Genomic DNA, 288358 nt, shown 5'->3' on the forward strand with positions numbered 1-288358 from the left:
GATGAGTTTTGTTGTCGTTAACGCGGGGGTTGCGGTGACGTCATCGCGGCGATGAGGTTTTGTTGTCGTTAAGACGAGGGTTTTTGTGACGTCATCGATGCGATGAATTTTTACATTAACGCGGGGGTTGCGGTGACGTCATCGCGCGTGATGAACACTCGCGCGGACGTCATCGCCAGAGGTTTGCACCGCGGCGACGTGGTGACGTCACCCACGAGTTTTGTTTCACGCCGTGTCGGCGACGTCATCGCGCGTCGTTTGCAACCGCGCCGGCGCGATGACGTCACATCGCGAGAGTTGTCGGCGATGCCGATGCAGCTGTCACGTGCAGAAGCAGAACAACAACATCAACCACCACCATGTGCATCAATAATAACACCGCGCCCTATGAGGAAAAAATCTATATAATGCGACGTTTCGGGAGATATGCCCTTCGTCAAAGCACACGATGATGTGCTATTGAAGAAGGACCATCGCCTAAACCGTCGAGTATTTGATGTGTTTTTTTGACCCAGTGGGATTTACACTTTGCTACAGTATATCCATCTAACAACTACAACCACACTTGACTTCCTCACACAGTGGTGCCGATTTTATCCGCCCCCGTGGGATGATGGGCTGAGTCAACCACCCCAACCAACATTCGAATCCGCAAACCCTACCGATTACAGCTGCTCGCTCGACATATCGAATCGATATCTATACCGCAGGAGGAATCCGATGAGCTATAACGATATTTTTCCAGTTGGGGTTGGTCAGAATGTTAACAACAGCAAACAATACAAAAACACGATAGGAGTGCAAAGTATAGGAAAAGTAAACAAAGCACTTTTAAAAAATATATGGAAATTAAACTAAATTTGTATCTTACCATATACACATTCGAATACAATAAAAAGTGTTCCTCGTGTTAGAACGTATTTAAGCACCGTTCAATACGGGCAACATTTTTATTTTATTTTATGTGTATTTGTTTGTGTTTCTCCCTTGCGATTGGACTTTGTAGGATGAACGTTGAGATTGATAAGGGGTCACCAATAAGGTCTGAATTGGTCTGTAATTGAATAAGCAGCACTGATAAGGGGTTGACGGGTATAGCATTGTGTTTGTTGTTGTAACGTCCTTACACCCCGTGCCCCTACTGAACAACCTGTGACAAACAGCTTCATAGCGCATCGGATTCCTCCTTCAATACAAGATTCAGAATTTTTTAAAACATAAACAATTCTCATCCCTTAGCAATATGGCGCTCGCCACGTGCGTCGCGCGACCGGGCTGACGTCACGGCCGCGTCACGGCGCGTCACGCCACGTGGGGTCACAGGGGTCGCGGTGCCGGGAGACGCGTGGTAGTGGAAGCAGCAGCTGTAATGGCCTCCGCTTTGGAGACGTACGTCAATCGTATCCTCATGCTCGCTGCTGCTGCTGTTGTTGTTGCTTCTCCTCCTCGCCCTCCTCTTGCGGGGAGACAGGGGGTGCACGTGGGGGGGGACAGGGAACGCGGGGACGATTGAGAGGGTAAAGGGGGTCGCATCGGAGTTCATCACAAAGAGCGCGGGTTGGAATAATTCGCCGTCGTTTGAGGGGTTTCGTTGCCTCTGCTTCGTTAACCCGCTCGCTGACCGGGCAGGGGTCAGCGAGGGGGTGGGGGGCGAGGGGATACTACTGCGACTATAGTCGGCTCTGTCCCGTGGTTGCCCGTCACCCGCCTGCTCACAGCCGGGGCTCGAACCCGGCTGTGGGCCTGGCAGAGCCTGGCAGGGGGCGGGGATGCGAAGAACGTAGAGCAGCTGTGGTGTGGGGTGTGGTGTGTTGTGTGTTGTGGTGTGCAGTGGTGTGTTGTGGTGTGCTGAGGTGTGCTGTGGTGTAGTGTGGTGTGCAGTTGGGTGGTGTTGTTTGCTGTGGTGTGCTGTGTGTAGTGCTGTGGTGCAGTGTGTTGTGTTTTTTGTGGTACTGTGTTGTGGTGTTGTGTGTTGTTGTGGTGCTGTGGTGTGTTGTGGTGTGCTGTGGTGTACTGTGGTGTGTGTTGTGTTGTGGTGCTGTGGTGTGGTGTACTATGAGGTGACCGAGACTCCTCGTAACCGCACGCAATACATCATTATAGACGCCTCGTGTGATCAGCCGGCGTACGGACAACTATTGAGAGGCGATGCTTGCGGATCGATGAGAAGATGAAATTGTCTGCGGGTTTTTGGAGAAACGACGATGTCCCTGTCAGCTTGGTGCAGAACTTGACTTGCCTCCGAGATGATATGTAGCAGTAACTTGGGGTACCGCATTCACGTCCCCAATATGCAGGCGCTGCAAGTGGCAGATTATCCCAGTAGCACAAGCGGCCACACGGTGTGGCGGCCACACGGTGTGGCGGCCACACGGTGTGGCCGCCACACGGTGTGGCCGCCACACGGTGTGGCCGCCACACGGTGTGGCCGCCACACGGTGTGGCCGCCACACGGTGTGGCCGCCACACGGTGTGGCCGCCACACGGTGTGGCCGCCACACGGTGTGGCCGCCACACGGTGTGGCCGCCACACGGTGTGGCCGCCACACGGTGTGGCCGCCACACGGTGTGGCGGCCACACGGTGTGGCGGCCACACGGTGTGGCGGCCACACGGTGTGGCGGCCACACGGTGTGGCGGCCACACGGTGTGGCGGCCACACGGTGTGGCGGCCACACGGTGTGGCGGCCACACGGTGTGGCGGCCACACGGTGTGGCGGCCACACGGTGTGGCGGCCACACGGTGTGGCGGCCACACGGTGTGGCGGCACTTTCAAGGGCCCCTGCACTTGCTCTATTACTATAGTACTATACCGTCTTAAAGTTTTACGAACGACGGGGTGTTTAAGGTTAGCGATTTGTCGTATTATCTGGGTGTATAGCAAATGGAAAAAAAACAATGACTTCACTGTGTAAGTTAAAAATGTATACTCTTTGATTTTTTCGGTAAAGTCACGTAGGTAAAAGTCAATAAAATAAATGAAAACAACACCTGATGAAGAAAGCTTGTGCTGTCTCCGAAACGTCGTGGTTTAATTTAGTTGTTTAAATTTAGTTTTCATTTATTTTATTGTTTTACCTACGTGACTTTACCGAAAAAAACAAAGAATACGAATCCTTGCAGTCACGAAAGCTTCAAATCTAGAATAAAAATGTATGTTTTGATATGTGTTTTTTTTTATTTAGGGCCCCTTTATAACATATGCTACAGGCCCCGCACTAGCTTCATCCGGCACAGAGGCACTGCGGCGTCCTCGTTGTGACGCGCCGGTAGAGCGAACGGTTGATGGCGAAACCACGTTGGCACGTTGGCTGCCACGAGGAAGTCTGGCATCATCCGATCTCGCGCAAAGGCCCGGTGCAGAGGGACAGGTTGGGCGATCTTGTGGTCTCCCCGTGTGTGTGCGTGTGTGGTAGAGGTCGCAACCGGGTACCCGATACCCGTACCCTACCCGATACCCGGCTACCCGTACCCAGTCGGGTACGGGTAGCCGTTTGCGACCCTGGTGCGGCCGGGTACGGGTAAGGAATCAAAACCCGTTTGCGACCTCTGCTGTGTGGTTGGTTTTGTTTACAGGTGTCCGCGTTGAGCGAAGGCATCATTCCGCGTTATAACGGAGCACGTTCCGCGTTGTACGAATATTGTTCCCTCATTTAATAACCGCGTTATAGCGAAATCGCGTTGTGTCCAACACCGGGCGTTGAGCGAGCGCTTGCCGTACCTATTCACCCGCCCTTCACGATTGTGTTGTACTATTGAAAACTGCATTGGCACGAAACCGGACACGATAAATGGGCGGTATGATTACGTTATTTCATATAACGTACTTATGTTGAACTTCTTTCGTACCGTACGTAGCCAACCGTGCTAATCGGAGGTGCGGGGGAAGGACAACATAAACACAAAAAGCAGTTCTAATGAAATTAGTTTTCAACTTCGATTTATAAGTGCACACAGCTCCCAGTGGCTTCTTCACATCTGGAAGGAAGAGCGTTCCAGACGGCCACAGAAGCGCATCCGAAAGTGCGCGATGCATTGACCGCTGCCTTTGTTCGATGGTCAGCCAAAAGCCGCCGCTGCGGAGGATTGTCGGAGTTGGCTTGACGCTTTATGTCCTGCCTTGATGCAGTCTTGTTAACACGTGGATTCACTTCGTTGCCAAGTCGAAAATGTGCAACTTACCCCTGGCTCCGCCAAGTTTGTCCTTAACTCTAGGATCCCACAGACACGGTCTCCGTCATCACTGCAGACGGGAGGATGATTGTGGTAAGCGGAGTTTGTGCTCGTTTTTTTTTAAATCTCGCTCGTCAAACGGTCCGCTAAGGAGTCTGCGCTTCCTGAGGAGAAAGCGCAGAAATCTGATGAAAATGTGTTCAAGTTTTGTCGTTGATTAAATATAATCCTGGAGTGCAGCGGCGGTGGCTACGCACGTGGCGTGTAATCCGCCACGGAGGGGAGGGTTGGCGGATCATGAACATGTTGCTTAAATAATCGCCATCTGTATGGGCATAGAGTGTTGCCCCCTCGCACGCGCGCATGGGTTTTCTCGGGGTGCTCCAGTTTCCTTCCATTCGTATAACAATCGCGCGTATATTACGAGTCCATGAAGCCTGTCTTCGCCGGGAAAAAGTTTTCAATGAATAAGATTTTTGTTAACAATTGTTATCTACGATCAGACCACGAACAACTACTCCAAAAATGTGTTTTTCCGCAAAAAAAACAAAAATTGTTGATAGCTTGATTCAACTTCTTATATTTAAATACGTACCCATGGGAAACCACTCAATTTATAGATTCCGTTTTTTTAATGATAGAAAAAACTCATATTCACTAACTTAATAGTCTATGGGGGGAAGCTCTCCTATATTTTACCGTTTTCGAATTATTCAGATTTGAACATCATAAAATGCGGATTTTTTTTTATTGAAACGGAAAAATCTCAAAAACAATAAAAGATAGAACAATGTTTCTCGATTTAATTCTACTTGCTGTTTAACGCTCTTATCAACCGAAACAAAACGCAATCGTATATTTTCAACGGTTTCTGAATGACACCACGTGCACAAACATGTTTATGGGGCACTAAAAATCAAGATTTGGGGACGTTAAAATGTAAAAACCTCGTATTTTCATATCTTTCCTGTTGTTTGTGTCCTAAAAGCTACACGTGTACCACATTTTCAGCGTTCCACCTTGTCGGGAAGTACTCTAAGAGGTTTTTGAAACGGACATACAGATTAAGGTCTTTACTTATATAGAAGATTTCATGTGGTGCTGGGGGTGTGCGTGATATCGCGAGGAGATACACGAGACGATTCACCTGTGCGCACCAGCATTTCTAAAGCCCTACACTTACCCGTTGTATGGGATTCAGCAAACCAGCGACTAATGGATAATGCATTATAAGAAGTGATCAGCAGCAAAGGAAGATGCAGCAGCACTTAAGCCAAAGAGAGAGAGAGTGTGTTCATTGGTTTTTGGTTCTTTCGGTAAAGAAGGGAAATAATAAATAAAATCAAGAGGATGGTGGTGGCGACGATGGTGAGCGAGCGACGGGTGTGAGTGTGGGGCGGTGATTGCTGGCGGACCGACCGGCGCTTGTGTGCGGCTGCGGCAGGGGACCCTCAAGGGCTTCGACCAGACCATCAACCTCATCCTGGACGAGAGCCACGAGCGCGTGTTCAGCTCGAGCCAGGGCGTGGAGCAGGTGGTGCTGGGCCTCTACATCGTGCGTGGAGACAACGTGTGAGTAGCCGCAACGCCGCGCACACACGACGCCACTTTTATACACACATAGACAAAGATCCACCGTGTAGCCTTAACGGACTGTAGGGGCAAGTGCTGTTAGCGAGCACCTTTAAAGGCCGGCACGGCACATGAGGGGGTGGGTGGCCAACACCATGCCCGGCCGCCTTTGTCTCCCTAGTGCGGCCGGGACGCTTCTTGAAAAAGATCCGCACAGCTCAGCGGAAACTTACCTGGCAAAATAAAAAATAGTTTAGGGGTATTTAGTTGAATGCATTCTTTCACACTGGCTGGGAAACACTTCCCCCCGTAGGTCACGGCGTATCATCCTTGCCGTTGCAGTGACCACTCGAGCTTGTCGCCTGACCCGTTCTGTGCAAACGCAGGTTCGATTTTGAGAGTGGGCGTTTGAGGGAGTGAACGAGGTTGCGTCCACTATTGGAACCTTTTGGCATCATCTGGTCCAACACCATGTGAGACTAGGCTCTAAGGAAAGCTGTCTCGGGTGTGGACCAATCAACTTCAAGGACAGTGCATACATTATCAGAGTTATGTTTTTTGTTTGCATTATGACTGCAGGTATTGTGGTCTATGCAAACATGACTCCTTGTAAAAAAAGGTGTCAGTTTTGTTGCCAGATAGAAGGGTAAAAAAAACAATTATCGAGGTTGCGTCCGTGTGCTGTGTGCGCAGGGCGGTGATTGGAGAGATTGATGACGACACGGACGGAGCGCTGGACTTGGGCAACATCCGCGCGGAGCCTCTCAACCCAATCATCCACTAGCCCTGTACCCCACCCCCCCCATTCCCTTCCATAACCCCTGACCCTATACACACGAAGATCCCCGTATAGCCTTTAACAGACTGATGGGGCTATAACTCTTTGGTCTGTTCGGTAAAGTCACGTAGGTAAAAATAAATGAATGAAAAAACAACGAAATTTTTCATTTATGCATTTTTACCTACGTGACTTTACCGAAAAAACCAAAGAGTATGAATCCTTGCAGTCACGAAAACTTCAAATCTAGAATAAATTATGGGGCTATACCCTATACACACACAGACAAAGATCCCCCCTATAGCCTTAACAGACCGATGGGGCTATACCCTATACACACACAGACAAAGATCCCCCAGTGTGTAGCCTTAACAGACCGTTGGGGCAAGTGCTGTTGGCGAGCACCTGCGAAGGCCGGCACGGCACACGACGGGGTGGGTGGCCAGCACCACGCCCGGCCGCCTTTGTCTCCCTAGTGGCGATGTCCCCACGTCGCGCGAGGCGCTCAATTGAAGCCGAGTCGACCGAGGATCGGTTCGGATAATCGTCACTGGTGCTGGCCATGAGCGGGAATCGAACTCTGGTAGCCAGGTTCGGTAGTGCAGCGCGCTAACCGCTACACCACCGCTCCCCACCGGATACACGGAGCACGCACACACACGCGCATTCTTAGCAAGACTCTCCTCGCATCCTCCTCGCCGGTCATCACTGCAGCCACACTCGCGCTGCCGCCCCCCCCCCTCCCCACAGCATCGCACGCTCGTCCCATTTGTTCACTCACGTGGCTGTGAGCATCGGGCGCTGGGCGGGGAGGGGAGGCTCATGCGGAGATCTCTCCCCGCCCAGAGATCCGCCCCCGCCGCCACTCGTCGTGTTGTCGTTTTCATCATTTTTCCGGCCACGCTTTGGGATCGTGGGCAGAGGCGGCGTGCGGCCGTCCCGGGAAGTTGACCGTGCACGGCAGGCAGGGAGGAGACTCGCCTTGCGACCGAATGACCGTTTTCGTCGGTGCGCGGAAAGGCGTGGCGATCGACCAATCCCCGGTCCCGCGTTAAACGCGCGACAGGGAACAAACAAAAATACCGCGGTCTCAATTTTTGTATACGAATTTTTCTAAGGGGCATACAGCGCACACGGATGGCGTCAACGTGGAGAGTTAATGTCCGTCCTCAACCGTGAATATAAAACTCAATTTTGTCGTGGCAGGGAAGAAGGCAACGTCGCCGTTGATGGTCGAGTTTTGCCGGCCGCAGGAACGAACACCACGGCTGGTGGGCGGGCACGTGAACATCGCCTTTGGGAAGCGGTTTAGGTTGCGCAGAACAACTTGGGGTCTGCAACGCTTCTTGTTATTCCAGTTGTTGTCCATAATATACGGGGTTTTTTTTTGGGTTAGATCGCGTAAATATATAAATGTGTCGTTAAATCCGCCACCACCACCCGACACGGCCAACTAGTGAGGTTTGTCACGTAAACAGAACGTGGCCAATTCGTCACTAGCACAGCACGCCAGGTTTGTTGGCGTGCAAAGCCACAACATTTACAACCTGAGCACGACGTTTCGCCAGTAATTATAACGAGCTTCATCAGGCGACAAGCCAGTTTTTTTTTTAATTAGGAGCCTTTCATTCTCTCAAAGCCCTCGTCGTCGCCACTGCGCAGGCCGCGCGACTTGTTCGCGAGCGGATGCGGCGACGGACGCTCGACGTTCGAGGTCGCGAGGGCCAGAGCGGTCGACGTAGCCGGAGAGCGTTCGTCAAGCGTGGCGTGGGGAGTAGTCCGTACGACGATTCGTTCGACTCGGGACGTTTGGCGCAGAGTATGAAATGACCGCGGTGCGGTAAAGCGATTCCCACCGTGAGGCGGAATCTGTTGTGGGGAGGAAGGGCGACTGACGAGAAACCACGCCGCGCCCGCCCCCCCCCTCCCATCGCAACGGAAACTTTTTGGCAACGCGCGAAACTGTTGCGGCACTGCTTGTACGAACAGAACAAAAATCTCTCGGCCTTGTCCAAACCACCAGCTCGCAAAGAACTAAAACCTGCGGCCATGCTCGTCGGTGAGAACCACCGACTCGGAGCTCGGAAAATGTGGCTCCTCCCAACAGGCAGCAGCGGAACGACGACGTCAACCGTGGACCGGTTTCGCCTTCGACGAGACTCGTCAGCACAGCCCGCAAACGACAAAAAGGCCGCGTGTTGGCAGTTCTTTTGAGCTGGTGGTCTGGACGAGGCTAAGAGCTGTGATGATGCGTGCAGCGCTGGTCACCTTTGTGTTGGTCAATGTAGGTGTCGGCAGACTGCTTTGCTCTTGAGATATTCTGACTGCCCAAAGGTTTGCGTGTTATTTGCTAAGGCAGGCCTGCTACCAGGTGTGTTTTGAAATTAATTATATTTTTTTTAGACCTGTTATCCACGTTAACAAAAAGTACATTTGTGTTGTCTGGACATTTTAATTAATTTAGGGCTTTGTATTAAAGGTAGAAAAAAAAAATCCCATTTAAATACTTTGCCGAGACTTTTGAAACTCCAGTGTGTGCGCGTGGCAATTGAAACACCAGTGTGTGTGTGTCAGTTGAAACACCAGTGTGTGTGTGTGTGTGTCAGTTGAAACACCAGTGTGTGTGTGTGTGTCAGTTGAAACACCAGTGTGTGTGTGTGTGTGTCAGTTGAAACACCAGTGTGTGTGTGTGTGTGTCAGTTGAAACACCAGTGTGTGTGTGTGTGTCAGTTGAAACACCAGTGTGTGTGTGTGTGTGTCAGTTGAAACACCAGTGTGTGTGTGTGTGTCAGTTGAAACACCAGTGTGTGTGTGTGTGTGTCAGTTGAAACACCAGTGTGTGTGTGTGTGTCAGTTGAAACACCAGTGTGTGTGTGTGTGTGTCAGTTGAAACACCAGTGTGTGTGTGTGTGTCAGTTGAAACACCAGTGTGTGTGTGTGTGTGTCAGTTGAAACACCAGTGTGTGTGTGTGTGTCAGTTGAAACACCAGTGTGTGTGTGTGTGTCAGTTGAAACACCAGTGTGTGTGTGTGTGTGTCAGTTGAAACACCAGTGTGTGTGTGTGTGTGTCAGTTGAAACACCAGTGTGTGTGTGTGTGTCAGTTGAAACACCAGTGTGTGTGTGTGTGTCAGTTGAAACACCAGTGTGTGTGTGTGTCAGTTGAAACACCAGTGTGTGTGTGTGTGTGTCAGTTGAAACACCAGTGTGTGTGTGTGTGTGTCAGTTGAAACACCAGTGTGTGTGTGTGTCAGTTGAAACACCAGTGTGTGTGTGTGTGTCAGTTGAAACACCAGTGTGTGTGTGTGTGTCAGTTGAAACACCAGTGTGTGTGTGTGTCAGTTGAAACACCAGTGTGTGTGTGTGTGTGTCAGTTGAAACACCAGTGTGTGTGTGTCAGTTGAAACACCAGTGTGTGTGTGTGTGTCAGTTGAAACACCAGTGTGTGTGTGTGTGTGTCAGTTGAAACACCAGTGTGTGTGTGTGTGTGTCAGTTGAAACACCAGTGTGTGTGTGTGTGTGTCAGTTGAAACACCAGTGTGTGTGTGTCAGTTGAAACACCAGTGTGTGTGTGTGTGTGTCAGTTGAAACACCAGTGTGTGTGTGTCAGTTGAAACACCAGTGTGTGTGTGTCAGTTGAAACACCAGTGTGTGTGTGTGTGTCAGTTGAAACACCAGTGTGTGTGTGTGTGTGTCAGTTGAAACACCAGTGTGTGTGTGTGTGTGTCAGTTGAAACACCAGTGTGTGTGTGTGTGTCAGTTGAAACACCAGTGTGTGCGCGTGTCAGTTGAAACACCAGTGTGTGTGTGTGTGTCAGTTGAAACACCAGTGTGTGTGTGTGTCAGTTGAAACACCAGTGTGTGTGTGTGTCAGTTGAAACACCAGTGTGTGCGCGTGTCAGTTGAAACACCAGTGTGTGTGTGTGTGTCAGTTGAAACACCAGTGTGTGTGTGTGTGTGTCAGTTGAAACACCAGTGTGTGTGTGTGTGTGTCAGTTGAAACACCAGTGTGTGTGTGTGTGTGTCAGTTGAAACACCAGTGTGTGCGCGTGTCAGTTGAAACACCAGTGTGTGTGTGTGTGTCAGTTGAAACACCAGTGTGTGTGCGCGTGGAGTAAAACGCGTACGCTGCCTTACATACACATCGCAATCATCCCAAGCCCTCCTCCCCAACTTGCTTGATTCACCACAAGTTGATCGGCACAGCATTCACTCAACTCGGAGGAGGGGATGGCTCGCGATGCACGGGGGAACGACAGCCGGAAAGTGAATGCCCCAGGCCAGGCGAATTAGCCGGTGCCGAATTCCTCCCAAACTCTTGGAGTATTTACATTATGAGACCTCCTTTGCCAGTAGCAAGATATAGTAATAGGTTTTTATCCTTTTATCTGGCAACAAAACTGACACCTTTTTACATGGGATCACGTTTGCATTAACCACAACACTTGCGGTCAAAATGCAAACAAAAAGACAACTCTGATAATATATGCACTGTCCTTGAAATTGATTGGTCCACAACCGAGACAGCTTTTCTTAGAGCCCAGTCTGACATGGTGTTGTACCAGATGACGCCAAAAGGCGCACAACTCAAAGACAACGCACCATCAGAGTATTGAGAGCTCGGGGTAAGCATTTACATTATGAGACCTCCTTTGCCAGTAGCAAGATATAGTAATAGGTTTTTACCCTTTTATCTGCAACTCTGATAATGTACATTTTCAGATGTACATTTTCAGAGTTGTATTGCGACCCTGGTGCGGCCGGGTACGGGTAAGGAATCAAAACCCGTTTGCAACCTCTGATAGAGCGTCGCTGCCGCCGCTGTCTTCTGTGAATTGTTCGAACGAATCGATTAATGATGGTGTCGATGTAGTGGGTTGGTCGGTAGAGGGCAGTACAGCCCAATACATTGGACGATGCGAGGCTTTGATGTCGAGTGGCATTCGCGAAATTCGCACGTGGCCATCCTGGTGGAGGGTCGGTCAAAGTCAGAGTTCTAGATTTGAAGCTTTCGTGACTGCAAGGATTCATACTCTTAGGGTTTTTTCGGTAAAGTCACGTAGGTAAAAATAAATAATAAAAATAAAAGAAATAATAGTTTTTTTTTTTTATAAATCACGACGTTTCGGAGGCAACACAAGTCTCCGTCATCAGCTAAATTTACTGTATCACCTTGATACAGTAAATTTAGCTGTGACGGTCCCACCTGATGACGGAGGCTTGTGTTGCCTCCGAAACGTCGTGATTTATTATTTGATTTCTATTATTTTTATTATTTATTTTTACCTACGTGACTTTACCGAAAAAACCGTACACCAACGCTGTGTGCAAAAATCCCAGTGGGATGCAAGTCAAACAACAACAACAACCACAAGACAACTTAGATTAAGGCCATCAGTCTAACTCTGTACTACAACAAACAAACATGGCTAAACCAAACAAACTGATCGAAAATCACCAAAATAAAGCCATGAAAGCAATGAAACAGTGATCATGGGAACTGATCATAGGAACTGGTCTGTCACTCTCACAAACCGCACCAAACCCAGAACTCCTTGAAGCTCTGCCCAGGAGTTTAATCTCCACGCCAGAGAGAGAGAGAGAGTCAAGGACCACCATCGCCACAGCGTCGTTTTCTACTTTGTCGGCCCCCTCTGCTACCTGAAACCACGCCATCCCACCATCAACAACAACAACAACCGCCATTCGCCACTAAGTGGCGGTGACGTCACCACGACGCTTGTGCCAGGCCAAGTGCACCTTGAGGCCACGTGAAGTGTCGAATGCCCGCTGGCAGGAGGTCACGGGGCAGACCCAGCAGGTGCCACGGGTCGACTGACTGAGATGACCGAGATGACTGGCTGATGCACCACCTGTGCCCCCTACTGTGCCAACTACCATCACCACCACCTCCACACTCGCATCTTTTTTTTATCCATAACGGAGGTTGTTGGGTTAAATCGCGTAAATATATAAATGTGTCGTTAAAACCCGCCACCACCCGACACAGCCAACTAGTACGGGTTGTCACGTAAACAGAACGTGGCCAATTCGTCACTAGTACAGCACAAGTGTATAGTAGTGTAGTGTATAGTGTAGTATACTAGTACAGCAGTAGTGTATAGTGTACTGTATAGTGTAGTATACTAGTACAGCAGTAGTGTATAGTGTAGTGTATAGTGTAGTATACTAGTACAGCAGTAGTGTATAGTTTAGTGTATAGTGTAGTATACTAGTACAGCAGTAGTGTATAGTGTAGTGTATAGTGTAGTATACTAGTACAGCAGTAGTGTATAGTTTAGTGTATAGTGTAGTATACTAGTACAGCACTAGTGTATAGTGTAGTGTATAGTGTAGTATACTAGTACAGCACTAGTGTATAGTGTAGTGTATAGTGTACTTGTATAGTGTAGTGTATAGTGTAGTATACTAGTACAGCACTAGTGTATAGTGTAGTGTATAGTGTAGTGTACTAGTACAGCACTAGTGTATAGTGTAGTGTATAGTGTAGTGTATAGTGTAGTATACTAGTACAGCACTAGTGTATAGTGTAGTGTATAGTGTACTTGTATAGTGTAGTGTATAGTGTAGTATACTAGTACAGCACTAGTGTATAGTGTAGTGTATAGTGTAGTATACTAGTACAGCACTAGTGTATAGTGTAGTGTATAGTGTAGTGTATAGTGTAGTATACTAGTACAGCACTAGTGTATAGTGTAGTGTATAGTGTAGTATACTAGTACAGCAGTAGTGTATAGTTTAGTGTATAGTGTAGTATACTAGTACAGCACTAGTGTATAGTGTAGTGTATAGTGTAGTATACTAGTACAGCACTAGTGTATAGTGTAGTGTATAGTGTAGTGTATAGTGTAGTATACTAGTACAGCAGTAGTGTATAGTGTAGTGTATAGTGTAGTACACTAGTACAGCACTAACCGGTGTGTTGGAGAGCCAAGCCACAACATTTACAATCTTGAGTACGACGTTTCGCCAGTAATTACAACCAGCTTCATCAGGCGACAGCCAGATTTGTGGAGAAGTCTTACTGTTTCGTTCCCAAAAATCTCTGTTATGGATGATATTGGTCGCGAAAGCCTACGTGTTCAACTATTTTTTTTTATTTTACTTGAGCGCATCTCTCTGGGTTGGGCCCCACATCTCGGGGGGCAAGTGAGCATTGTGCGCGTTATAATTTAGCATTATTATTATTATAAAAATGTATTACAAAAAAATAAATGGTTTGACGTTCTTCACCAAGTACCCGTCTTGTGTTCACATTCATTGTGGCTCTAGGAATATATATGCATTTTTATAAACCGAATTATCGAATTAAATGCCTCTTATTATTGTGTTTGCCAACTCCCCTGGGCCTTAGAAAAACACATTCCTGCGGAGGGAGCTGGTAGGAACGTTGGGTTGCTCGGTCAATGGCCAGGGTCAACGGCGGCGTGGTGTATTCCGCAAATATGGCCGACTGTGAGGGTGGGCACAAGCCGGCGTGAGTAGGTTAAACGTTGAGTTTTATAAGGGCACCACGAGGTGACCAGCCCCTCCCCACCCAGCCCCACCCCTCCCACCCCCCACCCAGCCCCACCCTCCCCACCCAGCCCCTCCCCACCCTACCCACCCAGCCCCTCCCCACCCTCCCCTCTCTACCCAGCCCCACCCCTTCCATTTTTGGATGCACGACGGACGGACGGACACAATAATCTCCTATTGGCTGGTGTAACCAGGAGGTTCCTACCTGTAAAAGTAACATCGCTCCTGGAGCCAGCCTCGCTGACGGCATTCAAACCCAAAAATATATATTTTTCCTGACCATAGGTGGCAGCAGCAGCATCATCATCATCATCCCTCCGAGAGGGTAAATCACAGCGGCGGTAAATTCTGCCCACCCCCCCCGTTCGCATGCAGAGAGATACCAAGGTGGAGGCGAGGCCAATGCCGCAGGCACTTGGGAGGTAATTAACTGTGGTGTCGAGTTGCATTCGTATTGTAAATTAAAAAAAGGTAACATTTGGTTATGCTAATCATTCTTGAGATATTTAAAGTTGCAAAGGTCGTGTTTGGTTTTCTAAGTCTCCATCATCATCATCATCATCCTCACCAGCCATGATCAATCCACTGCTGCATCGGGGCTCTTGAAATCGCGGGTTTGTTTCTTTTATAGAATTCTAAAAAAAATGTCTCTTGTTGCCAAGCCCTGGACCGAGCCTGTTATTTTAAAGGTTAGTTTTACTCTCGTTTTCCGTTTCGTTATTCACGTGCTAAGTTTACCCATCCGTGTTGATTTTTCAGTTTTGTACCCCCATAATAATTGGCATTTGCTCTGGACAAATCGGTTGCCACCCAGATACAACAACACAACTACAATTACAGGGACTCCTCTACTTACGAACAATTTATGTTCCATAGGTCTGTTCGTAAGTCGGTTTGTTCGTAAGTCCCAACTTTGCTCCCGTCGATTCCAAACGCGTTGTATGGCGTGCACACTAAACACGGGGAATGGCTTTAAAAGTTGTATAATCTCCTGTAGATGTAGATGCAACCGGTTCTTCATGCTCTGCAGATGTAGATGCCACCACCGCCATCTATTGCGCGGGGCGATTGAACTCACGACTCTAGGTCCGAAAAAAGCAACTGGACATACGGACCAGGTTTGTTCGTATCTCTGAAAGTTCGTAAGTCGAATGCTCGCAAGTAGAGGGGTCCCTGCACACTGCTTTTCCTCCTGCCGTGCGTGCTACTCACTCCCCCTTGCCCCAATAACTCCTTCCATTTCTTGAGCCAACCTCACAGGCAACATTTCAAAATCATTCTATAGAGCCACGCGCGGTGGGACTTTCCACGTAACCACCCTACAGTTTTACAAAATATACGAATTGTTTAATGGAGCTAAGTCGGTGGTGTGACGTGTAACACACAACTGAAGGCACGGCCACCAATCCCATCCCGGATGAATGAGTCGGTTGTTCTCAGCGTGCCCTACGCTGTTTTATGACCGTTTATTGCCAAGAAAGGTGGACATTATGTTGAATATGAATCGCGGTTGACATTTCATGCTCGATTGAAGAGCCACTTAACGATTATGATAAAGATGTTGCCCACGAAAGCCGTGCAGGCGAGATGCTAACTGGCTTGCCATGGGACTCAGTATGGACCTGGTGATGTCCCGTTGTATATTTATATTCCGCGTGCCCCCCCCCCCGCCTCCACATTTAGAAACAACAAGCGCTTAAGCTTCAGAATCGTAATATTTAAACTGGAGGAATCTGATTAGCTAAAAAGCTTTTTTTTTCACAGATGTCCAGAAGGGGTGGGTACGAACGTTACAACAACAAACGGTGCAACAACACGATTGTGGTGAAAAGTACAAGAAAGGTAAACAAATCACCCAAACATCAAATAAATAAAACGAAACCATCACCATCCTTACCAGGCAAAGCCCACTGAGGTATTCACTTATTGTTCAGAAGCGGGCCTGTCCACAAATGATAGCTCAACAAAGTGGCCCATCATTTGAACATTTATCGCACCTAGATAGTCTAAATAATCTGAATGCATGTTTATAAATGTGGAAGGAAAAACCGGAGGACCCGGAGAAAAAAAAATCCACGAGGCCACGGAGAGAGAGACACGCAAACTCCAAATATACAACAGGCGTCAGTGTCCTCTACTCTCCCCCTAGGTCGACTCAGCCTCAAATGAGTACCTGGTGCATCGTGTAAATATCGCCACTAGGAAGACAAAGGCGGCTGGGCTTGGTGCTGGCCACCCACCCCCTCGTGTGCCGTGCCGGCCTTGATAGGTTCTTGCTAACAGCACTTGCCCCCAACAGAATGTTAAGGCTACACGGGCAATCTTTGTCTTTGTTTTTGTTTCCTGGCGAGATAAGAGAAATGCAGAGGATGTGGTGAGCGACAGATCGAACTGTCGAGGAGAGATGACAGAAGGGAGATACAGGTGACAGAGATGTCACGACGGGAGAGATGTGTCGATCGAGAGACGTGGGGATGGGGACTGAATGGAAGGAGAGAGACAAAAAAACAAGATAAGCCAGTGAGAGATTAATTCGCTTTTTTGTTGTTTCGATTTGAATTCGAGGTGATGTTTGGTGCAGTCCTATTTTTTTTTTATGAATCCCTGGGTCCCTGAGTCAAGCCAATTGAGTTGACCTTGGTTTGAGTGTGCTAGATTTGAAGCTTTCGTGACTGCAGCTAATCTGGCTGTGACGGTCCCACCTGATGACGGAGACTTGTGTTGCCTCCGAAACGTCGTGATTTTTGTTTTTATTTTATTTTCATTAATTTTGATGTTTTACCTACGTGACTTTACCGAAAAAACCTAAGAATAGAATTTGAGTGTGCTGTTTGTTTCTGCGTGGGGCAATATAAATATATTAGCTGTTGTACAGTGTCGCGAGATGAAGTTTCGCATGAACGTCGATATCGCCAGTGCGCTGTGCTAGTGACGAATTGGCCACGTTCTGTTTACGCGACAACCCTCACTCGTTGGCTGTGTCGGGTGGTGGCGGGTTTCAACGACACAACATTTATATATTCTTAGGTTTTTTCGATACAGCTATCGTGCTGTGACTGTTCCACCTGAAGACGGAGGCTTGTGTTGCTTCCGAAACGTCGTGATTTTTTATTTTACTTTTATTAATTTTCATTTTTTTACCTACGTGACTTTACCGACAAAAACCTAAGAATATGAATCCTTGCAGTCACGAAAGCTTCAAATCTAAAACAACATTTATATATTTACGCGATCTAACCACCCCCCAAACCCCTCTGTTATGAACGTCGGGGGTTCTGTTATCAACGCCGTGCAGTGCATCGCTGCCACACAGCACCGGCACGTCACCTCGGTGCAAATCAATTCGTGCCACCGCCCGAACGAATACAACAACTGCCCGTTTTTCAGACCGTCCCGGGCCAAACCCGTGTCAGTTGTGAGTGGTTGTTCGCCCATACTTCACCACGGTGGTGAGTGGGATTTCGTCAAATGGGTGAGGGTGGGGTTGTTCCAATTCAGATATCACTTGCCACTGGGATGGCAGCCAAAGGAAAGGACCACAACAACACAACAACCGCCATTCGACACTAAGTGGCGGTGACGTCACCAGGACGCTTGTGCCAGGCCATGTGCACGTTGAGGCCACGTGAAGTGTCGAACACCAGCTGGCAGGAGGTCACGGGGCAGACCCAGGTGCCACGGGTCGACTGACTGTGATGACTGGCTGATGCACCACCTGTGCCCCCTACTGTGCCAACTTGCTGTGCTTTAGCCACCCGGCGCTCCGCTCGTTGTTGTGAGCGTCGCTCCTCCCCCCTCCGTTGTTGTTGGAGGGCGACTGCCTCCAACTGCCCAGTAGCGTCCTTCACGAGCCTCCTCCACTGAGGCCGATTTTGACACCGCTGGTACCAGTCATCGGCAAGTCCACTCAGCTCCACGTCCTCCTGTACCACATCACTCCATCTCTTCTCTAGCCCGTGCCGCGCCCGTTTAGCCCCCTCGATCCGGCCGAACAAAGACAAAGATCCCCGTATAGCCTTTACAGACTGTTGGGACAAGTGCTGTTAGCGAGCACACACACACGGGTGCGCGGGAAAATTTTCAACTGCACATTTATTGATACGTTCGAGAACTCATGCGGGCCCGTTGAGAGATACGTAGGGGGGCTGTGGGTTTTGGCAAGGGGTGAGCAGTGATCAGTGAGGGTCTTGATTGAGGGCCCACCAAACCAAGACAGTTGAGAACCACTGAGCGAATGACATGGCATTGTGCTTCAGGTCACGTGCCACAATGGTGAGACGTTAACTAGCTCGCCTGGTATACAGGAGGTTGTGGGTTCAATCGCGACCCATGACGCCTGTTGCTGGATATTTGGGGTGTCTCTCTCTCTCCCCGTGTCATTTTTTTTCTCCGGGTCCTCCGGCTTATTCCCTCCACATTTAGAATCAGTATTTGTCTGCTGCTATAGATTTCCACATGATAAGCCTCCTCTTCGTTGAGAAATCATTTGTGGCGAGGTCGCTTCTGAAATAGAACTACCTGGTAAAATTGAATAAAAAATGTTTTTCAGGTCGTAAATGGCCAAAAAGGAAACGTAACATTGTGTATTATTCTTGGACCAGGTGGAGTGAGTCTGTTTTCCATCCGGGCTGTGTGGCATTTGTAACAAGAATCCCAAAAAATATAATCCCGTGAATTCTAATCATGACATTTGTTCTAACAGAGTGTTCCATCACACTGCGGACGCGGCCGAATATAGCGACGTGCTCGGTAACATTAAACCCTAAGCGGGATTATTAATGCAAGAAGCTTTATTGAGGCCTACGCGAGTCAAATTAGTCCCTGTGACAATCCCACAGAGTATTCAATCACACTTTGTTCCACACAGCAGCGGATTACTTACATTCTCGTTAGGAAAATGGAAATATAATTTTAAAAATTCAACCAGAATGACATTAAAGCAAGTACGGCACTCCATCTAATTCTGATGTCTGGGTTTTCTTAAATATATAGAATTTATGAACAGCAGTGCGTGTAATGCGGTATACACTACACGCTTCCTGACATTTAAAAAACATCCAAACAAAACTTATTAATGCTACACTCCCACGTAGATCGCTGGACAACCACTTCACAGTCACGCCCAGTCCTGTGATGTAACATTTAAAGTTACACATCGATGGACTTGAATAACGACGCGCCTTAATTGTTGGTAAAATAAGATATAAAAATTTTTTTTGGTAAAAATTTGCATAATTGTTGAGAATATAAAGTACAAGATAAATGGCCAGATCGCGCGTCTGAAATCTTTTCAGGAGGCTTCTTGTTAGCTCGCTTATTTCATAACTGTGCTTAACAACAATAACACCCTTTTGTACGTACATATGTACATTGAACTTCTTTCGCACCGTACGTAGCCAACCGCGCTTATCGGAGTTGCGGGGGTAAGGACAACATAGCTAAACACGTAAAGCTGTAAAAAAATATGTACATCGCCAGGTCTTGATTTTTTGGGGAAGCTGGCCATCTTTACGATGTAACGCGGTTCACACGGAGAAACAGTCGAATATATCGTTTGTTAGCCGTGCAATATTCCTTAAGGATCCTGCTGTACTCATTCTTTGCAATGCCTCTCTGCTCTGCTCACGCACCACGGATCTCCCGTGTACCAAATCGAAGTAAGCTCATGAAGCCTTGTTGCTAAGTGAGGTTGCTTAATTATCCATGATATAAAAATAATATAAATATTTTTTTTATTATTTCCCTTCTACGTGACTTTACCGAAAGAACCAAGAATATGAATCCCTGCAGTCACGAAAGCTTTAAATCAAAAGATCATAACCATGATTATATTTTATTCGCAGTATTTCTATTTCACCCACTGAGCTACGAGCGCTTTGACCGGAGGCGACCTGGCCACACGTGATGAAAGCTCATCGCCGTGGCTGACATCATCACGCGTGGGAATGTATAGCAGCAGCGGCCAAATCATCTAAGCGCGCATTCCTTAACGTGGAGGGGATCAATAGAGGAGGTCGGAGAGAACAAAAAATCCACGCGACCACCACGGAAAAGGAAGAGAACTCCAAACTTACAACGCGATGGAAACCACGACCTCCTGCGCACGAGGCGAGGGAGATAACATTTTCATGCCACCAGGGCGCCCCGAGTATAAATACTGCGATGTATTTCAGTATGTTATCATCACCATGTGTCATATACAATCTCAATACGTTCGTTAATAAGAGTGTGTGGCTTTAATACATTTTTTTTTATGATAAGTCACATTACATGCAATGACCCTTCCTCGTAGCATATCATCTGGGCATGACCACCTGGATGTGAAATTATAGTTATTGCTCTGCGTCTACATCAGCCATACCAAAGAAGATTGCATGTACATGATATTACGATGTTATAATGCTTCATAATCTTACCTTATAAACGTCATTTTTTTGTCTGTCTGTATCGTCTGTCTGTCTGCGCACGCATATCCTTGCAACGCTTTTAGCGGACAAACCGGTGGGTTTACGTTTCAACAAAATGCACAGATACAACACACTAAGCCCCTGGACGAAAACGCGCTATTGGTTTTCCCCCTCGATCAAATGTAAACTAATACAATCGCACTTTATAACAATGAACGCTGATCGCGGCGCCAAAGCACGCATGCGCTAATAATAATATTCGGGCAAATCGCCCGATGATGCTGGATGCAATTACCGGCGAAACGTCGTTCTCAAATTGTAAATGTTGTGGATTCGCTCTCCAACACACAGGTGGGCTGAAGTAGTAAACTCATTGGCGCGTCTTATTCACGTGACAAATCCCTGACTTGCTGTGTCGGGGGGTTACGACACATTTGTACGTACGCGATATAACCCAAAAAGCTTGATACTGAACTATCATGATATAGTTATAATATTATAAGTTATATATTATAATTCGGATGGATATTTTTTTACACCATTGTCACATCGTATGCCAAGTATTTGCTTGCAGCATTTTGGCACGGAGAAAAAGCCCCCAAAATTCACGGGATTGAAATGTTTGTTCACAAACAGGGTTGACAGCCTCTTGCGATGGAAAATTCCGTTCCTGTGCTATAGTTACCGCAGATTGAATCAGAAATAAATGAACAAACATCTCTTTTTGGCCACCACAATGATCGTAAATTAGTTTTACCATCACGAGTCAATGTCGGGAAATCCCGCATTCCACTTGATGTAGAGAATACTCTATCTATACCTGTGCCATTCTCGACTACAACTTCAAATATAGATTACATCACAATCAGAATATTGATACTGGAGGATGAATCCGATGAGCTAGAAAGCTCTTTGTTCACAGATGCCCAGTGGGAGCACGGGGTAAGAACGTTACAACAACAAACATCACACAAACACGGCAGGAGTACAAAGTACAAGAAATGTAAACAAATCGCACAAACAATTAAAACTAAACCATCCCCATACAACCAGACAAAGGCCAACTGAGGTATGAACTTCTTTTTCAAAAGCGACCTGGCTATCGCAAACGATAGCTCAACAAAGTGGCCCATCGTTTTGACATTCATAGCACCAAAACAATCAAATTAAACCTCAACGCATGTTTCTAAATGCGGAGTTGCAACGTGACAACACTTTCACGGCTCACGCTTATATGTCCAGACGGTATCGATTTTCCCCTTCGCGTCAGGAGCATGCATCGCTTCAGTTTTGACATTAAAAGGGAAGGGCACACTTTAATAAAAAAATAAATAACAATAATTATTCTTTGGTTCTTTCGGTAAAGTCACGTATAAAGATAAAATAATAAATTAAATACTAGCATACGCCGTTTCGATTGCAACACTGTGATATCTGTCTACTTATATGTCTGTCTATATGTCTCTGCTTCTGTGTTTTATCTCTCTCTCTCAAATTTTGCATTCTCAGGAAGAACGTAATCAACCAGGTAGGGTGTTGACTGTTATGTTATCCGACTCTCTGTTGTATTACATTACATTTCTAAGTATACTAGATTTGTGTTTCTATTTCATTTGTACCTGATGATGATTGCTTGTGTTGCAATCGAAACGTCGTATGCTAGTATTTAATTTATTATTTTATCTTTATACGTGACTTTACCGAAAGAACCAAAGAGTAATTCCTGCAGTCACGAAAGCTACAAAATAACAATAATTATAACAATTAAACCGCTGCCAGGTTCCTCGTGACTTCATGGGACAAGTTGAAGGGGGTCACCCTTCGTCGCACGCATCGGACGTCGAGATCTCGAAGTCGAAACGACTTTGGTTGAACACCGAGCATGCAGGAGGGGCTTTCGCAGACCAATATTTTCCATAATAGAGGAGGTTTTTTTTGGGTTAGATCGCGTAGATATACAATGTGTCGTTAAACCCGCCATCGATTAGTAAGGTTTGTCACGTGAACAAAACGTGGCCAATTCGTTTACTAGTGCAGCACACCGGTGTGTTGGAGAGTAAAACCGCAACATTTAAGGCCACGAGATTTGTGAAAACCTGACTGACGCTTAATAATAATGATAGTTCAATTTATAACGCGCGCAGATTTGCGGATGTAATGGCCGCAACTCAGAGGCGCGGAGCCAAGCTCAGAGTCGCTCGAAAGCACGTGGTTGTAGAGGTGAGTTTTTAAGTGTCTCTTGAAGGAGGCGATTGAGGTGATGCTGCGAATGTGCAGAGGGATACCGTTCCAGACTGTTAGGGCTGCCACCGAGAAGCGGCGCTTGTAGATGGCAGTTGTAATTGCAGGCGAAACGTCGTACTCGAATTGTAAATGTTGCGTAACGATGACGTTTCTTCACCTGTAACGACTATATAACTATTTTTTTGTTATATTTTATCCAAATTAGGCCCCACGGAGCTTTACAGCTTTTTTTTCACAACTGATACGCTAAACAAGTGGCTTATCATCATCATCGTCATCATCACGTGGGAATTTATAGCATGCAGCAGCCAAATAATCTAAACGCGCGACATCGATTCTATATGCGAATGGGTCCGTGTCGTGTGACATCAGCAGACGTCGAGCTGACAAAGTCTAAACAACTCACGGTGGGACTTGTCCACACGGTCTCATTGACGCATGGCTGGCATTCCAGCAGCCTCACGCATCATCCACGTTGCGTAACGACGACGTCTACTCACCTGCAACTATTGCATAACCAACGTCAGCTTCCGTCTTCGAAACGTCGTGATTTAATGTATTTGTTTTATTTTTATTTTTGAACCTACGTGACTTTACCGAAAAAAAACAAAGAGTATGGATCCTTGCAGTCACGAAAACTTCAAATCTAAAAATAACCAACGTTGTTATATGTTACCCCAGTAAGGCCTCACTGAGCTAAAATCTTCTTGGTTCTTTCGGTAAAGTCACGTAGAAGGGAAGTAATACAATAATAAAAATAAAACATAATAAATGAAAATAATATAATATTTTTATTATTTTATTACGTCCCTTCTACGTGACTTTACCGAAAGAACCAAGAAGATGAATTCCTGCAGTCACGAAAGCTTTAAATCAAAATTTGAGCTAAAATCGTTATTTTTTCAGAAGCGACCTGGCTATCACAACTGATAGCTCAACGAAGTTGATTATCATCATCATCATCACGTGGGATTGTATAACAGCAGCCAAGTACGCTAAACGCGGGGTGATGTTGATTCTAAATGTGGAGGGAATAAACCGGAGGGCCCGGAGAAAAATCCGACACTGCAAACTCGAAATATACAGCAGCAGGCGTCAAGGTCGTGGATCGAACCCATGACGTCCTGTATACCAGGCGAGGTAGTTAACATCTCCTAGCCACCGTGATGATGATGAGAGAGACACCGCAAACTCCAAATATACAGCAACAGGCGTCAGGGTCGGGATCGAACCCACGACCTCCTGTATACCAGGCGAGGGAGTTAACATCTCCTAGCCACCGTGATGATGATGAGAGACACCGCAAACTCCAAATATACAGCAGCAGGCGTCAGGGTCGGGATCGAACCCACGACGTCCTGTATACCAGGCGAGGTAGTTAACATCTCCTAGCCACCGTGGCGCCAAAGGGAGGCCCACATTTTTCCCTGGGGCTGCTCTTGCCACGCCGCACTGACGGTGACGTTTTTCCACATTGACGAATCCTAATTGGGGCTAAACCGGTCCTACAGTTGTCGATCGGTGCATCACTGCTGCCTCAATGCATTGCCTTGATGCTGAACTGAGATACGAGGGTCACAATGCACCTCTTGTGAATATTTGCATCATTCTCGAAGGCTGAGTGGTCCTTTTACACGTGTTATTGTGCACGTGTTTCGCAACTCACGGGGTTTTTTCGGGCCGGCACTTTTTTTCTGTGATGATGATGTTTCTTTCGTCATTTGCAAGAATGTTTTACCACATTTTCCACTGTGGCCCTAAACCCTCAGACATATTCTTCGCTCAGCCTGTGATCTGTCAAAACTGTACAGTTTACTCCACGCTGAACCGTCATGAGGTTCCACACAAAATCGCGATTGGATCTCGCTACTGATCAATTACTGCCACTCGAACACTGCAAACGCCAATTCGTGAACTGTCCGGGTCAAACCCTTGCAGGTGGCAAACCCTGGATAATAATACATCTACAGGAGTTTCTTTCATACCGAGGGCCCCTTTTGTGAATTGTTGCAACTTTTGATCCATTTCACGAATTCATGTGCGCAAGTACAGCCCACTGTTGGATGGATGCTGGTCGGGCGCGGGTTGGTGACGGCGGGTAGCATAGAAAGCACAGTACAACAAATGGATTTTTTGCAGCTGAGCTCTCTGACGGCAACGGCCGTCACGATGCGTCTTCTTACACATCACGGCTGTAAATTGATAAAATGAGATTTAAAAAAATATCTCAACACAAACATCGCTGGCGCGCGTGTTCTCCAGGTTCCATATTATTTTGATGGAGGACTAGGCATTTATTAATCTCCTAAAACGCCACCGCGTCTCTTAAATGCCAACAGGAAAGTAGGAAACGCAGCGAGGCAACAGGAGGCGACGCGTATGTGATGCGCATTTTAAGAGGACACGGGAGACACTTTAAAGACAATGTGTTCGCGTTCGTGTGTATTGTCACGTACTTCACCGTGTATGGACAATTATAAAGGCTCTTCAGAATGAACTAGAAGCATCATAAATGGGGCTTTTAAGGGAGGAGCACTTTAATATTTCACAAGATGAGAATTACAAACGTGTTACGGTTAGCAGCAAGGGTACACAACACAACAACATTTATACCAATGTATAAGAATACATTACTGGAACCATAATCTTTGGATATTCCGGTAAAGTCACGTAGGTGAAAATCGAAATAATAATAAAATAAAAATGAAAATAACTAAATTAAATCACGACGTTTCGGGTGCAACACAAGCGTCCGTCATCAGGTGATTTAACTTAGTTATTTTCATTTGTATTTTATTATTATTTCTATCCTTTCATCGGTTGCATACCGCTGTGTGGAAGCTACCTGGTCTGTCGCTCCGCACGAAGCTTCGGGTCTTCTCGGCCACAGTCATTCCCTCCCTTCTCTACGCTTGCGAAACGTGGACCCCCCTAATGGAGCATCTTCACCGGTTAGAAACATTTAGGCTGGCCTGCCTACGATCCATCCTGGGTTTAACCAGGCTGGATTGTGTGAGGAGCTCCTCCGGCAGGCAAGGCTGCGTTGGCTGGGTCATGTAGCCCGCATGCCCAGCCACCGCATGCCCAAGCAGCTTTTGTTCGGCCGGATCGAGTGGGCTAAACGGGCGCGGCACGGGCTAGAGAAGAGATGGAGTGATGTGGTACAGGAGGACGTGGAGCTGAGTGGACTTGCCGATGACTGGTACCAGCGGTGTCAAGATCGGCTTCAGTGGAGGAGGCTCGTGAAGGACGCTACTGGGCAGTTGGAGGCAGTCGCCCTCCAACAACAACGGAGGGCGGAGGAGCGACGCTCACAACAACGAGCCGAGCGCCGGGTGGCTAAAGCACAGCAAGTTGGCACAGTAGGGGGCACAGGTGGTGCATCAGCCAGTCATCTCGGTCATCTCGGTCAGTCGACCCGTGGCACCTGGGTTTGCCCCGTGACCTCCTGCCAGCGGGCGTTCGACACTTCACGTGGCCTCAAGGTGCACATGGCCTGGCACAAGCGTCGTGGTGACGTCACCGCCACTTAGTGGAGAATGGCGGTTGTTGTTGTGTGTGTGTCTGTGTGTGTGGGGAGCGGTAGTGTAGCGCTTAGCGCACTGCGCTATGAACCTGACGACGCGGGTTCGATTCCAGCTCACGGCCAACACCGGTGACGATTATCTGAACCGGTCCTGGGCCCTCCCCTAGGTCGACTCAGCCTCAAGTGAGTACCTGGTGCGTTGTGTAAATAACACCACCAGGGAGACAAAGGCGGCCGGACGTGTTGCTGGCCATATCCTTTGTTTCTTTCGGCAAAGAACCAACGAGTATGGATCCCTGCAGTCACGAAAGCTTCAAATCTAAATTTGACCATACTTCACCACTAGGGTCAATGCGTCGTCGGTGCAGGCAGGGGGCGCGTGCGCGCGCGCGCGCACGTTGTGACGTGTGGGCGGGGCCTCCGTGTTGTTGTATCCCTCCGCGGGAGCGACCCGCCGGCACAGCCCCCACCCACCCCCTCCTCCCCCCTCCCTCCGCCGTTGGTGGCGCGTGGCGGTGAAGAGGCGTCGCGTGTCCCTGCAGGAAAGTTACTTTGAGAGCTCCGCAAGGGAGGCAGCAGCAGCAGCAGGCGTCAAGGCACCGGGGGAGACGCGGATACTCGACCCAGCTGGACCCCTGGCACGGTGTGGTGAGCCGAGAACCACACACACCGACACACACACACCGACACACACACACCGACACACACTCACACACACCTACACTTACACACACCTACACTTACACACACCTACACCTAAACACACACCTACACCTACACTTACACACTCCAACACTTACACACACACCAACATTTACACACACCAACACACCTACACTTACACACACACACCGACACACACTCCAACACTTACACACCAACAACACCTACACACCAACACACACACCAACACCCACCAACACCTACACTCACTCACCTACACACACACCAACACATCAACCCACACACACCGCCACTTACACACCCCTAAACACACCAACACTTACACACACCTAAACACACCAACACTTACTCACCTACAAAGATCCCCCATATAGCCATAACAGACTGTAGGGGCAAGTGCTGTTAAGCGAGCACCTATGAAGGCCGGAACGGCACACGAGAGGGTGGGTGGCTAGCACCACGCCCGACCGCCTTTGTCTCCCTAGTGGCGATGTTTACACACCGCACCAGGTACTCGTTTCAGGCTGAGTCGACCTAGGGGAGGCCCAGGACCGGTTCAGATAATCGGCACTGATGTTGGCCATGAGCGGGAATCGAAGCCGGGTCGCCAGGTTCATAGCGCAGCGCGCTAACCGCTACACCACCGCTCCCCACACACACACACCTACACACACACACGTATAGACACACACCTACACACACCTCCACCTGGCATAGCTGTGTGTACACACTGTAGCGAGGTGCTGCAGGCAGCAGCCTCCTACAGACACAGAGACACGTGTCACCAGCAGCTCTGGGTGAGCCTGGCTGTACACAACATACACAAGGCTGTTTGTGTTCTGTGTGTATGCTGTAGTGTGGGTGCTGTGTGTGTGAACACGTAGTATTCACAGACACACTGATACACGGATACAACAGCTGTTCTTGTACTCTGGTGAGCTTGGCAGTATATACACCTATAGAATCTATGAAGTGTGGTTCTCTTACAAGGCTGTTTGTATTCTGTGTGTACTGTAGTGTGGGATGCTGTGTACACGTGTTCACACACAGCCTTTTAGTATTCACAGACACGGATACAACAGTTGTTCCTGTACTCTGGTGAGCTTTGTACATACACCTGTGGAGTCTGAAGTGTGGTTCTCTTACAAGGCTGTTTGTATTCTGTGTGTATGCTGTAGTGTGGGGTGCTGTGTGTGTACACGTGTTCACACACAGCCTTTCAGTATTCACAGACACAGAGACACGGATACAACAGCTGTTCTTGTACTCTGGTGAGCTTAGTACATACACCTGTGGAGTCTATGAAGTGTGGTTCTCTTACAAGGCTGTTTGTATTCTGTGTGTATGCTGTAGTGTGGGGTGCTGTGTGTGTGTGTACACGTGTTCACACACAGCCTTTCAGTATTCACAGACACAGACACTGATACAACAGCTGTCCCTGGCAGTATACACACCTTGATTATTGTCTGGTATAGAGTTGGTTCTACCCTGTACATTGTTTACAAGTGCTAACAATCTATAGCAATGATATGGTGTGTGCACGTGTATACACAAGAACAAGTATGTGTTGTTATAGCAACAATTATGGGTACGTTCGTATGCTGTGATCTCCAGCATAGTCCAGGGTGTACCTGTGTGTGTGTGTGTTTATTACATCCTGTGCCTCTGTAAAAATACAGATTAGCACAATAATGTAATATATCTGTACGTAATAATGGTACTGTGTGTACTCTGTGGTTCTTTCGGTAAAGTCACGTAGGTAGAAAACATTATAGATCATGACGTTTCGATCGCAACCCAAGCAACCGTCTTCAGGTGTAAAAGAGATAGATACACTGTCAGCCTTGGTGTATACGGTATGATGATAATAATATCAAAGTATGTAGACTTGCCTAGTGTACATATATACTACAGTAAAAGTATGTTAACCTGTAATGTATATGCTCGTATAATACCCCCACACCCCCCCCGAGCATAGGTTTGTATTAACGTACACCACAATATGTGTTTACACATGTAAAGTGAATCTGTAAATGATTGTGCTATACGTGTAAGAATATTTCGATTTAAAGCTTTCGTGACTGCAGGGATTCATCTTCTTGGTTCTTTCGGTAAAGTCACGTAGAATGGAAATAATAAAATAATAAAAATAAAACATAATAAAATACAATTCTCACGACGTTTTGGCCACAACGCAAGCAGCCGTCGTGAGAATGTATTTAATTATTTTTTATTATTTACCGAAAGAACCAAGAAGACGTGTAAGCATACTTTCAGTCCTATGTCTCGATGCAGTACTATATTTCTACACGTGTAAAGTGCCATTTGTATACATAGAGGCTACATTGGTATCCATCAGTGAATAAATCACGGCTGGTGATGGTGAAACAGGCTGCGTATCTCACGTGCATACACAATTATTACATAAATAATGTACTTTACACCCTTAGTGTTAAACACGTAGGCTTTCGCGAACAATAGCCATGATATTAATTGTTTTTTTGGGGGGTTTAGATCGCGTAAATATATGACTGTGTCGTTGAACCCGCCACCACCCGGCACAGCCAATTAGTGAGGTTTGTTGGAGAGCAAATCCCACAACATTGCAGATCCACAACATTTAAAATGTAAACGTGGATTTAAAACACCCACAACATTTAAAATGTAAACGTGGATTTCAAACACCCACAACAATGTGGATTTCAAACACCCGCAACATTTAAAATGTTAACGTGGATTTCAAACACCCACAACATTTAAAATGTTAATGTGGATTTCAATCACCCGCAACATTTAAAATGTAAACGTGGATTTCAAACACCCACAACATTTAAAATGTTAACGTGGATTTCAAACACCCGGAACATTTAAAATGTAAACGTGGATTTCAAACACCCACAACATTTAAAATGTTAACGTGGATTCCAAACACCCGCAACATTTAACATGTTAACGTGGATTTCAAACACCCACAACATTTAAAATGTTAACGTGGATTTCAAACACCCACAACATTTAAAATGTTAACGTGGATTTCAAACACCCACAACATTTAAAATGTTAACGTGGATTTCAAACACCCACAACATTTAATATGTAAACGTGGATTTCAAACACCCGCAACATTTAATATGTAAACGTGGATTTCAAAAACGCACAACATTTAAAATGTAAACGTGGATTTCAAACACCCGCAACATTTAAAATGTTAACGTGGATTTCAAACACCCGCACCATTTAAAATGTAAACGTGGATTTCAAACACCCGCAACATTTAAAATGTTAACGTGGATTTCAAACACCCGCAACATTTAAAATGTTAACGTGGATTTCAAACACCCACAACATTTAATATGTAAACGTGGATTTCAAACACCCACAACATTTAAAATGTTATGGGATTTTCTCTCCAACAAACCTCACTAATTGGCTGCGCCGGGTGGTGGCGGGTTCAACGACACATTTATATATTTACACGCGATTAACCCCCCCCCCCCAAAAAAACACCCAAAATATGATGCGGACCCCTGCTTGTTGTTTACGTAACAGCACACGTGCAAGCCAATGCGGTTTTGTTCACATTTTTCACGTTTCAGTACAGGGCGATCCATTCATAGCCTACCCAGCACCCCAATTGAATTCGTATTTCTCTCAAAGGGGCTACGCTCCCACAGGTGATTGGACGCACACAACCTTGCAGAGGCACAATGCTGCGAGATTTTATATTTATATGGGGAGACAAAGGCGGTCGGGCGTGGTGCTGGCCACCCACCCCCTCGTGTGCCTTGCCGGCCTTCATAGGTGCTCGCTAACAGCACTTGCCACCTACAGTCTCACAGGCTACACGGGAGATCTTTGTCTTTATCCTGTGTGTGTGTGGGGAGCGGTGGTGCAGCGGTTAGCGCGCTGCGCTACGAACCCGGCGACCCGAGTTCGATTCCTGCTCACGACCACCGCCGCTGACGCTTTTTTGAACCGGTCCTGGTCCTCCCCTAGGTCGACTCAGCCTCAAACGAGAGTAACTGGTGTGGTGTGTGAACATCGCCACTGGGGAGACAAAGGCGGCCGGGCGTGGTGACATTCCGTGTTGCAGCAATGTGGATGTATAACCACTACGCGGTTATAGGGGTTAGAGTGTCGATCCTATAATATGCACCTTTGGTAATGTGTGACAAAGTCGAGTGCACGCCTATAGTAGTGGTATTTTAGAAGTGGTGGTATTTTTTTTAGTAGTGGTGGTATTTATTTTTGGTATTATAGTAGTGGTGGTATTTTACCTACGGCATGCTCTGCGAAGCTGTAACGCCTACACACTATAAACTCACTCCATTGTATACCTATGGTCAACAGATACGCTTAAGACATTGTACAGTCGGTCACCTGGCTCATAGTCAAATGCTACGGTACCAATACCTAGGGTGTCTGCTGCAGTCCACTTCGCATATCCGTATGCTTTACAATGGCAGCAGGGTAGTTGAGTAAACATTGTGTGATGTTTACACAGCAGAGGTCTGTCTGTGATGTTTGCCGTTCAGTCTTTACAACTCTTTGCGGGGGCTGTGGGTCGTATGTGCATTGTACAATGTAGGTAGGGCTACATGATACTATATACTACCAGTCCAAGTGTGTTGTTGTTGTTGTTTTCGTTGTCACTCAACAGCAACCGCCGTTCGCCCACCTTAAGTGGCGGTGACATCACCGGGGCGATTGTGCCAGGCTAGGTGCACTTTCGAGGCCCCACGTGAAGTGTCGAAGGCTATGCTATGTAAATCAAAACAACAATTTGCTGAACCTTGGCCTTCATATAAATCAATGCATAGATTTATGTTTAGATGATTGTGGTTATGGTTGTACTTTATTAATCCCTAATCTCTGCCATGACATACAATGAAACAAGAAAAGGTAAAAAAATAAAAAAACAGCAATGTAATATAATACACTATTAGACATTATTGTCAAAAATAAAAAAAAAAGTCCATCCCAGGAAATCGCAGGAAAAGAGTTTTCAAATTTAGATTTTTTTTCTGGGGGGGAGGGACCCCCAGACCCCCTGGAAGATTTGGTCCCCCCCAATGTTGACTCCATGGCTACATCCGTGTCTCACAGCACCATCGGATGCACGCGTGGTGAACTTACGCATTCACTTCCTTATCCACTCGTAAAGTTCTATCCCTGTCACCGCGTTTACTATCAACTGCTTCGCGGGGCACTGTACGTTACACACACGCACACACACCGATATTTGCATAGTGCAACGAGGAAGGGCCGTTGCCCGAAACGTCACCTATTGTTTATTTAGTGTCTCCTTTTTTTTACGGCCGCAGTGTTGTTGACGACGAATGTGTTGGGTGGGGGAGGTTGTTGTGGTTGTTGTGGTTGTTGTTATTGACGCCGGTGTACGACTGACTGTGAACCCAGCAGCAGCAGCAGCACCACCAAAGCATTTGATGTCACCTTGTGCGCCCTTACAGAGGGTCTCGTGCCTTGTTACGGTACAACAACACTTGTGTATCACGTTACAGTAGTAACCTCAGCTATGTTGGACTGCACTTCTATGCCACCCACGTGCGATACACCCTCTCCTCCTCCCGGCCCTTCACCAACATCCCATTGCTAGCACTGTGTGGGGAGGCGTTCATCCAGCAGTGGACTGACAGAGGGCCTGTCTGTACACGTACCTGTGCGTATGTACAGGTAGGTAGGTGTGTGTGTGTTGTATCTTTGTCTTTGCAGTACTGTACGTGTGCAAGAGCTGAAGGGCGTGGTGCTGGCCACCCACCCCCTCGTGTGCTGTGCCGGCCTTCATAGGTGCTGCTCTCTAACAGCACTTGCCCCAACAGTCTGTCTAAGCTATACGGGGGATTTTTGTCTTTGGTGATGATGATGATGATGGTTGCGGTCTGGGTATAGTGCTGGCTACCCACCCCACCCCGTCGTGTGCCGTGCCGGCCTTCATAGGTGCTACTCTAACAGCACTTGCCCCAACAGTCTGTTAAATCAATGCGGGGGATCTTTGTCTTTGGTGATGATGATGGTGGTGATGGTTTCGGTCTGGGTATAGTGCTGGCCACCCACCCCAGCCTCTCGTGTGCCGTGCCGGCCTTCATAGGTGCTACTCATGTCATGAGAAAAAAACTTGTTTGGAAAAGCAGATTATGCAAGGCACAATAGGCGGTTCACGTGCACAAGGAAGACCAGGGATGACACGGACAGATAACATCAAATCATGGACGAGGCTCACGCTGGAACGGATAAGAGGATCGCAGAAGACAGAAGTGCGCGGCGAAGGATTTCCCATGGGAAACCCTCAGCACTTGCCCCAACAGACCATAATAATCATCATGCTTTTCTGCGTTTGTCAATCCGCTGCTGCTGGATGAAGGCCCTCCCCTATGTATTCATATTCTTAGGTTTTTTCGGTAAAGTCACGTAGGTAAAACATCAAAATTAATTAAAATAAAATAAAGATCACGACGTTTCGGAGGCAACACAAGTCTCCGTCATCAGGTGGGACCGTCACAGCCGGATTAGCTGCATCAAGTGATCTTAATTTTATTTTATTTTTATTAATTTTGATGTTTTACCTACGTGACTTTACCGAAAAAACCTAAGAATATGAATCCCTCCCCTATGCTGTGTTGGTCATGGGGATAGTTTGACCGGAACGTACTTCACCACGTTGGTCGGTGTGAATCGGTGCGGGAGGTGTAAGGGTGGGGGGGGGTGAGCGAGGCATTGGTGGATGCAGGAACTGGTTCGGACATCGACCCAGCCACCGATGTTATCCGCCGTTGGCAATTGAATTCAGGTCTCCGGGTTCATAGTGCAATGTGCTAACTACGGTTATCAAACCACGCCACCCACCCCTTCAGCGCCGCCGCTAAGGAACATATTTCGTCTTAGGTATGTTCCGTCTCCCCCCCCATGGCAAGCCAGATCTGCTATGATGACAAAGGTCATCACTCCGAATGAGTCATGTAATAGTAAGCGCTGCGTGATACAAATAAGTATTTTTTATCGTATTGTATGAGCAACAGAAAAACACTTTCGTCGATGAGGAAACCTGACGACCCCCGAATACGAGTAATTATTAAAAGAAACAAAACCACCACAGCGGACGGGTTGTAAAAAATGTGCCGGAAATATATTTTTTATTATTTACCTACGCGGACCCTTTTTTGTTCACTTTCTTGCTGGTTGATCGCCTTAACCGCACCGCGTGGGTTGTGCGTGTGTCTGGGGGTCTGTTTGACGACACTTTACCACGTTCGTCAGTGTGGTTTGGTAAAGGTGGGGAGCATAGAAATGGGATCATAGTATAGTACAACAACGGATGTTGTTTCCCTGTCCTCTGCTGTCCACAGGGTAGTTCCCGCAGAAGCCTATACCGCCTGTTGTATGCATTAATGGACAACCCACCACCACGTGTGATAATATTGACCTTCAAACAAAAATACTCGAGTTAGAATCTTTTTTTATCCACACAAACATGACACATCCAAAAATATGTTTACATTCAGCTGCAGTATAGGATAAAAAATAACCTTTAAGGCACACTCTGTTGGCAATCCTTTGGCCAAATCGCCCGGATTCCTCGGTGAACTTATCAGATCTCGGAAGCTCAGCCTGGATCATACGTGGATGAGTGACCTGCATGTGCATAACAGGTGTTATAGGCTGCTGCTGGACAGTGCCGGATTATCCGAGTAGCAAAAGTAGCAGATGCTATGGGCCCCGCACTTTCAAGGACCCCGCGCTAAATGCTTCCAAGCTATCAATTGCGGTTCAGTGATTCTGCACTTTCTCTATTACTATAGTACTATACTGCCTTCAACTTTTATGAACGGCTGGTTGTTTAAGGTTAGCGATTTGTCGTATTATCTGGCTGTATATCACGTGAAAAAATTCAGTTACTTTACTATGCAAGTTAAAAATTGGTGTCTAAATATTTGTGTTTTTTTAAAAATTTAGATCCCCTTTATAACATATGCTACAGGCACCGTACTAGCTTATTCTGGCACTGCTACTGGGCTACGTTGCGGTGGAGTATGGTTAAATAATCCCGACGACCCCGTTGTGTGGTTTTGACGAAAGGGCTGTACGCGTGCTGTAGTACGATACGGTGTTATGATCATGGAACTTCAGATGGAATCCTCTCGTTAATTCATTCGTGCAACTGTGACCTCGAAAAGCACATTTTGTTATCCTCTATAATATAAGTATTAGTTGGGTTGGAGCGTGTAAATATATAAATGTGTCGTTAAACCCGCCACCACCCGAAATAGCCAATTAATAAGGTTTGTCACGTAAACAAAACGTGCCAATTCGTTATTAGTACAGCACACCGGTGTGTGTCGGAGAGCTCTTTGCTTATTAAAAAACTAATGACCTTCATGTTTCACTATATGTGGTGAATCCTTACACCCCAAGGACAGCAGGAGGTGGCTTTAGGGTTTGCGATAATACATCTGCAAATCGCCCCAGCTCCTGTGCCTGTTATTACGGCTTTGGCAGAAATGGATGGAATAATGATGCGGCTCGTGTCTTCTCACGAATGCGTTTGGTCCCAGTTCCTCATTCGCAGTGCTCGTAACTGTACATACAGTGCGCGTTTGAACTGTTCCAATGTTTGATTGATGATTGAGAGAGTTTTGTGGCATTTGTCCCAGTTTCCAACCTTTTTGTTGGGAGGTGATGCGTAGGTGGCGGTGGTTAGCGCGCTGCACTGTGAACCCCGTGACCCGAGTTCAATTCATGCCCACGGCTAACATTTGTGGTGAGTGATACGTGAACCGGTCCTCGGCCTCCCCCCCCTCCCTGCCCTCCACCGCCTTCACCAACTCATGCTGACCATACCAGCACGGTGAAGTATGGTCAAGCAACCCCCCCATGATTCGCGCAGCAGGGCGAGGGCCGTGACTTATTGTGATTTTATAGCTGATTGTACATTTCCCTCGTCGGGCATAGTCCTACCCGCATGCAAAATGTGTCGCTTATCCTCCAAGTTCAACTTTTGTGTTGCAACTTGCAGTCATTTCCACGGTTGCCAGTAGAATGACGACGGCCTACGGCACAAGAACAATCCATTATTGGGACGTCAAAACGGATTTTAATTGCGCCTGCGGCAAGAACATGATGATCGCTCGTTAACTAATTGTGGATACATTCTGTGAGAGGTTAAGCTGGCCTGCGTTCGCGCACATATTTCCAACAACAATTTCAATTGGCGCTGCGCGCCTTTGACCATGTGATAACGTACGATATTTATATTGGAAAGTCTTGCCGAGTCTTATTTCAATTATTATTTTAATGAAGGTATTGTATTTGGGGATGCCTTGCCAAATCCAATTTTAAGGAGCGTTACGCACGTTCAAGAATACTGGATGACCTGGAAGTCAACAAATCCACACAAATGTATGAGTGGATAACATGCAAACATTGGCACAGACAGAGTCAAGGGACCCACTTGCTGTACTGCCATTGCACAGGCTACGTACAGCAGCCCAGTGACCCGCCCCGACTGGACACGTGTGAAAAAGAGCTTCATTGCTCGTCGGATTCCTCCAGGATAAATATTCAGTTCTTTTTCTGGGAGCAAGTCACCACAAATGCGAATCACCAACCCGTGGCTCCGACGTGCCGGGTCTCGCTCGTGTGCCACCGTCACGGCCTTTAAATGCCTAAAGGTGCCTTTAAACCATTGTCGTGGTTTGCGCTTCGCGATTCAAAGTCCAAGTGATTTTCCCGCTCGAATGAGCATTGTCGATGGCGCTCGATCACTGCCACAGCCGATGCACCCGTGGTGGAAATTCCACGTTTAACTGGAGCAGGAAAACCGCCGTTGGCTTTCCCGCAAAGCGGTGCTTGTTTTTGCTGTCAACCCCCCGGAGAGATGAAGAGGGGGCCGGGTCATCCCCCAGCCCCCCGGGAGTTCAAGTCGGCGGTCTTCAGTTTTGCGAGCCGCTCGCTCCACCTCTGGTTAGCGATTTGCAAGGCTTGCAATTTGAAATCCCGGTTAGGAGTCCAACTCGGTCCCTTAATTCCCCCTGCCCTGGCTCCTCCCCCCTGCCTCCCTTCAAGCGCAGATTGAAAACTCAGAGAGATGACTGCCTTTCTCCCTATAAAGTAAACATTCCCATTCTAAATGCGAAGCATCTTGAGCTGTGGTTGGTTGCACATCGACTATATAAATGTAAATGTTATCATGCAAGTCCCGAGTGGTTCTCTTGTGCATGCACCCGTTCTGTCCACAGGAATGTGGAATTTCCACCGCTGCCTCGGGGCTCCAAACAGCAGATAAAGTTCCATCCCAGGCTTGTTTGAGCAGGAAAGGGTTCTATTGACTATCTGTGGTGTAACGTAGTTTGTCATGCCTCAGTGATTAGCACGGTGCGAAAGAAGTTGAACATACGTGCGTATTCCTACTTGCCATTGTACGCACGGGTGGCTGACCGCTGGGAGCATAGACGTGGGCACATCGTACAGTCCAACAATACAATTTTGCTGAACTGCCCTCTGCGGCATAACATAACATAACAACCGCCATTCGCCGCTAAGTGGTGGTGACGTCACCTCGACAGACCTGGTTTTCACCTGAGGACGGCTGCTTGCGTTGTGGCCGAAACGTCGTGAGAATTATTTTATTATGTTTTATTTTTATTATTTTATTACTTCCCTTCTACGTGACTTTACCGAAAGAACCAAGAAGAAGGTCACCACGACGCTTGTGCCAGGCAATGTTCACCTTGAGGCCACGTGAAGTGTCGAACACCCGCTGGCAGGAGGTCACGGGGCAGACCCAGGTGCCACGGGTCGACTGACCAGCATGGTGAAGTATGGTCAAACGACCCTCACGGTCCGCTCGACACGGAGAGGCCCTCCTCATCCGGTAGTGGATTTCACAAAAGGGCCGTAATGCATGTGCACTCATTGTACAGGGTGTTCCAGATTAAAACTATTAAACTAACATATCTATTTGTTATTTCACGAGGTCAGGCCCACTGAGCTATGGAGCTCTTTTTCAGAAGCGACCTGCCCACAGATGACGGCTCAACAAAGTGGCTTATTACGTGGACATTTATAGCAGCCAAATACTCTTAAACACGTAATGTTGATTCTAAATGTGGAGGGGAAAAAACCGGAGGACCCGGAGGAAAAAAAAAATCCACGCGTCGGGGTCGAGATCGCACCCACGACCTCCTGTATACCAGGCGAGGTAGTTAACATCTCCTAGCCACCGTGTCTTGTGACCCCTGTTTTAATTCGCTAAAACTTTATATATTTTTGTAACATCTGGGACTCCCTGTATATACGTATGGACTGCAGTATAATTAGGTCCCAAATTCGCCCACCTTAATTTCCGTTTTTATAGCTATATGTGTTTTTTTTTAATCTCGCGCTATTCTAGCCAAAACCATCGCTAGTCTCAAACATGTCTCGTGCCAGAGTGAGGAAACTGTGACGGTGCAGGGAGTGGTGGCGGTGGAGCGTGCCACGTGGTTCTGTAGATAGGGGATTTGTGTGTGTGTGTGGTACCTTCCGTATTCGCTCCCCACACACACACACACCGCGTTGGAGTTGCGCAACGGCCACACGAAGTGGGCTGCCTCTGCTGCGGTTATACCGCTCCCACGGTGCAGCTGCTGCTCACCCCGAGCTATCGATGCTCCGATGCGTGGCATTGCCCTTGTACTGTGTGCGCCTTTTGGCGTTGTTCTCTGGTCTGACACCGGTGGTGAGACTGGGCCCTATAGAAGGCGTAGACCAATCAGTTTCAAAGACAATGCAGGGGTATTACCAGAGCGTGTTTGCATGCTCAACACAAGTTTGCGTGCGGTTAATGTGGACACGATTCCTTGCAAAAGGTTTCTGTTTGGTGTGTGTACGTCTTAACACAACCTCCTGTTTTACTGCCAGAAAGGGTAAACATATTCTTCTACACGATGTCTGTTATAGCGACACGCAAGGGGGCTTGCTTGCAAACGGCTGAAATGCCCCTTAACAACAAAAGAAGCCAGCTTTTCAAAGTTTTACAAGATTCGGCAGAAGCGGTCTTGAGCAAAGATCCCCCGTTTTGCTTTAACATACTGTAGGGGCAATTGCTGTTAGCGAGTAGCACCTATGAAGGCCGGCACGCCACACGATGGGGTGGGTGGCCAACACCTCGCTCGACCACCTTTGTCTCCCCAGTGGCGATGTTTTTTTACACATCGCACCAAGTACTCATTTGAGGCTGAGTCGACCTAGGGGAGGCCCAGGACCGGCTCAGACAATCGTCACCGGTGTTGGCCGTGAGCGGGAATCGAACTCGGGTCACCATCGTTCGTAGTGCAGCGTAGCGCTCAACTGCTACACTGCCGCTCCCCACTACCGCCAACACCACACACACACGCGCGCGTGTGTAACTATGGGAATTCATCACAATGTTGCACGTCTGAACGTCGCGTATCCGCTCTCGCATCAAAATTTATCAGCCGCCCTCGCCCCCCATTGCGGTGTTTGTGCGCTGTGAAATTGCCATTGTCTGTCTGTTCGCGTATCGGACGGGCCTTTTTTTTTCCACCGGTCTGCCCACACTTCAATTGCCTGTCGAGTCGGATATTTTTGACTGTTCAGGCTGTAATTTAAATTTGTAAGTCTTGACTTCAGTTCGCCCCCCACCCCGTTTGTTGTATATTTTCGTGCCTTTTTTTTACTTGCTACGGAATAGTTTTTTTATCCGTGAAAAAAAAATGCCCGTAGCCTTTATGGCATTTGTGCATTGCTCATATATTCGTAGCGTCAGCATCGTTCTACTGTTGTAGCAAACTATTTGTTAAATTCCTCTGTTGATATGTAAACTCCTTTGTCAAGGCTCTCTATTCCTCCCACCCAGCTTAAAATACGCTGCCAAGCTTAGCAGTGTTCATTAGGACGCTGTCTTTCCGACAGCCATGATCTTCACCTGAGGACGGCTGCTTGCATTGTGGCCGAAACGTCGTGAGAATTTAATGTGTATTATTTTATTATTTTATTATTTCCCTTCTACGTGACTTTACCGAAAAAACCAAGAATATGAATCCCTGCAGTCACGAAAGCTTTACATCGAAAACAACTATTTGTTTTGTTACCCCCCCCCTGCCCCAACAGGCTATAACCGTGCTGAAGAGGGTCAATCTCGTCGAAGGCAGACAAAAAGGTTGCATGTAAGTACGTATGTATGTGTTTAAAAAAAAAAACCTCTTGTGGATGATATTGGTCGCGAAAGCCTACGTATTAAATGTACATGTGTTTGCGTCCTTTGAAGTTTGCGCTGATTGTTAAGTGCTGGATAATTCAAATGCTGCCAATACACTCCAGGGTGATGGCTTTTCCCCCTCGCCGTGTTCGTACTTGGGGGGGTTGTTTTGACCATACTTCACCATGCCGGTTGGTGAGTGAGGGGGCTGGGGGGGGGGGAGTCAAACACGCGTTTGACGAAGTGTGCTCATCGTTTGCCTGTAGGCGAATTCTTTTGTTGTCCTGTGCTGCGTCTGCATTACTTTTCTTTAACGATTGCTGTGCTTTGCTTGGTGCAATGTAGTCGTTGATTGATTGGCGCTTTTTGTTACTTAATAAAAAAAAATAATTGCTGATTTAAATTTTAAATTCAGTGTATCTTGGTAAACAGTGTGTTTGACCATGGGCACTTTTTACATCGAACCGTGCACTCTTTAGATTTTTGATTCCTTAATTTAATACCTTTGTATTCTTAATTTATTTTTCTCCGTTGTGTTACGTCTGTCACGGAAGCGTCGTGCGGTTGTTATTGGTGAAACCTGCACTGAAGAGTTTCTAAGCTCACAGGGTTATTTGAAACTAAACTGAACAGAGTTCAGATGTCACTCTAGTTCAAGTTCATTTATTAGGTATAGCCCTGTGAGCCATTCGGCTCTTGAATCGGGTGCAACCGCAACAAACAAAAAACAAAAACATGAACAAAAAACAGTGCAAACACAAAATCCAAGAAAAGACAGCAAAATATTGCAGAAAAAACACCGTACACCAACGCTGTGTGCGAAAATCCCAGTGGGATGCAAGTCAAACAACAACAACAACATGGCGCTGAATTGAACTCGGGTGGCCTTGTCCGCAGTGCAGTGTGCGCTAGCCACCGATCCAGCGTCACCGCCACCGCCAAACACTTTAGTCAGCAAATTTCGATTCAAAGCTTTCGTGACTGCAGGGATTCATCTTCTTGGTTCTTCTCGACAGACCTGTTCTCCACCTGAGGACGGCTGCTTGCGTTGTGGCCGAAACGTCGTGAGAATTATTTTATTATGTTGTATTTTTTATTATTTTATTATTTCCATTCTATGTGACTTTACCGAAAGAACCAAGAAGACTTTAGTCAGCATTTTAGATATTAATCCTGGTAAGGCTTTTTATGTTTTGTCGCTTAATGTATTATTTCCGTCGTGTTCGATGACGACGTTGTTGTTGTTGTTGTTGTCATTGTCAGACGTGGCATTTGATTTTGATTATTTTTGTTCGGTTTGAGAACGCTCCACTTGCCGTGCTCTCTCCGTTGGTTCAATACATAAATTGGTTGCTAATGATTCCTAAGCTCACAATAACATGCATCGCATTGAATTGCATGTGTAAGAGTGGACGGTTTTTTTCTTCCAAATTCGTAAATCAATCCAGCGGGTTCGTCTGACACCCGACATTGACCGTACATTTTTTAAATTAAATAAAAATCAATCCTTAAATCGAACTGCAGCTCTAAATCATCACGGATCTCTGGAACGCACCAGTGGGGTCGGTGGGTGGGCGATTCGGAGTCAATGGAATTTTAAACAAAGAATAAAAATCACGCGTGTGCATTCTTTTAATTGACGACGATTCCGTGAGCTTTCGATTAGCAAAAAACGAGATCGCACACGCACATACACACGCACACACGCACGGTGACGTAGTATTTGAGCCCAGCAATGCATTGCCAAGTGGATTTTGTGCCTTGGTTACAAGGTACACGTATTTTTTTTTGCTCAACCCTTTAATCAATTTGTCCGTGTTTTTTTTTCTTCTTACAGTGTAAGTACCTAATAGTAAAAGCGACTCAAAATTTCGGTTAGATTGGATTATGCTTCCAGGAGTGTTATTATGCCCCCCCCCCCCGCTCCCCCCCCGTTACACACGGACAGACAATTGGAGCTCGTGCATTAATCCTTTTCAGCCTTAGCTGGGAGAATGTAAAAACAAGAATAATACAAGAATAATAATCAACCATTAACACATTCACTGGATAATGCATTGTGTAAGAGTCGGGGGGGGGGGGCAGGTGGGCAATCTAAGATGCATATCCTGGCTGAGAGCATGTCACCGTGTCCCTAATAAATGACCTCGGCTCATTCGTAATTCCTGCCTTCCAAAGTGCTGCTTGTCAATCGGTGACATTAGCGCGCACTTTGCCGGCATCGGCCAATGGGAAGGTGACCGTAACGGTGCCGGGAATGCACTGGGGGGGGGGGAGGGGGGGGGGCGGCCTGCGTTTTGGCGCGCGCTCTCACGGTGCCACGGGGTGGTAAACGGTAAGAGATGGCAGCCGGAATGTTGTGCCGTGGGGGGGGAGCGGTGTTGTTCTGGTTTAGCGCGCTCCGCTCTGTCGAACGCAATTTTGCCGAGTTGACCTTTTCTCTTGCGACCCAACGTCGGTGGCCGAATATCCGAACCGGTCCTGGGTCCCTGCCCCTAGGTCGACTCAGCCTTTAAACGAGTACCTGGTGCGGTGCGTAAATATTAGAACTGGGAGATGAACGGTGGCCGGGAGAGTTTTTGCCGACCACACGCCCCCATCCATCCACCGTGCATAGTGTCGGCCTCAATAGATTCTCGGTAACAGCACTTCCTGGAACAGTATGAAAAAAGCTACGCGGGAGGGATCTTTGTCTCCGTGAAACAATGGTTACAGAGGTGCTTGTGGGTATACTCTTTGGTTCTTTCGGTAAAGTCACGTAGGTATAAAACTAAATAAATTTAATCACGACGTTTCGGGCGCAACGCAAGCGTCCGTCATCAGGTGGGACAACCACAGCAAGAAACAATAGTGGGGGTAGCCAGTATTCTGATTTGATTATTAAGGAACGAAACGGAAGGATTTCTCCACAAATCTGGCTGTCGCCTGATGATGCCGGTTGTAATTACTGGTGAAACGTTACGGTACTCGGATTGTAAATGTTGTGGATTTGCTCTCCAGCTGTACTAGTCAGAGGTGGGACAAAGTCATTGTTATGCAAGTCCAAGTCGAGTCGCAAGTCATCAAATTCATGACTCGAGTCTGACTCGAGTCCAAGTCACATGACTCGAGTCCACATCTCATAGGTGGGACAAAGTCATTGTTATGCAAGTCCAAGTCGAGTCGCAAGTCATCAAATTCATGACTCGAGTCTGACTCGAGTCCAAGTCACATGACTCGAGTCCACATCTCATAGGTGGGACAAAGTCATTGTTATGCAAGTCCAAGTCGAGTCGCAAGTCATCAAATTCATGACTCGAGTCTGACTCGAGTCCAAGTCACATGACTCGAGTCCACACCTCTGGTACTAGTAACGAATTTGCATGTCTTGTTTACGCGACAAACCTTACTAATTGGCTTTGTCGGGTGGTGGCGGGTCTCACGACACATTTATATTTACGTGATCTAACCTAAAAAATAAAAATCTCTATTAAGGTTGAGTTCATCATTTGCCATGAGGTTCACGGATCTTAAATCACATCAAGACGTATTATAAAACTGCTGTGCATTTATGGTTCCGGCGCAGCCACCTGCACTTCTGCTTATGATCATAACAACAACTTGGTAATGTGTGTGTGTGTATATTTCGATATGTAAAATCAACACAACCGTCTTTTCATTATATTGCTGGATGAGAGCATCGCCACACTATCGTCGGTCTGGGAGGGGGGGAGGGGGGGTTTGACCATGCTATGCCATGAAGGTGGGGAGCATAGACCTTGGAATGTTGTACAGTACAACGATTGATGTTGCTGCACTTTCATCGATCGACAAGGCAGCTCCATGCCTCCCAGTTAGCGCATTGTGGTCACCCATGCAACCCTGCCCTTAGCTTCCGACATCTGACAAATATTGGGTGCATTTCAGGTGATTTGGTTGTTGCCGAATCATAATAATAATAGCAAACATTTATTTCATAGATTACAGTGCCCCATGGGCCACTTGAGAAGTTGCACCTCTTTGTAATGTATGCGTGTTGTTGAACTTATTTCGCACCCTACGTAGCCAACCGTGCTAATCGAAAGGCAGTTCTAAAGAAATGTAATTTTCAATCTAGATGATTCAAAATTGCACAGCTCCGGTGGCTTCCCAATATCGGAAGGAGGAGCGTTCCAGACGGCCGCAGAAGCGTGCGATGCAGTGACCGCCTTTGTTCAATGGGCTGGCCAAGAGCCACCGCCATCGCTGCTGCTGCTGCTGCCGCCGCTGCTGCTGCTGCTGCCGCTGCTGCCGCTGCTGCTGCTGCCGCCGCTGCCGCTGCTGCTGCCGCTGCTGCTGCCGCTGCCGCTGCCGCTGCTGCTGCTGCGAGGATGACCGAGGGAGACCGGGGAAGAGTCCACGAGGTGCAAGGTTACGACGTGACAGCGCGGTGCCGTTATTGCTCGCAACGCGACGGTGCCGTTAGACGTCGCTCGGTCGAGGACTTTGCACGGTGGGAAAGGGATATTGTTTTCATTAGCCGTGAATAATTCACCGGATCTCTCCCTCGCTCTTCGGCCGTGTTCCAGTTAGATTGCAATAAGTGCTCTAGGACACGGTGATGAAGGCCTTCGCGAGGGGGGGGCAGGCATTATCTCCGCAGGCTTGTATTTATATACACCTCCGGGTACGCAGGAGGTCGTGGGTTCAATCCCGACCCTGGTGCCTGCTGCATAATTTGAGTTGGCGTCTCCCTCTCTCTCTCCCCGCGGTGGTCGCGTAGATTTTTCTCCGGTGTCCTCCGGTTGTACCCTCCACGTTTCGAATCGACGTCACGCGTTGATTCTAAATCGCCTCTGCTTGATCACAGACACAATTATTCAAAATCACAGCTCGATCGCTGCTTGATCAATGCTCGATCATATAGACACAGGTAATGGGCGCGACACATTGGTGGGATGTTAACTACCTCGCCTGGTATACAGGAGGTTGGGGATTCGATCACCAACCCGGAGTTTGCGTGTTTTCCTTATGGTCGTGTGCATTTTTGTCTGGGTCCTCCGGTTGTTCACTCACGTTTAGAGTCAACATGCGTTTAGAATAATTGTCTGCAATACATTTTCCACGTGATAAGCCACTTCGTAGAGCTGTAATTCACGGCCTTGTTGTATAGCTTGGTGGGCCTTACCTGGTAAAATAAACAAAATAGTTTCAAAGAGAGACTCGATGAGCTCACGAAGCCCAAGCTTCGAGTACTGAAATTTTCCCCCACGTGTAAACGGTCATTAATTGACCAACGCCTTCATATATAGAGGATCGCAGAGCTTAGGGGTGAGGGGGTTGGTGTGGAATTTGGTGCTGGTTCACTGCCTGGCTCCTGCCTTTCCTGTGTAGTCTTCATCGTCCGTCTGGAGTCGTCCTCCACATTTGTGAAGTGAACGACTACCCGTGTGGCGCTTTGCAAGTTGAAATTCGAATCGTAATATATTATTATTATCGTGTCAATCTCGCAAGTACAGCCCCGCCGCATTGTGCGCGCGCACACCCGAGAGACGGGCCTTCGCGCTCTTCGCGCACAATTGTAGAGCATCGTCGATGCGTATCGGGGGAAATTATTTGTCGGAGGGGGCGGCCGCTGTCATTATCGTACACCTGCTGGCCCGGGGTTGTGACGCTGTCGGATGCGAGGGCTGTGCAACGCGTGACAAAACTGAATAACAATGCGAAGACAACCGGGTCCGCTTAGGCGGTGTCTGCTTCGCTGCCATTCGCCGTCGCGCTTAATCGTAGTCCCACGTCTTTTTTAATCCGATCGAAGGCCAATTTTTATTTAGCGAACGCCATTCATTTTTTTTTTTGTTCGGCTTTTCCGCCTGTTCGGTTTTTCCGCCGAGCGCCGTTCGCCGACTTGTCAGCACGCGGCTTGAAAAGCGAAAGGTGACGCGGTGGTTAGCGAGCGCACCGCAGTGCGAACCCAGCGGCGCGAGTTCAAATTCCGCGCTCCGTGGCCAATGGCGGGTGGCGAATATTTGCACCGCTCCTGGGCCTCTTCCGCCACCCCCCCCCCCACACAGGCTTTAGATGAGTGTATCTGGTGTGCTGTGCTAAGATATAAACACGGGGGGAGACAAAGGCGGCCTTGAACATTGAATTCTCAGCGGCTAATGCCGCAGCGTATGTGACAACTTTCGCGCTGTGACTCAGGCCGTACGCCGGTGCGGATTTCCATTGCAATCGGTGACGGCACCGGCGGTGCTGCTAGCAGCGGCGTAATGATGGGCAGACGCGGGATATCTGGTGGAGAGATTACAGGTTCGGCAGATTTTTTTGTTTGTTTTCAAATCTAAACTTTTTTTTTTAAACCCCAGCAGTCCTGTGTCTCATCGCGTTTCGGTTATCGCTCGAACACTGTATTCCCCAGTTTTGCTCCGCGACTCTTGAAACAGGTTTTCGGGGCCTGAATTGTAACAACAACAAAAAAAATATTCCCCCGTGGCAGCAGCAGCAGCGCGCTCGCTTGATGGCAAGCTCAGATTGGAGTGATGTCCATTTCCTGACAGGCTGGGGCTTGTTTGGTGAATGCACGTGCTCCAGTTTCTCTCCTTTATCCTCTGTTCCGGTTGTATTTTCATTTGAATACCTGCAATGCTTTCTCTCCGCGGAAAGTGCATCTGCCTTATTCTCTGTGTTGTATTGACACACGAGCGAGCGCGCGAGCGAGCGCGCGCGCACGCACGCACATGCACTGTGTTTTCTCCTCTTTGTATTTTAAAATCAAAAGTTGGGCAGCGCGCGCGCACGTGCTTTGTGTCTTTGTGTTTTGCGAGCGGCAGTGTAGTCGCGGGTCAGCGCTCTTTGTTACGAACCCGGCGACCCGAGTTCGATTCCTGCTCACCGACCAACAGCAGTGACTATTATCCGAACCGCTCCTGGGCCTCCCCTAGGTCAACTCGGCCTCAAAAATTAGTCCCTGGTGCGATGTCTAAACATCGCCACTGGGGGAGACAAAGGCGGCCGGGAGTGGTGTTGACCACCCACCCCCTCGTGTACCGTGCCGCCCTTCGTGGGTGCTCGCTAACAGCACTTGCCCCAAAAGTATGTTAAGGCTATACGGGGGGATCTTTGTCTTTGTTTTGTGAGCCAGTCACCCCACAACGCTTGGGTCTGTCCCCCGTAACCTCCTGCCACACGTCACGTGATGGCCTACAGGTGCACCTAGCCTGGCACAGCCGACGTGGTGACATCACTGCCACTTAGTGGCGAATGGCGGCCGTTGTGTGCAAGATGAGATCTGTTTGCATTTACTGACACCAGACACATTTTTTGGAGTCTGTCTCACTTTTTTTCTTTATGATCCACACAATATGGCAGTCACCTGTGAGGTGAGTTTCGTTAGGAGTGGCGGCGCAGCAGTTAGCGCGCTGCGCTCACCCGAGTTCGATTTACAGCCCCACTGGCTTGGGTCACGTCTGCAGTCAGTCCTGGGGGGGCAACCGTCTTCACCAACCGCCATTGACCTGATTGGTGAAGTATGGTCAGACAGCTTCCATGACGATGGCAGCCCGTGGCGGGAGGCCTTAATCCTACAGTGGATTGACAAAGCGCTGTACATTGTTAATTTATCTTTGGCTGGCCATCGAACAAAGACGGCCACTGCATCGCACGGCGCTGTCAGATGCCCTTCTGCGGCCGTCTGGAACGCTCTTCGGATATTAGAAAGCTGCTGGAGCGATGCACTTTTAAATCGTCTCGGTTGGAAACTCGTTTCTTTGAAACAGCTTTTTGTGTTTCGTTTGTTGTCCTTCCCCCCCCGTACCTTCGATTAGCACGGTTGGCTACGTAGGGTGCGAAAGAAGTTTAACATACATTGTATAGATATTATGATGTATATAAATGTATGTACGTATGTGTAGACCCCTTTCCAATGCATTGGTTGTGGGGTAATGCAACCCATGTGTCGCCATGCTACATACAGATTCACGGTTAATTTAAAAACACCTTTTCAAGGTGAAATAGACACTGTAAAAATATCCAATTCATCGGCCGGGGGGGGGGGGGGGGTAGGAGTAGGGGAGGGGGGCTGTGTGTGTGGGAAATTATAAAATTATTGAAAGTATTTGGTCGATAATTTGACCTTTATTCATTTACACCGCACGGGGTGGCTGCTGGAGCGGTCTCGCTGTGAGAGGCAAGCGCGCAGGCTTAGTGGTCGGCTGTAGGTGAGACATTGTGTGTGTGTGTGGGGATGGGGGGGGGGCACTGAGAGCTAAGCGGGGGGCCGGAGAGAGTAGAGGTCAACCGTTGGGAACGTTCGTACGAACTTCTTTCACGCGCCGTACGTAGCCGTCCGTGCTAATCGGAGGTGCGGGGGAAGCATGTGTACGTACGTTCAATTTATTTTTTCGCACCGTACGTAGCCGACCGTGCGTTTTCCAACCCTTGATAAAGCCGCTTCCTTGAGCTACCATTTGCGATAGGTCGATTCTGAAAAAGAGCTGCGTAAGTTCAGGTGGGGGGGGGGGGGCTTACCCGGTGAAATAAAATAAAAACAGCTCCGTTTAGCCGCTGTCACTCGAGGTATCGTGATGCAACATTTCGTCTGGCTCATGCACTCAAGGCCTCTTTCATCGCTCCATCTCCGCAGCGCTCGTAACCTCTCCTCAAACACGTAGTAGGAGGCTTTTCGCGACCACTATCATCCATAATAGTTTTTTTTAGGTTAGATCGCGTAAATATATAAATGTGTCGTTAAACTTGCCACCACCACACGACAAGGTCAACTAGTAAGGGTTGTCACGTAAACAGAACGTGGCCAATGCATCACTAGTACAGCTGTACTAGTGACGAATTGGCATGTTCTGTTTACGTGACAACCCTTACTAGTTGGCTGTGGCGGGTTTTAACGACACATTTATATAATTACGCGATCTAACCCAAAAACCTCCTAGTATTGGTCGCGAAAGCCTACGTGTTAAACAGGTTTTTTGGGTTAGCCTTCTATATGGCTTAGTCTCACCATCGGTGTCGGACCAGAGAACGACACCAAAAGGCGGACAGCACAAGCACAATGCCACACGTATCAGAGCATTTAGAGCTCGGGCTGAGCAGCAGCTATACCATGGGATGCGTTTTTTGCTGGTATCAAAGTATGAAAAATAAGAAAGGATTTTACCCTTTCTGGGAATAAAAAAATCGCGCGTGTGACGACGATCGATTGGTTCTTTGAAAAAAAAAAAACCTCAAACTTACGTTCGCGGTACGTTTGGGCAAATAAAATAAAAACCGAACAGCCACAACCACGAAATGGAAGAGTAAAACGGGTTCCGAAAATAATCGCGAGCCCTGGATCGTCGTGAAAGCTCGTCAAATCGACGCGGGAATGGTGTTTGTTGGGGGAGCGGCGGTTAATCTTTACACGCAGAGTTAATGTGTCGTATACAGCTCGTCGGCCTTGTGCATGAAAGTGAACGGGTTTTCACTCGTTGCGCGCCGCGTGGGTTTTCGCACCGATTACCACGCCCGGCGTTTATTGTCGCCGTGCGTCAGATTTGGCGACGGCTGGCGTGGAGCGGTGGGAATGGTCGCGGTCTCGCGGCACGACGGGTTTGGGTTCAATCCACCCGAGGTTTGGGCGCCTTTCTGCGTGCGGCGTTTGTCGTCGTGTGCGGTGTTTGTCGTTGTTGTTCTGCGTTCTCTCCCCCCCCCCGCCTGCGATGGGTGTCCTGGTGGCTTCTCCAGTTGCCCCCCCCCCCAATATGTTGAGAAAGTAAAAAGGCTGTGACTGGTATTGCCCAAAAACATCCCAATGCTGAAGAAACCCTCCCGTAAAATAGTCTGGAGACTCGGTGAGGCTTTCCTGGGAAAAGAGGCGGTGATTAAACAAGGTTTTATTAATAATTCTGTCTTCAATGTTTACCCCATTGACTCATCATGCTGAGTGTTGCCCGCAAGGGATGGTGGTGACACAGTGACAATGAGCGATAATTTGCGATGCCGATGATGACGATGACGATAATGACATCGATCCCCGCCCACCCCAACATCAAAGCGGACCTTATTTAATGAAATGTTTAAAATCTCACCCTTAGTAGTATTAGACGCGTTAACGACGTTAGAGTGATTTAGATGGCAAGGGGCAGTGCAACGGGCCGACGGACGAGTGACCGTTAGAGAGGGCACACGTGGGGGTCACGGAAGAGATACCGGGGAGGGATGGGACTGAGTGGGGGGGGCGAGGGGAGGGAAGAGGAAGGGAATGGGCGATGGAGAAGAGGAGGGAGGGGCTTTGGGAGAGGAACGGAAGGAGGTTGAGGAGAGAGAGAGAGGGGGGGGGCTGCTCAATGTGCGGATATTGAAATGTTCAGATATTTTTGTGTTTATTAAATAGACCAGCACACGGGTTGACAAACTTGCGGCTCTGCAGCTGCGTGCGGTGGCTCTTTCGGATTTCCATGGAAGTCCAGTTCACCATGGAAATCCAGTTCACCATGAGAGTCCTGTTTACCATGGAAGTGTCCTTTGCACATTTCGTAAATTTTTTCCCACTTTCTTCTTGTGCCAACATGAATTTCACTCTTCTTGTTATTATGGTTGCCGACCCCTGACCTTGGATGTCCAAGTTCACCACGAGATTCCAATTCACCATGAGAGTCCAGTTTACCATGGAAGTCCAGTTCACCATGGAAGTCCAGTTCACCATGGAAGTCCAGTTTACCAAGGAAGTCTAGTTCACCTTGGAACTCCAGTTCACCATGGAAGTCCAGTTCACCATGGAAGTCCAGTTCACCATGGAAGTCCAGTTCACTATGGAAGTCCAGTTCACAATGAGAGTCCAATTTCACCATGGAAGTCCAGTTCACCATGGAAGTTCAGTTCACCATGGAAGTCCAGTTCACCATGGAAGTCCAGTTCACCATGAGAGTCCTGTTTACCATGGAAGTGTCCTTTGCACATTTCGTAAATTTTTTCCCACTTTCTTCTTGTGCCAACATGTTCAACTAAGTGGCCACGTGTTTTTGCCACCAATGTTTCTATGCCGTCGTCAAGTCATCCTCTGTTAGGTCTTCCTCTCTCTCCGCTTACTTCCATTTCCCCCCGAACAACGCGCTTGTCATTTTCCTGCTGTTGTCCATCCTAATACCGGCTGCTAAAGCAATCAACGCGCCGTGGTGGCTAGATGTCGCCTACCTCGCCTGGTATACAGGTGGTCGTTGGTTAGATACCAGCCTTGACGCCAGCTGTATATTTTGAGTTTGCGGTGTCTCTCTCTCTCATCATCATCGCGGTGGCTAGGAGATGTTAACTCCCTCGCCTGGTATACAGGTGGTCGTGGGTGCAATACCAACCCTGACACCTGCGTGGTGGTTGTGTGGATTTTTTTCCGGATCCTCCGGTCCCCCCCCCCCCCTCCGCATTTAGAATCGACATCACGCATTTTTGAGTTATTTGTCATGCTATAAACGTTCACGTGATGATGATGACAAGCCACTTTTGTCGAGTTAATATTTGCGATAGCCGGGTTGCTCCTTAATAAGAGCTATGCAGTATAGCTCAGTGGGCCCTACCTGGCTAAAAAAACTGAATAGTTTAGTTTTAGCAGTGCTGAGGAACGCGTTTGTTCAGTGTGCGCTGCCGGGTGTTGTTGTTATTGCTGCTCGGTGGGGGGGGCGGTGGACACTGGTGGTGGGAGGTGCCTGTCGGGGCCGGGTAAGCCGTGCGCTCGAATGGGAACACTAAAACTATATATATAAAAAAAGCTATTTTAATTTTACCAGGTAAGGCCAACTGAGCTATGTAGTGCTTTATCAGAAGCGACCTGGCCATCGAAAATGATAACTCAACCAAGTGGCCTATCGTCGCGTGGAAATTCGAAGCAGCCAAACAGTCTCGATGCGTGACGTTCATTCTGAATGTGGGGGGGGGGGGGGGTGGGAGGAAAACCGGTGGGCACCGGGGAAAAATCCACGCGACCACGGGGAGAATGCGCAAACTCCAAATATACAGCGGGCGTCGGGGTCGAGATCGGGATCGAACCCACGAGTTCTCGCAGGATTCGAGCCCTCGATAATCGACACGTTTTGTCGCTCGCTTCTTCTCTGCGGTAGATGTTTCCCCCTCTGCTGCCACTCACGACCTCCTGCATATCAGGCGAGGTGGTTAACATCTCGCCATCAATGCGCTCCATTTCTCAGCTGCCATTCCCGTCGTCGTCGTCTCTTCTAGGGACGTGTGCTGCCCAAGGCCAACTTGCCAACTTGCCTTTCTTTGCAGTCTGAATAAATGTCTTTGACCTGCGGTACGTTCTCTAATTTGTGCGTCGTGCCCCCACCGTGTCCCTCAATGTAATTCCAAGCACGCATCGCTCCAGGCTTGTCCTGTGCACTTTTTCATTTTTTCTTTAATTCTTTAAATGTGCCCCGTTTCTGAACTATTAAATAGCAGGTAGCATGCACTTTACCAAGCATGCGTTCTCCCCCGTGCCCTCCGGTGTGCGCACTTTTTCCCAAGTTTTGTAAAAAAAAGTATTATGATGGGTAATGACGAACAGAGAGACCAAGCACCGTGCTGAGAAATCGATTTGCTGTGTCCTTTGGACGGTGGTCTCCCTCCGCTCGCTGTCCTCCCCCCACCTGTTTTATATTATTATATTATTTTATTATGTTTTATTTTTATTATTTTATTATTTTCCTTCTACGTGACTTTACCGAAAGGAACCAAGAAGACGACGACGATGCCCAAAGCACGACCGCTTTATAAATCGAAAAGCTTTATAAATATATAAAGCGGTCGTTACAGGACCCACGGCTTGCTCTAAGGTCGTGGGTTTGTCTGGGTAGGATGGAGATGGTCTCATTGTATCTGTTTGTGAGTTTGGGTGATTTGTTTACCTTTCTTGAACTTTGCACTCCTATTGTGCTGTTTTGTGATCACGTTCTGGCCCCGTGCCCCGACTGAGCTTTGTGGCTCTTCGGATTCCACCTGCAGTATAAACACATTCTGAGTCTGTATCAAGTCTCTCTCTCACTCCACGCGTGCATCCAGGCCCCCATGTGAATCGCGTGCAGACGGAGTCTTGATCGGCAAAAAAATTTAATTGTGACGACGTGCAGCTTGGACATCCGTGAAAAAAAAAAATCTTCGTAGCTCATCGCATTCCTCCAGTCTCAATACGTGTTCTGATAATCTGATGGTGTTTTCGTCAAAACTGACCGCTGTGCTGCCACGTCGGCATCTTGGGAAATATGAAATGTATAACGGCGAGGCTTACCGTGAGAAGTCCTTATCAACACCTCGTAGTAGTAGCAGTAAGGCTTTCGCGACCAATTTATCCATGATAGAGGTTTTTTTTGGGTTAGATCGCGTGAATATAAATGTGTCGTTAAACCCGCCACCGCCCGCCACGGCAAATCGGCAAGGTTTGTCACGTATACCAAACGAAGCCAAATCATTACTAGTCCAGCACGCCGGTGGTGTGGTGGAGAGTAAACACCAATTGTAACCCAAAAGCGCTATCGTGGTGAAGTTCTTATTCCACTACCGTACTGTAAATAACATACCGCCGCCACGAGCAAGCCGGAAGGTAACAGCCAGGTGGTGGGCCGGCCGTCGTTACAAACGTTTCCCCAGCTCTGGAGTCCTCAACATATATTAACAAATTAACGAGTGTTTTCTACATGTGGGAGGCAACTGGATCACCCGGAGAAAACCCAGCGGTGCAAGGGGGCAACGCTCGATATCCCATAGAGAAGGGGCCGATGATATTAGTCCGCACTCTGCTGTTGCCGGCCTTCTCCTGGCGAGCCAGGATATGGCACCCATCATAAGTAAGACATGGGAAGGGAGTTTTTGGCAAAATCGGTGCGGTGATCCACCAACCCTCGACCCCTCCACGGTGCTGGATTACAGGCCACGTGCATAGCCACCACACCAGTTCGTCACCCTCCCCTCCCCCCTGGAATTGAAAGCGAAGGTTGGGGAGTGAGTCCTTATCATCATCATTGGGTGGGTGCACGTGACAAGGCCCGATATTTGGGGTGCATCTCACATTCCCAGAGCTTCTTTTCGCGCGGAGAACTCTGATTATAATAATTACGGCTGGAAGCACATTCGGCGTTCGCGCCGTTCGTACAGCCCCGCAGGCTTTGCAGAACATTTCCCGACCCGAGCTTGCTGCGGCTTTTACGGAACGGGCTTTTACGGCGATTTCAATCGTGGACAGGTGACCGGCCACGAATTCCACGTGGGATGGGGTGAGGGTGAGCGCGTGGCGGGGGGCGGAGGTGGTGGGTCGTGGACCGTGGACCGTGCTAGTGGAGCAGGTGGCTGGTTGTGTGGCTGAGCAGGTAGGCGAGTGGGGTGGGTGGTTATGGGTAGGTGAGTGGGGTGGGTGGTCATGGGTAGGTGAGTGGGGTGGGTGGTTATGGGTAGGTGAGTGGGGTGGGTGGTCATGGGTAGGTGAGTGGGGTGGGTGGTTATGGGTAGGTGAGTGGGGTGGGTGGTCATGGGTAGGTGAGTGGGGTGGGTGGTCATGGGTAGGTGAGTGGGGTGGGTGGATATGGGTAGATGAGTGGGGTGGGTGGTTATGGGTAGGTGAGTGGGGTGGGTGGTTATGGGTAGGTGAGTGGGGTAGGTGGTTATGGGTAGGTGAGTGGGGTAGGTGGTTATGGGTAGGTGAGTGGGGTAGGTGGTTATGGGTAGGCGAGCGGGCGTGTTCAGTAGTTAACTCGTACTTCGTCCGTATCGGCCAGATACGGACGGTGCAGATTGTTGCGGTTTGAAGCGGTGAACTTTTACTGAAAAGTGGTTGTAGGGGGGTGGGTGCGGGGTGTGAGTGGGTGAGGGTGTCTTGGAGTGTGGTGGATGTGGGGGTGTGCGGGGTGAGCGGGGTGCGAGTGTGTGTGTGGGTGAGTGTGGGTGAGTGTGAGTGTGGGTGGGTGTGAGTGTGGGTGGGTGTGTGTGAGTGTGTGGGTGAGTGCGTAAGGGATGAATGTTCTTATTGTTCACGGCGGCGGCGCAGTCGAGATGGCTCGGCACGTCTCGCCGCCGCTGCTGCTGCCCGCGTGCGTGCGTGCCGGTGTGTGTGGGGGTGTGTGAGTGTGTGTGGGGGTGAGTGTGTGGGGGTGTGTGAGTGTGTGCGTGCCGGTGCGTGTGTGTGTGTGGGGGGGTGTGTGAGTGTGTGTTGCTGTGTGTGAGAGTGTGTGGGGGGTGTGAGTGTGTGCGTGCCGGTGTGTGTGTGTGAGTGTGTGTGAGAGTGTGTGAGAGTGTGTGAGAGTGTGTGGGGGTGTGTGCGTGCCGGTGCGTGTGTGTGCTGGATTGTGTGAGGAGCTCACAAGTCCTTGAAAGATCTGGGCAAAGTCCCATCAGTGAGCTCCTCCGGCAGGCAAGGCTGCGTTGGCTGGGTCATGTAGCCCGCATGCCCAGCCACCGCATGCCGAAACAGCTTTTGTTCGGCCGGATCGAGGGGGCTAAACGGGCGCGGCACGGGCTAGAGAAGAGATGGAGTGATGTGGTACAGGAGGACGTGGAGCTGAGTGGACTTGCCGATGACTGGTACCAGCGGTGTCAAGATCGGCCTCAGTGGAGGAGGCTCGTGAAGGACGCTACTGGGCAGTTGGAGGCAGTCGCCCTCCAACAACAACGGAGGGTGGAGGAGCGACGCTCACAACAACGAGCGGAGCGCCGGGTGGCTAAAGCACAGCAAGTTGGTACAGTAGGGGGCACAGGTGGTGCATCAGCCAGTCATCTCGGTCATCTCGGTCAGTCGACCCGTGGCACCTGGGTCTGCCCCGTGACCTCCTGCCAGCGGGCGTTCGACACTTCGCGTGGCCTCAAGGTGCACATGGCCTGGCACAAGCGTCGTGGTGACGTCACCGCCACTTAGTGGCGAATGGCGGTTGTTGTTGTTGTTGTGTGAGTGTGTGTGAGAGTGTGTGAGAGTGTGTGCGTGCCGGTGCGTGTGTGTGGGGGTGTGTGAATGTATGCGTGCCGGTGTCGGCTCGTGTAACCGGTCCGCCGAGTTTGGGGCCCCCTCCACCCCCTTCCCTCCCCGAGGGGTTATCTCGCGCCTTCACTGTGCACCTGGGAATGTCTACCTAGGCTCCACCCTGCCTCAATACATAGCAGGGGGCGACACGGTGGTGGTGGTGGGGAGGACACGGTGGTGGTGGTGGTGGTGATAAAGTGGTGGTGGGGAGGACACGGTGGTGGTGGTGGGGACACGGTGGAGGTGGTGTTACCGGTGGTACCGACACGGTGGTGGTGATGTTAGCGACACGGTGGTGGTGATGTGGTGTTGGCTCCTCCGGGTTTTTCCCTCCATTTATGACAGCGGGGGGGGGGGTGCTTCTGAACGAGCTGTGCAGCTCAGTGAGGGCCTCACCTGGTAAAACAAAAACTCGTCAATAGTTTAAAAAGAAAAAACATCAACAGAACTTTTCTGCCACGCGAGTCGTCACACGTCTTGTAAGACGTAAGTCGAATCCACAGTTTACCCGACTGCCCACACACGACCTTCTGACCTCCACCCCCCCCCCGCCGCCGACGCAACCCCAAACTTCTTGGGTGGAGCAGAGAGGGCATCGTGGGATTTTAAGAAACTTCGCCCCATCGTTGTTGTTCGACTGCCACGCCTTGCAAGACGGGAATCTTAACCCGCGACTCCTTCTTCTCCTTCGTCTTCCTCCTCTTCTGTGTTGGCCGAAGTGCCGCCGCAAACCATGATGCGACCGAGCGCAGCTGTTTGCGAGCAACAAATCGTGGCACGAGTATCGGACGGCGACTGTGCGCCGTGTCTTCATGCTGGGACAAGAGAGCAGCCGGCTTGGTGGGGTAGAAGTCTCGCTTTTTTAAAAAATCCTTTATATTAAGTTCGCTTGCTTGCTTAGGACCTTGCAAATCTTTCGGTCGTTTTTTAACCCACTTCCCGTGATCCAATCAAGCTGACATTTTCCACACAGACTCGTTGAGCGTGACAATTAATGTTCGTGAAATTTTTTTCCAAAATTTTACACTTTTTAGGACCAAAATATTATATTTAATTACCAATTGCTTTATGGTGCCATGCAATCATCTGACCCATAGGTGGCAGCCATCTCAAGCCAGAGGACGAGAGGACTCTAGCCGCCACGCATATAAAGGATTTATAGTGAAAAGCTTTGTTTTTACGGGTTATACTTGTTCGAGATGCGGGGGCGCAGTAGTGTAGCGTGGCCGGTATGGGTCTCCTTTCATCTGGCCCCGGGAGTTCCTGGAGTTCCCCCCCCACCACCACCAACCCCACCCCCCGGAGTTGTCCCCGTGTTCTTTTTGTGTTGGTCCCAGATCTTCCATTTGCTTCATTTGCTGTGCTTGTCGTTATTTGTTTTGCTTTTTTGTGTGGTTTTGGTGACTCCCTGGGGTTCTCGCAAATGAGACTCATCCGCACCCCTTCCCCGGTTGTCTTTGACTTCTTGCCTGGTTCAATAAAATGAACCGGAGGGGAGGACCCCCCTCGGGGAGGGGATTCCCCCCCCCCAGGGCCCCCCCCCAGGGCCCCCCCCCCCCATTCCTTAGCTACGGTGGATTAGAGTATTTGGCTGCTATAAATGTGAAGATGATAAGCCACTTCGTTGAGCTCTCATTTGTGTCCAGGTCGCTTCTGAAAAAGAGCCACATAGCTCAGTGGGCCGTACCTGGTAAAAAAAACAATTCTAGTTTAGATTACTTTGAAAGCTCTGTGAGTCATTAGCCCAAAGCGCTTGCGGGTCGCACACAAAATGTAAATATTTGTTCAATGGCAGTAAAAAAAAACCCCGAGAAAATCGACTAATCTGTAAACAGTTCCGCGGACAACTTCCCCACAGGGCCTCGTAGGCCACCAGCGGTTCCACGGGGGGGAGGGGGGGGCACAGTTCGCGAGGCACCACCGCTGGGCAGCTTTATGGAAGGCACCACCCGCCACGCCACCACGTGCGTGGTGAGCCTCTCGATGGCGTTGTCGGGTTGAAGTGCGCGTCGTTCGCCGTTGTGACCGACAGTTGCCGCCAGTTGCTGCCCGACGTTATACCGCCTTGCCCTCCCCTCACCTCACCCTCCTCCTCCCCCTCCACCGTTTCAAATGTCTCCTGACTCAGAATGCACCGTTCCGCTGCTTGCACCCCCACCCAGCCCCCGTGTGCTTGTTGTTTACTCTTCGCGTTCCCTAGGCAGTCGTCGTTTTTTTGCTTTGTTCCCCTCGATCGCGTTCCCTCCGCCTCCCGTTCATCAGCTCGCCCCTTGTTTTTGATGCGGTGCGCCGGTATATTTTGTCCTAATGTCGCCGTGTTTGCGCGCACGGCCGATCGCGTTCCGTCGATCCCCGTTTCCCGCCGTACGGAATCGCTCGGATGTTGTCGCGCTGTTGCTCTCGTTCTGCGCCGATGGCACCGCGGGGATCTCCCTCGCGAAGTAAAGCTGGGCCACTACATCAAATGTGATTAATTTTGGGGGCAAAGTTATTTATTTTGGACTTTAGCGTGTCAATTAAAGTGTGTGTATTGAAAAACTCACTTTTACCTATTTTTTTTACGTGACAGGATGTTAAATTTGCGTCGGGTTCATGCTAGAGCCCGTAATGTGTATACCGCAGACTTCACTTGCTAACCCTATTGCGATATAAAAACATTTTTTAAAGCAAATATTCATTGAAAATCTATCTTTGGCTGTCATGTTTTCCGAGTACAGGCCCAAAACGCAGGCAGCAACAGGCGGCACTATTAGTTCATAGGTTAGAGTTAATCCTGTGCACTTCCTGAAATGAACAAGGTTGTTATGAGAACCCTGGGAACGGAGATGACTGGACGGACTTCGAAAAGCCGAGCGGTGCGTGGGAAGACGCGCAGAGAGGAGTGGTTCGTGATGAGGATTAAAAACCCTCCGCAGTTACGAAGCCCTGCGCTACAAACCCTGCAGGGTGCGTCGCTTAAATTGCTGGGGTTGGCAGGTATGCAAAGAAGGGATCATGACGGCGATAACGACGCGGATGCAGGGTCCCTTGGACTCTGGGCCTGCATTCGAGGGTTACGACCACCCTCGCTGGCCCGTATCTTACCCAGGGAATAACCCTCATCACGTGATGAGTGCAGCAGTGTGGTATGCGGGAGGCGGCCACGTCGCTTCTGGCTTCGATCCCGAACCTGACCGCGACGCCTGTATACTTGGAGTTTGTGCGTCTCTTCCCGTGGTCACGTGGGGAAAAGCTACTTCGTTGAGCAGTCATTTGTGGCCAGGTAGCTTCTGAAAATAAGGGCTCTAGCTCGGTGAACTTTACCTGGTAAAATATAAAATAGTTTAGTTCATGGGTTTGTTTTCTCTAAGCCACATCGTTGAGCTATTATATGTGGCCAGGTCGCTTCTAAAAAGGAAGAAGCTAATAGCTCGGTGGGTTTTACCTGGTTAAACAAAATCTTCTTGGTTCTTTCGGTAAAGTCACGTAGAAGGGAAATAATAAAATAATAAAAATAAAACATAATACAATAATTCTCACGACGTTTCGGCCACAACGCAAGCAGCCGTCCTCAGGTGAAGACCAGGTCTGTCGGGGAGACAGCGTCTGAATCTAATATAAACAAAATCTATCGATTTGTTTACCTCTCCTATACGTTGCACTCCCGTCGTGTGTTGGTGCCGTTTGTTGCTGTAACGTTCTGACCCGCCCCCTTACCTGGAACGTCTGTAAAGAAGAGCTTCATAGCTCATCGGATTCCTCCTGCAGCATGAATAAATATTCTTACCAGCCACGGTAAGAACGTAGCGTCGTGGATTCCCACGGTGACATGCGGGGCGTTACGCCTCCTGGCCCTTGCCGTAAATGTGGTCTCGCGTTCGCGGCATTACCTTTGCCGATGTTTTAATTCACGCTGCGTGCATTAGCGGCTGAGATGGTGGGATGGGGGGGGTGATATGCGCACGATGTGCATGCCGGGATGAGAAATATTGACGACGTGACGTACCAGCAAGCTGGAGAGAACATCGATTTTAGTTGCAGTGCGTTAATGTATGTACAGTTGTGTATTTTAATTGCGGTAGAGTGCCGCTCTGTGGCATTGTGGGTGTAGTTTAAATCCACTGGATGGTTGTGCTGTGTGTGTGTGTCTGTACAGCCTCGTTTTGTTAACCCGTTGCTGAGTGAGGGGAGGGGGGGGGGTCTCTGCGTGCCCTGAGGGTCTGTGAGGGATATTTCACCATACTTCACCACGCTGGTCAATGCGTGTTGGTGACGTTACTGGTGGTTGGGGGGGGGGGTGGCGGCAGGGGTAGTGCAGAACAAGCGGTGATTTTTTGCCGCACCACCATCCACTGCCCACGGCGCTCACCGACACCACCGCTACCACCACTAGCACAGCCGCCACCGGCACCACCACCACTACCACCGGCGCCACCACCAGCACCAACACCACCCCGTGCCCCTTCTCTGTGCGATTGGCGGTCGCCCACGCAAGCGCTTGCCAAGCACACCCCCCCCCCACCAACCTCGCTTAGCTCCTGAGCTCTGAAGGGACGGAGCGCATTCCGGGTGATTTTTGCTGACGTAGCAAGCGGTGGATATTAAATGCACTCGGGGAAACTGTGTACGCGATATGCATGCGGTGTACAGGGTGGCCCAGAAGAAAAGTCAGGGCACGTAGGGTTGTTATATTGACTTCAACAAATCAATTAGGGGCTGTTTAATTCGTTTTTTTGACACATTTTCAAACGGACTTTCATCACACGGTCATGCTTGACGCGTGAATTGTCATTTGAAATTAATTCGGGACTTTTTTTTCCTTCTTAAGATTGCCGGGGCGTAATCTTTGCACGTTCCATCAATTCTGTTTTGCCGTCTTCATTCATTCACCCGGGGGGGGAGGGGGGGTTATTAAAACGACGGATCTGAGGTGGGCCCACAGGAAAACGAGAAATAGATGTGAATAATGATAATAGATGCAATACCGACCTAAATAATAAGACAATCAACATGGTTTAACGCAGGCGTTAAAATTAAATAACCCGACGTGCCCTGACTTTTGAGCCACTCCGTATAATAACGCAAGAGAATTAAACGCGCTTTGTGTGCGGAATTTGTTTTCCTTTCGGTGCAGTTCCTGCTGTGTGTGTGTGTGTGCACGTGTGTGTGTGTGAATGTGTGTGTGTGTGAATGTAGTTTAGTGGTGGTTAATTGAAGGTGGAGGGGTTACCAGCCCCTCGCACCCGTCCAGAGCCCCCGATTAGCCACTGTGGTGGTCACAGACGCCATGAGGGGAGAGGCCAATGGGTATTGGCCCTCCCCCCACAGCACTGCCCACGACAGTGTTGCCCGTCCGGCACCGCGAGGAGGTAGGAGGTTGTTTTGCCGGAATGTGTGTGGGGAGCGGTAGTGTAGCGGTTAGCGCGCTGCGCTATGAACCTGGCGACCCGGGTTCGATTCCCGCTCACAGCCAACACCAGTGACGATTATCTGAACCGGTTCTGGGCCTCCCCTAGGTCGACTCAGCCTTAAATGAGTACCTGGTGCGGTGCGTAAACATCGCCACTGGGGAGACAAAGGCGGTCGGGCGTGGTGCTGGCCACCCACCCCCTCGTGTACCGTTCCGGCCTTCATAGGTGCTCGCTAACAGCACTTGCCCCTACATTCTGTTAAGGCTATACGGGGGATCTTTGTTGTGAATGTGTGTGTGTGAATGTGTGTGTGTGTGAATGTGTATACGTGTGTGTGTACCGGTGAGGAGCGGTGGTGTAGCGGTTAGCGCTACGCTGCGCTACGAACCCTGCGATTCTCGCTCATGTCCACCAACACCGGTGGCGATTATCTGGACAGTTTTTGGGCCTCCTCTAGGTGGACTCGGCCTCAAACGAGTACTTGCCCCGAAAGTTTTAAGGCCATATGGGGGGGATCTTTTGTCATGTCATCATCATCATCACGATGGGTGAAATGTGCATGTGTCCTTTGCACATTTCGTCATTTTTTTCCACTCACCTCTTTCCTCTTGTGGCAACATGCTAAGTGGCCACGTGTTTTTGCCACCAATCTCTTTATGCTGTCGTCAAGTCGTCCTCTGTTTGGTCTTCCTCTCTCTCTCCGCTTACTTCCATTTTTTTCCCCGAACAACGCACTTGTCATTTTCCTGCTGTTGTCCATCCTAATACCGTCTGCTAAAGCTGTCAACGCGCCGCGGTGGTGAGATGTCGACTACCTCGCCTGGTATACAGGTGGTCGTGGGTTTGATCCCGACCCTGACGCCTGCTGTAAATTTGGAGTTGGCTTGTTCTCCGAGTGGTCGCGTGGATTTTTTTTCTCCGGGTCCTTTGGTTTTTTCCCTCCTCGTCTAGATTCAACATCACGCGTTTAGAGTGTTTGGCTGCTACTATAAATCTCCGCGTTATATAAGCCACTTCATTGGGCTATCATTTGTGGCCAGGTCGCTTCTGAAAAAGAACTGCATAGCTCAGTGGGCCTTACCTGGTGAAATATAAATAAGTTAATTAGAACGTTTATTTGTTGTTAAATATTGTGGTGTGGTGCGTGGCAATTCCCCCCCCCCGCCACCCCCATTATCGTCCGGTCAGCCAATCGGTAACTTCAACACATTCCTGCGGAGGGAGCTGGTAGGAACGTTGGGTTGCTCGGTCAATGGCCAGGGTCAACGGCGGCGTGGTGTAATCCGCAAATATGCCCGACTGTGAGGGCGGGCACAAGCCGGCGTGAGTAGGTTAAACGTTGAGTTTTATAAGGGCACCACGGGGGTGACCAGCCCCTCCCCACCCAGCTCCTCCCTCCCCACCCAGCCCCTCCCCACCCTCCCCACCCAGACCCTCCCTGCACGACAGACGGACACAATAATCCCCTGTGGGCTGGTGTAACCAGGAGGTTCCTACCAGTAAAATCTATCTTTGTGTATGGTCCACGTAGAGTAGGAACTGGCCGATTACCACGTTTGGCCTTCCCTCGGTGTGCACACTGTGGTCTCGAAATAGCGTTGCTGAATCATCTTGGCCTGCGTCTTCATTCCAGACTCTCTCGGTGGTTAAATTCATCTCGTCGAGAGTCCGTGTCATGCTTTTTGGTCTCCTCTTTTTTTTTACACGCTTTCATTTAACTCACTCTGTCTGTTGTTGTCGTTGTTGTATCTTCAAATCTTGTAACTCAATTTTAACCCACTTCCCAATGTGGTATCGACTGCAAACTTGGTATACTTATGTCATACTGATGGCAATACGATATTCTATCATAAAAAATAAAAAAATATTTTTAAACAATCTTTTTTACATGTTATGTTTCGGCTTGGGTATAATTGTCCACGCTCAACTAACGTTGGCTGTAATTGACCACGGTCCCTTACGTTATGTGGCAAGCTTCGGGGCCACTTCCTGGAGTCGTGGAGTTCTTCCATTACTAGTACATTTCACAAAGTCGTGTTTAAAAAAAAGTTTTTTTAAATATTACTTATTTAAGTCCGCGAACCCAGAGCAGATATCTCACTCTGCCGTGGTTGGTTACCTCGCAGCAATGTGTGGCATAGCTTTTTCGTGTTTCCAGTTTCTTGACGTGCCCAATGGTCGATGATGATATGCGACAACCGTTTGAAACGAGTGAGCGGGCGCTATCCAACCAATTTCGCTCAAATTAGCCGAACGAAACAGATCGGAGCAGCTTAAGTTTTTTTAAATTCCTTAAGTGCTCCCAATTTCTGCACTGGCCCCCGCCGGGACAAAATAGCTCGGGGCAATCCTCGTCGTCGTCACGCGAGCGTAGAATGTTTTTGTCCGTACGTTGGTGTCCCCACGCGTAAAGGTGTCGTCGACTTCAAACGGGATGCTTCCGCTGCTTCGTTTTGTTTCACGCTTTGAGCAACCGGGCCTGTGGCAGCCCCCCCCCCTGCCCCGACCACTTCCACTTGAGATCGCTCTGCTGCTTTGCTCCATCACTCCGCCACCCCGACACGGTTAACGTTGAAATGCTTACCCCGAGCTCTGATACTCTGATGGTGCATTGTCTTTGAGTTGTGCGCATTTTGGCGTCATCTGGTTCAACACCATGTGAGACTAGGCTCTAAGGAAAGCTGTTTCGGGTGTGGACCAATCAACTTCAAGGACAGTGCATACATTATCAGAGTTATGTTTTTTGTTTGCATTATGGCTGCAGGTATTGTGGTCTATGCAAACATGACTCCTTGTAAAAAAAGGTGTCAGTTTTGTTGCCAGATCTTCTTCTTCTTTAGTGCTGCCTAACGGCGTGTGCGACTTCACGATGATATTGGTCCTAGTCTAGCACGGCGTGTAGAGTTTGTGCTGTTGTTAATTGTAGCCATGTTTTGATGTTACTGAGCCATGTCGTTTTGGCCGTCCTGGTCGTTTTTTCCCTTCGATTTTTCCTTCCAGGATTAGCTTTAATAGCTGGTATTTGTGGTCGTTTCGGGCAATGTGGCCTAGGTAGTAACACTTCCTGCTAAGGATGGTCTTCAGCAGTTGCCTGTCAGTGCCCATATCTTGCAGAACTTGTGTATTGGTGGTTTTGGCTGTCCATGGGATTTTCAGCATTCTTCGATACAGCCACAACTCGAAAGCTTCAAGCCTTTTTGTTGCTATTGTTGTCAATGTCCACGTCTCTACTCCGTACAGCAAAATTGACCAGATGTAGCATTTCAGTGTGCGCAGTTTCAGTGATGTACTCAAGTTGCGGTCTGCAAGGAGTGTTTTCCATTTAATAAATGCTTGCCTTGCTTGTTCAATTCTGCTCTTGATTTCGACTTCATGGTTCAACTGATCGTCAATGATTACACCAAGGTATTTAAATCGGTGTACTTGTTCCAATTTTTCGCTGCCAAGCTTGATTGTTATTTCGCTTGTAGTTCGGCTGACCTTCATAACCTTTGTTTTCTTTTTATTAATTCGTAAGCCCCATATTTGACTCTCTGTGGCAACCTCGTCCAAGATTTGTTGTAGGTCTTGTTCCGAATCGGCCAGCAGTGCAGTGTCGTCGGCATACCTGATGTTGTTGATGTATTGTCCATTGACTTTAATACCAATGTTTTTATCTGCTAGTGTTCGATCAAAAATCTGCTCCGAGTAGATGTTGAAAAGACTGGGTGAAAGTGGGCAGCCTTGTCGTACACCTTTTTGTATTGGTGTTGGATCTGTCAATTGTTGCCAGATAGAAGGGTAAAAAAACAATTATCACGGTTACGTTGTTGAGAATTGTGTCGGCGGGCGGCTCGGCATTGGCCGTGGGGTGAGGGTGGGGGGGGGTAAGTGCTGAACCAGTTTTTTTGACAGACGTCTTTTTGCGGTCGGAGCGTTTTAAGGTGCCCCCCCCCTCTCTCCGGAGCTACATGAGCTCAGCCGTGGCACTGTACACGGCGTTCGCGAGGGCGCAGCTTTCGGTGCAGAGTCCGTTCCACGGTTTTGGTGGATTAACAGCGGCGCCGGACGCACTTACTGAACGGTCGCGCGTGCAAAAGTGGAAAACAAATGTGCACGCGTCATTCGGGATTTTCGAGTGTCGTCTTTGCACGCCGGGTTTATAGCGCCGCGGGGTACGTTTCGGCGTGCCTAGGCGGCACCCCCGAATCTGTGCGGAGACCTAATTGTCGTCAATCTCGCTCGAGTCCGGCTGGCGGGGGACCCTCCGTGGCTGGTAGAGGGAAGGACACGGGCCCGAAGGCCGTCCGGCAGTGGCGGCGGTACTTGCAGGAGCCCCCCGCGCAGGTTGGGAGTGGAGGGAATGTGCAAACTGGCAAACGCAAACAAAAAAAACTACAACAGCTGTTCTTTACGTGATGCGATCCACTGCTGGGATGAGGGGTTCCCCTCCATGCCATGCGGATCGGTGTGGGGGTGGGGGGGTGGAAGTTATTTTACCGTGCGTTTTCCCAAGCTGGCTGGTAATGGACTCTGGTGAAACACCCAAGACGTTGGTGCAAAGTACAAGTGCAGCAGTCCAATTTGCCGCACCGTCCTCTGCTGCCTGCGGCGTGCCACAAAGGGGCCTTTGCCCAAAAAAACGTCGCCTACTACTGCAGCAGACTCTCGATTTTCCGCGCTAATGACGGAGAGGACGGCCGCGGACAATTATAAATTGCGGATAATCCAAAATCGCGGATAATCCAAAAATGTTACCATTTCCAGCGGATTCTCTGTGCCAAAAACCGCTAATATCGGTGTATAAATGATGTTTTAAGCAAAACAAAAATTTGTAGTAAAGAATGTATTGATCTTATTTTATTACATCGGCACGCCAATCGACATCAATCAAACTCCGCCCACTGTTGTAAAGATATGGCAACGACTGTACTGTAGAGCCGATCACGTGGATTTCGGATTAACTGGAGCGCATATTTGTTCGCTTTAAGCACGCAACTTGTCGTAAACGTTTGCAAGAATTACAATCTGTGACCGTGTGTAGATTATTCATTTGGGCTTAAGGGAAAATCCACGAGTTGTTAATTGGTGTCAAAATCTCAGGTGCACGGTTAATCCACAAATCGGGATAAACTGTACGCGGATAATCGAGAGCGTACTGTACGTATATATATTTTTCCCTTTTTGATGCCACACGCACACACAGTGGGTGCCATTGGCGAATGTGTTGAAGTTTTTACTGTTGTTGTTTGTGCACCACTGCCAAAGGCGGCGACGGCGGCATCAGCGGCGGCACGTCACGAAGTTATTTATTTTGTTTTTATAAAAGTTTACAACACAACGCTGCTGCGGTGGGGGAGCGAGCGTGTGGTGTGCGGGGAGCGGTGGTGCAGCAGCGGTTAGCGCTACGAACCCGGCCACCTCCGTTCGATTCCCGCTCACGGCCGATGCCGGTGACAATTGTGCTGGCCACCCACCCCCCTGGCATGCCGTTCCGGTCTTCATAGGTGCTCACGAACAGCTATAAGGAGGATCTTTGTCTTTGTGGTGTGTGAATGTGCAAGTGTGGCTTCCTGCCAATTTGCAAAACTGTACAGTGTTGAATGGTCGCAGATGTTGGTGAAACGCCCAATTGTTTTATTTACCAGGTAAGGCCCGCTGAGCTAGATATCTCCTTTTTCAAAAGCGACCTGGCTATCACAAATGATTGCTCAACGAAGTGGGCTCATAATTACGCGGAAATGTATAGCGTAGCCAAATACTCTGAACGCACGTCAATTCTAAAATGTGGTGGGAAAAAAACCGGAGGACCCAGAGAAAAATCCACGCGACCACAGGGAGAGACACCGCAAGCTACAAATATACAGCAGCAGGCGTCACGGTCGGTGATGTAACCCACGACCTCCTGCATACCAGGCGAGGTGGTTAACATCTCCTAACCACCGTGATGATGATAAGAGAGAGAGACACGCAAACTCCAAATATACAGCAGCAGGCGTCACGGTCGGTGATGTAACCCACGACCTCCTGCATACCAGGCGAGGGAGTTAACATCTCCTAGCCACCGTGGTAGAGCACGCACACATGGGGGTGGTGGTGGGCGGCGGGGGGGGTGCCACGGACGTGAAAGGTCCTTAAACAGGCTCAACAGCTGTTTCGCGTGAATAATTCACGTGTGCGCCGCCCAGTCATTTTGACACCCCTCGCCTCCCTTCCCCCTCGAGTCAAAACAAAAAGGAATATGTAAGTTGGCTGAAGCGTCCCGATTGTCGGTCGTTTGCGAATCTTTGCCGTCGCCTTTACGCAACACGTGCAACGTCAAAGCGCCCCTCGCTTTGGCGACGGCTTCTCCCTGTTGTTGCCGCTGCGTTGCGCTTTTGGTGTCGGGGAACGTGAGCGCTGAGCCCGGCCGCATCTTGTCGCGGTGCTGCCCGCGACGGTTCGGGCTGCAGCCGTGCGGTTCGTCTTACAGGGCGGTCGAGTTTCACGAGAGACCTCGGGGCGCATCATTTCCCACGCGCGTGCACGCAGTCCGCCCTCCTTCCGAGTGCCCTACTCCATAATGCACGGCTGTCGCTGTTTCATCCTCCGGGTTGCGCTGTAACGTTTTGTGGTTCGGCCCCCCCCCCTCCGTTCAGAGAGCAGTGCAGCGCTGCAGATAAATTCGTAGGTGTGTTATCTCCTCGACGACACGGGAGCTACCTTTTCGAAAAGGAGACTTTGATCTCTCGTCCCCAGCGAGTTCACAGTCGGTCACCGCGTCGCGCGCTTTCAGTTCGCTGCTTCTGCGGCCGTCTGGAACGCTCTTCCTGCCGATGTTCGGAAGCCGTTGGAGCTGTGCGATATTGAATCCATTTCTTTAGAGCTGCTTTTTGCGTTTAGCTTATTGACTTTCCCCTCGCACACCTCCGATTAGCGCGGTTGGCTATGTACGCTGCGAAAGAAGTTCAACTTACGCACGTACAGTAGCAGCCTGAACAAACAGCTCCGAGTTCTGCCTTGCATAATGATTCAAAATAATGATTCATAACACCCCTCAATGCTGCATGAAGGCCTCCCCATGCCATGTCAGTCATGAGGGTTTGTTTGGCCATACTTCACCACGCTGGTCATTGCAGCTTTGTGATATCGCTTGCCACTGGTATCACTGTGTACGTGTGTATGTCGAACTCCTTTCGGTACCGTACGTAGCTAACCGTGCTAATCAGAGGGACAATAAACTAAACACAAAAAGTAGTTCGAAAGAAATTAGTTTTCATTCTAGATGATTTAAAAGTGCATAGCTCCCAGTGACCTCCTAACATCGGAAGGAAGATCGCTCCAGAGGGCCGCAGAAGCGCATCCGAAAGCGCCACGCGATGCGGTGACCGCCTTTGTTCGATGACCGAGCCAAACGCCGCCGCTGCGTGATTTTTCTGCTCCTTGACGAGAAACGGCAAGGCATTGTGGTTAATTTGTGGCGAGCACTTTGTGTGTAATGAAAGTCACGTGGTGTGCCGCACTGCACTACGAACCCGGGAGGCACACCTGAGTTTGATTTCCGGCCACGTAGTTCGTTGGTCAGAACGAGAATTGTACCCACACACACAGACCAGCGCGGTGAAGTCGGATCAAACAAACCCGCCCATGAAAGACGTGCCGTGGGTGGGTGGGGACATCTTCATTGAGTAATGGACAAAGGTGAGAGCCGTAACATTATCATTCATTGCCTTAGAAGAATGTATCCTTTTCGAATGGTAATTCTGCAAATTGCTTTAATTGAATGCAATGGGGGGGGGGGGGGGGTGATTTTCAGGTTTATTGGACAGAATAAATACAACGTTATTAAGTTGCCCGTTGGGAGCAGTTTCAAAGAAATGGTTCAGAAGGGAAATTGTAAATCATCCATAGTAGAGGGTTTTTTTGGGTTAGATTGCATAAATGTTAATGTGTCGTTAAACCTGCCACCACCCAACATAATCAATTAGTAAGGTTTGCCACGTTAACAAAACGTTCCAATTAGTTTGTCTACATGACAAACCTTACTAAGTGGCTCTGTCGGGTGGTGGCAGATTTAAAGACACGTTTATATTTACGCGATCTAACCCCAAAAAACCCTCTTATGGATAATATTGGTCACGAAAGCCCTACTACTACCACGTGTTGATCTCCCAAATGTTGATCGGTTCCTCCGAATGTGGGATTTTTGTTGTTGTTGTTGGTTTTACGTAGCCACATTTTGCATCAAACGGCTTCTGCCGAGCCAAGCATTTGCTGTGGTGACCAAACCACGTTGGGCGCACTGGGAGATTGCGTTGTGTTGTCATTTGGCACAACAAATATAAAGAACCACTTCCTCAGCCTTCACGTACAAATAAAATAAATGTTTAGTCCATCAACCTTGGCTTTCCAGAAGCAGTATTACACAGAACCAATTATTTGCGTGTCTCTCTCTCTCCTTCCCCACGGTCGCGTGGATTTTTCTCCGGGTCCTCCGGTTTTTCCCTCCACATTTTAGAACCGACGTGCTTTCGTAGAGTATTTGCCCGATATACAATTCCGCGTGATAAGCCACTTCGTGAGCTATCGTTTTGTGGCCAGGTCGTTTGTTGAAAAATAACTATAAAGCTCAGCGAGCCTTTATCTGGTTAAAATAAAAATAGCTTAGTTTTAGTTTAGTTTAAATAAAACCTGTCCCCCCCCCCCCCTGCGAAAATTTGGCAGGACCCTCCTGTAATACAGCGTATTCAGCGTAAACATAGCATATGTTGAACTTCTTTTGCACCGTACGTAGCTAACCGTGCTAAAACTCGTCAGTTTCTGACGTACGCACCTCCGATTAGCAACATTTTAACTCGTTCCGGCTTTATTTATACGGCCCGAAAAAAAAGTCAATTATTTGATAACCCCCAATTCGTTTCATTTGGTTATTGCATAATTCGCTGCTGTAGGCCGCCGCATCGGGAAATTGAAACCGCTCAAGTGGTGCCCCACGACACGCGCCTTCCATTTCGCACGGTTGGCTACGCTCGAATGCAAAAGAAGTTCCATATATATTCGTACATGCTTGTGGTGGTGGTGGTTGCAGACCGGAGAAATTCTGACACCGCTCAAAAGTCACGGAAGGCTGTGATCTACGCTCGCTTCAGCCACAGGGCGCTGCTGCTTCTCAATGTCGATGGATCTGCATCTCGGTTGTGGGGAAAAAAACAAAAATCTATTTTAATTTGCCCAGCGCAAACTTGACGGTGCGTGGCAACGTCGTTTGAAGCCGTGAACGGAACGCGAAGGCGTCTCTCTCGAGACCTCTGCAACTGTTGGGATAGACTGTGAAGCGAAACGAAAGGAGAGACGTGAAATCAACAACAACAAAAAGCGTAGACCGACATTAAGCGTGGCTTTTTGTTGTTGTTGTTGTGATACATTTGCTGAGCACAGGCCCAACAATTCACGATTTGTCTCGCGGGCAGCAACAACAAATCTGCAGCGCAAGAGTCGAGCAAGTTTAGAAGAGGCCCGGATTCGGGGGACATTCGAAACCCGAGCGGTGCGCGAGAGAAGATGCAGAGAGAGAAGTGCAGTTTCCTGCAGTGTTTGGCGATGGTTGAACACTCTGTGTGGGTGAGTCAATGTATGGTTTGTGTGAGCGCGCGACGAGTTGCAGTAAGTAGGCAGGCAGAATGAAGAGACGTCTCATATTCTTGGTTCTTTAGGTAAAGTCACGTAGAAGGGAAATAATAAAAAATAAAACAATAAAATTCTCACCACGTTTCGATTGCAACACAAGCAATCATCATCAGGTGTGAAAACCACAGCAATGATTTTTTTTCACATTTTTCAAATTTTCTTGCTGTGGTTTTCACACCTGATGATGACGATTGTGTTACAATCGAAACGTCGTGAGAATTGTATTGTAATTTGTATTATTATTTCATTATTTCCCTTCTACGTGACTTTACCGAAAGAACCAAGAACATGAATCCCTTCAGTCACGAAAGCTTTAAATCGAAAAAGAGACGTCTCCTGTCGATGTTTCTAAGTGGAAGGGAAGCAGGAGTTGTCATCTGCTGGTTTGACCGGGACTGTGCTCGTTTTCTTGAAAGACTCCTCCAAAATGTTTTTTTGCGAAAAGAAAAATCAATTAAATCTGGATTATTTTGCTCAGGCCTTTGAACATTTCGTGGTCACATGCTCGACACGCGCCAAGTGGGCGGGGCTACCCGAGTAGTGGGCGGGGCTAACAGGTGAGTAGGCGGGTCCTCATGTCGGCATCCTTTGCATGTGGGCTCGCGGCCAAGTGGGCGGGGCTACCCGTGTAGTGGGCGGGGCTACCCAGTAGTGGGCGGGGCTACCCAGTAGTGGGCGGGGCTACCCGAGTAGTGAGCGGGGCTACCCGAGTAGTGAGCGGGGCTACCCGAGTAGTGAGCGGGGCTACCCGAGTAGTGGGCGGGGCTAGCCGAGTAGTGGGCGGGGCTAGCCGAGTAGTGGGCGGGGCTAGCCGAGTAGTGGGCGGGGCTAGCCGAGTAGTGGGCGGGGCTAACAGGTGAGTAGGCGGGTACTCATGTCGGCAGCCTTTGGATCTGGGCTCGCGGCCAAGTAGGCGTGGCCATATACGAAGTGGGCGGAGCCATATATGAAGTGGGCGGAGTGAGCAAATTGTGAACCTTGGAGCCTGTAACCTGAGCTGTATCCAGACCAGTTTTGCAACACTTGTTAATTAAATGTTCATCGGTTATATATTTCCGTTTACACTTGATGATTCGTAATGTGCTAGACACTTCTTTAGGGCTCCTCTTGCGTTTTTATTGAAGTTGCGTGTTCATTTGCACTTTGCTCACCGAGCGAACAGTTGTGGAGATTTTACGAATTGCCACGATTGCGGGTGACGGTTCGATTCGAGGATCCGTTCCTCTTTAAAAGAAAAATACACTTGGTGAATGTAGCAGCCACTGTTGGCCGCACGTGTGATCATTAAACCCATTGCATGCAATATATACACGTACGGCACTTTGTCACATCTGTGCGTTATTAGACCGCACCACAGCGTGGGTCGCTGGGGCCTCGAAGCGTAGACGCGGGACCGTAGGAAGCACAGTACAACAATGAACATCGCCGCACTGCCCTCTACCGCCCCACCGATCGACAAACGGGGGGCGATCCTCGGCCGCGCGCGCCGTGGAATCGTTCAATATCGAGGGGGTTTCGCCACGAGCCGGTGCGTCGTTTTACACCTCCCGCCATTCAACAAGCTCGCCGTGAAACGTTTGCTCTCGACCCAGACCCCGCTCATCTCGTTGCCATGTGCCGCTCATCTCGTTACCGTGTGCCGCCCACGGCCGCTGGCCGCCGCCGTGGTGTCGCCACGGGCGTGCGCGCTCTCTGGCCCGGGACGCAACTTAATTCCACCTGCAGTACATTTCGTAAACCGTGTTACGTCGCCCCGGCAACGCGCTTGTGAGGCAGAGGTCGCAATCGGGTACCCGATACCCGTACCCTACCCGATTCCCGGCTACCCGTACCCGGCCGGGTACGGGTACCTGTTTGCGACCCTGGTGCGGCCGGGTACGGGTACCTGTTTGCGACCCTGGTGCGGCCGGGTATGGGTACGGGTAGGCCGTGAGTCACTGGTGAGTAACCGTTTGTCACTCATTTCGGGTAGGGTACGGGTACGGAACGGGTACTCGTACACGGCCGGGTACGGGTACCCATTTGCGACCCTGGTGCGGCCCGGTACGGGTGAGGAATCAAAACCCGTTTGCGACCTCTGTTGTGAGGCCTCTGTTGTGAGGCCAGGGCCGGTGCGAGCTTCCAAGTGAATTCGTTTTCAACAGAGGGTGGAAAAAGGGATTTCGGGAAAAGGAGAGCGCCAGCCTAAGGGAAAGCGGCTTTTGTCGCCGTGATGAATAATGCCTCCCACACTACCCTCCTCTCCACCAAAGTTGTATCATCTATTTACAGTTTAACACGGAGGCTTTTTTTTATTTTATTAACTTTTTTTTTAGTCTATTTACAATGACATCTTTACCAAATTCCCCTCCACTTGGGGCTTCTCCATGGCAGAGAATGGGGAAAAAGCCGCGGGAAGTACAACTGGAGTGGAGGTGTAAAATGCGGTCCGTTGAATGCGTCGGCTTTCTCGGCCACGGTCACGATTTAATTATTTGTGTTTTTTCGCGTCGGTTCGAGCGATTACTGTAAAATGCCCCGAGTGCAGGCCGTTGACGTGGCAACCTTGCTCGGTCGTGTCGGGTGGAGGAGGGTTTTGCGACACACGTGTATTTTTACTGGCACGGTGATCCGGCCCCACACAAAATCTATTTATAAATTGTAAACGTCATTTTTTTTACACTGTTTTAATCGACTGCTGGATGAAGGCCTCTGCCCGCACTCCACCACTCTGGTGCGCGTGCGACGACATCGGCTCTCACGTGCCGGAGCGAGGTGTCTTTCATCCAGCAGCGGATGGACCATGGCTGGCGATGGTTAAAAAGGAACAATTCCACGGTGATATTTCTTATCCAGGTAAGGGTTTTAGGCTGAATTTCGATTTAAAGCTTTCGTGACTGCAGGGATTCATCATCTTGGTTCTTTCGGTAAAGTCACGTAGAATGGAAATAATAAAATAATAAAAATAAACCATTATAAAATAAATGAAGTAATATATGTTTTATTTTTATTATTTTATTATTTCCATTCTACGTGACTTTACCGAAAGAACCAAGAAGGTTTTGGGCTGGTACGGCAGAAGCCTGATATTTGGACACCGCAAACACCCCCTTGTGAGCAAGGCCCCTTGAGAGTAGAACTGTGCTCGTAACATCAATTTTAAACCCTTTTTTTGCCTTTGCCCACAAGTGTACTGCGTGAGCCACGCTGGTACGGCGCACGAGGACAAGGCGTGCTTACGTGCGGCGTTTGGTGCACTCAGTTTCGTCTCTGTCCGCATTGGGATTCTCGTGCGGGCGTGCGGTCGGTCGGGCGAGCGAGCACTCACAAGGCGATCGTGCGTCATCCATTAGTGTGTGATCATTGTGAATTCGTATGTCTCCACACGTGGAGCGGGTGGGGGTCAAGGGAGGTACGAGTAAGTGGAGTTGGTGGGTGGGTGAGTGGTGGGGGGGTGGGTGGGTGGCTGGTGGGGGTGAGTGGCTGAACTATGAAATAATTAAATGTCACAGATCGAGATCTAATATCGGTGCGTGTGTCGTGGCGTGTAAATTTGGCGCTGTGTACACGGTGCAAGTCGTTGAGATAAATCAACAATAAATACAAAAAATATATAAACAACTCGCGCATGAATGCGTTGGCCGAATGAAAGCGCTGGGGCCACTGGACAATTGGCTCATGCAAAAACACAAACCGACACTGAATTCATATTTACTCCATTTAGGCTTGAATAGAATTGGATAAAAAACAAATTACGAACGGGGCTATCTGTGCTGGTTTGTGTTTCAGGAATTGTCATCCTCGTTTGTGGTTTGGCAGGAGGGGGAGCCGATCTTTAGCAAAATCAAGCTAAGGGGAAATTACTTTTTTTTCCCTCTTCATTTCCATTGCGAGATCAACGTTCATTTTTTTTTGGGGCAAAGGAAAATTGACAAAAGCCGCCGGATTTTCAATCCAATAATGCCGGGAACTTTTAACTTACTAGGGTTCGTCTCGCCGTTTGCGTCATTGATTAATCCGCTATGCTGCTTACGATGAATTTTCTAAAGTGACCTGACTGTCAGTCGTCGTTGCTTCTCCAATTGCTCTTTCGGTCTTTATTGTCCAGAGACCCCCGTCAGAGACCCATCCTCTGACAGTCGTGTTGTCTCAGGACTCCATCGGAGACCGCCCCTGCCAGTCCACCGTCAAATGAACGCACCTGTCAGCCTATTTGTCTGAAATTCCCTGGACGATACTCGAGATGAAAACAAGAGTGAAATTTACCACGACAATATTTATTTTTCACCGCCCTGGCGTTTTTTTTTTGCTCGACGTTTAAAAAAATATATATATTAACGTGGGTTCGAGTGCAAAATGTGACGAGTGGACACGCCGACGAGTCAAGAGTGCCCCCCCCCCCCCGTTTGCACGAGCACGCGATCGCGAAAAGCCATGCGCTGTAGGAGGCTTAGTCACAGGAGAGAGACGGTGGATGAATGAATCCGTGCTCCTGTTGAGGCGGCGGGGGGGGGGGGGCGGTCGGATGTGACTCACCAGCTCTCAACGGAGGAGAGCGTGTGTACGTGCACAGCCCCCGTCGCCTGCTGGATGTGGCCTCCTCCGAGCTCCTTGTCGATTTATTGCGTGGATTATTTGATGGTACACGTGCCGCTCGATGCGGGCTCGTGAAGGTGGTGGGCGGGGGGGCATGACCTGCTTGCGTATTGGCTATCAACGGTGCCCGGTTCACCCCCTCCCTCCCACCCACCGTGACCCACTGATGGAACTTGTGAATCTCTACTTGTGTGACGAAAGTTCTCCAGTACGGTATCCCCCCCCACCACAGATTTAGCGCTGTGGGCTAAGTATGGTACGAAAGAAGTTCAACATACATACATGTACGGATGCATGTTGAACTTCTTTCGCACCGTACGTAGCCAACCGCGCTAATCGGAGGTGCTGGGGAAGGACAACAAAACTGAACGCCCAAAAAGCAGTTTTAAAGAAATGAGTTTTCAATCGAGATTGAAATCGACAATGCTTGGTACTCATGTTGGCCACGGACAGAAGTCTAACTCTGGTCGTCGGGTTCACGGCGCTGTACGCTGTGGCGACCAAAGGCTTTCTGTCGAGGCCCCCAGCCAACGCTCATTTCTTCTCTGCTGCCTCCCGTAATTTGGAACTCCCTTCTCTCCCCCCCGCCATCCGTGCCGTCGGATCGCTGCCCCCGCCGTTCAAGTTGAGTCTCGGGTCAAATCCTCTTTATTTCCTTTTGCTGCACGCATGCACATTGTATTGTACTGTTAAGGTCCGAAGCCTTCGCATCGCCAAAACCTCGGGCCCTTTAAATGAACGGCTTCGGCCTTTGATTTGAAAGCCAATGCGTGAGACTGTTTGGCCTTTGGGGAGGAAGTGAAGTACGATTTTAAGGAAATAATGCCAGATGGGAAACGCAGAGGCAATGCCTCCTGACCTTTAAACAAACACAACGGGGCTTTTTATCTATTTATACTGTAAAGAAAATTCTGGCTGTCGCAGGCAATGCCGTGTCACGTTGGCTTCTCAAACATTCCGCCTCTTGCTTCACAGTGCCCTGCGTGGAAGGAAGTTATTCTTGAGACACGGCTCGCTTCAAAACACTTAAGCGCTGCCAACGCGAGGACGAGTTGAGCAATTTTGGGATTCCTGTTTCAACAGCGCGGTGGTGGGCGGGGGGAGAGGGTCACTTTGGAACGGCGCGTGAATCTCGTCCTGCAACTCTTGCTCTTTACAGCGGAGGTGTTCTCTATGATTGTATAATTGTCCCGCCCATGCGCCGCTACGTCTTTTTAAATCCCTTTTTTCCATATTCTTAGGTTTTTTCGTTAAAGTCACGTAGGTAAAAATGTTTTTAATTAAAATTAATAAAAGTAAAATAAAAACAAAATAAAAATAAAAAATAAAATAAAAATCACGACATTTCGGAGGCAACACAAGCTTCCGTCTTCAGGTGGAACCGTCGCAGCGCGATTGCTGTATCAAGTGAGAGAAATTCCAAGAAAACCGTCCTTGTATATATACTGGTTGAGGGTGGGAGGAGCCAAGGCAGGCCCCTGGATATTATTATTATTGTGAGCTTGCTCAGCGAACCCCAACCTCTCACTCGAGGGGATATCCCCTCGCCCCCCGCATTTCCATCGGGAAGATATTTTTTTCCGCGTGCGTGCGCGCAACATTAATTAAAAGCCAATGTATCCATGCTCCCTGTGAACATTGATTACTCCGCGTGATCACATGGTAGCGGGAGGGACCCCGCGATTTCGCCGCGACGTTCCCAACTCGGTAAAGGCGCAGCCCTGCAATTTGCTCACTCGCGCCACTGCCAGCGGAAGGGCCTCCACGAGAGGGAGTTTTGGAGAGTGCCCCCCCCCCCCCACACTGGAGCAGTGGCTATCAACTGTGCCCGTGTCGCCACCGAAGACCACCCCTATAGCCATCGCAGACTCTGTGAGCAAGTGCTCATACCCACCCTGACCCCACCGATGGCACTTGAAAATCTCCTATTGTTGTCGTGATGAGGTTCCTCCTGCATGGAGTCCATGCCCACAGCCTGCCCTTCTTTCCCCGAAAAGGCCTCCACAACCCCCCACGAGATTGGATGTTTTTGGACAAACTCTTCCACGTCGGTCGGACGCGTTGGAAAGAGGTGGGCGTGTTGTGAACGCACCCACGCTTTACCCCGCCGCACGGCCACCGGCTGACCGGCTGACAGCGGTGTTACGCATTCATGCGGCCGAGTGCGGGGCAGGAATCGAGAAGGCGTGCCACGTTGATTCGTCGGGGCACGCTGGACGATAGAAGGTGGAATGGAGTTGGCAACTTTGGGGATTTCCAAACCCTTGTGGTGTGATGACCCACGCGCTGTGGGAGCCATCACCGAATGATAATTAGAATTTCGCCGCTATAAAATTTCCGGGTGATAATTTGGCCGCTATAAATTTTCCGGGTGACAATGCCACTTCGTTGAGCCATCGTTTTTGGCCAGATCACTTCTGTGGGCTTTACCTGGTAAAATAAAAAAAATTGTAAAGTATGAACAGGAGGGAACGCTGTTCCTTATGGCGGTGATGACGTCTCACTGATTTCCCAAATAAGAGGCCACATTTTTGACGTCGTTCACAACACCTGTAATTTTTAATAGTCCTTTGTCAATCCACTGCTGGATGAGGACTCGTCAAGCCTTGCCAGTCATGGGGTGCTGTTTGACCAATCGTGCCGGTCGGTGTGAGTTGGGGAAGGGAAGACCAAGGAACAGTTCGGAGATCACTCGCCACTTCTGTCATCCGTGGCTAGAAATCGAACTCGGGTCACCGGATTCATAGCTCAGTGCGCTGAACCACTGCGCCACCGCTCCCTCTCACACCCGCCCGTTTACCTGTGGTTAATAAGCATGGGGCGGACGTTAAACAAAAGTTATTTTGTTGGGGTAAATGTCGGATTATTCACATTTACAAAGAGTCTGGTCTAACTTGAAGCCGGGTTTGTCATACAGCATCCTGTTAATCTGTCCTGTCAATGGATTCGGATTGTGTGTGTGTGTGCGCGTTTATAAATTCATTCATTAATTCTGGTTGCTCCGCATTTTTATTCTTCCAATTCCGCTGTGACAATCCATTACATTCACTGCTGCTGGATGACCGCCTCTTTCGCTCTCCTGTTTCAGTCATACGTGGATTGGGGGGGGTGGGGGTGACGGTTGACCATACTTTACCGTAATGGTCAGTTGTGGGCGGGGGGGTTGAAGGTTGGAGGCGCGGTGGCCAGGAATATCTCTTCGCACGTCACTCGCCGCCGACGCGAGCCGTGGCTGGGGGAATTGAAGTCGAGGCCACCGGGGCCGAGAGCTGGTTGAGTTGAAGTGGCTGAGCGGCGAACAGCGCTGGATTCGCAATCATTTGTCCGCTGCGTTGGCTCATCGGCGATGATGGGTTACGGTGCAACTTCCGCCCCTGTGTCTCTTTCCCGAGCCCGCGTTCCTGCTCCGTTCTCCCTCGCTCCTCGCTCTCATCCTTCCCTTGCTCCGACGCCATCTCTCCGCCTGGCTTTCTGTCTCTTCCTCCTCTGCCCCTCTATCAATCCTTCCACTTTTGTTGTGCAAAATGAACACGGCACACGATGAACGGGGGGGTCATGGGGTTCGTGGTGGCCGAGCTGCTGCCACTGACGCTCGCCATCACGCAAACCCCCGTTGAGCAAAGACGGATTGCCGGCATCGCGCGCTTTGGGATGTGCTTCTGCGGCCATCTGGAACGCTCTTCCTTCCGATAATGAAAGCGGTACACTTTAAAATCGTCTGTATTGAAAACTCATATCCTTGGAACCGCTTTTTGTTTTTAGTTTCTTGTGCTTACCCTCCGATTAGCACGGTTGGCTACGTGCGGTGCGAAAGAAGTTCAGCACGCGTCCGTACACGCACGTATGTTGAACTTCTTTCGCGCTGATCGGTGGTACGGGGGGGGGTCACCGTGCAGGAGAACCATCATCGCGCAAATCGAGATTCAACGGCGCACAATGAAACGGTGGCAAACGTTTCCCGTCTCCTGCGCGTGAGTGCATGCACATGAGTAAATATGGCATCGCCCGGAGGGTTTGTAGGGTGCTTCTCAAGTGGGTGCGTCACTATGTTGTCCGGCAGTCGGGAATAATAACGTCCTTACCATGTTGGATCGTTGGGCAGTTGCGCAGTGTGCTGCTGGTGCTGCTGCTGTGTGTGTTTATCACTTGAGAATGCATGGCGTTGGAGGGGAAGGCTTCATCTGTTTAACACCTCGTAGGGTTTTTGCGACAAATATTATTCATAATGTTGTACTCTAATTGTAAATGTTGTGGATTTGCTCTCCAACGCGCCGACGTGATGTACTAGGAACGAATTGGCACGTTCTGTTTTTACGTGACAAACCATACTAATTGGCTCTGGCGGGTTTAACGGCACATTTGTATTTACGCGATCTAACCCAAAAAAAAAACCTGTATTATGGAGGTTTCATCTGTTGGTGGATTGAGAATGGCTGGGATTTGTGTTTTGCATCAAAATTTTTGTGCAATTTACTCAAACAGCCAAATCTTATCTGGAGCACTGACTCTCTATATTTTGCAATAGATATGTGGATACATATAGTGACATACGCGTACGGGTAACTTTACCAAAATGTCAAGAACTTCTCTTCGTACCACAACAAAGAAACCCTGCAATTCCTGGTAAAATATTTATTTATTTTGTTTAAACTCTGCTCGCTGAAAGTGAACAATGCGACGACGCGGCTTATCGCTATCTTGGTCGGCAACATTGCGGCCCACGCATCGCATCGATTGCCTCTCGGTCGACGCGTTTTGATTTTAGATTTGGAGTGCGTATGAACTTAAGCGCGCGCGCGTACCTGTGATGAAACCAGGGGGCTTACGGAAACCCCTTTTTTGTTCCATGACTCGTCGTGACACACGCGCGCTCTTCAGCGATTACGTAAAAAATTCGACGGTTTCGTAATTTTTGGCAAAGGTGACACTGATTGCCATCCGCCACGCCGGCGGCGCGTCTGACGTAACCCTGCCCACAGCGAGTGTCAATCTGGTGGTTGTTACACATTTCACCCAGCTGGGGCTCGCGTGTGTTTTCGCGAAGAATGAATGGTGAACGGAGCTTGTCTCGGTCTTCCGCGGTCGTGCACCGGCTACTGCCGCTACCGCGAAGCTCTCCGGTGTGTTTTGGGGGTCGTAACCGCGCGCCCTCGTTCGGCACGATGTGCGACGTTTCGCTCCCGCGCGCCGGGAACGTCTTCGGGAGCTGACTTCGCATCAGAGACCTCGTGAGCCACGACCCAAAATTTTATTGTAATGTAATAATCCGATGATTTTTTCAGGGTTATCCCCTTCATTGCGGTGTTGATTTTTTCCCGGGCACTCCCGGACGGCTCTCTGCACGCAAAGAAAATGTACTGATGTAGGAATTGGCCAAGATATCCTGAGCAGGACTGTGACGAAAGAGGCTTGGCTGAGGCTTTGCTGGGTTAACAAGTAAATTACTGTAATAACATTGACGGCGGACCCTGGCGTAATCGTCACCCGTGTTTTTTTGCAGTTTTGGCAGGAGTCAACCGTGTATCCACAACACCCCCTTAGTAATGCCGCGCGCCTTGGCCATCGCAGACACCGGTGTTCGGTGACCAGCGTGGCAAAGCACGTGGAATGATAAATAACTGTAACAAAAAAAATACATGTTTTTCCCCCCACGGTTATCCACACGGAGACCTTTGACCAAGTCACCCGGACTACATGCGGCCTATCTCGGAAGCTAAGCGGGGTTGCGCCTCGGGCAGCGCATGCGTAGAGCGCCCTGGACTTCCACGCTTTCCACGCTTTCCACGCTCCCTCCGTCTTCGGCCAAAACAAAACCCGCCGCCGACCGAACGCGGTGAAGTACAGATCGGCGCGACGGAGGGCCCCGATCCGGGCGGTGGATTTGACCGAAGCAAAAACATGCGCGCCGTTCGTGCGCGTACGCGTACGTGTGCCTTCGCACGCCGTTGTCGTGAGCGTTTTACCCAGACAAAGGTCCCCCGCCTCCCTCCCCGGTGGGGAACGGAACGCACCCCCCTTGTGTGCATCAAGAGGGGTAGAGGAGTCACGTGGTCACGGGGTGAGTGTCCCCGTTAATGCGCACGAAGCGACGGGAGGATGAATTGTGTCGTTTTGCTTTGCTGCACAAGTCGCTCGGCCCCCGCCCCGCCGCCGCTCGTGGTGGGGGCGGTATTAGTCACCGCCTCGCACGCACGCGCACGCACATGTACGCATGCACGTGTACGCACGCACGTGTACGCACGCACTTGTACAAGCGGGAGCGCACAATTGTCAACCCCGAGGGTCGCCAGACGCGTGTGACAGAGAGTGACCTTGTACGGGTCTCTTCCTTGCGCCCGTTTTTCACTCCTGCGCCTTGCCTTGGATGCCCGCTGCAGCGATTTGCCATGGCCAAGTGAGAAGTGGTAGTGCGCGGGGGTTAGCGCTGCGCTACGAACCCGGCGACCCAAGTTTGTCCCCGCTCACGGCCAACGCCGATGACGAATATCTGAACCGGTCATGGGCCTCCCCTAGCCCGACTCGGCCTCAAATGAGTACCTGGTGCGATGTGTAAACATTGACCCAGACCAGACATTTCACTCGTCAGTACTACCTAAGGTGGTGTTACTTTCGTGGTTATGATTTCCTTGTGGCCAATACCGGTGAATTTTGCGATTTGTTTTTTTAACTATGTTGAATGAGTGGGATATCAAATAATTTACTCTTATCAGCCATCAGGAAGCCACTGAAAACGAATTTCTTTCAAACTGACTTTTGTGTTTTATATTCTTTGGGTCTTTTGGTAAAGCCACGTAGATAGAAAAATAATATCAATAAAATATAAAAAAACGGTAGGGGGCACAGACGGTGTATCCGCCAGTCACCTCAGACGGTCAACCCATGGCACGCTGGGTCTGTCCCGTGACCTCCTGTGAGCGAGCCTTCGGCACTTCACGTTGCCTCAAAGCGCACCTTGCCTGGAACAGGTGCTGTGGTGACTGTCACCTGTCACTTCGTGGCGAGTGGCAACTGTTGTTGGTGTGTGGCCCTGGTACCTGCATCCTACCCCCCCCTTTCAATTTACCCTCTCCCACTCTTCATAACCTGGCACCTGAGCTCCCCCCTGCCCTATGGATTTTTCCGATGAATTTGCGCCGCTTTGTAACAGCAGCCGATAGCTGCGTCAACCGGGGCCTGCTTAGCCGGCCGGGCCCAGCGTCCGCAGGCGCAAGCCGCCAGCGTGCACCGAATTTTGACGACAGAATTGTTTTGCCCGGTTGCCAGGGGCTCCGTGTTTTCAGAGTACATTTTAATTTGCAAGCAAATTGAGATGCAGTGGCTCGGTTGAGTGGTGCTGCTGCTGCTGCTGCTGCGTTTTACCTCTCATTAATGGGTAAACACAAAACGCACTTTGCGGCACTTAAGTGACCAACATTTTAATTGGCCGTCCGATGGAAGTGTAAATTAGCGTTCAAATGGATGAATACGAAAAAGTGGCACGTACCTGGTTTTGGACGGCTGTAATTATAATTACAATAATTGACCTTTTTACAAGGCCACTGGTCTTCCACGGGAAGTGTAGGCCTGCAGGCGAAAACAGGCGAGTCTTGAAAAGAATACCTAAACAGAGCGAGTGACTTCGAGTGGGTCTCGATCTCTGTGGGCCTCTTTGTATCTCTATGGGTCTCTATGGGTTTACTTATACGGTCCATGGTTTTGGTTGCTTGGCCACAGTCGTACTACTGTGGCCTGTCTGTAATTTTCCATTCATGAAGGAGATGTGAGCATCGGCCTGTTGATGTTTCATCCGTTCTGTGTGGCCGTCCATCTGGCCGTTAGCCATTGCAGTTAGAGTAAAACGCTAAATCAGGGACTCACCCTATGGAAAATTTCACTCTTGTGCCATGAAGGAGGACCATCGCCCCAAACGTTGCCTCTTCTGTACATTTCCTCGTAAGGTCACAGTGCTATTGATGCGTGTTTAGATTTTTTTTTTGTTTGCGATAAAAAAAAATCTGTCAACTTTGACCAAAGGCTTTACCCAAAAACCTTGAGACACAAACCAGCGCTAAAAGTTCTCCCCCCCCCCGCCCCCTTCAGCATCCCAGCCATGCCTGCCGAGGTGTGTCCTTGCGGGCAGAGCCGCTAGGCCAGCCCCCTGGTCCCTTCGCGGCCTATGGGCGCACCGCTGCCTGGCACCGCCTTTATTATTTTCATCGCGAATGCATCGCTTCCTTGGACAGGCACGTGCGGGAAAGCGCTATCGTAATTCACACGTGACCCTGATTTTTCTTATTGATGCTTTATTGTTTCCCGCCATCCCCGCCTGCCCTTTTTCTCTTCTCTCGGCAGAAGTTTAACGTCCACCACGCGACTGTGATCTTGCAACCGTCGGATGGCTAACTAAGGCTGCCGGGATACTCGGAGCATGAACAGGGGGTGGGTTGGGGATTCACATTTGTGAGCCTGCGTTGTTATTATTATTAATATCGCACTCGCCCATATTCACAGCACAAAGAGAGCGGTGATGGTAATTAACCTTTCCCGCAGTGTTGGTTGACTCAATCATGCGGATTTAATAATGCCATTAGGTAAAAATCACTGTAGAATATCGTGCATTATTCATTGCTGGGTGACGCAGCCTGTTAGCGCCTCGCGCCGTTAAACGCTAACGATACCTGGGTTCGATTCCTGGGCCCCGTAGCGAACGTGAGTGGCGGGTCGTCGGTATCCCCAACGGCGGTTCACGGACCTGTGTAACGGAACGGCGTTATGAGGTGTGGTGGAACAATCCCTGCGACTGACGTGGCGTGCACGGGGGCCTTGATCCAGCACTGGATCGACCAAAAGCTGTAAATAGTTACACCGAGTTGTGAGCCAGTAGGCCCTCAGGAGTTGAGTTGCACTGAGAAGAAGTCAACCACTGGGCCGTGATGCCGAGCGTGTAGCTGCGTCCATGTTTTTTTGTGCGCAGTTTTTTTTTGCTTTTGTTCGATTTTCTTAGCCAGGTGTAGTGTTTTTTTTACTCCTTTCCCTGTAAGCTACTGCTGTACCGTTACTCTAGTGAGCGCTGCCAGAACGTTATACAGGCAATTTGGAACAGGAAAAATTGGCGAAGAATAATGTTTCGTGTTTTTGCCATGGAGTTCAGGCTTGCGCACTGCACCAGCTGACGCGCAAGGCAAAGCAGGTTCGAAACAAAAATGACGCACACGTATGGATTGCGTGCATTGACGCTATCCAAGCATGTGTTGTCTCGGAATTAAAATATTTAGCGGGCGCGGAAGCTGTCGGGGCAAAGCGCGTCTGTTATGCTTGCAACGAGTGAATTTTTTGCTGCGGATTTTGCGTATTCCAAGTGTGTCTTTTTTTTGTTAACAACTCCTCTGATCAATTTTTTCCACTTTTCAATCGGGGTTGGTCCCATCATTCGCAACACAAGCTTCACACGAGAGTGGTGCGTGCGCTGCGATTTGGGGGATCCGTACATACCGCAGCGGAGTGCCGACCGCAGCGCCGCCAATCCGCTCTTTTGATAGCTCGCCACCAAAAGGCCCCCCCCCCCCCACCTCGATGCGCCGGTGACATTTGAGTGAAAATTTTTTAAACGCCGTAGTAAAAGCGGTCCGCCAAAATTGTGTGTGGATGGGCGGCGGATGCGCTTCGCACGCCATTTAGGGAATGCTCCGGTGGTCCTGTGGCGCTCCGATATCGACGCAATTAATCCTCCAGAGTGTTTTCATGCTGATAGACATTGCAATTAAGGTCGGTCCGTTGTCACGGCATCACGACCCTTCCAAGTTTGATTGTCCCCCGCACGCCGAAGACCCACCGTGTGCTTGTATCAGCGGTAGAATACATTTGCGGGCCGATAGCCTTTGGCCGTTGTTTAATTTTTGATATCGGGAAATTAAATGTCAGTGGTAAAAAAAATAATAATAATAATAATGTTCATTGTGACTGCGAGCCAGAGGAGAATAATGTCATTTCCATGGAAGCCTGAGGCTGCCTAGATTAACTCGGGGAGGTGAGTTTGGGCGAGTATGCTTTGTTTGTACGTGCGTGCGCGTGTGCAAGACGTGCGTTGCCAAGCTACCCACGAGGTCGCCGTTAATTACGCTTCGGGGCGACAATAGCCGCCCATTGTTGGGCATTGGTAAATTTTGTGGCGGAGAGTCGAAACGGGAACGCGACGGGGACCCCGGGGAGGTTCGTTTCCTCTTCCCTGCGTTGGTGGTTGCCCCGCGGTTGCTGCTCAAATTACGGAAGTCCCCGTCAGCTGCGGCCGCTGAAGATAATGGGGAAAAATGTTGCCCAACCGTGAATATTGAAGCCTCCGTTTCGGTATAACGGCGGTTGATTTTGGCTTTTTGTGCGCAGCAGTTGGCATGCTTCGATACGAACCCAGCGAGTTCGATTCCAGGCCGTGGCTGACGCGAGCGGGTATCTGAAACTTCTCCTGGGAACCCACCCACCCACCAAACCCACCCAACCACAACCAACCCACCCCCTCCTTCACGAACACACTGACCAGCGTGGTGAAGTATGATGAGTCAAATGACTGGCGTGGCGAGACCTTGATCCAGAAATGGATTAACAAAAGGGCTGTCATGCAAAAAAAGTTAGTGCTGCATTCAGACTTCAAACCGCATTATCTCTACGGTTGTAGGGTGTTGCGTTTATAATACAGCGATGACATTTGCGATAGCTCGAAGTAATTACGTCATTGAGTGCAATGGGAGCGTAATTTGCATATTTATTCAGAGTCGCGTGCATCAGCTGGCAAAGAATTCTGGTCCAAAAGGTCATTTGGTTTCGTGGGCCTTGCCGTGTGACTGGTACTTTAAGCGGCACAGTTGTGCAACGGTTTGCAACCTTTAACCTCCTGCAAAACTACGTTTGTAGTTTCCACGCAAGCGCGTGAGGGTTCTGAGATGCGCTCGTGTTTCCGCCAAAGCAAAATCGTTTGCGCACTTGTGGAAGTAGTTCCGTCAAGTCGTCTTGACGGAACTACTGGTCGCTGCGAAAGCCTCGATGGATTATTACTTAACTTTTCGATTTGGCACCAGGAGTGCAAATTGAAAATGTCTGGGGCGAAAATCAAAAATGAACTTTTTTTTAATCCTTAAACCGATTCACTCGGATTGCGTCCACTCTCGGCAGCAGTTCTCAGAAATTGATCATGGGGAGACAAAAGAGGCTGGTGATGGCCAACCACCCCCTCATGTGCTGTGTTGCCCTTCATAGGTGCTTGCTAACAGCACTTGCCCCGACAGTCTGTTAAGGCTATACGGGGGATCTTTGTCTTTGGTGGTAATGTTGGTGGTGGTGATAGTTGTGGTCCGCGCGTGGTGCTGGCCACCCACCCCCTCGTGTTCCGTGCCGGCCTTCATAGGTGCTGCTCGCTAACAGCACTTGCCCCGACAGTCTGCTAAGGCTACACGGGGGAGATTTTTGTTTTTGTATTTTTTTGCACGTTGAGCTTATCTTGCACCGTACGTAGCCATGGACTGGGCGCGGTGGGCGGCGGTTGGGTGGATGAATGGATGGGTGGGTGTGACGTACGTACGTACGGACGGACGGACGACAGACGCACACAGCTGGCTGACCATGGTGTTTCCATAGCTGACCCTGCTGGAGGTGTGAGGGTGGGGGCGGGCTCGGCAACGGTTGCGTCCGAGCACTTCCATACAATTGCCAATAGCCATGGCAACCGCACTCTCAGCGTAGCGAGATGCGTGCGGCCAATTTGACCCGCCATTTACCGTGGAGGTGTAGTACCAAAGAAAATGGGACGAAAGTAAGTAAGGGGTTGGGGGGGACGGGGGGGGGGGGTGATAAAAGTGAAAAGAGCCAAAATGAAAAATAAACACGCAGCGGGGTAAAGATGATGATGGTGAAGTAATATTTGGAGCGGCGGGAGGATGAGGGTGTTGGGGGGGGGCGAGTCCCATTTACCGCTTGTCCCTGATGCACAATTTGCCAGCCAGTACCCTGCCATTACCGCAGTAAGGTTTGGGCAAATATGTGGTGTCCCGAAGCCATCGCCGCCGCTGCGAAGCGCCTTCTGTTTGCGACGCTGGCGTCCGGAAGGAGGTGAACGGGGTGGCTATGAGATGTTAACTGCATCGCCTGGTATGCAGGCGGTCGTGGGGTCTGATCCCCGACACCCTTGACGCCTGCTGTATATTTGGAGTTTGCGGTGTCTTTCATCTCGTGGATGCGTGGATTTTTCTCCGGGTCCTCCGGTTTTTCCAGCCACATTTAGAATCGACGTGCATATTTGTCTGCTGCTAGAAATTTCGACGAGACGATGATGAGCCACTTCGTTGGGCTATCATGTTCGGCCGCCAGGTCGCTTATGAATAAAAGGCTATACAGCTCAGTGGGGTCTTGCATGGTAAAAAATGAAAAAAAATTAGCTCACTGGCGCTGTCAAGTTTGGTTCCCCGCCGATAACACGAGTGGTGATTGACATCTGAACCGGTCCTGGGTATCATAGTATTAATTATAATAATTATGGCATTTATAACGCGCCAAATTTTGCAGACAAGGCAACAACTCGGAGGCGCGGAGCCAAGCTCAGGGCTGCTCGGAAAGCCCTGACCCAACGCAGATAAAGAGGGCCTTGAGATGTTTCTTGAATGTTGTGCAAAGGGGTAGAGTACATTTGCATATCATGTAAATGTATTTTTGCATTACATGCAAATGTATCATATTTCTTAGAATTTATCAGTTTGACAAAGCTGCCCTTTTTTTTGAACAATTACAAACTTCGTAGCACTGCCCCGTACGGGCATTTAAATCCGGTGCATCGTTGTGTTCCGACTTACGAATGGGGCCTCGGGAACGAAGTGTGTCCTTATATATATGCTCCAAGCACGTGTGCTGTTTCATTCAGACGCTGTCGCCTCGACAGACCTGGTTTTCACCTGAGGACGGCTGCTTGCGTTGTGGCCGAAACGTCGTGAGAATTGTTTTATTATGTTTTATTTTTATTATTTTATTACTTCCCTTCTGCGTGACTTTACCGAAAGAACCAAGAAGATGTGTCCTTCCGTCGAGGACTGCCCCGTGCGGTAAAATAACCGCCACGACCCGCACCGCGTGGAGTGGCAGGCCGTGGATCGACGGCGGGAGCCGCGAGCGTGCGGCCAGTTGAGGCTTGGAGGATCTTTGGTTGGTAACGCGACGGCCCTGTGTCCCGCGTCGTTCTCGTCTCTTGCAGAGACAGGCAATCGGTCGCGAGTGGAGGCCATGGCGCCCTTCCTGAGGATAACCCTGTCCAAGTACGACCTGGGCACTGCCAGCCAAGAGGATGGAGGACAACCTTTCTGCTCGGTCAACATCAAGGAGTCATTGGACACAGGTGCGTGTGTGCGTGCGTGCGTGTGTGTGTGCGTGCGCGCGTGCGCACTTGACAGTTCTCCGGCTTTCGAATCATCTTGTCGAGATGAGGAAAGACCAATCGAGAACGGAGAAACGGTGCGGGCCCGGAAAAAAAAAAAACCCACATGCAACGATAGTTATTCACACTTTTGGGGGGTTCTTACCCCCAGGGGGCAAGGGGGGGGGCGGGGGAGGGGCAGGAGAGGCCCCACCACTACCACGTGGTCCCTCCGCCATCTGAGCTCAGTGCCACGTGGGTTTTTTTTTCGAGGCTGGACCCCTCGAGTAGTATTTTATTTTTATAGGACTCTCCAACTGGGGCTGTTTGCGGTAGGGGGGTGGGGTGGGGTTAAACCTCTTAACAGAAAAAAATAGTGCAGGCCAAAAGATAATTTTTTTGTACAAGTTCCCCAGCTTCCAGATAAAGGATTCCTCTTTAGCTTTCAGTTGGCCTTGCAATTCCACAGATTTGGATAATTCACCGTACGACTTTACGGTGGGAATGACACGAGGCTGTAAGAGGCCCTCCGAAATCGAGTGTCGCCTTTGCTACAAGTGCGGCATGGAGCGGAAGGGAGCAAGCAATGGTTGTGCGGTTTGGTGGCACTGGACATGGTGACCTCTTGACCTAGACCAAATGCATTACGTTTTCAGATTTCGGGCAGTGCCTTCTCGGCTTGAGAGCTCCCACATGTGCCTTGCGATGTTAGGGAGTCATTTCTGAATGTAAGTGCACCGACCCTCTGGTTTTTTGTTTTGCTGGGCGAGCTAAGCGAGGCTTGCCTTGGTCACGTGACAACGCCTGTAGTTTTCCCCAGTGAATTCGTTCCACATTAAACGAGCCACTCCTTGCGGGGCCACGCGACCGTGGAGACTGTTCGCGTCAGGAAGGTGGATGTTTTAGAGTGAGAAGAGTGACTGCGTTACGGCAATCGCTAGTCTCGACAGCCGTCGGCACCGACAAAATCAGAATTTTAAGTGGGTCCCTTTTTCCGCAAATGACTTTCGCATTGGGCTGTCGGTGTGCAAACGGAAAATAATGTGTACCCGGCTGGTATTAACCTTCATAGACACGTCTGACCGTGTGTTTAGGATCTGAAATGTAGAGGGCAGTGAGTACATACTAGTCCAGACAACCTTAAAGCACTTATTTCATGATTTATTTTTTAGTTTTTGCTTCTTTAAACATGCCTGGTCATTCGGTTTTGCCGTATTACTCGAGCAGGCGGAAAGCAAGACTCTTGCGCGACAGTTCCATGGCAAATTGGCAAGTGGGCCCGGTAGCACAGGGACAGCAGCCCACTACCGGACCCAGGATACAGTGTGGCTCACTCCGGCCCACGTCAACTCATTGGCGTCACTACTGCTTCCGAGGCTAGCCTGGGTGAAAGCGTGCAAGCGTGCAGTTATCTGATATAAAAATGAGAGTGCGCCTAACACCAGGCAACCTCTTTCTTTTTGTTACTTACCACTTTTCCCACCATGCACGCCGAACCGCGCGCCGGGTGCTGTGCCGAGCCGGTCCGGCGCAAGCCTGGGAGGGCAGCACCAGCTTGGGTTTTTTCCACTGCAGAAACCGAGCCGTCCTCCCGGCATCGCACCCCCCACACACACCAAGTCGAACGGCGTGGATTGACTCGGCCCCTGGCCCCTGCTTGGCCCCCCGAGCCGGATGCCGATTGCTCGTGAGGCCGTCGTCGCACGGGTTGCCCCTGGCTCAGCTTGGCAAATAGTCGGTGGAAAACCACCCACACACCACGAAGGAGCGCCCTCTCCACCCCCCACCACGCTTGGCACGGCTCGGATGTGTCGGCGGGAAAGGGGTTAACGTGGTGCCAGGCTGGCCCCGGTTGGGAGGCTTTTTATGTACCTCGGACCAGAGCCGCCTGCCAGCCCGGTTGGTGCGCCGTAGCGCTCGTGAGAACGCGGCATTATCTGCTGCCGTCCGTTCGTTGACATTCGTCGTCTTTTGTTTCAAATTTACGATTCTTACTCACGCGGGGTGGCGGGGCGCACGAGGTGTGGGGGGGGGGGGGTCCCAGTGACTCGAGCCACCAGATGTTGGGTGGGCCGACTGAACCGCCCGTTGGGCACGCTTGATCATCGCGTGACGCACCGACGCTTTGTCGGATCGCGCGCAACAAGAGGGGCGGCGAGCGCACGCTTTGGGTGGTCGCGGGATGATCGCTGCCCCCCTCCCCACCGACACTTCGGGGGTGGGCTGGGTGCTTAGTCAACGAGGTTTCAAGCGACGGGGGGGGGGGGGGGGGCGCCCTCCCGCGCTGCTGCCACGACCTTCCTCGCTCAAACAAATGCGGGCCCGAGTAAGACGATGCTCTTTGCGTGCCGTGCAAAGTGCGTGCGTGTTGTCATCTCGCCGCCCGCCGCAGCCCGGCCAACGCATTCCCCCACCCTCAGCGAGTCCTATTAATGAAACAACACGCTTTTCTTCTCCCAATTATATTTTGGGCCTGCCGTGTTCCCACAAGCAACCGTGACTCGTAAATGAAAACCCCAAGCATGTGTCGCATTGCTGCCAACTTCTGGCGACCTCGGCCCAAGTCCACAGCATTCACTATTCACAGGAAGCGTCTTGTCTGAGAAACTAACCAGGCTCCAGCCGGATTAGCTTCCCAGGTCCGACAAGATCTTAGGCATCACGGTGGCTAGGAGATGTTAACTACCTCGCCTGGTATACAGGAGGTCGTGGGTTCGATCCAAACCCTTTGGCCTGATGTAGTTTGCATATTCACCCGGTGGTCGCGTACATTTTCTCCGGGTCCTCTGGTTTTTCACTCGACATTGAGAATCAACGTGCGTTTAGATTATTTGGCTGCAATACATTTCCACATGATAAGCCGCTTCGCTGATCTATCACTTGCGATAGCCAGGTGGCTTCTGAAATAGCGCTACATAGCTCGGTTGCGCCTTACTTGGTAAATTAAAAATAGTGTCGTCTGTAAGAGTGTAAAGGAGGAAGCATGTTCATGAGAATATTCACCACAGAGATTGTGCGATAATATCAGCTTTATTGCAGGAGCTATAGATGCATTGTAGCTTCACAGGCCCCTGGGTAGATGGCAACGGCTTGGACAGGCCTTCATCCAGCAGTGGATCGAACTTGTCTGACGGATGAAATAGAATGTATGTGTATTGATGATCCACGTATGTATAGTGTTGAACGGTGCACTGATGATCATGATCAGGAATGTGTTAGGATGTCCTGGCTTGGGTTGTTTGGCCATGCTCTCTTCGTGCCCTCGTTTTGCATCCAAGTAGTCGAGTCGTGGTGCTGGCAGCTGAAGGAAAGCATTCATTCCTTCAATTAACTCATTACTTACAACAAATAAAAAAAATCCACGATGACTCAAAGCCGCCATGCTTGCACTGCATTGGAGACAAAACAATTACCATTATAAGGAGCAAAACCGCATGACGGTACAAGGTAGAACCGAGTCACGTGCGACACGACAAGTTGACTTACGCCCACCAGTGAGTCAATTCGCAATGCACTCCTCCTTCATTCTCCATTCTATGGTGAAGGAGTCGTGTTTGAAAAATGGCGACGACGCGTGGAGTCGCGATGGAGTTGGCCAAGCGTCCCAGTGTCGGGCCACAGAGCTTGGGCAATGTTTTATTTGGTGGCGCCGGCTCCGGCTGCCTCCACCCCAGCGCTTCCGTGCGAAAAAAACTGCGTCACATTCTTCTGCAGACTTTTGAGATGCACTTCATGACATTAATGACATGTAAATAATAATAATGCAAATTTATTTGTTGTTATTGCGAATGGCTTTTCTGTCTGAAAACGAATTGGGCCGTCAAGCCACCCGAACACGAATTCTCCAGTTCGTCCGTTGGGATTTTCGTTTTTAAAAAGTTTTCATTGCCCTCCAACTACGGTCGAAAAACGGTAACGTGCACTCGCGCGATATCCCGACCGACCGTCCGTCCGTCTGTTGCGTGGCTATTCGGGGCGCTGCCCTTTGTTAAAACAAAAAACCTGGCCGATTTGGTCAAAGGGTCGCCCAAAACTTTAAAGAACCGACGCTTAAAGCGTCGAGCCTTGCTCACAAAGATGGTGACACATTGCGTGCGACGCCATCCTGCGTCATCCACGTGCGACGCCATCTCTTTGCCCGCACCTCCGGTTAGCCACGGGTGGCTACGTACGGTGCGAAAGAAGTTCAACGTACGTACGTACTTACATCTTGTCACACGGCCCGGAACAGAATTAGTTTTTCTCTCTAATCTTGACACACCGGATTTCGAACGCACGTCGAAAAGCGTCGCGGGACAACAGCAACAACTGCAACAACTACAACCACAACAACCACAACAACCACAACAACCACAACAACAACAACAAACGGGCAGGCCCGCACGCGCATGGGAAATTAATTTTTCCCCCTTCGTATATTTCTCGCCGCCCCCCCCCCCCCTCCATGGCAGATCGCGGGAAGACTCTGGTGCAGAAGAAACCCACGATGCACCCCGAATGGAACAGTAGCTTCGACGCCCACATCTACGACGGGCGCGTGATGCAGTTTGTGCTCATGGTGACGCCTGAGAGGGCCCTCTCTGACACCACCCTGGGCGTCGCCTCGCTCGCCGAGAAGTGCAAGAAGGGCAGCGGCCGCACGGAATTCTGGGTAAGGCTTCGGTGCGATGGGGCGGCGAACGTGGGGCGGCGCTCTGTCGCGACGTCTCCTCGCGAGCCGCGTCTCGTGTTGCCCGCCGCCGCTCGCGGCTCGCGAAATGATCCTCTAGGATCTGTGAGTAAGGGCTCCCCCCCCACACCCCCCATTCGCCTCGTTTATTTGTGAGGTTGACCGGACGGCTCGAAGGTCGGAGCCCTGAGCCGTGGCACCGCTGAGCGTTCTGGGTTCTAATCTGGATTTCAGCCACAGCCCGTGATTTAATCCGGGCTCTCAAGTGCCAAGCCAGTTCAATGGTGCTTAGAGTCATATTAATTACTGCACCAAAAAAAACACCGCATCAAATTTGAGCTTCATTTAGCCGAATGCTCGCGCTGAGAACTGTTTCGGTTGGACTGTTGTGCGTCGAACAGTACCGTCACGTGGCAGTGTGGGTGCGAGAGCTCCGCTCCTGTACTGACTTTGGAGAATGCTTGGAGGTAGCTCGGTGATATCCACCGCTTTTGTGAGATTGCGACTGGATTTTTCGTCTCGTGGCGCGCTAGCGATTGTGCATTCGGGAGAAAATTAGGAAGAAAAAAACCAAACTTGTTTATTTGTAGATAAGATGAGTCGCCCCGAAAGTAGTCTTCCACAAGCACTGAATTCATCCTGTTATCCACCAGCCCTCTTTGTGGACAAGCAGAAGTCATCCGGGACGGGTAGAAAAACCATGCCATGTGTGTGGCGCAAACGTCTCCTGTGTGCCGGGTTACAGGCCACGTGCAGTGTAACCGCCGCTGCCGCGGCCGCCCGGCTATGCTAAGCGTGCCTTTTTTTTTATTTCCCGCAGCTGGACCTCAAGCCACAGGGCAGGATCTACCTCGTCGTCAAGTACTTTGTGGAAGAAGCAGGTGAGCCGAACGTGTTTACGAGCCTCTAAACCATTTCTACCACAATGTGTGTGTGTACGTACGTACGTTGAACTTCTTTTGCACCGTACGTAGCCAACCGCGCTAATCGGAGGTGTGTGCGGTCGGGGAAGGACAACAAGCTAAACACAACGAGCATTTCTAAAGAGCTGAGTTTTCAATCTAGATTTAAAAGTGCGTAGCTCTAGCGGCTTGCTAATATCGGAAGAAATAAGTGAAGAATCTGAAGTTTGATTCCCGAGTAAAGGCCAGTGAGCTTAAGAAGATCTTTTTTTTCAAAGGCAGATGACATTGGCACGCATGGCTACGTGCGGCGCGAAGGAAGTTCAACATACACACATACGACCGCTTCAAGCCACGCGCACGCTGCAGCAGCTGCAGCAGCAGTATGGAGACCATCAATGGACCTTGCTTGTGAACGGCTTTGGCAGCCTCTGCTTGGGATCAATGTTCCCTTGAGCCGAGAGTGCGGAACCTGTCCATTACCAAGATCCAAATTGAACTTCGAAATACCCTTTGGCAGGCAAGCGCACATTAACAACAACAACAACCGCCATTCTCCATTAAGTAGCGGTGGCCTCACCACGGCACTTGTGCCAGGCCATGTGCCCTTTCATGCTACGTGAAGTGTCGAAGGCTCACTGACAGGAGGTCATGGGTTGACTGACGTGGGATGGCTGGTAAATGCATCGCCTGTGCCCTCTACTATGCTAACTTGCTGTGTTTTAGCCGCCCGACGCTCCGCTCGTTGTTGTGAGCGTCGCTCCTCTGCCCTCCGCTGTTGTTGGATGGCGCTTGCCTCCACGGTAACACACAGCCTGAACAGACTGTTGCGGCAAGTGCTGTTAGCGAGCACCTAACACAAAAACAACCGCCATTTGCCACTAAGTGGCGGTGACGTCACCACGACGCTCGTGCCAGGCCACGTGCACCTTGAGGCCACGTGAAGTGTCGAACGCCCGCTGGAAGGAGGTCACGGGGCAGACCCGGGTGCCACGGGTCGACTGACCGAGATGACCGAGATGACTGGCTGATGCACCACCTGTGCCCCCTACTGTGCCAACTTGCTGTGCTTTATCCACCCGGCGCTCCGCTCGTTGTTGTGAGCGTCGCTCCTCCGCCGTCCGTTGTTGTTGGAGGGCGACTGCCTCCAACTGCCCAGTAGCGTCCTTCACGAGCCTCCTCCACAGAGGCCGATCTTGACACCGCTGGTACCAGTCATCGGCAAGTCCACTCAGCTCCACGTCCTCCTGTACCAAATCACTCCATCTCTTCTCTAGCCCATGCCACGCCCGTTTAGCCCCCTCGATCCGGCCGAACTAAAGCTGTTTAGGCATGCGGTGGCTGGGCATGCGGGCTACATGACCCAGCCAACGCAGCCTTGCCTGCCGGAGGAGCTCACCGATGGGATTTTGCCCAGATCTTTCAAGTATTTGTGAGCTCCTCACACAATCCAGCCTGGTGAAACCCAGGATGGATCGTAGGCAGGACAGCCTAAATGTTTCTAACCGGCGAACACACACACACACACACACGTGCGCACGCACCTCGCGTCATCCAATAAATATCGCGACAACGCAACGTTGCACGTCGACCGAGTGTCAAGACGGTGACGGACGCGACCGAGTGTGGCGCTTAAAAGGTGCCGAAGCGCGGCGTTGCTGCCAGATTGCGGGCGCGTTCCCCTCCAGTGCCCCATGAGTCCGGCGGTGACGGGTGAGCGCCGTGTCGCCTTGCTCGCTCTCGTGTGGCGGCGGGGGCCGTGTGAAGCAGAGGTCGCAACCGGGTACCCGATACCCGTACCCTACCCGATACCCGGCTACCCGTACCCGGCCGGGTACGGGTATGGTACGGGTACGGCCGGGCACGGGTACCCGTTTGCGACCTTGGTGCGGCCGGGTACGGGTACGGGTAAGGAATCAAACCCGTTTGCGACCTCTGCTGTGAAGTGGAGGCCGCGTGCTCTCGGCGAGCTGTCGCTCCGCTGGCATCGCTCGAGTGTTCCCGCGGTCAAGTCGCTTGCACCTGCTGCTCGGGCGAAACGATTACCGCGGAGAGAGAGAGAGAGAGAAATTTAAGTGGCAGGAGCTGTTCTCTCGCTTGCACTCTCTCTCCTCCTCACTCCCGTCAATCAAGTGAAATGGGTGTTCGCGCTGCTCTTCTCGCGCGAAGGCGATGATGAAGGCGCCGTTTCGCTGCCTGGCTGTGGAGTTTTCACCAAATGAAGTGAATTTGCGAAGTAATTATTTTCCAATTTGTCAAATTTCGGGGACCGTGGTCTTGGGCAGCACTTAGCAATGCTCGTTTCGGAAAACATGGCACGGAATTTACCTGGGTGCCCATCGACCCTCGAACCTGGCCACACGTGACAATGGCTCGTCAAAGCGGCTTATGTCATCACACGTGGGGAATTTATATCAGCGTCCAAATAATCTTAAGCGCGGCGTTGTTTCTAAATGTGGAGGGGGGGGGGGGTGGGGATGGGTGGGCGACAAAACCGGAGGAACCCGGAGAATAATCCACGCTACCACCACGGGGAGAGAGAGGGAGAGAAGGAGAAAATACGCAGACTCCAAATATGCTCAAACAACAGGCGTCACCAGGGTCCGGGATCGAACCCAGCGACCTCCAGCTTAGCAGGCCCGAGGGAGTTAATGTCTCTGCCGTGCCGGCTGACGCCGCCCTCTTAAGCCGAGTGAATTTGCCGCTCCCGGCCACGGATTGCGCTCGTTACCCCGTCGAGTGCGCTTTGGGCGTTTTTCTGCTTTTTCTCATTGGCCCCTCGACTGACTCGGCAGGGTGGAACGGCAATAGCGCCGCTCGGGCTAGGTCACGGCGTCCCACAGGGCGCGCGAGCGGGAGGGGAGCCAGAGCGGGGCGGCGATTGGCCCCCCCCCCTACCCATTAATTCTAGATTTGAAGCTTTCGTGACTGCAAGGATTCATACTCTTAGGTTTTTTTCGGTAAAGTTACGTAGGCGGAAAATAAATATCATCCTCTTGGTGCTTTCGGTAAAGTCACGTAGAAATAATTCTCGCCGAGTCACGTATAAATAATTCTCACTGAGAATTATTCAATAAGGTTTTATTTTTATTATTTTATTATTTCCATTCTACGTGACTTTACCGAAAGAACCAAGAAGATGAATCCCTGCAGTCACGAAAGCTTTAAACCGAAAATTAAATAAATAATAAAATTAATCACGACGTTTCGGAGGCAACACAAGTCTCCGTCATCAGGTGGGACCGTCACAGCAATTGTAAAAAAATATATATTTATTTATTTTTTACCTACGTGACTTTACCGAAAAAACCTAAGAGTATGAATCCTTGCAGTCACGAAAGCTTCAAATCTAGAATTAACACCCTCTACGGGGAGGAATTTCCTCACTTGCTACAGTAAATCTGGCTGTGACGGTCCCACCTGATGACGGAGACTTGTGTTGCCTCCGAAACGTCGAGAACTATTTCATTATTTATTTATTTTCCCCCTACGTTACTTTACCGTGCTGCCGTGCGGGGGTCACGCTGGTTCACACGGTCAACTCGCGGCGGGCTCGAGTTGGGGCAGAAATCTTTCGTGCAAAATATTTTATTTTTCGGTATCTTTTCCTCGGATTGCAATCCCTCATTTGGACCGCTGTAAGTGCTGCGATGACACGTTGGGCTGCTCTAAGTGTTGCGGCGACACGGAGCAATTCATTCGGATCTCTCGCAGGCCAGGCACTGGAACCACCCCTCCCTCCCCCAGGGATGGGCGCTCGTTAGCATTGTGCACCGGCTCCATGACCCCAGTGACCTCACGGGCAAGGGGCTGGAACTCGATGTTACGAATGGTGACGTAGCACTGGGCGAACACCCCGGGGCACGGCACAAGACACGCTGGCGGGACTGTGTCGCTCGGCTAGCCTGGGAACTCTAGATTTGAAGCTTTCGTGACTGCAAGGATTCATATTCTTAGGTTTTTTCGATAAAGTCACGTAGGTAAAAAATCTAGCCTGGGAACGCCTGGGAATTCCCAAGGAAGAGCGAGAGTGTAGTGTGTAGTGTATAGTGTAGTGTATAGTGTAGTCGTGCTGGTGTCTGTCGCCAGGGAAAGGGACGTTTGGACCGCCACTAATCAACACGCCGACGTCGCGACTCTCACCGGGACAAGCGGGCTGAGAAACGAACCGACGAGCGAACGCAGCAAGGGCTTCTGCAGCGCGTAGAGAGGGAGGGGGGAAGAAACTCTGCACAATAGTTGCCGCGAGAACGTCGCTGCCTATGCGGCCGCGTGCGCACGTCGGAGATGGCAGCCGCGCCCCCCTGCCCCTGAGCATTCAAGCTCGCATGCGGATCACCGCCGCTAATTATAATCAATTTCCAATTGCCTTCAAATCAGCGCTCTTTCAGTGCAGGGGGGGGGGGGGGGCCGCACGCCATGATTGCGGCGAGCGTGTGCACCTGCACGAGCAAAGTGCCTGGAGTCGGGGCGGCGCGGCTCTTCAAGAGTGCCGGCTGGGGGCTCGCGGTGTGGGTATCTGTCGGGGGGGGGGGGGGGGTGGAGGGGGCGATTTTGAGTCGCGCTAACGTTGAAAACCATCGGCGGACGGACAAACGGACAACGGGAGAGGGATGGGGGGGGGGGGCACGCGGGCAGACACAGCAGGCGGCCCGTGCGGTTGGTTGCGCGGTTCTAAGACCGGTGGGGGGGTGGGTGGGTTTGGGTACGTAGCTGCGCTACAAACCTGGCGACACGAGTTCCATTCCCGCTCACGGCCAACATCGGTGACGATTATCTGAACCAGTCCTGGGCCTCCCCTTAGATCGACTCAGCCTCATGAGTACTTGGTGCGTTGTGTAAACACATCGCCATTTTATGTATGCCGATGATCTGGTGATTGCTGCTCACTCAAAGGAGGAGTTGAAGGTGCTGCTGATGAGCTTGGAGTATGCCACTAAGAGGTGGGGTCTTACCATTAGCCGCACTAAAACGAAGCACCTGCCTGGATATTTTGAGCCATTAAACATTCCACCCCCTCAACTCCCCATTGGTGATGGAGCAGTTGTGGAGAGTGTTCAATACCGAGGCAGTGTGCTTCTGACCTGCTCCGGTTTTACAGCAGAGGTCTCACTCCGAATCAGTCGGGCGGCATTATCTTTTCATCGGTTGCGTCATTTTGCGTGGCAGCTACCTGCTCTGTCGCTCCACACGAAGCTTCGGATATTCTCGGCCACAGTCATGCCCTTTCTTCTCTATGCTTCTGAAACGTGGACCCCTCTCATGGAACATCTGCGCCAGTTAGAAACGTTCAGGCTAGCCTGCCTACGATCTGTGAGCTCCTCTGGCAGGTAAAGCTGCGTTGGCTGAGTCATGTAGCCCATGTGACCAGCCACCTCATGCCCAAGCAGCTTTTGTTCGGCCGGATAGAGGGGGCTAAACGGGAACAACATGGGCTGGAGAAGAGATGGACTGATTCGGTACAGGAGGATGTGAAGCTGAGTGGACTTGCCAAAGACTGGTACCAGCGGTGTCAATATTAGCCTCTATGGAGGAGGCTCGTGAAGAATGCTTCTGGCCAGTTGGAGGCTGTTGGAGGGCAGAGGAGTGACTGCTCACAACACCAACGAGTAGTGTCGGGTAGATAAAATGCAGCAAGTTGCATAGTAGGGGGCACAGCTGGTACATCTGCCAGTCATCTCAGTCAGTCAACCCATGGCACCTGGGTCTGTCCCGTAGCCTGTCGGCAATCCTTTGACACTTCACGTGGCCTCAAAGTGCACCTGGCCTGGCACAGGCGTCGGCGCCATGGTGATGTCACCGCCACTTAGTGCTGAATGGCGGCTGTTGTTGTTATATACATGCAAAGAGACGCAGAGGCAACCCGCATTAGCAATCCTCTACAGTTCGGGGCGTGGCTGATGCAGTTTGAATGAATAATGCAACGTGTTCAACTATTTGCCCGAACCCGTTCTGAACACACCCGCTGTTGGCGAACTGGAAAACCCTGTTTGTCTTATTTGGTGACTCGGGTAGATGTCGTTTTAATCCCTAACACAGGTTTATTTGGGTTGGATTGCGGCAATAAAATGTGTCGTTAAACCCGCCACCGTTCTGTAATGTTGAGCAACATTACAGAACGAACCTACTGAGACATATCCTGACAACCTGTCGGTTTGAATTGCAATTGTGTCAAAGAGAAGAAAAAAAATCTGTTGCCAGAATTGAATCGTGATGCCAAATTGTGACATTTCATAATTTTTTTTTTATATAACTATACACTTTTTTTATTTTACCAGGTAAGGCCCAATTATCTAGATATCACTTTATCAATAAGCGACCTGGCCACAAATTATAGCTCAAAGAAGTGGCTTATCACGTGGAAATGTATAGGCCGCCAAATACCTTAAATGCACATTGGAGGGAAAAATTTAAGGACACGGAGAAAAATTAATGCGACCACGGGGAAAACACGCAAACTCTAAATATATAGAGCAGGCATCGGTGTCGGGATTGAACCCACGACCTCCTGTTTACCAGGCGAGGTAGTTAACATCTTGCCACCGTGACGCTGGGGCTGGCAGAATTGTTACATGCCTGGTATGCGCATGCTTCTTTGCGAGTGCAGTTACGTACTTGCCAATAAGCGTGCACTTAAGTGCTTGTATACTTTACGAGTCAAACAACCCCTACGACTTAACACAGTGCCCGGGGTGGGGGAGGGAGGAGATAGTCCCTGTATCCAGTTAGGGATTCACATGCACGTGCCAACGTGCACGCTGTCACGTGGCCCCGTCGTCATCGCCATTAGAATCGCAGGGTCGACGAGGACCTTTGCGTCCGGCCGCGCGTGTGAATGCGTTCGAAAGGTCGCACTCCTGACACGCCAAGTGCTAGCCACAAATTAACCGCGGTACCGTTGCGATCTCGTGGAGGAGCGTCAACCGTCACGCGAACTTTGGTCAGCCTCGCGGCGGCAGCGGCTTCTTGGCTGGCTGTCCAACAAAGACGGTGGTCGACGCATCGTGCACATTCAGATGCGGCCGTCTGGAGCGCTCTTCTTTCTGGATATTAGGAAGCCACTGGAGCTATGCACTTTTAAATCTCGATTAGAAACTCACTCGTCCTTCCCGCGCACCTCCGATTAGCATGGTTGTGCGAAAGAAGTTCAACGTACGTACAGGCAGCGGCGGCGGCGACATCCAGCGAGCCGACGTTTGAGCGAACCTGTCGTACTCGCGACGGCACGAAGGAAGAAGTGACGGACACGGCACCTGGCCTTTCATCCGTCAATCCAGTGGGACCGACAAAACACCCGGCCGATCAAGTCGGACAAAAGTACGGCAGCACGTCCGTACACCCACCCCCCCTAATCCCGCTCTCTCGTGTCGTTCACGAACCCTTGACCCCCCCCCCACCCCCTTCCTCCCGCAGACCTGATGTCCCCCATGGCCGAGTTGGCGACACTGAACAAGAGGCGCGGGGCCTTCAAGCTGCCCAAGGTGCACGAGGTCAAGGGCCACGAGTTCGTGGCCACGTTCTTCCGGCAGCCGACGTTCTGCTCCGTGTGTCGCGACTTTGTGTGGTGCGTACGCTCCCACCCCCCGCACCCCCTGGATCGATGTTAAAAGGCTAATTTGTGCACACGCGCACATCATTCTCCCGCGTGCGTGCGTAACATACAGACGTCCAGGGCTATATAAAGCGAGAAGGAATAATGGTGACGGCTAAGGGATAGGCGTGGGGATTCCTGGACGCGTGGACGTGACGTGTATCTGTGTGTGTTGTTTGGGAATGTGTGTGTGTGTTTGTCATGGGACCTCCCTTGGCAGTATCAACATATAAGAATAGGTTTTACCCTTTCTGGCAATAGCACAGTTGTGTTAAGATGTTAAAACACCCAACTGAAACCTTTTGCAAGGAGTCATGTCTGCTTTAACCACAGATACTTGTGGTGAACATGCAAACACAACAAAAACATGCTCTGGTTGTACATGATGATGCATTGTCTTTGAAACTGATTGGTCCACACCAGAGCCGGCTTTCTTTAGAGCCTAGCCTCAAACAGTGTTAGACCAGAGGACGCCAATGCAGATACTACCAGAGCATTTCACAATATTTTTGTGCTTTTGTGTTGTTACGAACACCCATGTGACCTCATCCAACCAATCGCAGCAACTCTTGCATGTGAGAACAACAAATTGGTTCCTCAGAGTCGCAGACCCACGTACAACAGCAACAGAGACGGAATCTATTGTCAGAATCTCTGCTTAGACCGGACGAATACGATGAGCCACGTGAAGCTCTTTCACGAACGTTGCAGGAAATCTATGACACGTGTCTGCAGCTTATAATGTCTTGGATAAGATATTGTTTGCAAGCACCGATTTGCGAGATGCATTGCTCATGAATGAGTGATAGGGACGAGCACCGCCCACGCCTAACCACGTTTTTTTTCTTCAATCACCAGGGACCATTCCAACCTCGTTACGCCACTTATGTGGGTCCGCGAAACACACAATTGACGTATTCTTTGGTTCTCCGTGACTTTACCGAAAGAACCAAAGAATATGAATTCCTGCAGTCACGAAAGTTTTGAAAAAAAAATTACACAATTAAGCTCTTGTGTTTGTTGTTGTTGTTGTTTGTTGTGTTGCGTAGGGGACTCAACAAACAAGGCTACCAGTGTCGACGTAAGTAGCTGTAATCCACAATTGGTCGCTATCTTTAAGTTGTTGTTAAGAGGAGTTGAGCGGCAGTGCTATTGCTAGCGCGCTGCACTATGAACTCCGGTCATGTTCGCAACGGCTTTTGGCTAATCATCGAACAAAGACGTTCACTGCATCGCGAGCTTTCAGATGTGCTTCTGCGGCCGTCTGGAACGCTCTTCCTTCCGATGTTAGGAAGCCACCGGAATTATGCACTTTTAAATCATCTATATTGAAAACTAATTTATTTCAAACTGTTTTTTGTGGAAAGTTTGTTGTCCATCCCCCACTCCTCTGATTTGCACGGTTGGCTTACGTACGTTGCGAAAGAAGTTCAACATACGTATACAACCTGTGTTCGATTCCCAGCCACGGCTCATGTGAGCGGCGAGCCTGACAGACCAGCTCGGTGAAGTATGTTCAAGCAACCCACGTGGCCAAATCGAAAAGGGGCTGTAAATGATGATTCTTGAATACATTGTCATTATTATCGCCACAGATATTTTACACAATATGTGAGTGTTGAGACATCCTCCGCTTTATTGAAGATCTTGAGCCATTGCCGGGATTTCCACGTTTCTTAGGGCAGGGGCAGCTCACCCTCAACTTTGACGACGTTGGCACCCCTTGAAAGTTACGCTCGTTGTGTTTTTGTCGTTGTGTTTTTGTTATCTTTGTGTGCAGAGTGCAATGCCGTCATTCACAAAAAGTGCATCGACCTTGTCATCGCAAAGTGCACCGGCTCGGCCAAGAACAGCCGCGACACGCTGGTACGTGTTACGCGTTCGCACGCGCTTTTCCTTTGTGCGCACGTATACGTGACACGATCCTTCATAAGGGATGTCGTCACTTTGTTCTGACTTGAACCCCGGTGGTTCCAAACTTGCGGCACCGCAACACCATCGTGTATTTTTATTTTTATACTGCATGGTTGTCCGCCGAACAATTCCGAGGTTTCGGTCCGCAGGTTCAGAAAGGGTGTGTGAGCTACCGCCGGTTTTGCCTGCCGTTCGTAGCAGCCTCACGCTCGCACCGACCATATTCCGACGGACCCGTCTCTCTCATTTTAATAGCTCGCTGTTCCTTACGTGTGCCGTTGCCGCCAATTTACTCCGCGGTAATGAGCGTGGCGTTTTGCGCGCGAGCTGCGAGGCGTGTTGCTCAGAACTCCTTGAGCGTTTCGTTTTAGTGCCGGTTATTTTTCGAGAGGTGGGCCCAGGTGGCTGGGAGCTCCCGTGGCTCTCGGCCGGCAGTTGCCGTGAGAATCCTTGGCTTTGAGCCCAGCGTTCAGCCACCTGTGTAATTAAACCTGGGCTCCCAGGTGTGACAAGATGGTGTTCTCGGCCCGATCGGCAACTATGATTATCGTGGTGCGCTGTTTCGGGTAATTTCTCGCCATCGAAATTGGCGGGTTGCTCATTTGAAACCAGCTTTGCAACAACAAAAAATATCCGGCCAGGTGTCCTCAGCGGTAGGGCGAGCGGCTCGCCGTCGGAAGGTCCGTGAGTTAAAATCCTGGTTGGGCGGTTGACTCGGTCAATCATTCTCACGGGGGGTCCATAAAATAGGTACCACTTTGTGAGGGAAATCAACAGTGGTAGTTCCTGGGATTGACTTGCCTCATTATGGGAATTTGGAATTTTAACCCTTGGCTCTGCATGGCTGTGAACGGGACACGCGCAACAACTTGATGCTCGTTTGAGCAGGAAATCAGATAGACGTTTAGACTCTGTGTGCGGCGAGATGTTAACTACCTCGCCTGGTATACAGGAGGTCGTGGGTTCGATCCCGACCCTGATGCCTGCTGGAAATGTGGAGTTTGTATGTTCTCCCTGTGGTCTCGTGGATTTTTCTACGGGCCCTCCAGTTTTTCTCTCTACATTTAGAATCAACATGCGTTTAGAGTATTTGGCTGCTGTACTTTTCCACGTGATAAGCAACTTCATTGAGCTATAATTTGTGGCCAGGTCGCTTCTGAAAAAGAGCTACATAGCTCAGTGGGCCTTACCTGATAAAAAAAAAATTGTACATATCATGAAATAAACACGTTTAAAGTAAAAAAATCACTCTAATGTTGCGTTCAAATATTGAAAATGCTTGAAATCTATTTTATCCTAAGAATGAGAAATAAATTGGGTGGCCGGGTGCCGCGGAGGTCTGAGCACCGAACTGGCGCAGCTGAGATCCTGTTTGGAATCCCGGCGGCCGCTTAATCCAGGTTGTCAAGTGTCACAAAGTCTTGTATGGAGCAAGGGGGGTCAGGTGCGCTTACATCCGTAGCAGTGCGCTCGTATCGACAGCTTCCCCTCGCCTTCTGCCCCGAGCAGTGCCATGATGAAAGCGTTGCACTGCTTTGCACCAGAACTACGCTCGTGCGAGGCGTGCCCCAGAACCAGCTCCGTCCGCGGTAACCGATTCTTCCCCCGCGGCCTCCCGCAGTTCCACAAGGAGCGGTTCAAGATCGACATGCCGCACCGCTTCGATGTGAAGAACTACATGAGCCCCACGTTCTGCGACCACTGCGGGACGCTGCTGTGGGGACTCGTCCGGCAGGGCCTGCAGTGCGCAGGTCAGACGTCCTCTGGGGTCCCCCGGGGTCCGCGCGCTCGCTCGACAAAGGGGTCCCATCGTAGCTGGGTGGCACTCACGGTGAAAGCGCGCAAGGGTGTTAAGGTTCAGTCCTCTTCTTGGTTCTTTCGGTAAAGTCACGTAGAATGGAAATAATAAAATAAAAAAAATAAAACATAATACATTTTTTTCTTTTTTATTATGTTTTATTTTTATTATTTTATTATTTCCCTTCTACGTGACTTTACCGAAAGAACCAAGAAGATGAATCCCTGCAGTCACGAAAGCTTTAAATCGAAGTTCAGTCCTCTCTCGTGCCGCTGGCAGTGTTGAGAAAGGGGCCTTCTGTGCTTGCCCAAACCATCCACGTGTCGACCTCCCTTCCCTTCTGAAGAAGATTTAGTCATTCCTCACGCCAGGTCGGTCACTCTCGCATGCAAGAGTGACTGACCTGGTTCGGTAACGTTACAAAAATAAAATAAAAGATAGCGACGGAGTCTTTCGCACCTGATTGGTCCACAAGTGACGACATCACGTTTACCGCGCTTTGTTTAAGACCGATACAGGAGGAGGATTTCTCAACGACTCTGGCTGTCGCCTGATGAGGCTGGTTGTTGTTGTAATTACCAGCGAAACGTCACCGTACCCGAATTGTCAATGTTGTTGTGGGTTTACTCTCACAACACACAACCGGTGTGCTGAACTAAGCAACTAATTAGCATGTTTTGTTTACGTGACAAACCTTACCAATTGGCGGTGGCGGGTTTAACGACACTTTTATATTTACGCGATCTGACCCAAACAAATTCTCTTCTGGATATTAAGGCAAAAAACAAAAGAAACGACTGTGTCACGTGAGAGAGAGAGAGAGAGGAGTTGAAAACATCACGAAAATACAAATCGATGTCGACAAACGAATTGACCGTGGCGCAAGTCGGCTTGTACAGACCACTTTTAGACTGATCGGAGCGCAGTGCAGTCATGACTTTCAGTCGCCTGGGCTCAGAGTCAAACCGGTCATACGAGGGCCATGAGATCAATTTCTTCCTCCCCCGGGGGAATTGAACCCAGAGCCATGAGATAAATTATCCGCGTTTTTATTTTATTTATAGCAAAGGCGTAGCGGTGGGGTGGGTGGCGGGGGTGTTAAGTACCCAAGCACCCAGAGAGCCACGGTCTCGGTGCCCTCTAGACGTGACCCAGAGGTCGCAACCGGGTACCCAATACCCGTACCCTACCCGATACCCGGCTACCCGTACCCAGCCGGGTACGGGTACGGGTGCGGGTACTCGTTTGCGACCCTGGTGCGGCCGGGTACGGGTAGGCCGTGAGTCACTGGTGAGTAACCGTTTGTCACTCATTTCCCAACGTCTTGTCTCTTCTCACAATTCAACTTTCTAGAATCAACCTACCCACGCCTGCAACATAGCTTCATCCCAGAGGTCGCAATCAGGTACCCGATACCCGTACCCTACCCGTACCCGGCCGAGTACGGGTAGGGTACGGGTACGGCCAGGTACGGGTACCCGTTTGCGACCCTGGTGCGGCCGGGTACGGGTACGGGTAAGGAATCAAAACCCGTTTCCGACCTCTGACGTGACCCCGGCAGACGAACGTGAAGTGGGACACGGGGACTGGCTAGGGCTCCCTCACGGCGGCCGCCCCCCTCCGCCCGTTGTGACTTTTTCGCTTTGCGCTGCGTTGATCGATACGGAGCGCTTGCCTCCGCGACTCACAGTCGGAAGGACATGAATGGATAAAATGATTTCGATTTAAAGCTTTCGTGACTGCAGGGATTCATCTTCTTGGTTCTTTCGGTAAAGTCACGTAGAAGGGAAGTAATAAAATAATAAAAATAAAACATAATAAAACAATTCTCACGACGTTTCGGCCACAACGCAAGCAGCCATCCTCAGGCGAAGAATGAAACACCCCAAGCTTGGAGCGTATATTTAAGCTGGGTTAGAGGGGGGGGAGGTGGGAAGAAGAGCGCCTAAACAAAATAATTTGCATATCAAGAGGAATTCAGCATATGGAAAATGCGTAGGAGGTGGGCGGGGGGGGTTCCAAATCAATACTATGCCCGTGCATTATGCAGGATTAGCAGCATCAAAGGGGGGGGGGGAAGTGGGGGAGCATTAACAAAGGAAAGGAATGTTAATAGTATGTAGCTGTAGTTACTAAACAACCACGTAAAAAACTACAGTATAAACTGCATGACAAACTAAAGTATAAACTACATAGCATCATCAGTAAACTTACTATACTCTACAATAAGCTGAGTTACTAACAGTAAGTAATACATGAAAAATTCTACGTTGTAAAAAATTATATAATATGCTTCCATCTAAACTTTATTCTCTTACATCACACGCGTCTATACCGTACTATATACTTCCATAGGCAAAACCAACATTAAATTACATACTGTATTGCTATAAACCACCCTATACCTTATACATTTTTAATATAACACTATGTATTATTCTACCCACCCTAATGTGTATCAAAATGGTTTATTACGTCCTTCCAGTGATTGCTAAGCCAGAATCCATCTTCTCGGTTAAAATTGTCTCTGTGTTTGTAAATGTGGATCGCCTCATGTACGAATCTCTCATGATAGCCAGATGGCTTGCAGAGAACCTCTGTCTTGGAGAAGTCAATGTCATGTGAGCCCACTGAGTTGTAACAGTGATCTGCCACGGCTGAGGTGTTTGTCCTACAGTGTTTCAGGTCAGCTTTATGTTCACGGATGCGGTCCGAGACATGTCGTTTGGTTTCCCCAATGTAACTGCTACCACAGAGGCAACTTAGTTTGTAGACACCAGGGTACTGTATGTCTGGAACCACATCTTTTACAGACGGTACCAGATCACGGATTTTATGTACTGTGTTGAATCGGACCTGGATCTTGTGTTTAATCAGGATTTTGGAGATCTTTTTTGTGACCCCAGCAATGTAGGGTAAGGTGATGGTCTTGAAAGGCTCCTCAACAGGATCCTTCTTGGTGGTTGGAGTGATGGCTTTGCGGATTGTGTAGTCGGAGTAACCATTAGCCTTAAGAGCTTGGCGTACGTGTTTGAGTTCACTGGAAATGTGTTCATGGTCGGAGATGCATTGGGCTCTATGATATAGAGTCTTGATGAGGGAATTCTTCTGGGATGGATGGTGGTGGGAATCCGGTTTTAGATAAGCATCCGTGTGGGTGGCTTTCCTGTAGACAGAGTGGCTCATTGAACCATCAGGTCTCCTTTTGATTAGGACATCCAAAAAGGGTAGCTTGCCATCATTTTCGACTTCCATGGTGAATCTGATGGCTGGGTGTATGGAATTGATATGGTCTAGACCAATTTCTCGACCATATCAATTCCATACACCCAGCCATCAGATTCACCATGGAAGTCGAAAATGATGGCAAGCTACCCTTTTTGGATGTCCTAATCAAAAGGAGACCTGATGGTTCAATGAGCCACTCTGTCTACAGGAAAGCCACCCACACGGATGCTTATCTAAAACCGGATTCCCACCACCATCCATCCCAGAAGAATTCCCTCATCAAGACTCTATATCATAGAGCCCAATGCATCTCCGACCATGAACACATTTCCAGTGAACTCAAACACGTACGCCAAGCTCTTAAGGCTAATGGTTACTCCGACTACACAATCCGCAAAGCCATCACTCCAACCACCAAGAAGGATCCTGTTGAGGAGCCTTTCAAGACCATCACCTTACCCTACATTGCTGGGGTCACAAAAAAGATCTCCAAAATCCTGATTAAACACAAGATCCAGGTCCGATTCAACACAGTACATAAAATCCGTGATCTGGTACCGTCTGTAAAAGATGTGGTTCCAGACATACAGTACCCTGGTGTCTACAAACTAAGTTGCCTCTGTGGTAGCAGTTACATTGGGGAAACCAAACGACATGTCTCGGACCGCATCCGTGAACATAAAGCTGACCTGAAACACTGTAGGACAAACACCTCAGCCGTGGCAGATCACTGTTACAACTCAGTGGGCTCACATGACATTGACTTCTCCAAGACAGAGGTTCTCTGCAAGCCATCTGGCTATCATGAGAGATTCGTACATGAGGCGATCCACATTTACAAACACAGAGACAATTTTAACCGAGAAGATGGATTCTGGCTTAGCAATCACTGGAAGGACGTAATAAACCATTTTGATACACATTAGGGTGGGTAGAATAATACATAGTGTTATATTAAAAATGTATAAGGTATAGGGTGGTTTATAGCAATACAGTATGTAATTTAATGTTGGTTTTGCCTATGGAAGTATATAGTACGGTATAGACGCGTGTGATGTAAGAGAATAAAGTTTAGATGGAAGCATATTATATAATTTTTTACAACGTAGAATTTTTCATGTATTACTTACTGTTAGTAACTCAGCTTATTGTAGAGTATAGTAAGTTTACTGATGATGCTATGTAGTTTATACTTTAGTTTGTCATGCAGTTTATACTGTAGTTTTTTACGTGGTTGTTTAGTAACTACAGCTACATACTATTAACATTCCTTTCCTTTGTTAATGCTCCCCCACTTCCCCCCCCCCCTTTGATGCTGCTAATCCTGCATAATGCACGGGCATAGTATTGATTTGGAACCCCCCCCGCCCACCTCCTACGCATTTTCCATATGCTGAATTCCTCTTGATATGCAAATTATTTTGTTTAGGCGCTCTTCTTCCCACCTCCCCCCCCTCTAACCCAGCTTAAATATACGCTCCAAGCTTGGGGTGTTTCATTCTTCGCCTGAGGATGGCTGCTTGCGTTGTGGCCGAAACGTCGTGAGAATTGTTTTATTATGTTTTATTTTTATTATTTTATTACTTCCCTTCTACGTGACTTTACCGAAAGAACCAAGAAGGATAAAATGATCTCGCGTTACAGCCAGGCAACTTTGGTCAATGCATATAGACAGCCTTGCATTCATATTGCATCATTACCATGTGAATATGTTGTTGTTGTTGTTGTTATTATTATTCGCGAGAAATGGCTTAGGATGCAAAACCTTTTAAAGCCCAGTGAAATAATGAAATGAAATATTTTAATGAATTTACAGCCCATCGCGCATCGCACGCCGTGTCAGTGATGGAGGTTGTTTGACCATACTTCACCACGCTGGTCAGTGTGGGGGTGGGGAACGATTGGTTCATAAAATCATTTGCCACTGATGTCAGCCAGGAACGGGATGGTCACTTTTTATAGCGGCAGTGCGCTAATCGCTGTGCAACTATGTCCGCTCCAATAATGATTGTTTAAATGTATAAATGCCCCTTAAACATTCGTTCTCATTACACTACAACAATGTAATGCCCCTTAATCTCTCGGGCAAAAGCCTCACCGAGTCTCAAAATTCGTTCACGAGGGTCCTGCTTATGGGATGTTCAGCTTCTGTGAGGAAATCTTCAGCACCCAGACTTCTCAAATCTCGGAAAAATTCGTGAACTCGTTGCCGTTTCAAGTTTTATTTTGTCTAACCAGGGCAAGAACTCGAGATACCAGGATAGGGGTCTCATCTGCAAGTGCGGCGGCACCCTGTGTCACCGAAATGAGGCCGGCAGAACAAACGAAACTAAAGCACAGCAATGGACCAAACATAAATTGGAGCAAAAACAACTACGTGATAGAAGAAATAGGGAATAGTGCACGCACGTAAGCAATAATAAATTCCAAAAAACAAAAAGTTTGCTTGGACAAATTACTTTTAAAAAACATCAGTGTAAAATTTTGTTCAAGAATCACCATCATCATAGGTTCATGGTGATCGTTGCACTCGTATGTAAACTGACAAGGATACGCAGGAGAACTCCTCTCATCCGCTTTGCTATGGGGACGGATATCGTGCATCCTATTACCTGTGGCGTTATCCACGAGTTCACTCCTCTTGTTCACGGGGGTGACTGCTCTTATCCGCGGGAATAATGGCGATTTGTGAGGGAGACCTCTTGCTGTGCATTGTGGGTGAAGTCGTGGATAGCCGTGGATTGTCAGACTAAATAGAACCACCGAGATTTGGTGGACCCTACAGCTACCACGGATAATCGCGGTTGCCCGTGATATGACCGCAGATAAGAGGAGTTCCGTATTATAAATACCTAAACTATTTCAAACAAATCTGTTTTTATTTTACCAGGTAAGGCCCACTGAGCTGTATAGCTGTTCTTCTTGGTTCTTTCGGTAAAGTCACGTAGAAGGGAAATAATAAAAATAAAACATAATAAAATTATATTATTTTATTATGTTTTATAAATCCCTGCAGTCACGAAAGCTTTAAATCGAAACTGTATAGCTCTTTTTCAGAAGCGACCTGGCCACAAATGATTGCTCAACGAAGTGGCTTATCACGTGTAAACATGTATCGCAGCCAAATACTCTTAAATGCATGTTTCTCAATGTGGAGGGGAAAAAGCGGAGGACCAAGAGAAAAATCCCAGCGACCACCGGGAGAGAGAGAGAGATAGAGACACGCAAACTCCACATATACAGGCGTTAGGGTCGGAATCGAACCCAGGACCTCCTGTATACCAGGCAAGGTAGTTAACATCTCCTAGCCACTGCAAGCGATGTTGTACTGCCATTTACTGGGCACTTTACAGCCTGGGCCTACGACATCTCCTTGTTAATCCCGGGCAATCTGCCATCCAAGCGTGAAAACCGTCAGGTTCTGTCAACCCTTTGCTTGGCTTATAAGTTCTGACGAGAGGGGGCCACGATCAGTGGGGAGGAGAGGGATTGGTTTAGATGTGTGTGTGTGTGCGCGCTGCCCGCGTTGTGGGCAGCGGTAATGTCGCGGTTAGCGCGCTGCGCTACAAACCCGGCGACCCAGGTTCGATTCCTGTCCAACCATAATCTGAACCGGTTCTGGGCCTCCCCTAGGTCGACTCAGCCTCAATCGAGTTCCTGCTGCGGCGTGTAAGCATCGCCACTCGGGAAATAAAAGGCGGCCGGGCGTGGCGCTGGCCACCCACCCCCTCGTGTGTTGTGCCGGCCTTCATAGGCCCTCTCTAACAGCACTTGCCCCAACAGTCTGTTAAGGCTACACGGGGTATCTTTGTCTTCTGTTGCCTCGTCGTGGCCACGGCGCCCCTGTGTAAACGTCGCTGCGTCGCTGTGCTCCGCAGAGTGCTCCATGAATGTTCACCACAAGTGTCAGAAGAAGGTGGCCAACCTGTGTGGCATCAACCAGAAGCTCATGGCCGAAGCGTTGGCTCAGATTGAGAGCGCTCATTCGGTAAATATTTTGGTGTGTGTGTTCGCGTATGCAAATGTGTATACGTGTGAGCGGACCCACGTGTTGTGAATATGTATCGGAGAGCGGGAAGTGTAGTGGTTAGCACGCTGCGTTACGAACCCGGTGACTATTATCTGAACCGGTCCTGGGCCTTCCCTAGGTTGACTCGGCCTCGATGAGTACCTGGTGCGATGTGTAAACATCGCCACTGGGGAGACAAATGCGTGGTGCTGGCCACCCACTCTCTCGTGTGCCGTGCCGGCCTTCATAGGTGCTTGCTAATAGCACTTGCCCCAACAGTCTGTTAAGGCTATACAGGGAATCTTTGTCTTTGTGTATGTATGGACATATGAAATATTATGTATGTTCGCATGTATGTACCCACATGTTTTGGCCCTTTTGTCAAACCACTGCTGGATGAGGCTTTCCCCACACCCACGTGACTTTACCGACAAAACCTAAGAATAGGAATCCTTGCAGTCACGAAAGCTTCAAATCTAGAATGTCCCCACACCGTACGTGTAGTGGCAGCTATTCGACCATACTTCGCCAGACTGGTCAGTACCGGTTGATGAAGGCGGGGAGCAATAGACGAAGGAGAATGCAGATTTTTTTTCGTCTTGCAATACCCTCTGCTGACAACGTATGTCTCCAGCAGCCTACAGCACCTATTCTACGTGCGGTGGTGGTCACCCATCTAAGCATTATCCAGGCTCAAGCCTGCTTAGATTCTGCGACGTTACGAGATCGGGGCGACTTTGTTTGAGTCGCTCCTACGAGGATGAACAAAATCGAATAACGAGACACGCCGGGGTGACGCGTGGCGATTTTTTTGCACGGCTTGAGACAAATCTCAGGTCTCGCCGGGTTCCGCGGTTGTCGAATGTAAAAGGTGCAACCCTGAAATTTCCCCCTCGCGCCACCGTTGGCGGAAAGTCCTCCCGCTACAGGGCGCTCTGAGGGAGAGGGTATATTAGCCGTACCCTTCCACGACGGCCAGGCGTCTTGTAAGACGTGGAAGTTTTTTGTTCCCACTGCCAGCTCCCCCTAACGCGCCCTCGTTGGTGACGTGGCCCCCAGCGCCTCTCGTCGCAGAGGCCTCGCGGTTTCGAATCGGCACACGGGGGCCGCCTTCGTTGACGCTGCGGGTGTCGTAGCCCGTGATGATACTCGGCACCGCTCTTCGCTCGGAATGGACGTTCACGGTCCCCTGGAGGTCGTTCGCGACAGTAGGCCAATTGTGTGCCGGCGTCGGGCTCGAAAATTTACGAAAATTCGATACAAATTGTACACCGCAACTTACTCCATTGGCACGACATGTGGCAAGTGTCACCTCTATCGGCAACTGAGGCTCGTTCCCGTCTCTTTGAGTTCTCAGCCGGTTCAATATAGTTAATTGGGATCCTAGGATGGAAGAATGCGCATTATAAATCTGAATTATTGTTGTGATTAACTTGAAACTGAATCTCCGCTCTTTCCCAAAGGTCCGATCCCAAAGGGACAGAGAGAAGACGGCCCGGGATCCCACCGTGGATATTTACCAGGGCACGGAAACCAAACGCCTCAGTGCGGGTGAGTGTGGGGTGGGCAGAGTCTCCCATTGGATCTCTGAGTACCTCTGTCGTTACGTACGTATGTTGAACTGCTTTTGCGCACCATATGTAGCCAACTATGCTAATTATGATAATCAGCAGCAGCAACATAAGCATCATCATTCATCAGCAGAAGCAGCAACAGATATATCATTGTTGTCAACAACAACAGCAGCAGCAGCAACGGGTATTATGATCAGCAGCATTTTAACACGTCGGAGGGATATCAGTATCAGCAGCAGAAGTATCATCATCATCATCATGAGCAGCATCGTTATTATCATCTATCATCATTATCGTCAGTCAGGTTCCGTCCACATCCGTGTTGATGTTCACCGTCCCTGGCGGTCGCGTGATGCCACGATCCGTCTCCCTCCTTGCCCGCGTGAGACCACCTCGTCGCTGTGCGGGCGCCCTGAAAGCTTCTGGCTGCCAATTCCCTTTCGCCAGTCTCGTGCGTCGGCCACTCTCTCCACCAGCAATTGGTCCCCCTGGCCATGCCCGTCTAACCGTTGATCAACGACAGTCTATACGACGTCTCTGGTTGGCTACCTCGCTTGTGTGTGCAGGAGGTTTGAGTGTTTCACTCTCTCTCTCTCTCTCTCGCCGTGGTCGCGTGGGTTTTTCTCCGGGTCCTCCGGTTTTTTTCTCCCCCCACATTTAGAATCGACATGCGATCAGAGTTTTTTTTGGCCGCTATAAATGTTCACGTGATGAAGCCACCTCGTTGAGCTGTTCGTGATGATAGCCGGGGTCACGTTCGAAAAAGAGCTTGACAGCTCAAGTGGACCTTCCCTGGTAAAACTAAAAATAGTTTAGTTAAAAAAAAGTTTTTTCTTTTGTCCTCTGATTCCGTGCGCTTTCCTCGTTCTGATTCTCAGTGTAATTCCGCCACGCTTTTTTTAATCAACTGCGGTGCCGTGCGTCCTTTCTCCGAGGCTGCGTTTTCCGATCTGCGTGTCGTGGCAGATGGGAAGAGATGATTGCAACTTTCTCGGTGTCTTTGCGCTTAAATTCTCAAATTACTTTTCCCAGCCAGCGCTTGACCCTGCTGTGCCCGCTCACTCACTCGTTCATTGAGTCCCGTTGATTACAGTTTTCATTCAAGCAATGCCCTCTGTACTCAAATCAATTGCCCTCTATACTCTAATCAATTGCCCTCTATAGTTTAATCAACTGGCAAATACAACATTGTACATTCCAGTTCTGCCCGTCCAACAATCGATTCGCGTATTTCGTGGAAATGCATTTCTCCCGGCTGTTTTTTCAGAGGAAGATCCTCCGTATCGCTGCCCTTTGCTGCCGGTTCGGTCATTTTTCTCCTGAAAATTGTCAGAACGCTGCAATCCGGACGGTTAATCCATCACGCGCGCATGGCGCCTTTTTTTCTCTTTTAATTGACGTGACCGCAGTGTTCCGCTGACGCTGAGCAATCTGAGCAAATCCGGGGGGGGGATTGACGAGCATCCAAAAATAAAACCGCGCAGCTCGTCGCGGCTCCGCCGTCGGCGTCGTCGCAGTTTTTCGAGCACGGCGCCCAGACTCTCTTTCGCTCCGCGTGCCCCCGCGAGCTTCCGTTGGGTTCCTGAAGGACGCGCGACTCGGAAATACATCGGACGGATGAAATAGAATTGAATAGACGGCACTGACGTGAGCGGTGCGAGCGAGGAAACGGGGAAAAGACCCCCGCGGGTTGAACCCATTGCTAAATGCGTGCGTGCATTTCCTGTGTTTAGTAGACGGGCACTATGAGAAGGCGTGGGACTCGCACACCGACCCGCGCGCCCCCGTGCCGCCCAGCCGCGTCGCGAGCCTCCGCAAGGATCTGCGCAGGGTCACCCTCAACGACTTTGTGATGCTCAAGGTCCTGGGCAAGGGCAGCTTCGGCAAGGTGTGTGGACCCCCGTGGCGTCTATACGTCCTCATTATTTGCACCCACCCCCGTGCTGCACGCAGAAACCCGCGCACCGCTCCTGCGCCCTTCGCTTCCTGCCACCCCATGCCGCCCGCCACGGCCGCACCGCTCGCTCGCCACGCCGTTTTCACGCCACCGCTCCACTCCCCCTCCGCTTTCCCGGTTGAAACCCAATGCTGCCCGCCACACAATTAACATGCCATGCAGATTCACGCACCGGACTCCACACACCGCACACCACACCGCTCGCGATCCAATGCTGCGCGCCGCACCGCTCGCGTGCCACGCCAGTCCCCGCACCGCCGCTCCATTCCACTCGCTGATGCCTCGCTCTGCTCGCCCCGCCACTCGCACGTCACGACAATGCCGCTCCAGGCCCATGCCCCTATCGCTGCAAATGACGATGCGCCGCGGCGCGCCACGTAACTGCAGCGAGCGATACAGCCTCACTGGGCGGTATCTGATTTATTCCACCGGCGTGGTGGTGGTGGTGATGATGGGTTGATTAGACCCTTGAATGTGTGTGCGTGCGTGCATCTCTGTTAATGTGCATAAGCTTGCTTATGTGCCATTTTGCACATTGTACGTTCCATTTTTGGGGAGCGGTGGTGCAGCGGCTAGCGGACATCACTGCACTACGAACCCGCCGACCCGAGTTCAATCCCCGCTCACGGTCACCAACACCCGTGACGATTATCTGAACCGGTCGTGGGCCGTCCCCTAGATCGACTACACGCCGCAACAGGTTCTCAAATGAGTACCTGGTGCGGTGTGCAAACATCGCCACTAAGGGAGACAAAGGCGGCCGGCCGTGGTGCTGGCCACTCGCCCTCCCTGTCGTGTGCCGTGCCGGACTTCATAAAGTGCTACTCGCTAACGGCACTTGCCCCGACAGTCTGTTGAGGCTATACGGGGGAATCTTTCTCTTCGCGTGCGTATGGACATATGAAAAGCTCGTATGTTTGTTTTGTATGTATGTATGTACATCCGTGCGCGTACACACGTATGGCCACTCGCCAAACGGCACTCCCCCGAACAACGGTCTCGTGCCCCCCCCCCCCCGCCTTCGTTCCATGCCAGGTGATGCTGGCAGAGCTGAAGGGCCGCCAGCAGTACTTTGCGGTGAAGGCGCTCAAGAAGGCCGTGGTGCTGATGGACGACGACGTGGAGTGCACCATGGTGGAGAAGCGCGTCCTCTCCTTGGCCTGGTCTCACCCCTTCCTCACGCACCTCTTCTGCGCCTTCCAGAGCGAGGTGCGAGGTGTCTCCCACCCCCCCCCACCCCCCCGTCACGAAGACAAAGATTGCTCCCGTACAGCCTGTAACAGACTGTTGGGGCGAGTGCTGTTTGCGCGTAGCACTTGTGCGAAGGCCCGGCACGGCGTGCGAGGGTGTGGGGTGGCCAGCACCACGCCCGGCCGCCTTTGTCTCACCAGTGGCGATGTTTACACGGCGCACCAGATACTCATTTGAGGCTGGGTTGACCTAGGGAAGGCCCAGGACCGTCAGTGGTGTTGACCGTGAGCGGGAATCGAACTCTGGTCCCCGGGTTCGTAGCGCAGCGTGCTAAACGCCACACTACGGCTCCCTCCTCCACCCACATAGCCGCACCTCCCATTAGCACGGTTGGCTACGTACGGTGCGAAAGAAGTTCAGCTACGTACATGCGTACAAAAGATCCCCCGTGTAGCCTTTCCCTGTTGGGGCGAGTGCCTGTGAAGGAAGGCTGGCACGGCACACGTACAGCCACGTATAGACGCATGTAGCCACAGAATCAGCATCTGTATTCATACTGCAGGAGGAATCCGATGAGCTATGAAGCTCTTCTTCACAGACGTCCAGTAAGGGGGCGGGTCAGAACGTTGCAGCAACAAACGGTACAAACACACGATAGGAGCGCAAAGTATAGGAAAGGTAAACAAATCACGTAGACGTGTGGAAACATATGGACAAGACACGCCTTGTATCATTGCCACATACAGGCACCAATACAGATGCGTATGGATGCAAATGGACACATACAGCCGCATGCAAGCCTCATACAGCCGCATCTATACACATGCAGCCACATACAAAGACAAAGAATCCTTACATATATAGAACTGTTGGGGCGAGTGCTGTTAGCGGGCACCGATGAAGGCCGGCACGGCGCACAAAACTTGCCCCACGATTAAATTTTAACCGCCGGCGGCCACCGCATTACAAGTCGAACGCGCTAACCATTACACTGCGGCAGCCCTCGGTTTAACTTGAGGTGGTTTATTTCTCTAGAAGTTGGGTCACCATAAAAAAAAAATCTGATTTGAATCGCAGGCGGCCCAAACCCAGATATGAAGCCAGGATGTCGCCGAGAGCTACTTCAGGGCCAGTTTTTTTTTCGAGTTATCTTGCCAGGAAATCGGGGCGGAAAAGCCACGCGTGGGATATATAACTAGGATTGACACACGCGTTCTGTGGGCCGCCACGGTGACTAGGAGATGTTGACTCCCTCGCCTGGTATACATGAGGTTGTGGATTTGATCCCGACCCTGACGCCTGCTGTATGTGTCGGAGTTTTTCGTGTTCTTCCCGTCGTTCTCGTGGATTTTTCTCTGGGTTCTCCAGTTTTTCCCTCCAACCAACCTGCGCTTAGAGTATTTGGCTGCTGTACATTCCCACGCGATAAGCCACTTCGTTGGGCTATCGTTTCGGGGGCGCCTGTCACGTCTGAAAAAGAGCCGCATAGCACGGTGGCCCTTACCTTGTAATATAAAAATAAAAAAGTTTTGTTTGGTTTCTAAACGACTGTGACCTCGCTGTGTGTTGCGTGCCGTGTGTGTAGGAGCACCTGTTCTTCGTGATGGAGTTCCTGAACGGAGGAGACTTGATGTTCCACATTCAGGAGAAGGGTAGATTTGACATCGCCCGAGCCACGTACGTGCGGTTGCCGTGTGTGTGTGTGTGTGGCAATAGTCGGGCTTATCAATCGGTTTGCTTTTTTGCTGGCACCGCGGTGGAGCGTGGCAGCCTCCAGGACGTGCCAGTTGGTTGCTGGTACAGCACATCGGTGTGTTGGGAGAGCAAAGCCACAACATTTACAATCTGAGTATGATGTTTTGCCGGTAATTACAACCAGCTTCATCAGGCGACAGCCAGATTTGTGGAGAAAGCCTTCCTAGAGGGAGAGATGTGATGACGTCACTTGTATTATGGATGCCCCCGTGCAGCCTTCAAAAGGCCGTTAGGGCAAGTGCTGTTCACGAAGTAGCAACTACGAATTCGAAAGTCGATTCTCACACACGCGCTGTTTGATACTTGCACCGTGAGATTTAGAAACAATTTTAATCGATGCATGGTTGGTTACCTACCCCTATGCACAACAGGTCTGTCTTAAAACAGATGCTGCTCAGCTCTTTTAATGAGCTCGTATGATAATAATAATAATGTGTGTATGTTGAACTTCTTTTGCGCACCGTATGTGACCAACCGTGCTAATCGGAGGTTGGGAGACACACGGGAGACACACGGGAGACACACGGGGAGAGAACAAAAGATATTTAGCTCGTGAGCCATGTGAATCTCAAGGCATGGTGGGGGGGGGGGGGGTTGAGCCGTCGGTTCCTGTTGTGCCTTTCACTGTCTCTTCAAATTACCCGTGTGTGCGTCTGTGAATTCGCCCCTCGCTCGTGCGCGTTGCGAGTCCGATCCCGTTCCGTACGATGACGCACGTGCGCGCATCTCGTCACCCTACGGAAGGCGTCATCATTTGTTTCCGCTTCTTCTCCACTTGCAGCTTCTATGGAGCGGAGATCGTGTCGGGGCTCCAGTTCCTGCACCTACATCGCGTGATCTATCGGTAAAGCTCAGAATGTTCCGCCCTGCAGTAGTGACGCCACGAGCGTGTGCCACCGCTTAGGTTTCAACGCGCGCGGGACGATGGTTGCGTCGGCTAGCCGGACGCTGTGATCGATTTAAAGCCGTCAGTTTGGCCGATTTGCGTCGGCGTGATTGCGGCTCGTGACAGCTCATATCGTCGTCGTCGTCATTTATTGCAAAATTCACGGCAGAGGGTTCGGGCGGGGAGGGGGGAAGAAAAAAACGACAGTTGACAGAACGATAACGGAATAATGCCCCACCTAAAAATAGGTTCGAATTTATATTTTGAAAATATATATGTGAGAAGAAAAAAAAGTGGTAAAATAACCTTTTAAAAGTCCCACTAAACTAAAACGATGATGAAAACCAACCGAGTGACTGAAGTGATTTTCTTACAGTTTGAATCTGAATACAGTACGAGGTGACCACTTTGCATTGGCACCACCATATACCCCCCCCCCCACCCCCCATTGCACCAACGCACCATCCTCGCATTCTCTTTTGAAGAAAATAAATGAAGCGCCCAATCTAATGTTTCGGAAGCCATTTGCGTATTCCTGATGGACTGGACTCCATAAGAGTGCGCATTAACACATTTTCTTACTTACCCTTACCGACTAAATTTGCAATATTTCGCTGATTTTATTCAAAGTTCGCGATTCTCACGACCACCGTAGCGTTACTCGGCACTGCTCGTGGTGGGTTGACTGTCCATGACAGCTTGTGGTCGTTCATGAATGACTCGTGAAAACTCGTGACTCGTTGGGGTGGTTCGTGACAGCTTGTGACTGCTTCGGGTGACTCGTGAAGGTTTGTGAACGCTCGCTTGAACTTGAACTTGATGCCAATGCGTCCCCCTATCCCACAGCGACCTGAAGCTCGACAACATTCTGCTGGACCGAGACGGCCACGTCAAGATCGCCGACTTCGGCATGTGCAAGGAGAACATCAGCGGAGAGCTCAAGACGGGCACGTTCTGTGGGACGCCGGACTACATCGCCCCCGAGGTGCTGATCTCTCCACCACTGGCCGCACGACACACCGGCACAACCGCCAGCATGACCACCGCAGCCACCGCCAACACCGCCAACACCGCCAACACCGCCAACACCGCCACCAGAATGATCGCCACAACCACCGGCATCGCTCGTATTGCCCCAACGATGACGGCCGCTGGTCAACATCATCGCCACCGAAAAGGCGAAGATCCCCTGTGTAGCCTAAACAGACTGTAGGGGCAAGTGCTGTTGGCGAGTAGCAGCTATTAAGGCCGACACGGTACACGAGGGGGTGGGTGGCCAGCACCATTCCCGGCCGCCTTTGTCTCCCCAGTGGCGATGTTTACACACCGCACCAGGTACTCGCTTGAGGCTGAGTCGACCTAGGGGAGAACCAGGACTGGGTTCAGATAATCGTCACTGGGTGTTGGCCGTGAGCGAGAATCGATCGAGGGTCAGCGGGTTTGGAGCGCAGCGCTGTCACCGCTAGCGCTGTCACCACTAACACTCTGCCTCCCCACTCCCACACACGACAGAGCTCCCCCGTGTAGCCTTTAATAGACTGTTGGCGCAAGTGCTGTTGGCGCGTTGTTCACGTGACAAACCTCACTGGCTGTGGTCTGGTGGTGGAGGGTGCCGACACATTTATACTTACGCGATCTAACCCAAAAAAACCTTGATTATGAAGAAACAATAAGAGCAAAATATAAAAAATTAATCAGAGGCAGCGAGGATTTTTTGTATTTTTACGCTTTCAATGGGGAAACCATTCACAAATTGTTCTAATTCTCTTACGTGGACATTAACCGAAGAGCCATAGCGCACCTTTGAGTGCCGCCCCCCCCCCCCCCCCGAATCGCGAATGTAATGCGGATTGAGAACTCCTTCTGAAAAAGCCTTGGGTGGGCAACCACAATGTAGTTCGGCCCATGCTACGGGGACTATTTTGTCAGCAGAGGGGAGTTTTTGTCAAGTAACCCCCCTCCCCACCAACTCGCATGCACAATCATTATTATTACTACAACACAGAGTTGTTGGAAGACTCGATTCTCAACCGTAAGAAGCTTGGGCGAGCTTGTGAAATCTCACTACGGAGACATTATGTGTGTATGTTGAACTTCTTTCGCACTGTACGTAGCCAACCGTGCTAATCGGAGGTGCGGTAGGAAGGACAAGGAGCTAAAAACAAGAAGCAGTTCTAAAGAAATGAGTTTTCAATCTAGATGATTTAAAAGTGCATAGCTCCAGTGGCTTCCTCATTTCGGAAGCAAGAGCGTTCCAGACGGCCGCAGAAGCTCATCTGAAAGCGCGCGATGCGGTCACCGTCTTGGTTCAATGGTTATCCAAAAGCCGCTGCGAGGATGACAGGAGTTCGCGTGATGTTTGATGCTCCTTGACGAGATCAGCAAGGTATTGTGGTTAATTTCACAAAGTGCTTGCCATATTAAAAGCGAAACAAATCTTTGAAAATATCGATCCGTAGGTAGCGCGACATTTATTTGCATGGCAGCATTCTCTCCACGCGATTTTCGAATCCACCTGTTCGAAAATGTACCGCGGTTGTTTATTTTACAAATTCTGCGTGCGCACGGACCACACGAGTCGCGTGGGCGTGCAGCGGAGCGGCAGCAGCTGCCGCTCCACTGTCTGTTTTGGCGCTTATCTTTTGTGGTCCGCTCTCACTTCCGCACCGCGGTCTTGTGCCAGGCGTTCGTTGGCCGTTGCCCAACCACAACCTTTGACCTTTGCCACCGGCCGAATCGTACTGTACAGCGCAAACGCCACTCGTCCACTCGCCGTGACGCCGCCACTTAGTGCCAAAACGACCGTCGGATCGATTCGGCGACTCGCGTTCGCAATGAATTCGAAGCTCCCCCCCCCCCCCGCCCCCCGCCTTCACCAAACTGCAATTGACCAGCATGGTGAAGTATGGTCACGTTGTTTCCATGATCGACAAGCGAGTCGTCGTGGCAGTAACGCAGGACGTGTTCCTACAGTGTAGCCCCAAAGCAGCCTGGTGGTCACCCATCCGAGGAATATCCAGCCCCGGCCTTTTATCTTCGGAAGGTGCGATGAGATTGGGCGCGTCGCGGGCAAATCCGCCTGAAGCGTGGCAGCTATTCGAGCACAAATCAAACGCCGTACCTCTGTTGTTTGGCAGGGCCAATTCCGGCAACGTTAGCGTTGCTGTTTGTGCACTTAGTTGGCCCGGAGGTGGTGTTCGTATCCGACATTTTCAGGGCCTGTAGCTCATTCGGAGGTCGGTTTAATACGTAGGCGTTCACGTCCAATAAAAAGATGTATATCCATATATTAATCGCTCCCCCCCCCCCCCCCCCGGCCTTCGCACCTGATTTACTCACAAGTGACGACATCACATTGACCACCCCCTCTATTTAAGACCGAAAGAGGAGGATTTCTCCACAACTCTGTGGCTGTCGCCTGATGATGCTGGTTGTTGTAATTATCGGTGAAACGTCACGGTACACGAATAGTAAATGTTGTTGGTTTATTCTCCAGCACCGGTGTGCTGTACTAGTAACGAGTTGGCACGTTTTGTTTACGTGACAAACCTTACTGATTGGCTGTCGGCTGGTGGCAGGTTTAACGACACATTTATATTTATGCGATCCCACCCAAAAACCTCTTTTATTGATCATTCGGAGATATCCCCTCTGTGTCTTCTGCCTCCCCTCCCTCCTGGTTCTCATGACCTCTCTCTCTCTCTCTCGCTGCCGTGGGCGACAGATCCTGGCGGGGAACAAGTACGGCACGTCGGTGGACTGGTGGTCGTTTGGCGTGCTGCTCTTTGAGATGCTCATCGGGCAGTCGCCCTTCCACGGCGACGACGAGGACGAGCTGTTCGAATCGATCCGCACCGACGTGCCGCACTACCCGCGCTGGATCACCAGCGACTCGCGCGGCATCCTCGAGAAGGTGGGGCGCACACGCACGCACGCACGCATGCACGCACGCACGTACGCACTCACGCGCTTGCGCTCGTACAGCGGAACAGCCGTGAGGGTTGTCACTCGATCGAGGCAGTTTTCCGACGGACGAGTTGTGATCGACGGCTTTTCTTTTTGTGGCCGATCGCCCGAGCCTTATTCAAAATGACACTGCCGCCTCTATGTCCGATCCCGACCCTGACGCCTGCTGTGTATGTGGAGTTTGTATGTTTTCCCCGTGGTCGCGTGGATTTTTCCGTCCACTTTCAGAACCAAGCATGCGCTCAGAGTATTTTGGCTGCGGTAAATTTCCACTCGATAAGCCACTTCGTTAAGCTATCATTTGTGGCCAGGTCGCTCTTGAAAAATAGTTCTATAGCTCAGTGGGCCTTACCTGGTAAAATAGAAAAATACAAAAAAATGTCCCACCTGCCTCCACAAGGCGGAAACCCCCAACAAGTCTTGCGTCGTGATGCCCGATGGCACATTCGGGATAAAGTTGTTGAGGGAGAGACCAAATAGTTTTTTACCTACCAAATTTAGTTTGTCACTTTGGCCAACTGCAACTCTTAAAGATAAAACGCGTCTCGAGCCAGGTCAAGTTTAATTTGTTTAACCGGGTGAGAACTCTGAAGAGACCAGGATGAGTCTCATTTGCAGGAATGGGCCTGGGTTATACCACAGATCACACGGCTATTAAAGTGACTCTTCGAAACAACAGTTCTGCAGAACGGTACAGCTGCTTCTGCTTCTTCCTCCTAACTACGATCTGCCACGCAGGACAGCGAGCCGAAGAGAGAGGTGAGGTAGGAAGGAAGAGGGGAGCTAAAAGTGAGAAAGACAAAGCAATAGCGAGAAAGATGAAGAGTGGGAGAAAGGACAGAATCAGAGGGTATACGAAGAGGGATGTCGAGGGAGGGCGTTTTCCCGAGGCATTCGCTGACACAGACGGTGATACGCTGCTCACTGTGGCAGTTCCAAATGGAAATGTAGCGTGAATTTTAATATAATTTGGGGAATTGGAAGCCAAAAAGGTTTTTTTTTTAATGAAAGGGATGAATGTGTTTTACTTGCCGAAGCGAGACCAGCGTCTCTGTGGAAATCACGTTGGGACGATGGGAGTGCAAATGAGTGTCTTCATGGGCCAAGAACATCAGGGGCCACGCGTCGGCCACATTTGCATCCGTAAGCTTTGTGTGTGTCTCTTTCCCAGTGGTCGAAATGTGCCAGTGATGCCGGAGCATAGAAGTCAGTGCACAAACGGCGTGTTTCTGCGCTGCCCTTCAGCAGCCGACAATGTTTGTGTCGCGCGCGGTGGGGGGAGCGGTAGCGCAGCGGTTAGCGTGCTGTGCTACGAACCCGGCGACCCGAGTTCGATTCCCGCTCTCGGCCAACACCCAGTGACGATTATCTGAACCGGTCCTGGGTCTCCTCTAGGTCGACTCAGCCTCGAATGATTACCTGGTGCGGTGTGTAAACATCGCCACTACGGAGACAAAGGCGGCCGGGCGTGGTGCTGGCCACCCACCCCCTCGCGTTCCGTTCCGACCTTCATAGGTGCTCGCTAACAGCACTTGCACTTGCCCCAACAGTCTGTTACAGGCTATATGGGGATCTTTGTCTTTGTTCCGCCAATCCCAACGCTCTATTCAGGCTCCACACGGCCTGGCTATTAAGATCAAACGAGATCAGGGTAATTTGGTCAGAGGCACATACAAAGATAGAGATCCCCCGTATAGCCTGTAACGGACTGTTGAGGCAAGTGCTCTAACGAGCAGCACCTATTAAACTAAAAACAAAACTGTTTTTATTCCACCAGGTTAGGCCCACTGAGTCATACAGCTCTTTTTCAGTTCAACGACGTGGCTTATCATGTGGAGATTTTTAGTCGCAGCCAAATAATCTAAACGCACGTTTCTAAATATGGAGAGGAAAACTGGAGGACCCGGACAAAAATCGACACGACCATGGGGAGAACACGCTAACTCCAAATATACAGCAGGCTTCAGGGTCGAGATCGAACCCACGACCTCCTGCATACCAGGCGAGGTAGTTAACATCTCGCCAAGTAATTAAGTAAGAACCCCGTGGCTGACTCCATCCTTCTCCCTTCTGTGCGATTCCTCCTCCCCTGCTACTCCTTACCCCCCCCCCCTCCTCCACCAAACGTTGAAACTGCTGCTGCTGCTACCGACAGCTGTTCGAGAGGGACCCTCAGAAGCGACTGGGAATCGTCGGAGACATCCGCGCGCAACCGTTCTTCAAGACCATCGACTGGACCGCCCTGGAAAAGAAACAGATCACTCCTCCGTTCAAGCCGAAAGTGGTGAGTGTCGTGGATTAAACGGGGGCATCGTCTTTTCATCGCTGTGCCACTTTAGTTCTTTATTCCGTCCGTTGTGTACAGAGGTCGCCGGCTCGTTTTTCCCGGCAAAGCCGGCTGAAAGAGCGATCGATCGGGTTAACCACCCAGGGCACGGAGCTTGTACAATGGCACTGATATTCGTTTGCTCACGCAACTGCTGGTGGAAGGGCCTCCACTAACACATTCAAAGATCCTCCGTAAATCCTTCAACAGACGGTTTGGGGCAAGTGCTGTTAGCGAGCAGCACCTACGAAGGCCGGAACGGCGCATGAGGGCGTTGGGTAGCCAGCACCACGCCCGGCCGACCTTGTCGTCGCTGGTGGTTTACACACCGCGCTCTCGAGGGTATTTGGTTTATTCTTCCATGCTGGCCGGACGTGTGGGATGTGGTGGGCGTACCCACACTTTATGCCACAACACGCAACCTGCCGACTTCATTAACTGTGGTTGGACACATTTGCACAGAGACAGACGGTGTTTGGGGGTGGGGGAGTGATTTTAGAAACTCGCACCGTTGTTTTAACTGCCTCGCCGGGAGATGGAATCGAACCGGCGACCTCCAGATTGTAAGTCCAGCATGCTGCCCGTTAAAGCAACCACAGCATATGAGTGGCTGACACAGGTACATCTTTATAACCAGGCGAGAGCCCGTGGAAAATGTACGTTTGTATGTTGAACTTGGTACGTCGCCAACCCTGCTAATCGGAGGTGCGGGAGAATAAATATCTCTTATTCCCAAGCGAGAGCCGCTGTCCAAAAGGCCCAACACAGCAGTCCAGTTGGACCAAATAAAAAAAAAAGGTCACAAAAATACGACAACTCGCGTTAAAATATCAACATTGCCCCGGCAGTCGCGCCGCTCGTACACCGCACACCTCTCGCGAAGGGCGCCGCGCACTTCCCGGACGTAGCCTGCGCGTGTGCGCAGCTCTGCTCTTGCGCCGTACGTTGTCTGCCGCCACCGCCGCTCGTCGGCCGATCCGCGCCCCCCGCCCTCCACCCTCGCTCGACCGTTGACCCCCCTTTGCCTCCCCCGCGCAGAAATCTGCGGGCGACTACAGCAACTTCGACAAGGAGTTCATCAGCGAGAAGGCCAGGCTGTCCCTGGACGAGAAGCGCCTCGTGCAGTCCATGGACCAGTCGGTGTTCAGCGAGTTCACCTTCATCAACCCGGAGTTCAGCCGCCTGCTCAAGTAGCAGCGTGACCGCTCTTGGGGGGATGGTCCCACCACCCGCCCGATCGTTTAACCCGCTGGCTTGACGCCGGAGTTCACGCTCGGGGAAGGTTTTCGGGGGGGGGGGGGGGGGGGTCGTGGTGGAAGGGAGTAGGGGAGGGGGGGGAGGGCAGGAGGCGTGGAAATGCGAGAGGTGGTTTGTCCGTGCGACTACGGGGTTATCCACCTGAATTTTTCATCGGATGCCCACATTGGCGTCCGCATTGATAATTGGCACGTCGTACACAATTGGGGCAAACCTCGTTTTTCAAAAAAAACGTACGTGTGTGTGGGGGGGGGATTATTTCCACATTCTGTGCGATTCCTATAATAAGGTGGCTCCGATGCCACACGCTCGCGATCTGGGCCACTCGGAGGCAGGGTTGGTGGATTTTCAGAGGTGTGAGGCAGGGTGTGGCCTGTGTGTCGCTCACAAGGTGGTACTGCGTGTGTGCGTGCGTGCGTGTGTAAGGCGCTGCAGCAAAGTCTGTTCGACAGCAGATTATTTTGCGCGTGGAGTTTGAGTGTTGTCCTGTGCTCGACTGTGCGCCTTTCTGCCCCTAACTCAAAAGTATTAAATTGTCCAAATCGTCCCAAAGGGGAAGAACCTCTTGAAAAAACACCCAGTGAAGCCCTCTGCTCACGAAAGATTAAAAAAAGATTTGTTCTCGTTTTAACATTTATATCGGCGATGGATAACATTTTATATTCCTCTGTAGCCCTGGTACCCTTCTCGGCTTCTTAAATGTTGACGGCTTAAAAAAAGAAAAGTGAATGCAGTTGGGGAACTGTTGTTGTTTTTTTTTCATAGTGGAATTCACCATAGTCCCTGGAGTCTTGTACCATCAAAACCCAACCTGTTCAGCTATGGCGTAATTATTATTAATATGAAATGATCATAAGAAACGCGTGCATTTTTTTTTTCTTCTGCAGGTATTTTTTTTTTTTTCAGCTTAAAAAAAAAGTTTGCGACGAAAGGAGGGGGCCCATCGAGGATGGGTAAAAGCTGGGGCCGGCATTTGTTTTACAATAGGCTCATTTTGTGAAATCGCGTTATTTAGCAAAAAATGTTTTAAAAACGTTGCCGTGTTGTAGTTTCAGAACCATCGTGCCGTATTATTCCAAAAGTTTTTTTGTTTCGCACGAAATTGGGAAACGCGCTGCCTATCCCAACTGGCATGTAACGCCCCACTCGGCGAGGTTTCGTCATGATGGTCGTGAAAACATTTTCAATTTTATGGCTGTCAATGCATGGATCCTGGCTTTGGTACAGAAAATACAAAAAAAAAAACTCCATGGCAGTAGAGAGGCACGTCGCAAAAGTAGCCCAAGAGCAAAGTGAAGTTGGTACGGACATAACACGCGGTCCTCGGAGCGGGGAAATATTCGTTGTTTTATTTTAAAAAATCATAACGAATGGGTAAAACGTTCGACGGGTACGATTGTGTTTTTATTTTTGCCGTATCGGTGTCGGCGCCGGCGTCGTGATGACAGCCTGACTCGGAAGAGAAGTAAAAATCGCGTAGCAGCAAACTTACAAACAGGCAAGTCAGACGTATTTTTTAGGTGTTTTACCACCTCAAATAGACAGACGAGAGGGACATTTAATTCCAGAAAAAACTTGAGTTAAGTATGGTTTTCTAATTGTTTTGGCTGGTCATTGTATTATGAGGATAATTATAACGTAAGTATGTTGACGGCGACAACGATGATGATGATGATCTTCTTTTATATGGCATGTTAGCAACAGTTTGTACAGATATCATAGTGGAATGTCAAGGTACTTCAACCAATCCAAGGTGGCAGTAGTTGCTGTATGGATTGCAGCGATGATGATGATGATGATATATAACAGATTTACTAATTTGCTTAATTACGTTCAAATCGAATCTTGTGCTTGTGATACACGTGTTGAACCGAACGAGAGTAGCATTCCGTCTTCATCCATTCACGTCGATTTTACGCACACTTTCCCTTCAGACCAAACGTTACGACGAATGAGATGTAATATCAACCAGAGAGAGACCTTGCAGACGAGATGGAGCCGTAGAGAGTGGGAGATTGTTTTGTCACATGCCCAGTGAAGATCTCCACGCTGTGGAATTCCTTCTGCAGTCGGGTGTTGTTGTCACTGGGAGCCGATGCAAGAGTGAAAGCTTGTAGAAGACCCAACGCAGAACATCCCTGGCTTTGATCATCCACAAAGCTCACAGTTTAAACCACATCCACCGCACAAATCATGGCGGATTGGGAAGCCTGACACACAAATGGAAAATGTTATGCGACTGTGGTCATCCAGAACAGACCGTAGCACAACGTATAACGACGCAATGGCCCAATCCACAAATACGACGGAGACATCGCAGCGATACTCTACTCCGCTAATCCTGACGCGGTTATCTGGCTTGACCACCTGAATGCGAAATTGTAATTATTGCTTGGCATCTACATCGGCCATACAAAAGAAAGACAGGAGAAAAAGCCACGCGCCCCCAGGTTTGATCTACCGGCGTGGCAGTCGAAACAATGGGCTGGCTTCTTAACTCTCCCTTCAACCGCTTATGTCAATGCGGCAGTGACGTGAGCAAGTGCTGTATTCCCTCGTTATTCGCGAGGGATGCCTTTCCGAGATGCTCGTGAATAGGAAATTTCGCGAATGATATTGGCCGACGAAACCGACCTGTTATGGCTTCGAGAAGTTCCCCCCCCCCGTCTCTCTCATCTCTTTATCTCATCCCTTTTTCTGTCATCAGTTTCTCATCACTGTTATCTCCACTTTCTCTTTCGTCATGTTCTCTCCCAGCACATTATATCTCGTCACTTTCTCTCTTATCACTTTATATCTCATCACTTTCTTTCTCTCTCTCTCTCGATGCAGCAGTCGTGTAGAGAGTTTCAGATGCGATTCGCGGACAGCCAAAATCGCGAATGGCAAGTTCGTGAATAACGAGGGAAAGCCGACCCTCGCCGGCAGCAAGTCCGCGAATAACAAGGGAATAGTGTAATTGCTGGGCCTGCACCTTTTACCTTGACCAGGAGCAGATGCTCGCTCCGTCCCGATCGTTAATGAACGAAAGCACGTGGGCACTCAAGAGGTCGGTGGTGAGCAAACAGCAGCTGTTCATGTAACAGTAAGAACCGAATGGCATCGGTTCACATTATTTGTAGGATAGCGCCGCCTGGTGTGGTGGTTTGGGGGAGGGGGGAAAGCGGGAATGGATTATTTTGTTTTGGTGCTCCCACGTGTTACACCGTACACACTCGAGGCACATATGGCACACATTGTACAATGATTAGTTTTATTGTTGTTATGATAAACGTACTTGGGAATTGTATCTCCCGTGAGGTATGCAAGTGAAAACTGTGGTAGGTTATAGTGCTTTTTTTTGGATAACTTGTGTAAGTGTGCCCTGTGGCATGTTTAATGTGCTTTGGTGATTTGGTGTGCGTGTTTGTGAGATGTTAGGTAATAGTCATTAAACACTGTCTATTAAAGCCTCATATTTTATTCCCACAGAGCAGTCCCACTCAATGGATCACTTTTGAATCATGTTATTATTGCTTTGTGGACCATTGTATTTTGTAACACTTTCAGTCTGTTACTATTCGCAATGTTTTAAAAATCACACGCTGTTTTTTTAATTGTACGGGAGGGGGGGGGGACTTTGTGCGTAACTAACGTTGCCTGGTTTAAACGGAAAATGTGCATGTCTAGCAGCCGTTGTGAATTGCATCCGAACGCAAGTGTGTGTGTTTTTTTTTTTAGAACGTTTATAGCATTAAAGTCTGAAGTTTATCGGTACGGTGTTGGATAAACAAGCGACGAGCTTATCGGTTGCCCTCTCGTAGTTGGGGAGCCACTCGCGGTGGGAGAATTTATAAATCTCAGGATGGAGAGAACCAAGGGGCGGGAAATGTTTTGGTGTCGGTGTGTTATGTAGACGAATATCTTGGACGAAAGCAGGTACAAACATTTTACTTAGGATTCCTCGTATCGTACTTGTGTTAAATATTCCACCACCACCCGCCCCTCAACCAAAAAAGTTTTACGAAGCTGAGATATTTTCAGAGGTTCGTGTTTTACCAATGTTTTATTGCTACTCATTTCACCGTTTCACCATTGAGGGCCAAGAAATGCCGGAATATAAATTTTTTTTTGCAAATCTGTAAATTATTATTGCAACATCAAATGAAAGTGTGCACGTTTTTGGTCACGCTCAGAACCATTCTGACGTTATTTCTGTCAAATTTAATAAAATCCGATGAATATTCTGTCAAATTCCATATATATAACGTAGGGGTCTTTGAAATGAAAACTAAATACCAAAATGTGTAAACTCTTATCTGAGCTTTTAAAAATAACAAAAATGTGGCATTTTAACGAATTATTCACGTCAAACCGGGAAACTCGCGTGTTTTCCTGCCTGAAACGTCACCCTTCCCCATAATCCTTTATGCAACCATTACCGTATTCTCTGGATAATAAGACCCGCTGGAAAAACGCACCCAAATCTTGTGCCCGTGTGTCAATCCACAAAGTTATACAAATGTGGTACCATTAATTCTAGATTTGAAGCTTTCGTGACTGCAAGGAATCATCTTCTTAGGTTTTTTCGGTAAAGTCACGTAGAAAGTAAAATAAAATAAAAACAAAAATCACGACGTTTCGGAGGCAACACAAGTCTCCGTCAGAAGAACCAAGAATAATCTAATCTGGCTGTGACGGTCCCACCTGATGACGGAGACTTGTGTTGCCTCCGAAACGTCGTGATTTTTGTTTTTATTTTATTTTACTTTCTACGTGACTTTACCGAAAAAACCTAAGAAGAAAATGTGGTACCAATAGACCTACCGGTTGATGAGACACGCCAATACAACGTCACTGTACTTTCAAATGTTTTGTTGTAAAGTTTGGAGAATACGGCAGTCTCCCCAGCGCTTGCCACCACGTGCAAGAGATGTGTGTCCATTGTCAGTGAAGTGCCGTTCCGTGTGCAAGCTTTTACGACTGATGCGTCATGTCACTCCACCCGGGCACGTAATTGTAGCAGAGCTTCTTCTTGGTTCTTTCGGTAAAGTCACGTAGAATGGAAATAATAAAAATAAAACATAATAAAATAATTCTCACGACGATTCGGCCACAACGCAAGCAGCCGTCCTCAGGTGGAGAGCAGGTCTGTCGTCCTCAGGTGAAGAACAGGTCTGTCGTCCTCAGGTGAAGAACAGGTCTGTCGTCCTCAGGTGAAGAACAGGTCTGTCGACAGACCTGCTCTCCACCTGAGGACGGCTGCATGCGTTGTGGCCGAAACGTCGTGAGAATTATTTTATTACGTTTTATTTTTATTATTTCCATTCTACGTGACGTTACCGAAAGAACCAAGAAGATGAATCCCTGCGGTCACGAAAGCTTTTAATCGAAATGTAGCAGAGCTGCCTCATGGTGTCGCCGTGGCTTTGAGCGGCTGCGTTACGCTGTACACGAGTGTATTATAATTATACCATTTTGATTTTCGCAGTTGTTGGTTACCTAAGGCCAGTTTGGTGGTGGTGGTGGTGGGGTTGAATGTATTTCTCGTGCTTTTTTAGCCATTGGTGTACTTGACCTTCGTTGGGCGTAAAACGTACGTTCACGTGTATCGTCTTGAGAAGCAAAATAATAAGAAGAAAAAAACATGCTTATTGTGACGGGATGAATCCGTTCTGCCGGACCGATTCCGTGAGTCAGCCCCCCCCCCCCACTCCAAGTCGCCGGTTGCACGCAACATGTCGCGAGCGACTTGCGTTGCCTTTGTCGCGAACTGTTAACTGCGTGAACGTGACAAACCAAAAGGGGAGGTTCTATCTTTAAGAGTTGGTGCTGTGGTGTCTGTCACCATCCAGAACGCACCCGATCTCTCGTCAGATCCTGAAGGCTCGGAGGGCGTGAGCCTTGGATGGTTGCTTGAAAATCGCAACAGATGTTGTCGTGGTACTGCTGGGGGAGGTATGCTGTGGGTAGCAGAGAGACGGGTGCGGCAAATCCCATTGTTGGTGCGGTGTATCTGTGCTGTGAGGCGTCTACTCTCTCCCCAGCCAAAAAAAAACCCCACCACAACGAAGAGAGCGGCGGATTTTCAAAGTGTATCCAGGGACTCCCCTACTTACTAACATTCGACTTGTGAACTTTCAGAGATACGAACAAACCTGTCCGTATGTCCAGTCGCCCGTTCGGACCGAGAGTCGTAAGTTCAACCGCCGCTGTGGTGGCATCTACATTTGCAGAACGCGAAGAACCGGTGGCATCTAGATATCCATGATATATAATTTTTAAAACCATTCCCCATGTTTCGTGTAGATGCCTCCTACAATGTTTGAAATCGACAAGAGTAAAGTTGGACTTCGGGACAGACCTCTGGAACCGCGCTCGTTCGTAAGTAGAGGAGTCGCTATGCACATGGGCCTCCTGGCTTTGACAGCTCAAGGCTCTAGAGCTCCCTCTAGTGGGGAAGGCCCTCACCCCAGCACATTGGCGGGCAGTGGCCGTGACAGTAACCTTCGACCTCCAGCCCGGGATCGCGACGCCTGGTGGTGGAAGATTGTAACGAAGCAGGTGGCGCCCGTTGAGATGGATGTTGGCAAAAAGCAAAGCTCCACGGAACGAGAATGTGTGTAGGTGGCTTTTTTTGGTGGTGAATGTGGGGGGATTATTTTTTGGGGGGGAGGGGGGGTGGAACTAAATCTGCTGTAATGTTTAGCCGTGGCATTGTTCATTGCATGTTGCTCCTTGGGGTTTTGCATCGAGGCTTGTGTCCGTGAATGTTGTCGGCATTATATTTTCTATATGGTGGCTGGGATAAGGTGCTTTATGTTAACGCGTACTTCGTTGGGACATTGAAGCCCTCCATTATCATCTACAATAGTAATAATAATCGGATTGCGTGTGCATTTTCCGGTGACGCAGCATTCATGCCCTTGTAAATACGCAAGTTACATTGTTTGTGGTGGTGTAATTGGGATTGTCATGGTACGGTGATGTCAAAATGTATCCGTTTTTATAACGTAGATATACAGTTCTATTAAATGAATGTACAACTTTCCTTGCCGTTCTCTGAATGCGTTAATTCATTCGCAAAAGTCGTATCTAAGTATTTTCATTTATCGCGGAGGTCGGGTCGGGGTCAAGAGGCGTTCGAACCGTGGCAGGCACCGCCCGTGATAAAACTGTGCAGTCAGTCGATCGTCTCAGCCCGGTCATACATGACTGCCTGGTTAACACGGAGGCTTTCTCGAAGCAATATTATCCACAATATAGCTTTTTGAGTTAGATCGCATAATCGGCGTACATAATTCACATAACGTAATGCACATTATATATGTTGATAATATACAGAATGCACGTTTCGATTTAAAGCTTTCGTGACTGCAGGGATTCATCTTCTTGGTTCTTTCGGTAAAGTCACGTAGAAGGGAAGTAATAAAATAATAAAAATAAAACATCAAATCAAATAATAGAATATAATAAAATAAATTTATTATGTTTTATTTTTATTATTTTATTACTTCCCTTCTACGTGACTTTACCGAAAGAACCAAGAAGAAGAATGCACATTATTTATGTTGATCACCCAATAAATAACCCAACCGGTAAAGGTAACCATTATAATTTATATGAATACATTAGCCTCCCCCACCCCCTCTGGCCTTCGCACCTGATTGGCTCACGAGTGACTACGTCACATTTACCCCCTCTCGTTAAGACCCAAGGAGGAGCATTTCTCCAGAACTCTGGCTGTCGCCTGATGATGCTGGTTGTATTTACCGGAACATCTGGAATTATAGATGTGGGTTTACTCTCCAACACAACAGTAGAACTGGTAACGAATTGCCATGTTGTGTTTACGTGACAAACCTTACTAATTGGCCGTGTCGGGTGGTGGCGTGTTTAACGACGCATCTATATATAAGCGATCTAACCCAAAACGACCGCCTGCCAAAAAAAACCTCCCCATCACATTAATTTTGGCTGTGCACTTGGTGTGGCTAAATTTCCAGCTCTTACGAGAATCTAAATAGAATATTGTATTGGTGGTACTGTCACGTGGCAAACATTTCTCTCTGCAGTAGAGCGGTTGGGGAAGGTGCTGCTCTCACTACTGCGTGGACCGGAAGGTCACTTGAATTGATCTCGTGGGGTAGAGCTCTGATATCAACTTTTGTGCGCCAGTTGCACAAGTAGCTAAATATGCTACGGGCCCTGCACTTGCAAGGGCCCCGAGCTAAATGCTTTCAAGCTATCAATTCCGGTTCAGTGATTCTGCACTTGCTCAATTACTATAGTACTATACCGCCTTTAACTTTTATGAACGACTGGGTGTTTAAAGGTAGCGATTTGCCGTATTATCTGGCTGTGTAGCAAATGAAAAATTACTATGCAAATAAAAATGTCTTTTAATATTTGTTTTTTCTTATTTAGGGCCCCTTTATAACATATGCTACAGGCCCCGCACTAGCTTAATCCGGCACTTCTTTCAGGAGTGGAGTGGGGGGGTGCATTGATTGAAAATTATGGGGGATCATTTTGGAATTTCAAATTTGGACCGTGACGCCTGGCACGCAGTGACCTACTCTCACGTCGCTTGCTAATACGTCCACTATGAAATTACCAAGAAGAAGAATCTTCGATAATTTTCCGAAACTTTTTTTTAAATAATCGATTAATTCGAATCAATCCGGGTTATCGATACAAAAAAACTTAAGCCCCGCCCTGTGCCGCTCCCACCCACCCCGCACCTCAGTCGTGCGTTCCCATTGGTCGGGAGCCTCGTCACGTGGCACGCTCTCCCGGAACTTGCCCCCGCCCACGTGTCGACGTCGCCACGTGGGCGGTCGTGAGTGGCTGACGGAGCTTCCTGAGCAACAAGCGGCGACGGAGTGAAGCTGCGACAATGGCTACGGCGACTCTCGCGACGCGAGGCTTCGTGCTCTGCTCCTGGGCTCTCCTCCTGGCCGCCGCCGTCAGTCGGGCCGAGGAGACGCTGGTGAACGAGGAGGTTCGCAGGCTGCTCGACCTGTCGACGCACGTGGCCAAGTCGACGGCGGACGTGACTTTGCTGAACCGAGGCGGGGAGGCGGCGTCTCACTTCTTCCTCGTCTTCGACGCCGAGATCGCTCCGCATCTCGCCTTCGTGGGGCGCCAAGGCACGGGCGCGCTGTGTGTCTCTGTGTGTGTCTCTCTCATGTCTGCCGCTCACAACCTCCCCCCCACGGTGTCTCTCGCGGGGGTCGGAGAATTCAAGTCGTTGATGACGGCCATGAATGAATTTGCAACTCGAAAAAAGGCCGCAAAGTTTTTTGGGGGGAGGAGAGTGGGGGAGGTGATCGGGCCCCTCTGCTTGACGTTTTCCGTGTGTGTCCACGTCGTTCTGTGTGATGTCTTGTGTTTGCTACCCGTGGGTTTGTTCCGAGTCCTATAGCGAACGGGTTACAGCTCAATGAGCTTTGACCGCGATCGCCTGATTTGCGATGCCGTGGTTCACAAAGCTCGTCTTTCCCGGGCCCTCCCCTGCAGCTCGCATTGACCAACGTGGCGCGTGGCGACGTATAATAATACAACACATAAGATACACAATGCAAAATACATAAATAATACTGCCTTCGGGGGGGGGGGGGGGGGGGAGGGGTGGTAATGCAAGCGACGTTTCGGGCAATGACCCTTGCGCATCGCCCAATAATTTGACACGCTAGACGCGTCGCAGGTGAGGTCTTCATGGAGCGACCCTGGGCGTTGACCCTCTGTGGACATTGTACGGACAGGTTCGAGAGGACGTCCTTAGTCGGCATCTCTCTCTGCCTTGTCCCCCCTCCACACTCAAGCCTGCTGCGTCTTGTATCTGCCCCGATATTGTGGGTGCCTTCCGTTCTCTGCCCTCTCCCCTCGTCTTAACGGTGGATACTAAGGTCTGTAAAAACGCGAGAGTTTATAGTATAAAACCCATAATCCCGTATCGCCCCCCTCCCTCCCTCCCATTCATTGCCTCTGCTGCTGCTGCCGCTGGGCCCGCCATGGCTTTCGCTTTGGAACGTCCTCGGCCTCGGTATAGATTTGGTAGCGCGGATAGGAGTCGGGTGGCGCGGTGCCGCGCTCCCATTGGCTGGGCTGCCTCGACCCCCTCCTCCCTCACCTCCCTCCCCGTTCCGCTCCTCCCTTCTCTTCCCCCCCCTCCTCTCCCCACCCCCTGCCCCCCCCTCCCTCCTCCTCCACCCCCCCCTCCCCACCCCCGCCCCCCACCCCCTCCCTCCCCACCCCTGCCCCCCTCCCTCCCCACCCCTGCCCCCCCTCCCTCCCCCACCCCTGCCCCCCCTCCCCACCCCTGCCCCCCTCCCTCCCCACCCCTGCCCCCCCTCCCTCCCCTCCCTCCCCACCCTCCCTCCCCTCCCTCCCCACCCTCCCTCCCCTCCCTCCCCCACCCTCCCTCCCCACCCTCCCCTCCCTGCCCCCCTCCCCACCCCTGCCCCCCTCCCCACCCCTGACCCCCCACCCCTGCCCCCCTCCCCACCCTCCACCCCCTGCCCCCCCTCCCGCCCCCTCCGTTCCCCCCCTCCCTCCTCTCCCTCCCGCTCTTCTCCCTCCGCTCCTCCTTTCTCCCTCCTCTCATCCCCCCGCCCCCCGGATGCGTCTCCACCAATGGGAAAGCCGCGCAGTCGTCGCGGTCTCGGCCAATGGGATGGCCGCCTTAACCTCCCCCCCACGCGGGTGCCTATGCGCTGTAGGGAATTGCGCCGCAGGCCGATTGACACGTAGGCAGCGGTCACGCTCGATCCACTGCTCGATGGATGACTTCTCTGTGGGACCCATTCGCGTCTTCACCCCGTGTCCCTGTACAGGGAAATTAGAGTTTGCACGTCCATACGGCGTTAACAGCCGTTTCAATACGGGCAGAAAGTGTCTTGTCTGTTGGTGTCCTCTCCCTTGTGATGGGATTTTGTAGGATGAACGCTGAGATTTACAAGGGCACGGTGTGACCACTAAGCTCTGAGTTGGTCTGTGATAAGATAGGCAACACTGCTAAGGGGTTGACAGGTTTGTAGTAGTGGGTGTAGTGGTAAGTGTATTCGTGGTGAGTGTCGTAGTGGTTATTGTCTATTTGTTTGAGTTTCTTCCTTGTGATGGGATTTTGTCGGATGAACGTTGAGATTTTTTAAGGGGCACTGGGTGACCAATAAGCTCCGAGTTGGTTTGTAATAGGGCAAGCAACACCGCTAAGGGGTTGACAGGTTTGCGAAGGCCTTAAGCGCACGCTGGCAGTCACGCTCGATCCACCGCTCGATGAAGGCCTGAAAGTTCTAGCTGGCCTCTTTAGAGGTCGATGGTTTGGTATTCGTGGCCACACTTTTGATGCCCCATTTGTGGCACTATTAATCCACACGAAAGAGGCCAGCTACAGAGGCCAGCTGTAATCGCACGCCCGAGTCATAATTGACGTGGGCAAAACAAAAAAAAACTTACAATAATAATTCGCACGCGTCAAATGTTGCTTGTGGTCGGGCCCCATATTTTCACCGCTCCGGCCGGTGCGGTGGTAGACCATCACCAGAATCGGGACCGGGCCATGCGGCCGATGCGGCTGATGCGGCCGGGCGATGCCACAAATAGGGCATCAAAAGTGCGGCCATGAATCCCAAACCATCGACCCGCATCGTAAACACTCCGCCGCTGATGCTGCTCCTGTCCCTTCACTCCTGCAAAGGAGGGAACGGACGAAATCCACTCTTTTGCTTCTGAACAGACAATTGCGTGGATAACAGCATATACAATTACATCTTTAATCTGCCGCTATTAATCCGCACGAAAGCGGAAGAGTGCGGTGATTTTACTGAACGGTGATCGCGGGTGGCAGATTTATTTTTATAATCGCTCGCCACTGATGTAGTGCCGTGGAATCGAGCGTGGATATCTGGGTTTGGTAGCACTGGTGTGCTAACCATTCTGCCACCGCTCTGCCCACTCCCCTCCTTTATTAACCTCATCAATTGCTACATTAGCTACCCACAACTTGGCCTGTTATAACCCCTCCTCTTGTCTTTGCACCTGATAGAACCACAGCGGCAGATTTATATTTATACCATCTAACCCAAAAAAACCTCTCTCTTGGCCTGTTATATTCAGAATTCAGAGTCAGAATTCAGGTAACTTGTGTGTTCCTGCATGTGCTCCCCTCCCCCCCGCCTTCACAAACCCGTACGGACCAGCGTGGTGAAGCATGGTCAAACGATGTGCACTGCATGGAGAGACACCAAGAATATGAATTGCATAATTTGTGGCGATATCCTGTAAAAAAAAAACACTTGACGATTCACATTTTACTCGGTGGTAGAGCGAAGCGGGTTTAAATCTCGGTGAGGGCTGGGAGGGGCGGTGGAGTTGACTCAGCACATCATCTCTCCAGGCTCGATAAAGTAGGTACCAGTACCACTTTGTATGGATGGCCTTAAGAATGTAGAATTTATGAGACCGGTTCAGGGCCTATTAACGGTGGATGAGCATTGGCTTAATGCAAATTCGAGCAAGCAGCGGATTTATTTTGCCATTTCACTGAAATGATAACACGTGCTGCCCTCGTTTAAACACTTGGTGGTAGTCCCCTTTAGATCGATTTTGCTGCACATGCAACGAATTTGATAACGATAAAAATCACTCGCTGCAACCGCTTGCTTCTCAACAAGGACCTTCCGTGGGTTATCAAGGTTTTGTTTTCCATGGCAGACCCTCAGTCGGGAACTCGACAGCTTTTTTTTTCATTGGCAAAAAAATGAATCCAGCACACTCTTCTCGGTTTCCACAAAGTGTGACACGTGCATTGGAAATCGGAGTCATTTGGAGAAGCGTTTACTGTCGCGTCGCCCCATCAACGTGTACTTTTTTTTTCACAAAGCACTTCGCTGCATAAAGGCATACAACCGTGCTAAATAATAACTAAAAGTTTTGCTGGCTGGGACAAGAAAACGGATGGATAGCCACGTCCAAAGACTGGTTTATCTGAAAATGCTTTGTGTAAAAAAAAAAAAATGTCTTGACATACTGTTACAAAGCTGCAATAATGAAAGGTTGTGCACGTTTAATTCGTTGACGCGCTTGTTAATTCTTTCTTGACACGCTTGTCTTTTACAGTTAAAATCCAGTGACGATGATGACCCCTCTCTCCTTATCTCGGAAACGACCATCAAGGGACACAGGTAACCCGTGCAGGTCACCACCTATATCCCCCCGTATGTTTTTCACGAGTACAACGGCACACCCCCTGTATCTGTTCAATGTGTTCTGCAACTCACTTTGCGGCAAAGGATTTATTATTTAACATATATTTAAGTTTGTGAAATAATTAACACTTTTATGTTACGGTGGCCTTTGTTCTTATTTCTATTTGCTTCATTGATTTACGTAATTTTGTTTGTGTTGCCTTCGTAATTTTTGGTGGCCCAGGGCACGATTGCAAATTGCGTCTATATCCTGGTCTCTCTTTGAGTTCTCACCGGATTAAACAAATATCGGTACTTCCCTTTGAATATTTCATATTCACTTCCGTCACTTGCACACTGGTGGTCAGTCGCCTCCTCATCACTCTTCTATCGCTGCTACTACTATCACGGGTTTCTGTCCCTGTGAATTTGCCAGAGGTGGGAGACCGTTCATTTCCTTGGGCAAAACGGGGACCTTCAGGTACCATCGTGGGGCCACCCATTAACCCCAGACCTCCCGTCACTTCTGTCACTGCAAGGGGCTCTTAGAGTGCAGCAAGGTGGAAAAACAATACAACGGTAATGCGAAATGCAATCGTTAAGTTGTGGAAAATTGATGTCGCAATAATTGTCATGTCGTGAAATTTGAAATGGAATCATTATGACAAGCAATATCGCGGCAAGCCAACTCGTTACATGCTTGCTCCTCCTTTTACCGAATGCATCAAAGAGGGAATGAAACGACATGCGCATGTTCATTTAGTAAATGGATTCTTCAAATATATTCATACAACAATTTATGCCCAGCGCTTTGAGATCCTTGATGAAAAGCGATATATAAATGGAATTATTATTGCGTGTGCGTCTCTCTCCGTCGCGTGGTGCTATCCACCCACCCCCTCGTATGCCGTGTACCGTCCCTTCGTAGGTGCCCGCTTAACAGCACTTGCCCCAAAAGTCTGTTAAAGCTGTACCAAGGGGGATCTTTGTCTTTGTCTCGCCCACAGTGGCCCGGCGTACAAGGTTCACCTGGCGTCTCCGCTTGGCCCCGGCGAGCGCGTGACGGTGGCGACGGAGACCGTGTTCTCGCACTCGCTCTCCCCGTTCCCGTCGAAGATCGCGCAGACCGAACGGCAGCTGGTCGTCTTCGAGGGCAACCACTACTTCTACTCGCCCTACACGACGCTCACGCAGAACACGCGCGTGCGCCTCGCCTCCAAGACCGTGGAGTCCTACTCCAAGCTGCAGACCACCACCAAGACGGACGACAGCATCGAGTACGGCCCCTACACCGACGTGGCACCCTTCAGCTACGTGAGTCGCACTTCCCTTGACCTCACCAACTGCCCCCGCTCCCCCCCCCACTTTTTGGTGGACGTGTGTGTCGGGGTTGGGTAGCGCCACGGGGGGTGGGGGGGAAGGTTTTGCGTTATGAGTGTTTTAACTTCCCCGGAGATAGATTCTTGGTTGCAGCGTTACTAAACTGAAGACAACGCTTGCACGATTTGAAGCTATATGTATCTCAAGTTTCATTTATTAGGTATAGCCCTGTGAGCCATTTAGGGTGCAACCGCAACAAACAAAAAAACATGAACAAGAAAACATCTTAAAGTGACTATGTGCAAACAGAAAATCCAAGAAAAGACAGCAAAATATTGCAGAAAAAGCACCGTACACCAACGCTGTGTGCAAAAATCCAACGTTTTTATAGTGAACGTAGGATTGTTGTTATTTGTAAGTAGCCCAATTGTTACACGCCTGCCGTCATTCTTTCTCTGCTCTGCAGCATTTTTAGAAATGTAATTCTCCTCGGGCCCCATGGTACGATGTGCAGTCTCCCAACTCTCATTATCCCCATAATAAAGGTTTTTGGGTCAGATCGCGTTATTTATGAATGTGTTGTAACCCTCCACCACTCGACACGGCCTACCAGTAAAAAATGTGTCACTTTTTCAAAGGACAAAATAATTCACTTCTTTAGCCCACCGTTGTGCTGAAGAGAGATTCAACAGCATTTTAAAATTTGCGTGCGACGTTTCGCTGGTAGTTACAATCAGCTTCATCGGGCCAGAATGGTGAAGCTCTCATATTGCTTCCGGTCTTAAATAAAACAGCATCTCATTATCCCCTCCATCCGGAATCTTGTTTGCCGTGAAGAACGGCCTCTGCTAGATACGTCACCCGTCAAGGCCACAGTGTCAATGACGAACGCTTTGTGCGATGTCACTTGTCCTTGTGCGCCACTGCCTACCCAGCGGTAGTAGCAGCAAATGCGCCGCCGCCGCCAAATCAACGTTTTGCTCTAATCAGTGGTTTTTAACATTTTCTGCAGCCTTGCTGCACCCCTTTGGTTATCAATCGTAACAAAAAAAATTACAGTGTCAATAAATACATAGGTTTAATGAAACAAAGTAAGTTGTTAGTTACGTGCCCGTGCTTAATTTGTGTTTCGATGATTTACCTCCTAAAAAAAATCTGACCATGTCTCGTCACCCCCAGAAAGGGCATCTCGCACCCCCAGGGAGTGCGTGCACCCCAGGTTAAGAACCACCGCTCTAATCGTTCACGGTCACCGCCCCGACCCCGGTTGTCTCGCCGCGCGATCGCGACAGGACCCGCTGCGCGTGCACTACGAGAACAACTCTCCCTTCCTGACGGTGACGCGGCTGACGCGCGTCATCGAGGTGTCGCACTGGGGCAACATCGCCGTGGAGGAGACGCTCGACCTGCGCCACTCGGGAGCCGTCCTGCAGGGGCCCTTCTCGCGCTACGACTACCAGCGGCAGCCCGACAGCGGCGTCTCCTCCATCAAGTCCTTCAAGGTGCCGCCCCCCCCCACCCCCCCCCACCACCACCACCCATTCAAGTTACGACGCCTGGGACGGAGTAGAGTTGGGCCTTCCCGATTACAAGAAGGATCCCGTGTTTTGACGCGTTGGTAGTAGAGACGCCGCGCTGGGCGAACGGCGCGTTCAGCAGAAACGTTTTGTCCATAAATCACGTAAGCGAACGCGAGTCTGTGGGTCTATAATAATTTGCATATCTTGATATGCAAATTATTTTGTCAAGGCGCTCTTCTTCCCCCTCCAACCCAGCTTAAATATACGCTCCAAGCTTGGTGGTGTTTCATTCTTCACCTGAGGACGACAGCTGCTTGCGTTGTGGCCGAAACGTCGTGAGAATTATTTTATTATGTTTTATTTTTATTATTTCCCTTCTACGTGACTTTACCGAAAGAACCAAGAAGATGAATTCCTGCAGTCACGAAAGCTTTAAATCGCGTTGGTAGTAGAGACGCCGCGCTGGGCGAACGGCGCGTTCAGCAGAAACATTTTGTCCATAAATAACGTAAGCGAACGCGAGTCTGTGGGTCTCTACGTTGGCCTGTGGATTTTCTGTGCGAAGACAGTGGATGTGACTAGGCAAGTGGCGTGGAATATAGAAGCACATGGAGAGAGAGAATATGAGCATGTAGCAGAGTAATGAGAGCTCGGGGTGAGCTTTGTTGCCAGAAAAAAGGGGTGCGTTGTCTTTGAACTGTGCGCCTTTTGGCGTCATCTGGTCGAACACCATATGAGACTAGGCTCTAAAGAAAGCTGTCTCTGATGTGGACAAATTTAGTTTCAAAGACAACGCATAAATTATCAGAGTATTGTTTTTTGTTTGCATTTCACTGCAAGTATTGTGGTTAATGGAAGCATGATTCCTTGCAAAAGGTGTCAGTTTTGTTGCCAGAAAAAAGGGGCAAAACCCTATTAGTAAGAAACATTTTGTCCATAAATCACGTAAGCGAACGCGAGTCTGTGGGTCTCTACGTTGGCCTGTGGATTTTCTGTGCGAAGGCAGTGGATGTGACTAGGCGAGTGGCGTGGAATATAGACGCACATGGAGAGAGAGAATATGAGCATGTGACAATCGGGCTTCTGGATTTGAAGACTGCGACGACGATGACGACGACGATGACGACGACCGCCGTTTCCTTGGCAGACGATCCTCCCCGCGGCTGCCCAAGACGTCTACTACCGCGACGAGATCGGAAACATCTCGACGAGCAACCTGCTGGTGCTTGACGACTCGGTGGAGATGGAGGTGCGGCCTCGCTTCCCGCTGTTTGGCGGCTGGAAGACTCACTACTACATCGGCTACAACCTGCCCAGCTACGAGTACCTCTTCCACCACGGTACGATGGGGCCTGCAACCCCCCGGCTACCCCCCCTCCCAAGCACGAAAATGGGGTTCGCCACACTTTTCGAGCAACGTCACGGGATCGGTAAAATACCGGCGGGTATTCCCACCCCCCCCCTCCACTGCCCCCCCCCCTCCCCCCGTCTGTAACGACCGCTCATCGTCTTCTCCCCCCCCGCCCCACTTACCGCCCACACACCCCCCACCACCACCCCCCCCCCCCTCTGCTCGTCGCCCAGGCGAGCAGTACGCGCTCAAGATGCGCTTTGTCGACCACGTCTTCGACGACCAAGTGATCGATGATCTGACGGTCAAGATCATCCTGCCCGAGGGGGCCAAGTACGTTGCGTTTGATATTTAATACTTATTTCTCACTCTCTGTCTGTCAAAGTCGCATGCGCCCGTCGTTTTTCTCTGCGAGCACAGCTGCTACGAGACCCCCTCCCCCGTCACGCATGCGGTCAGCAGTTAGCTCGGGCTCCCTCCAGGACGTGTAGGGTTGCTGCCGCTGCCCCGTGGGGTGTTAACGGACGGCACGCTCGACTCGCGAATCCCGAGGTCGCCGCTTCGGTTCAAACTCCGCGGGGGCTTCGACAGTCCTTCCGTCTGGGTGCTGCCGGCGGCTGGGAGATGTTAACTACCTCGCCTGGTATTACAGGAGGTCGTGGGTTCGATCCCGACCCTGACGCCTGCTGCTGTATATTTGGAGTTTGCGTGTCTATCTCTCATCATCACGGCGGCTGGGAGATGTTAACTACCTCGCCTGGTATAGAGAAGGTCGTGTGTTCGATCCCGACCCTGACGCCTGTTGTATATGTGAAGTCTGCGTGTTTCTCCCCGTGGGTCACGTTAATTTTTCTCCGGCGCCTCCAGTTTTTCCCCGCAACATTTATAAACAACATCCTTTTACAGTATTTGGTTACTGCTATCAATTTCCACACGATAAGTCACTTCGTTGAGCTATCATTTGTGGCCAGGTCGCTTCTGAAAGAGACCTACGTAGCTCAGTGGGCCTTACCTGGGAAAAAAATAGTTGCGATGCACACCGCCTCTGTCCACCCAGCAGATATAAATGGGTACACTGCAAGTTACTCGATTGGTAGGTCTCGTGTGATGGTGATGGGATAAAGCGCGCGGGTATTAACGCCTCGTACAAGAAGTCTGGCGGGCGTGGAAGAGTAGGCCAAAAATACCCTCTTTAACAGCTCTTTCTAGAGCTCCCGCAGGTGGACGCCCTTCTGCCAGGAGTGGAGTCGGCAAGAAATTTCAGGGCGACGCCGTTAAAAACGTTTACCGGCCACGTCGCCGTTCGAATATTAAGCATCTGCCGATGACGCTTCTGCAGTACATTTGCTTTGACCGGTGTCATGAAAGCATCGCTTCATTGTATTACGAGTCTCAGGGAGGGGGGCGAATGATGGTTGAGGGGATCGATGCCTCGCCGAGGGAGAGGAGGGCGCAACGCGCGTAACGTGCGCGCGTAACGTGCGCGCGTAACGTGCGCGCGTAACGTGCGCGCGTAACGTGCGCGCGTAACGTGCGCGCGTAACGTCCGCACCGTTGGCGCGCAGGAACATCGAGGTGCAGCCGCCGTACTCCGTGTCGCGCTCGCCCGACGAGCAGCACTTCACCTACCTGGACACGTTCGGGCGGCCCGTCATCGTGGCCCACAAGAGCAACCTCGTGGAGAACCACATCCAGGACTTTGTGGTGCGTTACGCCTGCCCGGTCCCCCTTGTTTTTTTTTGTAAAAAGAAAAAATCAGCAGTCTGCGAATTTTATCCGGATTTGTGGCCGTGGTTACCGTTACCGTGAACTTCGCATGCGGTTGACTACGTACGGTACGAAAAAGGTTCAACGTACGTACACGCTGCGTTCAACCACCACCACACTGCACGCCACAACAGCTCGCTCACACACTGACCCACCCACTCACCCACCCCTTCACTCACTCGATCACCCGCCTACTCGCCCACCCACTGACCACACCGGAGGTCAAACACTTAATGTCGGTCAAGTCAAATGACAACGTCGCACACTTTTCAGTGTTTCGGAGTGGTGGAGGCCGAGAGATTCTGGTTCTGAAAATAGTTTTAATTTTGTCCAGTCGTCTATACCGCCGATCGAACCAACACGGCGGTGATGCTGGCGTGTGCATGTCCCCTCCCTGCGTGCCCACAGCTCTACTACACCTTCAACAAGGTGCTCATGCTGCAGGAGCCACTGCTCGTCGTCGCCGCTTTCTACATCCTCTTCTTCACTGTCATCGTCTACGTGCGTCTCGACTTCTCCATCACCAAGGTGACGGCCCCCGCCTCGCTCCAAATGCCCCAGTGCCACGGGAGGAGGGGGGGCTGCCCCTCCTGCCCCCCCTTGCCCCTCCTGCCCCCCCCCTGCCCCGCCTACCCCACCCGCCCTCTCTTAGAGAGGCTCTCGAGCGCTCAACAGTGGAGGCCCTCGCTCCAGGAGTGGAGCCAGCAAAGCACTTGCAGGGCTGCACCTTTACCTTTTTAAACGTATAGGGGGCTGGCCCTGGCTCCTGCTTCGTCGTCCGTAAATGTTTTTTTTCTTGTTTATTTCCGGCCTTCCCGCTCCCCCTCTCCACCACCCACCACCCCCCACCCCCCCCACGACCCTGCCGCGCAGGACCCGGCAGTGGAGACGCGCATGAAGGTGGCGTCGATCGTGGAGCAGACGGTGGGGCTGGTGTCGCGCCGCCTCGCCGCCTACCGCACCTTCGACGAGGCCGTGAGCCGCTACAAGTCGGCCAAGGAGACGGCCGTGCTGGCGGCCGCGCGCAAGCAGCTGGACGCCGAGCACCGCTCGCTCACCAACGAGATCGCCGGCCTGCAGTCCCGCCTCAAGACCGAGGGCTCCGACGCCGCCGAAAAGGTGCGTAGGCCCGCGCGGCGAAGTACGGACGAGCGACTTCCACCCCCACCGCCCCCCCCGCCTCCCCGCCACGAGCGACGCGTTGCGGGCGTGTGGTGACGATGTCCCCGCAGTCCCACGTGACCGAAAGCTTCGCTGAGTGAGCGCGCCGAGTTGAACGTCGTTATGCCGACGGACTACGGGGACCTGTGTAAAGTGGTACGAGCATCGATGGTTTTTTTTTTCCGCCCGACCACCGGGATGACCCAAGTGCCCCCTACAACAGACTCTGGGTCACAGCACTGCGTCGGCAGCGATGCGATTAGTCTTCCTGTAAGAAGCGCAACGCGTGAGTGGCTCTTCATCACCTTGGTGTGGGTTAGGTTGGTCGGTAGTTGGTGTTGTTCATGGACAGCCCTTGGAGTCAATCCGCTGCTAGATGGGGGCCATCCCCCACGCACCATGTTGCTGATGTGTGTACACAAGCGAGGATAAATGTCAAATCTATGCAAAGTTATCCTAGAGAATGACAACATTCGCATTGCACGAATTCGGACTTTGTTTACCCCAATACCATTAAATTTGGCAGCACAAAAAGAAACTAAGCACCTTTACAAAGGACGACAAATCATTGTTATTCGTATCTTAATCCTTTATTCTCCCCAGGGTCTCCCTTCGCAAAAAAGGAGTGGGTTAAAATGGGGGCTCTTGCCTGGTTTCAGTTGGAAGTTTTTTCGATTCGTACGTGAAGGCGCTCCACATCTGCGCGCGTGCATGCGGTTCGACTGGCATACGGAGATAGAGATGGAGAGGAAACCTCTCTGGAGTGTTTCCTGGGCAGCCGCGTTGCTCTCTCTTTACGTGAATCGTGCTGAGATTCTTCCCAGCCCCACCCACCACCACCCCCCGCCGCTTTCGGAGAGCCACCCGGCCGATGTGTGATGGGTAATCGTGCGGAGCGTTGAAAAGGTCTTCGCGTAATTAGACCACGGAGATGGGCCCTCTGTGCCTCGACACTAGGGGACTCTACCCCTTGCGTGTGTGCGAATGAAGAGAGTGTCCAGGTTTGGTGCTTTAATTAGACAAGGACCTTTTGAGTGAGTAATTGCTCGTAACAGTCCGGTGATTTTTTTTGTTTTCAAGGGAACAGAATCCAGAGCGGTGATCAAGCGCCCGCCCGGCTGTGTTTGATAGCGCGGCGTTGTTGTTAATTCGGGTTGTTTCGCGCTTTGAGAGATTTTAGAGTTGGCGATGTCGTAGGAATTCGATTTTATCCCGGCTTTGCGTGCGGTTCACAACGGCGACAACAAAACGCGACGCATTCGGCGGGAACGTGGCTTTCAAAGAAACCGTGTGGAAGTCGGTGACGGTTTTGGGCGATGGAGCTTCTTCATAGCACCGCTCTGTGTGGCGGCGGTGGTGGTGGTGGTGGTGGTAGTGGTCGTAGATGAGTTCCAAAAAAACGGACGCACAAAGCAAAACCGCACGAGGAGACGGCTGCCTGCCGAGTAGCGCGCACAGTACACACGCACACACGGTACACGCACACACGGTACACGCGCACACGGTACACGCACGGTACACGAACACGCACGGTACACGCGCGGTACATGAACACGCAGGGTACAAGGCACACACGGTCAACGCACAACACGGTACAAGCACACGGTACACGCGCACACGGTACACGCACACACGGTACACGCACACACTGTACACGCGCACACGGTACACGCACACACGGTACACGCACAACGTTGTTCCACGTCCCTACCTCATAACCGCATGTAGAGTGAGAGGTCTTGCCCCGTATGGTAAGCGAGATCGCGCGAGCGAGGGTGGGAGAGAGGGACATCGAAACGTAACATTTGCCCGGCGGTGCGTCACCTCCCCGCCCACCCCCCCAGGTGGCGGAGCTGCAGCGCTTGGACTCGGGCCTGCGCGAGCTCGTCAACAAAGCGGGCCAAGACGCGGAACGCCTCGTGCAGTCCAAGCTCGCCAAGCAGCCGTACCTGGAGGCCGAGAAGCTGAACACGGCCAAGCGCCAGGAGGTGGTGCTCAAAATCGACGGAATCCTGGACGCGCTGTGATGATGTCACTCCGCTTTCCCCCCCCCCCCCACCACCTCTCGCTTGACTCGCGGGAGCCGGTCCGGCCCTAAAATCCTCGCGTTTCTTTACTCGCCCGCTCACTCGCTTGCCGGTCGACGCGGCGCTCATGGTTAATGGGGGGGGGGGGGGGGCGGCGTGTTTTGTTCAGAGGCCCCTCGTTTGGGTTGAGCGTCGCGCCGCTTGCCCGCCGGCTTTCTCTGAAACTGCGGCGTCTGCAAGGGGAACCTTTCTTTACGCGGGCGTGTGGGGGGGGAATGGGGGCCAGGCGTCTGAATTGCGAGCGCTTAAAATTTGCGATGTACGTTCTTTCGTTTGCGATCGATTATTTTAACGTGGTGAAATTCGTATCCAAATTGCACGAGACGCAGTTGAATCGGTCGTTTGAGTCCACGATGAGGTACTTCGGTCATTTGCGGTTTGAATGTGCGTTGCCCCTCTCTGCGTCGAAGGCCGGTTAAGTCGTCGCGAGGTGCAGTGACGAGATGGTGAGTGAGCGTGCGGAGTGCGGGGGCGTGATCCTGGATTTGTTTTTTTTATTTTAGTTTTCTTGAAAATATTTTTTTTGTATCCTTTCCCACAATTTTGTTACGATTGTGCCGTTGGCATCGTAACCACAAGACGAATAAACCTTGTCACGATACCAAGAAATATCCGTTCCGATCTCTTGCAGCGAGCAGTGCATCACCCTGTGTCAGAGAATGACCCCCCCCACCCCACCCCGCCCTGCAAGATGACTTCGGAGAACTTCTGTTTATTAAGCTCTTTTTTTATCCACGTTCGCTCACGGTTTAGTCTTGCTGAATTTAGTGAGAACTCGAGACCAGGATGCGTCTCGTTTGCGAGAGTGAACGAGTGTCACGGCGAAAGATTTCTTTTTTCCGGACTCCTGCAACAGAGGTGTGCGTGCTTGTTCTATATCGCTCACGCGTGACGTTTCTCACTGTATCTTTCCACAACTCACCCTTCGCCCTCTCCCCAAGCCCCAAACTCAGACACGTGGTGCCGGCAGTTGTGCCTCAGTGCTCCAGCTCAACACGCCCTGTTGACCGAACCGCCGTTGGCCCGCCCGCCCGCCCACTCGCGCTGTGCGGCCGACGGCCCACCGCCGTCGACGCGTTCCCTCCTCGCTTTCTCGAACCGCGACACGCAAAAAAGTACCGTTTGAAAAAGAAACAAAAAAAATCATCGCCCTTTCGTTTGACGTTGACGCCGGCGGAAACAACGCCGTCGTTCGGCGCTGCCGCACGAGCGACGGCGTCTCGTAAAGCCGCACTTTTCACTTGCGCCGAGACTCGTTTTCATCTCGTTAACCAGCGGCGGCGCGCACGGTGTTCCGGTCTTCGCAGTGAATGTCGCACGCGCCCAAGTTTTTCTCGCGCGGCGAGCTGTGTCACAGGTGTGCATTGGTTGCAGCGCCCCCCTCCCCTTCCTTTACCCCCTCCTCCACCACCACTTCAGCGACTCGATGATTTGTCAAGGTATCGTCGTCGTCACAATTGGATTAAAGAATCGATTCTTATTGTCATTGTGCGTGTGTGTGTGTATACACAAGCCCTCCGAGTGGCTGCAGGGTTCACATGTTTCAATCGTGCAGCCTGTTTTAGACGGTGACCAACATCCGTACTAGAGATAATAGTGTGTTTTTGTAAATGTTGTGGGTTTACTCGCCAAAACACCGGTTAGTGCCGAACTAGTAACGAATTGTCCATGTTTTGTTTACGTGACGAACCTTACTTAATTGTCTGTGTCGGGTGGTGGCGGGTTTAACGACACATTCATATTTACCCGATCTAACCCAAAAAAAACCTATTATGACCAGCCCTTGGTGTGAACGGAGGCAGTCAAATGCCGTGTCGGGCCAGGAGGGGCCGATTGACCATAGACCAGCTTTAACATGTAGTAGGCTTTCGCGACCAATATCATCCATAAGACGTTTTTTGGGTTAGATCGCGTAAATATATAAATGTGTCGTTAAACCCGCCACCACCCTAGTGAGGGTTGTCACGTAAACGGAGAACGTGGCCAATTCGGCACTAGTACAGCACACTGGTTGTGTGTTGTGGCTTGGCTCTCCAACACAGCCATAGGCTGGGTGGGGATTCGAACTTGGGTTGCCGTGTCCGTAGCACAGTGGGCTAACGACTGCACCACCACTCCACCCCCAGGGTGCGGGGAAGAGTTCTCTGCACGTATCGCGAGCACAATATTCGATGTCGGTCTCTTTTTTTTGTACGTGCCGAGCTAACGCGTTGCGCCGGCGATGCACTGTGTGGTAAATGCGAGACGGTGGCCTCCTTACTAAATGACGTCGCGAAGCAGCAGGCCTTTTAAAGCGCCGCCTCGTACATCTCCGGATCCGCAGGTTGCCGCGACCTCCCCTGGTTATTACCAACGCACCGTTTTGTCCCCCGCTAGCCAAGTGCATGCACAATAACGAGGTGGCCCACGAGGAGAAATTTCCGTAGATGTTATGTTGTGCTTCTTGGTTCTTTCGGTAAAGTCACGTAGAAGGGAAATAATAAAATGATAAAAATAAAACATAAATTCTCACGACGTTTCGGCCACAACGCAAACAGCCGTCCTCTTGCGTTGTGGCCGAAACGTTGTGAGAATTGTATCTTATGTTTTATTTTTATTATTTTATTATTTCCCTTCTACGTGACTTTACCATAAGAACCAAGACGATGAATCCCTGCAGTCACGAAAGCTTTAAATCGAAAAATGTTATGTTGTCGCGGGAATTGAACGGACGTGTTGCTTTCGCGTCGTTTAAGGCACTCGTCCCAACGCAGCGTGCTCTCCGGCAATTCGGGCTAAATTTATTTCCAAATAACCAGCTGATAAGAGACGGAACTATTGAAAGCCGTTTGTTGGCTTGCTACAATCAAAAGTACTTCGCATCCCGCCGATACGGGCTCCTTCAATTGAAAAGGCGTGTAGTTCAGCTTTTAGTAGTTTTGTTTATTATTTTTGACTGCATCATTTCGCCTGCGCTGTGTTTGCAGCTACAGATTTTTGAAAAGATTTTTTGTGGGTTTAAAAAAAAAAAAAATTCTTAACCAAAGTGTAAATGTGTATTGACCAATTCCAAAACTCTTGTGATCAATGACTGTCCCATGCCCGATTGGACGTTTTGATGTTTTGTATTTTCCCAAGTTATTTTCCAATTGTGCTGTTTGTTGGCATCACGTCATTGGAACGAAGAAAATACCTCAATTCGGGACTCGAGCAGAGCAGTGCATCCACTCCCGTAATCCAGAAGGGCTTCCGGAAGGAGATGTCACACAACTACATCTGAGATGCACTCAACCGATCATCTCCACACGAGCTGCACTTTTCGACACAACCCCTGCCCATTGGAACCTCATTTGCCAGTAAAAATATGATAATTGTTTTTTTACCCTTCTATCTGGCAACAAAACTGACACCTTGTTTTTACAAGGAGTCATGTTTACATAGACCACAATACCTGCAGTCATAATGCAAACAAAAAAAATATAACTCTGATAATGTATGCACTGTCCTTGAAGTTGATTGGTCCACACCCGAGACAGCTTTCCTTAGAGCCTAGTCTCACATGGGTTGGACCAGATGACGTCACGTGTCGAACTGAAATTTCTATATATCCATCATCACAGCTGGAATTTTCATGCGTTCACTGAAAATCCAAATTTAATATGATGCTTTTTTTTCGCGCGCGGACATCGGTGACGAGACCACCGACTCTCCACTTGAGAGCCCGGTTTAATTACAAAAGGTGGTTTTAAACAGATTTTTTTTTCCGCCCCGGATTTTATCAGGACCCATACTCAACCAGTGGTGTGATTCCGCCGTCAGATGACCGCGGCCCACCTTGTCTGCGTTTCGTTGCGAGGCTGCTTCGAAGTCAAGATTTGGGCATCGATCGTTCGCCAGTTGCCCCTCATTGAGTGTTCCCTTTACCCCACGTTAAGAAGAACATTGAAAACCAGCAGAGGTTGATTCCTGCCAAGCGTCCGTATCACCGTCGTTCATCCCAATGATACTTTTGTTGTTGTCAATTTTACGGAATTGAAGACACGGGGGTGGGAGGTCGTCCGTAAACGAATGAAACGAGGTCGGCGCCTGATACCATCTCGCGCGTTTCTCGCTCATAGGCCTTATGACTGCCGTGCGGGGGTTCGTAACAGAGGAGTGTGCAGCCGGTGGTTTGAGGACGTCGTAAATGCTGCAGATGGGGGGGGGCATCACGATGCTCTCGCGTCTCCGCTACCCGGAGCGACGTGGTAATGCGCTTTAATAAATAAACAAAAAATATCCCGCAAGGCATCGCGTGGCGATTCATGACCGCCGCGGTGATGGCTTTTTGCGAAATGAATCTCTGAATTGCACCGCGTCGTGCGACGGGAGGACGCGGGCTGTTTTTTGGAGAAGTATCATTGCCTTGTCGACAGAAGCTCTTTCGATTTGGAGCTTTCGTGACTGCAGGGATTCATCTTCTTGGTTCTTTCGGTAAAGTCACGTAGAAGGGAAATAATACAAATAATAAAAATAAAACATTAAAATACAATTCTCACGACATTTCGGCCACAACGCAAGCAGCCGTCCTCAGGTGAAAAACAGGTCTGTCGGAAAGACAGCGTCTCATTCAGACGAAGAACAGGTCTGTCGGAAAGACAGCGTCTCATTCAGACGCTGTCTTTCCGACAGACCTGTTCTTCACCTGAGGACGGCTGCTTGCGTTGTGGCCGAAACGTGAGAATTGTATTTTATTATGTTTTATTTTTATTATTTTATTATCTCCCTTCTACGCGACTAAACCGAAAGCACCAAGAAGACAAGCTCTGTTTCGTATATCCTGGGTTCAAGACAGGTGCACGACGATGACGATGATGATGCTGATCATAGCAATCATTGGGTGCCGCGGTGGCGAGATGCTAGCTCCTCGACTGGTATGCAGGATGCCATGGGTTAGATCTCGACCCCTGACGCCTGCTGTATATTTGGAGTTCGCGCGTGTGTGTGTATCTCTCTCCCCGTGGTCGCGTGGATTTTTTTTCTCCGGGTCCGGTATTTCCGTCCACATTTAGAATCAACATGACGCGTTTCGAGTATTTGGCTGCTATACATTTCCACGTGAGCCGCTTCGTTGAGCGATCATTTGTGGCCAGGTCGCTTCTGAAAAAGAGGTAATTGCTGGGTGGGCTTTACCTGGTATAAGTAAACAAACATCTCGAAATGTCTCGAGTTTTTTTTTCACTTTGTTTTTTGTGTATTGTGCACCACTGCAAAACCCAGCAGCAGCGACAGCATTGCCGTATAATTAGTTTCACACGTCATATAATAGTTTTTTTTACCTATTTTGCTACTGGAAAAGGAGGTATCATGATGTTAATGCTTACCCCGAGCTCCCAATACTCTGATGGTGCGTTGTCTTTAAGTTGTGCGCCTTTTGGCGTCATCTGGTTCAACACCACGTGAGACTGGGCTCGAAGAAAAGCTGTCTTCTGGTGTGGACCAATCAATTTCAAGGACAATGCATACATGATCAGAGTTGTGTTTTTTGTTTGCATTCTGACCGCAGGTATTGTGGTGAATGCAAACATGATTCCTTGAAAAAGGTGTCGGTTTTGTTGCCATAGAAAAGGGTAAAAAAACATTATTACGTCATTGTTTACCATAGCTTAACACCAGAGTCTCATTCACAATTGGATCATCTCGTTGGGTTTTTTTACGGGGCCGTCTCTGGGGTTCCCCTATGACGCAGTTGCTGGCAAGCGTGAAAACTCGGCTGTAGGGCGGCGGCGAGGGTAGCGGGATTTGTCAAATTTCATTAGGGCGGTGTTAAATCAGTGCGGCGTTGTGTCCAATTAAACCATCAATCGCAAGTTGGGCCCAATTAAATCGACGCACCCTGGGTGGAAAACCACTTGAGCAACGTTTCCCGCCAAGATTAATGAGGTTTTTGATGGTAAAAATTTAATTAAATCAATTCACCCGCCCTCCCCCACCCCCTGATCCCTCCTCCTCTTACAGACAGCCCTTCTACGACGGTAAACTTTTGTGCTGGCCGGCGCATTACGACATGTACACAACGTGCAGTGATTGATTAACCTTGGCTGTCGACAGGGTGGTCCAGATGTCTTGTGACCCAAAATTTAATTCCCTAAAACGTAATATATGTATTTAAATTAAGGTTGATTAAAAAAAACACATACGCGATGGGAAAACAATGTTTAGGGGTCCAATTAATTTGGGGAGTCACGAGACATCGGAACCACTCTGGACAGTGCTGATATTATTTACACAGTACACGGTAAATATATTAAATATTCAGCCTTTTTATTGATCCAATGCCAGTTGAAATAACAATTCCAGCTTGTAACGACTCGGGAGGCGCGAGGAGGAAGGCACGGGGCGAGCCGGACGGCAATAATTAGCCAAGCTCCGCGGGCCTCTACTTATTGAGATGTATCAAGTAAGTGTTCACATTGGGGGGGGGGGTGGACGCGTGCGTGGGGGAAGCACCCCCACATCCCATACAGACAGGAACAGGTGGGGGTCCACATTTAGCTGTAAAGCCATGGGCGAAATGTTGACTACCTCGCCCGGTGTACAGGAGGACGTGGCTTAATGCCGGCCTTGATAGGTGCTCGCTAACAGCACTTGCCCCAACGGTCTGCTCAGGCTACACGGGGGATCTTTGTCTTTGCCGCATTAATAACAACCACCGACTTCCACTCAGTGGCGGTGACGTCACCAGTGATGTGCCAGGCAAGGTGCACTTTGAGACCATGTGGACCGCCGACGTCTCTCTGCTGAAGGGAGATCACGGGGCAGACTCAGGTGTTTTGGCTTGCCTGAGATGACTGGCGGATGTGGCAACTAACAAAGACAAAGACCCCCCCCCTCCCCCCCCCGTATGTCCTTAATAGATCGTTGGGACAAGCGCTGTCAGCGAGCACCTATCAAGGCCGGCACAGCACACTCCGTGAGTGGGTGGCCAGGATGACCTCCCCCCCCCCCCATCATTCATACGGCCCATGGGCCGTATGAGGCCCGCGAAATCATTTGCTCTGGCCCTGCCAAGGCAACCGCAGACGGGACTTGAAATTCAATAAAACCTGGAGCAGCAGTTGCGAGGAGCAGCATCATCATCACCAGCAGCTAACATCACACGCCTCGCCAAAGAGAAGCAGTTCCAGCCATCGCATTAGGTGCGACTTAATTAAATGTTTGACCAAATATAACAGGCACATTTTTAAGTTGATAATTTTGTATGGCCCGCGAATGATGTTACAAATATCCAAATGGCCCTTGGCAGAAAAAAGGTTCCCCAATCCCTGGGTCTTAGGGGAAAGCCCAGGACAGCTTCAGACACTCGTCAACTGGTGTTTGACCTCGAGCCATGGGTGGAAAAACCCGATTTTTCCAGCGGCAGGCATCGGGTTTCTTCTTTAATACAATTAAACCCGATTTCGGGGAATTAAAACCTGGTTTAATGAATACGAAACTCTGATCCAAGGCTTAGGCAGCTTCCTCGTCGGTGCTGCTGCTATCGTACTCGGGGGGGCCGTCGGGCACGGGGTAGTCGTAGAATGCGGCGGGCAGGTTGGTCTTGATGAACACGAGGAGCTTCTCCTCCACAATCGTGGGCGCCGCCAGTGAGTTCCTTCGCTTGGAATGGATGAAGCCCATCGATGAGAAGTTCCTCTCGGATGCCGCAATTAGAACCAATTAAACCGGATTTCTCCCAATCTCAGATGATCGGGTTTAATATAAAAAGACTAAACCCGATTGTAAAACACCCCGACTGTGCCACCCTTGGTTGAGCCTCGCTGCTGCCTCCACCTACCCCCCCACTGACTCGGGGCAGGCCCCCAGGGAGGGTCGTGGGGGGTGGGGAATGCTTCCGTAGGGGAGGAAACGCCGCGTCGTTGCCATGACGACCTCTGGGTTCCCCTAACCCCCCCTCCATTCACCCACCCCGTTGCCATGACGACCTCTGGGTTCCCCTAACCCCCCCTCCATCCACCCACCCCGTTGCCATGACGCCCTTTGGGTTCCCCTACCACTCCTCCACCTCCCTCCACCCCATCCACCCCGTTGCCGTGACGACAGGACTCTTAGCCCCGTTTCCGGGACGACAGGACTCTTAGCCCCGTTGCCATGACGACATGACTGTCAGCACCGTTGGTCGCGAAAGATCAAACGCCCGTCACGTGATGTTGACGCGCGCTATTGTTTACAATCGCCGTGTCGCGTTGTCTTTGTTTCTCTCAACAATGATTTTATCTCGAGTGTTATTTACTCAATCGGCGTGTAACGCGTAGGCCTTCGCGACCGATATCACCCATAATTTATTTACACGATCTATCAACACTAAAAAAACACGTTGTATTACGGATTAATCAGCGTTATTTACCCTCCCTCCCCCTCCCATTGTACTATTGGCGTCATGTTGGGGGTTGCCACCTGTCCCGGGTTTGACCCTCGGTACAGTCCCGCGAATTGGCGATTGTGTTCGTTCGTTTGACAGCGATTTGTTTTAATTTTTAAAAATTGTCTCTCTCTGCCCGAGATTTGTCTCGGGCATAGAGCTTCGTCGTACCACCGCGTGCCGGGTTTGTTGTTGTGTGTTGTTGTTTGTGTCTGTGGACAATCGTAGTGGCGAGCGATCGCAGTTTAGCGAGGGTGTCACGAGATGGGAGTTGTCCACTCACCCCCCCCCCCTGTTGTGTTGGCGACCGGCCCGTAGAAGTGGACATCACGGAGTTGCTTGTGAAATGTAATTTTAAGTGGTCTCAGGTTCACGTAGAAAAGGGAGATTCCTTGCAAAAAATATATCTTATCTGGTGTTTGAACATTTTAACACGTGTTTTATTGACTGAAAGGGCAAAACGCCTATTATTTCCATAAAGCATGTTTGTTTGCAATGTTTTCATGCCTGTCAACCCCTTATCAGTGCCCTACCTTATTACAGACCGATATCAGACCTTATTGGTCACCCCGTGCCACTTATAAATCTCAACGTTCATCCTACAAAGTCCCCATCGCAAGGGGAGACGCACAAACATGAAGCGAAGTGGCACAGTGGGGGGTACAGCTGCTGGAGCATCTACCGGTCATCTCAGTCAGCCAACCCATGGCCAACCCATGGGTGCACCTGGGTCTGTGCCGATACCTCCTTTCAGCAGCGAGAGCCTTCGACACATGAAGCAAAGCATTGAAAAAAAACCGAAATGATGAACGAAGCAAAGTGCCGACTCCACCGAGCATCTTCTTGTTTCCTCTGATCGTAAAAAAAGAGAGGGTGGTGGAGAGAGCGGAGGGCGGGGAGAGAGCGGAGGACAGAAAGCGAGCGGAACGCTGATGAAGGCTCCCCTGACGATTCTGTGCGGAGCGGCCTCGGCTAACAGTGCAATTTGTCGTCTCTTTTCTTTATTTATTTTGTTATTTCCCCCCTAAATTATATCCCCCTTTGCACTTATCAACGTATATATTTTTCGATTTAAAGCTTTCGTGACTGCAGGGATTCATCTTCTTGGTTCTTTACCGAAAGAACCAAGAAAACGTATATATTAAACGTAACATTTGGATTATTGCGTATGGCAGCTGTATGTTATGGGAGTTAAATGCAAATGTTAAAAGTGCGTCGTTAAACTTATTTCGCACCGTAGCTATCCGCAGTGCCGGATTATCCCAGTTGCACAAGTAGCTACATATGCTAAGGGCCCCGCGCTAAATACTTTCAAGCTATCAATTCCGGTTCAGTGATTCTGCACTTGCTGTATTACTATAGTACTATACCGCCTTCAACTTTTAAGAACGACTGGGTGTTTAAGGTTAGCGATTTGTCGTATTATCTGGCTGTATAGCTAATGCAAAGATACAACTACTTTACTATGCAAGTTAAACATTTATGTGTTTTAATATTCATGTTTTTTTTAGGGCCCCTTTATAACATATGCTACAGGCCACGCCCTAGCTTAATCCGGCACTGGGTAGCCGACGGTGCGAATCAAATGTCGAGGTCCGCTCGCTACGACCAGAGAGGGCTTCAGGAGAGAGCGTTCTTGACGTTTTGCTGTTTACGCCTCCTCCCAGAAACAACCGCAGTTGGCCACAGTCGTACAACTGTGTCTGGCTTCCTTAACATTTCCATTTGATGAAGAAGATGTTGCATGCACATCGGTCGATGTTGATGTTCTGATGCGGCCGATGGCTTCACCAGCAGGGTGTCTTTGACGAATGTCAAAGTCAGGAGGCACGATGATGTTTGGGTCATTGAATGATTATTGTTATTATCATCAGGATTACTGAGCACAGGCCCAAAGGTAAAAAAAAACCCACCAAGCGGCTAGCAACAAACGGCCACGATTAGACGAGTAGAGGGGTTAATGGATAAGGGTAAATACTTTCTTGAATTGATCAAAGTTGTATTAACCTAAGAGATGATAATGTAGAAGGGAGTGAGTAAGTGGATGAGTGTATGTGTGTGTGCCTGTGTGTGTGTGAGTGAACGTGTATGTGGGGGAGCGGTAGTGTGGCGCTTAGCGCGCTGTACTACGAACCCGGTGACCCGAATTCGATTCCCGCTCACGGCCAACACCAGTGTCGATTATCTGAACCGGTCCTGGGCCTCCTCCCCTAGGTCGACTCAGCCTCAAATGAGTACCTGGTGCAGTGTGTTAACATCGCCACTAGGGAGGGCCGGACGTGGTGTTGGCCACCCACCCCCTCGTGTACCGTGACGGCCTTCATAGGTGCTCGCTAACAACACTTGGCCCCAACAGCATGTTAAGGCTACACGGGGGATCTTTGTCTTTGTGTATGTACAGTACATAAGTGGGTGAGCGAGTGTGCGGTCGTGGCCTGTAAGTGTGGTGTGTGGACACAGTGTTGATGGTCTGAGCCCGATCAACGATAACTGCACAAAATAAATGAATAAACGATCACAATTAATTTCAATTTTTGCGGTAGTCCAGCAGTTAACAAGATCATGTTGTCACGTGACAAACACCTCTGCCATAGCGGGTGGTGGCGGAGTCTTTTGAAGAAATTCTGTGAAAAATCTAACAAATTATAAATCTAACAAATTAGAAATCTTATAAATTATAAATCTTACAAATTATCTAACAAATTAGAAATCTTACAAATTATTTAACAAATTAGAAATCTAAAATTTGAAATATAACATTATTTGATGATGATGATGCTGCATTAGCAGTGGTGCACAAACACAAACAACAACAACAACTACAGCAACAACAAAAACTCAACACATTCGTCATTAACACTGTGGCCTAAAAAAATATCAAATGCGACGTTTCGGACGATGGTGCTTCTTCTCAGCACACCGCGTGCGTTGCCCGAAATAGTCGCCAACTGAATCCTTGTCGAGCGGCCGTTCTTGGGAGACGTGTGGGGAAGAATCTCGTTGCTGCGGAAGCTTTCCGAATGGATTCTCTGTCTCGTAACTCGGCGCCGATCGTACATCGGGTATACGATTGGCGAAAGGCAACTGGGAATACGTGAAGATAGGTCCTGATCACATTATCGACGAGGCAGCTGCTAATGTAATGAGTTCGTTGTTCACCTATGTTTGCGGAACATGCAAAAGAACGTGGGCTGGAATGTCTTAAACCTCTCGTCCCAACTAACATGCGAATCGCCACGAGGCAGCGAGACTTAATGAGGCTTTCCCATCACGTGCATGTAATACGGTAACGTACTGAAAACGTTGTTTTGCATGTGTCACAACAGCTTGCTGTGAGTAACCTTTGGCCGGAAAGACCAACAACAACAACCATAAAAAACGACAGAAATGTGAGGTTCCCTTGGAGATCGTAACTCGGTTGTCGAGGGGGGTTAGTAGCTGCCGCTACTAACCCGACCCTGACACTTGCTGTATATTTGGAGTTTGCGTGTCTCTCTCTCTCATCATCATCACGGTGGCTAGGAGATGTTAACTACCTCGTCCGGTATGCAGGAGGTCGTCGGTTCGATCCTGACCCTGACGTCTGCTGCTGTGTATTTGGAGTTTGCGTGTCTCTCTCATCATGGTCGCGTGGATTTTTCTCCCGGTCCTCCGGGTTTTTCTCCCCACATTTAGAATGAACATCATGTGTTTCGAGTATTTGGCTGCTATAAGTTATCCAAATGATAATAATCCACTTCGCTTGAGCCAGGTCGCTTCTGAACAAGAGCTACATAGCTCAGTTGGGCTGCCCTGGTAAAATAAAATAAATAGGTTACTTTATGAGAATAGGTTTTCCCCTTTTTTCTGGCAACAAAACAGGTGTTGAGATGTTAAAACACCAAACGGAAACCTTTTACGAGGAATTATGTCTGCATTAACCACATTGCTTGTGGTCAGAATGCAAACAAAAAAACATACTCTGATAGTTTATGCATTGTCTTTGAAACTGATTGGTCCACACCAGAGACAGATTTCAGCACTATCAGAGCAATGTGGGCTCGGGGTGAGCATCTACCTGTTTTGTTGCAAGATGAAAGGAGAAAATCTATTCTCATATTTGGTTTTGGCAAAGGAGGCACCAATGATGTAGGTTACTTTAGTTTGAACTTACGCGCTGCGTGGTTGAGCGTACGTTGTCGATTGCAGCCCCGTGCAAATGAAGGGGAAAAAAAAACCTATCCAGTCAGAAAATCAATTGCGAGTCGGCGCTTTAGCCCCGCCGATTAAATGCAGCGGGGCGCGGCTTATCCGTCGTACCGTCGTCAATCTCACGAACCCCCGCGCCATCGTCCAGAAATCCTCTTTAGCTGAGCGGTTGCGCCGCAGGGAATCAACATTGTTCAGGGATTTTAAGAGGAACTGAGACCAGCGGCAGGTAACATATGATCGGCGTTCGTAGCGTGGAGCGTTACGATACGTTTTGACCGATGCGTTTTCGGCTCGTACCGCGTGCTCCCTCGGTACGCTGTCGCGACGCCCTTTCGCGTCCGTCTGGAACGCTCTTCCTTCCGATATTAGGAAGCCACTGGAGCGATGCACTTTTAAATACTATAGATTGAAAACTAATTTCTTTAGAACTGCTTTTTGTGCTCAGTTTGTTGTCCTCTCCCCGCACCTCCGATGAGCGAGCGTGGTTGGCTACGTACGGTGCGAAAGGAGTTCAACATACATTGTACATACATGTGGCAGTAGCCACTCCATACCCCACCACACGCGACCTAGCCAATGGACGAGCACGTGGTTGTACCCATTCATGCTGCTGGGTTGGGGACAGAGGTGGTGGGGAAGGGGGGGGGTAACGGAGACGGGGAATTAAGTAAAAAAATAAAGATAAAAAATGGGGATATAAGTTTATAAAATAAAAATATAACAAATATAAAAACTCAAGTTAAAAATAAAGAACAACCGTAAGGAGAGACGGGGAATTTAAGAAAACTGCACCGTTGTTTCAACGGCGACCCTCTGGATCGCAAGGTCCCAAGCTCACTGAGCCTTTAACACCACCGGGTACGACAGCGTGCTACGTTAGCACAAAGACAAATATCCCCCGTATAGCCTTAACAGACTGTAGGAGCAAGTGCTGTTAGCGAGCACCTATGAAGGCCGGCACGGCACACGAGGGGGTGGGTGGCCAGCACCACGTACTCATTTGAGGCTGAGTCGATCTAGGGGAGGCCCAGGTCCGGTTCAGATAATCGTCACTGGTGTTGGCCGTGAGCGGGAATCGAACCCGGGTCTCCAGGTTCGTAGCGCAGCGCGCTAACCGCTGCACTACCGCTCCCCACACACACACGGCACTGTGAATCCCAGCGAATGTTGCGGTTACCCAACACCATTCGGAAGGGATGGCATCTTCCACTTGAGATGAGCTGCAGGACAACTCGGTAATGTGGTCTCTCACAACCCAGGCGGCGGCGGGGGGTGGGGACGAAGATCGGAGTGGTGCTGGTGGTGGAGCAATGGGAATTCAGAGCGAGAGGAGGAGAGGCAGGAAGAGGGGCAAGGGAGGGTATACGGAGGCTGAGCTCAGCAACGTGGGAGGGGGAAGGAGGGGGCGGTGGAGGGATGGAGAGAAGAGGAGGAGGGGGGGGGTGTTAGATTGACGGCGTCAGGAATGGCGTTAATTACAGATCATAGCCGAGTGACCTTTTCTCTCCGACGTCATCCCAGCGAGTCGTGCACACACGCACGCGCGCTCCGTCTCCCGAGTCTGTGGGTGCTGTGACGCGCGGTGTTTGCGCGTGCGTGCGCGTGCGTTGCTTGGAGCGGTGGTGCAGCGAAACCGGCCATCCGAGTTCGACTCCCGCTCACGGCCACCCAACACCGGTGACGATGATCTGAAATCGGTCCTGAGCCTCCCCTAGGTCGACTCAGCCTCAATTGAGTACCCTGGCGCGGTGTGTTAACGTCGCCACTCGCCAGGTACGCAGGAGAGCTGTGGGATCGATCGATCCCGACACGCCCCGTGTATTTGGAGTGTGTGTGTTTCTCTCTCTCTCACTCCCCCCCGTGGGTCGTGTGGATTTTTCTCCGGGTCCTCCGGGTGTTTTTTTCCACCCCCCCCACCTCCACAATTGAAATCAACATCCACGCGTTTAGGGGTTTTCTTTTTGGCTGCTACAAATGCCCACGTGACGATGAGCCGATTAGTTTGAGACGATCATTTGTGACCAGATCGGTTCTGAAATTTTTTTTTAAAGAGCTAACAAGCTCAGCGTGGACCTTACCTGGTGAGTTCAATTTAGGTCACAGAAGCGATAGAAACGGCGGTGGAACTCTGCGACTTTACTCCCAGTTTCCTTTCTCCGGGAGAGGAATGGATTTGAGCTCTTGATGCTCCGATTGTCTTTGTTACTGTTCGCCTGATGGCGTTGTTGTCTGGCCTGACAGCGGTGAGACTGGGCCCTAAACAAGTCGGCTGTCTGGTGGATGCCAATTAGTTTCAAAGACAATGGCAGATATTATCAGAGCGTTTCTGTTTGCATGTTCACCACAATTGCAGTGTGTCGTTAAGGCAGTAACTTGATTCCTTGAAAAAACAAAGGTGACTTTACCGGAAGAACCAAAGGGTAAAAAAACTATTATCATATTTTGCTAATGGCAAATGAGGTTCCAATGGTGTAAATGCTTACCCCGAGCTCTCATACTCTGATGGTGCGTTGTCTTTGAGTTGTGCGCCTTTTGGCGTCATCTGGTCCAACACCATGTGAGACTAGGCTCTAAGCAAAGCTGTCTCAACTTCAAGGACAGTGCATACATTCACAATTGGAACCTTCTTTGCCAGTAGCAAAATATGATAATAATTTTTTTTACCCTTTTATCTGGCAACAAAACTGACACCTTTTTTTACAAGGAGTCATGTTTGCATTGACCATAATACCTGCAGTCGGAATGCAAACAAAAAACATAACTCTGATAATGTATACACTGTCCTTGAAGTTGATTGGTCCACACCCGAGACAGCTACATTATCAGAGTTGTGTTTCTTGCTTGCATTACGACTGCAGGTATTGTGGTCAATGCAAACATGACTTCTTGTAAAAAAGGTGTCAGTTTTGTTGCTAGATAAATGGGTAAAAAAACAATTATCATATTTTCCAACTGGCAAATGAGGTTCCAATGGTGGAACCAAAGAGTCATTTCTATCTGGTGTTTGAACACCTCTAACGCCTCCTGTTTCGTCGCCAGAGAGTGTAAGAGACACCTCTTGCTATTTTGTCATAATTTGAGGATTTGTCCACCTCGGCGACGACCAACAGAAATCTCCCGACGATGTTGCGGTAACGGAATCATTTTAACTTTTTTTTTTTAAATCACTTTTGAAATGTCTTTTCAAAAGTAATTTGTCCGAGGCAACATTTGTTATTGCTGAAATGAAAAGAAAAAGAAAGCTATCTTTATTTATTTAATATTGATTCGTGATCGCGCACCGCTTTCATTTTCGCCTCCACTCTCCCCGATTTCTTACGCGGCCGTCTTTGACTCAGATTCACGAATCGCTTCGTCCGTTCCTTGTCCTCCGCTCCTGGTTTTTCTCTTCCCCCTCCTTCTTCATCATCATCATCTTCTTTCTCGTCTTCTTTTTCACGTCGCCGCCCGCCGTTGCCGTTGATGACGACGGCCGCGCACGTCACCCCATCTTGACTGTCTCCACCTCGGTCTCACAGAGACGACCTCCGGAGGACAAAACAACGGAGAGAGGTTTTTTTCTGCGGCCAAATTATCGTTATGTTTTGCATCGTTCGTGTGTTTGTTTTTATCCAGGCCACCCAACCTTACCCCACCCCCCTCCCCCCCCCATTACTCCGGATAATTAATTTTACGGGACAGTAATTGCGTCTGCCCATTCGCTTGTCTGCCTCTTTCCAGCCGTGCACCGATGTATTCATTCCCCTCTGTAAAGGAATGTGCATCGAAGCACGCGAGAAAAATAACACCGTTATCGAGTGCTCTCAGGAGTGACGCGCAAACACGCCGCTGTATATTTATGAAAGATATTTCGTAACTCTCTTCGCAGGCGCGCCGATCGCGGCCACTGCGAACCATTCTGTCGACACGGTGCGCCCAAGTCGCTCGTCGTTGGATATCTCGGCCGCTAAGCAGGCGCACGGTAGCGGATGCGTCGATGCGTCGCCGCGTCGCCGCTTGAAATCAAATCTCAGGCGGTGCGTAGCCAGGGAATCGATCGTTGTTGTTGTTGTTGTTGTCGTCACCGTGCGTCGTGGCCCAAGGTGACCACGTGGTGGTCGCGTGGATTTTATTCTGAGTCCTCCAGTTTTTGTCCCCCCCCCGCCCCCCACCCGCAACTCCGCGTCGGCCACTTTAAATTCCCACGCGAGGCGATGAAAGCCACTTTGATGAGCCGTCATTACTTGTGGCCAGGTCAGCTCTGAAAAAACGAGCTAATAGCTCAGTGTGCTTCACCTGGTCCATAAAATAGTATATATATAAGTAATTGGGCCTATCTTTAACATTGATAAATTGCAGAATGATATTCTCACTTTACCATCTGAGGGCCACTCAGATCTCAATTACAAGAACTCAATGTCTGTACTATGTTCTTTTATATATTCGTCACCCAATTATGTTCAAACTGCGCTCTGAGCATCTTGGCATCAATGGGACGAAGACACTTTCACTCGCGAAGTCTTGCAACATTCTGCCGGAGGAATGGCCCCCAGAAGATGATGTTGCAGAACTACTTCTGAAGCCACTTCAATGAGGCTTTCTATCCACCGCAGGAGAAGATCTTTTACATGCCCTGGAAATAGCGTTCGTCACGTGTCAAAGCAAATGTTTGCCCTCCTAGAATTGAAATCGTTTTCCAAATTAAGATGAAAATCGGATGTGACATGATCGTATTTTGATTGTTGCTGTGCGGTCATTGGCGACTGAGCGGAAACCAGCAGTTAGTTGATTCAATGACAATTCAGTCGAAGTGAATAATAATGTTAATCATTCGACTCGTAACGCACCGTGCGGCATTGGCTCAGCCTCGACGAGAAGGGGACCACTCAGCGGCGTGAGGAGGAACCAAATGAGCAGGAAGGCAGCAGCAGCAGCCAGGCGCTGAACCTGCAGAAAATACCCTCCCCCCCAACACCCACCCCTCCAAGCTCTGCGGTCCTCTATATGTTAAGGCGATATCAGCCAATTAACCTTTTCCCAACCCGATGACGTACGTACATGTACATCATCTGCTTCCGTTTCGATGACGTACGTGTAGACGAGGTGCGTAGTCCTATGACGTACGTGTACATGACGTGTATAGTCCGATGACATACGTGTACATGACGTGTATAGTCCGATGACGTATGTGTACGTGACATATGCGTCCCAATGACGTACGTGATGGATGCGTTCCGATGACGTGCGTGTACATGACGTGTATAGTCCTATAACGTACGTGTACATGACGTATGCGTTCCGATGACATACGTGTACATGACGTGTATAGTCGGATGACGTACGTGTATGTGACATATGCGTCCCGATGACGTACGTGATGGATGCGTTCCGATGACGTGCGTGCACGTGACGTGTGTGTACGTCATCGGAATGGAATCGGAAGAAAAAGGCCACGCAGGGAGGGCGTGTGGCACAGTTTGGCGCCAGCTATTATAGAGTGCGACTGCGGTGTGGCTACAGTTCTCTGCGGTGAGTACAATATCTTTAAAAACAACGGGCGCTGTAAAATGTTCGTTGCACGACAGCCAACCCGATATTTTTAAAATTATCAGAGCTGTAAATTTAGCTATATTAAGTGAAGAACCAAATCTCAACATGATGGTGTTTTTTGTTGTTGCAGTCATTGGTTACCAGGTGGAGATCATTACCGGTCGGAAATGTGTGTGTACGCGTGCCATTATGTGTTGGCTATGCGTGCGTCAAATCGACACCCAGGACACCCTTGCAAATGAGATTTCCCATCCCCAAGGTGTTATCCAGATGAAATATTTTTATTTAAATAATTTATTATGTTTTATTTTGATTATTTTATTACTTCCCTTCTACGTGACTTTACCGAAAGAACCAAGAAGAAGATAATCAAAAACAATCTCATGATACGCTTGAGAACCCAGTTGTATATGTATGGATCTGTGGGTCTCTATGTAGGGCCTTGGATCTCCATGTGTGAGTCTGTGGGTCTCTATGTAGGGACTTGGGTATATTATTGTTCAGCAGACCGATCCTACGTGAGATGTAATGAGTGAGCCTCGCGGGGTCGACTCAGCCTCAAATGAGTACCTGGTACGGTGCGCATGTGTGTGTGTGTGAAAGTGAGTGTGTGTGTGTGAAAGTGAGTGTGTGTGTGTGAAAGTGAGTGTGTGTGTGTGAAAGTGAGTGTGTGTGCCGGTTGGAAACATTTAGGCTGGCCTGCCTACGATCCATCCTGGGTTTAACCAGGCTGGATTGTGTGAGGAGCTCAGAAATCCTTGAAAGATCTGGGCAAAGTCCCATCGGTGAGCTCCTCCGGCAGGCAAGGCTGCGCTGGCTGGGCCATGTAGCCCGCATGCCCAGCCACCGCATGCCCAAACAGCTTTTGTTCGGCCGGATCGAGGGGGCTAAACGGGCGCGGCACGGGCTAGAGAGGAGGTGGAGTGATGTGGTACAGGAGGACGTGGAGCTGAGTGGACTTGCCGATGACTGGTACCAGCGGTGTCAAAATCGGCCTCAGTGGAGGAGGCTCGTGAAGGACGCTACTGGGCAGTTGGAGGCAGTCGCCCTACAACAACAACGGAGGGCGGAGGAGCGACGCTCACAACAACGAGCGGAGCGCCGGGTGGCTAAAGCACAGCAAGTTGGCACAGTAGGGGGCAAAGGTGGTGCATCAGCCAGTCATCTCGGTCATCTTGGTCAGTCGACCCGTGGCACCTGCTGGGTCTGCCCCGTGACCTCCTGCCAGCGGGCGTTCGACACTTCACGTGGCCTCAAGGTGCACTTGGCCTGACACAAGCGTCGTGGTGACGTCACCGCCACTTAGTGGCGAATGGCGGTTGTTATTGTTGTTGTGTGTGTGAAAGTGTGTGTGTGAAAGTGTGTGTGTGTGAAAATGTGTGTGTGTGAAAGTGTGCAGGGAGCGGTCATGTAGCAGTTAGCGTGCTGTGCTACGAACGAGTTCGATTCCCGCTCACGCCCAACACCAGTAACGATGATCTGAACCGGTCCTGGGCCTCCCCTAGGTCGACTCGGCCTCAAATGAGTACCTGGTGCGGTGCGTAAAACTTCGCCATGGCAGAGTCAAAAGTGCTCGTTAACAGCACTTGCCCCAACAGTCTCTCAAGGTTATACAGGGATGTGTGTGTGTGTGCCACGTGTGTGTGCCACGTGTATGTGTCTGTGTGTCTGTGTGTGTGCACGCACAGCCTTCATCGTTGGGCGTTGTACAGTCATGCGACGCAGCAGATGATCATAATGGATGACGGCGTTCCGCGTCTCCCCCACGCGGTCACCGCCTCTCGCGACCCTGCGGCACAGAAGCTCCACCTTGCACCTGAATGCGGCGCGCTGATTGACAACACGACGTTTTGATTCATACTCTTAGGTTTTTTCGGTGAAGTCACGTAGGTAAAAAATGAAATTAAAATTAATAAAAGTAATAATAGAAATAAAATAAAATAATAAATCACGACGTTTCGGAGGCAACACAAGCCTCCGTCATCAGGTGGGACCGTCACCACGATTTACTGTATGCTCGGTGTAGTCGGCACTTTGCTTCGTTCATCATTTAGTTTTTTTAATGCTTTGCTTTATGTGCCCCCCCCCCTGTTTAAATGAAAGATTTCAAGCTCTGCTCCTACTTCTTACCCCTTCCCTCTCTCTCCACCCCCTCTCTCTACCCCCTCGCTCCCTACTCTGTCTATGTTCCCCCTGTTTTCTATGTACATTATTTTTTTACTACGACAAGTGCAGATTCCCTCTTAAGCCGATGCCGCATGAGTCGCAATTTGAAATGAGGGCCTTGTCTGCCCGACACTAATTCCACGCGGCTAAGCTGCCTCAAACATTTTCTGCGATGAGCAGTCGTGCATTTTTTTTTACCCACCCATCTGTCGCCAATAGAGCGAAGTTTTTAAAATATAATGGCAGTAACAGCAGGGAAGGATTAGTTCTGAAAATCTCTTTGCTGAATTCAACCTCGAATTGCAATCTCATCAGACCTTGATGGCACTAAAATCGCACGGTTGAACTTGGTTCGTGGCGTGCCTTGTTTTATTTAAACAGTACAGGCCCAAGAGGCCTAAAACGTCAAGCGGCCAGCAACAAAAGGCTCGAATGAAAGTTGAACTGAGCAAGGTTATTCGTGTTAAGATGTTGGGATGACAGACAATGGAAGCGAATTTCAGAGTTGAGCAGTGAATGTGTGGATGAGTGAGTGGGTGTGTGAGTGGCTGAGTGAGTGGGTGTATTAGTGAATATGTGGGTGAGTGAGTAGGTGCGTGAATGTGTGGGTGAGTGAGTGGGCGGCTAAATGTGTGGGTGAGTGAGTGGGTGTGTGAGAGGGTGTGTGAGTGAGTGAGTGGGTGAGTGAGTGGGTGGGTTAGCGAGTGGGTTAATGTGTGGGTGAGTGAGTGGGTGGGTGAAGGAGTGGGTGAGTGAATGGGTGGGTTAGTGAGTGGGTGAATGAGTGGGTGAGTGAGTGGGTGAGTGAGTGGGTGAGTTAGCGAGTGGGTTAATGTGTGGGTGAGTGAGTGGGTGGGTTAGTGAGTGGGTGAATGAGTGGGTGAATGAGTGGGTGAGTGATTGGGTGGGTTAGCGAGTGGGTTAATGTGTGGGTGAGTGAGCTGGTGGGTTTTGTGAGTGAGCGAGGGAATGTATCGTCGTGAATTGAAATGTGTTCATTGAACACAGGGCGTATGAGACAAAACAGTCAAGCGAGGGCCTCTTCCATCAGCAGTGGTGTGAGCGAGCATTTGCGGGGCTCCTCCGGTACCAGTATGATTGTAATGTTCTATATATAGGAAGGAATGCGGGTGACAGAACCAGCTTCAATTTAATGCCTCTAGACATTTTTAAAAATAAAAATACAAAGTCTGGTTCCTGAACGTGGCTGGGCAATACATGGCATTGAATCGCTCGCAACGGAGTGAACGATCGCTTTAACGAGTAAGCGATTTTCTTTTACGGCAGAGTAATGGATGGTGGGGAAATGTTTCACGAACTTGTCGGCACGGTGACTGATTCGATGTGACGGCAACGCTCCCTCGCTGGATTCACCACAGGGTGATCGCATCCCTCCCTCGCTCCCCCACTCCCTACCTCCCTTCCTCCCTCCCTCCCTTGCTCGCTCTCTCCCTCCCTCACACCATGGCTCCGACCAGAGCGCGGAAGATGCCCAGGCTGCTGGCCGGACGTTTACCCTCCACGACCACCTTCCTCGCCCTGTAAACGGCGAGCTTGGCGTAGCCGACGAGCATGTTGACCAGCCTCTGAAGATGTTGGGGTCCGTCGCCCTTCGGGTATCCAAAGATGAGGACCGTCGGCGAGAAGTGGAGGCTGAACCTTAGGAGGATGTTTATAAGAACCTTGAACAGCGAGTCCAGGCTCTTGCACTCCACGTATTGGTGCGCCACCGTCTACACTTTACCGCAGAACCGGCACTCCGGGGACGTGTCGGTGAAACGCGCCAGGGAGGCGTTGGCGGAGACGGTGCCGTGGGCGATGCTCCAGCTGAGGTCACCGATGCGGTTGTACGTCGGGCTGGAGTAGAGTTGCCTCCAGCGAGGCCTCTCTGGAGACACGCAGGGCAGGGCTCTCCTCCAGGCATGGTCCTTGTGGCTCCTCAGGGTGTCCTGTTGGTGAAACCGGACCATGTAGGAGTAGAGCACCTTCCTCTTGACGTTTGCGAAGGCCACCTCCGGTAGGTTTTCCAGCCGGCACAGGTCGTGATCCGCCTTCGCTTGTCGGCATTGGCGACGCAGTTGCACGACGGAGAGCTCCGGTGGAGGGGGGCCGAGAGGGGCCTCGTCATCCCCAACGCCGATGGAAGGGGTGGGCCTTCTCCCCGCTGCCGCTGAGAAGGCCCCCTTGGCTTCGGCCAGGATCCGGGCAGCCACCCGGAACGACTGCAGCCCCCCGTCTTTGCGGCCATGTCTGCTGGTCAGAGCCACCGGCCCCGTGTTCCAGGCTCCACCAGATCTCCCATCCTGGTGAGCCGCGCTTTGGTGAGGCGCCTCTCCATGCCGGGGCTGGCGGTGGTGGTGGACGGCAGCTTTGTCTGTGGGTTCCTGAGGATCGGTTCGAAGACCAGACCCTCGGCCGATCGCGGCTGGTTCAGCCTCCTGACGGCGACGGAGCTCCACGTCTGCAGGACGCTCCTGTAGAAAGGTGGCAGCAGCTGTCCCAGTGGGAGGCCCTGCAGGTCCATGTAGGATAGTTGTTGGGAGCACTGCAGACCCCCCAGCTGTTTCAGGAGGAAGGAGGCCGTGACGCTCCAGGCCGGTGCAGGGGCGGCGTGCAGGAACTTCTGCGCGGCCTGCAGTCGGAAGGTGGCCAGCTGACTCCGCACGTACACCAGCCCGTGACCGCCCTCGTCAACAGCGGTAAAATATCTGAACCGGTCCTGGGCCTCCCCTAGGTCTACTCAGCCTCAAATGAGTACCTGGTGCAGGTGTGTAAACATCACCGCTTGGGGAGACAAAGGCGGCCGGGCGTGGTGCTGACCACCCCCCACCGCCCATGCGCCGTTCCGGCCTTCATAGGTGTTCACAACAGCATTTGCCCCGAGCAGCCTGTTCAAGGCTATGTGGGTGGAACTTTGCTTTTATATTCAGGTGACCTCTAAGGATATGACCCTACGGTAATAAACATTTGCTTCGTCTCCTGCTCCCCCCCTTTGCTCCTACCACCCCTCCCCCTTCCCCATGTCTGTAGCCGCTCCCTGCACCGTGCTGCGTTGTTTTTTGTTGTGTGTCTTTCTCTTGTTCTGTGTGTCTCTATCTGCTCCCCGCTTGTCCTCTCTTCTCTGCCTCTCGTCTCTCCCTCTCTCTCACCCCACGGTCTCTCTCATCCCCTGTGCGCCTCGAGGCTTCTGTCAGCACGGATCTGCCCTGAGAATGTTGGTTGTCGCTCGCTCGGTGCGAATAAAAAAATCCCACAGCACCAGACGAAATATGCGGAAGGAGTGGTGTTGGTGTGTGTGTAGCAGTGTAGCGGTTAGCGCTACGCCGCGCTACGAACCCGGCGACCTGGGTTCGATTCCCGCTCGCGGCCAATACCAGTGACGATTATCTGAACCGGTCCTGGGCCTCCCCTAGGTCGGCTCAGCCTCAAATGAGTACCTGGTGCGGTGTGTGAACATTGCCACTAGGGAGACAAAGGCGGTCGGGCGTGGTGCTGGCTACCCACCACCTAGTGTACCGTTCCGGCCTTCATAGGTGCTCGCTAAGAGCACTTGCCCCTACAGTCTGTTAAGGCTATACGGGGGATATTTGTCTTTGTAGCAGTGTAGCGGTTAGCGCTACGCCGCGCTACGAACACGGCGGACCCGAGTTCAATTCTCGCTCACGGCCACCAACACCCGCGACGATTATCTGAGCCAGTCCTGGGCCTCCCCTAGGTCGACTCAGCCTCAAATGTGCACCTGGTGCGACGTGTAAACATCGCCGCCGGGGACACAAAGGCGGCCGGGCGTGGTGTTGGCCCACCCCACCCCCTCGTGTGCTGCGCCGGCCTTCATATGTGCTTGCTAACAGCACTTGCCCTGACAATCTCTTCAGGCTATACGGGGGATCTTTGTCTGTATGGCACGGAATATAACGTGTGCTCTATATTTATATGCTTTTAGGAGACAGGACAGCAAATATATTATTAACATACCTGTAAGCGAGTAGCGGTCTGGTTAGAGTGGTCTGCCCTTTGATATAAAATTCGACCCAAAATAACGAAGGATTTATGACTTCCAATCATGATCGGGAGTACCATCAGCCTAACTTCCCTCTGAGGGTCGATAAAACGCCTACCGCTTTGTGTGAAAAATGCCAACGGTGGCGGTCACTTGCGCATACCGATGCCCGCCATAGACACGTGGAATTTCCATGGCTGCGGAATTTCAGGGTGCATCTGTCAAACCCAACCGCGCACACGCCCGCAAGTCAAGAAAACCGTCAACAAGTTAGAGGCGCAGCCTCGCAGCTGCTCGCTCACGCCCCTGCTGTCAGATGGACCTCGACTCCTGTGAACTCGTAAGAGAGAGCTCGTTTGGGAGAGTGTATTTGGCCTACTTTTCCACGCTGGACACGCGTATTTTTTTTTAAGAGCCGGGAGTTACCCACGCTTTACCGCACGATACGAGACACACTGCTGGTGGTCAACGTGGTGCGATCGTTTGACAGAGGCGGGGTGGGTGGGGTTGGTTTGAGAGAGGGTGACGTTTCGAGACTTGCACCCTTGGTCTCGGGTTTCTTCGCCGGGAGATGGGATCGAACCCGGGCCACCTTTGGATCGCAGGTCCTAGTGAGTGAGCGCTGTGCTAGCCAGACCTCAGCAGAGTATTTTGGGGTTAAACTGAACTTTTTTTTTTTTACGATCTGAAAAGAATATAATGAAACGCAGAATTTAGTTAAGCTAAAAACTGTTTTAATATACGGCCTGCGGACGGGAGATTAGAACAGAGAGAAACAAAAACAAAATTTGCTTTTCAAAACCTTGCTTATGTAACGGCTGTTTAATCTTTTTCCCCCAAAAGCCCCGCTTGGTATGAGCCCAAGAACTCTCTCCCCACCCTCTCTCTCTCTCGAGCGCCCTGATGCGCGGCCTCTCACTCATCTCTCCCGACCTACCGCCTCCCCCGGTCTCATTATTATCCGTTCATCTCCCATCCTTTTTTCTCTCGGTTGTTTTTGCCCCCCCCCCCCCATTCGATCTTCTCTCTTCCCCTCTCCCGCGTTCCTTCCTCCTCGGATAATCGATTATCTGCTGCTGTGTATGAATACATACGTGATCATTATTCGTGATACCAGTGGTAGTCAGGGTCGTCCATGTGGGGTGTGCGGGGCCCCCCACCGCCAGTGTTACATCTGACAGCGTGACGTGAAAGCGCCCCCCCCCCCCAAGCCTGGAGCCCGGGGACTTAGAGACACACGACTTAGAGACACACGACTTAGAGACGCGCAGAGACACACGACTTAGAGACACACGACTTAGAGACACACGACTTAGAGACACACGACTTAGAGACGCGCAGAGACACACGACTTAGAGACACACGACTTAGAGACACACGACTTAGAGACGCGCAGAGACACACGACTTAGAGACACACGACTTAGAGACGCGCAGAGACACACGACTTAGAGACACACGACTTAGAGACACACGACTTAGAGACGTGCAGAGACACACGACTTAGAGACACACGACTTAGAGACACACGACTTAGAGACACACGACTTAGAGACGCGCAGAGACACACGACTTAGAGACACACGACTTAGAGACACACGACTTAGAGACGTGCAGAGACACACGACTTAGAGACACACGACTTAGAGACGCACGACTTAGAGACGCGCAGAGACACACGACTTAGAGACACACGACTTAGAGACACACGACTTAGAGACGCGCAGAGACACACGACTTAGAGACACACGACTTAGAGACACACGACTTAGAGACAGACGACTTAGAGACACACGACTTAGAGACGCGCAGAGACACACGACTTAGAGACACACGACTTAGAGACACACGACTTAGAGACGCGCAGAGACACACGACTTAGAGACACACGACTTAGAGGAGATGCAGCTATAACACTGTCGCGGTACCGATGTCTGGACAGGGTGCTTCAAAAAAAATGTTTAACACTTAAATGGGACTTTCGTTTTAAATGTTAAAAAGAAACGGATAGCAGCACACTGCGACGTGATAACAAGTGTAACGTGAATCGCTTCAAAAAGTCAAAGAGCCTCCCACTTGCTCGCCATCGTTGTCAACGCGTGCCTGGAATTTTCTCCAGGTGGTCTCCAGTGCCCGGAGGCACATTTCTTGCGGCATTGTCGCAAATTCTCAGAAAAGTGTCAACATTTTTTTGAAGCGCTCTGTATATTGACGGTTATTTTTGGCACGGCACGGTCAGACATCACGTGATTCTTTACTACTCATGTGACCTGTAGTAACGTCCTCACGCTGCGCCACTTGGATAGAGGCGTGCGCGGAGGATTAAAGAGCCGCATGTGGCTCGTGGAGACGCCGGTTGTCCATCCCGCTGACTGCGATAAAATCGCATTACAGCCCCAGGCTCGAGTCTCAGCTCGGTTCCCACGTGTGCCGCTGGACGGGAGGTCACGGCCTGGGGTCGGAGGTGGGTGGGTGAGGATGGGGTTTCCCACCTTCAGGGAGGAGCAGGACGTGGGGGCGGCTGCCATTCTTCAAGGTGCCCAGGGTCAATGAGCCACACAGAGTGAGAAGCAACGTCAAAAAATGACATGCCGCGAAATGAATTAAAAACAAGCACTAGTCCGACTTCGTCATAATTCGTCGGCTCTCCTACGGAATGACGACTCGCCCTGCCCCCCCCCCCCCTGGCAACCCCCGCCACAGCAATGTGGAATTTCCAACACTGGCGCCTAAGCAGTGAGACGGGGTTAGCGCCGTGCCACGCTCGTTTGAGCAGGGCAACTATTTTGAAGGAATTCGCTCCCCCCTCCCCCCCGAGAGACCGTGACCTTTTGCAGGCTTCCGGAAGGTGACCGATGCGAGCAGCACCTCGTGTTCTCGTCCCGGGGGTTCTGTTGGGGGGGGGGGGGTTCTGTTGAAAACGCCGAGGGGTTTTTATTGGGGGGGGGGGGGGGCCTCTTGCAAGAGAGCCGCATCCACTTTACAAGTCCCTCTCCTCTCTCGCCCCGCGAGGCACTCGGCCGCGTGCTGCTGCACACTGACGGCAAATCGATGAAGGTTTTATGGGAAGGCCTCGTTTCGCCCCCCCCCCCTCTCCCCAAAAAAGACAAAGATCCCCCGTGTAGCCTTATAACAGGGCTGTCGGGGCAAGTGCCGTGAGGGAGGAGCGCCCTGTGAAGGCCGGCACGGCACACGAGGGGGTGGACGGCCAGCAACACACGCCGGTCCGCCTTTGTCTTCCCGGCGGCGATATTAACACAGGCAGCATCGGGTACTCATTTGAGGCCGAGTCGATCTAGGGGGGAGGCCCAGGATGGACCGGTTCAAATAATCGTCACCGATGTTGGTGGCCGTGAGCGGGGATCGAACTCTGGTGGGCCGGTTTCGTAGCGCAGCGTGGCGCTAACCGGAGCACCACCGCTCTCCAAAGTCACCTCGGACCCAAAACTTATCACCGGCTCGACGGAGAGGCGCTGAATTAATGATAATTATAACGAAACGATTATAAGCGCCGAATAAACCTTCACCGTCGTTCCGCAGCCAAGATAATTCCGCTGCTGGATGGCTGATGACTTCCCCCGAAACCAACCCCCACCCCACCTCTCTCACGGTCCGGCGATGTTGGCAATCCGCACTCGCCGATGTGTAAACGATGCCTCCATGTCCGCCGCTAGGGATGCGGTCTCGGTCACCACCTCCCCCACCACCCACTCCTAATTTGGCCACCTCTCCCAAAGTCAATGTTGACCACCGGCCAATCATCATCCTCTCTCTCTACCACACACGTGTCGGTGATGTGCGCGTCTTCTTCGAACGCTGGGGAGCCGGAAAAGCCCCTCTCTGTCCCAGCGTGGACGGCACCCTCGTGGTGTTCACCTTCTGAAGCGCTCGCTCGTCACCGTGGCGTGCGCGATGACCACCACCACCACGTGACTTTTATTTCGTGTTGTGCGCGGTGCTTTTAGCGGCACAGCGCGTGGATTTGTAGCGTTTATTTTCATTTGTGTTTGCTGGTGACTTTGTGTATTTCATATCGGAATCGCCTCCAGTGCTTTTGCTGCTGGCGGCAATAAAAGTTGTTTAGAAGTCAAAAGTCTCTCTCATCTAAATCAGCTCAAGCCCTCCGTAAACCACGTGACGTCTCCGTTGCCCGGCCCCTCCCCCCCCCACTCCGAGCCCCTCCCCTCACCCCGCCCCCTGCGAGAACAGACGCCGGTTTCGTGCGGCAGCATCGATGCCGCCTCCTGCTATCCTCATCTCCACAACCCCCCCCCCCAACCCCCGATCCTATTTTTTCCCCCGTTTCTTTCCCATCCCTTTTTCTCGTATTTTCCCACGCGTTCTCTCCTCTCTTTCCCTTTTACCCCGCGTTTATTTTTCCACGCCTACGAACTACATCCTCGACTCGTATACGTACCCCACCCCCTTTGCCGTGGAGTGTGCCACGGGTGGACCAAACTTGCGGTTCCCTTAGCGCTCGTTTCATCGGCCCGATACTCGAGTTGACTTGGTGCTTTCGCATCGCCGATTAGCACGGTTGGTTACGCACGGTACTGAAAGGAGTCCAACATACATGCTCGGCTCTAATAATAGCAGTAGAATTGAAATACAAAAAAGTGCCGTTATTATTTAACCAGAAAAGCCTCACCGAGTTTCAAGACTTTAATTTGTCACGACCCACCATTGAGATGTTTGGTCAATTCTATGAATGGCTTCGTGTGGTGGATACCAGATGGCCTGGACACAACAGCACAGTGAAGCGTATTCCCGCGTGTAGAGGCAGTCTGCGCTGAGATAAAAAGGGCCATTGCGTCAAATGTTCGTATATATTTTTTTCCCTTGTAAGGCCACTGTGCTTTTGACGAATGTGTTGACATTTTTTTGTAATGTTACCTGTGCCTGTTGCACCACTGCCAACGCAGCAGCAGCGGCAGAGCGTAAACATTTTGCTTAATTAAAAAACAAAAGTAGCCGATTACAATCTTCATCCGACTACTCAGACTTTAACGACTCGAACGCCCCGGTCCGAACGGGCCCGCGTCGTTCTCTTATTGACATCGCGAGGCGTTCGATTCCCCCCCCCACCCCCCGTCTGCTCCCCGCGTCTGAATAATTTATTTTGCTCATTTTACTCCTTGATCGAAATGCACCTGGGCCTCTCCCTCGCCCACTCTCTGAGCGGAGGAAGATCAGCCACCCCGGGCAGAAGTGCAGATGGGATGGCGGTGGTGGAGGGAGGCGGAGGAGCGAGGGGGGTAGGGAGGGTGGGAGAGAGGTAGGGAGGGAGGGAGCGAGCCTTTAAGGAGCAGTGGGCGATGGAGGAGGCCGTGTGCTCGGTGGCAGATGACGGGGAGCTCTGCATGCTGATATGAGCTACCCGTCGGAGGCCGTCGGACTGCGAGAAGGGCTGCGTGCAGAACGAGAGAGAAAGTGAGAGAGAGAGCGAGAGAGTGAGCGAGAGAGTGAGCGAGAGGTGGGGGTTTACATAAAGCAAAGTTATTATTTAAATAAAAAATACGAAATGATGAACGAAGCAAAGTGCCGAATACACCGAGCATCTTCTTGTTTCCACTGATCGTAAGAAAACAAGAGAGAGGAGTGCGCAACAAAACGCCATTCGTCAGCGATTCCCGGTACCGGCGGCGGTGACGGTCGATCGATGCGCGTTTACGAGCGAGCGGGGCCATTCGGGCGATGCCAACAAGCCGCTGCCGCCAATGCACTCGGATCAAGTGACGCTGCTCGCGGTTGAGTGCGTGCTTTCCAAAGCGGATTGATCCGGCTGCGGCCGTACGGGGAATGGATCTTGAAGGTGAAAAAAACTGTTTCGCGACTGTGGTGGTGGTCTCCCTCTTTTTTTTTACGATCAGAGGAAACAAGACGAGGCTCGGTGTAGTCGGCACTTTGCTTCGTTCATCATTTCGTAATTTTTGTTTTAATTTGCTTTATGTAACACCCCCTCTCGCTCACGCTCTCGCTCACTCTCGTTCTGCACGCAGCCCCTCTCGCAGTCCGACGGGTAGCTCATATCAGCATGCAGAGCTCCCCGTCATCTGCCACCGAGCACACGGCCTCCTCCATCGCCCACTGCTCCTTGAAGACCGGCACGGCGTGGGTCAGCCGCGCCGCATGGCGGAATTCAAGCCCACACACCCTGGGGCTCCGACCAGAGCGCAGAAGATGCCCAGGCTGCTGGCCGGACGTTTCCCCTCCACGACCACCTTCCTCGCCCTGTGCATGGCGAACTTGGCGTAGCCGACGAGCACGTTGACCAGCCTCTGAAGATGTGCTCTCTCTCTGCCTCGCCGGTTCGTCGTGCGAGCGTTCGTTGCGGCGCAGCTCTGCCTCCACGGGAGGGAAGCTCTCGACCAGTGGATCTTAACTTTTACTGCAGCCCTTGCACCCCTTTGGTTCTCAATCGTAAAAACTAAAATTGTAATGTTAACACATACATAGGGTTTTATGAAACATAGTAGTTGCTACTTACGTGGCCGGTGATTGATTTGTGTTTCGATGATTTACCTTCCGAAAAAAAAATCTGGCCGTGTCTCGCACCCCCAGAAAGGCGCATCTCTCAGCCCCAGTGGGTGCGTGATGCACCCCAGGTTAAGAAGAAGAACCACTGTTCTAGAGAGAGAGAGAGGGGGAAGGGGTAAGAAGGAGGAGAGCAGAGCGTGAAATATTTCGTGAAATCTTTCATTTAAACAGTTTAAACATGGGGGGGCGGGGGGGGGGCACATAAAGCAAAGCATTGGGAAAAAAAACAAAATGATGAACGAAGCAAAGTTCCGACTACACCGAGCATCTTCTTGTTTCCTCTGAAACAAGAAGAAAAGACAGAGGGTCGCGTTTGCCGAATCAACGACGCTGGGCAGAGCGTCTGAGCAATAAAAAATTAACCCGTAAAAATAAAGTTTTTCACGATAAATCCTTTATATGCGTGGCATCGGGGCGGCTAGAGTCCTCTCGTCCTCTGGCTTGAGATGGCTGCCACCTATGGGTCAGATGATTGTGTGCCAGCATTAACCAATTGGTAAATAAATATTTAAAATTTTTCCCCTAAACAGTGTAAAATTTTGCTACTTTTTTTTTCACGAAAATTCATTGTCACGCACAACGAGTCTGTGTGCAAAATGTCAGCTCGATTGGATCACGGGAAGTGGGTTACAAAAACGACCGAAATATTTGCACGGTCCTAAGCAAGCAAGCAAGCGAACTTAATATAAAGGATTTAAAAAAGAAAGTTGTCGGTGACCCACACTTTACGCCACCGCACGCGACCCTGCTGCCCGTCCACTAACGGCAGTGCCACCCATTTATTGATGCCGCTGGGTGGACAGAGGCGGCGGCGGTGATTTCAGACACTTTCACGGTTGCTTCAGCTGCCTCGACCAAACGACCCCAGGCACGTCCATCAGCGGACAACCGATGCCATCGAATGCCCAAAAGAACCCAGTGTTACCCGTCATTTACACCGTGGTCGCTTGCTGATTATTTTAACCCTTGACAATTATCCGAAACCCAAGGACCTTAGCTAGCACACTCATCAGTATTTATATCGCACCACGGCTCCCCTTCCCTCCCCTCCCCTCCCTTCCCCTCCCCTCCCTTCCCTCCCCTCCCTTCCCCTCCCCTCCCCTCCCCTCCCCTCCCTTCCCCTCCCCTCCCCTCCCCTCCCCTCCCTTCCCTTCCCCTCCCCTCCCTCCCCTTCCCCTCCCTTCCCCTCCCCTCCCCTCCCTTCCCCTCCCCTTCCCTCCCCTCCCCACGGTGGTTCCATTTCATTTTATGTACCGCCGCCGATGCTGCCACCCGCTCTGTCCCCCGTGCGCGTGCATTTTGAGCAGAAGCAGCAGCAGCCGGTAACTCTCGTTAACGACGCCCGGAGCCAGAACGCGCACGTCAGAAACAAAGATGCATTGCCACCTCCCCCCCCTACTCCCCCACCCCCCCCATTCGTCCCCCGTTGTTTTCTGGTTAAACATCAGCGGAAGACGCGCCGTGCCTCTATTCCGAGCCCCTCGAATTGGGGAATTGTGAGATGCGTTGGGGTGGGCGTAGGGCGAGGGGGTGGTGGTTTTTAAAAAATATTTTTGTGTTCGCACGATCCCGAATTCTCTCTCTTGGTCGGTCGGTCGATCGCATTCAAGGCGGATTCTGCGTCTCGGTCATCGCCTCTCTCTTCCCCCTCTCTCTCTCTTTGCACGCGCTTATCAACCCCATTGCACCTTGCCAAGGTGTTTAATGGCTAATTGCCGTGATAACGAAGGTGAATGAAAACGACCCACGCGCTCTTACGATAAAGTGGACACCACGGAGTGTGGAATATATTAACGCTACTTAAAATACGGCTTCTCAAAACAATTATAATGACGAAACATGGCGCGGTCGTATTCAGGCGTTGCACTATGAACCCGGCTACCTGAGTTTGATTGCAGGCGACGGCTAACATCCGTGGCGAGTGATAGCTGAACCCGTACCCCCTTCCCCCATTCCCGTGGCAGACGTCGTTACGTCTTTGCATTTTTCTCGCCATTGCTGCGTATCAACCTTAAATGCGCCCTGCGTGCCTAGTTTGCAGTGATAACCGAGGTGAGAAACAAAATAAACCCATAAATTGTGATCAATCAGGACGCGAGAGTAGGGACGTGTTGTATAACACCTGAAGAGGCTCGTTCATAATAATGATTAAATAATCATATGAATAATTAATTTGGAGACAATTTTTGGAGGCGGGAGTTGCAGTAGTTTAGTCCGCACCCGACCTCACGGTGTGAAATATTTTACAGACAGTTTTTCATCATTATAGTCATCTTGCTATCATAATAAATCACAATTTAAATCCACTAGATGAAGGCTAATTCTTATTTTCTATGAAAACTGCAAACACTCTGTGAGTGGCGGCACAGTGGTTTAGCGCACTGCGCGACGAACCCAGCCAACCTCACTTGAATTCTCGGCCACGCTTAACATCAGTAGCGGGTGATATCTAAACCGGTTCTTGGGTGGCGAGATGTTAACTACCTCGCCTGGTACACAGGAGGTCGTGGGTTCGATCCCAACCCTGACGCCTGCTGCTGTATATTTGGAGTTTGCGGTGTCTCTCTCTCATCATCATCACGGTGGCTAGGAGATGTTAACTACCTCGCCTGGTACACAGGAGGTCGTGGGTTCGATCCCAACCCTGACGCCTGCTGCTGTATATTTGGAGTTTGCGGTGTCTCTCTCTCATCATCATCACGGTGGCTAGGAGATGTTAACTACCTCGCCTGGTACACAGGAGGTCGTGGGTTCGATCCCAACCCTGACGCCTGCTGCTGTATATTTGGAGTTTGCAGTGTCTCTCTCTCATCATCATCACGGTGGCTAGGAGATGTTAACTACCTCGCCTGGTACACAGGAGATCGTGGGTTCGATCCCAACCCTGACGCCTGCTGCTGTATATTTGGAGTTTGCGGTGTCTCTCTCTCATCATCATCACGGTGGCTAGGAGATGTTAACTACCTGGCCTGGTACACAGGAGGACGTGGGTTCGATCCCAACCATGACGCCTGCTGCTGTATATATGGAGTTTGCGGTATCTCTCTCGCATCATCATCATCACGGTGGATAGGAGATGTTAACTACCTCGCCTGGTATACAGGGGGTAGTGGGCTCGATCCCAACCCTGACGCTTGCTGCTGTATATTTAGAGTTTGCATTGACTCTCTCCTCGCGGTCCACTGGTTTTCCCCTCCACATTTAGAAACGTGGCGTTTAGAGTATTGGGCTGCTGTAAATGTCCACGTGATAAGCCACTTCGTTGGGCTATCATTTGTGGGCAGGTGGCTTCTGGGAAAAAAGAGCTACACAACGCAGTGGGCCTGACCTGATAAAATACAAATTCCTTACATAATGTCAAGGTCGCACTACCGAGCGTAGCGAAGACGTACGATCAAGCAACTCTGGTGAATATGGCCGACTGTGAGGGCGGGCACAAGCCGGCGTGAGTAGGTTAAACGTTGAGTTTTATAAGGGCACCATGGGGTGACCAGCCCCTCCCCACCCATCCCCACCCCTCCCACCCCCCCACCCAGCCCCACCCTCCCTCCCCACCCAGCCCCTCCTCACCCTCCCCACCCAGCCCCTCCCCACCCTCCCCTCCCCACCCAGCCCCTCCATCCCCACCCAGCCCCTCCCTGCACGACGGACACAATAATCCCCTGTGGGCTGGTGTAACATTCCATGCTTGCAGAAAACAAAGCAACAAACAAGACGAGCAAATCAGCCCTCCCCCCTCCCCCCTGCTGTCACGGCGCGGCCGCGACTCCACACACGGCCGCAGAAAACCCCGCGGAATGAATATCCGCAGTGCCTTTTTTTTGTGCTTGGCGGTACTGCGTTGAAATTACTTACACGTAGGGAGTGCGGGAGTACGTCTGCGTCTCAGGCGCAGAGAGACTGCCACCACCCCCGCCCAATCCCCACCCAATCCCCCCCCCCAATCCCCCCTCTTTCTATCCCCCACCCCATTCATTGAGTCTCCGTTTGCCCTTCTATCCGCAGACCAACTGCAATATTATTAATTTTTTTCTCAAAAGGTAGCCGCGTCTTTTTTGTTTACTTGCGGGCGTCTTGCAACGAGAATCCGTTCACAGCAGAGAATTCCATCTCGCACAGCGGCATGTTCCTTTGTGTTCGAGAACAGCCCACAAAAGCGAATCCCTTTCAAGTGACCTCTATTCAAACACATTCAGCAGATATGCAGACATGCATTCCCGTAAAAATCTAAAATAAGAATGTAAATGGACGTATTATTTAGTTTTTTTTTACGATTTACCTTATCCTACTCCGTTGCACGCGGTTGCACTTTATATCGTGCGCGGATTACAATTCACTCTGCTCGATCGGTGTTTGCCGCTGAGGTCGTGACGGGTTCCTCTTCCCATTCCTGTTGCTCGGTGTGTCCCCTCCCCCCCTGTACCGTTCTGCTGTAATGTGCACCGATGCACCGCTTTATTGCAGGCGATATTGGCACGCAGAGTAAAGATTGATCGATTGAGATCGCCACTTGCTCGCCCTCCGCTGGGAATCATTTATTGTCGCCCCACAAGTCAAACCCGGTGGTTTTAATTCCCGGCGCTCTGGAATGGAGCCAAAGGCAAGTTTAGAACAAAATGTAATGGGATGGGTTGTTTTTTTGTTCTCTCACGCGGAGTAATTGTGATCGGGCTGAGATCAATGCGCGGCTGACCCACGCCGTGCCGGCCTTCAAGGAGCAGTGGGCGATGGAGGAGGCCGTGTGCTCGGTGGCAGATGACGGGGAGCTCTGCATGCAGTTATATGAGCTACCCGTCGGAGGCCGTCGGACTGCGAGAAGGGCTGCGTGCAGAACGAGAGAGTGAGCGAGAGAGTGAGCGAGAGAGTGAATGAGAGAGTGAGCGAGAGAGAGCGAGAGGGTGAGCGAGACAGTGAGCGAGAGAGCGAGAGAGAGAGTGAGCGAGAGAGTGAGCGAGAGAGTGAGTGACCGAGAGAGTGAGCGAGAGAGTGAGCGAGAGAGTGAGTGACCGAGAGAGTGAGCGAGAGAGTGAGCGAGAGAGAGAGAGAGCGAGAGAGTGAGCGAGAGAGTGAATGAGAGAGTGAGCGAGAGAGTGAGCGAGAGGGTGAGCGAGAGAGTGAGCGAGAGGGTGAGCGAGAGAGTGAGCGAGAGAGTGAGCGAGAGAGAGCGAGCGAGAGAGTGAGCGAGAGGTGGGGGTTTACATAAAGCAAAGTTATATAAAAAAAAAATACGAAATGATGAACGAAGCAAAGTGCCGAATACACCGAGCATCTTCTTGTTTCCACTGATCGTAAAAAAAGAGATCATCAGCCGCACCTCCGGTTAGCACGGTTGGCTACGTACGGCACGAAAGAAGATCCACATACACATACTGCTCGTAGACTAACATTACCCATAGACTCAAAACTGCCCACAGACTCAAGACTGCCCATAGACTCAACACTGCACTTTCGATTAGCACCGTTGGCTACGTACGGCGCGAACGAAGTTCAACGTACACATACTGCTCATAGATGGTTTTATTTTTATTTTTTTCTGCCAGGGTTTGGCCAGAGGGCCACTCCGAGTGAGGATTCATCATCCAAATTGACTCTTGTCGATTTCCGAAATTGGCTTCCAAAATCGAAATCAACACGAGCTGCGCGACACGGGTTTGTGTCGACTGAACGCACCGTCGTGAATTCGTCCTTGTATCATCATCATCATCATCCTCCTCGTCGGTGTCGGTGTCTTCCTCGTCGACCATGGTTATTCCACTGCTGGATGAAGGCCTCTCCGAGTCGCCACCACCGCCGCCACCCCTCGCGATCCTGCAATGTAACAATCCGCCCGGCAGCTGCACGCGAACCGATGCCCTCGCTGCGTCTACTCAGATGACTTCTTGTCGGATGCATTCCATCCCAAGGCTGCTATTCTGCTATTATTTTTGGCCATCGGCCACGATACATTCGAGCGGACGTATCCTGCACGAGCCCACGTGCTTTCTCAACAGTTTGAATGACCGCAGATCTCTAAGCTGCATTTGTTTTTAAATCCTTTATATTAAGTTCACTTGCTTGCTTGCTTGCGCGCTTATTACGACCGTGCAAATCTTTCGGTCGTTTTTTAACCCACTTCCCGTGATCCAATCGAGCTGACATTTTGCACACAGACTCGTTGTGCGTGACAATTTATTTTCGTGAAAAAAATTTCCAAAATTTTCCACTTTTTAGGAATTTTTTTTTCATATTTAATTTAAAATACCAATGTGATAAAAATGAAACTCTTACTCAAGAAAAACAAAAAATGAATAATAAAATAAAACCGATGCCACGCATATAAAGGATTTATAGTGAAAAACTTTGTTTTTACGGGTTAATTTTTTCTGTGTTCTCATTTGTCTTCTGCATGAATTTGTCCTTCCGTACGTAAATACAAATCATCCGCTGCAAATCTAACTACTTGCGAAATTGACTTTTCGCGCATTCTGAAATCGAACGGAAAATGGCTTTGAGCTCTGTTCACTCGCAGCACATTTCGGCGGAGTTAATGTACCCGCCCGGGAAAGCCTCGGCGAGTCTCAGAAATCTCGTTCAGAAGTATTCCGCATTGCCAAGTTTGACGAATTTCCCATTGTAATGAGCATGTGCTTCATGTGGGAGGACACCGTAGACCCTTGGAGCAAACCCACCACGCACACGGGGGGGGGGGGGGGGGGGGATAACACGACGGACAAGTTCACGAAGCCCTTTGCCGTGCTGCTGTCTGCTGGCTACCTCCGAAATCTCAGCCAGATTTGTGGAGAAATCCTCCCGTTTCGTTCCTTAATAATCAAATCAGAATACTGGCTACCCCCACTATTGTTTCTTGCTGTGGTTGTCCCACCTGATGACGGACGCTTGCGTTGCGCCCGAAACGTCGTGATTACATTTATTTTGTTTTATACCTACGTGACTTTACCGAAAGAACCAAAGAGTATACCCACAAGCACCTCTGTAACCATTGTTTCACGGAGACAAAGATCCCTCCCGCGTAGCCTTTTTTCAGACTGTTCCAAAAAGTGCTGTAACCGAGAACCTATTGAGGCCACCAACCCTCGCCTCCAAAGCCGTGGTTCACGCCCCGCGCCGCGCGTCTCGTAGCACGAAGTGGACGTGATGAAGTTCAAGTGACCACGTCGCCTGCGACTGAGAGCGGCAACAAACGACAGAGCGCGCGGTCAGCCGCTGACCGTCCGTCCGTCCGTTCGTCAGTCCGGGCCATCGAGCGGCTGCAGCATCACCGGCATAAAGTGGCCACCGTGTGTATCGCGACCTCTCCAGCCGAGAAGGACAAGAGGGAGAGGGGGGGGGCAGCAGAGGGGGCAGCATCAGCAGCAGCAACGTGAGAATTCCACAGCCACAGAATTCCCCCTCCGAGTCGTTCGCCGCTCTACCATCGTCGCCGAGAGAGAATCCTGGAAACTGCGGAACATAACGGCCTCGTGGCGTCGAATCAACCGCGTCGCAAGGGGGGGGGGGGGAGACTGCGGAGATTCACGGAGAAGGCCCCAGCACAAACACCGCCACCACCACCACCTCCTCCTAATCGGGGCAACTCAAGAATGGTATTGCATGCTGATCCCACGGGGGCATTGCCAACATCCCAAAGAGTAACGTAACAACAACAACAAAACATTTAACCATAAAAATACAGTGCCTGAAGCGTGTCATCAGCTGACAGCCGATGCCACCGCATGACTAAAGAACCCGGACGGTCAACGTTTGACTTTCGTTGCCGTTTCCAACGTCCGTTCGCTTGTCCCGGCGACACGCGCCGTGTGACAGATGGAGGAGCAAGACAGGGGCCCGTACCACCACGCCCGGGCCGCGCGGCGTTTAAAATCGCCAGCGAAACGTCGCATTCAAAATTGTAAATGTTGTGGATTTACTCTCCAACACACCGTTGGGCTGAAGTAGTAAACTCATTGGCGTGTTTTGTTCACGTGACAAATCCCTTACTGGCTCTGTCGGGTGGTGGAGGGTTACGACACATTTATAATAACGCGATCTTACCCAAAAACCTTTTTTTAGGAATAATATTTTGTCGCGAAAGCCCACTGCGTGTTAAAACGTGCTGCGTTTGTTTTGCGACGACCCTTCATGAAGTGACACTCGATATGGTGATTGTCAACGCAGGGGTGTCGGGATGAAGCTTCTGCGCAACGAGATCCCCGCGGGTCTCAATGGGCTCTTAGAGAACACGAGGAAGAGGGAAATTGGTGCTGCCCTGCAATTTTATCTTTCGCTCCACTGCTGGGGGCAGCGGTCTCCCCCGGAGGAAGCATCGAGTGGAAGACCCTCTCGAAGTCCGCGGCTATTGGCCTACTCTTCCACGCCGGCTAGACGTCTTTGTAAGGGCCGTTGGTCTTCGCGTTCGTCACGGAGGCGGTGGGCCCATTTTTCAACAACTGATGTAATTTTTTTCGATTTAAAGCTTTCGTGACTGCAGGGATTCATCTTTTTGGGTCTTTCGGTAAAGTCACGTAGAAGGCAAGTAGTGTCGGGGCAGACAGCGTCTTCATTCAGACGCTGTCTCCCCGACAGACCTGTTCTTCACCTGATGACGGCTGCTTGCGTTGTGGCCGAAACGTCGTGAGAATTATTTTATTATGTTTTATTTTTATTATTTTATTACTTCCCTTCTACGTGACTTTACCGAAAGAACCAAGAAAACTGATGTAATTATTATATTTGTGAACGTGCGCAAGAAGAGACGCATTTGGCCTTAAGCCGTTTTACAACAATGACCTTCTGCACCGAGAGATTGAACCGGCGACCCCACCCTGCATTGCACGTCCTGTGTGCTGACCATCAGAGCGGTGTGGTAGCATCCAATGGGCTCTTTAGCTGGCCATAAACCAGGGCCATCAATCCAACGTGTTTCGCGCGTACAGTGCCCGTACACGGACTGCTGTACCGGGCTGAAGCCAGATCAATGGGGATCGGAGGGGAATCTAATGGATGGCTTTCTCACGACGCGACGGAGGCAGGGCGCTATTTGCATTGACGAGAACGGCTTATTTAGCACGGCGCGGTCACACGTTCGTGCAAAACACTTCCATCGTGGAACGCGATGACCGGCGAGTGGGAAACCCGGTTTATAAATCAGCGGTGAGCCGAGAAAGATCCTGGACGGTGGCGATGCAGCCTCCGATCTAAGAGGGCAGCAGTGGGCGCGTGTCGGCTCCCACGTGCCCGGTTATTCATGGGGTAAGGGGCCGTCCATAAATGACGTCACGAGATTTTGGACGATTTTTGACCCCCCCCCCCGTCACACAGCGTCACAAAAAGTCAGACCCCCCCCCCTCAAATATGACGTCACAAAGCTCTGCCCCCCCCCAAAAGAAAACATGCTTCAAATCGCTTTAAACTATCGTCGTTGTAGTGCGCATTTAATGTGGCGCTGCACTCTGATGTTGTAGGAGAAAACATTTATTTAAAAAGTCTATTTGATAAAGTAGAACGTGTTGTCTATATTTTTTTAAGTTGCGCATTTTGATGTGACGTCACATTTCTCAACTCCCCCCCCCCCTCGTCACACATCGTTACAAATGTTTGACCCCCCCCCCTAGGTGCGTGACGTCATTTATGGACGGCCCCTAAGCCGTGCAGACTGTGTGTGGCTGTGTTGAGAATGCATCTCTTGAGCACGATACTCCAGTCGCAGATTTTACCCCCCCCTCCCGACGGCGAGCTAATTATATACGCGTGGTTTAATGCCAGTCGGTTGTGTTACGTCCGTCTTGGGTAGATTGATCGACACTAATGACAACCTCACTCTCGTGGTCGTCGTCTTGACTATGCGCACGTGGGTAGGGGGGTGGGGGGGATGAGAGAGATAGAGAGTCGGGAGAGAGGGGGTAGAGAGAGAGGGGGGGGGGTAGAGAGAGGGGGGGGGGGTAGAGAGAGGGGGTAGATTGAGAGGGGGTAGAGAGAGAGAGGGGGGGTAGAGAGAGGGTGGGGGGTAGAGAGAGGGGGTAGATTGAGAGGGGGTAGAGAGAGAGGGAAGGGGTCGAGCGACGCCTCGAAGTCGGCTTTCTAGTGAACGTAGCCAAAGAGTGTGGGTGGTGAACGCCAGCTAAGGCTGTTTTTTTTCTCCTGGATTTTCTGTTTGCACTTGGTTACATATTCACTTTAAGACGTTTTCTTGTTTATGTTTTTTGTTTGTTGCGGTTGCACTCGATTCAAGAGCCGAATGGCGCACAGGGCTGTGCCAAAGAAATGAAGCTGAAATAAATGAAACTGAAACTGTGTGGTGTGTTCGCGAACACGTAGCCTCAGGTGTGTGTGTGTGGGACAAAGGGGGCATCCTGGGGTATAGTGTAAGCGCGCCGTGGTGTGAAGGCAGACAGGGGGGGGGAGCTTGTGTAAACATTTGAAGACGAACCAACCCTCTGAAATCACCTGCGGTTTTGACGTCAATTTCTCTGGTTAGACTCGACCCGCACTGTACGCGAGCGTGACTTGGCTGACGAAAAAATAAAATATTGGCACAAATAAAGATGGGCCTTGAAGTAAGCTAGAACCAAAAGCGTCACAAAAGACACGTGATCGATGGTGAGGACAGGAAATGGTACAACAGTGAATAGACCCACACTGGTCTGTAGATTATATATCTAAAAAAAGCGTTTTTACACAGAAGGCATGCATCGATTAATGTATTACAATCTATACTAACTCGACAAAATATATAAACACACGCACCAAATTGGGTGTGTGACGTTATTATTATGATAGCCTGTGCGTTATAAGTGTTATAGGGTTTGTACAGATGTAGAGTAATTTTTCGATTGAAAGCTTTCGTGACTGCAGGGATTCATCTTCTTGGTTCTTTCGGTAAAGTCACGTATAAGGGAAATAATAAAATAATAAAAATAAAACATAATAAAATAATTCTCACGACGTTTCGGCCACAACGCAAGCAGCCGTCATCAGGTGAAGAACAGGTCTGTCGGAAAGACAGCGTCTGAACGAGTGACTTTACCGAAAGAACAAAGAAGGTGTAGAGTAATGATTAGGACGGATAATAAAAAAAAAACTAAAAACATTTGCTCATAACCCTGTAGCCTTTAAAGGGAAAATATGTAATGGGCAACGTTTTGGGCAATGTGCCTTGTTCGTGTGCTGATATGTACTAGACACGTTTTCTGAAACAATGGTCCATCGCGTGCTATGAAGAAGACCCATTGCTTGAAACGTCGCCTATTATATATTGTCCCTTTAAAGGCCTACGGCGCTATTGACAAGTGTGTCCTGAGTTATTTCGTTATCCGTTGCGATCATTACATCTTCTTCAAGCCGTGTGACGCTTCTCATGCGCATGCTCTCAAACTGGAAATGATGCCATCACTCACACACGATACCCTAACACGGAGTGTTATTGACGGACGCGTTGACAGTTGCTGCTTTTTATTTGCTTTTTAATAATTGGAAGGACTCACCGCGGCCGACAACACGCTCTACTCTACGTTCGTAACGCAGCGAGCGGTATTCAGATATTGCGATTATCGTAACGTATCGTGCTGTAGTCAGTAGTAGCAGCAGCAGCAGCTGGTCCCGGAAACAAACTTGATTTTCCATCATCGAAGTTCTTTTTGGACGGGTTGGATCGCGGAAATATGAATGTGACGTTAAACCCGCCACCACCCGACACAGCCAATTAGTAAAATTTTGTCGCGTAAAAAAATGAACCGTGCCAATTCGTGACTGTTTCAGCACCAGCGGTGTGTTGGAGAGTAACCCCCCCCCCCCACTGCACCAATGTCTTGTGGGGCACCCCGCAGCAGCGAGCAGCAGCAGCAGCGGTGATGGCAGTAACAGGATGCCACATGGTCGCCTGTTGCCTCCCCTGCCACGGTGATTTAAGGCCGCGCGCCATCTGTGTACATTGTCTCGCTCTCCTGCTTGCACAAATATGGCCCGCTCGCACGCACCGAAATCTAACACCGCCCGCCCGCTCACCCGCCCGCTTATCCGTTGTGTGGCGGAGAGCGGTTGGAGCGGTGGTGTCGTGGTCATTTTTGTTTTACCACGCTGACGCCTCCAAACCTCCCCGGGGCCACCCGAGTTCGCTTCCCGCTCATGGCCACAGACAGTCGCCCGAGGTGGCGATTTTATCTTGAGCCGGTTCTAGGACTGCCCGAGGTCGACTCCGCCTTTTTTTAACGAGTACCTGGTGCGGATGGGGGAAAAACGAAACCGGCACCACGAGAGAGACACAGGCGGCCCCGGGGCTCTGCTCGCTAACACTTCAATTCAATACGAACGTTATGAACCAATACACCCTGCACCTTCGAGTACCTTGATTGATGTAAGGGGAGCAAGGAGAGGAAGGTTGAAGGGGCCCATTCTGCTCCGGTGTCCTGGGAGAAACCCAGATGCATAAATTCAGCCCTGGCCCTACCACCACATGCAGAATCGCTTGCACTAGTTGTTTATTACACCGCCACTGTGTGCATGCGATGCGGTGGGTTAACGGATCATTCTATTGCCGATCGATAGATACATAGATACGCTCGAATCCAATCTTTTTTTTTCATGGGGGATCCTGCCAAGTTTCCGCAGGAGGAGGCAGGGTGGGCAGGGAGAGGTGGCTACGGTTGCTATCAATAATCTCAAATGAGTAATTTGCAGGTCATGAAAACCATTTTTTTGTCGTCAAGTTCAGACCGGTGGCGACGACGCCGGTGGCACGTGACGTCCCACCGCTGCGAACGATGCCACCGGGGGGGGGGGGGGGGTGGGGATATGTTAGAGGCAAGCAGACGGGCGCTATATTTCCGCGGTATTAACCAGGGGGTGGCCGCTGGGTTCGAACCGGGAACCCTCCGAATACGAGCGGCGAACGCAGCGCCACGGCCGGCTGGGCTGGTGCCGTGTCGAGGCTGGGGGGGGGGGGGGTGGGAGCCTTCGTGCGTGCCGTGGATTCCATTTTTGTCGGCCGCAAGGATTTCCTTTGGCCTAATTGGCGACGCCTTAATCCATCAATTAAATGGATCTGGCCCCGTTGATTAATTCGGATGTTTTAAAATATATATTATTATTATCTGTCCACGCGTCTTCTCGCGAGTGAGAAACAATTAACACTCCGTCGTTCCTCCGCGCCGCGCTGCAGTTTGTAAATTCATTTTTAAAAAAAGGCAACGCGTCAATTAATGAATGTCGCGATTTTGTCTTTTATTCATGCAACAGTGCGTTGTTGTTGTCGTGGCTCCATTTCTATTTATTGACTGTTTGAACATACAAATTTTAATGGGCACAAAAATAGACGTTTGGACGCGCGTAATGCGTACAAGCGTAGCTTCTAGCCGCTAACGCTCATTGAAAATAACACGAACGGCGCTAGAACATTCTAATTTATGGCCTCCGCTGATGAAACGGCTGATGGCGCAGCCCTGCAATTGCCCCCTCACGCCACTGCTAGTGGAAGGGGTCTCCTCTCTTGGGGTCATTTTGGCCTTTTTTTCCCACGTTGCCCAGATGTCTTGGTAAGAGGTGGGAGTTGCTCACACTTTAACCCACTGGACGCGACCTACCCCTCGACTAACTGTGGCGCTACCCCCATTTCCCCCTCTCCCCCCCCATTCATAACCGCTGGGTTGACAGCGGCGGTTGTCGTGCCATCCCATTACACCACCCACAGCACCGCACTGACGTGAACTCGGCTGCGACTAATCGTGTGGACCGTCAATTCAATCTCGCAAAACGTTGTTACAACTGATGGCAAAATAATAGCCACTTTCATGTACTCCCTCCGTCGGCACGATAATCATCATCATCATCCATGATGAATACGCTGTCGGATGAAGGCCTCCCCATCTCCTACGATGTAAGAATCCATCTCGCACGGGCACACGAGCTGATTGTATCGCTCCGTCTCTGCGCTGGACGTCCCCATCTGCGTGACCTTTGGCTACGCGGCACGCTGACGTCAGGGTTGACCTTCCGACATTCCCTTTCATATCAATTAATATTTCCAACGCGATGCCTTGTGATAATATACCATTTTGCAAACGTGCTTATACATTCTAGATTTGAAGCTTTCGTGACTGCAAGGATTCATATTCTTAGGTGTTTTCGGTAAAGTCACGTAGGTAAAACATTAAAATTAATAAAAGTAAAATAAAATAAAAATCACGACGTTTCGGAGGCAACACAAGCTTCCGTCTTCAGGTGGAACCGACAGCTGTCGTGGCTGTGACGGTTCCACCTGAAGACGGAAGCTTGTGTTGCCTCCGAAACGTCGTGATTTTTTTTATTTTTTATTTTATTTTACTTTTATTAATTTTAATGTTTTACTTACGTGACTTTACCGAAAAAACCTAAGAATACGTGCTTATACAGTGTCAGCTTTAATGTCGCCCTTTTACACTTAATCAATCTACTGCCGGATGAAAGCCTCCCCCCACGTGCATGTTGCTGCGCAATACTGCACCACACTGGTAAGTGCGGATTGGTCATGGCTGGGGAAGGACCGGTTCGTATGTCGCTGGCCGCTGATGTTGCCTGTGGCCGGGAGTCAAACTGGAGTGGCTGGATTCGTAGCGTTGAGTGGCAACTGCTACTTTTTAAAAGTAAAAAAAACAAGAAAATCTGATGTCATGCTTTGATTCAGCAACCTTCAAACCCCTTAGATACAAACGTCCGTAGGTCTAGGTGGGGTCTAGGTGGGGTCTAGTAGGGGTCTATTAGGGGTCTAGGTGGGGTCTAGGTGGGGTCTAGGTGGGGTCTAGTAGGGGTCTAGGTGGGGTCTAGGTGGGGTCTAGGAGGGATCTAGGTGGGGTCTAGGTGGGGTCTAGTAGGGGTCTAGTAGGGGTCTAGGTGGGGTCCAGGTCGGGCCGTGTGGGGAGCAATCGTGTGAGCTGGCGTCACGTTGTGAGCGTTGCAGCGCTCGACACAACACGGTGGACGGGAAGCGGATGGGGGCAGGTTTTCTGCTTGATGGGCAGAAGTCTAAACCAAAAACTAACTCCATAATAGAGGGGGGTTTTATCTGGCTGTCGTCTGATGAAGCTAGTTGTAATTATTACAACTAGGATTGTAATTGTTGTGGCTTGGCTTTCCAACACAACCGGTGTGCTGTACTAGTGACGAATTGGCATCGTTCTGTTTAAGTGCCAACCCTTACTAGTTGGCTGTGTCGGGTGGTGGCGGGTTTTAACGACACATTTATTTACGCGATCTAACCCAAAAAAAACCCTCTTATGGATGATATTGGTGGCGAAGGCCTACTACGTGTTAAAAAAAAAGAATGTCATCCTGGCCACAAATGATGGCTTAACGAAGCGGCCTATCACGTGGGAACGTAATAGCAGCAGCCGCCAAATAACTCCGAGCGCGATGTCGATTCTATAATGTGGAGGAGGGGGGGGGGTGGGGAGAAAACAACCAGTGGAGCCGTAGAAAAATCCACGCGACCACCGCGGGGAAAACGACGACACCGCAAACCCCGAACAAGCAGGACCAAACCCACGGACCTCCTGCGCACCGGGCGAGGTTGTTAACATCGCAGCCACCGCTCCCGTTCACCGGGTCGCCCCGTTGCTGTTTAGCGAGGCGTGGGATGCAGTGAGGCGCTCTGGCCCCCATCCCCATCCCCCGTCCTTGCCTTCGTGCCCTTGCGGCTCGGCGAGGCGGCGTTGTGAAGGTGAAGCCTTCATGGTCGTGTTTGAGGGGTGGGCGGCTGTAGGCGGTGGAGGGGGTGGAGGAGACAGGTGGTGAGAGAATTGAGTTTATCTTCTTGGTTCTTTCGGTAAAGTCACGTAGAAGGGAAGTAATAAAATAATAAAAATAAAACATAATAAAATACAATTCTCATGACGTTTCGGCCACAACGCAAGCAGCCTCGACAGACCTGGTTTTCACCTGAGGACGGCTGCTTGCGTTGTGGCCGAAACGTCGTGAGAATTATTTTATCATGTTTTATTTTTATTATTTTATTACTTCCCTTCTACGTGACTTTACCGAAAGAACCAAGAAGATGAATCCCTGCAGTCACGAAAGCTTTAAATCGAAAACTGGAATTGAGTTTTTTTTTTTTGGGCAGCAAGCGCATTGCCCTGCGAACCCGGCGTTCTGAGTTCGATTCCCCAGGCACGGCGAATGATGTCTGCACTAGTTCTGGGCCTATCCCCCGCTTGGCCCCTTCACGAACTCGCGCTGACCAGTGTGGTGAAGTATGGCCAGAACAAGCCTCATAAACCGACTGTGTGCGGACGCATTAATCTGCCAGCGGGCTGACGGAGAGCGTGAGACTTCAATGAGGCTTGCTGTGTACTCGTGTGAGGCACCATAGCTCGAGTTACAGCTGCTCATGAGGATGACGAGGAAGATGAGGATGATGAGGATGATTACGGGAGGCGAAGGTGGCGGTGGTGGTTGCGGTGATGGTGGTGGTGGTGGCAGTAGCGATGGTGACAGTAGCGGTGGTGATGGTGGCGGTGGTGGCGGTGGCAGTAGCGGTGGTGGTGGTGGTAGTGGTGGTGGTGGCGGCGGTGGTGGCAGTAGCGGTGGTGGTGGTTGGCAGCTGTAGCAGTGACGGTGGCAGCGACGGCGCTGATGACTCAAGGGGGGGGGGTGGGTGGGATGACTTTGAAACCGTTCCAATTGACATTTGTTCCGGTGTCGGCTTTACAGCGAGAGAAATTAAAAGGGATTGAAGTGGAGTGAGGGCGGCCCGCGGGGATTGACGCGGAAAATGGGTTTTTTTTTGCGGAGTGCGCCGAACGAGCTGGGGGGGGGGGGTTGAGGGGGGGGGGGGGTTTGGGCGAGTGAAGGTCACGTCAGAGTCACCCCAAATCCGTCTCTTGCTGCTTTCAAGTCTCCACTTCTCTATTTCTCGCTCTCCGCTCGCTCGCTCTTTGAAGATGAAACTGCGGTACGGGCGAAAGTCGTCGTCGTCGTCGTCCCCCTCCCCGCCGTCTTTTTATTTTGTTGTTTGTCTCCGGCAGATCGCTTGGCTTCGGTCGCTCCGCCAAATGGCTGTTCGATGGAGCGAAGCCTCGGAGGCAGCCCAAGCCCGGTGTCAACATTCACTCGGCCATGCTGCAAGCCTCCATTTTATTTAACACGCTTGCTTTGTATTAACTCACTCTGTCTGTTGTTGTCGTATCCTCATATCTTGCAACTCAATTTTAACCCACTTCCGAATGTGGTATCGACTGCAAACTTGGTATACTTATGTCATGCTGATGACAATACTATATTCTATCATTAAAAAGAAAAAAGAAATATTTTTAAACATACATTTTTATATGTTATGTTTCGGCTTGGGTCTAATTGTCCACGCTCAACTGACGTTGGCTGTAATTGACCACGGCCCCTTACGTTATGGCAAGCCTCGGGACCACTTCCTGGAGTCGTGGAGTTCTTCCATTACGAGTACGGTACATTTCATTAAAGCGTGTTTTTAAAAAAAAGTTTTTAAAAATATAACTTTTTTAAATGCAGCACGTGCAACCAGCGTGACCCCGAGATGAAGGGCGTCTCGGCCGCTCTTGTCGGCGAGACTGCTCCGATGAAGGCCTCCGCCGCACCTCCCAAAGTCTGCCGTGGAGGTTGACTGACCGTGCTTCACCTCGTATGGTCAGCGCTTGTCGGTAAAGTTGTGGGGGCGGGGAGCGGATGTCACTTGCTGCCACCTGTGTGTTAGCCACGGCCAGGAATCGAGCCTTGGGTTTCACCAGGATTTTTGGCGCAGTGCATTGTCACTGCGCCACAGCACTGCCCTATTGGGAGAGTGGTAAGTGATAACACATTCCTGCGGAGGGAGCTGGTAGGAACGTTGGGTTGCTTGGTCAATGGCCAGGGTCAACGGCGGCGTGGTGTATTCCGCACATATGCCCGACTGTGAGGGCGGGCACAAGCCGGCGTGAGTAGGTTAAACGTTGAGTTTTATAAGGGCACCACGGGGTGACCAGCCCCTCCCCACCCAGCCCCACCCCTCCCATCCCCCACCCAGCCCCTCCCCACCCAGCCCCTCCCCACCCTCCCCACCCAGCCCCTCCCCACCCTCCCCACCCAGCCCCTCCCCACCCTCCCCTCCCCACCCAGCCGCTCTCTCCCCACCCAGCCCCTCCCTGCACGACGGACACAATAATCCCCTGTGGGCTGGTGTAACCAGGAAGTTCCTACCAGTATTAAATTCCCACTATTCTCCATCTCCTGTCGGACGAACTGCTTTTATGTGTTTAGTTTGTTGGCCTTCCCCCGCACCTCCAATTAGCACGGTTCGCTACGTACGGTGCCAAAAAAGTTCAACACACGCTCGTATGAAGGCGAATCCACGCCTTGTCAGTCGTGAGGGTTGTTTGTCTATACTTCACCACGCTGGTCGGTTCGTGTTGGTAAAGGTGTGGGGAGGAGGCGGGAGGCCCGGGACCAATGCAGACCTCGCTCGTTATCTCGGGCATCGCTCGCCACTGATTGTTCGTCGTGGCCGGCAATCGGAACTCGGCGTTTGTGGCGCATCGCGCTAACCACTGCGCCACCACTCCACCCGCTTCGGATGCATGCCATGATCGAGTTAATATTGGAATTGTGGCTTCGCAATAACTAAATGGATTTCCACAATTATGCAGGCATCTATAAAAGAAAAAAAATCGAATTACTATTTTTCTAAAGGCACATTCGCCGTACGAGCTAGTTCTACAACGCTCGTGGGTTGTTTACGCCGCCACTCAGCCCTCCAACCGGGCTGGCATCCAACCCTGGAGGCTCGTACGGTTGCCGTACAAGGTCCGACCGTGTCCGCCGGTCCAAGTAAAGTGCTCGTCGAGCTGCATTGTCTTCCGGTTGCTGAACGAATGCGTTGCTGCAAGGTCGCACACTCGGTACACACGCAGAGCGCGTGCCACGCAATGAACCACGACACCTCGGAGCGTGAACCGTCACGTGAACTCCGGTGGTCTTCCTCGCAGCAGCGGCGGCGGCTTTTGGCTCGGACATCGAACAAAGAACGGTCACCGCATCGCGCCCTTTCAGGTGTGCTTCTGCGGCCGTCTGGAACGCTCTTCACCTCCAATATTAGGAAGCCGCTGGGAGCTTTGCACTTTCAAATCATCGAGACTGAAAGCTCATTTTGTTAAGAACTGCTTTTGTGCGCGTGTGCAGTTGGTGGTCCTTCGCCCCGCGCCTCAGATCCGCGCGGTTGGCTACTACGAACGGTGCATAAGAAGTTCAACGTTGCGTACGTACGTGCGTACGTGGGATCGCCCGTGGGTTGGAGCGGGCGGGGGACGACCTCGACTCGGTGCGCGTCATCAGCCGGGATGAAGACGAGGACGGTACGGTGGTGATGGCAGCAGCAGCAGCACCAAGATCAGCAGGGAAGCAACAACGACTTCATGTCACGGGGAAGTGTTCCAGAAAAGTGTGAAGAATAAAGAGGCCACCTGAAGGTTTTTTTTGTAATGTGTTGAACTTCTTTCGCACCGTACGTAGCCGACCGTGCTAATCGGAGGTTGTGGGGAAAGTATGTTTGTGTGAACTTCTTTTACACCGTACGTAGCTAACCGTGCACTCGTCGAATAAAGTTTACCATAAAAACGGACATCGGGATCCAATGTTCCTCATTAATATCAACAAAAATAACGGGCGTACAAAATATTTAACAAACAAACGTCAAAAAAAATGTTGCGGGTTCATCGTCAATTTGCGGGTTAATGGCCGTGTCCATTCGTTGCCGATCGATCTGTGGATCGAGTGATGATTTGACACGCACGCCCCTTCATTTGATTGGGGTGATTTCTTTATCTTGTACTGTGGACTACGACCGCGTCTTTGTGTACTGGTTGTTGTTGTTGTTGTCGTGTCTTTACCCCGTGCCCACGACTGGACCGCCGGTGGGAATAAAAGAGCTTTGCAACTCATCGGATTCCTCCGAGAAAGGGTTTCTTGATTTTCTTCAACGAACGTGGTTCTTCACTTCTTAACGTGACCCAACTGACAGCGCAATTGGAATCAAAAGTTGGGGGATGGGGAGGAGGAGGGGGGGGGGAAGACCCAAAATTAATTCGAGAAAAATTAAACTCACCCTGCTCATCCATAATATATCTTTTTGGTTAGATCGCGTGAAATATAAATGTGTCGTTAAACTCGCCACCACCCGACACAGCCAATTAGTAAGGGTTGTTGTCACGTAAACGGAGCGTGCCAATTCGCTACTAGTACAGCACACCGGTTTGTTGGAGAATAAATCCACAACATTTACAATATGAGTACTGTGCTGTACTAGTAACGAATTGGCCACGTTCTGTTTACGTGACAAGCCTTACTAATTGGCTGTGTCGGGTGGTGGCGGGTTTAACGACACATTTATATTAACGCGATATAACCCCAAACCCCCCCCCCCCTAATATTACGGATGATATTGGTCGCGAAAGCCTTCTACGCGTTAAGCTCCCCCTACTCGCTCGCTCAACGCAGTTCTCATAACGCACGCCCGCGAAAGAAGTGTCCAACACGCACACGCACGCGCGTAGTCCGGCGTTTCGGCCTACATACCTCGCATTGCTGAGAGCGCGCGGAGGGCATGGAACGTGAAATCTGACTTCCAGTCGCGAGATCGCGTGCTCTCGGTGATGACCTCCACTGCGGATTGCGATGCAGCGCGTCTGCTGATAGTGGTCCGTTGTGGTTGTGCCAAAACATTAAAAGGATTTTATGACTGACATCGAGAGAGGGGTGGTGAGTGTTATCGGATCACTTGTGTGCATTAAGCCTCTTAAACGAAGTGCACGCTGTGTATGTATATAGATCTGTAAAAACCCGTTGAGCATTGAACAAGAGATGGCAAGAACAACAAAAATATACCGTGGACTTTAAGTGCTTTTACACATTGGCGGTTGGCGAGCGTGTAATTTAATTTCCCATTTTATTTCCTCGGAAGAAGAAGCAAAAAAAATTCCCTCCCGCGTAATTTGAGAAGGGGGTAAGAAAAAAAGGTGGGTTTTGAAATTTAATTTGGGTGAATATACCGAGACGCGAAAATGGACCGCTGTAGGCTCCCGGGAACACGTCGCGTTAAATTGGATCGTCAATTATTTTCCTTAAACGCACGTTTGGAAAATGAGATTGCCTTTCTGTTTAAAAAAAAATAAAAAGATTATTCACTCGCGTAAACTGCATCGTGTATCAATTAGCGGGGTGCTGTGTCCGCAGGTCGATGCCCACTTGTTCGCGTCGTGGCAGCGTGCGTCAGGCGCGCGTGTGATTTGCCGCGTTAATATGAAACAACTATCTGTACAGAGTACACGGATTCTGTGTCTGTTCCCGTGTCCATATAATTATACACGCTTACAAAGAAACTGAAGCTCCTGCGTGGATTCTGCCCTGCCTACCCCCTCCCCTCTCTTCTCACACTCTACTTTCCCTCCACGCACTCTCCTACCTCGCATCTCGCTCCACTCCCCTCCACGCACTCCCCTCTCTTCCCACTCTACTCTCCCCTCCAGCAACCTCCTGCCCAAGCCCCCAATCGATTTCCGCGCCGTGGGAGGTCGCTCATCGTCCTCTGCTGTCCCTGGTGTCTGGAATCGCCTTCCTCCAGCCGTCTGTGCTGTCGGCGCCCTGTTGGCCCTGTTCTCGCCCACGCTCTCCGACTTTCCTCACCTGCGACGGACATTCGTCAAGAAGAAATATTTTTATTTTAAAATCATTTGTTTTGATCTCGCGCCCTCCCGTACGCCGAGGCACCTCCGAGTGCTTTACATCGCCTCTCATCTCAAAACATTTTAAAGGGTACACCCGCTGGCAGCCGTCCCTGTGTGACACCTGGTCACTCAGCACCTGGCCTGCCAGCGGGCGTTAGTCTGCCAGTAGGGTGTGATGATTGCTATGTATGTGTGTGTCTGTACGTTGAACTTCTTTCGCACCGTACGTACGTAGGCAACCGTGCTAATCGCAGGTGCGGGGGAAGGACATCGAACTAAAGGCAAAAAGCATTTCTAAGCAAATGAGTTTTCAATTTAGATGCCAAAGTGCGTCTCTCCAGTGGCCTCATAATATGGGAAGGAAGAGCGTTCCAGACGGCCGCAGAGGCGCATCTGAAAGCGCCGCGCGATGCGGTGACCGCCGCCTTCGTTCCATGGCCGAGCCAGAAGCCGCTGCTGCTGCTGCCGCGAGGATGACCGGAATTCGCGTGATTGTTGAGGGGTTGTGGCTCCCAGTTGCTACCTCACTGCGCTTTATAGAATTCAACATGGGCCAGTCAGGGCGATCGATGATCCAGCACTCGCCGATTGTCTCCGTTCACTCGCTCGCCAATCAGTCGTCAATCGCCTCCCGATCGCTCTTCTATCGTTACTGTTCCCCGTGAACTTCGCTCGTTGATTCCTCCAGCCTAGTTGAGGACTCTGTAGCATCCTTAATGTGTTCAACCACCGCTAACCACAATGCTGGGCACAGCAATTCACTCACTCGGCCACCCATCCACTCACCACACTGCAGCACACAACCACTCACCCACTCACCACACTGCAGATCACAACCACTCACCCACTCACCACACTGCAGCTCACAGCCACTCACCCACTCACCACACTGCAGCTCAACCACTCACCCACTCACCACACTGCAGGTCACAACTACTCACCCACTCACCACACTGCAGGTCACAACCACTCACCCACGCACCCACCACACTGCAGGTCACATCCACTCACCCACTCACCACACTGCAGATCACAACCACTCACCCACTCACCACACTGCAGATCACAACCACTCACCCACTCACCACACTGCAGGTCACAACAACACACTCACCCACTCACCACACTGCAGGTCACAACAACACACTCACCCACTCACCACACTGCAGGTCACAACAACACACTCACCCACTCACCACACTGCAGGTCACAACAACACACTCACCCACTCACCACACTGCAGGTCACAACAACACACTCACCCACTCACCACACTGCAGGTCACATCAACACACTCACCCACTCACCACACTGCAGCTCAACCACTCACCCACTCACCACACTGCAGGTCACAACAACACACTCACTCACTCACCACACTGCAGCTCACAACCACTCACCCACCCACCACACTGCAGGTCACTACTACACACTCACCCACTCACCACACTGCAGCTCACAACCACTCACTCACCACACTGCAGGTAACAACAACTCACCCACTCACCACACTGCAGGTCACAACTCAGTCCAGAGGTGTGGACTCGAGTCATGCGACTTGGACTCGAGTCAGACTCGAGTCATGATTTTGATGACTTCAGACTCGACTTGGACTTGCCTCATCTTTGACTCGACTTGACTCGGGACTTGAGAGCAAAGACTTGAGACTTACTTGTGACTTGCATAACAATGACTTTGTCCCACCTCTGCAACTCACCCACTCACCACACTGCAGCTCACAAGCACTCACCCACCCTGATGATATCCCTCCCCCCGACCACCACCTTCCGCCCCCACCCCCTCACAAAAAAACCAAAGGTCACCTGATCTCCCTGGGCAAAACACCAGCACGAACGTGTCGCCACAAATCCACAAAAAATCACACCGGGAAATGACGCCGCACCTCAAGTGTGTGACGCAAACAAGCGCTGTGGTTCGTCCGGGTCAGTTCGTCGTCGGCGATTTGGGTTTATGGTCACAGAGATGATAATTGGTTTTTTACCCTTTTATCTGGCAACAAAACTGACATCTTTTTTTTACAAGGAGTCATGTTTGCATAGACCACAATACTTGCAGTCGTAATGCAAACAAAAAACACAACTCTGATAATGTATGCACTGTGCCAGATAAAAGGGTAAAAAAACAATGATCATATTTTTCTACTAGTGCATACATTATCAGAGTTATGTTTTTTGTTTGCATTACGACTGCAGGTATTGTGATCTATGCAAACATGACTCCTTGTAAAAAAAGGTGTCCAGTTTTGTTGCCAGATAAAAGGGTAAAAAACCAATTATCATATTTTTCTACTGGCAAATGAGGTTCCAATGGTGGTCACAGAGATGTTAACTACCTCGCCGAGTATACAAGATGTTGTGCGTTCGATCCCGACCCTGACGCCTGCTGTATAGTTAGAGTTTGCGGTGTCTCTCGCTCCCCATGGTCGCGTGGATTTTTTTTCTCCGGGTCCTCCGATTTTTTCCCTCCACATTTAGAATCAACATCACCCCGCGTTTTCGAGTATTTGGCTGCTATGAATGTTCACACGATCAGCCACTTTGTTGAGCTATACTTTGTGCTGGCCAGGTTGCTTCTGATTTAAAAAAAAAAAATGCTACATAGCCCAGCGGGCCTTACCTGGTAAAATAAAAATTCTTTAGTTCAAATTATTTTTGGGAATTTTTTTGTAAAAAAAAATTTACAAAACAAAACATTATGGACGGTGCCATTGTGTGAGACGGTTAGCAGGCGCACTGGACTAGCAAATCCGGCGTTCGCCGGGTTCGATTCAAGCTTCCGACGTGACTGTCGTAACAGCGGGGCAAACCTCTTCAGATCCCGCCCGGCTTTGCCAACCCAGCCGTGCCGGTTGGGCGGGTCGCTTGTGATGGGCTCGCCTGCGTGGAAGAGTAGGCCAATTAACCATCTAGAGGGGGAGGAGGTGGGGGGGCTCTGTTGAGCTTTCTCCAGCGGAGGGCCCCTTCTGCCAGGAGCAGTGCGCGTGAGCACAGCAATTGCAGGGCTGCGCCTTCGTCTTACAAAATAACGTGGCGATCCTTTGCATCGCCGATTATTTGATTTTTACCCGCCGCAAGTTTACACTTTGACAAAGATCCCCCGTATAGCCAGTGACAAACTGTTGGGGCAAGTGCTTTTAGTGAACACCGATTAAAGCTGGCACGATACACGAGGATAGGTGGCAAGCACCACGCCCGACCACCTTTGTCTCCCCAGTGGCGATGTTTACACACCGTGCCAGGTACTCATTTGAGGCTGAGCCGACTTAGGAAAGGCCCAGCACGGGTTCAGATCATCATCATCGGTGTCGACTGGAATCGAATTCGGGTAAACCAGGTTCGTAACGTAGCGCGCTAACCGCTACTACGCTACCGCTCCCCATGTCCAATTTGACGACCACACAAACGCACACACACACGCCGCTCCGAAAGTAACGGTGTAATTTTACAGAGTTTATTTCTCATCAGCTCGTTGCAAATTGTATCGCCGTGTGACACACAGTAGGGATGCGGTGGCTAGTTCACATTGCGTTCCGTAGACCGGGGTCGGATCACACCGTATATATATATTTTTTACCCAGCGCTCCAGATAACGACGACGATGACCACGTGGTGGGCCGTCACAAAGGGGACGTTGAACGGACGACAAAAACTAAAACGTTCAAATGCTGGTCACAATTCCCATCGCAGTGATATATATTTAAAAAAACGAAAACTTGTTAGTGTACTAACACACTCGTGGCTACTGACGAGGTGAGTCGAGTTCGGAGATTCTCTGCATACCTGTCAACCCCTTATCAGTGCTGCCTACCTTACTACAGACCAATGCAGACCTTAGTGGTCACCCCGTGCCCCGTACAAATCTCAACGTTCATCCTACAAAGTCCCTTCACAAGGGAGAAACACAAATAAATAGACACGATTTTTGCTTTTGGCCGTATTGAAACAGCTGTACGCCGTATGGATTTGGTAACTCAATTGGCCTGTGCAAGACCATGGGTACACCGCATGGGTTGACGGCTTTGTCTCAGGTATGTCTCAGGTATGTCTCAGGTATGTCTCTGAATGACGGCAGCTCGGGCTTGCTCCAGAACGTGCGTAGGTGAGACATTCTACAAGTGAAAAGAAAAAAAAATTTTGCTTCATAAATATACCTTCAATTAGCGATGATACGTGCGGGGAATCTGCCGCTGGGTTTGAGTCGCACGACGGAAAATAAAAATTGAAACGGGCGGCACGTGCGGCAACAGACCGGCCACACGATTCGAAAATACATTCCCCGCTAAACTACACGGCGTGCTCTCGGTTTCTTTTGCAATAAAGACGAAAACATTGTTTTGAAAGATTCACAGCAGGAAACTTGCTTGGCTTTGCAAGGGCAAAACGTTTACTGGGACCAAGCGTTTTTAGAGTCCAGTAGCTCGAAGTTATATTGCAGTTGAGAATGTAAGGCTCTGGTCGAGGCGTAGTCGTTCAAGTTAGAATTGCAGATTGAACGGTATTCGTGAAAATTACGCAAGACTTCGGGTATTAATCCTGGGAAATAAATGTTATATTTCACGAGCGGGTGGGTGAAGGGCGGGTCACGCGACCTTTAGTGGGGGGGGCCCTACGTGGGGGATGTCTCGATCAGTGGTGTGCGTGCGCCGCTAAACTTCACGTGTAGCGCGCCTTCAAAGCCGGGCGGTCAACGTCCCCGAAACCCGCCGCGTTATCTGGAGCGCTCGGAGTTTGTGCAGAAGTGGCGACGTTCAAGGCGTACGGAGTCAAAAAAACACACAGCAACACGGCGGCACGAACATCGGACGCGGGATCGAGTGCGACAGTGCTAATTGTTGGGGGAAACGGGGACATTGGACAGAGCCGACGTGGATTAAAAGCTAACAATCAACAGGACACCATTGGAACCTCATTTGCCAGTAGCAAAATATGATAATTGGTTTTTTACCCTTCTATCTGGCAACAAAACTGACACCTTTTTTTTTACAAGGAGTCATGTTTGCATCTGGTCCAACACCATGTGAGACTAGGCTCTAAGGAAAGCCGTCTCGGGTGTGGACCAATCAACTTCAAGGACAGTGCATACATGATCAGAGTTATGTTTTTTGTTTGCATTATGACTGCAGGTATTGTGGTCTATGCAAACATGACTCCTTGTAGAACAAGGTGTCAGTTTTGTTGCCAGATAGAAGGGTAAAAAAACAATTATCAATCAACAGGACGTCGTGGGTGTCTGCGTGCGTGCGAGCGCGCGCGCGTAAGTGTAAAAAAAAAACACGGCATTGGATCGTAATTATGATAAATTCATTCGCAATCGGCATGCAGCACAAATAAGGTGTCGACAGTTCCTTAGCAAAAACCCTGTACTGTACACTCCGCTCCGATTCGCCTGGGTGGTGGTGGCGGCGGCGGCAAGAGTCAGTGATGATTAATCGGCCACCCAGTTTCACCCCCCCCCCCACCCCATTGGAATAATCCGTCCAACCGGCTTCAAACGAGCAATGAGGTTGGAGATGTTCATCAGTGGTGGTGTCTGATCTATTTGGGGGCCCGAAGCAGAATTTATTTTTGGCATCCCCCCCTCCCGCCACCTCCAATCCCCCTGCCCCCCCCCCCCACGACCCCTTTTCAATTTATAAACTCCAAAGTGAGATGACCAAAACGATGTAGAAATAGGTAGAGACGTAGCGAGATGAGTGAAGAGATGCATCTGCGTGTGTGTTGAACTTTGTACGCACCGCACGTAGCCAACCGTGCAAATCGTCGGTGCGCAGATATGTAGGCGAATGCCAACCAAAGCAAGAGATGCGGTGAGATGAGAGATACAGACGAGACAGAAATGCGTTCTCGTGAAATACTAAAGATTCAGACAAGAGACAGAGCGAGGGAAGAGAGGAGCGTGCGTTTAGATAGTTTGGCTGCTACTAGAACTTTCTGCAGGTGATGAGCCACTTCGTTCAGCAATAATTGTGGTCATATTTCGATTTCAAGCTTTCGTGACTGCAGGGATTCATCTTCTTGGTTCTTTCGGTAAAGTCACGTAGAAGGGAAGTAATAAAATAATAAAAATAAAATATAATAAAATAATTCTCACGACGTTTCGGCCACAACGCAAGCAGCCGTCCTCACCTGAGGACGGCTGCTTGCTGCTTGCGTTGTGGCCGAAACGTCGTGAGAATTATTTTATTATGTTTTATTTTTATTATTTAATTGTGGTCATGTCAATTCTGAAAAAGAGCTCCGTGGACTTTACCTGGTGAATAAAATAGTTTATTTTAATCTTTATTTTTGGGATGAAAAAGATGGATTGGCCTTGTTTATTAGTATTTGAATTTGGAGTTTACATTTAGGTCTCCCACTCATTTTTTTCATAAATCCGGGTGCCGGGGAGAGGAGGGGGGGCTTAAGCTGTTTGGGGCCCGAAGCTTTGTGTTGGAAAGTTAAGGAAATTAAATATGAAAAGCGAAAGATTCAACAACAAAAAAGCGATGGATAAATGAGTACGCTTTTCTCATGGCGACGATCGTTACGATGGTGATTAATATTTCCCATTAAAATGTGGCACCGGTAATGGAAATTATATTTAGAGTGATTGATGGCAGTGACATGATTATGGTGATCGACGTGAAATGGGCGCGTTTATACGTTACAAAAAATAATACCACGCACATTAAGTACCACAAAAAAATCATCTTTAGAACTTTCTTCTTTTGCTAAAGATATGTGTCCTCCTTCAGCGGGGTGCGATTGCGAATCCCGAATAAATAATTCCCATATTTGATTATCTCATCGAAAGTACTTGTGCATTCTTAAATCTAGGCGAACATAGAATGGGGGGAAAAAATAACATACCAGTCACCGATTTTGGGACGTTAAACACACACGACGCGTGTACAATTCCACCGTTTGAATGAATGCATGGGTCGCGACGTCCATCAACAACATAAACGCAGTACGTACATGGGCACGGTTCGTACATAACCAAAGGGGACAGCTGTATGCGTGCCAACGTTGGCACACGGCTGGAAACCGTTGGATCCCCCACGCAGATTCAACGTTGGCTGAACGTTAGCCGGTCGTCTGGCACAACAATGTTCCGCGTTTCGCTCGGCAGCTTCCCCCCCCCCACACACACAACATTGTTCATTGACAGCGATACGAGAACGCGGTAACATCGTCAAAATCGACCTTATTGTGAGTCCTTGTTTCACATCAGTCAATGCCATCTTACAATCGAATATTACATCGGTGTTGTGCACCTCGTGCTCATATAATACAGTACATTATATATATTTATTTTAGGTATACAGATAGTACTCAAAGCCGCGTGGCATACTATCATGCAGCGTCATGAAAATAATGACGTGATGATGGGGTTTGATGTGTTTTTTTTTAAAGAAAGTAATTCAAAATAATATCACTAGTCGTAATAACAATTTACAGCCCCTCTTCTTGGTTCTTTCGGTAAAGTCACGTAGAAGGGAAGTAATAAAATAATAAAAATAAAGCATAATAAAATAATTCTCACGACGTTTCGGCCACAACGAAAGCTTTAAATCGAAATTTTACAGCCCTTTAACGATCTACGGCCCGACGAAGACTTCCACGCCCTGCTGGGCCTAGCGAGTGCGTGCGCGTATTTGACCATACTTCACCGCGCTGGTCAGCACGTGGGTTGGTGGATTTGTCGAGGGGAAGGGACGCGGTCACGACCAGTTCAGGTGTCGCTCCCCACCGAACTCGGCCGTGATTCAAACTCAGGTCGCCGGGTTTCACATTGCAGCGCGCTAACCACTGCGCCACCACTCTGCCTGTATTTTGTATTTTACGTGTGTGTGTGTATATAGCAACTTGCCCAATGAAATTTTCACTTCACTAAATGTTGTGTTCTCGTCTCATTCGTTCGCGTTCAACAGCTGTTCACGACACAAGTCCAGCAAACCAAGGCTTTCACACCTGAGCCATGCAACACGGTTTTTTTCTCCCGCGGGAAGGTCCTCTCATTCCGGCGGCGGCTGTCCTGGGAAATCCATGGCCTTCGAGGGACGTTAAAAGTCTTCGCTTTCTGTCAGTTGCGTAAAAAACAAGGATACATCCACGACATACGACAACGCAGTTACGCGTCGTTCTCCCTCATCTTCCAGGGTCGTGAGATATTCTCATTCATCCACCCTCCCCTGCCCCACGATGCGTCCCGGTTTTTTGTACTGCACGGTCAGGATTCTGGCTCACCCCAACTCTCAACGAAGAGACGAAAGCGCTGCATCTCAGCGTGCTCTTAATCGCCAACGGAAATAACGAGCGCGAGGGGGGGAAGGAGGTCGGAGCTATGAACACCGGCCATCAAATTTGGGATTTCTCGACGGTAATTTTTTTTATCGGCGCAGCAGCAGTCCGCGCCGATAGCACGGCTCCAAGTGCGGCGAGCGAACGAGCGAGCGGGAACGATGGGGAGAGAGCGTTGGGGCCTTGCGAATTCCACGCGTTCCGCCACCGACTCGGTTTTGTCAGCCCTCCGACGCGTCTCCCCCGCTGTTCGGGGTTGCTCGGCGCGACGCCTGCACGCGCGGCGAAGCGTCGGACGTCGCGTCGAGACCTACGCGTGGTACGAACCCTGAAAGCGCATCGAAGAGCTGAGTAAGAGCAGCAGCAGCGGCGGCGTAAGCCCCGAACAACCTGCACAGGAACCTGGCTTTTGTTTGCTGCACAAGTCCGCGAAACGGACCGTTAGTGAAGACGCGTCCCTGTAGAACAGGGGGTGGGGAAGCTTTTTTCTGCCAAGGGCCGTTTGGATATTTGTAACATCATTCGCGGGCCATACAAAATTATCAACTTAAAAATTTGCCTGTTGGTATATTTGGTCAAGCATTTAATTAACTCGCCCCTAATGCGATGGCTGGAACCGCTTCTCTTTGGCGAGGCGTGTGATGTTGTACATCGGCCTCCGTAAAAAAAATCCTAATGAATCGACCAAAGAGAATAAATATTGGGTAATTAATATTTCTCATCCTTATATCTCCGTCTCTCTACATTCTCTCCATCCACACCTTGTCTTGGATATATCTTGGAGATAAGGTGTGGATGCCCACGGTGGCTAGGAGATGTTATCTGCCTCGCCTGGTATGCAGGAGGTCGTGGGTTCGATCCTGATCCTGATGCCTGCTGTATATTTGGAGTTTGCGTGTTTTCCCTGTGGTCGTGTGGATTTTTCTCCAGGTCCACCAGTTTTCCCTCCACATTTAGAAACACGCGTTTTGAGTATTTGGCTGCTGTACATTTCCATATCATAAGCCACCTCATTGAGCTATCATTTGTGGTTAGTTCGCTTCTGAAAAAAGATCTATCATAGCTCAGTTGGCCTTGCCTGGTAAAATAAGAAAAAAATTTTGCTTAATAGTTCATCTTGGTCTCTCTCAGGTAAACATGCAAGTTTTACCGTCTCGTCTCCCGCGTTCGTCGACATATCTCTCTCTATCGCCCCTGCGTCTCCTCTCGCCCGTACCTCTTCCGTCTACCTCGCGAGGATGATGTCGCGAGAATCGGATTCTTTACTTTCGACCGGAGGAATCCTTTCAGTTATCAACCGAAAGGGCTCGTTGTCGCGGTCACGGTATATCAGTCTTCCCAGCGACCTGGCGCGCGATCGAGAGGGACGCGAACTCGTGAAACGTTTTCATCATCAGCATCTGCCACTGCCAAATCGACATTTGCGCAAAGTCAGCGATTTGTGTATCGATCTGCTGGGGGGGAAAAAACATGTCTAAATTATGATAAAGTAAGCTGTCTTGGCCCGTAAGGACGGGGGTGGGGGGGGTGACGGTGGCCAGTATCGCATTGGCTCTCGAGCGCATTCGCTCGAGTGTGTGAGTGGCGGTGTCTGTGCACGTGAGATGGGGAGCGGTGGTGCAGCGGTTAGCGCTATGCTGCGCTACGAACCCGGCGACCCGAGTTCTATTCCCGCTCACGGCCAACACGGGTAACGATTGTTAGAACTGGTCCTGGGCCTCCCCTAGGTGGACTCCGCCTCAAATAAGTACCTGGTACGGCGTGTAAACATTGCCACTGGGGAGACAAAGGAGGCTGGGCGTGGTGTTGGCCACCCACCCCCTCGTGTGCCGTGCCGGCCTTCATAGGGGCTTGCTAACAGCACTTGCCCAAACAGTCTATTACAGGATACAAGGGGGGTCTTTATGTAACACAAGTGGTGGTTCTCAGAATGTGGTCCCGGGTACCACCAACGGAATAATAATGACAATATTTTACCTTTACTGATGATATTTAAGTTAACAAATTAAGTGAGGTTAACTACCCTTGATTAAAGTACCCAAACCCTACGATCTAAATGCCCACCCGCCCATCCCTAACAAAAAAACACCTCACAGCTGAGTAAAACAAAAATGTCACGTTAATTCCGAATCGTTTAGTGTATTCAGAGAGAGAGATGAGTGAATGCGTTTTTGAGAAGCACCGCGCTAGAGCAGAGGTCGCAACCGGGTACCCGATACCCGTACCCTACCCGATACCCGGCTACCCGTACCCGGCCAGGTACGGGTAGCCGTTTGCGACCCTGGTGCGGCCGGGTACGGGTAGGCCGTGAGTCACTGGTGAGTCACCGTTTGTCACTCATTTCCAAACGTCTTGTCTCTTCTCACAATTCAAGTTCCTAGAATCAACCCACCCGCGCCTGCAACATGGCTTCATCCCAGAGGTCACAATCAGGTACCCGATACCCGTACCCAGCCGGGTACGGGTAGGGTACGGGCACGGCCGGGTACGGGTACCCGTTTGCGACCCTGGTGCGGCTGGGTACGGGTACGGGTAAGGAATCAAAACCCGTTTGCGACCTCTGCGCTAGAGTAACGGGAACCTCTAAACCGCATTGGGGCGATGCGTGGGGATTCCCAAAATGCAGCAGCAGCAGCTTCCGTCTCCGAGCCACGTGATCAGTGTGACACTCCGGCGCTGGGCATGAATCTGTCGCTCGCAAATCTCCACCAATAGGAGCGCACACCACCGCCGCGAAAGTTCAAGCCTCCGTTTGGAGCTTCGTGTTTTTGTTTGTGTGTTTATCGCTCTCGCTGTGTCGCAGTGCACTTCTGACAGGCGGGGCCCCCTTTTTACGCGCTTTCTTTTAAGTCACTCTGTCTGTTGTTGTCGTTGTTGTATCCTCAAATATTGTAACTCAATTTTAACCCACTTTCCCCAATGTGGTATCGACTGCAAACTTGGTATACTTATGTCATACTGATGACAATACTATATTCTATCATTAAAAATAAATAAATATGTTTTAACATTATTTTTGAAATGTTATGTTTCGGCTTGGGTCTAATTGTCCACGGTCAACTGACGTTCGCTGTATTTGGCCACGGTCCCTTACGTTTATATGGCAAGCTTCGGGGCCACTTCCTGGAGTTGTGAAGTTCTGCCATTACTACTACATTTCATAAAAGCGTGGTTTTTAAAAAGGTTTTTTTAAAATATTACTTTTTATTTCGCCAAATTATCCCGAATTGCGCCGTCGCCCTCGCGCCGTGAGATGAAGGATCCGCCCGGGAAGTCTCGCGCGGCAGTCGGACAGTGTCCCACGGGAAGCGGATATCACAGAACTACCTTCAAGTGACCCTTCGTGTGGTCAACACAGTCGTGTGCAGAGCTTCCCCGTACACTCTGCCACCGAGAGCAATATTTTCACCGAGCGCTGGAACTTAGCCAAAGTGAGCGCGGAACCATAACACTGGTCAACAAAAAAAACACATTTTTTTCTGGCCTGGACTTTTTGCAGCTGTTTTAGACTAATTTCAGGATGCTGATTCTAAATCTGATCTCAGATTTGCTCTATCGCATCGCATTTTTATGCTATCGGCATACCCCATTTTCATTGATTTTTCCAGAAATTAACTCTGTCACTTATGATTGCAAATTGTTGCGAGTCAGTGACTGCTTTAGTGTTAAACTATGGTGCTGTATTTTTAGGATAGTGTGTTTATAATATCATTTTATGTAGATATCCACATTTATTTAATATTTTCTTCTGCAGTTTTTATTGAAAATGCAATATTCGATATCTCAAAAACCTGATGTGATAGACAAAAACTGATGCCAGATTTGGAATCAGCGCCCCAAAATTACCTTAACACCGTTGGAATACCTTATGCCAGAAAAAGTGTGTTGACCAGTGTATAATCGACGCGACGTGGGTTTTTTCGTTGCTGCTTGTGTTCAGTCATTGGGTGACCGGGGCTTCGACCGCCAACTCACCGCCACTCGAGAACGAGGTTCACCTCCTAAAACCGGGATTAGAACCCGGTGATCTGGAGCCCGCGGGCCACTCGAGGCGGCCGCCGTTACCTGCGAACGCATCGAACGACGCCGAGGAAGGACGGAACTTGATACGAGCGAGGCGCCAGTGGCTCGCGGCGACGAGAAAAATTATCTGTTCATATTCCCCCCCCCGCCCGCCCGCCCTGCCTAGGGAAGCGAGGCGACGAGTTCCGTGCGCAGCCTCTTGAGCATCGGCGTTTGTCGCGCGCGGGTTTTGGCGTTCACGCCGCTTCTCCCAACAAAGGGCGGCTCTCCGCTCCAGATGTTGGGAATTTCTCAAGCGCGCACATTTTCCCCTCGCCGAAGTCCGGGGCCTTCGATGGTCGAGGGAGTCGCGTTTTTTTTGTTGTTGTTTAGATATTTTGAGCCCGATCGCAAGCTTGGCGCGAGGCCCGGAAAGCGTGAGTGCGCCATCCGTGCCCCTCGGTTGCGTTCGTCCGCCGAGGGTCGCTGCGACGGAAAATCCCATGCAGACAATTTATCACGAACGAAGCTCGGGCGCAAGAGTGTGGCCCGCTGCTCAGGGACTTGATCGACAGAAACCCAGCCAGGTTTGTTCCAATGCGCTTCTCTCCAAAGCGTCCGCACCCACGTGGGGCGCCACGCGGCGTCGTTCTCCGTGCGGCTTTGAAACGCGTTAAACGTCGCCGATTAGAAGGCCACCGGGAACAAACACGCGTTTGGGTTAGCGTTACGGGATCCCCACGCGTGTGCATGGTTTTTCTTTCCCACGCCCCTTTTTTTTCTGTGTGTTTTTTTTACGAGCGAGGTATCTGGGGGGACCCGGAGAGAAGAGCGATCTAACGCTGCGCAGATGGGTCACGTGTCTACTTGCTGTACTGTCTTTTACACGGGGGGCGGAGTGGGGGGGGGGGGTTGTCTCATGCGGGCACAATCTCTGCGTGATCCACCAACCCAAACTCTGGTATATTTTAGCAGGAAATAACGTAAAGTGACGAAATAACAATAGAATCGCCGCGCTCAAGTCAGCGTGCTATTGCGGAAACCGTCTAGGGCTGTTTGCGTTCACGGGAATGCATTTGGTTCATTACAGGCTGATGTGTTTTAAATTAAGTGCCATCCTGAGACGTCTCCGGGCGATGTAGACTTCTGCATTCATAACTTCAAAAACAGAGACGGGATACAGGCTTACACGTTCGTAAGCTAACAAAAAATAAGAGCATGGACACACATACGCTTTTGTCTATTGCACTCAGATATATATGTGTGTGTGCGCGTGTGTGCACGTGTGTATATAATTACACAATATTTACAAGCACGAGCGTCGGATTCGATCTCCAATCCCGCTGCGCGTCCGCAACATTCCCAACGACTTTCCCCTTCCCGAGTTCAGGCTCGAGCCCAAGTCCAAACGCGACGACGATGACGAAGAGCGGTCCACACCTCCTCCTCCTCCGAACTCCTCCGCACGCTCCACCTCCTCCTCCTCCCCATGCCCGTCGCGGCTCCCCTCCGTGGCGTCACGGCATGATGGGTGTATCCGAAAACACGGAGCAGATGGAATCCGAGTCGGACTTGACCCTCTGGATTTTGATGAGCCGCTCCTCCAGTGCCCGGTGCTCCACTCCTCCGCCGCCGCCGCCACCACCGACCAGCGACTTGCCGCGTCCCTTGCCGTGGTTTTCGGCCGGCGACGCCGACACGACACCGCCGCCGCCGCCGATGACGACGGAGAGCGGCTCCTTCTTGCCGTGCTCGGCAAACACCACGTGTTTGCCGCTGCCGCCGCCCCCGCCGCCGCTGCCGTTGTGGCCGAACTTGTGGCGGCCGGGCGCCCCCCCTCCGCCGGGGAGCGGGTCGTCGCGGTGCTGCGGCGTGACGCTGAGGCTCGAGTACTGCGCGCTGCTGTCGTTCCTCTGCCGCGAGTTCGAGTTGGACGTCGACTCGTCGCCGTTGCCGCCGCCGCCGCCTCCTCCGCCGCCTCCTCCGCCGGCGCCGCCGCCGCCGGCGCCGTCGTCGTCTCCCGCCACGGCGTCGAGCTCCTCGGCCGGGCGGCAGAGGCAGCGGCACGGCGTGAGGTAGAGGTACGCGAGCACCAGCACGACGCTGATGACGCACGCCGCCAGCGTGGTGAAAGCCGTGTTGAAGGGGTGGTCCTCCTCCGCCTCGGACACGGTCACGTTCACCTCGACCGTCTCGTTGAGCGCCAGCGCGCCGTCCGTCACCACGCACGCGTACGCCCCCGTGTCGTTGGGCTGCGCCTGGGCGATGCTCAGGCTGCCGTTGGGGTGGACGAGCAGCCGCGAGCCGTGCGGCGTGCGCACGCTCGCGTTGGCGCCGTCACGCTCGTCGCCGGGCACCAGCGCGGCGCCGCCGGGCGTCAGCCACATGTAGCGCGCGCCGCCGCCCTCGCGGGCCAGGCGCCGGCCGCCGCAGTCCACCGTGACGTTGTCCTCCGCCTCGGCGTGCACTTCAGGCAGGCGCGTGCTGTCGCCGAGCGCCGACGAGCAGTTCATGCGGTCCCAGTCGGCGCGCCAGGCGCTCACCGCGCCGCCGCCGTCTCCGCCGCCGCCTCCGTCGGACGCCGTCGACGGCGGCGGTCCGTACGAGCAGGAGAAGTCGTCGGTGTACTCCACCACGGGCCTGAAGCGCCACTTGAGCCACAGCTGCAGCAGGATGAAGGTCTCGCACTCGCAGCGGAAGGGGTTGCCGTGCAGGTAGAGGCCGTCCTTGATCTCGGGCGACAGCGCGTCCAGCTCGCCCGCGGGCAGCGAGCTCAGCCGGTTGGCCGAGACGTCCAGCAGCTCGAGGTCCTGCAGCGGCTGGCCGCGAGCGAGCAGCCCGAAGGGGAACTCCTCCACGAGGTTCCAGCCCAGGTAGAGCTTGCGCAGGCTCGCCAGGCCCGCTACGGCCGTGCCGTCGAAGCGCGCGATGCGGTTGTCGTACAGCAGCAGCTCGCGCAGCCTGGCCAGGCCGCGGAGCGCCGAGCCGTTGACGGCGCTCAGCCGGTTGGAGGAGAGGTCGAGGACGGCGAGCGCCGGCATGCCCTCGAAGGCGCCGGGCTCCAGCGCCGACAGGCGGTTGCCACGGAGGCGCAAGGCGACCAGCCGGCTCGCGTTGCGGGCCCACGCCGAGGGGCCCAGCCTCGCGATGGCGTTGTGGCCCAGGTCGAGGGCCGTGCCGAACGCCGGGAGGTTCGGCGGTGGCGCCGTCAGGTTGGCGCCGGCGCACGCGATGATGTCGGCCGCGCACACGCACACCGACGGGCACGAGCGGAGGCCGGCGCCGGAGTCGGCGGAGTCGGCGGCGGCGCGAAAGACGGCGGGGCCCAAGGGCGGCGGCGGCGGCAGAAGCAGCGGCAGCAGCAGCGCGCGGAGCGCCAGCGATGGCAGCAGCTGCCAGGGCGGTCCCCACGCGCCCGGAGCCACCGCCTTCCGCTTCTCCATGTCCGTGGCGGAGTTGTCTCGCGGTGGGCGGTGGTGGCAGTGGTGGTGGTGGTGGCGGTGGCTGTGGTGGTGGCGGTGGTGGTGTGGGTTGCGGAGTTGGCGTGGGTACCGCTGTTGCTTGTTTTTTTATTTTCTAACGAGCGAAAGATGTGAAGGTCTTCCGGGATTGAAAGTCACGTCCAGTCTGCAAAAGAGCAATGCAAAGGTTAAGGTGCAGCCCTGCAATTGCTTGCTCACACCGCTGCTGGCGGAAGGGGCCCTCCACTCGGGCGAAGTCGCGAAGGCAGCGTCTGTTTTTGCCGACTCTTGCACACACCGACCAGACGTCTTGGAACAGTTGGGAGTTCCCACACTTTACCCCATCGCACGTGACCTGCCAATCGACTGAACTGTGCCGGTGAATCCATCGGTGCTTGTGTCGGGAGATCAAATCGAACAGGCGACCTCTGGATTTTTAGTCCAGTGCTCACGGAACTATAAACTAAACGAAACTATAGTAATAGGTTTTTACCCTTTCAACTGGTACAAAAACTGACACCTTTATACAAGGGATCATGTTTGCAATAACCACAACACAAGCAGTCAAAATGCAAACAAAAGAAACAACTCTGATAATGATAATGATATGCACTGTCCTTGAAGAAGTTGATTGGTCCACACCCGAGACAGCTTTTCTTAGAGCCAAAAGGCGTACAACTCAAAAACAGCGCACTATCAAGAGCATAAAGGTGTCAGTTTTTGTACCAGTTGAAAGGGTAAAAACCTATTACGATATTTTGCCACTGGTAAAGGAAGTCTCAGTGTAAATGCTTACCCCGAGATCTCAATACCACCGCCGGCGCCACATTCCATTACACCATCGTTCTTGAAAACATATCCTACTTACCAGCAGGATAAAAATAAAGTATACACCCTTTACATGTTGTTGAATGGATTGAGGATGCAGTGAGTATATTCAAAGCCAAATTATTCTGCACGTGGGAGGCTTCCATTCACTGTAAGAAGCGCTGCTAAATTGGTTGGCTGCTGTGAAAACGACGCGTAAATCAGAGCGCACGATGTGGCATCTTCACGCGATTTGGTTTTGCAAAACTGTGAACCTTACTAAAAAAAAAACTGGGCCAATTTTTTTTGTATTAGGATCACCTTTTCACAAATGGTGCACGGCCAAACACACGGGGCGAGCGCTGTTTGCATGGAGGGACGCTCCTCGACTTTGAGCAACACAATGACCGTAATCGGTCGTTGTTCACGGACGCGTGATGATTCACCTCCTGCCCGCCGCCACCCCTACCTCCACGATTCGGTGAATTGACGAGATTTTCCGGGGGAGTCACGGTTTAAGGCGCATGTGTCTGCTCTGTGCTCTGCTCACCCCCCCCCCACCACCACCCCCCTCAATGTGGTGAACAATGACCCCTTGCCCTGACTTACGGATCAGAAGCATGGACATTAACAGAGGGCTGTAGAACTGAACAAAGGCTGGACAAGTGGGCAAAAGAAGCGTCAAGAACGTTGCACTCTGTGGACTCGCGAGGAGGACCCGCGCGGGTTAGAGGACCCGCGCGGGTTAGAGGACCCGCGCGGGTTAGAGGACACACGCGAGTTAGAGGACACACGCGAGTTAGAGGACCCACGCGGGTTAGAGGGCGGCGTCGCAGTGGCCGATAAGAAAATGAAGTGGTCACGGGGCAGAGATCACGGGCGTCTACAAAGGACGTTGGCTCCGTCGTCAGAACTGACAACGGGGTAGCAGCCGAAGGAGGGGGTGTGCCAGAGAGTACCTGTACGTGTCCACCACGGAGAGAGGGAGCGATGAGATTGACTCTCGCGCGAGCGCTAGGCGGATCGTCGCGTCGCAGAATCACGGCGACGACTTGGAGGGGAGGTCTTTGTCAAGCAGTGGATTGAACATGGTGGATGATGATGATGATGTTGTTTTGGAGAAGAGGAGATGGGGAGGCCTTCATCCAGCAGTGGATCGGCAGAGGGCTGTAATCATTATTATTTGATCACAATGTATCACTGCCTCGCTTAACACAAACCCCACAGAACAACATCCTGGCTTCCAATTGACTGCGCATACAATTAACTAATGTACGTATGTCGAACTTCTTCCGCACAACCATACGTAGCCAACCGTGCAAATCGGGGGGAGGACAACAGACTAAACACAAAGAGAAGAACTGAATTGAACCGCAACGGAACATTCTCGTGGCAAATTCGGCCACCTCTCTGCACCGATGGGCAATCCAGAATGGGCTCCCCGTGTTCGACTGCACCGGCGGTGCTCTCGTTACTGCCGCTGGTCCCGACGCAGCGCAAACCCTCGCGCAGTGCAATTGTGAACAACGGCCACATCAGACATGAGTACATCAAATCGGCATGGTCATTGGTTCACTGCAGCTCAAAGACTCGGTCCCTACAAGGCGTGCGGTGAAGTTAGGAGATGTCCCGTGTGTGTGTGTGTGTGTGGTCGGCATTTGAAGGCCTGAAGACCGGAATTAATGATTTTGCCCACAATGTGTTCATCAGGGAGGCAGTTCCAGATCCGATCAGCAAAGTGAAGGGAGCTTCTGTCCAGGGAGCAATGTTCTAGAAACTCGGGGGGGGCAATGGGGTGGCTTGGCAGGGGTTGTGCAAAATCGGGTGGCACGGCAGCTTTCCTATGGGGGTGGAAGCATGGCCTGAACGTCTGTGGGGGGGGGGGGGGGCAGTGGTTGGTGTGCATTTTGTACAGGCACTGTGACACCAAGGGGGGTCTCCGACCCGGTGAGAAGCGGTACCCACAGTGACCGGCGGCAGACGTCCGGCATTCACCCTCGAGTCCGAGCCGGTTTTTCGCAGCGAGCTTAAAGCGGCGTTGCAGCTTCACAAGAGGCGGCCTCACGCCTGATCGGCGCGTGGCACTCGCAGTGGGACTCGAATCACGAGAGCACGGGGGCAGCGAACGTTCGGCTTGACGTGTCTCTCTCTAACCCCTCTCGCTCTCTCTAATGCCACCCGCTCGTCGTTTCAACTCGAGGGCAACCCCCGGCACGCGATTCGCACGCGCCACACGCCTGATTCCGGTCCCTGGGAGTGCCGTCACGTTTGGTCGCAATGAAGCCATCGGCTCGACGCGTGTGTGTGTGTTTTAAAATAAATAAATAAATAGATGTGCAGCCCTCGACGCTTAATTGGAGGGCATCTCCGGTGAGAGAACGCAGTTGGTGCGAGCCTGCCTGGAAATCTGTCGCAGCATCTCTGGGGACGGAGGAGTGGGTGTCGTGGGGTCAAGGATGCGGAATTGTCTGCTGATATCAACGATGACATTAAACACAATCGTTAATTTCTGTCTGCAACTAATTGCTGCGACATCATGGCCAGTGATGGTAACTACAGTGCAGTCAAATCGTTCATTATCGGGGTGCGGGGAGGGGGGGTGAGGGGGATAAGTCAACAAAACGAGGATAACGCGACACGTACATGAGGCGATATTTAATTGCTTATAGGTGGAAATGTCGAACGCGTCTTTGTCCGGGGGGGTTTTCGTTGTCGCTTGGCGACGAGGCCACGCGGGGCGCCGACTCGCGACCCACCAACACACGAGGAGTCGGGCAGCTGACAAACATCGAGGTTGGCGAGATGAGAACTCCCTCCCCACGTGTGCAGGAGGGTCCATGGGTTCGGTCCGACCCCGACGCCTGTCACACTGCGCAGCTGTTAGCGCGTCGCGTTCTGAACCCCGTGGCGGCAAGAGTTTCATTCCCAGCCACGGCTAATGTCAGTTTCGCTGTGATGTCCAAACCGGTCCTGAGCTCCCTCTCGCTTTAACAATCCATGCTGACCAACATGGCAGGGCGCCGCGGTGGCTAGGAGATGTTAACTCCCTCGCCTGGTGTACACAGGAGGTCGTGGGTTCGATCCCTACCCTGACGACGCCTGTACATTTAGAGTTTGCACGTTCTCCCCGTGGTCGCGTGGATTTTTTTCCGGGTCCTCTGGTTTGTCCCTCCACATTAAGAATGTGTTCAGAGTATTTGGCTACTGCTATAAATATTTACATTCACATGTTGAGCAACTTTGTTGAGGCGATTATTTGTGGCCAGGTCGCGACTGAAAAAGAGCTGTATAGCCTATTGGGCCTTACCTGGTATGATAAAAAAAAAAAGTTTAGTTAAGAGTTCAGAAGCTGTACACGTGAGTAATTTTTTATTTTTATTATTGTGGTTTTGTCACAAGCACCGCTGTCCTGCAACCCAGAATAATTCGCCCACTGCAAATAATGTAGAGTTTCCGTGCGTGCGTTTATCCCCGCTACAAAATGTCGCAATAAACGTCGCGTCTGTTAAATTAATTTGGCTTCACGCTGAGAGATGAATCTGCCTAAAGCATTTTAAAGGATAAGTAATCAAAAATTCAACCATAAAATTCACCCATAAAATTCACCTTGGCCCTTCAAGTGCCACATGAGTCCGATGATGTATTATCCTTGGGGGGGGGGGGTGTTGGGGAGGATATATAATTGATTAAAGTCGTCGCCCGAGCTTATCGCTGCGAGACTTTTACGGGTGAGCGCCGCGCGTTGCTCGGTGTGAAGTAGGGCGTGGAGCAAAACGTCGGGCTTCGCGTCGAACGTTCCGCGCGAGGTTGTCGCGTCGTCGCGAGCGCCCGCGTTATTGCAATCCTCCCGTGGCTAAAGGAGCGCGTCTGGACTTAACCGCCGCCCCGACTAACGTGCCAGCCGACCGACCAACCCCCCCCTGCACCGCCCCGCAGAAATAATAAAAATAACAATGCAGCTCGTCATTTAGCACCGTGACTAAGTGTTCACAATGGCCGGGACTGAATGGTGATGGGGGGCGGCGAGCGGCCTGCAGGGAGGGTCTCCTTCCCCGCTGTCGCTCGTGAGCGAAGCCGCACCTCCCCGCGGCCCCGTCCACGCGGCCCCGTCCACGCTGCCCCGTCCACGCTGCCCCGTCCACGCTGCCCCGTCCCCGCGGCCCCGTCCACGCTGCCCCGTCCACGCTGCCCCGTCCCCGCGGCCCCGTCCCCGCGGCCCCGTCCACGCTGCCCCGTCCACGCTGCCCCGTCCACACAGCGCCCGTCCACGCTGCCCCGTCCCCGCGGCCCCGTCCACGCGGCCCCGTCCGCGCTGCCCCATCTACGCGGCCCCGTCCACGTGGCCCCGTCCACGCTGCCCCGTCCCCGCGGCCCCGTCCACGCGGCCCCGTCCACGCTGCCCCGTCCCCGCGGCCCCGTCCACGCTGCCCCGTCCCCGCGGCCCCGTCCGCGCTGCCCCATCTACGCGGCCCCGTCCACGCGGCCCCATCTACGCGGCCCCGTCCACGCTTCCTCGTCGAGGTTGTCAAAGCTGGTAGCATCAGGGTCAGAGACCTCCCCTAGGGTGACGGCGAGTCGGGGGGTGGGGGGCACGGACAGCCCTCAGGGCACTGCGTTTTGGCGGGGGGTGCGGGGGGGGGGCCGCGTGCATAGACGTCACGCTGTCTGATGTCATACTTCCCCGGTTTAGTTTGAAGACTTCGGTGGGACGGGGAGGGGTGGGGGCACACCGTGTGAGTTGCCCCCGCACCCCCCCCGTTATGAACGTGGCCTAATTATGGTTGCCACTCGTTCCACTGTAGACCAAGCCCGGGCACGTTTCTCAGTCAGCACCAGGCTCCATGTTCACCTCCGATTTGCATGGTTGGCTACGCACGGTGCGAAATAAGTTCAACGTGCGTACGTGCGTACACTTTCATCAGAACTGTGCTGCTGCTGCTGCTGCTGCAACAGCGCACAGCGCTGCGATGAATCTCAACACACAGCAATGCAATAAGGGTACCAGGTCTGCGGGCACAAATCAATTCCTGCCAGCCGAAGGAACGCGGTCAACAATTTTCCCTGGACAGGTGGCAACGCCCCCCCCACGCCCCTTTGAGACTCCGCAAATAGCTACGGTACTGTATTTTGTTGACATTTGCCAGAAAATATTGATATTTTTTTTATTTAGAATTAGTAATCTGGGCTCTGTTTTAAAAGCTTTCAATTTCAGGGCCGCCCCCACCTGCACCCCCCCCCCGCCACCACTCTACCCGGAAGAACAACACAGCAGGGGGAGAATCAATTGAAACGCAGCGGTGGTTTAAAAGGCACGGAAATGAAATCGATGCATGCAAGCTGAGGTTAAATCAGACACACGTTTGGCTTTAAGGTGGGAGCACAATCGCCCTCTGCAAAATATATATCCTCTAAATGGTCGAAAGCCTCAGTTGAAAAAAAAATGCATTTTGAGATCCATAAATCACCTTGCTTTGGCCGCCGTGCTTTACCAGTGGGAATTGAGACGAGATTCTTTAGCGAACAAGCGTTTTATTAAATATATATTCCCCCATTCCTGACCTCTGCTAATGACCTCTGAGCCCGCCACGTTCAATCGCCCACCTTTTCTCAAGGCCATTGTCACCGAGCGCGGCGTTTTGAGTTGATAGCTGTAATCTCTCTCCGAGGGAATCGTGAGACCCGTTTGCACGGAGACGACGGAGTCGCCGCATCCTCCTCCGAGGGTCTCTGTGGCACGCGAGAGGTGTTCGCAAAGTCCTAAGCAAAGGCTCGGGGGAGGTCGCAAGTGGCTCAAGAAAGGGGCCACGGATTCGTGAAAAACAATAGAGGGGGTGCGTCAATCATCGACTCAAACCACAAGTAATCTACCGGATGTATTTTACATCAACTGGCACTTCATCGCGATAGCCTCCGCCTTGCCCGCAAGCTTTCTTCCCCTCCTCGTAGTAGCCAACCTCCACAAGCCACGCTGCAGCCATGCGGCACCGTACGAACAATGTCGCGTCGACGACCGCCCCCCTGAGTTCAGCGGACGTCTCTACGAGAACCGCACATGGCCGTTGAGGGCCCGGCGGTTACACACACTGCCTCATCGCCCTCCGTCTCTCCACGTCTGCCGACACGTCTCTCGCCTCAGGAGATCTGTCTCTCTCGCCTGTAACTCCGTCACACCGACGCATCCCCGTCTCATCCGCGTGCGTCCGTTCGTTCTCTCTCCCTTGCTACGTCGCCCTCTCTCGCCTAGGCCTCTCTCATTTCACCGCACCTCTGTCTCGTCGGCATCGCCGGTCTCTCATCTCGCTAGACATCATCTCCGTCTCTCGTGTCTACGTCTCACAAGTCAGACGTGTATCTCCCGAGTGAAGCCCATTGAGCTGTACTGCTGCACCGGGGCTTGTCACGTGCAAACTGGGCCGGCAGACAACAGCGGCAGCAAAGCGTTACAGATTGACCAGTTTTCTAATCTTCACTTAAAGCTTTCGTGACTGCAGGAATTCATATTCATGGGTCTTTCGGTAAAGTCACGTAGATAGGTTCAAAGAAAATAACCAAAAAGAAGAAAAATAACAAAAAAAACTACGACGTTTTGATCGAAGACGACTGCTTGCGTTGAGATCGAAACGTCGTAGTTTTTTCATTTTTTATTTTCTCTGAACCTATCTACGTGACTTTACTGAAAAACCCAAGAATGTGAATACCAGTTGTCAGATGTTAACAGAATTTACATCAGGCGCCTAATGGTGCAGAGGAGGTGAAGGAAAGAGACGAGAGGAAGCAATGAGGGGGGGGGGGGCGAATCTGTGATGCGTAAATTCGGCGAAAGCGAAAATTGATAATGATGATGAATGGATGGATGGAATGAATGGGGAATTAGTGGAAGCATGGGGCCAAACGATGAATATTCGTGCTTTAAAAAAAGTAAATTATAACAATATTATCTTAAACGGGGGTGGAGGAAGGGGGGCAGGGTGGGGTCGCCAAATATGAACTAACTATTTATTAACTAAACTTGATTTTATTTCGATTTAAAGCTGCTTTCGTGACTGCAGGGATTCATCTTCTTGGTTCTTTCGGTAAAGTCACGTAGAAGGGAAATAATAAAAATAAAACATAATAAAATAATTCTCAGAGTCTGACTGTCGTCTCGACAGACCTGTTCTTCACCTGAGGACGGCTGCTTGCGTTGTGGCCGAAACGTCGTGAGAATTCATTTATTATGTTTCATTTTTATTATTTTATTATTTCCATTCTACGTGACTTTACCGAAAGAACCAAGAAGTTGATTATATTTATTAACTATCTTTTTAATTCGAGCAGATAAGGCCCACAGTTATGTAGCTCCTTTTTGAGAAGCGACCTGGCCACGAACGACAGCTCTACGAAATGATCACATGGACACTTAAAGCAGAAGCCATGACGCTCGAAACGTGCGACGTTCATTCTAAATGTGGAGAGAAAAACCGGAGGACCCGGAGCAAAATCCACGCGATCAAGGGGAGAGAGAGACACGCAAACTCAAAATGTACAACAGGCGTCAGTCCGGGTCACGCACCTATCAACTCCTTATCAGTGCTGCGTACCGTATTACAGATCAATTCAGACCCTATTGGTCACCCCGTGCCCCTTATGAATCTCAACATTCATCCTACAAAGTCCCATCACAAGGGAGAAACACAAACACATAGACAAATTTTTTTTTTTTGCCCGAATTGAAACGGCTGTATGCCGTATGGACCTGAAAACTCCATTTCCCTGTACAAGAATACGGAGTAAACGGTATGGGTTGACAGGTATGTAATAGTGTAGTGTATATTATGAGACCTCGTTTGCCAGTAGCAAGATATAGTTATAGGTTTTTACCCTTTTATCTGGCAACAAATCTGACACCTTTATACAAGGGATCATGTTTGCATTAACCACAACGCTTGCAGTCAAAATGCAAACAAAAAACAGAACTCTGATAATGTATGCACTATCCTTGAAATTGATTGGTCCACACCCGAGACAGCTTTTCTTAGAGCACAGTCTCACATGGTGTTGGACCAGATGACGCCAAAAGGCGCACAACTCAAAGACAACGCATCATCAGAGTATTGAGAGCTCGGGGTAAGCATTTACATTGAGACCTCCTTTGCCAGTAGCAAGATATAGTTATAGGTTTTTACCCTTTTATCTGGCAACAAAACTGACACCTTGCTACTCGCAAAGGAAGTCTCATAATGTAAATGTGTCAGTTTTGTTGCCAGATAAAAGGGTAAAAACCTATAACTGGTGTATAATGTATAGTAGTGTATAGTCAACCGTATGGGTTGACAACTGTGGGGTCCGGATCAGAGCCTCACCCCCCTCAGTCGGCCTTCACACCACGAGGCACCATCTGGCTCCCAGAGGTGGGACAAAGTCATTGTTATGCAAGTCCAAGTCGAGTCGCAAGTCATCAAATTCATGACTCGAGTCTGACTCGAGTCCAAGTCACATGACTCGAGTCCACATCTCATAGGTGGGACAAAGTCATTGTTATGCAAGTCCAAGTCGAGTCGCAAGTCATCAAATTCATGACTCGAGTCTGACTCGAGTCCAAGTCACATGACTCGAGTCCACATCTCAGAGGTGGGACAAAGTCATTGTTATGCAAGTCCAAGTCGAGTCGCAAGTCATCAAATTCATGACTCGAGTCTGACTCGAGTCCAAGTCACATGACTCGAGTCCACATCTCATAGGTGGGACAAAGTCATTGTTATGCAAGTCCAAGTCGAGTCGCAAGTCATCAAATTCATGACTCGAGTCTGACTCGAGTCCAAGTCACATGACTCGAGTGCACATCTCATAGGTGGGACAAAGTCATTATTATGCAAGTCCAAGTCGAGTCGCAAGTCATCAAATTCATGACTCGAGTCTGACTCGAGTCCAAGTCACATGACTCGAGTCCACACCTCTGCTGGCTCCTCTCTTCCTCCTCCACGCCCGCCTCTCCAGGGGCTCGAGCCCCTCCTCCTTATCTCTGGAGTCTGTTACCCCGATGGTATTTGACGAATGGCAAACAGAATTCGCGGAGTGCAAATCAATCTGTGAAAGTGTCATTTTATAATATGGAAATGTCACTTCCGGGTTGCGTGTCCTCCCGTCAGAATTGATGTTGAGAGTCATCCGTCTGCCTGTTGTTACGTGATGGATGCTCGCGATGATTTGCACCTTGCCACTCGAATAAAACGGGTGTTGTGGACAGCAGGAATGGATGTTTCCCGAACGCGATAATGCCTTTAGCACGCCGCTACATGTCAGCACGATGCGCTTAAAAAGAGGCAAGGAGTTATGTTCGCTGTCCGGTGGAGTTTTTCTGGGCGTACCGCTCGTTATTCCGGCACGGTTTGCGACATTTTGCCCCACGCCCTTAGGGGCTTCATCGGGATCTTCAGGAACTGAACTCCACGAAGCGTTGGGGCGAAATGTTGAACATTCGTGCCCGAGCAACACGCGGTCACGCAAGAACACGCCGGAGAGCTGTACAGCTGCACAACCACGCAAACGAGCATACAGACGGCAACGTGAACAGAATTAAACTAAAACTAAACTATCTTTTTATTTTACCAGGTAAGGCCCACTGAGATAGATGGCTCGGTTTCGGAAGCGACCTGGCTATCACAAATAATAGCTCAACGAAGTGGCTGATCACGTGGATATTTATAGCGGCCAAACTCTGCAATAACCTTGATGTTGTTTCAGAAATTTGGAGGGAAAAACCGGAGGACCCAATAAAAATCCACGCGATCACTAGGAGAGAGAGAGAACAAGCAAACTCCAAATATACAGCAGGCGGCAGGGTCAGGATCGGAATCGTGACCTCCTGCATACCAGGCGAGGGAGATGACAATCAAACTAAAACCAAACAATTTTTATTTTATAAAGTAAGGCCCACTGAGCTATGTACCTCTGTTGCAGAAGTGACCTGGCCGCAAATGATAGCTCAACGAAGTGGCTTATCGCGTGGAAATGTAAAGCAGCCAAATGCTCTAAACCAGTGGTTCTTAACCTTTGCTGCGGCCTGCATCCCTTTCATTCTCAATCGTTAAAACATTTATAGTGTTAATGAATACATAGATTTGATGAAACAATGTAGTTTTTGTACTGACGTGCCCGTGCTAAATTATTGTTTTCAATGATTTACCTTCTAAAAAAATCTGGCCATGTCTCGCAACCTCAGAAAGGGCATCTTGCAACAACAGAAAGGGCATCTCGCAACCCAAAAAAGGGCATCCCGGCACCCCCAGAGGGTGGGTAGTGTGTACCCCAGGTTAGGAACCACTGCTCTAAACGCACGTAGATTCTAAATGTGGAGGGGAAAACCGTAAGACCCAAATTTAAATCCACGCAACCACGGGGGGAGAGAGAGAGAGAGCAAACATGCAAACTCCAAATATACAATAGGGGTCAGGGTCGGGATCAAACCAGAGGTCGCAACCGGGTACCCGATACCCGTACCCTACCCGATACCTGGCTACCCGTACCCAGCCGGGTACGGGTACCCGTTTGCGACCCTGGTGCGGCCGGGTACGGGTACGGGTAAGGAATCAAAACCAGTTTGCGACCTCTGAATCAAACCCATGACCTCCTGCATACCAGGTGAGGGAGATAACATCTCCTAGGGATAAGAGGTTTTTTGGGTTAGATCGCGTAAATATAAATGTGCCGTTAAACCCGCCACCACCCAATAGAGCCAACTCGTGAAGTTTGTCACATAAACAAAACACGCCAATTCGTTACCGGCACAGCACACCGGTGGGTAGGAGAGCGAACCCATAAGATTTTACAATTTGAGTAGCGGGACGTTTCGCCAGCAATTACAACCAGCACCATCAGGCAACAGCCATGTTTGTGGCGGGTTGAACGACACATTCATATTTACGCAATGAAACCCAAAAAAACACAAATTATGGATTAATGTTGGTCGTGAAAGCCTCCGAATTACACGGCCAATTAGTAAAAAAGTGTCACGTTGACAAAAGACAAATAGTGATGCTGGATGCAATTACCAGCGAAACGTCGTACACAAAAATTGTAAATGTTGTGGTTTCACGCTTCAACACACCGGTGGGCTAAAGCAGTGAACTATTTGTCTTTTGTCAACGTGACACTTTTTTGCTGATTGGCCGTGTCGGGTGGTGGAGGGTTACGACACATTTATAAATAATGCGATCTAAACCCAAAAACGTTGATTATGAATAATATTGGTCGCGAAAGCCTCCGACTTGAGGTTGTTCAACTGATCTCCTAGCCACCGTGGCGCCGGTAAGCAGCACAAACAAAACAGCGAGTGAGGATCGTTAAACTTGTTTTTTAACTTCAATGCCATCCCTTTTGTTTGTTTCTTTGTTGCACCGGACCAATTTGTTGCCATGTATTATTCATCTGTTCATATCCACTTTGCTCGTTCATTCAATTTGGTGGGTAGGGGGGGGGGGAGTGGTGGCATTTTCATTTGCCTCTTTTGCACACGCCCCACCGTGGTGAATTCAGCATACAGGAGATCATCGATTTATCGGGGTGGAAGGGGGCGCCGGATTTTCCAAAAACGCCGGATAACACACTACATCATTATTATTATTATTTAAAATTGCTCATTTTTGCACATTATTACCCAACGTGGCCGCTTTTAGGTGTCGTGTGTGTTGTGTTTTTTTTTAGTGATTGACATTTTTTTTCCTATACGAAATTGGCATAAAAATAAAATATACCAATGTAAAAAAGTTGCTGTATTTACTTGTACAGTGATTACCACTGCCATCTCGAAGACTCCGCATTGGGTGATGTACGTACTACTACTACGCTCTTGTTTCAACACAACCGTGTGTTTGACGATTGCCGGACTGATGCGAATGCCGAATTACGCAATGCAACTTTTTGCCGGATCGAATCGTTCATTTTCTGTTTTTATGACTAGTTATCGTCATGAAAAATAAAAAATAAACGTGTAGTATTTTCATTGTTTAAGTCGTATATTTGTAGTGTATAACGTACTGTATAAGAGACTCCTCTACTTACGAACATTCGACTTACGAACTTCCAGAGACACGAACAAACCTGTCCGTATTTGATGTAGATGCCACATGAAGAATCAGTGGCATCTGCAGAACATGAAGAACCAGTGACATCTACATCTGTAGAACACGAAGAACCAGTGGCATCTACATCTGCAGAACATGAACAACCAGTGGTATCTACATCTGTAGAACATGAAGAACCAGTGGCACCTACATCTGCAGAACACGAAGAACCAGTGGCATCTACATCTGCAGAACATGAAGATGATACAACTTTTAAAGCCATTCCCAGTGTTTAGCGTACATGCCGTACAACACGTTTGAAATCAACAGGAGTAAAGTTTCGCCGGATCGTCCCGGGACCGACGGATAATGTCAGAAGCAGCCGGATGATCGCGCGGTGCCAGATCATCGACGATCAACTGTACATACGTAGCCCTCTGTTCAATTTTGTATCGCTTATTTCCGCGGGTAAACCTGGCGTGGGCCTGCGGTATTGTGTGTCGTGGCCCAACATTCGCAAACGGGCATATAATACACATGCAGTCTATATCGATATGTGGCTATATATATTTACTTTTGCCCTCGATAAAAATAGTCGCGAGCAGCTGTGCAGAGGGCATACATCCCAGCGATGTGGGGGGTGGAGAATGGCACAACACATGGGACCGCCGCTGCGGCATCTCCACACACCGCAACAATCGCGGCGGAGAAGAATGTTGTCGATTTGAAGTTTTCGTGACTGCAAGGATCCATACTCTTTGGTTCTTTCGGTAAAGTCACGTAGGTGAAAAAATAGAATAAAATAAAAAATAAAAAATAAATTAAACGTCGTGATTTTAGTAGTAGGTTTTTAGCCTTTTAAAAGGGTAAAAACCTACTACTATATTTTGCCACTGGTAAAAGAGATCTCATAGTGTAAACGTCGTGATTTTATTAATTTTAATTTTATTTTTTCACCTACGTGACTTTCTCGAAAGAACCAAAGAGTGGAGAAGAACGTTATGACGTCGCGACGGCATAGATACCAAATCATGATATAAGCAATAATGATGATGACGATGATGATCTGAGACGAGCGGTGGCGCAGTGGTTAGCGCGCTGCATTGTTCAGCACTCCCCCCCCAACCCTCCCCGTACTGACCAGCGTGGTGAAGTATGGTCAAATGTTTGCAGTGACCGACCACGACATGGAGAGGGCGTTGATGAGGTTCACTCAGCGGTCGATGCGACAAAGAGTTGTCATTCTTCGTCTTATTACTTTTTAGCAACAGGAATATAAAAAAATAACACGATCTGCCTCTTTTGCCTCTGACCGAACGCCTATTCTCACAAATAAGCGTCGTCTAAATGTAATTAGATATCTCGTTTCCTTCCTATGATGTACATCGCAATGTCTTGTACGGGAATTTTATATTTGCTCAGTTTTTTTTTGTTATCCCCCCCCCCCCCCAATTTTGTCCCAATTGTGCTTCACATCACGAGCTGAATAATTCATTTCCATCTGTGACTGAGCGGCCAGTGCTGGAGGAACGGCCCCACGGAATTGGATATCACAGAGCCATCTCCGAGTTCCCTTGCAGAGACCTCTCGCCTGCACGGCAGAGAGCAACTCTGGCTGTCGCCTGACCAGGCTGGCTGCAATTAGCGGCGAAACGTCGGACTCGAATTGTCGATGTTGTGGGTTTGCTGCACTGGTAACGAATAGGCACGGTTTTGTTGACGTCACAAAATCTTACTTATTGGCTGCTACGGGTGGTGGTGGGTTTAGCGACACGTTTATTTTTAAGCGATCTGACCCAAAAAAATAACCTCTTATGGATGACAATGGTCGTGAAAGCACCCACCGCGGGAGAGAGAGAGTCACGTACGGTGTTTTGCTGTCTTTTCTTGGATTTTCTGTTTGCACTTAGTCACATATTCACTTTAAGATGTTTTTTTGTTCATGTTTTTGTTTTTTGTTTGTTGCGGTTGCACCCGATTCAAGAGCCGAATGGCTCACAGGGCTATACCTAATACTTGAACTTGAACGTATGTCCCATAACCGATGTGGATGACCGAGCTGATACCATAAATCTCGCCACACTTAGTGGCCGTCCATAAATGACGTCACGCGATTTGGGACGATTCTTGACCCCCCCCCCTTTCGTCACACGGCGTCACAAAAAGTCAAACCCCCACCCCCCCTCAAATATGACGTCACAAAGCTCTCCCCCCCCCCCACCCCCCAAAATTAAAACATGCTTCAAATCGCTTTAAACTATTGTCATTGTAGTGCGTATTTAATGTGGCGCGGCACTCTGGTGTTGTAGGAGAAAACATTTATTAAAAAGGCTAGTTAACTAAGTAGAACGTGTTGTCTATATTTATTTAAAGTTGCGCATTTTGATGTGACGTCACATTTCTCAAACCCCCCACCCCCTCGTCACACATCGTCATAAATGTCTGCCCCCCCCCGTGACGTCATTTATGGACGGCCCCTTAAGGGTACCCGGTTAACCGCATGCGGGAGGGCACGACGCTGCCCAACGCTCGCGGCGGCGCTGCGTCCATTACCCGTTGCAGGGCTTCACGGTTCGAACCCAGCGGCCGTCCCGATTAATACTGCGGGTGTGCTCGTTGTGAAACATGCCGCCGGTGCACATTTGAAAGTCGCAAGAGCGAGGCCGTCGATTTATGCCGACGTAATGGTCCCATTATGGCAGGTGTGAAATGTGGCTCAGCAGATGACTCAATTGGAACATACACAGCAATCACCACCCGACCCCCACGACCACCACCTACTGTGAAAACTTGAATAAGAGAGCCATGAGACTTGGTGAGGCCATCCCGGGTAAACCATCGTAACAATGATGACGATGAAACAACCGATGGTCGCTGCTTGTATCGCGAGCTATGTCACCGTGATTGTAACGGATATCTGTACCGCGCCGCAGTGATAACTGCACCGTCGCAGGCCGCCCACGAAATAGAAGCTCACTTAAGAGCTCAGTGGGCCCTTCCTGCTGAAATAAATCGAATAAAAATAAAAATCTAAATAGTCATATCATAAAAATACCCAAACTGCATTGCTGTTCTAAGGGGCGCTTTCTAAACGATTGAATGCCCGCGGGAGTAAAATCGGAAAATGCATAATTTAATATGCCCAATGCTTTTTATGACGGAGTGCGTCACCGACTCTAAGTGTGGTTCCGAGCAAGCGAGTGAAGCACTCTCTCCATCTGTCATTCCATTTTGTCTCTCTCAAAGTTCCATGTTTTGGATCTATCTCTACACAGGGTGGTCCGAAAGTCAGGACACGGGGGTTATAATCATTTTTAACAAATCACCACAAGGTGATTTAATTTATTTTCACGAATGTTCAAACGGACTCAAACGACCGAGCTCGCAATGCAATGCGCGCGCCAACGACTTGCGCCTCCTAGCACCTCCAACATCCCCCAGTAAATTATCCGCAAAATCTAGAATTTAGAAAATTCTCCCTTCCCAAAAAACCTCTTGTCTGGGCTACTGCCCCTGAACGCTGTCAATTAAGGGGCCTTTCCAAGCCAATTCCAGGCGCAGTTCGCCACGCGCCAACGGTAGCGATGATGATGGTGATGGTGGCCACGTTGCCCCTTTGAATGTGCCCGCGGGGCCCCCCCGCGTGTCACTGTCGCCCCGTCCTGACCACCTGGCCGCTCCTCAGTGCCCCCCCCCCCCGTCACCCCCCACGATCCCGGCACCATCGCTACCAACAGAGGGGGGGGGGGGGGTGAGGCGTGCGTGTGTGTGTGCACGTGTGAGTCTGTGCGCGTGTGTATCTTTGTGGGTGGCGTAGTGGTTAGCGCGCTGCATTACGAACCTGGCCACCCGAATTCAATTACCGCTCACGGCCAACACCGATGACGATTATTGAACCGGTGCTGGGCCTCGCTTAGGTAGACTCGGCCTCAAATGCGTACCTGGTACGATGTGTAAACATCGCCACTCGAGAGACAAAGTCGGTCGGGCGTGGTGCTAGACAACCACTCCCTCGTGTGCCGTGTCGGCCTTCATAGGTGCTCGCTAACAGCACTTGCCCCAACAGTCTTTTACAGGCTATACGGGGGATCTTTGGCTTGTTTTGTGTCTTTGTGGCAGTAGGGGCTACAGGTGGTGCATCTGCCAGTCATCTGCCATTAATCTGTCAGTCAATCCATAGCACCTGGGTCTGTGCCGTAGTCTCCTGCCAGCGGGCATTCAACATTTCACGTGGCCTTAAAGTGCACCTAGCCTGGCACAAGCGCCCTGGTGATGTCACCACCACTTAGTGTCGAAATGGCGGTTGTTGTTGTTGTGTGTGGGGAGCGGTAGTGCGGTGGTTAGCACGCTGCGCTACGAATCCAACACGCCGAGCGAAACCCCACAGGAAGGATAGATAGATAGATCGTTTATTGTCATTGTCACCAGTACAACGAAATTCCATGTTAATAATTCCAATAGATAAAATATTAAATTAGAGATTTAATAGTTAAAAATGTGGATGAAATAACCTTGTGTCCTGACTTTTGTGCCATCCTCTGTGTGTGTGTGGAGCCATTGCACGGTGGTTAGCGCACTGTGCCACAGAGTTCGATTCACGCTCACCACCAAAACCAGCGGCGATTATCTGAACCGGTCCTGGGCCTTCCCCTAGGCCGACTCAGCCTCAAATGAGTACCTGTTGCGGTGTGTAAACATCGCCACTGGGGAGACAAAGGCGGCCGGGCGTGATGCTGGCCACCCACCCCCTCGTGTGCCACTCCGGCTTTCATTGGGTGCTGCTCGCTAACAGTACTTGCCCCTGCAGTCTGTTGAGGCTACGTGGGGGATCTTTGTCTTTGTGTTTTTTTATGCTTTAGAGAGGGTCCAATCTACGATGCCCTCGGTTTGATTGCCGGGAGATTATAATGAGGAGGTCATCTGTACTGGCACGGTGAGCAATGGCAAGGTCAATTTATTCCACAGAGTAACGAGACGGAGCGATGAAGAGAGTGCCCTGAGCAACGACTAATAGTAGCAGTAGCAGAGAGATGAGGACTAATGGAGAGAGAGTGGCTGTAGCAAATAATGATAGCAGCAGTAGCAGAGACACGCAGGAGACAAGATGAATGGAGAGAGTGTGGGTGTAGAAAAGAGTGATAGCAGCAGTAGCAGAGAGACACGCATGAGACAGACTAATGGAGAGAGTGTGGGTGTAGCAAAGAGTGATAGCAGCAGTAGCAGAGAGACACGCAGGAGACAGACTAATGGAGAGAGTGTGGGTGTAGCAAAGAGTGATAGCAGCAGTAGCAGAGAGACACGCAGGGGACAGACTAATGGAGAGAGTGTGGGTGTAGCAAAGAGTGATAGCAGCAGTAGCAGAGAGACACGCAGGAGACAAGATGAATTGAGAGTGTGGGTGTAGCAAATAATGATAGCAGCAGTAGCAGAGAGACACGGAGCAGCCAGACCAATGAATAGATCGTGGCTGTTGCGAGAGCAAAACAAAATGGATCTCAGCCTTGTGCTTGCAATTCTTTGTGTCTTAGATGTTCAGTCACCAACGTACGCTGCTGATATCAATGTGCTCGCTTCATTACACGCGGTGTCCCGATGGAGCCGGTGAACGGACAGTAACTCGGCTCCTGAGTGCTCTCTCTGTCACCCGTGATGGACTTTGTCCTGAAGTTTTTTTTTTGCTGCCGGAAAAAGAAAAAAAACCCCATAAAATGTTTAAAGAGATGGGGGGGGGGGGAAATGCCCCAATTTTCTTAATCTAATGCGGTCTTTACAAAACCAACCCAGTGCCCCTAACCCCACATGCCCCCCACTCCCCCCATTGTACCTGCCGATATGAGTAACGCAGCTTTAATGCAGGACAGAAAGTTGGTTTCCGACAGCACCTAAATTGGTGTGTCACGTCTTCTTGGTTCTTTCAGTAAAGTCACGTAGAAGGGAAGTAATAAAATAATAAAAATAAAACATAATAAAATATAATTATCACGACGTTTCGGCCACAACGCAAGCAGCCGTCCTCGGATGAAGAACAGGTCTATCGGAAAGACAGCGTCTTAATGAGCACCACCAAGCTTGGCAGCGTATATTTAATCTGGGTTAGAGGGAGAAGGGCGCCTTGTAACGTTTTTGTTTGTTCAGCGGGGGAGTGCGGGGGTCTCCTTGCGTACGCATTTGTTTTATTCGGGCTCTTTGATTTATTCGCCACACGAGAGGGCGTCGCGGTGGCTAGGAGATGTTAACTACCTCGCCTGGTATGCAGCAGGTCGTGGGTTCGATCCTGACCCTGACGCCTGCTGCTGTATTTTTGAAGTCTACATGTTATTATCCCCGTGGATATTTATCAGAATCCTGCAATTTCCACCCCCCCCCCCCCCCATATTTAGAATCAAGGAGCTGCGTTTACAGTTAGTGGGCTGCTATAAATGCCCACGTGATGATGAGCGATGTTCGTCCGGCTATCATTTGTAATGGGCAGGTCGCTTCTAAAAAAAAAAAGCTGCATAGCTCAGTGGGACTTACCCAGTAAAATAAAAAGTTCACAATTTTCAACAGTTTCAATCTCAGCGTTGAGTTTCGACGAGGCCCTTGATTGGGAATGGCCTCCTGCGCACACGCAGACCCTCCTACGACCGATTCAGTGAGCGAAAACTTCGCTTCACGGGGGTAGGAGGGGGGCAGGAGGTGAGGGGGGGTAGGAGGTGTGTGTGGGGGGGGCAAACCGCCAAGCACTCGAAGCTTCCGCACGGACACAGACTCTGCCATCGTCCAACGCCTCCGCGAATCATTTCAACTTGCAATGTCGCACCGACACTCAGGTGTTCGCTCGCTGTCGGAGAGGGAGGGAGTGAGAGCAGACTCAGGACTCTGAGGCGCGAGGAGGAACCGCAGACGAGCAGGGGAAAGGCAGCAGCAGCCACGTGTAGAGCCGGCATCAGCAACTGCCAAAGCTCTGCAAGTTCCCTTTGTATTAAGATGTTTCCGGCAGTTGAGACTACGGGCAGGTGTTTTGCTTTTTAAATCCTTTAAATTAAGTTTGCTTGCTTGCTTAGGACCGTGCAAATCTTTCGGTCGTTTTTTAACCCACTTCCCGTGATCCAATCGAGCTGACATTTTCCACACAGACTCGTTGTGCGTGACAATTAATGTTCGTGAAATTTTTTTTCAAAAATTTTACACTTTTTAGGACAAAAATATTATATTTAATTACCAATTGCTTAATGGTGCAATGCAATCATCTGACCCATAGGTGGCAGCCATCTCAAGCCAGAGGACGAGAGGACTCTAGCCGCCACGCATATAAAGGATTTATAGTGAAAAACTTTGTTTTTACGGGTTATACTTATTTACTTTCTTAAATCCCCAGCCTCGCCTCTGTCCACCCGGCAGTATAAGCGAGTGCAGCACGCGGTTTAGTCGAGCGGCAGCATCGTGTGTGGCAAGGCAAAGCGAGGTGGGTAACTCCTCTTTCAAGACCTCCAAGGAGGGCAAAACACCCCGAGCGAGCTCGAGCACAGGCGCCCTTCCGCCAGCGGTGGCGTGAGCAAGAAATTGCACAGCTGCGCCTGTGCCAGCACCGGTATGAGGCAGAGCCCGACTCGGCCGATGAGTTCATTGAATGTCGAAAACGGTGAAGGGTCCGTCTGGCAGTGAACCAATTGCGACCGAGATGATGCACTCACACAGGAGGCCGTGTGACCAATGGGATGTGTACATTGTGTATTTATATTGTTTGCTTATGTGGAGACACAAATATGGGAAGGAGGCATGTTGTGAACTTTTTTATGTTATTATATAAACACAGGTCACTGACCTAAGCCCTGGGTCAGTGGGTTACCGCCTGAGGCGGCATAATTTCGGCGGTTTCCAATTCGTATCTGAACGTAATTTATAGAGCGCCTTAATTAGAGAATTAAGAACGGTCCAACAACGAGTCAGCGAATGTAACGGTGACGATGAGATGAATATAAAATAGATGATAGGAAGCAATGGGGGGGGGGGGGGGGAGTTTTGTTTTTATGTGACCTGTGGTGTATAACAAAGACAGAGATGGAGCCATCCACAGATTGCTGTTGGAGAAAAGTGCCGTGATCGGAGTAGCGCCGATGAAGGCCCGAACGGCACACGAGGGGGTGGGTGGCCCGTACCACGCCATACCGCCCTCGTCTTCCCAGTGGCTGATGTTCACGACACCACACCAGGTCCTCATCATTTGAGGCTGAGACGACCTCGGTGGAGGCCCAGGACCTGTTCAAATATTCGCCAACTGTTTTTGGGTCGCGAGCGGGAATCCGACTCTGGTCGCCGAGCTCACCACCCCGGTACCCGCTCGCTCCACCACGTGGTACACGCGTGCTGTGCCCACGTAGTGGTTTCTGCAAGTTGTAGTCAGAATTGCCACGATTATCCATGGTCTATCCACTGCTGGACTGAGGCCTCCCCCCATCCCTCAGCGATCGCGCGATGAAGCAACCCACCCATCTACGCAGCGGAGTCGTCCGGCACTCTGTAAGGCTGCGCAATGTCCGTTTAAAAAAAAAAAAAATTCTAGGCTTTTTGAGACAGCGAGGCCGACAAACTTTTATTTTTTTCTTTAAAAAAAAATCATAAACTCGGCACCTTCACGAGCAACAGCAACGGGCCCCTATTTGCCGGGGCCTAATGTCAGCCGGCTCTGTTTGGGTCCGTGACCCGGAATCAATTTCCGCGCACCGGCACACACCACGTCCAGTATACCCCATAATAATGCACCGTGCACATTCGTAAGGGGCACTACGTCCGCGAGATCCTGCAATGCGCACCACGTACCAAAAGCAGGACACAAATAGAACCTGCAAGGTCAATGGCCAGAACTAGGGGAATGGGGGGGGGAGAATGTCAATTTGAAGGGACGAGTTCTGGGAACTGGTAACATGTCAACCAAGGCTGTAGCCATGGAGTCAACATTGGGGGGGACCAAATCTTCCAGGGTGTCTCTGGGGGTCCAACCCAGAAAAAATATCTCAATTTGAAAACTAATTTCCTGCCCAAAATATAAAAAAACAATCACTAACACATGGGATGGACTTTTTATTAATTTTTTACAATAATGTCGAATAGTGTATTGTATTACATTGCTCTGTTTTTACTTTTTTTAAACATTTCTTGATTCATTGTATGTAATGGCAGAGATTAGGGATTCGTAAAGTACAACCATAACCACAATCATATAAACAGAAATCTATGCATTGATTTATATGAAGACAAGTCTAGATATTGTGGCCAAGGTTTAGCAAATTGTTGTTTTTATTTACACAGCAATTATTATTTTTATCGCAATATATTGGGGGGGGGGGGCATTTAAGCATATTTGAATATTGGGGGGGATGTGTCCGCCCCAATATATATTATAATTACGGCTTTGATGTCTAATATTACAATTTTTTTAAACAACTGCATCATAGGAGATACTCAGAGATCATGAACTTGCAAGTCCCAATATGTGACGGCGTAAACTGGCAATAGCACGCACAGTCCACGGCTGGAAGAGGGCCTCACAATGCAGCGCAGATCTTGGAGGCCATTTGACCATACTTCACCACGCTGGTCAGCGTGGTTTTATGAAGGCGGGGAGCATAGAAGTACAATACAGCAATGAAGTTTGCGCCAATGACTTCTGTTGCCCACCCATGCAACTCCGATAGTCAGCCATACTACAAGCACCATCCAGACGCTAAACTACTCGGCTCGCTAAATTTGACATTAGGGCAAATTCAGTGTGATTTAAGCAGAGGAAGAGTCTACGGTTATCAGCCTAAACGCGTTCAGGGGCAGGGAATCAACAGCACGGAGGGCAGGAGGGGGGGGAGTTCAAGAATGAGGTCGGCAGAGAAGGAGGGACCTCCCACAGAGTAAAAGTTGACAGTCACGAAAACTTCAAATCTAGATTAGGTTGACAGGGGGTTCGACAGAAAGCCTCTATCGCTGGAGGGGAGAGTGCGTGGATGGGACTAGATTGAGATGAGAGGGGAGAAGTAGGAGAGTGCGTGGAGTGGAGTAGAGTGAGATGAGAGGTGAGATGAGAGGGGAGAGGTAGGAGAGTGTGTGGAGGGGAGTGGATTGAGATGAGAGGGAAGAAGTAGGAGAAAGCGTTGAGTGGAGCAGAGTGAGATGAGAGGGAGAGGTAGGAGAGTGCGTGGAGGGGAGTAGAGTGAGATGAGAGGGGAGAAGTAGGAGAGTGCGTGGAGGGGAGTAGAGTGAAATGAGAGGTAGGAGAGAGCGTGGAGGGGAGTAGAATGGGATGATAGTGGAAAGGCAGGAGAGTGCGTGGAGGGGAGTACAGTAAAATGAGAGGTAGGAGAGTGCGTGGAGGGGAATAGATTGAGATGAGAGGGGAGAGGTAGGAGAGTTCGTTGAGTGCAGTAGAGTGAGGTGAGAGGGGAGAGGTAGGAGAGTGTGTGGAGGGGAGTAGAGTGAGGTGAGAGGGGAGAGGTAGGAGAGTGAGTGGAGTGGAGTAGAGTGAGATGAGAGGGGAGAGGCAGGAGAGTGCGTCGAGGGGAGTAGAGTGAGATGATAGTAGAAAGGCAGGAGAGTGTGTGGATGGGAGTAGAGTGAGATGAGATGAGAGAGGTAGGAGATTGGCGTGGAGGGGAGTAGAATGGTATGATAGGGGAGAGGTAAGATAGTGCGTGGATGGGAGTAGAGTGAGATGAGAGGGGAGAGGTAGGAGAGTGGGTGGAGGGGAGTAGATTGAGATGAGAGGGGAGAGGTAGGAGAGTGCGTGGAGGGGAGTAGAGTTAGATGAGAGGTAGGAGAGTGCGTGGAGGGGAGTAGAGTGAGATGAGAGGGGAGAGGTAGGAGAGTGGGTGGAGGGGAGTAGATTGAGATGAGAGGGGAGAGGTAGGAGAGTGCGTGGAGGGGAGTAGAGTTAGATGAGAGGTAGGAGAGTGCGTGGAGGGGAGGAGATTGAGATGAGAGGGGAGAGGTAGGAGAGTGCGTGGAGTGGAGTAGATTGAGATGAGAGGGGAGAGGTAGGAGAGTGCGTGGATGGGAGTAGAGTGAGATGAGAGGAAAGAGGTAGGAGAGTGCGTGGAGTGGAGTAGATTGAGATGAGAGGGGAGAGGTAGGAGAGTGCGTGGAGGGGAGGAGAGTGAGATGAGAGGGGAGAGGTAGGAGAGTGCGTTGAGTGGAGTAGAGTGAGATGAGAGGGGAGAGGTAGGAGAGTGTGTGGAGGGGAGTAGAGTGAGATGAGAGGGGAGAGGTAGGAGAGTGCGTGGAGGGGAGTAGAGTGAGATGAGAGGGGAGAGGTAGGAGAGTGCGTGGAGGGGAGGAGAGTGAGATCAGAGGGGAGAGGTAGGAGAGTGCGTTGAGTGGAGTAGAGTGAGATGAGAGGGGAGAGGTAGGATAGTGCGTTGAGTGGAGTAGAGTGAGATGAGAGGGGAGAGGTAGGATAGTGCGTTGAGTGGAGTAGAGTGAGATGAGAGGGGAGAGGTAGGAGAGTGCGTTGAGTGGAGTAGAGTGAGATGAGAGGGGAGAGGTAGGAGAGTGTGTGGAGGGGAGTAGAGTGAGATGAGAGGGGAGAGGTAGGAGAGTGCGTGGAGGGGAGTAGAGTGAGATGAGAGGGGAGAGGTAGGAGAGTGCGTGGAGGGGAGGAGAGTGAGATCAGAGGGGAGAGGTAGGAGAGTGCGTTGAGTGGAGTAGAGTGAGATGAGAGGGGAGAGGTAGGATAGTGCGTTGAGTGGAGTAGAGTGAGATGAGAGGGGAGAGGTAGGTGAGTGTGTGGAGGGGAGTAGAGTGAGGTGAGAGGGGAGAGGCAGGAGAGTGCGTGGAGGGGAGTAGAGTGAGATGAGAGGGGAGAGGTAGGAGAGTGCGTGGAGGGGATGAGAGGCGAGGGGTAGGATAGCGAGATGAGAGGGGGGATGTAGGACGAGTCTTGGTAAACGGCGAGTGAGATCTTGGAATTGATCCGGGATTTGATGGGGACTGATCGGGGCACTGGGGGCAATGTGATCTCGTTCGCGGATGGCAGCTCGGCTCTGTGTGCAGTGGAAACAGTGCATATGCATGCTGCAGATGACATCATTGTGTTTGCTTGGTCCCGATAGCGAACAGCTCTCTTCGTGGTCAATACAATAACGGTATTTTTAAAACGAATTCTGTTTTGATTGACAAAATATTCCGTATTTATCATGAATTAATTATTTCATCACTGCGGCAACGAATGCAATTGCACACCGCGTGGAGCCATGGCGCAGTGGTTAGCGCACTGCGCTATGAACCCGACGACCCGAGTTAGATTCCTGGCCACGGCTAACATCATCCTCAGCCAGTCCTCGAACCTCGTTCACAAGACCACAGTGACCAGCGTGGTCAAGTTTGTGCCAAGCATCGATCCCCATCACCAACAGAGTTTTCATATACGTTCTAATTCACACATGGTTATATACAACGTATATCTGATAACATTAATCAGCTACGCCTATGGTAATTTGTGTGAATGACTAAAATCATAATTAACATCCCTAACTCACTCAATCTACTGCGAAATGACGGTTTCTCCCAGTGCCGCGTCAGTAATCGGGGGTTGTTTGACCATACTTCACCACGCTGGTCGATACGGGTCGCGTAATGCGGGGTAAGAGAGCCCAGGAAATTGGTCCGGATATCATTTGTCACCGACGCCTGCCGCGAACGGAAATCGAACTCGGCTCGCCGCCCTTTTAGGGCATCGCAGTTGCGCTAACCGCTGCGCCACCGCTCCACGCATTACAATTGTACTTGCGTAGCGAATCAGCGCGTCCTCGGCACCACTCGGCAGCATGCAGTCTAGAACCTGTTCGCGACAGTACACGACAGTACATTAAAAACCCGTACACGTCCAGGCGCTATACCGGCTCGAAGCCGGCCCCGGTCGCACAACGTTGTACATCAAAGACAAAGATCCCCCTCCGTGTAGCCTTAACATACTGTTGGGGCAAGAGCTGTGAGCGATCACACACACACACTAAGCACACAGGCCCCCCGTTATGCTCAATCCACTGCTGGATAAGTGTCGCCCCCCCCCTACCCACGCCGTGCTGGTCGCGGTGGTCAGGTGGTATTTCTTTGATCATACTTCATCACGCTGGTCAATGCGGGATAGATGAAAGACGTGGGAGCATAGGAGTAGAGTGCAACAATGGGTTTTTGCTGCGGCCGCCGTCTGCGACAACCGCTGTCCACACCAGCACTCGTCCATCCGAGCTCTAGCCAGGCTCGGCACCTGCTTAGCTTCCGAGACGTGTCGAGAGAGTCGCACAGCGCGATAACAACAGCAGCAGTAGCAGCGTAGCGACCCACCCCACGTCACTTTTGAAGTGACGGTGACGTTACCAGAGCGCTCGTGCCAGGCTAGGTGCACTTTGGCTAAAAGACACGGCTAATGGTTCCGTCTTCCTGGAACCTGCCAGCCTTCACCAACCCACACTGTAACCAGCGTGGTGAAGTATGGTCAGAGACAACTTCCTGAACCAGCATAGTGCGTGGGGAGGTTTTCGGCCCAATACGGTGGATGGATATCTTGGACCAATCCTAGTGGATCCCACCACCACCAACTTAACCAACTCGCACAGACCAGCGTAGTGAAGTATGGCCAATCAAGGCCACTTACGGGCACGGTTACCAAGGCTGGTGGCGGGGCGGGAGGCTCATTGGGCAGTGGATTGACAAAAGCGGGGTGCAAATACAAAAAATTAACCCGTAAAAACAAAGTTTTTCACTCAAAATCCTTTATATGCGTGGCGGCTAGAGTCTTCTCGTCCTCTGGCTTGAGATGGCTGCCACCTATGGGTCAGATGATAGCCTGCCACTATTAAGCAATTGGTAATTAAATATAAAAACAAATTCCTAAAAAGTAAAATTTTGGACAAAAAATTTTCACGAAAATGAATTGTCACGCACAACGAGTCTGTGTGCAAAATGTCAGCTCGATTGGATCACGGGAAGTGGGTTAAAAAACGACCGAAAGATTTGCACGGTCGTAAGCGCGCAAGCAAGCAAGCAAGTGAACTTAATATAAAGGATTTAAAAAAAGCGGAGTACCTTTTTAGCTGTCGAGACGGTGGGCCGGGCTTGTAGGAAGATCTTGAGACGATGGCAATAGCATCCCACGCGCGTGACGCTCCTTCACTGGGCGCAGTCACACATCGCCGTCGTCGCCGTCGCCTCTTCAATTGCACTTCTTCGTTGGGAACTCCTTTCCTCTCCTCTCGTCTCTCAAACAGGGGCCTCGGTTTTGCTGTTGCGATCGCCGAGATAATTTCTTCTGCTGCCGATGGCTTAATAATAATAATGATGTTAGTAATGTGACCGCTATTGAATGATGATGGGTTCTTCCGGAACGGCCTTCCTCCGGGATGAATCGTGCGTGCGTGGTGCGAGTCGAGAAATATGAACTTGAATGATGAGCGAGCGAGACGAGATGGGCAGAGAACGAGAGAGAGCTGGCGAGAGAGACAGACCGAGAGCCTGGCCGAGATTGTAAGAGCGAGAGAACTAGAGAGTGAGAGGTAGCCGGATCGCGATAATTACAGAGAGGAGCGCTGGCGAGCGAGAATATAAACAAGCAGCCGAGAGAGAGAGAGACAGAGTGAGCGAGCGAGCGAGCTGGTGGTGAGCGGAGCGTTGAAGAAGAGCCGGTAGAACGAGCCGGCGAGCGAGAAATGTGAGAGTCCGAGCCGCGGGATGGATGTGGAGAGCGAGCGAGCGAGAGAGATGGAGAGAGCGGCAACACCGCAACAGCCAGAGAATTGGAGGTGCGCTAGAATTGAGAGAAGCGAGCGCACATGAGAGAGGGCGAGAGTCAGGACGATGTGAGCGCGGAGGAAGAAGCGATTGCACCATCCGGGCGCGATCGTCTCACTCACTGCGGCAAACGGACGGCGCTGCTGCTGCTGCTGCTGTTGACGATGAATTCCACTCTGCGTTGGCGCGTCGCGGGTCACGTCTGGCAAGCCGGTGGTGGTGGTGTGGTCGTGATGACGCTGGGACGCATCTCCCGTGTAGCCGAGCTGGGAGTTCGGCGGAACGAGGTGGGCGCTCGTTCACGGAGCAGCAGCAGCACCACCAACAACACTCAGCCGGGCGAATACGACATCCTCCCCCTGCTTGCTTGCTTGCTTCCTCTCTTTTGGTGATTGAAAATAAAAATCTAAAACATTAAGCGACGCAAGCTTTCGCTAACGGCCGTGGTGTTTTCTTGTTGCTGCTGTACCACAGTGCTGCATATATAGAGCTGATGTTTTTTTTTTCTACGCCGTATATATATATTTTCTCGTGGACGAATGCCGCCGTGCGGGCAATTATGTCACCATCTCTCAGCGTTAGCAATTACAGCGAAGTCATCGTTACAACAACAACCACCACCACCACCACCATCAGCACCACCACCACCAACCAACCACTGTTTGACTAAACGCGACCAGAACGCCTGTTTGGCCTGCCTGCTTAAATCATCAAACGCTCGTAATGTATACTGCTGCTGCTGCTGCATACGATGTCAACTCCACTCTCAGTAGCAGCAATAATAGCAGCAGTAGCAGCAGCAACAACAACAACGCATACAATGAAAATGAGTGAATAGAGATGGCTGGCCCACCACGCCTTCTGCATCATCATCATCATCGCCCCGTACGATCTACGGGCTGAGAACGCAGCATCAGCAGCAGCAGCATCATCATCATCAACACCACCACAACCACCAACAACCTCCTACTCGGTTAGAAACACATCACACGGACTGACTCCTGCCTGGGCTGACTGCTCCGAGGAATCGCCCACGTACGCAGTGTGGCTCAGTGAGAGATGTCCCCCCCCAACACACAGCATTTAAAGAGCCTCATTCCGGCTTCCCATTGGTCAATTCCCTCCTCACCAGCTCCGCCCACTGCTGAAAGTGGGCGTAGCTGGATGTCATTGTACCCCCCCCCTCACCTCACTGGATTGCGGTGATGATGATGGTGTGAGTGATGGAGATCGTTATCAGTAATTCGTTAGTTTGAAGTTGATTTTGTTGAAGCAGGTGAGAACGCACATAGTTTAGAAGAAGTGATGAGTCGCATTTGTGAGAGAGCCGCATCACTCAAATGACAAACACAATGTTCTTAGGTTTTTTCGGTAAAGTCACGTAGGTAAAACATTAAAATTAATGAAAGTAAAATAAAACAAAACAAAAAAAATAAAATTCACGACGTTTCGGAGGCAACACAAGTCTCCGTCATCAGGTGGGACCGTCACAGCCGAATTAGCTGCATCAAGTGAACTTTCACAAATAAAACAAAACAAAAAACAAAAAAATAAAATTCACGACGTTTCGGAGGCAACACAAGTCTCCGTCATCAGGTGGGACCGTCACAGCCGAATTAGCTGCATCAAGTGAACTTTCACTTGATGCAGCTAATTCGGCTGTGACGGTGAACTTTCACTTGATGCAGCTAATTCGGCTGTGACGGTCCCACCTGATGACGGAGACTTGTGTTGCCTCCGAAACGTCGTGAATTTTATTTTTTTGTTTTTTGTTTTGTTTTATTTTACTTTCATTAATTTTAATGTTTTACCTACGTGACTTTACCGAAAAAACCTAAGAATATGAATCATTGCAGTCACGAAAGCTTCAAATCTAGACAAACACAATGTTCAACATGTTTAATTGTAAATAGTAGTATGCGTTGCTTAATTGATTGAACAATTGTACATACATTGCCCTTGTTTTCGGTGTGGTTTTCAATATAAAGCCCTCTTGGGTTTCCATGATCACCTGCACACCTTTTGACCTCGTTTTTTTATTTGCACTGTTTGTTTTCACTTGTGCGAATACAATTTTTTTTAAATACGAAAATGATCTGAAGTAAACTAAAACTAAACTATTTATTTTTATTTTACCAAGTAAGGCGAAGCGATACAGCTCTTTTTCAGAAGCGACCTGGCCACAAGTGATAGCCCAACAAAGTGGCTTATCGTGTGGACATTTCTAGTAGCAGCCGAATACTCTAAACGCGAGATGATGTTGATTCTAAATGTGGAGAAGGGAAACCGGAGGACCCGGAGAAAAATCCACGCGACAACGGGGAGAAAGACACGGCAAACTCCAAATATACAGCAGCAGGCGTCGGGATAAAACCCACGACCTCCTGTATACCAGGCGAGGTAGTTAACATCTCCTAGCCACCGTGATGATGATGAGAGAGAGAGATCGCAAACTCCAAATATACAGCAGGCGTCAGGGTCGAGATAGAACCCTACGACCTCCTGTGTACCAGGCGAGGTAGTTAACATCTCCTAGCCACCGTGAAGATGATAAGAGAGAGAGACACGCAAACTCCAAATATACAGCAGGCGTCAGGGTCGGGATCGAACCCACGACCTCCTGTACACCAGGCGAGGTAGTTAACATCTCCTAGCCACCGTGATGATGATGAGAAAGAGACACGCAAACTCCAAATATACAGCAGGCGTCAGGGTCGAGATAGAACCCTACGACCGCCTGTGTACCAGGCGAGGTAGCTAACATCTCATAGCCACCGTGGCGTCCTAAGCACTGTACTTTACAGCAATGACGCAAATATAAATTAGTACAAAGACAACGAGGTCACATGGGAAATCGAAAATACAGCGTTGCCACCACTTGTCACGATTCTCCAGATTTGTATTATCAGTAATCCGGTATCATCCTCTCATCGTTACCCATGGCCAATCCACTGCTGGAATGATCCCCCCTCCCCCGCCACCACTTAATTTCATCGCTCCGTCTCCTTCCGATGCGATCTCGGACGCGCTCCATTCCACTTCATTGTAATGCTGCGTAACTCTGGGCGTCGCCTAGGTCGACTCAGCCTTAAATGAGTATCTCCCGCGGTGTGTAAACATCATTACTGGGGAGATAAAGGCGGCCGTGCCTACGACTTGCCACACCAGCCCCTCGTGGGCCGGCCTGGCCTTCATAAGGGCCTCCGAAAAGCACTTGCCCCAAGAGCCGGTCGAAGGCTATACGGGGGATCTTTGTCTTTGGAGGTGTGAGAAGATACGCACGCATTAGCGGACACGTTGCCGTGATTAATGTCGGGTGTACGTATTGATGCTGTGGCTGTCCAGCCAAGATTTATATGCGGAGTGTGTGAGTCCGTTCTTTCATTGTTCTAATATACGGTGTATAAATCACACTGAAGTATGTTTTATAATCAGTCCAATTTCTTTACAGGCGTACGCAAGGGGCACTGGTGGTAAATCAGCTGTTGCGTTGGTACAGCAGCAGCAGCAGCAAGGGCCTGTCGACCTGAAGGACACACTCACATTGCTTCCGAAGTCAAGGTGAGAGCTGCTCCCCCTCTTTGCCCTGTTCAAAGTTAGAGGCGCAGCCCTGAAAGCGCTTCGATCCACTCCCACTGCTTGGCGGAACGGCCTCCACTAAGGGGCCGTCCATAAATGACGTCACGCGATGTTGGACGATTTTTTACCCCCCCCCCCCATCGTCACACGACGTCACAAAAAGTCAGCCCCCCCCTCAAATATGACGTCACAAAGCTCTGCCCTCCCCCCCAAAAAATAAAACATGCTTCAAATCGCTTTAAACTATTGTCATTGTAGTGCGTATTTAATGTGGCGCTGCACTCTGATGTTGTAGGAGAAAACATTTATAAAAAGTCTATTTAATTAAGTAGAACGTCTTGTCTATATTTATTTAAAGTTGCGCATTTTTACGTGACGTCACATTTCTCAAACCCCCTCCCCCCTCGTCACACATCATCACAAATGTCTGACCCCCCCCCCCCCAAGGTGCGTGACGTCATTTATGGACGCTCCCTAAGAATCTGGAGGATGCTTTCGTCTTTCCCTTCCGCGCTGAGCCAGACATGTGGGAAGAGCTGGGGGTCCCCCCCCTCCCCCACGTGACCCCACCACACGTGACCGGTATGAAGTTTGGAGACTCGGCTCTGTGTTCTGTGGAGCGACTCCACAACAGCTGAGTACCAGGGGGGTGGCTGGGAGGTTTGTGAAATGGCAACACTTTTTATTCCAAAACTCACCTTCAGAAGGGCGAGTGGCGAATCTTGCGACAGCGATGAGAGAGACCCTCGGCCCCCACGTCACAACGCCGCAGCTCAATGCCTCAATTCTCACGTGGGTTGCCGTGCCCCTTTCTCTGCCGTGCACGTGGGGATCTGTGGCCCAATCCCCGATCACCATTTTGCATTCACCTGTCATCTGTGATGCATCTATCTTCTAATCGAAAAGCCTTTCAGAAGGCCTGAATCAACAAGTTATAGAAAAAAAAAGTGGACCCCTACCCAGATGTAGTGGTAATACGTTGATCCAACAAGTTTACAACAATTGTCGAACCCCCTAAAAATGTTATCACCCCCCCCCCCCCCAGTGATTGTATAGGTATATGTGCCTACACGACCTACATTCAATAGTCAGTAGTATCTGCACAGATTAGTGGGGGTGGGGGGAGTACAGGACATCATTGGGGGCGACGGGCGAGCCGAGAAACCCTCTCGGCGTTTCGCGCCTGGCGCCGCGTAGCGAATTGCAAAGTGCAGGGTGACGCCTGGCTCCACGTAGCGACTTGCAGAGTGCAGGGTGACGCCTGGCTCCACGTAGCGACTTGCAGGGTGCACTGTGACGCCTGGCTCCACGTAGCGACTTGCAGGGTGCACTGTGACGCCTGGCTCCACGTAGCGACTTGCAGGGTGCAGGGTGACGCCTGGCTCCACGTAGCGACTTGCAGGGTGCAGGGTGACGCCTGGCTCCACGTAGCGACTTGCAGAGTGCAGGGTGACGCCTGGCTCCACGTAGCGACTTGCAGGGTGCACTGTGACGCCTGGCTCCACGTAGCGACTTGCAGGGTGCAGGGTGACGCCTGGCTCCACGTAGCGACTTGCAGAGTGCAGGGTGACGCCTGGCTCCACGTAGCGACTTGCAGAGTGCAGGGTGACGCCTGGCTCCACGTAGCGACTTGCAGGGTGCAGCGTGACGCCTGGCTCCACGTAGCGACTTGTAAAGTGCAGGGTGACGCCTGGCTCCGCGTATCGACTTGCAGGGTGCAGGGTGACGCCTGGCTCCACGTAGCGACTTGCAGAGTGCAGGGTGACGCCTGGCTCCGCGTATCGACTTGCAGGGTGCAGGGTGACGCCTGGCTCCACGTATCGACTTGCAGGGTGCAGCGTGACGCCTGGCTCCACGTAGCGACTTGCAGGGTGCATGGTGACGCCTGGCTCCACGTAGCGACTTGCAGAGTACAGGGTGACGCCTGGCTCCACGTAGCGACTTGCAGAGTACAGGGTGACGCCTGGCTCCACGTAGTGACTTGCAGAGTGCAGGGTGACGCCTGGCTCCACGTAGCGACTTGCAGGATGCAGGGTGACGCCTGGCTCCGCGTAGCGACTTGCAGGATGCAGGGTGACGCCTGGCTCCACGTAGCGACTTGCAGGGTGTGCAGGGTGACGCCCGTGACTTATCGTGGGCGAGCTCACACCGGCGGCCTTGTTGCTGGAACTGCTGGCTGGACAGAGGTCGGGCGGCAGGGAGGGATTTAAGGGATTCGTGATTGCAGGTTCCACGTGTGCCGCTCGCCCTCACATCACGGCAGCCCCCCCCCCCCTTGTTTCATTGAGCAAGATGCATCCGTGGGGGGGGGGGGTTAAATGAATGGGATATGGCGGGGTACCCCAAGGGTTGAGGAATGGGTGACCGCGATAGACGAGGGGATTACACCTTCGGGGTTTCGCGAAAGGGCTTGGGGAAGGGACGGGAAGGAGTGGAGGGGCGCGGAGGGGGGGGAAGAGGTGAGACTTGGAGAGATCTCGGAAGCTCAGCAGGTTTGCGCCTGGGTGGCGCTTGAACTGGTCACTCGCCGTCCATTGCAGGTGCTATAGGCTTCCGAGGGTCAACACGATGGGTGGCAGAGGGCAGCGCAGTGCGACCAATTGCTGTACTGCACCTCTACGCTCCTGCGTCAGCGCTGCCGGCCTTTACCAACGTGCACCGACGAGAGTGGTGAAGTATGGACAGGCAACACCCCCCTACCCTCGCCCACGACTGACGGACAACGGCATGGGGGAGAGGCCTTCATCCAGAAGTCGATTGTGAATGCACTTACGCTTCCTCATGGCGTTTCTCACATTTCAGATGACTCAGGCCCGCGTAGAATCCTCGCCTTACAAAGGGAAAATGTAATCTTAGCCAGGGCTGTGGATGAATTAATCAGCCAATGCTCGAGAGGTGATCTCGGAGACTCGATGCTGTGTCCCACGTACGGACGGACCGTATCGAATGCTCACTTGAATGCGTCTCATTATCCTTTTCGGAGGCGATCGCTCGGACAAGCTGTGTTCACGATGTTGCTTGCGGGGTTTTTGTTTTTCCCTTTTCCCCATCGGCAAGGCCAACAAGGACGCCCCTTTGCCCTGCCCGTGGTCAATCATTCCGCCAATTAAATTGAATCAATCAGTCAACGTCCGGTGGCAATAAGCAATGTACGGCAATCCCGTTGAGGTGGAGTGGTGGCGCTGTCGTTGGTGCGCTACGTTTGGAACTTGGCCGTCCGACTTTTGATTCCCCGCCTACGGCTAAAATCAGTGGCGATTGATAAACAGGTCCCAGGCACCACCCCCCCTCTCCCCCGCCGCTGCCGCCACCACCGACCGGCACTGACGGAGCGTGGTGAAGTATGGCCGATTTGCCGTCTTGTGGCGAAGCGGGCGTTCTCGCGTGCGGCGAGTTGATTATCTCAGCCCGGTCACCGATGATTGCCCCTCTTCACTGGAATAAACTAGCCTCCAATGTCGCACAGTCTCTCTCTCTCTCTTGCTACCTTCCGATCTTCTCTTAAACCCCACTCATCATTCTCTCTTGCCATCACCACCACCTCATTGTACACATTTTCCATCCACTCATCTCGTTTCATCTCGCCAAACACCTTGTGTCATCGATAGTTCACCGTACAGCGCCTTCCTTAATGCGCTAATTAAATGTATGATCGTGTAAGATTCAAATTTGACTCTGCGCTCAATTTGGCTAAATTCCAGCTCTGGAGGAATGAATGTAAATGAGAATCAGGGAGCATTTATTTATATTGGAGTAGGAATCCGACAATCTATAAAGCTCTTTTTCACAGATGTCCACAGTAGGGGCACGGGAGGGGAGGGTCAGAAAGTTACAACAACAGACAATCCAAACAACGCGATAGGAAAGCAAATTAAAGGAAAGAAAAGCAAATCGCTAAAAATAAAAAAATATATTTTACCAGCTGTGACTAGCAACGGCGGGTGGGACCAGATGTCACTTTGCAGTAATTCTGTGATATTCACTTTCTGACACGGAAGCGTTGCACTGCCCCCCAAAGAGATCGGTATGGAGTCTTCATCTCACGAGACCCCATACCGACCTCGTGAGACCGATAAAGTTGGGGGAAATAAAACCAACAAATCCTTCAGCAGAAGCGTCAACCCTGCTCCCCCCCCTCAGTGGCGTAAATTCCACATTCCCACGGCGGGTGACGGTGGCTATGCGTGTGGCCCACAATCCAGCACTGTGGAGGCAGCAGCGAGGGTTGCTGGATCACAAACGTGTTTGCGAAGCTCCCTTCCCGTGGGCGTAGAGCAGAGGTCGCAACCGGGTACCCGATACCCGTACCCTACCCGATACCCGGCTACCCGTACCCGACCGGGTACGGGTACCCATTTGCGACCCTGGTGCGCCGGGTACGGGTACGGGTAAGGAATCAAAACCAGTTTGCGACCTCTGGCGTAGAGGAGGCAACGCGCCCTGGCTCGCCAGGAGAAGGCGGTGCAGCAAAATGTGAACTCCATCTGTTCCATCTGGGAACAGTCGCCCCCGCTCGTACGCGTGTGAGTTTTTGTTCTTTTTCCGGGTGCTGCAGTTTCATTCACTACGTGGGTTTGGTCGATACCACCTTAACGTATGACGACCCTGACGGCGCATGCAAAAAAAAACGTTTATTGAACACTGAGTTTAACATTTCGATTTAAAGCTTTCGTGACTGCAGGGATTTATAGTCTTGGTTCTTTCGGTAAAGTCACGTAGAAGGGAAATAATAAAATAATAAAAATTAACCACAGCAAGAAAATTTGAAACCACAGCAAGAAAATTTGAAATGTTCTTGCTGTGGGTTTCACACCTGATGATGATTGCTTGTGTTGCAATCGAAACGTCGTGAGAATTGTATTGTTTTATTTTTATTATTTTATTATTTCCCTTCTACGTGACTTTACCGAAAGAACCAAGAATATGAGTTTAACATGTTTAATTCTAATGTGTATGCTTTGTTTAATTGATTGAACACTCAGTTTTGTAAAGACATTGTTTCTTTTTTTCGGTGTGGTTTTCGCGTAAGCCCTCTTGGGTTTCCAACCTCACCTGCAATTTTTTTCTTACCTTGTTTTTACATGCACTGTTTGTCTTTCGCTTGCGTTTTTGTGTGCGAATAAACAACACAACACAACATATAGAGGACCGCAGAGCTTAGAGGCTGCTGCTGCCTTAACGCTCGTCTGCGGTTCTTCCTCCTGGCGCCTCTGAATCATTATCTGTCTCTCTCTCTCTCTCTCGGAGAGTGAACAAATATTGGACGGTGCGTTACAAGTCGATATTCTTTAAGTAACATCATTCTAAGTGTCATATAGAAGGGGTGTTCACATTCTGAAATGTCTATTACATTATTATGACGGGGGAACGGGGGGGGGGTGTGGAACCTTTCTCCATGGCACAACCATTATTGAGAGTACTGTACAGGAATCAAATCCTACTCATTTGCTCTAACCATCACATGAGTAGCCTGCGTTATTAAATTATTGCCCCTAATATATTCGCTCGAGTCTATTAACGTCGCTGCAATGCCCATGTCACAGCCCCTGTTATGCAATTGCTGCCCGTAATGCGATCCGCACACGAGTGGTCTTTCACTTGGGCTCGTCTCGTCATCGCTGTGATCTCACCGCACGCGGCGTCGTAAAAATTCTGGTCGAACTGCCACGGCCGAGAAGCTGGGTTAAAATCCAGGTCGGGTTCTGACGCGTGTGAGTGCGCGCGTGTGTACGTATGCCGACATTCTTTTGCGCTATACGTAGCCAATCCACGCTCAGAATCAGAATCAGAAAGGGTTTTATTCGCCATGAAAGTTCGCACAGACAAGGATTTACTTTGGCCGGAAGGTGCATACATTCAACATTTAGGAATCTTAAATCTTAAACAAGTGGTTTACAAGTCTAACTATACTAAAGGTACAAGTCTAACTAATACTAAGGAGCTAAAGTATGTAAAAATTGAATAAAATAAAATCTAAAATATACAATAGCTATAATATACAATATAAAATTACAAAAATGTAAATAGGGTAATATAGTGCAAATATGGCAGGGTGTCATTGTGCAGATATTGTGTTAAAGTCAGTTTGAGCGTTAAAGTCAGTTTGAGCCCCTGGCCTTGTTGAAGAGGCTAGCAGCGGATGGGAAGAAACGCTCATCGGTGATGATGCCGGTGGAAGGAGTGAGTTGACGGAGCTCTGCTCAGAACACCGATGTCTTGCCCAAAGTCACGTTGAATTTGCTTCTGCACTTAATTCTGGCTCAATTCCAGCTCGGGGGGAGTGTGAAATGTCGTTTGCAGCGACGGCGAGTGGTGAAAAACGCTGCGGCACCTTTTATTCCCAACAGGTGATGGATTATCGTGTGAGCGCTGGCTCCATAGCTCGCAAAATTGCCAAGTCGGTTAATCCGCGTGGCACGATGACCCTCCTGCCGGCAGAGGCTAAAGCCCACTCCACAAGCCTCTGCTTGAGTTCAACCTGCGCCGCACAGCGACAGCTGCCACTGGTTGGAGGGGGGGGTCCCCCTGCTTTACGAAGAGTGTTAAAATATTGGACGAACGTGTTGAGATTTGGGAGGAGGCTTTGAATTTCAGACGTTGTTTTCTCTGCGAGCAGTTGCAAGGCTGCGCCTTTACGTGTTTAAAAAAAGGAACGCTGATCTGAGTTAACTGTGACCGGTGAATGCATCTTGTTTCTTTCAGATTTACAGCTATTGTTGCTGTACAAACTGAAAAAAACGCGTATTTACTACTCCAAATTTCAAGGCTTCACCTTTACGGTTGTCGTATATAAGGAACACCCCAACACACGGGCCGTCTAACGAAAATCAAATTTCTCAAATCGCTGTACAAGACAGAGCAGCAAACGCTCAGCATAAAACAAACAAAACACGCAACTCGCGATACTGAGAACAAACAAAAGAACGGCAAAAATAATAAAATAAACAGCCTCAAGTGCTGTCAACGGAGCACGTTCTAAGGCTGGAACAGCACCCAAGAGGGTGGTATGGACCACGGCACACCTGGCCGCCTTTGTCTCCCCCCGGCGCCGATCTGCTTTGTTAAGCCAATCGGGTAGCAAACCGTAATGCGTGTGCAAATTACATCATTCGGTATTTTGGGATGAGCAATTTTTTGTTTTGTTATTTTAACTGCTCTGTTATTGGCAGTACAATCGAAATGACCAGCCGGCTTTCATTTTCTCCTGCGCACTCACACCAACATCCTCGGCAGCAGCTGGCATTGGAGCACAGGGGCTGGACAAGTCCGGTAGAACGGCAGCAGCCCTGCCGATTTGCCCGGATAGGTCCAGGGCCTCCTCCGCTCGAAGGTGCTTTGGCCTACTCTTCCACGCTCTCGGAAGAGCGCTCGCACGTTGACCCCGCCGACTGTAGCGCCACGCGGTTGGATGCTGCCGGGTGGACGGAGGCTGTTGAAATTGGGGTTGAAGCGGCGACCTCTGCATCGCGAGTCGCGGGCGTGCTGACCATTTCGCCGCGTGCTGCAGCATCCATACAGCCCCGACAAGCGTTCTAAATGTATTTAGGAAGAGAAAAAAAAAACCCATATCCAATTACTCATTTGGGAACAGCAATGCTGTGGTTTTTTGGCTCGGGTTTTTTTGTTGTTGTTGAATAAATGACGGATAAATGAGAAATTTACTGTGGAATCTTCTTGGTTCTTTCGGTAAAGTCACGTAGAAGGGAAAGAAGAAAATAATACAAATAAAACATAATAAAATACAATTCTCACGACGTTTCGGCCACAGCGCAAGCAGCTTGCTGAATTTGAGCCACAACGCAAGCAGCTTGCAAGCAGCTTGCGTTGTGGCCGAAACGTCGTGAGAATTGTATTTTTATTATGTTTCATTTTTATTATTTTATTATTTCCCTTCTACGTGACTTTACCGAAAGAACCAAGAAAATGAATCCCTGCAGTCACGAAAGAAGCTTTAAATCGAATTTACTGTGGAATGTTTCGTCGGCCTTTCATTCGCTGCACGGGAAACAAATGCGGTGGAATAAGAGGCCTGGGCTGAGTGCACGGGAAGTGACGTCAACAAAATAACAGGGACGCCACGGTGGCCAGGAGATGTCAACTCCCTCGCCTGGTACGCAGGAGGACATGGGTTCGATCCCGAACCCTGACGCCTGCTCTGTATATTTTGAGTTTGCATGTCTTTCTCCCCGTGGTCGAGTGGGTTTTACCCTCCAGAAACAACATCACGCGTTGATATTATTTGGTTGCTGCTATAAATGTCCACGTGATGAGCCACTTCGCTGAGCTATCATTTGTGATGCCCAGGTTTCTTATAAATATAAATAAGTATAACCCGTAAAAACTAAGTTTTTCACTATAAATCCCTTATATGCGTGGCGGCTAGAGTCCTCTCGTCCTCTGGCTTGAGATGGCTGCCACCTATGGGTCAGATGATTGCATTGCACCATTAAGCAATTGGTAATTAAATATATTTTTATCCTAAAAAGTGTAAAATTTTGGGAAAAAAATTTTCACGAACATTAATTGTCACGCACAACGAGTCTGTGTGGAAAATGTCAGCTCGATTGGATCACGGGAAGTGGGTTAAAAAATGACCGAAAGATTTGCACGGTCATAAGCAAACAAGCGAACTTAATATAAAGGATTTAAAAAAAGAGCTACAGATCAGCTGTGTGGGTCAAACCTGGTCAAATTAAAATGTTTTAAAGGCGCAGCTCTGCAATTTCTTATTGTTCACGCCACATCTCTAGAGGAGGCTCTCGAGAGAATCCACTAGAGGGTCATCTGTGTGCCTCCTTCCACGCCGATCAGACGTCTTGGGAGAAGTGGCAGTGCACACATTGTATTACCCCGCCACCACGCGAACTGCCAATGGACTATAACTTGGCGCTTCCCCCCGCCTAGTGCTGAGTGGACGGAGGCAGTGAGGTAGGCCTACCCCAACCAGTATCATTACCCCTATCACTACCCCAACCCCTATCACTACCCCAACCCCTATCACTACCACTACCCTAACCCCTATCACTACCCCAACCCCTATCACTACCACTACCCTAACCCCTATCACTACCCCAACCCCTATCACTACCCCAACCCCTATCACTACCCCTATCGCTACCCAACCCCTATCACTACACCAACCCCTATCACTACCCCAACCCCTATCACTACCCCAACCCCTATCACTACCCCAACCCCTATCACTACCCCTATCGCCACCCAACCCCTATCACTACCCCAACCCATATCACTACCCCTATTGCTACCCCAACCCCTATCACTACCCCAACCCCTATCACTACCCCAACCCCTATCACTACCCCAACCCCTATCACTACCCCAACCCCTATCACTACCCCAACCCCTATCACTACCACTACCCTAACCCCTATCACTACCCCAACCCCTATCACTACCCTAACCCCTATCACTACCCCAACCCCTATCACTGCGCTTCTGCGGCCGTCTGGAACGCTCTTCCTTCCGTTATTAGGAAGCCACTAGAGCTATGCACTTTGAAATCCTCTAGTTTGAGAACCCTATTTCTTGAGAACCGCTTCTTGTGTTTAGTTTGTCCTCCTTCCCACGCGCCTCCGATTAGCACGGTTGGCTACGTACGGTGCGAAAGAAGTTCAACGTTCAACTTGCCCCGCCAGGGGATGGAATCGAACCAGAGCCCCGCCTGGGTCGCAAGCCCGGCAGCTCGCTCACCATTACTCCGCGGCAGCGTCTCGCGTCGGTGCATTGCTATGAAAGAAGTTTTTTTTTCTTTCTGAACGTATCAATAAATAATTCATCCGCCGGGGTTATGCACTTCGTAGTTGCGTCCCGACGAACAAAACATTCCACTACCAGCCACGGCGCTGTCCCAAACAGGTGACAAATGGCTCCGTCCGTTGTTCCACTCGAGTTCGACTCGCAGGGACAGAGGCACGGGCGGATATGTGAAAAGGTCTCGGATAGATACGTGAACGTCCGTAGAAAGTTGCAACTGCTACATCGCGCACTCGAAGAATAGGTTGACTGGGGGTAACAAAAAATATATAGGAAACTAGGTTTGTTCGGAGGCTTTTGATAAAAAAAAAATACGATTCGAGGTAGTGGCCGCTTTGAACGTTGTGAGGGGTAATTATCGGTATTTTTAGTTTTGGCTGAAGCTATATATGTCGATCAATATATATTGGCTACGAAAATCTACCTTGTATGTGAATTGACTACCCCCCCCTCCTCCTCTCCCCCGCTTGGCTGAGCTTCAGAAGGAAGATAGTGAAATGTGAAATTAACGAAGCGTTGTTGTGCGTGAGGAGGTGGGATTTCTGAACATAAACAGTAAAATGACAGTTTCGTATATACACACACACACAGTAAAATATATATATACAATAAAGGTACATCTTCTTGGTTCTTTCGGTAAAGTCACGTAGAAGGGAAGTAATAAAATAATAAAAATAAAACATAATTAAATAATTCTCACGACGTTTCGGCCACAACGCAAGCAGCCGTCCTCAGATGGAGAACAGATCCGTCAAGTAGACAGAGTCTGAATGGCACGCTCCAGGCTTGGAGCGACTATTTATGCTGGGATGGAGGGGCGAAGAGCGTCTTGACAAAATAATTTGCATATCAAGAGGAATTTAGCATATTTATGGGAAATGCAGATATGCGATTAGCACTACTTGTGAAATGCGTAGGAGGTTTGGCGAGGGGTTTAAAGTCATTATGCCCGTGCATTATGTAGGATTAGCAGCATCAAAGGGATGCTAATTGGTCAGGGCAGATGTGAAGGTCGGATATGTGACGGTCGGATGTGTGACATTACGAAGGCCCTCGATCGCCACAGTGACTTCAGCAGCCGTGATGGACCCCCCCCCCCCCCCAGCTGTTTCCAGGTCTGCCTCCTGAGAGGAGGGCACGTCCGCTGAGACGAGGAGCTCCTCAAAGTGATCCCTCCACCTCTCGACATGACCTTAGTCGTCGAGGTCAATGTCACGCCACCCTTACTGAGAACAGCCGGGCTGCATCCCGTCCACTCCTCCCAAGGCGTTGGGGTGGTTTGCCAGATCACCTTTGAGGCTGCCCGATAGTCCCTCTCTTTGATTAGTTTTTAATGCGGTAAACATTATTGGGAAGTGGTGCTTGGCAACACAACGTTTTGAGGGTTGACAGTGGTCGGCTGGTCCGGGAAGGTCAGGAGTCACGTGGTCTAGATTATAGGCGCAATCACCACCACGGCCGCCGCCGCCGCCGCCACAGCACCACTTTACCCAGGCAGTCATCCTCTAAATGAGATGCCGACGTAAATTTCTCGGCAGGGTAATGGCTCGGTAATTCTCGCTCACGTGAGCCGTGGGTGAGGGGCTCGTGGCATAGAGAGGGGTTCCTTTGGCAGCGAGCGAGCTGAGCCGAGCTGAACCAAACGCACGTCTCGCTCTCTCGTTCTCGCTGCTGCAGCCCAGAGATAAGGTTGGGGAGAGGTTGGGTGGGGGGGGGTGGGAGGTTCTTCTCTCGAACTTTTCACGTCCTCTGGAAAAGCCCCTAAGGCATCGCGCGACAAAGACGTGCGGTGCGTGCGCGTGTACACCGCGCACGTGCGCAGCGCGCGCACGTGCGCAGCCATTATTGTGTTCATCTTGGCCGCCATAAAAAATTCATTCCCCGGAAAACAGCAGCAGCAGTGGCGACGATGCCGCTGCAATTATACGTGGCTCGCTAGATTCCATCCGCGTCTCAGCCCCGTCGTTCCCGCCGCGCGTTAACCGCGGGCTCGCGTTCTACAACGACGCCTCCTCCTCCGCCACCGCCGCCGCCGCCTTCTCAGTAACAAACCCTTGAGACCACCGGCGGTGGCTGCAGCTGTTGAGCGAGTCGAGCGTGAGCTGAGGGTACCAAGTAGCTCAAGGGGGTCCCATGAAAATGATATACAGTGCTGTATACATACTGGTTCGTGAAAATATCAGCTCAACGGAAAATCCTCGTGAACAAGCCAATTGACGTGAAATGCCCAATGAATCCCTCTCATTCTTTTCTGCATTTCTCTCATCTCACTACATCTGTGGACGTGGATATCACTATGAATATAAAAGGGGGACCCCCCCCCTTCCCAGATAATATCTGCTTAGGGTTGCCGAACGAATAAATGATAAGGTCGCACTAATTCCACACGAAGATCTTGCCACAAATGAACCACAATACCTCGCTCATCTCGTCAAGGAACATGAACCATCGTGCCAACTCTCGTCGTCCTCACAGCAACAGCGGCTTTTGGCTGGCCGTCGTACAAAGACGGTCACTGCATCGCTCGCTTTTGGATGTGCTCCTGCAACCGTCTGGAACGCTCTTCCTTCCGATATTAGGAAGCCACTGGAGCTATGCACTTCTAAATCATCTAGGTTGAAAACGAATTTCTTTCGAACTGCTTTTTGAAATTTAGTTTGATGTCCTTCCCCCGCATCTCCGATCAGCACGGTTCGCGACGTACGGTGCGAAAGAAGTTCAACATACACACATACATGCATACGGACGTATGCACACAGTCTTCCCCGACCTCCACTCGCCAGCGATATTGAGTCCGACACGAAGGGTCCAATTCACGAGGTGGCCGGGTGGCTCAAAAGCTCAGAGCGACGAGAACCTGCGTTTGGAATCGGCGTATCAGCCGCTGCCTGTGGCTCTCAAGCGAAGCGAGTTGGCAGAGCCAACCGAGTCACCAATGATTGTGCAGATAATTGTCCCCAAGCATATGTAACATTTTGTTCGCCGCTTAATTTGCCTGAATTCCAGCTCTTGAGAGTTTTCAAATATGAATTCCATCGTCGCGCGAAAAACGTTCCTCTATGATGGTAGAGTGGGTGTGTGTGTGTGCTGCCCTTTACCGTGCGGACTGGGTCGCTTGGAGGGATTTCAGAGGTAGCTCTGTGGTACCCACTTTCGTGCGCCGCCTTCTCACACAAAGGAGGTCACACTTCCCTGCAAGAGGTCAAAATTTATTCTTTGTCAATTGAAATTACACTGATTTCACAAGTGTAAATCAAACAATTGAGAAAAAAATTTTAAAGCCCAATTTAAACGATCTTGAAACATGTTATATTTTTCCAATTTTTGCCAAAAATCCTGCCGATGTCTCCATCACAAACAATGGGTCGCTGGCAATCACCATCATCATCAGCCATGATCTGTCCACTGCTGGTTGAAGGCCTCCCCAATCCGTCGCCACCGCTCACAGTCTCACGATGCGACAATCCATGTTGCTTCCGCACATCGAATCATCTCTTTGCTCCATCTCCAGACTGGATGACCCCTCGGGCGGGCGGAAAGACATGGCATTTGTTTGTGCAAGAGATATTGGAACGGCACTCTGAAACGTGACCGTGAATCATGACTAGGGCTAAAACTTCAATCACTCTGCTTGCTCGAGTATAAAACTTCAATCACTCTGCTTGCTCGAGTATTTCCACTGCAACTTATCCCGATTGTGTCTCCAAAACGTCGCCCCTGGTTCGTCGAGGGGGGGACAGGGACAACACAAAACCGTCCATCGCTTCGTGCAAATTTGCAGCTCTCGCAAGCGACGAGGAACTACAGACAAGCATGAAGGACACGTCTGGGGAAGGAAAACAAACTAATGTCAAAAAGAAGTTCTCAAAAAATAAGTTTTCGATCTGGATTTAAAAGTGTATTGCCTCCGAAACGTCGTGATTTAATTTAGTTGTTTTCATTTTATTATTTTTTTCATCTACGTAACTTTACCAAAAGAAGCAAAGAGTAAGTGGGAGACTTTTTGACTTTTTGAAGCTATTAACGTTACATTTGCTATCACGTTACAGTGTATCATCAGTTTATTTTTCCATTGAAAACGATAGTCCCATATAAGTCAGTTTAACACGTAGGCTTTCGCGACCAATATTATTCATAATATAGGTTTTTGGTTCAGATCGCATTTATAAATAACGCGATCTGACCCAAAAACCTATATTATGAGTCCTATATAAGTTCTAGATTTGAAGCTTTCGTGACTGCAAGGATTCATACTCTTAGGTTTTTTTCGGTAAAGTCACGTGTGATTTATTAATTTATTTTATTTCCATGATTACTTTTATTCACTTTTAATTTTATTTTTTACCTACGTGACTTTACCGAAAAAACCTAAGAGTATGAATACTATATAAGTGTTATAAAAATTTTAAGCACCCTATATAGAGGACTGCCAGAGCTTGGGGAGGGGGGGGGGCTGCTGCTGCCGCCTTTCCCCCTCGTCCGTGGTCCTCTCTTCGCACCTCCTGAGTCGTTCCGTCGCTTTGGGGAGGGAATGAATACCGTGGCTGCGTGACGCATTACACAAGTTGCGGTTATGATTATTAATATTACTGATGATTTGATAAAAATAAAAATGCTGATGTATTCCTTGAAGCTGCCCAAAACACACACACACACACACATCAGAAAGCTATACATGTTTGATTGTGGAAATAATTCATTAAAATATTCATTTGCGCAGATAATTTATTTAAAATACGCTGCCACGATATTCCGGTGTGATGGAGGATGTCATTATCAAGGCCAGGCTGCTTTGTGGCTTTCGGGGTCAAAGGTCACCAATAACAATTGCAGACCCATTCGGCGCGCATCGCCGTATGAACAGGATCGCAAGGTGAATTATACATGTGCGTGCGGACACAGTGACGTGGCGTCAGGACATTTCAGGTCGTTGCGGCAAATATGTTCTACCACGTGGGGACAGGGTCACCTCACCTGCAGCTGATGTTATCCCGAGGTTTTCAGCTGTCTGGGTTTGACCCAAACAGTACGGGAATTCGCACCTGTGTTCTGATGGAGGTGATTGACTTGCACAGAGATCTGGTACCAGTACTGTGTTGAACTTCATATGACAGCGAGCAGTGCTACACAGTTTTGATCATAGACCTACGTTTGCCTGAGACGTGTGGCCCAGTTTGGTCTACAGTGCAAAAAAGTGGCAAATATGGTGACTGGGTTTATAGAGTAATGTGACAGTGCACAGTAATCCACATTTTTTTTTATATATATAATAGACCTAGGTTGACTGAGATGTGTATCCCGGTTTGGTCTACAGTCGAAACATTGGCATCCTATGCAATGGTGAGGAGTCGAACTCTCGTTCGCGGGTTTGTCGAGTACTGTGCTAACAACTTCAAGACAAAGATCCCGCTTAGAGCCTTCACAGACTTTTGGGGCAAGTGCCTTTAGTGAGTTCCTGTGGTGTGGCCAGCACCACGTCCAGCTGGCTTTCTCACCCTGGCTCTGATGTATACACACCACACCAGGTACTGTACTAATTTTGGACCAAGTCGACCTAGAGCAGCCCCAGGACCAGTTCAAATCATCACCACCGATGTGGCTGAAAATGGAACCGAGGTTGCCGGGTTTATAGCGTATTGCCCTAACCACCATGCCACCGTCACCCTAACACACAAAAACAAATATCCCCTGCGTGGCCTTGAGTGACTGTTGCAGCAATTGCTGTTTGCAAGCGTGAATTCTGGCACGGCACACGAGGGGGTGGGTGGGCCAGTGCTAAAGATTACACACTACACCAGGTACTCGTTTAAGACTAAGTAAACCTACCGCCATTCGCCACTAAGTGGTGGTGACATCACCACGGTGTTTGTGCCAGGCTATGTGCACGTTAAGGCCACGTGATGTGTCGAACGCCCGCTGGTAGGAAGTCACGGGACAGACCCAGCACGTGCCATGGGTCGACTGACTGAGATGAATGGCTTATGCACCACCTGTGCCCCCTCCTGTGCCAACTTGCACACACACACACTCACATACGCAATTATGCAAACATCCCAAAATCTAGAATGTTAGTTCAAAATTGCAGGCAGCCTGGCAAGGTTAACCAATGTCAGATATTTAAATCCATGGACTTCTCAAGCAGAAGTTACAATATAACATACAATACATACATACAAAATAATTGCACCGATATGTACTAAATACATATCTCATTGTGAAAAGTGTTCGTATTTAATTATGAGAAGTGGTAAAAAAAAAACGAATCGTTCCTATGTTACGATAAGTCTCAGTTTACTCCATCGCAAATTTAGCCAATTACTCTCAAGGGACATTGGAACGTTTATTCAATTTATGCTGAACTGAATGTACGACCAACACACGCAGTGATGGATTCACTTTACGAGATAATTTTTATTTTACGATACCATGGGGCCCGCTTTTTTTCTAAAGAATAATAATAAATAGGCATGCAATGATGCGTCCATTTGTCAATTAAAAGTGATTTCTGGCCTTAAGTTATGTGCATTGTAATTGGTGTGTGTGTGTTAAGAGTTGATCGGTTATGATTTATGAAAATTGCATGCGAATGTACACACGCCTTTAGAGATGCAGCCATGGTGCATGAGTTAGCTTATTGTGCTGTAAATAAGAAATAAATGTAGGCGAATAAAACAATAGACATCAAATATAAAGGCATAACATACAATAGGTCAAATTTTTCGATTTAAAGCTTTCGTGACTGCAGGGATTCATCTTCTTGGTTCTTTCGGTAAAGTCACGTAGAAGGGAAATAATAAAATAATAAATAATAAAATAGGTGAAGAACCTGAGGACGGCTGCTTGTGTTGTGACCGAAACGTCGTGAGAATTGTATTTTATTATGTTTTATTTTTATTATTTTATTATTTCCCTTCTACGTGACTTTACCGAAAGAACCAAGAAGATACAATAGGTCAGATAACATAAACAAGACAGATGGTACAAACCAGACAAAGGATCAGAATCAGAATGTGTATTTATACTGGAGGAATCCGATGAGCTATAAAGCTCTTTTTCACATACGTCCAGTAGGGGCGGATAAGAGCGTTACAACAACAAACGATACAAAAACACGAGAGTGGTGTAAAGTACAAGAAAGGTAAACAAATCGCCCAAACACATAGAAGTAAAACTAAACCATCCCCATCCTACCAGGCAAAGCCCACTGAGATATTCACTTATTTTTCAGAAGCGACCTGGCCACTAAATGATAGCTCAACTAAGTGGCCCCAACATTTGAACATTTAGAGCACCAACATAATCTCAATGCAACAGAACAAACGGTACAAACAATAGAAACGGGTAAGCCAGGGACAAAATGGCTCAAACACCGTTAATGATTCCCCCTAACCACTGCGGTAACTTCCCCCAACTAAAAATTGAAGTGGCGTCACCATACCCTCTCTGTCTCTGACCAACATCACCCACCCGCTGGTCCAGGCCCAGAGGTTGCAAACGGGTTTTGATTCCTTACCCGTACCCGGCCGCACCAGGGTCGCAAACGGGTACCCGTACCCGGCCGTACCCTTACCCGGCCGGGTACGGGTAGGGTACGGGTATCGAGTACCTGATTGCGACCTCTGGGATGAAGCCATGTTGCAGGCGCGGGTGGGTTGATTCTAGGAACTTGAATTGTGAGAAGAGACAAGACGTTGGGAAATGAGTGACAAACGGTGACTCACCAGTGACTCACGGCCTACCCGTACCCGGCCGCACCAGGGTCGCAAACGGGTACCCGTACCCGGCCGGGTACGGGTAGCCGGGTATCGGGTAGGGTACGGGTATCGGGTACCCGGTTGCGACCTCTGCCCAGGCCCCTGCCACTCGGTGTCCTGTAACTCGAAGCTGCTGCTGCTGTGATGAATCCCACGGAATGGCCTCGTGGTTTTTCTTAGCACAATAGCGCGCGAATGAACGCAGTGGAAAAAAAGGACAACCTCGGTGAAGTTAAATACAGACACACACGCGCTTGCAGACACGCACACACACACGCACGCACACGGACAAATATCCCCCCCGAAAAAATGAATGGACTGTATGGGGCAAGTGCTGTTCGCGAGCACCTGTGAAGGCCGGCACGGCTCACGATTGGGTGGCGTGGCCAAAACCGGGCATCGCCTCCTTTGTCTTCCCAGTAATGGTGTTCTCACACCCCGCAGAAAATACTCATTTAAGGCCCAGGCGACCTAGGCGAGGCTCCGACATACACAGCATCACAACGAAGTGGCCGCCAAGGAATGGATGGCGTCCGAGTGCGCGCCGAAAGGAGATGGAGCGGTAAAATTGGCTCGAGTTGCAGGCGCCCGGATGGACCGCGTTGCGTTGCGGAATCGTGAGAGGTGGCGGTGGCCTTGGGGAGGCCATTGAAACTGAGGCCTCCTTTGCCAGTACCCAAATATAATAATAGGTTTTTTCCCCCTTTTTTTCTGGCAACAAAACAAACATTTTTACGAAGAATCATGTTTACATTAACCACAATACCTGCGGTCAGAATGCAAACAAAAGACATCTGGTGGAACACTGTATGAGACTAGGGTCTAAGGAAAGCTCTCTGGTGTGGACCAATCAATTTCAAGGACAATGCATACATTATTAGAGTGTGTTTTTTGTTTGCATTCTGACCGCAGGTATTGTGGTTAATGTAAACATGATTCCTTGTAAAAAGGTTTCAGTTTTGTTGCCAGAAAAAAGGGGGAAAAACTATTATTATTATTATTAATGCATATATTATCAGAGCATGTTTGTTTGCATGTTCACCACAAGTATTCGTTAATGCAGACTTGATTCTTTGCAACAGGTATCTATTTGGTGTTTGAAGATCTTAACACTTCTAAATCCCTAAGCAAGCTGGAACATTACTGTATTTAAAAAAAAAGCGACATGATGAACGAAGCAAAGTGCCGAAAGACCGAGCATCTTTCTCGTCTGATCGTTAAAAAAAAAGATCTTAACACCTGCTTTATTGCCAGAAAGGGTAAAACCTATTCTTCGTTTTCATTCGCCTCCCGCAGTATCTCCCTGGTCTCTTCTCCATTGTCCCAATCAAGTTGGCGGCACCCACATTAGCTGGGGCCAAAACGAGGTCTGCCCTGGACGCACCACGAATGGTTGGTTTGAATGCATCCAAATGGCAACGGTAACTGCATCTCACTCAGAATCAGAATATTTGTTATGACTGGAGGAATCCGATGAACTATGAAGTTCTTTTTCACAGATGTCCAGGTCAGAATGTTACAACAACAAACATTACAAAAACACCATCTATAGACCCAGCCCTGGCATATTTCTCAGTCAGCACGAGGTTGATTTTCAAAACTGTGCACCATGCTTGTGATAAGTTAAACAGCAACAAAACAAATCCACCAGATATCGGTGCAAATCAATCCCTGCGACCGAACGCAGTTGCCAATTCCTGGACTGCGTGGGTCAAACCCGAACAGGTGGTGAACCCTACTTGTAACTGAGGGATCAATGTCCATCACAGATGCTTTGCATCTCTCGCGATTTTCAGCATCTCTCGTGGAAAGTACCGCTAACTGTTTCAGACTATCCCAGCAACTATCTGTCACTGTCCCACCAACTGTCTCTCACTGTCCCACCAACTGTCTCTCACTGTCCCACCAACTGTCTCTCACTGTCCCATACCTTTCAACCTTTTATAAGTGCCTACCTTATGACAGACCGATTCAGACCTTATTGGTCACCCCGTGCCCTTATAAATCTCAACGTTCATCCTACAAAGTCCCATCACAAGGGAGAAACACAAACAAATAGACAAAAAAACATTTGCTACCCGTATTGAAACGGCTATATGCCGCATGGACCTGAAAACTTAATTTTCCTCTTCTTGGTTCTTTCGGTAAAGTCACGTAGAAGGGAAGTAATAAAATAATAAAAATAAAACATAATAAAACAATTCTCACGACGTTTCGGCCACAACGCAAGCAGCCGTCCTCAGGCGAAGAATGAAGCACCTCCAAGCTTCATTCTTCGCCTGAGGACGGCTGCTTGCGTTGTGGCCGAAACGTCGTGAGAATTGTTTTATTATGTTTTATTTTTATTATTTTATTACTTCCCTTCTACGTGACTTTACCGAAAGAACCAAGAAGATGAATCCCTGCAGTCACGAAAGCTTTAAATCGAAACTTAATTTTCCTGTACAAGAATACGAATAAACCGTTTGGGTCGAGAGGTATGCTGTCCTGCCAACTGTCTCTCACTGTCCCACCAACTGTCTCTCACTGTCCCACCAACTGCCTCTCACTGTCCCACCAACTGTCTCACTTTGTCCCACAAACTGATCCGTTTTCGTCTTCGCTTTTATTTTTACCCTTGCAGAAGTTTCCCTTCCATTTTCCCGTTCGGCTGCTACGTGATATTCACGGTATCAATTGCACACCATATGGGTTATAGACCTGAAATGCTTTGTGTACACGCCACTTGACACTGTGGACACGGCTTGCCAAGCAGATGTTCCATCTCCGAGCATTATCCAGGTGAAAAGAGATTTTGATGAAAATGACAACAAAAATATCATCTTCACAGCCCCAGCTGTAATGAAATCGATTGCGAGATGCGTTTATGATAGACGTGAGGAAATAACCTCCAGGCACATCTCACCATTGGACATTTGCTCAGAGTGGCTCGTACGTAGCGTTCGCGGGTTCCCAACAGGCCTTGCTCCACGTTTCCATGAAATATATTTTTAAAATGATCTGGCGACGCCGCTGCGTTGGCCCACAGGCACAATTCACGTAACAAACAAACTGAACGCATTCGTAAAAAAACAAAACACTGTGACCTTAAAAGAAAAACATATAGCAGGTGACGTATTGGGCAATGGGCCTTCCTCAGCACACAGAGGGTGCTGGCTTACTCTCCCTCTCTGGCCTCTCTACGTGCTGTGAAGAAGGCCCATTGTCCGAAACGTCATGACCTCTGGTGTACTTTTTTTAAGACCACGGTGTTATTGACAATGTGTTGAGGGATTTTTCGCTGTTGTCATGATTTAAATGTGTTGTCTGAACAGTGAGCTTAAACAGCTATATTACCCAACTACTCCCAAGTAAAATCCACTGCTATTCGAGTTGTTTGACCATACATCACCAATCTCGTCAGTGCAGGTTGGTTAAGGGGGGGAGGGTGACCCTGCACCGGTTCAAATGTCGAACATCGCTCACCACCGATGTGAGGCGTGGCCAGGTCACCTGGTTCATAGCACAGTGCGCTTATCCACTGCGTCGCCTATGTATGCATGTAGAGCTTCTCTCGCACCGTATGTAGCCAAGCGTGCCAATCGGAGGTGTGGGGTAAGTATGTATGTGTGTTGAACTTCTTTCGCACCGTACGCAGCCAACCGTGCCAATGGGAGGTGCGAAATCCACCCCCTAATGCAGCGTGAGTGCCCCGTGTATTTTCAGGAAACTCACAGAGAGTTTACCTTGGAAATCTTTGCTAAGAATCCACGACGCTGGCTTTAAAAAATAAATATGTATCTGTCTGAATTCCTCGTGCGAATTTAATCCTGGGATAACGACCCCCATACAGTATACAGAATCAGAATATGTATTTAAACAGGAGGAATCCGATGAGCTATAAAGCTCTTTTTCACAGACGTCCAGTAGGGGGCGGGTCAGAACGTTACATCAACTAACAATACGAGAACATGATAGGAGTTCTAAGTATAAAAAAGGTAAACAGATACAAAAATATATACAAATAAAACTAAACTATTTTTTTTATCTTACCAGGAAAATCCCGCTGAGCTTTTAGCTTTTTTTCCGAAGCGACCTGGCGATCACAAATTATAGGTCAACAAAGTGGCTTAGGGGCGTCCATAAATGACGTCACGCACCTAGGGGGGGGGGGGGTCAGACATTTGTGACGATGTGTGACAAGGGGGGGGGGGGTTTGAGAAATGTAACGTCACATCAAAATGCGCAACTTTAAATAAATATAGACAACACGTTCTACTTAATTAAATACACTTTTTAAGAAATATTTTCTCCTACAACATCAGAGTGCAGCGCCACATTAAATACGCACTACAATGGGGGGGGGGCAGAGCTTTGTGACGTCATATCTGAGGGGGGGGGGGGGTCTGACTTTTTGTGACGCCGTGTGACGATGGGAACGGGGGGTCAAAAATCGTCCAAAATCGCGTGACGTCATTTATGGACGGCCCCTTATCGCGTGAAAATATACAGCAACAAAAGCATCTAAATGCCCTCTGGAGTGCCTCTCTCGATCGCCTTCTGAATTGTCGTTTTGCTTTCACAAACGTTCCCGCTCTATTGCCTCCAATCAAACAACCCCGAAATGCGCCAGATCTCGTCAGAGCAGGTTTGAGCCTGGTTCGTCCTTGGATGGGAAACTACTTGTGAATTCCAGGTGTGTCGAGGTTTGGGGCCTGCGATTTGGCGAGAAGATGGCGGCACAGCCACGGATTGAATCTATCTGTGCGAGGTGATTAGTGTTTTCTCTTTCTTTGTCAGCGTGGGTTTTCGACCGAGTTCCCCGGGTTTTTTTTCACCCTCACCACGTGGCATTGGCCAAACATCTCCCCGACTGCCCATTGTGATGAAGTATTGGTGTCAAACAACCACCACGACCGTCATAGCATTGGGAGGCCTTCGTCCAAAACATTAAAAAAATAACTGTTTTCCACTTTATTTTAGATATTTTTGTTAAACAATTTTTTTATGTCAGCATTTGTAGTGATAATGGTACGGTCCGGAGCAGAGTGAACTCAATTTATTTCTAGATTTGATTATAGCGCAACAAAGTGGCCTTAGGGCCGTCAATGTATTTGCTAAGTATCTCATCCCCCACCTGGCCCACCCCCACCCGCAGACTTTGTCAAACGCAGTTGGTACAGCCCACCTGTGACGAGCAATTTTGAAACCGTGGCAACTGTTGCCCCGACAACCGCTTGTTAGCTGCCACCCTAGGCTGTAATGATGTAATGGAGAAGGTTAAAAGAGGTCAAGGGCGCAGCCCTGCAATTGCTCAATCACGCCACTGCTCTGCAGAAGGGGACCCTTTGCACCGCAGCGAACTCTGGAAGAGGGCAATTTTGGTCGACTGCTGCATGTCGATCGGACGTTACATCATGGGACCTCCTTTGCCAGTACCAACATATAAGAATATGTTTTCTCCTTTTTTTCTGGCAACAAAACAGATGTGTTAAGATGTTAAAACACCAAACTGAAACCTTTTACAAGGAATCATGTCTGCATTAACCACAATGCTTGTGGTCAGAATGCAAACTAGAAACATACTCTGATACATTTCGATTTAAAGCTTTCGTGACTGCAGGGATTCATCTTCTTGGTTCTTTCGGTAAAGTCACGTAGAATGGAAATAATAAAATAATAAAAATTAAACATAATAAAATAATTCTCACGACGTTTCGGGCCACAACGCAAGCAGCCGTCCTCAGGTGAAGAACAGGTCTGTCGAGAAGACAGAGTCTGAATGATACACTCCAAGCCTGGAGTGTATCATTCAGACTGCTTGCGTTGTGGCCGAAACGTCGTGAGAATTATGTTATTGTTTCATTTTTATTTATTTTATCATTTCCATTCTACGTGACTTTACTGAAAGAACCAAGAAGATGCTCTGATAATATTTGCATTGTCCTTGAGCTGTACGCCTCTTGGCGTCCTCTGGTCGAACACCGTTTGACAAGACAATGCTTAAATTATCAGAGTGTGTTTTTTGTTTGCATTCTGACCACAAGTATATTGTGGGTTAATGCAGACATGATTCCTTGTAAAAGTTCTAGATTTGAAGCTTTCGTGACTGCAAGGATTCATACTCGTAGGTTTTTTTCGGTAAAGCCACGTAGGAAATAAATAAATAATAATTTAATTTATTGCTGTGACGGTCCCACCTGATGACGGAGACTTGTGTTGCCTCCGAAACGTCGTGATTTATTTTATTATTTATTTACTTTTCCCCTTCGTGACTTTACCGAAAAAACCTAAGAGTATGAATCTTTGTAAAAAGGTTTCAGTTTGGTGTTTTAACATCTTAACACAGCTGTTTTGTTGCCAGAAAAAAATGGGGGAAAACCTATTCTCACGTCGATCAGACGGGTTGCAATAAAAACCAACAAGACAGAAGAGGTGGTTGTACCCACACTTTACCCCCCCCCCCCACCACCACCAGCACCACCACTCACACGACCTGCTGCTGTGTGGTGTGCAACTTGTGGACGTCGAGGCGATTTGAGAGATCACGCGTCCCCATCGTTTCGCCCGCCGCGTCGTTGATCGACCCGGCGACCCCTGGCGGCGCACATCGATCGAGTTAGAGGGGGAACCTCCGTAAGGGGCCGTCCATAAATGACGTCACGCGATTTTGGGCGATTTTTGACCCCCCCCCCCTCCTCCTCGTCACACGGCGTCACAAAAAGTCAGACCCCCCCTCAAATGTGACGTCACAAAGCTCTGCCCCCCGCCCCGCCCAAAACTATATTTCAACGTAGTGCGTATTTAATGTGGCGCTGCACTCTGATGTTGTAGGAGTGTTGTTATAACAATTCCATATTTATTTAAAGTTGTGCATTTTTATGTGACGTCACATTTCTCAACCCCCCCCCCCCCTCGTCACACATCGTCACAAATATCTGACCCTCCCCCCCCCCTAGGTGCGTGACGTCATTTATGGACGACCCCTAATCGTGGAAGGATCTCCGTGCGAGCACTTCCCTAGGTCGACTCAGCCTCAAATGAGTACCTGGTGCGGTGCGTAAAAACATCGCCACTGGGGGGAGACAAAGGCGGTCGGGAGTGGTGCTGACCACCCTCGTGTGCCTTGCCGGCCTTCACAGGCGCTCGCTAACAGCACTTGCCCCAACAGTCTATTAAGGCTAGCCGGGGGATCTTTGCCTTTTGTATTGTGGCCTCAGGTGCACCTAGCCTGGCACAAAGCACTGCGGTGACATCGCCATCAATTAGAGGGCAAACGACAGCTGTTCTAATGTGGACATAGCCGCCTGCCTCCCCAGTCGATGGCAGGCTATACGGAGTGGGGTGGAGGGGGGTCTTTGTCAGTGTATTGTGGACACTGAGTCGACCTATGGACGAGTGGTTTGTGCATTTGCACGACGCACACTCAGCCACCCGGCTACGATCCCCGGCGACATACAACATCAGTGGCGAACAACATCAGAACCCGTCCTGGGCCCCTCCTTTAGGTCGACTCAGCCTTAAATTAGTACCTGGTGCGGGATTTGAACAAACGCGGCCAGGTGTGGTGTGAGCTCCACCACCACGTTCTTGTGCGCCGTGGCAGGCTTACCAGGTGCCCGCTAATAGCACTTGTCCTAACCAGTCTATAGGGCTAAGCGGAGGATTCTGTAAGTTCGTGCATGTGCAGCGTCCGCCTACATTTGACCATGTAAACAGTAAGAGAAGACACGTCAATCGTGTGTTCGCTTGAACCCGAAAATGGGTAACACAATTTCATCAAAATATACTGTCAGACGCTGTCTCCCCGACAGACCTGGTCTTCACCTGAGGACGGCTGCTTGCGTTGTGGCCGAAACGTCGTGAGAATTATTTTATCATGTTTTATTTTTGTTATTTTATTACTTCCCTTCTACGTGACTTTACCGAAAGAACCAAGAAAATGAATCCATGCAGTCACGAAAGCTTTAAATCGAAACTTAAAGTATTCATTAACCACACACACATACTTGTGGCAAAACATGCAAGCACACATGCTCTGATAATGTATGCGTTGTCTTTGAAACTGATTGGCATAACTCTTTGTTATTTTCGGCTGAATAGGCAAGTGACACTATAGCACCCAGCCACCAGATAGTTCGTTTATTTGGCACGATTTATGGTTGCGATTCGGTTTAACAATTGATCGTCTTTTTATATATAATTTCTACCCCTCTGCCTTGTCCCAATTCCATCCTTTTCCGTATTTCGTTTGTACGATCTTATCAGCTTCAGGGGCGAAGCGATGGGTGGTGAAGTGGTTAGCGCATTGCACTTTCACATCGGAACTCGGCGGCCTGAGTTCAATTCGTGGCCAAAGCTAACAACCAGTGACAGCCGGTCCTTGCATCTGATCTCTGCGCGATATCTGAGCTGGTTTTGAACCCCCTCCTTTGGTCAAACAGCTCGCCCACGATCAACACGGCACGGAGATGCCTTCATCGGTGAATTGACGAATTAAATTTTCTACGTAAAAGTCGACAAGTGGACGTCAATGATTTGCAAGCAAACTCCGTTCACCCTGAATGTAACGTCAGCATGCCGTTTGCATCGGTTGTAAGTGATCGGCTCCCAGATGCACGTTTCATGCTTTCATGAGCACACGGATCGACTAGATGCGCCGTCGCAGTACTGTAAAACAAGTTTTTGTCGGTACCTTTGCAAAGAAATATTAATTGACCCGTTGTCGGTTTTATATTATTTGGTACCGTTGCATGGACTTTAATTAGAGGCCTATTCAGTGTTAACATCTCACCAATATTACAGATTTTAAAAGTAAAAAAAAGTAAAAAAATAAATAAAGCCAGGACACAAATTAATTAGCTACGGAAAGAAAAATGTGACTCAAAATGTGAAATGCATTCTGCAAAAAAAAAAGAGGGAGGTTACTTGAAGGAAAGTATTTGCGAATGGGCCAAAGCCATTGCAAGGCTATAATGAGTGTCGGTTGCAATTAGGCTTAAAAGCAAGGAGTTTTGCACTGCTCAGATCAAACGCCGATGTTGTTATGGCTTGCCTTCACTGGACGCTTTCCGAGCAGGCAAGCAATCGATTTTGGTCTTTTGCTCGCATTTTTGTTTCTTTGTTCCTTCGCTTAAGCGAGGATCTAACGCGGGATGGCCACCGTGGCGCAGAGGTCGCATACCGCATGTTGCCCAGGTCCGCGGTTCGAGAACGGTGGCCGCCCCGGTTAATACCGCGGCTGTGTGTCAACCCTCTGCTTTCACGGCCGCATTTTTAAAGGCCCCGTGATGTTATGGGAAAAATAATATAGGCCACGCATGTCGGCGTGACGCTCAACAAAATTGTATTAATCGCTTGCAGAAAAAAATCCGAAATCCGCGCAACGACATCGACTCCTACTGGCAAACGAATGCCCACTTGTAGGCAGATGCTGCGTACGCCTTGTGCCGAACAGAGACAGCTGCCATTGGGGGGTCCCTAGGCTCGACTGCAAACGGGCCGTTGGAATGGTTGAGACGAGATTAAGATGCTCTGAGTCATTCAAGCGAGCGGCATATACACGTAAATGCTGACCAAATCACCTGCAATTTGCCCTATCAGAACAGATCTCAGGGGCTGAGCAGGGTTGAGCCTGGATAATGCTTGGATCGCCGAGATGTTAACCACCTCGCCTGGTATACAGGAGGACATGGGCTCGATCCCGACCCTGACGCCTGTATATTTGGAGTTTTTCCCTCCACGTCTAGAATCAACTTCGTTGAGCTATCATTTGTGATGACCAGGTCGCTTCTGAAAAGGAGCTGCATAGCTCAGTCTGGGCCTTACCTGGTCAAATCTAACGTTTAGTTTAACACAGGCGCTGTAGGCTGCTGCTGTAAGGCTATGTTGTGAGTAGCAGAGGTCAGCGCAAGCAAAGTTCACTGCGCTCCAATGTTTACCCGTACTGACCAGCATGGTGAAATATTGTGAAATCACCCCCACCACTCGCATGGCATGGGGGGAGGCCCTCACTCAGCAGGGGAATGACAAAGGGTCGCGCACTTTGCACGTGCCAAGTTTTCTACGTTGATTTTGTTTCACCCTCGGCGAGAACTCACGAGGCCAGGCTCGAACCTTCAGCTGCAGACGCGATCCCCCCGCCCCCGGTCGCGGAAATGACAAAAGCAACAACGTAACATTTAAAGCAACAACCCTGAAACATTTTTTCGATTTAAAGCTTTCGTGACTGCAGGGATTCATCTTCTTGGTTCTTTCGGTAAAGTCACGTAGAATGGAAATAATAAAATAATAAAACATAATACAATAATTCTCACGACGTTTCGGCCACAACGCAAGTAGCCGTCCTCATGTGGAGAACAGGTCTGTCGAGGAGACAGAGTCTGAATGACAAGCCCCAGGCTTGGAGCGACTATTTAAGCTGGGAAGGAGGGGCGAAGAGCGCCTTGACAAAAGAATTTGCATATCAAGAGGAATTTAGCATATTTATGGGAAATGCAGATATGCGATTAGTACTACTTGTGAACTGCGTAGGAGGTTTGGCGAGGGGTTTAAAGTCATTGTGCCCGTGCATTATGCAAAAAGAAGCGCTTCGACAAAGGACATCGGAAGGGAAAAAGAACCGCACACCGATGCTGTACTCGCGTCACGCGCGGTTTGCGATTTGCAGTGGAATTCCTCTGGGATCAGCGCGGAGAAGATCCGGTCCGCATCAAGCCCAGTGCTATTTTTCCTGCCCCACCGCTAAATACACATCCAATGCAATTGACCTCGGCGCGCGCCCGCTTGGTTTGGCCCTCCACTGTTTTCACACCGCGGGACTGACGCGGCGACTGATGGACGAGATTCGCAAAACGGACACATTCTCAGCGCGCAATTTCCTCGTCAAGCTTTCAGAACATCCATCACAACGCACCCCCCCCCTTTCCCCACCCACCGCCAGTGCCCTTGGGAAGAAATTCCCCCAGCGCCTTTTCATGGTCACTCACACTCGCAGACACTTGCGGATGACCTCCAGCGTAACCTTCAGCTCCTGAGCTCAGATGGTGGCTCAGAGGTCAAGAGTGCTTTGCTGACTCCGCTGATGTCCTGAGATTCTAAGCCAGGTTGGAGCCGCACGGGTCTAGCGACCCATGTAAACCACGATTGTTACGAAGTTCTCTGCCGTATGGCATCTCTACCGTCGCAGCACGCCCCGTGAAATATAACCTCTCCGCCTGATGGAGACCGCTTGTGTTGTGATCGAAACGTCGTGGGTTTTTTGCTTTTATTATTTTCAATGTCTTATTTGTATTTTTAATTCGTTTATTTTTTATTTTATTATTTTATTTTATTTTTATTTTCTATCTACGTGACTTTACCGAAAGAACCAAGAATAGAACCTAACAGCTTATTGGACCTTTCCTACTGATTTTTTTAAAAAAAAATCTTAAGCCGGATTCTCGAGTGCAATGAGGTGATCGTCCTGAGTGCGATCGCCAATAAAATTTACGCAAACTAAAGAAAAGCATCACATTAGGTTTGGTGCTGCACTTAATTTGCCTAAATTAACAGCACCGAGAATCGAAGCAGATGGCCGAGCAGGTGGGAAAGTGCTGCCCTCTACTACCGTGTGGATCAGAGGTCACTTGCAGGGATCTCAGACGTAGCTCTATGATATCTAGGCTTGTGCGGGCCGTTGTCGCACACGGAGGGTTGCACTGGTCCGTGAGGGAGATTAGAATTGATTCTTGGCCTCTCATGATGTGACGATGATAATACGACAGAGATCAAAATGAGGGGACAAGATTAGACATGAAATAGATGGTATGGCTTGGGAGGCAATGCTGTGTCAGAGGCCCTGGGCTTAGATTCTGCGTTCAAATCCAGATTTCAGCCAGTTATAAATTAAACCGAGTTGATGGTGTCATTCCAGTCACCAATGATTGCATTAAAAAAACTCCCATTATATCAAATGTGGCTCATCCAACATACTGGTTTTATGGGTTAGATTGCGTAAATATATGCATGTGTCGTTATTGGCATGTTCTGTTTTCGTGACAAACCTTACGAATTGACTGTGTCGGGTGGTTGCTGGTTTAACGACACATTTATATATTTACGCGATCTCACCCCAAAAAAACCTGTATGATGGATGATATTGGTCGCGAAAGCCCACGTGTCAAATATTGCTTTTCGCAAAAATGTTGCTTCATTCAGCCTCTGGGAATGAAGAATTTTTGGGTCACCTGATATGAGACCAACACTCTTTGCGGGGGTGTTAACAAACGGCGCGTACCCTGGTTGCGGATAAACACATTCCTGCGGAGGGAGCTGGTAGGAACGTTGGGTTGCTCGGTCAATGGCCAGGGTCAACGGCGGCGTGGTGTATTTCACAAATATGCCCGACTTTGAGGGCGGGCACAAGCCGGCGTGAGTAGGTTAAACGTTGAGTTTTATAAGGGCACCACGGAGTGACCAGCCCCTCCCCACCCAGCCCCACTCCTCCCACCCCCCACCCAGCCCCACCCTCCCTACCCAGCCCCTCCCCACCTCTCCTCCCCACCCAGCCACTCCCTCCCCACCCAGCCCCTCCCTGCACGACGGATACAATAATCCCCTGTGGGCTGGTGTAACCAGGAAGTTCCTACCAGTAAGAGGCCAATTGAATGGACCTCAGAACTAGTTCTGCAACATCGCCTCCACGTGACCCCTTCTCCGACGCAGTGGGAAATGACGCCGCTCGCCACCACGACAGCCCCGGCGGAAATGTTTGTTCCGTCTCCCGGCGAGACGCCGGCAGCGCAAGTTTGGAATACGATTGCGAGGAGACTAACGACGACGATGATGATGATGTATAATAATCATAATGACAGACGAGCACCTTTTAACACGACCGTTCATCATTGACCTACGAAGCGCGGCTTTGGCCACACCGGGGCGATTATCTCCGTAGGGGGGGGGTTCATGAAACGAGCCGTCCGCTCGCCTTGCTCAAAGTGCTTGGGCGTCCCCTTTTTTTGTTTGTTTTGCGTGTGCATGCGTGCGCGCGCGCGTGTGGACGCGTAAAGAAAACACCGCAGGCCGACCGCGTACTCCCCTGCCGGGGTCGCCGAGAGCATTTCAAATTTCCGGAGCTCGCGAGCCGGGCGGTGCTTCATTATGGCGCCCGATGATGGGGGTCCCCCCTGGGGTTAATGCAGCGACGATGGGGGGGAGGGGGGGGCGTTTGGTGAGTCCCTCCAGCAACCTCGTGGCTACACCTCTAAGGCCACAACGGGCGACCATCATTTCACGAAGTCAACCGAGATTTAGATGGAACAGGGAGACCAGCGGATGGAGATTTCGAAGTCTCTGAAGCGTTGCAGCGGCACTCCTCGTATATTCCACCAGATTAAACTAGAACATTATTAAAACTATGTTTTATTTTAGCAGGTAAGGCCCACTGAGCTATGTGGCTCTTTTTACTGGTAGGAACCTCCTGGTTACACCAGCCCACAGGGGATTATTGTGTCCGTCCGTCGTGCAGGGAGGGGCTGGGTGGGGAGGGGAGGGGAGGGTGGGGGGCTGGATGGGGAGGGTGGGGAGGGGCTGGGTGGGGAAGGTGGAGAGGGGCTGGGTGGGGAGGGTGGGGCTGGGTGGGGGGTGGGAGGGGTGGGGCTGGGTGGGGAGGGGCCGGTCACCCCGTGGTGCCCTTATAAAACTCAACGTTTAACCTACTCACGCCGGCTTGTGCCCGCCCTCACAGTCGGGCATATTTGCAGATCACGGAGCGTTGGTTATACGTGCTTCAAACGGCTGATGCATCTTAAGGGGCCGTCCATAAATGACGTCACGCGGTTTTGAAGATTTTTGACCCCCCCCCCCTCGTCACACGGCGTCACAAAAAGTCAGACCCCCCCCCCCCTCAGATATGACGTCACAAAAAAAATATAAAACATGTTTCAAATCGCTTTAAACTATTGTCATTGTAGTGCGTATTTAATGTGGCGCTGCACTCTGATGTTGTAGGATAAATTTTTTTTATGAAAAAGTCTATTTAATTAAGCAGAACGTGTTGTCTATATTTATTTAAAGTTGCGCATTTTGATGTGACGTCACATTTCTCAACCCCCCCGCCCCTCGTCACACATCGTCACAAATGTCTGAACCCCCCACCCCAATCCCCTAGGTGCGTGACGTCATTTATGGACGGCCCCTAAGTATGCGGTCAGCCGCATTCTGCACCAGCTGAAGTTTCCGAATCAGTCCACGAGGCAGGTCGGCACACAAAGCATTTCCGTAATCCAGACGCGTTGACCCAAATGCGTGACCCAGTGTTTCGAGATCACTCGCGGACAAGAGGGGCCGCAGCTCCCAGAGCACTCCGAGGAGATAGGACCTCGCTTTGGGCACAGACACAAGCTGAGGGCGTGTGGTCAAGCTGCGATCGAAGGGAGAGGGCACACTCCATTCATTGATGGAGGCTCAAGCTCCCCCTGTCACATCCTCAGCCGACTCTCTGACACTACAACAAGGCCGTAGCCATGGAGTCAACAGTGGGGGGGACCAAATCTTCCAGGGGGTCTGGGTCCCCCCCCCCCCCCCCCCCCAGAAAAAAAAAAATCTACATTTGAAAACGAATTTCCTGCCTAAAATAAAAAAAAACTATTACGAACACATAAGATGGATTTTTTTTACAATAATGTCTACTAGTGTATTGTATTACATTGCTCTGTTTTTTCTTTTTTTTTACCTTTTCTTGTTTCATTGTATGTAATGGCAGAGATTAGGGATTAAAAACGTACAACCATAACCACAAGCATCTAAACAGAAATCTATTTTATAGCAATATATTGGGGGAGGGGGGGGGGGGCATTTCGAGCATATTTTAATATTAGGGGAGGTGTGTCCCCCTCAATATATATTATAATTACGGCCTTGCCCTACAATCATCAGCTTCGTCTGAATCAGTATTCAACCTGAGCCAGTTCTGCTGGATCCATGCAGACTACCTCTGCCAGACAGTCCGCTAAGCAGGCGAGAGCCGCATCTGGGTCACCTGAGAAGGAGACTTAAATCTGGGTGTCATCGGCCTACTGATGGCACTGCAACCCGGGCCTCCGGATGATAGCTCCCGGCGGCCTAACGTAGACGTTGAATAAAAGGGGAGATGATACTGACCCCTGCGGGTCCAGCATGGAGCAGCAGCTCGAGCAGGCCCAAGTGCAGAGGAAGGAAAAAAACTGAATACAAAGCGCAGTGATGATGACAAATCCCCCTTTCCCCAAAAGCTCTAAAGCTCTGCGGTCCTCTATATATGAAGGTGTTATCAAACAATCAAGTGGAATTCACACCCTGGATGTTGGCAGGACTGATTCCTTCCCTGTTTAAGTCTGGGATAATTGTTTTAAGATTTGAAGCTTTCGTGACTGCAAGGATTCATACTCTTAGTTCTTTCGGTAAAGTCACGTAGGTAAAACATGGAAAAAAAATAATAAAAAAAACAATGAAAATAATTTTCATTGTTTTATTTTTATTAATTTTAATAAAACAATGAAAATAATTCTCATTGTTTTATTTTTATTTCATTTTTTACCTACGTGACTTTACCGAAAGAACTGAGAGTATAATTGTTTTTTTCACTTGCTAATATATGTGTGTCCACAGCCTCTATGTGACCAAATCACTCGAAAAGCGCCCGACCTGGTAATATCTCGCAAAGCTAAGTGGGGTCGCGCCTCCATAGTGCTCTGGTGAGTGACCACTGTGCATAGCAGGCGTTATAGGCTGCTGCGTGGCAACATGTCGAGCAGCAGAGGGCAGTGCATCAGTGCCCATCGTTGCAATGAACTTTGACGCTCCCCACTTCGATGCCTCTCCGCCTTCACCAAACTGGCGACTGTTGACACCGGCGTGGTGAAGTGCAGTCAAACAACACTCGTGGTCCATCACGTGGCAGCGGATTGACACGTGCAAGTTTTTATTCCTGCCATGAACCTGAACAGCTTAATAGTGCTTGTGCACACTCTTTGGTTTTTTCGGTAAAGTCACAAAGGAAAATAAAAAATAAATATAATCACGACGTTTCGGAGGCAACACAAGCTTCCGTCTTCAGGTGGAACCGTCACAGCAAAATCACTGTATCAAGTGAAGAGAGCTCTAAGAGATGGTTCCACCTGAAGACGGAAGCTTGTGTTGCCTCCGAAACGTCGTGATTGAATGTTTTTCTTTTTTACCTACGTGACTTTACCGAAAAAAACAAAGAATATGGACCCTTGCAGTCACGAAAACTTCAAATCTAGAATTAGTGCTTGTGCAGTAGATGTTTAGCGTATAGCTAATTGAGTCCCAAGAAATGTTACATCTGTCTGTGCCCCCGCGTAGGTGTCAACGGTTGTGCTGCTGTGTCACTCCCCGATGTGTTTTTGTTCGGAGCGATGTTCGACGTTTCGCTCCAAGTGAATCTGTCCGTTCGTCCATAGAAAGTGCGGGGAATGTACCGAGGATCGCAGAGCTTGGGCAATTGTTGGAGCAGGCTCACCGCGTGGCTGCCTTCGTGCTTGTCTGCGGTCCTGGATTGAGCAGGAGTGAAAATGATTGTTTACGACCGTTATTATACAGTGATGGAAAAAAGTATTTGATCCCCTGCTAATTGTGTACGTTAATCCCATAGAAAATCTGTGGAGGGAGCTGCAGGTTCGAGTTGCAAAACGTCAGCCTAAAAACCTTAATTACTTGGAGAAGATCTGCAAAGAGGAGTGGGACAAAATCCCTCCTGAGATGTGTGCAAACCTGGTGGCCAACTACAAGAAACGTCTGACCTCTGTGATTGCCAACAAGGGGTTTGCCACCAAGTACTAAGTCATGTTTTGCAGAGGGGTCAAATACTTATTTCCCTCATTAAAATGCAAATAAATTCATAACATTTTTTACGTGCGATTTTCTGGATGTTGTTGTTGTTATTCTGTCTCTCACTGTTCAAATAAACCTACCATTAAAATTATAGACTGATCATTTCTTTGTCAGTGGGCAAACGTACAAAATCAGCAGGGGATCCAATACTTTGTTTCCCTCACTGTACAAATCATCAAAATGTGGCACGGTGTTTAATCATCGAGGGTGAAAGCCGACTGCGCACGTTTATAACAACAACAAATTCCACCGCAGACTATCGTGGTCCCTGCATCTCGCCGTGATCTCTGTCTAAATCACTCGCGTCTGGCTTCCCCGTGAATTGTTTGTTGTCTCGCGGTCACAGAAACCACATTCAACGTTCGGTGAACTCCAGTCCACCACGGCTTCTGCCCAGATTTCATTACACTGGTCAACACACTTTTTCTGGCATAAGGTATTCCCAACGGTTTAAAGGAAATTTTGGGGTGCTGATTCCAAATCTGGCATCAGTTTTTGTCTATCACATCAGGTTTTTGAGATATCAAATATTGCATTTTTAATAAAAACTGCAGAAGAAAACTATTAAATAAATGTGGATATCTACATAAAATGATATTATAAACACACTATCCTAAAAATACAGCACCATATTTTAACACTAAAGCAGTCACTGCCTCGCAACAACTTGCAATCATAAGTGACAGAGTTAATTTCGGGTAAAATCAATGAAAATGGGGTATGCCGATAGATGTGATAGAGCAAATCTGAGATCAGATTTGGAATCAGCACCCTGAAATTCGTCTAAAATAGCTGCAAAAGTCCAGGCCAGAATTTTTTTTTGTTGGCCAGTGTTATTATCATCATCATCATCTCCGCGGTCTTGCCCCACCATATCTTGCCACGCTTGTATATTTTTACGTGTCGCCTTCTCGCCTTCTACGTTCTCAATATTTGCTCTCTCTCTCTCTCTCTCGCCCTCTGTACCAGCGTGCAACGGCACCCTCGTGTCCACCTTCTGAAGCGCTCGCTCGTCACCGCGGAGTGCGTGATGACCACCAAAACCACCACCACGTGACTTTTCTTTCGTGTTGTGCGCGGTGCTTTTAGCGCCACAGCGCGTGGATTTGTAGCGTTTATTTTAATTTGTTTGCTGGTGACTTTGTGTATTTCGAATCGAAATCGCCTCCAGTGCTGTTGCTGCTGGCGGCAATAAAAGTTGTCTAAAAGTCAAAAGTCTCTCGCTCTGTTCCGCTTTCTCCTCCTCATGCTCAATCCACGTTTTCGATATTTTTAAATCCTTTATATTAAGTTCACTTGCTTGCGTGCTTGCGTGCTTGCTTGCTTGCGCGCTTACGACCGTGCAAATCTTTCGGTCGTTTTTTAACACACTTCCCGTGATCCAATCGAGCTGACATTTCCCACACAGACTCGTTGTGCGTGACAATTAATTTTCGTGAAAAAATTTCCAAAATTTTACACTGTTTAGGGAATTTTAAAAAAATATTTATTTACCAATTGCTTAATGCTGGCAGACAATCATCTGACCCATAGGTGGCAGCCATCTCAAGCCAGAGGACGAGAGGACTCTAGCCGCCACGCATATAAAGGATTTAGAGTGAAAAACTTTGTTTTTACGGGTTAATTTTTTCTCTTCTCGCCCAATCCCCTTCACTGGAACAGACTTAGCCTCCACATCAAGCGGTCACTTTCACTCACTAGTTTCCGCTCCGCACTCAAAACTTACTTATTGTTACCCCGAGCTCACCCCACGAACCCCTTAATCTCCATCACTCATAACCGCCACCGTTACTTTTCCGCTCTGCATATTTTCATGATATAGCAATCACCCATTCCCCATTCATTCAATCCATTCATCGTCATTGACCGTCATCAATTTCGCCTTCACCGAATCTACGCGTCGCAGATTTGCCCCAATTGCTTCCTCTCACCGACTTCGTTCACCTCATCTCCACCACCACATTAATACACTGTGCCGTTGTCAATTCTATATAAATTAAGTTTAAGATAAGGTGAGATCAACCATCGCTCAATTCATTCACGACGCCGCGCCTCCCGCGTGCCCCGCCATGTCTAGGCGCTGCCTCCACCGGCACAGCGAAGTTGAACGCGAGCGGCAGGTCTTGGGGGCCGTCCATAAATGACGTCACGCGATTTTGGACAATTTTTGACCCCCCCCCCCTCGTGACACGGCCTCACAAAAAGTCAGACCCCCCCCTCAAATATGACGTCACAAAATTCTGCCCCCCCCCCCCCCCAAAATAAAACGTGCTTCAAATCGCTTTAAAACACATTCCTGCGGAGGGAGCTGGTAGGAACGTTGGGTTGCTCGGTCAATGGCCAGGGTCAACGGCGGCGTGGTGTATTCCGCACATATGCCCGACTGTGAGGTCGGGCACAAGCCGGCGTGAGTAGGTTAAACGTTGAGTTTTAAAAGGGCACCACGGGGTGACCAGCCCCTCCCCACCCAGCCCCACCCCTCCCACCGTGACTGCACCGTTGTAACGGAGCGCGTTCCGCGTTGTAACGGAGCGCGTTCCGTGTTGTTATGGAGCGCGTTCCGTTATAAATGGAGGAACCACGTGCTCCAGCAAGAACGCATGATAGTGTGAACAAACCGCACGTCAAGTGATGACTTACTGTTTTTCTTATTTGGGGAAAGAACGCAGCCCACTATTTGGGGCAAAGTCACGCCAAATTATTCCATATATGGGCCTCCATTTTTTTTAACAGAATTTATCATTAAATCTGTTGCGAACACAATTTTGCCCTCAGTTTAACACGTAGGCTTTCGCGACCAATATTGTTCATAATCAACGATTTTTGGGTTTAGATCGCGTTATTTATAAATGTGTCGTAACCCTCCACCACCCGACACGGCCAATCAGTAAAAAAAGTGTCACGTTGACAAAAGACAAATAGTTCACTGCTTTAGCCCACCGGTGTGTTGAAGCGTGAAACCACAACATTTACAATTTGAGTACGACGTTTCTGGCGAATTGCCCGATGATGCTGGATGCAATTACCAGCGAAACGTCGTACTCAAATTGTAAATGTTGTGGTTTCACGCTTCAACACACCGGTGGGCTAAAGCAGTGAACTATTTGTCTTTTGTCAACGTGACACTTTTTTTACTGATTGGCCGTGTCGGGTGGTGGAGGGTTACGACACATTTATAAATAACGCGATCTAAACCCAAAAATCGTTGATTAGGAACAATTTTGCCCTGTCAATACCGAGCAATTTCCTGGCTCTCGGCCGAGCCAGGCGTTCCTGGTGCAGCCCTCAGCCTGATTGTGACCACAGCATCAGCTGCTCGGTGTGACGGGGAGATAGTTTTCCTTTTCCAGTGACCTGTGCGCCGTACGTAACGCGCAAACGATCTGCTTTGAGATTTGTAGTCATCAGCTCCGCTCGGTTATTTCTGATGAAACGGAGAGAATGATATTTCACTTCAATGTATATAAAGGAACTCAGACACTGGAGCATAAACCACATGACCTCTGTGTGGCCAACCCCGACTCTAAAGGTTTCCCCTCTCCCCGCCGCTGTGAAAACGAACGCTTTTCCTTCGTGCAGCAAGTACGGCCACGTTTGTCGTGGCTATTATTTCGTGAAATTCTGTTCACGAAAGTGAATAAGCCGCTGAGGTGGCCGGATGTGGTCAAAAGTCAGAGCGCTCAACCGACACTGCTGAGAGCCCTGGGTTTAAATCTGGGTTTTTTGAGCCGCAGTCGATCGTGAAACTGGCTTCTCCCTTGCAGTAAGTTGGTGGTCTCAACCTGGTCACCGGTGACTTACAGACTCGCATCGAGACCCGTAGACTCGCGTAGACTGAATTGTGATTAAGCCAGGTTCTCAAGTTTGAAGTTTTTGCGACTGCAAGGATTCATACTCTTTCGTTTTTTTGGTAAAGGCACGTAGGTGAAAAGATTAATAAATAAAAAATAGAATGAAAACAACAAAAAATGTATTACATTTTATTGTAGTTGTTTTCATTCTACTTTATTTATTTATTTCCCCCCCTACATGACTTTACCGAAAAACCTGACGAGTATTTCCCAGAATAACGATGTATAACTGTTTTTAGAGTATTAATTTGGGCTTAAGG

General features: G+C 50.1%; 4 protein-coding genes across 6 annotated transcripts; 3 read left to right on the forward strand and 1 right to left on the reverse strand.

Moving 5' to 3' along the window:
- The first annotated feature begins 1301 nt into the window (after window positions 1–1301).
- Window positions 1302–6680, forward strand: LSM8 (LSM8 homolog, U6 small nuclear RNA associated). Its single transcript, XM_078614374.1, has 4 exons — window positions 1302–1400; window positions 4226–4266; window positions 5618–5745; window positions 6439–6680. Exons 1-4 carry the CDS (start codon window positions 1370–1372, stop codon window positions 6527–6529), a joined length of 291 nt encoding a protein of 96 aa, XP_078470500.1. The 5' UTR covers window positions 1302–1369; the 3' UTR covers window positions 6530–6680.
- A 20069-nt stretch (window positions 6681–26749) lies between these two features.
- On the forward strand, window positions 26750–128107 carry LOC144732786 (protein kinase C delta type-like). Of its 3 annotated transcripts, none has more exons than XM_078614375.1 (19): window positions 26750–26885; window positions 40050–40105; window positions 88895–89035; window positions 93505–93704; window positions 94543–94603; window positions 102038–102188; window positions 103265–103296; window positions 103996–104081; window positions 105751–105880; window positions 113034–113143; window positions 114628–114715; window positions 116472–116626; window positions 117731–117904; window positions 119472–119563; window positions 120423–120485; window positions 121374–121512; window positions 124252–124440; window positions 126649–126777; window positions 127858–128107. In XM_078614375.1, the coding sequence occupies exons 3-19, from the start codon at window positions 88924–88926 to the stop codon at window positions 128011–128013; spliced, it is 2067 nt and encodes a 688-aa protein (XP_078470501.1). In that variant the 5' UTR covers window positions 26750–26885; window positions 40050–40105; window positions 88895–88923; the 3' UTR covers window positions 128014–128107. The 3 variants fall into 3 exon arrangements, with proteins under 3 accessions (XP_078470501.1, XP_078470503.1, XP_078470502.1); XM_078614377.1 differs by having other exon boundaries at window positions 116475–116626; XM_078614376.1 differs by having other exon boundaries at window positions 26757–26880.
- Window positions 128108–136876: 8769 nt separating this feature from the next.
- RPN1 (ribophorin I) lies at window positions 136877–151060 on the forward strand. Its single transcript, XM_078614378.1, has 10 exons — window positions 136877–137224; window positions 141178–141242; window positions 142253–142559; window positions 143858–144067; window positions 145233–145425; window positions 145670–145769; window positions 147002–147140; window positions 147612–147731; window positions 148077–148322; window positions 150209–151060. Exons 1-10 carry the CDS (start codon window positions 136955–136957, stop codon window positions 150389–150391), a joined length of 1833 nt encoding a protein of 610 aa, XP_078470504.1. The 5' UTR covers window positions 136877–136954; the 3' UTR covers window positions 150392–151060.
- Window positions 151061–215418: 64358 nt separating this feature from the next.
- Window positions 215419–247328, reverse strand: LOC144732755 (amphoterin-induced protein 2-like). The gene is made up of 2 exons (XM_078614331.1): window positions 245588–247328; window positions 215419–218853 (listed from the first exon to the last, which is right to left on the reverse strand). The coding sequence occupies exon 2, from the start codon at window positions 218667–218669 to the stop codon at window positions 216744–216746; it is 1926 nt and encodes a 641-aa protein (XP_078470457.1). The 5' UTR covers window positions 218670–218853; window positions 245588–247328; the 3' UTR covers window positions 215419–216743.
- Window positions 247329–288358: the final 41030 nt, after the last annotated feature.

This window comes from Lampetra planeri, chromosome 44 (genome assembly GCF_965212315.1).
Source record: "Lampetra planeri chromosome 44, kcLamPlan1.2.h2, whole genome shotgun sequence".
NCBI classification, from domain to species: domain Eukaryota; kingdom Metazoa; phylum Chordata; class Hyperoartia; order Petromyzontiformes; family Petromyzontidae; genus Lampetra; species Lampetra planeri.

Bases quoted from the DNA above. Each gene is read 5' to 3' on its own strand.
- LSM8 (XM_078614374.1), top strand. From the start codon at position 1,370: ATGGCCTCCGCTTTGGAGACGTACGTCAATC. The intron at 4,267-5,617 runs GTAAGCGGAGTT...CGGCTGCGGCAG, and splicing joins CAGACGGGAGGATGATTGTG to GGGACCCTCAAGGGCTTCGA. The intron at 5,746-6,438 runs GTGAGTAGCCGC...CTGTGTGCGCAG, and splicing joins ATCGTGCGTGGAGACAACGT to GGCGGTGATTGGAGAGATTG.
- LOC144732786 (XM_078614375.1), top strand. From the start codon at position 88,924: ATGGCGCCCTTCCTGAGGATAACCCTGTCCAAGTACGACCTGGGCACT. The intron at 93,705-94,542 runs GTAAGGCTTCGG...TATTTCCCGCAG, and splicing joins GCGGCCGCACGGAATTCTGG to CTGGACCTCAAGCCACAGGG. The intron at 116,627-117,730 runs GTGTGTGGACCC...GTTCCATGCCAG, and splicing joins GCAAGGGCAGCTTCGGCAAG to GTGATGCTGGCAGAGCTGAA.
- RPN1 (XM_078614378.1), top strand. From the start codon at position 136,955: ATGGCTACGGCGACTCTCGCGACGCGAGGCTTCGTGCTCTGCTCCTGG. The intron at 137,225-141,177 runs GTCTCTGTGTGT...TGTCTTTTACAG, and splicing joins AAGGCACGGGCGCGCTGTGT to TTAAAATCCAGTGACGATGA. The intron at 141,243-142,252 runs GTAACCCGTGCA...TCTCGCCCACAG, and splicing joins ACGACCATCAAGGGACACAG to TGGCCCGGCGTACAAGGTTC.
- LOC144732755 (XM_078614331.1), bottom strand. From the start codon at position 218,669: ATGGAGAAGCGGAAGGCGGTGGCTCCGGGCGCGTGGGGACCGCCCTGG.